The sequence below is a fragment of the Spermophilus citellus genome (assembly GCF_964194105.1).
Source record: "Spermophilus citellus genome assembly, chromosome: 7".
Taxonomy (NCBI): Eukaryota; Metazoa; Chordata; class Mammalia; order Rodentia; family Sciuridae; genus Spermophilus; species Spermophilus citellus.
This window is the reverse complement of record NC_138188.1, coordinates 52,769,444-53,057,801: the sequence shown is the minus strand read 5'-3', so window position 1 is coordinate 53,057,801 and position 288,358 is coordinate 52,769,444. Positions and strand designations below refer to the sequence as shown.

The 288,358-nt window shown below is 41.5% G+C and overlaps 1 protein-coding gene across 31 annotated transcripts; it reads left to right on the top strand.

The window, feature by feature from the left end:
* Positions 1-77,851: 77,851 nt before the first annotated feature.
* MBNL1 (muscleblind like splicing regulator 1) lies at positions 77,852-238,887 on the top strand. 31 transcript variants are annotated; one of them, XM_081302313.1, is made up of 12 exons: positions 77,853-77,992; positions 138,261-138,379; positions 141,464-141,637; positions 201,023-201,193; positions 210,737-210,937; positions 220,336-220,593; positions 221,752-221,805; positions 222,660-222,813; positions 229,953-229,988; positions 230,669-230,763; positions 233,729-233,803; positions 235,508-238,887. In XM_081302313.1, exons 4-11 carry the CDS (start codon positions 201,125-201,127, stop codon positions 233,783-233,785), a joined length of 924 nt encoding a protein of 307 aa, XP_081158439.1. In that variant the 5' UTR covers positions 77,853-77,992; positions 138,261-138,379; positions 141,464-141,637; positions 201,023-201,124; the 3' UTR covers positions 233,786-233,803; positions 235,508-238,887. The 31 variants fall into 31 exon arrangements, 29 of the variants coding, with proteins under 29 accessions (XP_081158438.1, XP_081158439.1, XP_081158432.1 ...); XM_081302306.1 differs by lacking the exon at positions 141,464-141,637; XM_081302307.1 differs by lacking the exon at positions 141,464-141,637 and having other exon boundaries at positions 77,855-77,992; positions 138,264-138,379.
* The last annotated feature ends 49,471 nt before the right edge of the window (positions 238,888-288,358 follow it).

Below are 288,358 nucleotides of genomic sequence, written 5' to 3'. Positions count from 1 at the left end.
TTCTGTGTAGACATGGAAGGATCAGACATGGGGGAGAGCAGTGTCTGCCACAAATACCTCGAAAATAAAATGTTCTCGTGAACAATTACAAGAAGAAAATGCCAATTAGAAAGAAGAAAATGTAGAGGTGAAATATCTCAGAGGAAATTTTGTGCAGGAATTACTTTAAATTTCTCAGTAAATAAATGATATTGTATTTTAGATTGTCACCAGAAATTATATTGAAAGAAAACTGGTGCAGTGCTTGGAAATTTTCACAGTTATATGAGGGGGAAAGAGAATTACATAAGTTAATGTTATTCTGTCTATACCCTATGGAATTGGCTTCTAGTTGTCATCGAGATGCTTAATTAGATAAACAGATCAAAGTTTTCTACTGCAGTTAATTTAACTATTCTCTGGAGGCTATACTTATGTATATATATAAGTGCATGTACATTTGTGTCCCGTATGTTTTAAAGAGTAATCTAATACTGGCTCTTGGGGAAGAGGGAAGCAGAGTCCAGGCTAGCTCTACATTGTATCTAGGACCATTCCTTATGAGAGCCTGTTATACACATATGAACACGTGGGCGGACTTTCACTCTGTCCCCCTGTGCCCCCTGTGCTTTGGAGACAGAGGTTTGAAAATGAGAATTCCTTTCAGATGTCAGAGCAGGACCCCACCCTTCAGGAGAAACGCAGCAAGAGGGTGAGGACGTGGTTCAGAGAACAGACATAGACATGGAAGGATCAGAGGTGGGGGAGAGCTTCGGACTTCTGGTCTGGTGTAATTTCTTATCAGTTTACACTGCCTTCCACAGGCTTGGTGGTTACCTAAGGGTCAGGACTGAGCAGACAGGGAGAGCTATGGCATAATGTGTGAAAGAATGACCTGCACCTTCTCTCAATATTCATTTAGAAGCATTAATTGTCCTCCAGGGTAAAGAGACCTAGGATGGGTGGTCGCTATATTTGGAACTCAAGACAGGAAGCAATGGGACAAAGATGGCCAAAAGAACAGGTGCAGGAAGATAAGAAGCATGGGGAAAGATGTGCCATGTAAGCCACCAAGGAGGAGCTCTCCCTCGGGTTGGGGAAGAATGATGCAGGAATGGTGATTTATTCATGAATAATTCAGGAGTACTCTAACCCACTGCTATAAAATGAATGCTCCCTCCTAACAGAGCAATCGCAGGTAGACTGGACCCTGGATTCACTCAGTCTTTCTGGGTTGCACGGGTTTGAATCTCACCTTCTTGCAAAGTTTATATATATATATATATTAAAGAGAGAGAGAGAGAATTTTTAATATTTATTTTAAAGAGAGAGAGAATTTTTTAATATTTATTTTTTTAGTTTTCAGTGGACACAACATCTTTATTTATTTATTTTTTTATGTGGTGCTGAGGATCGAACCCAGCGCCCTGCGCATGCCAGGTGAGCGCATTACCGCTAGAGCCATATCCCCAGCCTGCAAAGTTATATTTTTAACCATTGATTTTTTTTCAGTCTCTTTTTACCTCCTCAGAAAGATAATAAAGTACTCGACCATTATTGAAAAGACTTTTCTGCCAATATTTGTTGAACCGAGAGAGATAACCCAAGTCCAAGCTTAGTACGCACATGACATTGACCCCTGAGCTCCAGGTTTCACGAAGTAGACTTGGAATCTGGACACTCCCTCAACAGACAATGCAAAGCTATGTTGTTCAATGTCCTGGTCACTTTCCCGGCACCTTCTTCATCTACACCTAAAAGTGACTACAAAAAAACACCTTTAAACCTGAGATAATTCAAGTTGTTAATGGCACTAAGGAGGTCATGATCCATGGATCATGTCCCAGACAGATAGGGACAACTTTGCCTGTCAACTGGAAGCTTGTAGGCAAACGTTGACTGCAGCTTGGCAAACTGGTGAGTCAGCTAAAAATCCTTCCAGATTCTGCAAGTGGCTTCTCAACTATGGAAAGAGCAACTCAGCCAAGAGCTTCTCATATTTATCCCAGCGTCTTACAAATACTTCCCAGCACTATTCCTCTCAAGACTAAGAACTAATCTAATTATTTCAGGACCCCCAAAGCCACAAAGCTTCAGCTCAGAGAGTCCAACTCCTTCATTCACTGCCAGGCACACACAGAAAGCGGTTAATCCTGCCCAACTGAAAGTCTGTGCTGCTTCCGCTTTCTCTGAAAATGTTGATGGTTTCAGAGAGGCCTTGATGAGATGTATTTCTCTACACTGATAGCTCTCACTGACTTTTATGATGTGCAGCAGGTGACAAGGGTTTCATCAAACCCAAAGAGAAGAATCACCTAGTAAACAATGCCTGGGCCTTGACTTACCGCTTCCTAGGATTGGGATGTAGATTCACGAAAGAACATGCTTCAGCTGAGATTGTTTAAGAATATGTGAATGAGTCACAAGTATGCAAGTCAATACAGAGTTCAAATCATTATTTAAGAAATAATGTCCTTGGGGATGAGGATTTCTCTTGGAGAACTTTTCCTAATTCCTAGTCATTCATCACATAACAACTGACACTCAGATGGCCTACCTCCATTGAGGTAGATCCCAGGGGATAAAACCCCCAGAAGAACTCTTCCAAGTAGATCCCCTTGGCCCTTCAAGTCTTCATTCATTCAGTAAGGCTGGCCATATAATTTGGAGGGCTCAGTACAAAATGAAAACATAGGGGCCCTTTATCCAAATGGTATTAAGAAATGCAGGACAGCAGAACATCAAAACAAGAGTGCATCCCTTGAAGTGCAAGGTCCTGGTCACTAATGACACAAGTCAGTCCTACTCAGGAATCCAGCCTTGTATTTGCTATCTACTGTGCATTTTGTGGAATAATGCAGAGGATGACACTGTAAATGGGAAACAGTTTGCCTTCAAGGAGTTTATTGCCTAGCACGAGCATTAAGTCCTGTTCAGAATCTGTAAGTCAAGCCTTCCTAATTACTTTGAGAAAGATTCAAGATGGCGGGCTGGAGGCAGCATTTCTAGTTTCTCATGGCGGGAGTTCTGCTTCTCAGCAAGGTGGGTGAAATAGGGTTTTTACTAAAATTTGATGTTTGGCAGTCAGCATGTCTTAGAGACCCAAAAATTTGGGTGGGTTTACCAAAAAAACAAAGAGCACATTGATGCTGGGCTGGTTGCAGCAGAAGCAGAAGCGGTGCTGGTTCAGCACGAGGGGAGGGGCACAGAGAGGAGCAGATTTGGTGTGAAAAACATAAGAACAGAAAAGAGGCCAGAACTTAGCTGATGCAGAGGCTGCACTGTGCACTGGTGCCTGAAAAGTGCCCTGTATTTTCCAGCTGGCCGGGGAGAGCTGAGGCCACTGAGGAGCCAGGAGCCCACAGCCAGCACTGCCACACTGTCCCCGCAAGTGCCTTCCATGAGGTGAAACAGACACTGAGAAGACCATACCCAGGGTATTCAAGTCAGAAAAGCAAAGGGGAGGCCAATTCACCTCTCCTTAGAATCCTGTAGGTCACGGGAGCAGATGAGGCAGGTCAGGGATCTGAGCATGAGGGTGTGACCAAATTCGGGACGAAGCCTGGGAAGGCTGTGTTCCTGGGAAGCAGCATGTGTGTGGGACTGACTGGCTCCTCTGCTCCACCCGTGGAACTTGGGGAGGTTCCTGAGATCCAGAACCCCCACAGATGGGCGACTGCCAGGCCGTAGGGGTGTGCTGACCCAATCTCCCCAGAGCAGACACCACCCAACAAAGCCCTGAGGCCTGATCAGACCTAAGCCCCAACATGGGACTCCCCTCCTAGAACTGTGCTATGGCTCCATCCGGGAGGGCACTGATCTGGTCTGTACAGAAACACTCCAGCTGGCCGTGCCTTCCCCTTCTTCCTCTGAGACCTACTTCAACCAACTTCAGGTTTAGGCCATCCAACTGGCAGCACAGAACGCAACACAAAAAGAGAAAGGGTTAATAACCCCCAGTCCTTGTTCCTACTCTTAATTCATGGCTCCAGAAGAAAAAGAAAGAAGGACAGACATACCTATTCAGGGACCATCCTCTCTTACTAGTTTGAGCACCTCAGTGGAAATGATTCCTTCATTTCTCATTAAGAGCCTTTTCCCATGTGTGTGCCTTCCTGTGCTGATTGGTTGATGGACATATATTCATATACATATTTGTTTCTTTTATCCTCACTTTTAGAATTTTTTAATGCAGTTATTTTTCACTGCCTTGTGTTTTGAGGGTGAGTTTTTGATTGGCATATATTGGTTTTGTTTTGTATTATTTTCATTTCTCTTGCTCTCTTTTCTTCCCCTGATAACAGCCAAATTCTATTATTCCCTCTTTCTCTCTCCCTTTGATTTATTTGTTCTGCTTAGAACCATCAGCTGCTACAACTCTTCTGCATTCTGCTGTTTACTTTTTGAAATTGTAAAGTCTTTTTTAAAATTTTTTATTCTAATTAGATATACATGATAGTAAAATGTATTTTCATATATTATGCATGTATTGAGTACAATTTCTCATTGTTCTGTTTGTACATGATGTAGAATTATATTGGCAATATAATCATATATGCTATTGGAAAGTAATGTCTGATTCATTCCACTGTCTTTGCTATTCCCATTCCTCCTCCATTCCCTTCACTCCCCTTTGTCTAGTCCAAAGTACTTCTATTCTTATCTAAGTACCACCACTCCCTTATTGTGAATTAGCATCTGCACATCAGAGAAAACATTTGGTCTTTGGTATTTGAAATTGGATTATTTTGCCTAGAATGTAGTCTTCAGATCCATTCATTGACTGGCAAATGCCATAATTTCATTTTTCCTTATGGATTAGTAATATCACATGTATATATGTACCACATTTTCTTTATCCATTCATCTGTTGAAGGGCACCTAGGTTGGTTCTATAGTTTAGCTATTATGAGTTGAGCTGCTATAAACATTGTAGTGGCTGTGTCATTGTAGTATGCTGATTTTAAGTCCTTTGGGTATAAACCCAAAAGTGGTCTAGCTGGGTCAAGTCATAGTTCCATTCCAAGTTTACTAAGGAATCTTCATATTACTTTCCAGAGTGGTTGCACCAATTTGCAGTACTACCAGCAATGGATGAGTGTGCATTTTCCCCCACATCCTCTCCAACATTTATTGTTGCTTGTTTTCTTGATTGGCATTTTGACAGGAATGAGATGGAATCTCAGTGTATAGATTTAATTTGCATTTCTCTAATTGTTAGAGATATTGAGGTTTTTTTTATATATTTGTTAGCCAATCGTATTTCTTTTTCTGAGAAGTGCCTGTGCAGTTCTTTAGCCCATTATTGATTGGGCTATTCATTTTTTTGATGTTAAGTTTTTTGAGTTCTTTATATATCCTGGAGATTAATGCTCTGTCTAAGGTGCAGGTGACAGATTTTCTCCCATTCTGTAGGCTCTCTCTTCACATTTTTGATTGTTTTGTGTGCTGTGAAGAAGCTTTTTAGTTTGATTCCATCCCATTTATTGATTCTTGATTTTACTTCTTGTACTTTAGGAGTCTTGTTCAGGAAGTCAGTTCCTAAGATGACATGATGAAGAGTTGTACCTACTTTGTTTAATTCTATTAGACTCAGGGTCTCTGTTCTAGTGCCTACATCCTTAATCCACCTTGAGTTGAGTTTTGTGCAGGGTGAGAGATAGGGGTTTGATTTCATTTTGCTATATATGTATTTCAGTTTTCCTAGCATCATTTGTTGAACAGGCTATCTTTTCTCCAATGTATGTTTTTGGCACCTTTGTCTAGTATGCGATAACTGTATTTATGTGAGTTTGTATCTATGTCTTCTATTCTGTACCACTGGTCTATGTGTTTTGGTGCCAATACCATGCTGTTTTTATTACTATACCTCTGTAGTATAATTTAGTTCTGATATTGTGATGCTTCATGCTTCACTTTTCTTGCTAAAGATTGCTTTGTCTATTTTGGGTCTCTTGTTTTTCCAAATGAATTTCATGATTGCTTTTTCTATTTCTATGAAGAATGTCATTGGGATTTTCATAGGAATTGCATTAAATCTGTATAGAGCATTTGGTAGTATGGCCATTTTGACAATGTTAATTCTACCTGTCCAAGGGCATGAAATATCTTTCCATTTTATAAGGTCTTCTTCAATTTCTTTGTTTAGTGTTCTGTAATTTTCATTGTTTTTCATTTCTTTTGTTATATTAATTCCCAATTTTTTGAGGCTATTGTGAATGGGGTAGATTTCCTAATTTCTCTTTCAGTAGATTCATCACTGATACACGGGAATGCAATTGATTTATGGGTGTTAATTTTATTTTCTGCTTCTTTACTGAATGCATTTATGAGTCCTAGAATATTTCTAGTGGAATTTTTGGGGTCTTTTAAATGTAGAATCATGTTGTCAGCAAATAGGGATAGTTGTGAGTTCTTATTTTCTGATTCATATCCCTTTAATTCCTATCTTCTGTATAATTGCTCTGGCTAGAGATTCAAGGACAATGTGAATTTGTAAACTCTTTTGTAGCTTCCTGTCACATTTACTTTTCTCTTAATGAACTATATTTTTACCATCTTTTAGAACTAATTGGTTTATATAACTCCTGTCTCACCTTTAATGCTGTTGCAATTTTTATTTTTGTAGATAACATAGTTGACACCTGTTGTTTTCTTTAATGACAGATCTAGTTTATGGTTACTTATTGTTTTTGCTGTTGGCAATTGCTGATCTCACCATTTCTATTTTTGGTGATGTCATAGTAGGAACCAGGTATTTATTTTAATGCTGTATATTTTTGTATCAGTTCTTGCTCTTGTTTCCCCCTATTCTGTGAGGTGCTGGGAAATTACAGGGACACTACCACTTCACAGGGTAAAGACTCTTCTGCTGAACTAAACTCAACCAAAAACAGGGCATCATGCTCCACACACAAATTAATGACACTTGGTCTTCAAGGAATAGAAAAGACAAAAACACAAACTAATGACCAGGTCCCAAGAAGAAATGTCTAGGGATGTCCCCCTGCTCCCACCTATGGCATCCACTGCTACAGCAAAAACAGAAAATTAACAAAATCTGTGGATACCACACCTATGTGGAGGTCTCAATATAGAACATTCTAGTATACTCTGGAAAGTGAAGACTGCCCTAAAAAGGCCCACGTATGAGAGCGGAAGAAAACTCTCTCCCAAAGATGCATGAAACCTAACACAGGAATAAAAGAAATATGAAAAAGCAAGCTCACACATCACCTCCTAAAGTTAATAATTCACTAGCAAAAATGACCCCAAAGATATTAAAGAGAAAAAAATAAGATGAAGTGTTCAAAAGACTGATTTATAAAAAATGATCAATGAATTTCAAGAAAACACAATAAAACAACTGAATGAATAAAGGAAGTCAGTACAAAGTTTGCATGAGAAATTCAATAAGGAGATAGAAATATTGAAATAGAACCAAACATAAATATTGGAAATAAAAGACACAGTAAATCAAATAAAATATTCAGCTGAAAGTCTCTGATAGAGGAGATCAGGCTAAACACAGAATCTCAGAGCTGTAAAACACAGTGAGTGTCCAGCTTTGAACACTTAGACAGCATTAATGAAAAAAAGAAAAGAAGTACCATAACCAGAATACACAAGAACTCTGGGGCAACAGTAAGAGACTAAATTTAAGAATCACTGGAATTGAGGAGGGATGTGAGATGCAGGCTAATAGAATAGATAACTTCTCCAGGGAAATAATAACAGAAATTTTTCCAAGCTTTCAGAATAAGATGAACATCCAGATACAGGAGGAACTCCAAACTCTGAGTAGTTAAGATAAAAAAAAAATAACCTTTCTATGATGCATTATAATTAACACAACTAACATGTCAAACAAACATAGAATTTTAAAAGCCTCAAGTGAAAAATGTCCAGTCATATTTAGAGGCAAGCCAATAAGAATCACTCCTAATTTCTCAGCACAAACTCTAAATTTAGAAGGGCTTCGAATGGAGTGCTCCAAATTCTGAAATAAAATAACTGTCAACCCAAATTTCTATATCCAGCAAAGGTATCCTACAAAATTCAGAGTAAATAAAAGCCTTCCAAGATAAGCAGAAACTAAAAGAATCCATGACTACTAAACCAGCACTACACAACTTACTTTAAAAAATACTCCACCCAGAAGAAATATTTTTAAATGCCAGAACTCACATGAATAAATCTCATTTGGTAAGTAGCTAAGCAAATGAGAAACATGACCAAATTAAACATTATAAATAAATCAAAATGGCAGGACTTAATAAACATCTCTATAATAACACTGAATGTAAATGAAAATGAAAGACAATGAAAAGACATATGCTTGCAGAATTAATTACAAAACAAGACCCAACTAGATACACTTTATAGTCAAAGACAGCTACAGGTTGAAAGTGCAAGAATTGGAATTGATACATCACGTGAATGAAGCCCCAAAACAAGCAGGAATAGCTACTCTCATATCTGACAAAGCAGACTTCAAACCAAAATTAATCACAAGACACAAAGAAGATCATACTGGAAAAGGGAACAGTCCAACAAAAAAGATAGAGCAATAATAAATATTTAAGTTCCAAATATGAGTGCAACTAATTACATAAAAGAGAGATTACTTGAATTGAAACCTCAGATAAACCCCAGTACGATAATACTGGGTGAACACACCTTGTTCACCAATAGATAGGTCATCCAGACTTAAACTCAGTAAAGACTCTTTGGATCTGAAAAATATTGTAAATCCTATAGCATATTTCATACAAGAACAGCTGAATATATTTTTTCTCAGTGGCCCAAAATAGACACTACTTTAGACCATAAAGAAATTTCTATCAAATAAAAAAATTAATACAATTCCTTGCATCTTATCAGATCATAATGTAATGAAATTAGACATCAACATGGAAAAACCCTATAAAACTATATAAACACATGGAGATTGAATAATGTGATTTTTGAATGATGAATGGATGATAGAAGAAATCAGGGGAGAATTTTTAAAATTCTTGTATTCAAATGATAGTAGTAATACAACATACCAGAATCTCTGGGGCACTATGAAAGCAGTTCTATGAGGAAAGTTTACAGCTATGAGTGCCTACATAAGAAAATCAGAAAGATCCAAACAAACAACCTATAATGCATCTCAAATAAAAAAGGACAAACCAATTCCAAAACCAGTAGAAAAATGGAAATAATTAATGTCAGATCTGAAACCAAAAAAACTTGACAATAAAAAAGAGTCATTTCTTTGAAAAAATAAACATGATTGATAATCAAACTATTGCGAGCGAGAGAGAGAGAGAGAGAGAGAGAGAGAGAGAGAGAGAGAGAGAGAGAAATTAATAAAATTAGAGATGAAGAGGGAGAAAACACCACAGACATCACAGAAATCCAACGGATCATTAGAGACTATTTTGACAACTTCTACTCCAATAGATTGGAAAACCTAGAAGAAATGGACACATTTCTGGACAAATACAATCTTCTGAAACTGAATCAAAAGGACATAGAAAACAGAAATAGACCAATAACTTGTAATGTGTTAAAAGCAGTAATAAAAATTCTTTCAAGAAAAAGAAAAAATAAAGCCAGGATCAAATGGATTATCAATTTACTTCTGCCAAACCTTTAAAGAAGAACTAATGCCAGTACTCTTCAAATTATTCCATGGAAAAAAAGGATGGAACACTTCCAAATTCATTCTATCACATGCCTACTAAAACCACACAAAGACACATCAAGGAAAGAAAAGTACCAAAATCCCGAGTGAACTTAGATGCAAAAAATAATTAATTAAATATTAGCCAATCATGTTCAACAACCTATTAAGAAAATTGTAAACCACTACCAACTTAGTTTTGATCCAGAGATGGAAGAATGGCCTAATATATGCAAATCAATACAAGTAATTTCATCACATAAATAAAAATAAAGAACAAAAAATACTTAGCCATCTCAATAAAAATGGCCTTCAACAAAATTTAGCTCACATTCATTCTAAAAACACTGAAAATATTAGGGATAGAAAGAACGTATATATGAAAGGGTATATATGAAAAACCCAAAGCCAAGCCTCATAGTAAATGGGAGAAAACTTTAAAATCTGGAACAAGACAAGGATTTCCACTGTCACCACTCCTGTTTAATATAGTGCTGCAAATTCTAACCACAACAATTAGGCAAGAGAAGAAATTAAAAGGGATAAAAATAGGAACGGAAGACGTCAACACATCCACAACAAACTGTGGAACAAGCCTACCATGTCCATCAGTGATAAATGGACAAAGAAGACAATGGAGTTGTGTTCAGCCATAAAGAAAATGAAATTATGTTATCTGCAGGAAAATTTTGGATGGAAGCAGAGACCATATGTTAAGCAACGTAAGTCAAACTAAGAAGGTCAAGGGACGTATATTTTCTCTCATATATGGAAGGTAAAGGGGAAAAAAGGGTGTCAAGGGATCTCATGAAAGTCAAAGGACGATCAGTAGAGGAAAGGGACCAGGGAGCGGGAAAGGAGGAGGAAGGAGAAGGGCTGGGGAGTGACATTGGCCAAATCATGTCGTTGTGCTGTGTATTGCGCACATGTGCAAATATGTATTAGCAGATCCAAACACTGAAAATAACTCTAACACATTAATAAAAATGTAGGGGAAGGGAGGTACTAATTACATTTAAAAACATTGGCTAGGGCTGGGGATGTGGCTCAAGCAGTAGCTCGCTCGCCTGGCATGCGCGCTGTGCTGGGTTCGATCCTCAGCACCACATACAAATAAAGATGCTGTGTCTGCCGAAAACTAAAAATAAGTATTAAAAATTCTCTCTCTCTCTCTCTCTCTCTCTCTCTCTCTGTCTCTCTCTCTCTCTTAAAAAAAAAAAACATTGGCTATTTAACCCTGAAGAAGGAATGAACAAGTGTGTCTGTGTGGGTGGCTGGACAGGGTGTTCCTCTCTCGTGCTATGCCATGAGCACCCCTATCATCTTTTCCATGAAGTTCTTCAAAGCTTTTGAAAATGATTTTCCTTCAGACCAAACTGATTTCCACCTAAGTCTGTCGGGCTCATCCTGGCTATACTTCCTGGATCCTCACTTAGGATCCCCAAATTTGACTTCCGTCTCCCCAGTTGCTCTTGTGCCTCCCCAAACCTTGCCTTCCAAATGTTTACAGTCATTTTTTAGCTTTATGTTTAATTGGGTGGTTGGTCTTTTTTTGTTGTAAGCTCCCTAAGTACAGGTGCGATTCTTCATGGCTGTCCACTGCCTAGCTGAGGTCTAGAGCCAGAGTGCCTTTACTAATATATATAATATATATGAATATGTATATATAATATATAAATAAATATGTATAAAACTTTGAATCCTAACAGATGTGTAGATACAAGGAACAAAAAGCCAAAAGGGGAAAATGTAAGTAGAAATGTAGAACAAAGCTTCAAGCTATAGTTGGAAAAATAGCAAAAATCCCAATTTGTTGGAAAGTATTGTTAGACCTAGTCCAGGAGGATGGGAGGACCAAAGAGCCTGAGCAGTGGATGGGGCGACACCACGGAAGTGCTTGAGGCCCTAATGCAGGACTTTATATGTCACTAGAGAGGTCATAGGGAAGTTATTGTGAATATTTTTAACCTGACAACTATTTTTTTTTTAAGCAGAACATAAAAAAATATAAAGTGGAGTCTATTCTGAACAGAGGCAATTGACGAGAGAACAGACTTAAAGTTTAGGCATGAATCCGAATCTAGGAAGGGGACTTGGGGAGAATGTGGGAGAGCAAAGATGAAGACCAGAGAGACACTTCAACCATTGTTAACCGAGCAGGGGATTTAATCATCCAACTTCTCACTCTGGGGAAATGTTTTTAGAAAGTACCCTTCCTCTTTTCTCTAATCTGTTGTTGAATTAATAAACTATTAACTACAGCACATTTGCCTGAAACAGGAACTTAGGCTGAGAAACATCCATGAGTCCAGCCTACGCTAACCACATACAGAGTTTCACTTTCAGTCATGTTAGCTTAAAGCATGTTTTACAGCACTTTGCACTTTTTTTGCTTTTGCTTTTCTTTCTTTTATTTTTGCTTTTAGAGGGGTGTCTTAAAATGGATTATGAAAAGATTACCTTCTGCTAGAATCCATATCACTTCCGGATATCTGAGGATGTTCTGAAATGGAAGTGGCATATACATGAAATTAAAAAGTTCCCCAAAGTTGGGGACTTAACAAAAATCACAGAAATGAAACATATCCATCCTGGGAAAAGGTTTTCTTTGTTGGGTGTGAGTTACATATATAAGTCAGAAAAACCTAATAGAAAGAATTCTCTGCAGTGAAGAAGCATCCATCAGGTCTCTCTATGAAATGACCTGCTGCCATTGATGCTTTCATACTGCAGTACCTCGACCATCCAGAGAAGACGATGTTGGATTAAGGTAGAGAAGAGGATAGGCAGCTCCTCTCACATCTTGACACACTGTGACTTCAGTGGCTGTAAAGTTGCTCGGTAGAAAGGAGATTGCAGGGAACTTGATCAGAACATGCACTTTCAAATGCAAGGGCTTCTATTACTGGCCTTATGACTCAGATGTCATTCCTAATAGGGTTATTTTTTGGTTGCTGTTCAGTTTTTAAACTCCTACTAGCTAATCTATGAAGATGAATCATAGCCCACTTCAGATCCTTCATCCATTTTGAGACCTTCCTTTAAACTGCCCAAATTATTCATCAAATCAATGTGTATTAGGAATCATTTATTCATGATGTCAACATGCGTTGTCTATAATGTGCCAAGAACTGTGCTGAGTACAGATGATGAAAAATAGTGATAAGAGAATATGCCCAAAATAATTTTCAGTGCTCTATCATCTACCTTTAAAATGTATTCAGAAGAATACTGAATGCAGGGCCAGCCTTGCTGAAAACATTTTGTCTCTCACATCAAGATATTTACAGATTCTACTGCTGAGGTTTGGTTAAGGAAAATATGTGCCAGGGATAATTTAAACAATATTCATAGATACCTCTTCATTATCTCTAGAGGAAGAATCCTGCTCTGCTACAATCTAATGAGGATAAATGTCCCTTCTGGAAAGAGCTTTTCTGTACTTATGGAAATTGCACTGCATTCCACTTTACTGTATTTAACGTCTATTATAGGTACTTCGAAATATCTTTGCAAAAGGTCCCCAAATCTCTCCTCATTTTCTTTTAAAAGAATTGAGGCACAGAGCATAGATGGTCTGTTTGGACTTAGAAGAACTAACTACACTCATATAAAGAGCAAATCTTGGGCTGGGGATGTGGCTCAAGTGGTAGCATGCTTGCCTAGTATGTGTGAGGCACTGGGTTCGATTCTCAGCACCACATAAATATATATATATATATATATATATATATATATATATATATATATATATATATAGTGTCCACCTAAAACTAAAAAAATGAATATTAAAAAAAAACTCAACCCCAAACAAAGTGAGATTTAAAAAAAAATCTTTTGAAAAGTCTTGTCACATTATGTACAATTAAAAAGCACTCAACAAACGAATCTCCCCTAGCACCAGTGTCCACAGTAGTGTTATCACTATGGACTAAAAGCCAATCTAGATTCTGGCCACTTAGTCCACAGTTCAACTGATGTGTCCCACATCCTGAAAAAGCAGATGGGACTTTTGATCAGCACGATTAATAGCTTCCTCCCTTGTAAAGAAATGTGGGAGATAGACCATACCAAGTAGAGCCAAATCAACATTTATAAATACAAGTCTAAGGAAAACTTAGGTCCCTTTTCATTTTCTATTGCTTTACAAGCATATTCACGTTTATTTTACATCCAAAAATCTGTCTTTCCAATCGAGGACCCTCAGGTGCCCCCCTGGACTTTGTTGATACTTTAAGTGCCCTGTAAACCAAGGGCTTCCTGAGGACGCGAAATACGCTGGTGTAACAGCCACACTCTCTGCTCTGAAGCATCTGTATGCTGTTTAAATCCCCATCACTTGAAGGATGGTTTTGGAGGTTTCCTGTTTGTTTTGGTTGTCTGGGTTGGGTTTTTGCTTTTATTTTTTAATCTATAAAGTGAGTTCCAGCTTCTCGACAAAAGAGAAGATTGAATTGCTAATGCTGAAAAAGACCTCTGAAGTCAAGCACTCTGCTCACTTCTCTGGAAGCCTGAAGGGGGTGGTGAGCAGGCAGAGGGTTAAGAGGGGGCCTGCAGAGATGAGATGGACAGACATGCTTTGCAAATGATGGCTGTAAGAGGACCCCAGGCATGTGCTGACCTGAGGCTTACAGGGTTGCTGCAGTGCCTCTCAAGAGCCATGATGATCTGGTCACATGGGGGAGTAAACAGATGCTGGGTTTGCAGGGTTGGGGGCCAGGGTACCCTCAGGAAGGCTGAGAGCTTGCTAGCTAGCATTGATTTGGATGTAGCTATTTATACTAGCATTTCTCAAAATTTAGCCAATATCCCTGCCTAAGAGAACATAAATTGCTGGACTCCATTCTCAAAACTCTGATTCATAGGTATGGAGTGAAGGCCCCAGGATTCCTAACTAGTATTCAAGCGGTGCTGCTGTTTCCAATGAGACCCTGGAAAGAGGAGCTTGAAATAAAACAGCAGTCAGGTAAGGAATGTAAATGTGAGAAGCCAAACAGTGGAAAGCAGTGGAGCTGAGAGGGGAAGGAGGGGCTCTGCCTGCAGCATTCATGTTGAAAAGACAACAACAACAATAAAAGCCAAAATGAAAGGATATGAGCCAGAACAACCCTGTCCTCTTCGAAGGCTTGAAGATCTCCTAGAGTCCTTCTGTATATTACTGACATTCTGTTTACGACAGGTACAAACTGGATTATAACTTCATTGAATTTCATTCCTATATTTCAGTAGCATGAAACTGAAGTTCATGGAGAAAAGTAGAATATGCAACAGGAAAACCACAGTGAAACACTTCAAAGAAGTATACTTTTTAATAACAATCACACACCCACCTAAAGACCTAAGGGGTGGGCTGCCCCCACCTTGGGAAGCTCAGGAGTAATGGCCGAAGGTCACGGGCAGGGGGCGGTGTGCAGGGCACAGCAGGGGTTGGCACTCATTGAAGGAGAGCAGCCCACCTGCAGGCCTATTCCATACCATGAGCTCTTCTGGATGCTTTTCTCACTAGTTCTCACACTGCTCTAAAGGTGGCCTTGTTGAAACATTGAAACATTTTATATGAAGATGAGGAACCTGAGATCCGACCTGGGAAGATCAGTGACTTTTCTATCACAGCCCAGTGACTGTGGGCCTGGGGACTGAGAGAGGCCTGTGTTGCCCCTGACCATGTTGGTTTCTGTTCTATGGCTAAATTATGTTGCTAAAGGTAAACTTCCTGTTCTACCTGGAAAAGGAAATGAGCAAATTTCCCCTCCGGACCACTCAGATAGCACAATCATTATCATTCCAGAACTTGAGCTGTCCTTGAACTTTGCATCAGATGATCTGCAGAAAGTGGAAGGCAATGCAGAGGACAGTTTTGGGGACTGGCAAATCTGGCTTTAAATTCTGATTCCATGAACTCTCCTGTCATTCTGCCTCCGCAGGTAACACAACAGGTTGAGGTCAGTCACATCTAACTAATATGAGGATAAACGGCCAATGACACAACTTAAAGTTAAATGACATAAGTTGAATATTTGGGCATAACTGCTGGCAGGGGGCAGATGGCTCAGGGATGTTATTTCCCCCACCTTTTTTCTAGGTTATGTATGGGCAGGAGCACTCAGAAACTGTTTTCACGACTGCTTAACAACCCCCTTTTGTTTTTCTCAGCACCTTATCTTAACTCTTGTACTCTGGTTTCCTGTTCCACTGGTCTCTTCCGCTTTGCAATGCCCCTAATCTTTTACTGAGCAAAAAAATGTCTTTTGTCTCATTATCCCCTTCTAAAATGCAGGCTAGCCCGGATCCCAGCATTCCCTAGAGAACAGATGCTACTGAGGGGAGAGTTCAAGCACTCTGTCACTGCACATGCACCAGCACCAGCGTATTCCGCAGTTTAGATTTTATGTTTGGTTTAATCTCTCCTGGTAATAAAAATAAATATTATAGAAAATAGTAATAAATACCATGGACACTTATTTTAAAAAGGAAAAATATGTTCTCTAAAATGCTGTAAACCATAAAAAAATCCACATAATATCATCAAAGTATTTTTTTTACAGGCTTCCATGTGCAGATGCGCATGCGCACACAAAGTTCCTAACTGGGTTCTCAACGTTCTTCTCTGGACATTACCTGATTCTTTCTCCTTTGTCGTTAGGAAACAGTTTTAAAATGTGCTGGTGGTTGCACAGTGTTTCATCACGTAGCTTCCCTGCTTTCTCGTTTGTTGTGTGTGATTCCCTGGAGAAAGAGCCACGGTGCAATTACCTGTTTAAATTGCCATCACTTGCCAAACGGGACTAATGAGAAAGGGCATGGTTATGGCCCACGTTTAGTCTCTCAGTTTGTTCACCTAATGATTTGGAGGAAGTGCAGAGTCCGTGCAGCTGTGGCTTTGTGACACAGTTACCTAAAGTGGCAAAAATCCAGCATCCCCGGTGCTGAGAGCAGTCTTACCACAGGCTCTGCACGCTGCCTCAATGGCAACATTCCTTCAGGTTCCTTTTTGTTAGTGGAGGAAGGTGGCCTTCTTCTGCAAACACTTCTCAAGCAAATGAAAAATAAAGATTTGGGTCTCTTTTTTATTCTCTGATAACAATGTTTTTTAAAAAGGGTGCCTGAGTTCCAGATCTAAAACCAACCATGTACGGCAGATTCACAGGGGTTCAGTTACATAGTCAACTGAAGCAATTTTCAATAGTGATTATTTTAAATAGAAATTACTTTATTGTTCATTTTTAAATTCCTCTATCTACTCTGTATTCACAACTGCTGTATGAATCCAAGCAATTTTGTCCTTCAGTGACCCTCTGTTTTCTAATCTGCAAAATGGAGGCAGTTCAAGTAGCTAATTCTTAGGTCCAAGTCATCCCTAAAATCCTATATTTCTCTATTCCGAAAGATGACTTCCTTTGGTTTCTAAAATTAAAACATAATAGAGTCATATGAGGGAACTTGTCTTTGAGGATGAGAAAGAATTTGTTTCAAAGCCTTATTAATTTTTCAGACATTGTTTTACATCAATTACACTAAAACTTTAGAAATTAAACACTGGCACAAGGTATGGCAATCAACTATGGCTGCTGATCGTATAAAATATAAACAGGCCCCAAACCTGCTGAGTTAACAAAAAATCTTGTTGTCAGGACACTATTAGTTTCGATAAGATCACTATTTTAGTAAGACACAATTAATGAAAATATCCCTTTATTTTGTAAGATAGAGTTTCACACGGGAAATGGTACATTATCCAGAATTTCAATAGTTCAATATAATTAATAGCCAGAAGTGTTTTGGTGCTTCAATGAAAGTGCACCATAAAAAACTTATTTTGAGGAGTACTTTAGCAGTTACAAAGTTATCATGTAAAGACATGATATTACATGCATGCATTCTTGCTAGAGGGTGGCTCTTTGGTATTTTTTATTTTGTTTTATTTTTTTAACTAACTCAATTTTTACATTCTTTGTTTGCCTCTAAATAATGTTAATCTGTTTGGTCAGAGCATAGATGATGGAGGTCAGTGCATTCTCTGGAATCCTGTAGGTGACCTCATGGTTGATGTCCTCTGTGGTATGGACACAGCTAAGGACCTGGAAGTTTGGCCAGAGCAGTGAGAGGTCTCCAGGGACCACCTCCCACACAGCTGTCACACGACCCATTCCCACTCCTGTTTTCAAGGTGGCTCAGACCTTTCCAAGAAATGTCTAGCAGTAAGTTTGAGCCCAGCACTCCTCTTGGGCTCTGTGACAGAGCCCTGGCACCAGTCAGCCAGACATCTTGGAAGAGCAGCCGTTCTTCACAGGGGGCCTCCACGTCCCCTGACAAACATATTCCTTTGCACTGAGTCTGAGCGGTCTGTCTGTCTGCGTCATGTTATTGTTCCCTTCCCTCCTCATGAAAAGCTGAACACTCCTGGCATTTTAGCAACGTGAGTTTTTGGCTCCTAAAGTATTTAAAACAAACAAAAAGTGTCGGCTGCTTCAACTTTCGTTTTCACATCAATATTTCCTGGACTTTTCAAACACACACACACATACACTTTTCTGAAGGTTTTAAAGAGGACCCCTGATTTCAGAAATTAAAAAGGAATGGGAGGAAAGCATGGTGGTTTACTAAATTTGTGGCAAAGAATCAGAATGTATGAATGGCCAGCCCGCAAGGCGTGTAGTTAAAATATAAGCTGTTTAATATCAACTTTATTGTTACCAACCTCTCAAATGCCTTCTCTACAAGCCAGGGCCTTGCAGAAAGCCATAAAAGGGAAGGAATATAATTTTGTTTGCTGGCTCTTACTGAAAATCTAAAATAGAATAGTAACAGAAATCATATTGGCCAGCTCTAACCAAGGAGTTGTGAAACTTGGTCTCAGAAGATTGTAAGTTATGGTAAAAATGTTGTAGTTACCATCCTACTGACTATGTTTTATAGGAGTTAAAACTTTTGTTTAACCAAAAATGATTGAAAGCAACAGACAGCAATTAAGTAGCTACTCACTTAGATCTTAAAATAACTTACAAAATATATTATAAACAATGATGTGGAGCTTTTTAAAATATGTCTTCATTTGAAAGATGACAGTTCATTTTTTTATTTCCTGGTGAGAATTCGGATTCTTGCAATGAAATTTTTCAAGTCTATGTAATTGTATCTTTGAAATAATTCACTTATTTTTCCAGTTGATGGGCTGGAAGGGTAATAAAACTGTGTTGTTTATTTCATAAATTCTAAAATCTTTAAAGCAAATTTGGGTGAATGAAAGCTTGCAAAAACACTTCTATAGTAAGAAATGACTTGGCTCCTCTTTGAATTGTGGCTTTCTCAGAAAGTGACTCATTGGCTACGGCTTGAATAGCTTAACCCTTTGCAGTGCAAGTATGTATGTGTACACATGATACATTTTGCAAAAATTCAAAAAGTTTGAATTACAGATGCATATATAAAATTGTGAGGCACACAGGGAAAATTTGGGTAAAATGTCCCTTAACCAGAACTCAAAAAATTACCATCAGCTCTGGGAACTTTTGTTGATGTAATAATAATATACACTAGGGTTCACCTTTAAAAATACCTCCCTCTGCCGACTACTGCATTATGACACGACATAATTGCTGCTCTTCAAATGCAATTGTGAAAGTGGCTCTTACTGAAAATCTAAAATGTGGAATTATTTTTTATTTATTTTCTAATTATAATTTTCAATCAATGTAATAGCCAAGGGTACATTCCAGGAACACAAGTCAATTTATCTCTCTGTATTTTTTAAAGTAAAAAGAAAACTAAGCCTTTTCTGACTTTCTTTCTGAAATTACTTCCTTATTCTGTTGTGAAAACAAATTTAATCAGAAATTTAAATATGAAACCCTTTATCAAGATATGCATGTAATTTGGGTTTTTTTTCTGGGCTTTGTTCTCCATAAGAACAATTTCTATGGTTCAGGCTCTAGTTCTAAAATAGTTTAAAAGTAGGATTATGTTTTTTAAGGAACCGAAACACCGATTTTCTGTCTTGACTGGCTTTATCAACACCTCTTTCCTCCTTCCCTCCACTACCCTCTCACATACCTTTCCATAAGCCACCAACCAGCTGATCCAAGTTCTTTCCCAGCTCCATCAAGTGCTTTCCAGGTAGCCTGAGGGTTGTCCCTGGCCAGGGCAATAGGCGTGTTAGGGAGAAGAGTCCCTGAGACTTTAAATACAAGCTACACAGGGCAATGTTATGAGTCAGCTGGCTTCTCTGTCTCCACAGCCTGAGGTCTGCCATGTTTGTGGAGGAGGTTGGGCAGTGGGTGCACTTACTTGCCGCTCTATGGGGAAATGTGGTTGCTTTAGAAATCAGAACAGCAAACCATGGCTATTCTGAACCTGCCAGAGAACAAGGACCCGCCTCCTTCCCCATTTACATGGTTTGGCTAACCAAAGGCCAGTACTGAAGGCTCTTTGGGGAAGAGTCTGGGGACTTCACCAGACTTCTCTTTGGCATGCTTTCCAGCTCCAGGCTGCAGTGTTTCCTGGGGGCTTTGAACATCTGAAAAGGCAAGAGCTCTAGTTCTCCGTTCTGTATCAACCCGCCATTAGAAATTCTCTTGATCTTGGTTGCCCAGGTTGTTTGTTCTTCTCTTAGTTTTTTACCCATTTTATTTCCAAGCTGTCTATGAGGAAGACCGTTTATTTCTTGTCTATTATCAATGTTTCTGATGCCTACTCTTTTCTTAAAAATGATGGGATAAGATATAAGAAGACACTGGGGGGGTTGTTTTACATTCCACCCAAAGAAATTATTGACATTGCACTCCGCTGGTCAAAATCCCCACACTCCAGTATGCAGGAGATGGCACGTCCTTCTGCTATCATCATGTCAAAAGTCGACTTCTGGCCCTGAGAACACTTCCCCTTTGGGGTGACAGGAAATTCAGCCTCAGGCCTCTTCAACCTCCTTTCCTCTCACTGGCACCAGTTGTATTAGAGGAGGGAGATCATAGATGATGCAGAAGCCATAAAAGGTGGTGCCTTTTCAAGGTTTCGCCCTTCTCTACGTGGGACCATCTGATTGTTGGTCCTGCATCGAGAGCTGTTCTGTATTTCAACAGAAGCCACAAATATGAATATTTTTGTGTGAATTATCCCAACTCCAAACATTTATTTAAATGATGTCATTTAAATAAAATATATCTTGGAGCCAGTTCAGCCCAGTGGTTGACATTCTTCAACTTCTGTCTTGAACTGAATAAATGACGGACGGGCAATGGCCTTCTGCTGTTGCAGCTTTCTGCCCTTCATGAAGGCCAGGGGTCAGCCTGGCTGCTGTTAACTTTTCAGGGTGGAAGGGCCCAGTGGAGATGCTCACTTAGCTGGACTCCCATCTAATATTGGGTGATTATTGTTTTTTAGGAGCACTTTGTGCTTCAGGATTTCCTTGGTGCTCAGGGTTGTGAATGCAGCAGTAATAAATTAATGATAGCAAACCATAGGCATTGCACAGGCCTGAAGAGGTGAAATTGTAGGAAAAGTTTGGTTCTTCTTTGGAAATTTTCCACAAATCCGTTTATATGAGGAATCTATTTGTAAAAGTAGAGACACGAGAGGTTATATTCCCAATACAGGATGGCCTTCAAAAGTCCAGGAAAGAGCTAGTAATGGAAGTCCAAATCTGGACGGGGAGGATGGGAGGAAAGGAAAGCAAAGATGCAAGAGGTGTGAGGAGTGCAATGGGAGGGTCTGGTACCAAACACACCCCCAGCCGTTGAGGGGAGGTGGAGCGAGCCCAGATTGCTAAGGTTGGAGGACCATGTGATTGAGAGGATGAATTTTCCCTTAATAAACATTTTGATAAAGGAGGGTTTCACAGGATCTAGAATCTGTTGTATTTGAACCCTGAAGCTCTCCTCCTGAAACTCTCCACAGGCTTTCTAACATGACTGGGCCTGCTTTTAACCTCTCCTGTTTGGTCTAGAAAGTCCTTTACCACAAGACAGCACACCCTCCAGTCCTTATTCAGCATGCAGAGTGCCCAGTGTTTTGCTTCTCTTTTACAGATATTAAATGTTCTGTTGTTTCTGAAACATGCCAGGCAAATGCTGCCATTTTGCTGTCCTGTCTGCAGTGCCTGCCTTCTCCTTCTGTGCCTGGCAAACCCAGTGCTGAAGGCACTGGCATTGAAGGTGCTGGCATGGCAGAGCCGTGCCAGGTCCCCGTGGCACGGCCAGTCCTTCCTCTCCTCTGTTATGGGCTGATGTTCATTTTAGATGATGATTCTGGATGCCTAAGACTTCCTAGATTTTTTCCAACGTGTTCTATGAGACTTTAACAGATGACAAAATAATTCACAGTAGTCCACTGAATTTAGCAGCTTCCTAAATTTTATTGAGTATATCATGTATTCAGCTGAAATTGGTCAGCAGATATTTTTCCCTCTTTAGGAATGTTAAGGTTTTAAATTATTTTGAATGTAGTATGTGTATGCAAAAACATATTTGAATATAATCAAACAATTTAGTGACATTCAAAAATAGATTCTTTTGAACTTTACTCTTATTTTCAAGAAATAACATATTTGTTGATGACTCAGACATGAAAACAATATTTAAAAGATTTCTTAGCAAGCGTGAGGCTCTGGGTTCAATCCACATAAACAAACCAAATAAAATAAAGGTACTGTGTCCATCTACAACTAAATAAAATTTAAAAAGTAAAAAGTAAAAAAAAAACCAGAGTGGTAGTTTATCAATTCTTACATAAGAGACTTGAATCTGCAGTACTTTGTTATGAGCATAAATATCAATGCTCTCGGGAGATTTGGAAAACAGGTTTTCCTGTCACATTTACCAGTGTTATTATTATTTTAGAAATTAAATAATCAGAATTTGTTTCTTTGAACTAACGAAGAGCATGCCTCCATCTTAAGCAAAACTTCTGAAGGTTTTTATGTTTGTTATATTATCTGAAGATTTAGTATATTTCAGTTTCCTAATATTATAAGTTAAAAAACAAAATCATTGAACCATCAAACAAATAAACAAAACCACCAGTTTTGAACGCCGTCCTTCAGTGTGGTGGACACGGAAAGCAGTCTTTGGCTCGTTTTATAATTTTCCTATTGGGCAAAAGGGGAAAGTGCTTCATGATTACACAATGACAGGACTGCTGGTTCACTCTTCCCTGCCTTTCGGGGACACATGGGTGGTTGGCTGCCAAATTACCAACAGCCACCAGTAGGTGTGGTTGAGGAGAGTGGCGAAGGACAGGAGGGCAGTCAAAGAGCTGTCTTCATTGTTATGCCCCATCACCGGCTCTGTGACCAGGGTCACTGTAAACGAGATCCACCGAGTTTATAAACTCTGTTCCATAAAAAGATATTTCCCCACATATTACGAGGAAATTGCTCAACTGAAATGCCAGTGCTCCACTTTCTCTGATCATTTCACCACCAAAGCAGCTCCAGGCACTGCCATTGAACTGGAGGAAAAACTCCACGAGGGTCCAGGATCCTGGGCATTTCCAGCTCTCCCTGCTCCTTCCCCCACCTGGGAGTGGTGAAAACAACTCCGGGCTGTGTACGGAATTAGAGTCATTTAATAGGGTATTATACTTTTAGAGCTGATAATTTCGTTCAGGAAAAATGAAAAGGCTGTACTATTTTTACTGGTTGAATTACTGTGAACAATCTTTATTTAAGATGGGGTGCTTGTCCTGAACGTTAAAGCAAGCCATGTTTATACAGGGGATACTCAACAAATGTTAGGTTCTGATTAACTGACTGATGGCTTGGCCAAAAGGAAATCGAGGACACCAAAGTACTGGGAACGGTAAAGGGAGCAAAGGGTAGAAGAAGAAAACTAGAATGATAGCCCTGTCCTTCCAATGGAGTCCCCTTAGATGCTGTCTGCTGATAGTAAAGTAGGCTCTTCCAGGAATATTTAAAATACATATTCATTAATTTATCAAATGCTAGAAGTACATATTTATTTAGCAAAATACCTCTTCAGTGGAAAGTTTGGATGTCCTTGTGAAACATTAGGAGATTTGATTCTCATTATCTGTTGTGTTGCTTTAAAATGGAATCTTTCATGTCTGAACCACAACCGATGCCCGGTTTATGCATAAATTTCTGACTCTGGCAACAGGAGGAAGGGAGTACAGAGACTTGGGGGAACAGCTAATATTGACTTCTGTGTTTCCCAGGAGGGTTCTCAGAGCTGACTGTGAATGAGAACTGTGTTTCCGCAGCCATGAACTGGGGGTTGAGAAAACCCAGGCAGTGAGCTTGATGGGGAAAGGCGGCCTCTTCTTCTAGTGTCCCCAGTTCTTTTCAGTAGCCATCATTTGCAGAATTTCAGTCAAGTCTTTCTGACTCTCAGAGGAATAGAAGAGTAGGGAAGAGAGACCGGCTCACCCTTCCCCTTGCTCAGGACTCCTGCACCCCGATTTGAACTTGCCAACTCCCTGTTTCCACCACTCCAGCCTCATTCTCCTGCCCACCTGACCACTTTGTACTACATAGGTCTTGGTTCTCACCTCCATCTCTGACTTTGAACTTGACTAAAACCTTCCGTATTTATTTTCTTTTCCCCCAAGACAGTATGATATATGTGTTCATTTCCTGCAAATGATTGTCTCCTGCCCAAGGTCAGCTGAGGGTTCAAGTCACACTTCTTCCCACTATACTTACACTACCACAGGGCATCCTCTCGATGGCTAGTCATCAGGAGGGTGTCCTTAGGAGTGGGCGTCTATGGAAGGCTCAGAGACACCCCTCTGCCCCTGAGCAGGAATTCATTTACATCATCCCAAACAAACTACCTCTGTCTCCCAAACTCATTTTTCATAATTAGTAAATAACGTCTAAAAGAGATCTGTGGTCCAGCTCTTGCAGCGAGGTCAGAATGTGCAGTGACGGCTTGATGTGCAAAGGCCCTGGAGGAGTGGGCGCTTGCTCTGACACAGCGGCCAGGAGGAAGGCTCCCGGGGTCTGTGGGGGCCTGATGCAGGGAAGGAAGACAGCTATGAGGACCTGAGGATGGCTATCCATCCCCGCCTTCCTCCTGGCCTTCTGCACTCAGAGAGGTTGAGAGAAGGCACAGTCCCTCCAAAACCGCCCCACCTCCTGGGAGGGCCTTCAGTTCTCTCCACTGTCCGCCTGTGCCCTCCCCATGGCCCTTATGTCCTCTGGCCTCCCAGACTCCCGCCCTTGGTCCTGTCTGGGGCCTGTGTTCTCCACGGGCTCCTTCCGCTTGCTTCCTCAGGTGTTCTCCCAGGGCGTCACCACTGTCCCCTGCTCTGGATCTTCTTTAGTCACCTGCATCCTCATCTGGTTCAATGCAGTGTTTAGGTCAAGCGCAGGGCTAAGGCTTAGGAAAGGATTTTTTTTCCCAACAAAACAAGAAATCCAGAAATAGTTACTGGTGCTGATCATCAGCTCAGAAATGTTGGGACTTCACTCCTCTGGGCCCCTGGACCTTTGTAATCACAAGCCTCTTGCTCTGGCTTCAGTCATCCATTCAAATTCCAGGCAAGACAGAATTTGTCGTTTCTTCCCCATGTCTCCATTTACCGAGAAGGAAGCATGAAGTTTTGTATGAAGGCCAGTGAGGCCTCCTGAGATTTTAAACTCCCTACAGTTATGGTCGGGCAGGGGAATACTGGCAGAGCTTATGGGGTACAGCTTGGGGGGCTCCTGCAGGACCCGGCCAGATCAGCTGGTCTGCTGTCCTCTGGTATCTGCCTTCAGTAAATGGAGACATGGGAAGGAGGACAGGTAGGGACCAGGACCCTGCCACAGTGTCCTTTCTCTTCTGTGAGGTGATAAGCCCTTATTTATAACAGAGCAGTGTGGGATTAAGAACCCTGGTGTGGCGGTTGATTTTATGTGCTTGGCCAGGGTGGTGAAGAATCTGGAGGAGCACCATCCAGGTGTCTCTGTGAAGGTGTTTTCTAGATGGGATTAACACGTGAGTCACTCCACTGAATATCACAGATGACTCAGCATAATGTGGGGGAGCTCCTTCAATTAGCTAAAGGCCTTAAGAGAAAAAGAACCTGGTCACCCAAAGGCAGAGGGCATTCCATCTCCACGCAGCCTTCAGACTCAAAGGGCGAGGTCATTTCTTCCCCATGTCTCCAGAATGGTAGTCTACCTCTGCCTTGTGGATTTCATACTTGAAGTCCCCACAAGCAATTCCTTAAAGTAAATCTCCATTGAGAGAGAGAAAAAGAGAGAGAGACAGAGAGAATGTTCAGGATTGGTTGGAATAAATCCAGAACACGAAGACTGCATCCTAAGACCTTATGTTGGTGTGTGATTGATGCATGTTGGGTGGGGGCAGATCTTGGATTTTCCTTGTATTGGTGTGTGATTGGCGCATGGTGGATGGGGGCAGATCTTTGATTTTTTCATTTCCGTATTCTCATTTCAACTTCCTTTTTTCGTTTCTTGTTACTTGAGCTTTTAAAAATTGAGCTTCCCCATTAAACTGCATTTGTCCAAGTTGATCTAATTAAAATAACATACTAGAAGATTCTGACATGAAGTGTCACAGACTCATTTCAAGGCATGTGGGAATTTCCAACAGCTGGGGCATCAGGGACTGTGGGTGCAGGGACTGAGCCAAATAGATGGGCTCCTTGGAAAGTGACCAGTGTTGCAGGTGACAGTGCCTTCATTAGTGTAAATGTAGATGGTTCAGGCTAGTGTGTGGGGAACAGCAGCACGATGGGTGACATGGGACAGGCTGTGCTGTCGTAGGCTAAAGGCATTGTTTGGTTTGGTCTAAGTAATTCTCTGTCCTCACCTGAGGTGGGGAGAAGGTCCCACAGACCTGTCTTGCTAGATTCCCTCAGGAGAAGGGTTAAACTTGGCTCTTATTTGGCTACTCTGGCTAGGGCAAGTTGGACTGACCAAGACTTCAGGGCCTTTGGGATGCCTGAAATTCTTTGCCCACAAGAGAGACTGCATAAAAATACAGTAAATAAATAAGTTGAGAGTGACCCTACAACTCAAAAATCAAGTCCAAAGGTCATCACGGTATTTAATGTAAATGTGTAGTATGCATATTCTGCAGGAGATGTCTTCATTAAATACAGAGTTTAAGAGATTAAACATCCAAATTTTAAGAGATTATTTCACATCAGAAGCAAATTCTTGTTTTTCCAGCAATAAGAGCAGTTATGGGAGAAGATGTTAAACTAAAGGAGAATTTTTATACCTTGTTTTAGATCATATTATCACAAAATTTCCTCATTTTTATTGAGCTACTTGAAAGTATCTTTACAAGAAGGAAAAAAGAGCCATCTTTCTCCTAATATGGTGAAATACAAGTAGAGTTTATTATTGGAACTTACTGTATTATTAACCCAAATTAGTTCTCTGTGAAATGTGACCAGTTATTTTTTGGATATCATTTCTTTTATCTTATAACAACTGTAGAAGATCTGGTTTTGACCAAAAGTGTTTTAAGATGTAGCTCAAAATTTGTAGTTAAAGTCTATAACTGCATATGTGATTAAGAGCCTTATTTTCATAGGTTTCTTTTATTTTGTTTTATTTAGATAATGGGATTTAGTTAAAGTCCTGGATCTGAATACTGACTTCATGTGGAACATTGGAAAAGCTGCTTAACTTCTGCAAATTCCACAATTCCCCTATGTGTTGAATAGGGATAATAATAATAATCTCATTTACTAATAGATTCTGACTTTCAAGGTTTATAGAAAAAGCCCATGTACAGTGCTCAGCCAAGTACATGGCATAATGAGAACTGGAGAGTTAGATAAGTATCAGTTACAATTTTTACATTTTATAACAAAATGATGGCTAAGTTTAATAGACATAAATTGTTTCTCATTTTAAAACATGTGAAATCTTGTAACTGGACATGATTACAATCACCTATGTGCAGAATTTCTTGTTCACACATGAAAAATCTACTGATAATATCGTTGTCTAAACTGTCTCTCCTCAATCTGACTTAGGAGAAATGTTCACACGAAACAGAGGAGTCGTACTTCAGATCAATAAATACAGAACCAGGAGGCAATGGAGTCAGGGAATCAGGATGAGGAATGAAGGGTGGGAGAGTGGGAGGGGAGGCCACGGGCTTTATTACCACTGTCACTCTGCTCCTTCCAAGAGGCCTTGCTCCTACCCAGGCTGGTCTTAGGGTAGAATCCTTGAGGGCTCACATAAGCTGCTCTCAAAACACTGACGATGAATAAATTGCTCCTATTCTTATCATATTATCATTTAGGCATTCAAACTCTAAGAGATCACCATTCAGAAAAAAAGAATGGGCAAAAGTTCTAAAAGACCAAGAAACACCAAAATGAAAAGTTAGGTCAATAGCTTAAGGAGGAATTTTGAATTGGTAAGTACCATGGGATAAGGCAACTGGTTTTCGGCCACAGGCAAAGGGCTGAAAGCTGGACCTGAAAACAGGGAGACTGCCCACCACGGGGGGAGGCAAAACAGGAGTGGCTTGTGGGACTGGTGACTCAGGCTTGCTGGAATACCAGGGAAGAGAGGGCAGCTCTTGGGCCGACAGACAGCACTGAGCTTGCTTCAAGCTCACAAGCACACCAGGGCACGTGCTGGCAACCTGCAACTCCTCATCCTCTGAGAGCAAATGATCACGACTCTGGACCATTCTACTGGGACAGGAAGTCTGCCTCTCCCTGCTTTATTATTTGGCTTTAATCATTCCTCAATTAACATTAGCAGAAATGCTCACAAATCTGTAGTGAATATTGACCACACGTTCTTCCCTTTCATCCCTATTCTTCCATCAAACAACTTGAGTTTTTAGTTCCTCTCTCTAAGCAAAGCTTTCACACTCTGGTTTTGTTTCCTGTTTCTGTTTTTCATTTTTCTCCCCTCTGTTGTCACTTGTTCTGTTGGAAACTCTTCATCGAAGCTGGGAAGAGTGCTATGCTCAGTAACTCAGGTAGACTCTAGTCCAAATGGATGTTTCTTGGCAGACAACCCTCAAGCAAGAATTTTTTAACGGACACGGGCAAAGTCTCCACATCCACATGTTGAGTAGTAATAGTGCAGCCTTCTTGCATGAAGCCTTCATCCACGAAACAGAGAAGTCATACTTCAGATCAATTAATTGTTACCTAAGAAATAGGTAAACATTCTGGAACATCGACTTTTATAATTATATTTGGTTTTCATTCTAGGGAAATTTCCAGTGTGGTGAACTAAGAGCATAAACTCCTGGGCCAGACAGATCCAGTTGGAATCCTGACTCCTTCTTACTCTCACTGTAACATTGAGCAAAAGGCTTGACCTCTCGTGGTATCAGAAGCTGCCCTTTGTTGGAGAACTGTCAAAGTGAGGTAAGAAAGTGCATATGACAGCACTCCATGGCTACGTTGTTTGCATCGTCCTTGGCGTCACTAATCCTGTTTCCTCGCCAAGCCCAGTCACTCTAAAATGCTGACAAGGCAGAGCTCATAAAGCACAGAATTTATACAAAGTTTGTTATGGTGCAGCTTATTGCCCCTTTCAGAAATCCTGGTACCCAGTTTTTTTCTTTCAAGTTTTGGTAGTTAAGTAACTGCAAAGTCAGATACCATTCTGTCCCTCCAGGCAACAAAAAATACAGAGAAAACATGGGGGGGAAATTCACTGGGTGCTTTAAATACGATCAAAACTCAAGATAAAGTTGGATAGATGGATGAGAAAACTGATCCATTATTTATATGGCCACATTACTTTTCAAAATGCCTAATTTCTTCAGATCTCTTACTTGCTACCCCTAACTGGCCTCATGGAATAATCAGATAAAAGGATCTGGTGGCCATGGATATATTCAACATGTAGCATGGGAATAGGGTGAGAGATGAGAAGTGCGAGTGGAAGAACCTGCCTGATAGTAAATACAGGAAATTTTGACACTTTTGATGAAAAAAACTATAAACATGTTGTAGACTGACTTTTGCCAGTTCCTTTAGTAGATCAAACTTCTTGCCAAATAAAATGTTATGTAGAACTCTCCTGTAAAGGATTTCAGAGTAATACTTGGACTAAAGTGACTTTATAACTTAAAAGTTTGCATAATTGCTCCTGTTGTGTGCAGATTCAATGACACCTAGGCCTTTGAACCCCAGGGTGACAGAGGACACTTTTATTCTCAGCATTCATTCCAATTGAGCCCAAACTTTATGGAACTGCTAATAGAGTTGGATCCTGAGGATCCCTGAGAATTTACTTGAAAATCTCTAGGGTAGAGCATTTAAGGACAGGTTTTCTTTAACTCAGTTGAAAATGGGAGTTTTTGAAGGCTTCTTCAAATCGGGGTGGTGAACACACTGCTTTAGAAAGACTACTATGATAAAATGACGAGGGTGAGCTGAGAAAACAACAGTTACTCTAGAGACCTCTTTATCCGCAGAGTGCTGAAATAATTCAAAAGGGGCTGAACCAGGGCCCCAAATTATGGTGGAGTAAGAATGAGGTATTCACTAACATGCTAGTTTAAATTAGGGCTTTATTCTCTAGTAAGAAATTTTTATTTTATTTCCACAGCTTTAATAGCATAGTAGCTTATTACTTTTACATTGACCATATTTTTATAAATTGTAAGTCATCTTGAAGTTAATTGTTACCTAAGAAATAGAACCTTTTCTAAACATTCTGGAACATCGACTTTTACAATTATATTTGGTTGAAAATACCTACCTGAAAAGAATTTTCTTTTTCTTTTTTTTCTTTTTTATTTCTTTCTCTAAGGTTTTAGTTCTTTCCTCTGAGCCTCTTGAACAAATGCCCTCAGGTCCATCTTTCCAGCATGAGATTCATTAGATAAAAAGTCCACACACCACCCTTTACATGTACAAAAATATTAATAACTTACTAGGCTTAAGTGAATAAGGACCCCTCGACCTGTGCTTCTATTTTCTGTTCCACAAACTTCTGTCCTAAAGTGTAGGCTTTTCACCTGACACTGGAACCAAAGCTTAGAGAGAAAAGTTTAGAATAGTTTTGTTGCCAAGTTCTAGAACTCAGGCGAATATCTTGAAGATGTAAACAGCTCTGTCTAAAGGCTTTACAACACTTAATTTGTCAATCATCACCAAGAAAACTGATATTCCACACAAGAAACCACCAACGGGAGGATGCTTATCACCTGTCACTCACCCCAGATTTATTTTGTTTCAGTCATTTTAAGGGACGTCTTCCATATGCACTTCACATTGCCGAGCCAGTGTGATAACAGCATCAGCAACAAAATTTCCTCAATACTCTCTCAGATTTCAGATTCCTTCCTGGGTCTTTATAGGATCACCTTGATTTTCAAAGTGTCTGATTTCTTCATATCTCTCACTTGGTACCCACCAGTTGGCCCTTATGGAATATCAAACAATAAAGAAATTTTAAAATGTTGTTATATGTAATATAAAAACCAAAAGGAAATGATGGTTTAAAGACCACTTTGTGACAGCCATGTGCAAATCAGAAATATTTCAACTCCAAATGGTCGAGGCTGTTCAATGATAATTTTTTTCATTAAATGGAATTATCACTGTAATTTCCTGAGACACCTGTAATTTCAATGCTTAATTTCGATTGTAGATAGTTTATGTTAAGACATGACAGGGAGGACATAGGTGAAGAATCCCTCTAAATTAAATAAATCCACCACTCTTTGGAGAGGCACGGCCACACAGACGGCAGCTGCCCTGTGTGGGATGGCTCCTGTGCCATTTCGGGCAGTTCCTTCCTGAAGGGGCACCCTCCCACCCCCACGGCCCCCTCCCACTCCCACTGCACCCTGGATCACCACCACATGGTTCTTATTTCTTTGTAATTTTTTTCTCTCAAATATTTCTGCCTTCTAGACTTAAAAGAATCCTAAGGGAAAGACCTGCTCAGTTTTATAGACACAAAATAGGTCCCAAAATATACTCCAATTTTCTGTTCATTATTGAAAAACATTGGGAACCAGGCAGATCTAAGAACTGAAAGGCCAAGAGCAGCAACTCAACCTGTTCCTTCTGGTTCAGTCTTCGAGGCGATCTTGGGCTGTGCTTGCTCCCACCCCTCTTACACACAGACACATGCACACATACACACACACACACTCACTCTAGCCATCTCTGCCAAGCCCAACATCCTATCTCATCCTCTCTCTCCTAATTCCCCAATCTGCTTTCCAACACCTCTGAATATTGATCCTCTGTTCCAGATAAGCCCGTCCTTGGTCCTCACATGTTCCACCAAAGCTCTCTCATGTACTTTTTTTCCAATTTAGAGTAGTTCTCTGCCTGTGACCACCTGTCACTCAAGTCCTACTTCAGAGAGAAAAGGACACTGAAGGCGCGCATCATTTTGTCTTTGAAACCAAAGGTTTATAAACTTAAAAATGACCCAGAGACCGCAGGATGTCCCAATAATAGCTCCATTTCATCATTTTGTAATGTTTGTTTAAAACAAAGCTAGGCCTTCTCTATACCTCATTCATTAACCTAATGAGTTACTTTTAAATGCATTTTAAGATTAGACAACTAAAGACCAGAGAGGTTAAGTAGAATTTCCAAAGGCTCAAAGGAGAACATCAGAGTCAGGTTGTTCCGTCTTGTGGCATCCTGTCTTAGAGCAATAGGATCATTGTGTTTTCCGGTCTCACCTTTCACTGTAGGAGAATTTCCGTTTTCAGAAGCAACCTGGCATTTTCATAAAAACCTCCTCTGACAAACTGTGTCTTCCTAATTGCCAAAGCCCTTTTCCTTCCAGGTTCTGTAAGCCTAGGAGCATTTGCCTGGTAAGTTGCAAATAGCTCCATATGGAAACCAGCCTGGTGCAGGGCTGCCAGTGAGAAACAGCAACGTTTCCATAATGGACATGAAAAAATCTAAAAACTCTCAGGAATACGTCAAAATTTCAGGCACCGTGACCTGATTCTTGAGAGATATTTGGGGCAAAGATATTTACTAAGACACATCAAAGGCAGAGAGGTGCTTCTGATGAAATCTGTATGATCCAAGCTTCTCTACTCACATCATGATGAACTGTAGCCAGTGGGAGTGGTAGTAGAATTGCTTTTTTATTATTTATTTTTAGCAGGGGAGAGGGACATGGGCGGGAATGGGTGATGTCTCTCCTTAACGGGCAGAGTCAGCAAGCAGGATGAACCACAAAATGTACAAAGCAAACCAGAGGACATGACAGCTGAATGAAGTGCCAGAGGGAAAATACAGGCACCAGATTTTCTTCTCACAAAGTCGTGGGGTCTCATGATGACAGGAGGCAGAGGGAAATGCTACCCAACAAAATCTCTGTAGTAATGGAATTTTTAAAATCTCAGCTGCTTACTCAAGTTCCCCCTAGTTACATGTGGCCATCAAGGGCTTAGAAATGTCACTACTGAGGAGATGATTTTTTTGTTTTAAATTTTATTTAACTTAAATTTAAATAGCCTTGCATTGCTAGTGGCTACTATTAAGACAGCTTGGAAGTCAAAATAGAAATTGAAACCATCTGCACCTTTTATTCCTGTCAAAGTTAATAAGTTTCTGGTTTTGGAAAGTATTATAAAGGACTCAAGGCTATACTATTTGTAATTTGGCTCAGCTTATACTTGTGACAAGTCTAAAGTTAAGTGACATAGTCCAGCCTTCCAAGCCTAGATCCCTAAGGTCGGCAATTGTTAACAGTTTAAAATGGAAATAATTCCCCTGAATGCATTAATGATCTATCCAGAGACACAGGTAAAGCCCCTTTGCACAAAATAGCATAAGGGGCCGGGGCAGGGTGACCCACGCCTGTAATCCCAGTGGCTTGGGAGGAGGAGATAGGAGGATCACGAGTTCAAAGCCAGCCTCAGCAATTTAGCGAGGTGCTAAGCAACTCAGTGAGACCCTGTCTCTAATAAAATACAAAATAGGGCTGGGGATGTGGCTCAGTGGTTGTGTGCCCTGAGTTCAATCCCTGATATCCCAAAACAAAAAAACATAGGGTAGTAAATTAAGGTAGGAATTATTTATGGTGGTTCCCTTTGGATCAGGAAAGAATGCTGTCAGTGGCCTGGGGAAACCTCTGCCCATGACCTGGCCTTCTTCCTCCGTGGCTACAGGATGAAAGGAGAGGGAGAAAGGGTAAGAAGAAAGGTGAGAATATCAGTTAAGCTTCTCAAGTTCAAGGGTCTACAGGCCTGGGCAAATAGTACTGCCACAGGAGGTGTGAGCGGAGAGCCCTGTCCCTGTCTCACGATGTCTTCCACGGCGCTCAGTTAGGCTGCCCTCACCACCCTGGGGTGGCCACCTGCCTCTTTCATGGATGCTGGAGATCCACCTGCTAGATGATTGCTAAGGTCTCTTTCAATTCTGGGCCCCTTGGATTCTAGGATAATATACCCAGTATCTTCCATGGGGAAAAGGGGAGTCTTTGTTGAATCAAAATTCTAAAATCTTAGACTTTGAGGTAAGGATACCTTTACAACTGCTACTTGCACTTATGGGAGGAGTTTAGAGATTATTATATGCAATTTTTCCCCTAGGTCAAGTAAAATTCACAGTTTACTTTCACACCCACCAAGAATCTCTAAAGCAGGTTGCCACCATGGGCACAACTTAAATTAGTGGTGTATGTTCCTTCACTATTGTATACGATGGCACCACATGGTGTCCCACCAACAGGTCTGAGAGGGCAGGAGGTACTCAGCGAATGCTCAGTGAATGAATGGTGTGGGCTCCTGCATTGAGCATAAACATATTTCTGTTTACACAGGCTTATTTTAAGCCACAACTTGCTTGTGACAGTGTCTGAGGACACAGTGTTCATTTCACCTTGTGCTCTTCTTCACTTTTGGTGCCAGACCAAAAAGTCATGCCAATAATTAAAGCCAGTGGCAAGCATTTATACCTGTCATGGATACTTCATCTTTCTAGGGCTTATGGGAGCCTTGACCCTAACTCTGTCTCCTTCCCTGTCTCCACATCTCTCTCCTTTCTCAAAGCCCAGCGATTTTCAACAGTTGGCTTAGGATGGTTAGGATACCTCTGCTGGCACTAATTCCACTTAGGGACTGTGAGCTTCCTAATACAAGGGAACTAATACAAGAACTTTGTCCATGATTTCTGCCCCCTCCTTTCCCTCCTTTTGTTCTGGGCCTCTACCGGCTTCAAATTGTCCCTTAGGCCATTGAAATTTTGCTTATCTTTTTCAGTGTTTTTTTTTTCTTTGTGCTTCTCATTCTGAATGGCTTCTATTGCCATGCCTTTACATTTTCCAAAATGAATTACTTCTGATTTTATCAGGTGAAATTCTCACTTAAGATATTTAATTTTCATCTCTGCAGGTTCTGTTTGTTCCCTTTTACACCATTTTTGTTCTTACCATATTTTCTTTTCTGTCCTTGAGGACAGGAAACATATTGATCATAGATATTGTAAGGTGCCTGTCACTGACTTTACCATCTCTTTCACTTCTAGTACTGGTTCTATTGAGTGATTTTATCCAAGTTGGTTACAAGTTTTTAATCCTTCATACATCTAGTAATTTTTTCGCCAGGTGCCAAATATTGTAGATTTTAGGTGTCTGGGGGGTGCCCGATTTTTGTTTCACTTCTTTAAAGATGACTGTTAGACATTAGCCTCATTTTAGAATGTTGATCTTTTAGCCTTCTTGTTAAGTCACTTGGGAGAAGATCCAGAGTAAGTGCTGCTCTGGCTCCTTCAGCTCCAGTCCTCGGACATGGGCCCTGCTGTGAGCCTTACCAATGTTCTGTATATTCCACAAGGCATCTGTGCTCAGTCTGATGGGAATGCAAAGCCTCCAGCTCCATGTGAGTTCTGTGTGTTGTTCAAGTAAAACTCCCACGTAATGCCTCTTTTCCTAAAGGATCTGAGACTCATGGGGCTTCACTGCACTCTTGGGTTTGAGGTGTGCAGCCAGAGAGGCACAGGGATTCCTCATCTCTTTTAGGAGGTCCTTCTCCACCTGGCTTCTGTATCTCAGGTTCTTTGTACGGTGGAGTGGCGCCTTCTTGGCCTGGGTTCCTCTCTCTCCAATTCAGTGACTTTGCCAGGCTTATTTTAAGCCACAACTCGTTTGTTTCTTCCCTCAGTGACCATTACCTGTGCTGCCTATGGCTCAGTTCCGAAAATAAAAATATCCTCTGCTTTGTCCAGTTTTCTCCTTGCCTGTTTCGGCCTCATGGCCAGAAGCAGAAATTTCCAGGTTTCCACACTCGATATTCAGATCTGCTTGGGTTTCCCTTCAGTCCCTTGAACACACAAGATCCTGACTGGCCCCGTGCTCAGAAGTGTGTAAAGCACACCATCCCTGAACAACTGGTTACCTCCTCTTAGGCTGTTGCCTTTCTGTCTTCTCAGGAAAACCTAAAATATTCTTTGTCTAGGATTTCGATGAATATATGAACAACTTTGGGGACAAGAGATATTTGTACTTGAGATGGAGAATCAGATGGAGATGGATGTGAAGACATCATTGGATCCTGTTGTTATGGTTTGGATGTGAGGTGTTTCCCAAAAGCTCATGTGTGAGACAAGGCAAGAAGGTTCAGAGGTGAAATGGTTGGGTTATGGGAGCCTTAACCCAATCAGTGAATTAATCCCCAATGGGTTTAACTGAGTGATAACCGAAGGTGGTTAGGGTGTGGCTGGAGGAAGTGGGCTTTGGGGCCTGTGCCTCTGGGGAACATATCTGGTATCTGGTAAGTGGCATCTCTCTGCTTTCTGATCATCATGTGAGCCACTTCCCCCCACCACACTCTTCCATCCTGATGTTCTGCCTCACCTTGAACTCCAAGAAATGGAGCCTGCTGTCTATTGACTGAGACCTCCGAAACCAAGAGCCTACAAATAAACTTTTCCTCCTCTAAAATCGTTCTTGTTAAGTCTTTTAGTTACATCAGCAAAAAAGCTGACCAAATTACCTGTCCACTCACAGTTCTAATTACTAGTGGTGGGTACTGCAGTTTCAGGCTACCAGGAGAGTGAATTTTAAACATCAGTGGAAATAAAAGTCTGATATTATTGTGACTTTTATCATAATTCATTTTAAAATAATTAAGACAGGAAGCTTTCCATGGTTGATTGACTTTGCCTCCCTTTCTAGAAGTTACCTGCATCTTTAAGTTTTTAATAAAACTCAAGTTATGAGACAGATTTTTCATATGAAATATTCTTTAAATCTGATTTTAAATGTTACTATGAAATTTAGCTGTTATTGCTCCTTACAATTCTGAAAACAGGTATAGCCACAGATCCAGTTAGGCAAAAATTATCATATTTTTTAACCCAGAAGATACAAAATTTAAAACTATTGATCTCAATATGATCATCATCATGGAGCATCAGTGAACACATAACATAGTAATTTGGTTCTGTTGGAATCAAAAAATTCACAGATTTTTATGGAACAAAAATGGTGCAAAGATTATATTGTATCAGTGGTTTTATAATGTTCTTCCTGTCTATAATAAAATTCAACTAAAAAATGATTTTTAAGTGAAAAATTAAGGTACACTATGGGCCAAAAAGGGAGAATACCTGAATGATTTCTGGTATTGATGTGAACATTTATTCAATGACTCTCGCAGTTTATGTTACTACATGGCATCCATCTTTTAAGTACAAAGAACCACATTGCAAATAGCTTTAAAAATTATCATAAGTAAAATTCCTTATTTATTCAGATAGACAGTAAAGACCCTTCTGCAACATAATTCACGATGAAATACTCAGTGATTTCAAACTTCAAATCTTCAGCAGCTCTACTTAGACTATTTGGAAAATTGTGTGGAAAGAGTTAGGAGGCTATGTGAATGAACTTGCTTCAGAGATTCCATGGATTGGAGAGCTGTAGGGCACAGTGAGCGCAAGGGTCTCACCTTCCTGTCTCCCTAGCATCAGTCATAGAACTTTCTGGTAACCATCTCCCTGGATTACGCTAGATGGTAGTACACAGTACATTCACATTTCAGTCTTTTGTGGTATGTTTAAAGATTTTATTGTTTTCTTGACCAAGCTAAAATAAAACAGATGCAAGTCAATCCAACAAAGATGTGAATTTGGCACATGAGTAGACAGAGGGTAGAATGAGTGTCTCTTCCTCATTGTTTGCTTAAGCAATGTTAAACATATTCTGTTATTGTGAACAAGGCTAATGTTTTAGTAGCAAAAACTGCCAAGTTTTGCCAATTTTGAAATTGGTAATAAATTAAACATTAGGGAAATGGAGAAATGGGAAGAAACATGATACTAAAATCTGGGAAACCTACTAAACAATAGGAAAGTTCATGCACTGACTCACTCATTAAACAAGTATCTATTAAATGTGAGCATGAGTGTTTGTGTGTGTGTGTGTGTGTGTATGTGTGAATGCCTGTGTATAATTGTAAATTATGTTGTGCATTGAAAATTACATTAGGTCGAAATGCAGCCATCACTATCTTAATGCTAACTGTGAAGTGAAAGGGAGGCATTACTAGTACACAACAAAGGGAAATTCACTTATTTTTAATTCTGAATAAATTTGCATTAGTATTTTATAAGAAAAAGAATCATTTCAAAACAAGCCAATGTGATCAGAGTTTACAAAAGTAAATTATCCATAAGCATGGGTGATGTTTACTCAGGGTTCGTAGGAAAAAGAACCAATAAGATAAACACAGAGGTTTATTTTGGGAATTGGCTCTTGTAGTAGGAAGGCTCAGTGGTCCCCTGTGGTGGGCTATCAGCAGGCAGGAGACCCAGGAAAGCCAGATGGATGGAGCCGCATTGCCAAGACAGAGGTCAAATGTCCCAAATCAGGGAGAGTATCTGCCCTCCTCCCTCTGCTGTGGTCTAGGCACTCAACACTTGGATGACATCCATCCACACTGGTGAGGGAGGGTTCCCACTCCTCAGTCTACTGATTCAATCTCAATATCTTCTGGAAATACCCTCCCAGATACAGCAGAAAAAAGTTCTGCTCTGCCACCTACCTGGGAACTCTCAGCCCACTCCAGAAGATAAAACCATCCCAGTTGTTTTCCAGGGAGACAAAACTATGTTTTTACTAAACAAAGACCAAAGGGCCAAAGACATAGGTCCACAGATCATTACATTCTTGCTTTGCAAGAAAAACAAGATACAGTATGTGCTCATGCTGTAAGATGCCTGGATTAATTTGGAAGATTCTATGGTAGGTGCTGGGGTTGTGGATCAGTGGTAGAACACTGGTCTAGCATATGTGAGGCATTGGGTTTGATCCTCAGCACCACATAAAAATAAATAAATAAAATAAAGGTATTGTATCCATCTATGACTTAAAAAAATTAAAACAAAAGAATCTATGGGAGCTTAAGTAGAAAACAAAAACTTTTCATTCTAAGAAGGTATTTTTTCTTTTTCTTTTATAATATATTCTGGACAAATTTTTAACTGATTTTCTAAACCTTTATCAAAATATATCAGTCTATTATGTCAGTTTTGCTTTTATACATCAACATTAAATTCTTTGTAGTAAAATAGAGAACAAATCTGAACTATAAACATATTCCTTATTTTTTCTTTTTCCACAATCTGAAACAAAAATTATTTTAAACAGAAAATTATGAGAAATTTAAAGGATGATAAAATTATTTATTCATAAAACCACTTACTAATATTTACAACACATGTAGGCAATCATTTAATAAGTATATTTTGGTATGTTTTAAGTTTTCTAACTAGAGACCCTTCTTCCTTATTATCTTTCAAACCAAATAATATTTCATGTTGGTGTAGAGAAAGAATATGGATGAGCAAAACTTCAGTAAATTTTATCGAGTTTCTTTGTACATTTTTGGTATTTTTGATTAAAATAGCTTAAATTCTTGCATATGAAATAGGTCTTGATATATTTTTATTCCTCAGTCTTACAAACTAATAGCAAATGTAACATGACAAGTCATACTTTTGATCAAAACTCATCAGATGAGAACTCCAATTCACTATGTGTTGACTAAAAATTAAAATCATTTCCTTAGGAAATAAAATTAGATGACAATAAATACAAATATGACAAAATAAATATGACAAAACAATATAACCCATAGAACAATGTATCATACATACAAATTATTGAGAGTTTTGAAAATTTTCCACATTATTTAATAGTTACTGGAAAGTGTCCATTATGTTTGACCTTGATGAATTTTTTCTTTTTCTCAAAAAAGTCTATGAATATGAAATGAATAGGCCACTTGTATACTTCCACCATGTCTGTGATATTCCCAAAGTGTATATAAGTGGGTTTCTAGTTATATTAAGGATTTTCTACAAAAGTTTGAAAGAATCACCAAGTATTTTCGTTCAGTTCCACCACAAGTGGTCAACCAAAGCTAATCATGTGCCAGGCAGAGGACCATGTGCTGTTTACAGAACTGTTTCAATGGACTGTCCATGTGTCATGTGTCACATCTGTCAGCCTTGGTCTATTTTTTTCCAATTCTTGACTAATTCAACCATCCATTACCTTCCCCTGTGTCACACTTTAATTATAATTAAGTAGTGAAGTATTTAACGTACTTTGTCCCAAACTTTCTCATTTTATACATGTAAAACTGATGTCAAAAAACATTGTCATTTCTCTTTTAATGTCAAACCTAGAAGAGTTGAAATAATAATAAACACATATAAGCTTCACCGATTTACATTTCGACAGCTTTTGTTCTCTCTTTCTGATGACACACGTGTGTGTGTGTGTGGGGGGGGGGTTCCTGTGGAACTTTCTGTTCCATGACTCGGTACTTCACCTCATGGGTTTTGGAACACACCTCCTAACAAGGATAGGTGACGTAGATCAGTGAGACGGTGTAAATCTTGCATTAATTAGGAATCACAAAAAGTTGCATTGCTCCCTCTGGTTGATCCTAAATTAGATCTCTCCATTAAATAGTAATTTCAAGATCTCCCTGCAATAAAGGTTCATTTTACATTTATAATTTTAAAGTTGTCTGTGGGTGATATTTTAAATCTGTGTAGGTATTTTGTCCTTTAGAAATGTTCACTACCTGGTTTGCATACTGAGATACCCTGGTCTCCACTACATCTTACATTGACGGTGACATAGTGGCAATTTTCCAACCCCATCCCTCCTTGCAGGTGTATTGCTAGCATTCTTCTCTGCGGATGACAGCTCCCCTTTTGCAGGCCTCCTCATTTCCTTTCCTTTCTCAACCTTTTCGGGAACCACTAGGTCAAGTTGTCCAGAGATCTCCTCCATCTCACACTCTTACCTTCAACCTGGAAAATGCTCTAGTCTTGAGTCATGCACCAACCAACATCTCCCATGCTGCGCATCCCAGACATGCCTTGAGAACCACTCTGTGCCAATTTCCCCGAGGCCCACAAGAGCTGAAGGATGACTGGACGAGGGACAGACTCAGAAGAAAGGGAACCAAAGGGAAAAAAGATTTTGAGTTTGGACTTAATGGCTCTACTGATTAATGGAAGCAGGAGGTTAGGTCTCAGGGTTCAGGTTGAAAGGGGGCTTCTTTATTTATTAGCTTATTTATCTTTTAAGTTGACAATTTCAAACATAAACAAAACCAAATGAATAAGAAAATAGACCCCCAAATACCCTCCATTCAGTTTCCCCCAATCTGACTGTCTTCTCAAGCTTATCACATCTCCTGCTCACTCTGTTCATTTCTGCATCAGTGCGAATGCCCTCCATACAGCCCCACTGTGTCTATGCACCTCAGTATGTGTCTCTAACATGAGGTTTGTGGCAGATTCCTGGAGCCTCTTCTCCATCGTTCAACCAAACATCAATTTACTTTTTATTCCTTTTGCAAGGGCTGGGGTCATGGCTCTGTGGTAGAGTACTTGCCTGGCATACATGAGAGCCTGTGTTTGATAGCCAGCATCAAAAAACAAAAATGCTTTTGCAAAAGTGGTTAAGATCTTAAGACAATGACCTGAACAGAAGAAGATTATCTGGGTGGAGCTTACCTAGACGTCTGAATACTTTAAGTCTAAGTCTAGAGATGGAAAACAGAGGAAGGCAGAGATTAGAGACTGAGAGGGACTTGACCTGCAAGATGTGCTCCATCACTAGTGGGAAGATGAAGGGGTCCAGGGGGAAAAGAACATGGCCTCTAGGAGCTGAGAGGAGACCTCATCAAAAAACAAGTACGAAGGTAGCGACTTTCATACCCTGGTGTCCAAGTTCACGTATGTAAACTTGGACACCAAGTTTCAAAAGGGAATAGCAACCCTGTCTGGTGCCTTGCTTTCAGCAATATAAGACCCTAAACAGAGCACTCGTCACGTTATGTGAGATTCTTGATCCACAGAAACTGAAGATAATGAATTTGTATTGTTTTATGTTGTAAAGTTTGTGGTAAGTTGAAACTATAAAAAATTAGTAGGGGGGCTGGGGCTGGGGCTCAGCTGTAGAGTACTCACCTGGTGCACGTGAGGCACTGGGTTTGATCCTCAACACCACCTAAAAATAAAATAAAGATATTTTAAAAATTAGTGGAATTATATGTATAATATATGTATAATGTAAAATCATATTTATATGTAAAATATAATGAAATAATATAAAAAAACATAGGAGGCTATTTAACTCAAACCTAGTCACCATATCATTATGATATCTAATGAAGCCAGCAATCATTGCTTACAGGGTCTGCCACATGAGAGGTCTTAAAGGGGCTATTAATCTTGGCTGTGTGGTGTGTTAGACAGACTTTCATGAGCCAGTTAGGAAAGTTAAAAAAAAAAAGTCTAATCTTCTAACTACAGGGGAGTAAATTTAAACAACTAACATAAACTTTTGAATCACATCCCAATAAAACTCAGAGTCTGTCTGTATTTCTGAAATTAATTAAAGAGTTATAATCAAATGACTGTGGAAACCAAATTACTTAGAACATGTTAAATCATGTCATAGTTAACTTCCTCTCTTTGATGAGTATCTGCAATTTTAAATAATTTCAATGAGTCATTTATTCTAGAAGTTTTTTAAGAGCGTGTCATTTGCATGACATATTCCTCATTTCTCCCAAAGGGGCCATTCCCTTTCCAGTTTCTTTCATAATATCCCAGTGCTCTCTTCAAGCACCCCTGAATTGCACCCCTGAACTGCAAGTTTTAATTTTTTAACTGCCAATTGTTAATAACTTTTCATTCTGATAGTGAGTACACAGTGTTTGTGGAACTATTTTCTGAACTTATTTTAGAATTTTGCTTCCGAATTAAAAAGAAACTGGTCATTTTCTAAACATTTCTTATCTCGATTCTGACAAATTCCTTTGTGAATTTTGACTTCTTGATCTTCCTCAGTACAATGTTCCCTGGATATTTCTTAAATTATGACCCCTGATCCCCTGAAGTCTTTCTTCATCTGACCAACTAACTTCCTGTGGTATTGAAGATCCTTATTTAAAGACATTCTCCACATCTTATTCTCTTTCTAGAAGGCTCTCAAGGTTTTGTGGAAGGAAATTACTGATGCACGTCATTCACCTTAGAATAAGAACTACTCCCTCCAACTTAAGGCCTAACATCACGTCATTAGCTATTTCCAAGACTGCCTCTTGCAAGCATTGGCCTGTGCTGGTTTACAGCAAATAGTGTGTGTGTGTGTGTGTGTGTGTGTGTGTGTGTGAGAGAGAGAGAGAGAGAGAGAGAGAGAGAGAGAGAGAGAGAGAGAGAGAACAACAAAAGCTACGGCAGGTAAAAATGCTTTGAACATAGAGTAATCAACATAGGCATAGGAGCTTGGCTTGTTAAAAGATTTAAGTCAGTAGTTCTAAACTTATGAGTCATAGTTTTTACAAATGTTCTTTAAATCATATCCAAAGGATTAAGTAGAATGAGTATATATATCTTCTGTAAGAATATGTGCTACTGTTCAAATATTTGGAAGTATTGTTTTTTGTTTGTTTGTTTTCATTGCTAGGGATTTGAACCCAGAGTCTTGAGCATGCTAGGCAAACACTTTACCACTGAGCTACTCCCCCAGCCCACAAGTAAGAACTTTCAAGTGTTATCAAGTTTCTAGTAGCTTTGTTATTATATATTTTCCAGTCTGTGAATAATAAAAAATAAAAAGGCATTTATATAGTAGTCTGTTATATTTTATATAATCTCATGTTTAAAAATGATTTAGATAGAAGATATAGAAATCTAGAAGGATGAACAACCAAACTGAATAGTAATAATCCCCAGCTGACTGTAATGGAGAGTGATCTTTCTTATTCTCTTTACCTTTTCCCATATTTTCCAAGCTCTTGTGATGATTGCATATGACTTATACAACTCTCACCTACCAAAAATTTACAGATGTACTGTTTGTATCTATATACTTATATGAATATGTGTGTGTGTCCCCCCCAAAAAAATATTTCCAGGAAGCCAATGTGTTTTGTGTCCTGACACTCATGAAATCTTATAAACCAACCTGATTTAGTCAAGAGTGCAGAATGAACATTCCGTCTCCCTAGGGTCTGCCAAAGTTTTGAGCTTTGGCATTTTTGTGAATTTTCAGTCACTGGGAAACATAAGTGACTTCACTTGAAGCCTTTTAAAAGCTGTGTAACTGCTGGTAATTGGCTTCTGGGAAAAAGAGAATGCATTAAGGCCCAATTTCTAAATGTTTTACAACAAAATGGCATGTTGTAAAGCTATCCAATGTGACCACCAAAAGCTGTTGGTAGTGGCCAGATGGATGTCTGCACTTGCCATTGACCCTCAGGATTTACCTTCTGATACTGTGATTAGGTCTTTGACTAAAACAGCTGCCTCCACAACATAGAGGTCAGTACCCCTAAGGAGCAGCACTTCTCTTTTTGATGTTTACCGTTCCACAAACTATGAGCCCCTGCATTTCTAAATATGGATCTCATCACAACCCCACACAAACAAAATAAAAGCAAGTGAAGAAGCCCATGTGTGACTGTTTAAGAGCTTCTCACACCAAGAGCACCACTGTTCTTAGGAACTCGTGTACCAAGGCAGCCACTGTGTCCCCAGTGCCTCTGCTTGGCTGTGGCCTCTAGCAGTGGCCATTACATTGCCTTCTCCAGGACTAGGATGGCCACTCCCCAGGCACTTTCCTCTGGGGACGTTTTCCCTGACCTGACCCCATTCTGAAACATGTCCCTGTGTTGTAGAGGTTGTATGCTGTTGAAAGAGAACATATCCTTTCTTTGTTTTGATATAGAAATAACAAACATAGCCCTCACCCAGTGGGCAGAAAGAAAACAAATTTCACCAGCTACATAAAACATTTCTGCTCACGGATTTGGAATGTTCTTGCAGAAAAGGGTGTTTCTTACAAAATTGTTTTGGTGAGCATAATTCATTTGTTAAGACAACACTAAGACTCTTATAATTTATATAATTGTTGATTAAAATTGCAATGAATGTTCTTGAATGAAAAGTGTTATATCTTTAAATGACTTTACATTTTTAAAAATAGAAAATAAAGTATCAATCAAAAATTTAATCAAGAAGTTATTCAAATATGCTAGATTAAACTTTATAACAATTTTAAGTTATATTTTATGTTAATTATCCAAGAAGATTAGAAAGACAATTATTTGTGTCTTATAATTCACTGGTTCCATTAGACAAATATAATTTTTTGAAGACCTAATGGGAAGAAATTGAAACTCTTTATGGAAAATAAAGCATGTTTTCCTCCTTTGGAGGTAGCAGAGATAGCATATTTTCTTGAGTCTAAGACTTATTTTCTTCCTATTTGAATAGGTCTCAAATAAGAATTGGTCTTTTTAATTTTTCGTGCATCTTATATTTGACTCCAAGTGTCCACATATCTGGTGACCTAGAAGCAGAAATCAGAATTCCAACACCAGTTAATACGACCGGAGTATACCAAGCTTGGTCACAGGCAAAGAATGGATTGGCACTGTTGGGAGAAAGTCCTGCTCCACACGACAGTGCTGGGCTGTCACACCTGGCACAGGGGCACAGGTGCCACCCAGCTGAGTGCCACAGTGCAGGCTGAGCATGAAAGAGTCCCTGGGCTCAATCCCCAGCACCCAAACCAGAACAACACAGAGTGACTTCTTTCTCCTGCTGTTACACTCTGAACGAATACGTGTTTCTGCCCCTAGAACACCTGACGTATGTCCTTAACTCATCAAGAGGATTCTAGAAAATACATCACTAACTTGAGGGAGAAATCAGAAAAACTGTGAGGATGCTAGAGCTGCCAGATTGTTTTTATCGAAACTTTTTCTTGCATCATTTTCCTGTTTAAAAATATCAAATATCTCCTCTTTGTAAGGCCCTGACATTTTCCTACTGGCTCGATTTCTGCTAGGTCGTTGGCTGCTCACTCTGAACCCTAAGATCTACAGTTTAGGGCTGAGCCATCTAAAGTTATTGAGCACTTAAAATATGGCTAGTGAGATTGAAGATTGGATTTTTAATTGTGTTCAGTTTTAAGCAATTGATGCTTACATTGAAAAGTGGAAGCATTATCATTTTCTATATTGCTGCATATTGAAATGGTTACATTCTTACATATTGGGTTAAATGCAATTTTATTCAAATTCATTTCACCTGTTTCTCTTTAATGTTGTAAGTAGGAATTTTTTAAAATAATGTATGTAATTAGCATTATATTTCTACTAGAAAATGCCAGTTTATATACAATTTAAAAATCTTGCTTTTATTGATATTTTACACTTCAAATAAAACATGCCCCCTCCTCCGAGCATCCTATCTGATATAAAAGACTCTTTGGGTTGTGCATGATAGAAATTTAATTCAAAGAAGTTTCAGGAAAAAAAACACAAGAATGTATTAGTGCAGTAAATTAAAGAGAAACAGGGTTTCAGGCTCAGCCAGAGTCTGTCCCTTTCTCCCTCTTGCTCTTTCTCACATCTGATTTCTTCTCTGTTGGCCTCTTTCTTTTGCTGTCTCTCTCATCTGTGGTCTCTCCTAGTTTCAGCTTACATAATTCTTATTTTGTTTTGTTTTGGGTACTGGGGATTAAATCCAGGGACACTTAACTACTGAGCTGTGTCCCCAGCCCTTTTTTATATTTTATTTAGAGACAGGTCTCACTAAGTTGCTCAAGGCCTCCATAATTTGCTGAAGCTGGCTTTGAACTTGCCATCCTCCTGCCTCAGCTCCTGAGTTACTGAGATTACAGGTGTGCGCTACCATACCCAGCCCGGTTTACATGATTCTTTTTTTTTTTTTTAGGTTCACTTGATTCTTAAAGCAAGCTGATCCCAGCAAAAACAGAGCTTAAAATTTCCAGAAATTTTGGAGCATAAATCTTATTCCAGAAGTATGTCTCCCTGAGATTTGAATTATATGCTCATCTCAGAACCAATCACTTGGCAAAGGTCAAGCATTTAGTTTACAGGCCAGACACTGGTCACATGCTTACACTAGTGTTGGTGTAAGAGAGAGATCAATGCCACTCACGTTACATGGGCTGATACCAAGGAAGACCAGTTCCTCAGGGAAAAGCCATGGGACCTGTCACTGCAAGAAAGAGAATTGGTAATGGGTACAGATGTGCAAAGAGCCTGATCACCCACAAGATAAGGGTTTTGTTTTTTACAACTTTTGTTTGGTTGGTTGATTTGGTTTTCTGTGCTGAGCACTGAGCCAGAGCCTTCCCCATTCGGAGCATGGACTCCGCCATTGAGCTAACCCCCAGTCTTTTTATTTTTTGTATTGTTTCTTCTTCAAAGAACATTTTTGAAAACACCACGTATTGCAAGGCCCCTCAGTCATCTTTCCGAGCCTCTTTCTCTCTGGCTTTGTCTGTTGTGTTTCTTCACCATCCCTTACCAGCCCTCCCAGTTTATGCACCACAAATATCATACCACGTGCAGCTGCATGAAGTGGCGCCCTCTCTCTGGCTCCACAACTCCGAAAACTGGAGTCCTCTAACCTAGGACACCTACAGATTTGCAGGTTCTCTGCAACTTCACCTTCTAATATAACAGTTTCACACTAACATGCACCCCTCCATTGCATGACAGTTCTGATACAGATCTTGAGTGGAGTCTTCTTGAGGTGGTACATTTTAAAGTAACAATTTCAGGTGATTTAATGAAGGAACCATGTTTTGGGTTAGGTATGAGGTTTCCCTCCCTGGGTGAAACTATTGGGTTATGAGAGCCTAATTTAATTAATGTGTTGATGCACTTGAACGTGTTAACCGCAGGGTAATGTAGGCAGGTAGCTGTGGCTGGAGGAGGTGGGTCCCTGGGAGTGTGCCTTTGGGGTTTATATTTTGTTCCTAGTGAGAAGAGCTCTCTCTCTGCTGCCTGACTTGCCATGTCCTGAGTTGATTTTGTCCTCCACATTCTTCCATCATGATGTTCTGCCTCATCTTGGGTCCAGAGCAATGAAGTTGGCCTTCTGTGAACTGAGACTTCTGAAACTGTGAGTGCCAAATAAACTTTTCCTCCTCTAAAATTGTTCTTGTCAGGTTTTGTGGTCACAGTGGTGAAAAAGCTGACTAAAATAAATTACTTAGTGGTGTTGGCATGTTTAGGAGTCAATGAGGTCTGACAGCACCCAGAGGCTAGCAAAGGTAGCAAGCCATTAACCCTTCTAGCCCTGAGAGGCAAAGAGGAGCCATTTTGCAGGAACCTACTGACAGCCCAAGCGGAGGAAGAGGAGAAGACAAAAGGACAGCAGCTGCATGTAGGGAACAGCCACTTTCAAACCCTGGCCCTAATGGGAAGAAGCAGAAGTAGGTACTCCAGATTCTCTCTTCTCCATCCAGTGATGGTGCCCCCATTGGCCAAAGTCAGCCAGCAGGTCAGCAGGTCATCACAGAGGTCAGCTTCTAGACAAAAGCGTAGGGCTAGAAGGACAGGGAAAGCAATGCACAGTCCAGCTGATTTTGTATTTCCAGCTCTTCTTAAGCTTCTTTCAGAGAGTAGGTAAAAAGTCTCAAATGGATGAATGAATCCCCACAAATCTTCTCTCTTCTGATTCTTTGAATTCATTTTTCTTAATAAGCACAACAGATTTAAATTGTAGAACTATTTGTGGTTTAATTTGTAGAATTTTGTAAAGTTTTCAAATATCTAGATTCACAAAGTAAAAGAATTTTTTGGTTTGATCGTGTGTCTCCAATTAGATTTTGAAATTGTCAACACTACACTTATGAATTAGCATGTCCTTCCTGGCCCTTGACCTGGGTAGCCAGTGAGTACTCAAAGCACCCATAAGGTGGCTATTCTCATCTCCTTTTAGAAACACGGAGACTGAAAGTCCGAGATATTTGAGAATGATCAGACAATGACTTTGTCTTCCATTCTCTAAATTCACAGAGACAAAACAATAAGCATATGAATGTTAAAATATTAATGCTAGTTCTTCAATAAGTTAAAAATAAAACCAGTGAAACAGAAGTACTTTTTTTTTTTACCACTGAGCTATGCAGATAGCAATTGAAATATTACTACTTTAGTAGTTTTAAAGTGGCTATGATAATATACCTTGGGAAAGAAATAGTGCTAAAACTATGGTATATTTATTTTATTTTAATTGAAAACTTTTTCCAGAGACATATGCACATTGCTTAATGCTTTCCAGGGATAAGTTCATACAGGTTCAGTATTGCTTGTTGGAAACACTCAGGCCCAGAAGTCTTTCAGATTTCAGATTTCTTGGTATTTTGGAATATTTGCATGTACATAATGAGATATCTTGGGAACAGGACCCAAATTTAATCTTTATGTTTCGAATACACCTTATATACATAGCTTGAAGATAACTTTATAAAATATATTGACTGTCACCTGAGGTCAGGTGTGGAATTTTCTACTTGTGGCATTGCTTCAGTGCCCAAAATGTTTCCCATTATGGAGCACTTCAAATTTTGAATTTGCATGTTATAGATACTCAACTTGTCACAGAGAAGGAGGAGAGGCAGGGGAGAAGGATGAAGGTGACAGAGAAGAGGCCTGAGGAATTGGGGGTTGTTATGGTAAATATAAGGAAATAGGGAAGCTGTATAATGGTTTTCCAGTCTACATGATTTTTTAACATCTTTGTGGGTTTTTTATGTTTTTTTAAAATTTGTTTTAATTCGTTACACATGAAAGTACAATGACCTTGACATATCATACATCTGAATCAGGTGGGATATAATTTCTCATTTTTCTGAGTATACAGGTTGCAGAATCACATTGGTCATGCAGTCACATATATACACACAATAATAATAATGTCTGTAACATCTTTGGAAGGGTAATTTGAAAGTTCTAAGTGTGAATAACAACAATTACTACATTATTGCCTTATTGAAATAGTGGCGAATTTTTATTAAAAAACAAGGCATTTCGTTGTATTAGACATATTAATCTTACATTATTTTTAACACAATGTAAGATGTATTCTTCATACATGTTGTAAAACTTCCAAAACATGTTTTAGTATATTTTTGCAAGAATGTGTTGCTTGGCATGTAGAAGAAATTAACATTTTATTGACTAACCAGGTTTTTTCCCAATACTAATGATAACTTAGAAGTGATGAGCACCACAAAAGGTTTAGGTTGTGGTCCCAGAAAGCCCTGTCTCACTAAAAGAAACCAGGTTCCTTTAGACAAATGGCTGATTTGGGGCCTAGGGCAGGAAATACACAAAATTATCCCAGTTATCTTGTCCCAGAAAGCAAGGATATTACCAAAAAATATTAGGGTCATCTCAAAAGGTTACAGCAGCCAGCGGAGAGGGCCTAAAGTGGATTCTGGGAAAACTAGAGCATCATCCAAACAGAGTGTTCATGACACAGGGAGACCGAGAACCTCACCCCAGCAATCAAGCTGTCCAGGGAGCACACATCCACAGTGAATGAACAGGCAAGTCATCAAACAGGAACAGGAAGGAAGGACACAGCATGAGAATATGCTCAGTCTCTGTTTTATTCAGGAAATGCAAATGTAAATATTAAGATGACATTTTCTTACCCATCAGACCGGCAAATCTTTAAAGGTTTCTCAACACAAGTATCGACTATTGGCAATAGTGTGGGAAAATAGGAAATATTCAAAGTTCAAACCAGTAAAACATTTGACTGAGCATGTCAGTCAGGACAAGTAACATTTTAAGTGTCTAGACTCTCTGGTCCAACAGTTCTTTCCTATATGTAGCCTAGAGATTTGGGCACCCTATTAAAGAGCCCTTTGCTCTGGTGTTGACTGGCCATATTGTTTTTAATTTGCAAAAAGTAACACAGATTCAATCAATAGGGGGATTTTGCAAGTATATGAAATAGCTCAAATGCATGTCTTGGGAATATCGTCAAGTTATAAGTTAAGGAAAAGATACATAGTGTGGTGCTATTTACATTGAAATCCCATAAATATCAAATTCTGGATGAATAGATATGTAATTTCACAGGAAATAGGTCTTCAAAGATACACACCAAACTGATAACACTGCTTACCTCAGGAGAGGAAACCACCTCAGAGGGAATTAGGATGGACTTTGGGTTTCTCTTTATTTTTCATACTATAAATTCTAAGTAAGTATCCTTTGTTTTGTAATCTTCTAGTAACCCTCTTAGGAGAAAAAGGAAGGCCCCCTTTACAAGTGAGGATACAGGGATAAAAATAATGGCTGGTGTGCCCCAAGGTTAAGTAAACAGTTGAGTTGAAAAATGAACTCAGGCTGATCTTAGGGCCTTCATGCAAACTCTCCCCAGATCACAAAGAAAAATGATTTTTTATTGTACTGATGAGAATGTCTCCAGGGAGACATCTGGGTGTAAAAGGGCACTTTAGCAGCCATTAGTATTTGCCATTTGAATGCATATTGAGGAGACTGTGGTAAGCAGGCAGGCCCAGACAGAGTCTGCAAAGCAGCAGCCTCCCGAACACACACTGTTGCAGACTTCTGTGAGAGAGGTCAGAGGGCGAGGGCGGAGGCCAGGCTGAGACCCAGAGCGCCACCAGGTGGAGGAGGGGTTCTGCAGTGGGCCTGGGGTGCCACGTCAGCTACGAGGGTTTTGAGTGGCACTTTGGATAACAAGGAGCTCTTTGGTGACCTCAGCAAGAGTCCTGATGAATAGAAAGGGGCAGAAACCCAGGAGGAAGGAGTGTGAGCAAACAAGGTGGACTTGGCAGCCTGGCGGTCCCTCCGGATGGCCAGGTCCATTTGTGGGTGTTTACCCAAAAGAATTGGAAGCAGAGATGCAAGTGGGTCTCTCTCCATTGGAGTCTACAGCAGCACCAATCATAGTCGCCAAAAGATGGGAACAACGCAAAGGTTCACCAATGGAGGGACAGAAACATAAAGTATGGCAAACATACAGTAGCATGCTGTTCAGCCTTGGAAAGAGGGACATGCAGACATGTGCTAGGTCCTTCATGAACCAGTTCCCAAGTCACATGGTCGATCCTAAGTGGACTAAGGCAGACGCAAGAGGACAAGTGTCACCATTCCCTTACACAGGGTCCCTGGGGTCTTCAGATTCACAGAGACAGAAAGTAGAACAGTGGTTGCCAGGGTGGAGGGGGTGGGAAAGGACAAGTGACTCCTTAATGAGCACTAAGTTTTAGTCTAAAGGATGAGAAGGTTCTGGAGGTGGGCAGTGCTGGTGATTGCCCAGTGACACCAACATACACTTAGAAATGGTTCACATGACCCATGTTCTATGATATACTTTCTACCACACCTACAAAACCACAGTGTTGACAACTTCCCCAAAAAGTTCAGAAGAAGGGAAAGAAAGTACTATGGTTGTCAGTCAAGGAGAACTTTTTAAGGGGGAGGAGCATCAAACATATATACCACTGGGAAGTGGTCATCAGGGAAGTAGAGTTGCACACCTACCCTTCAGGTAAGAGGGACACACACTCTGACTCACATACTGAACTAGCACATTAAAATTACGGTTGCCCCCCTTATCCACAGGGAATGTGTTACAAGACCCCCCAGATGGAGGCATGGGAGTGCATAGTAACACGCCTTACGTGATAAGGTTTTTCCTATTTTGTTCTAAAACATTGTTCTAAAATATACATCTTAACCTCAGCACAGGTTCCCTTTGAAGAAGGGCTTTCTCGCTTCTCTTTGGCATATTTGCAACTCGAAACATCACTGTCCTTGCATTTGGGGGCCGTTATTGAGTACAACAAGGGTTACTTGAACCCAAGCACTGGAACACTGTGCCAGTGGGTGTGACAACTGCAGTGACTACCAAGTGACTAATGGAGGGTAGTGCATCCAATGTGGGCATCTGGACAAAGGGACGATTCATACTGTGGCTGGTACAGAGCAGAAGGGCCTGAGATTTCATCATGTCTGTCCAAATGGGATGCAGTGTTAAACTGATGAATTATTTCTCCAGTTTTTACTTAGTATTTCCTGGCTGTGGTTGACTACTTGTAACTGAAACCTCAGAAAGGAAAGCCACGTATAAGGAGGTCCCAGAGCACCCACAGACATTGAGGACTACACTTCCTGAAGTGGGACTGGTCTTTGGGGTCAGAAGAGCCTAGTGTTTCATGATACTCACATGCAGTGATATTTAAATTTTACCTCAACACACAGAATCTAAGTCATCTTCATTCCATCAATAACTTTTTCTTCCAATATTTTCCTACAATTACCTCACTAAAGAATTCAAATAAAATTTGATATTGATGACACTTGGGGATTTTGTTTTTTGTTGTTCTTACTTGTATCTTTGTTTTGTTTTGTTTTGTTTTGGGGGTATTATTATGTGGTGGTTTTCTTAGTTTGGTGTATTTCTTTTTACTTCCAATCAATTCACATTAAATTTGAGGTTAGGTGAAATAAAAAATATTCCCATTTCTAATCACTCCCTACTCTGTTGCCCCTTTGGAAATATTATTAAATAAAAAGCAAAAAATATGATACTCTGAGAGCCAGTAGTTCCTAAAGTCTTGCAGTGTGTGGAGGTTTGCATAATTACTGTCATTCTTGCAATCTCCCCTCCCACTTCCCCATTGAGCAAGGGAGGGTTGGAAGAACTGCCACCAGTTTGCCACCCATGGCTTTTATTATCGGGTAACCTGGGCATGAGAGAAATGTGTACCTATATGTATATTTAGACACACAGATATCCTTTTATTTGAAGTTGACCACAGCATTTCCTTTGATCAACTGTCTCAGTTCCTTTTCAACCAACCTTTGTCCCTATGGTCCTTTAAATATTTCCATTTACTTCTCCAACTTGGAAGAATCCTAACCAGTTAAATGCTCAGCATTGCAAGATCTGCACCTGTTTTTCACTCTTGTGGCTTGAATTATGAGAGATCGTGGATAAGCAACAGTTTCGGTTTTGCAATGCTTTATCTGTATGTAACAGGCAAGTGTGCATGAGAAAGGAAGTTAAGACTTATAGGTAAAAACACCACTACCCAAATTCCAGGAAAATGGCCACTTACTGTTCTTGAACTTGGATTCTCTCTGTCTCTTTCTCTCTCAGATGCTTACAGTCAGATTATCATTTAGGTTATACTGCAGAGACTTTAAATTAACTACATATAAAAGTAAGTGTATGCCCCATATATTACTTTCACAGTTTTCTTCCACATACAGTTTTTCTTCCTTTTTTTATAATTATCATTAGCCACATAGAAGATGTTTCCTTATGTGAGCCTACTTAATCAAGTATAGATTTTAAGAACTTAACTTTTCTAAAATATGCTTAACAGATAAATATGTTTATACATCAATTATTTATGCATAGATGCATAGATAATAGCATGTTTCCATGATTCCCAGTGTAAGCTTTGTGAATAATTCACCATTTCCCATAGAATTTATAAAGCATAATGACTCTGGTGTTTCACAACTTCCTCTTTTGGTGCACTAGCCTTCTGCAGAGGAAAAAAAAAAAGTAACGTGACTAGAGAAGAGAGCTGGGTAGAGAAACAAATCTCCTTGAGGAGCAGGGAGTTCAACTCACCAATGGAGCAGCTTGACGAGCAGCTGTAGATAAGACAAAGAGGTAAGAAGAAATCGACGTTGTTCATATTTTAGGATTTGGGTTGCTATTTATATGCCAAAAATGTAAATGCTGAACAGATTATAAAATAGATTGTGTAGACCTGATACTTCACTCAAGCGAGTAGTAAATATTTAAAATAAAAGACTTTCATAAACATATGGTTTCAACTTCACTCGCAACCTTCTAAAAAGCCAGGAAATTTAAAAAATTATCATTGCTCTCCAACTTATATTACCTGCAAAGTAAAACGTTCTCTTTCTTGTGTGTGAAGAAACTTTTGGATGAACAAAGAGAACTTTCCTTCCTCCCCTACCATCAGTTTATTCCTACCATTTCTAAATTCTCTCACGTGGATCTCTTGTTCATTTTGAAAAACCATTTAGTTGAGCCTTTTCAGAAAAAAAAATACATTTGTTTTTACCCACTGTGAAAATAGATTGAATTATTTTGAATGAAACATTTCAGTGCTATTTGTTATATCAACATGTGATGACACTTAAACTTAGAGTAATTTGTGATGATAGCATGATTTTAAAGTCTAAATAAGTAAACCTGACTTTCAAAATGGCTTTCCTAATAAGATTAATTGGTAGTTATGCTACTTAAAATTGGAGTAGGAACTAAAACAAAGACCATTTGAAGTGATGGTTAGAGACCAACGTAGGCTGAGGCTGATCTTGTTAGTAAGTCCCCGGATATTCTAGGTCCTGTAGGACCCTTGATCCTTGCTGGTGTGCCGGTCCAGGACAATAGCAGCTCAGATCAACTCTACTTTATATAATTGTCTTCAAGGTACAGCAATTTTTAAATCTTCCTTTTAAAAGCTGTTGGTTTCTTTATACTTCAGTGAAGACATTACCGATATTTCATTGAATACAGCTTTAAGAAAAATGCAGACTTAAGTGAACAATTTCTGTCCTGTTGTGTGGAAGCAGGGGAGTTCGCCTGAGCACTCTGTCATTGAAACATTTTGAGGTGAACACTATACATTGCCTGTGTGAGCTTTGCCGAAGTAAATATCCCAAGTAGTGTTTCAGAATGCTCACTTGATTTGGTTTGCTTTTTGAATTCGACTAATCTCATGACTTTCTTGAAGAAAGTTCTTATCCCTTCAATAAATGGATTTATCTTTTATAAAATTCTGTAAAATTTGTGAAATATGTAATAGAACCAATAGAACCACCATGGCTTATTACATTACCTGGTACCCACTTTTGTAAAAAATCTATTTTCATGTAATATGCTATAAAAATAATTGGTGTCTATTGCAGGGAAAAGGAAAGCAGGTTGGTAGTATTATAAATTCAGGAAATGAATTAAGGACACAACTTTGACATTTTTGGCTAGATCAGAATTTTAAAATTAAGATGATCTTTTGAGAAATCCATTAAAATTGTGCATCTTTGTCTTTAGGTGCCACATACTAATTAAGCACTAATTCCATTAGAACTTATGTTAATTTAATACCAATTTAACACCATCTCTTTTTTTCAAACAATTGTGGTTTTGAATGGACACAATTTTGCGTATGTGATATTTTGACATGGTGGACTATTGAGCGTTACGGGGAAGTGACAGTGAGTGCATGTCGCTCTCTCTGGGGGATAAGCAGCCCTGAGAAAATGGAGCCGAAGGAAATAGCAAATGAAGGCCAGAGCAGCCCGAGAAAATGCTGTCCTGCTGGAAGGACAGATTTGTGGTAATTCTTGTTAATTGTAAAGGTCTGAATGAGCAGCCCAGTTTCAGCTTGTTGAAAATAAGTTTAGAATTTGTTCTTTCCTTGTGAAAATTCTATTTTCTAGAAGGAAAAACAGAGTGCTCGGCTGGCCGAGCTTCCAGGACACACAGGGGTGACTGAGGGGAACTTCTTGTCGCGATTAGCATTGCATTTTTTTCTCACATGCTGTTATTTTTAAAAAGCAGTTAGAACCTGCCACGGAATCCAAAAATTTTAAGTGAAATTAGACACATTGTAAATAATTCATTGCTCAAAAACTAATTTTGACTTTTGAACTACAGAGACGTATTTTACTACGATTCATTAGAGTATATTCATGTGACAATTATTCAGGACAGATATTTTCCTTGAGTCTTATAAAACTTGGAACCAGATAGCTGCTCAATGGCATGGTGAAGCCTGGGGTCTGACTTAATGAAACATGGCTGATCTAGCGACCTGCGGGCCATCTCGCAGGTGGTCTGTGTGACTGGAGAAAGCCAAGTGGCCTTAACTCTCCCTGTTAATGGGTGTGTCCTCCTGCTTCCCAGAAGGACCTCCCAGTCTCCCTCTAGAAGAATTTGACCAGCTTACAGAGAGCGCTCTCCCACCCTGACACATAGGAAAATATATTATTTTCCAAACAATGATTTCACTTAGGAACAACCATGCCATTTGTTTTTGACATAAATGACAAGACTTCCAAAAGAACATTGAAACATTTATTTTTTACTTAGTTGTTTTGTTTTTTTCTTCTTTCCGTCATTTTCCATTTTGCACCAATAAAGAGAAGGAAGTCAGTTGCCTTGAAAGAAAATTTATGGTTTGCGTACGAGCTAAGAATGTTCTGATTGCAAAGCCAAAACTCCTCTAAATCTAGATAATGTACATCTTTTAGCCTTTTAGAAACAAATTTGTGTCTTCTATCCCTATAGAACTTCCATTTATTTTTAATGAATGTGACTTCCAAATAAGTGTCACACTTAACATTTTCACATCTACTATTCTAGAAATATGTACTAATAAATAGGAAAATTACCGTGTTCACAAAATAACTGCTGTAAGAGCAAATGTGGCCTGTTATGATAGAGTGTGCATCTCACTTCATACACGAAGCAATTTGTGCAAATATGAAAGATAAAGGAAGCCATTTTGTATTTCTGAACATTTCTACTTAAAAAAAAATAAATGAAATGCAGTCTTATCCATCTGCGCTGTAAAAATTTAAACATTTAAAAACACTGCTAATTTTTTAATCTTTAAAATACAAATTATTTGTAGAGAATTGTTATATTTCCATCACTTTTCTGACAGCATTAATTTTTTGTAGTATTTTTTATGAACTAAAATTTGGCACTAAGATTTAATGTTTTCAAGATTATTTCCAGTTTTATTTTTTTTGCCATTGTATATGTATGCCAAAAATATTACATTTTATTTAATAATATTTTATTTAACATTTGTTATTTTTGACATCATTGATATAAATACCAGATTTGAGTTTTTAAATCAAAATTCAAGGAGAAATGAATTAAAATCATTAGCTGACACTGGAACCATGGAAAACAGATCATAAATCAAGTGAGCCTAAAGGTGTTGCTCCATGCACACCTCTGTATTATTTTGCTTTAAACATATCTTATTATAAGCCTTTAGGTATTTTTTTAGTAGTAGTAGTTACCACATTCTCAACGTTATTCTCACCTTGGAAACAAATACGTAGTAATATGATTTTAAAAAACATCACCACAGTTTGTCCTGATTCTGGAAAATATAAATAAAATTAGTAGAATTTTAAAAATATACCTTCATTCATTTTATTTTCACTTGGCACGAGAAAAGAACTTAAGCAGTTGTGTTGTGTCTATTCTTTGTCATGGTGAATAGATCTGACTTAGAGGAGTTACAGAAGTCCTCGCCATGAAATTAAGTTGTTTTCTGAGCAAATAAAATCCTATGTGTGTGGTGGCAGGTTTTTTTAAAAATGCTCACCAGAAACTCTTATTAATTATTCAAAATATTTTTATTTCAGAATAATTTCAAGCTTAAAACGTTTCTAGGAAAAAAAATTATGATGAATACCTTTCTGTCCTTGATTAGATTTGTTTGATCTCATTATTTTCCCACATTTGATTTCTAATTTGCTCTTACTCTTTTTTTATCCATTTCTATGATTTTTTTCCCTGAACCACTGAGTGCATGTTATGCATAGTATGGCCTTTAATTCTGTGCATTCCTCAGAGTAGAGATTTTCTTATGTCCCAGTGGCACGTAAGTGGCTGCCTCATAAATTTGCAACAATGCATTACTTTTATCTAATATTTGTCCATTTTCGAGTTTTGTTGCTTATCTAATAATATTCTTAATAGCAATTTCTCCCCAGTAGATAATCCTGTCTAGAATCAGCTATCACTTTAAGTTGCCATCTCTCTTTTAAAAAATTTAATAGACAAATAAAATTGCATGTATTTCCTGTGTATATCATATTGTTTTGAGACACATATATTGCAGAATTTGAGCTAATTAACATATGCTTTACCCCATCTACTTGCGTTTTGCGATGACAACACTGAAAATCTTTCTTAGCATTTTTCAAGAATTCCATACATTGTTATTAACCATAGTGATGATGTGGTACCATAGATCTCTTGAACGTCACGTCCCTTTATGCTCTTTTAATGTGGGACATTTTTATATCATGTCTTTGTCTCTTATGAAATTGAAGATTTTAAAGAACACCAATACTTTTTAATTTACTTTTTAAATTTAAATTTATTTTTAATGGTACATAAAATAGAAAACTTGTACACATGTATGGGCTACCCTGTGATGTTTCAATACATATATAGGTTATATACATAGGAAAATGTTCAAATCAGGGTGAATGCATTTATTTCTTCAAATATTTATCATTTCTTTATGGTGCCAACATCCTATCTTGCTGCTCTTGAAATATACAGTGCAGTACTGTTACCTGTGGTACTTTTCCACTTAATAGCATGTTTCTCATTTTGTGTTTGTCTGATTCCTCATGATTTGATTGCAATTCTGCATTTCCAATAGAGCACTGCACAGGTGACGTGGCCTCCCATGCTGACACCCATGAAGGCCCATGGTACTCGCCTGTCCCACCTGGTGACATGGTCTCTCATGGTGACACCTATAGAGGTACCTGGTGCTCACCTGTCCCACCTGGTGAGGGGACTCTCATGTTGAAACCTTGGAGGCCCATGGTGCCCACTGGTCCCAACCTGGCGAGAGAGCTCTTTGCTGCCTGAAGGCTCCATTGAACACTGTGATGCAGTGACGACTCCTCACCAACTCCTGGGGATTTAGTATCCACAGTCACAGACCTTCCCATCTGGGGCAGTCTTTTCTATAAAAATTACAAAATTATGATTATTCAACTTATCACTCTTCAGGTTAACATCCATCTTTTCCATTCGCCTGTAAATATAAGAACTTCTTCTCTGATGTTTATTCAATGATATGGATTTTGCATTTCCCTGTGTTTTTTGTGTGAACTGCTGAACTCCCAGATTTTCAACAGTTCTCTACTGCCTTAATTATGTGATATTGCGTTGTCCACAGTTAACCACAGGAGCTCTGATGTTCTGTCTGTGTCCTGGTGATGTCCCCATCCTAGGAGTGAGCCACCTTCTTCTCTACCTGCCCCCACCCTGGAAGCCTTCACCATCATTTCTGTATTAGGGAGTAGCCATAGGTACCCAAGTCAGGTTGTATTTGAATCAGCTTCTTCACTTCTCTGACTAAAATACCTCACAAGAACTATTTTAAAGGAGGAAAAGTTTATTTGGGGGCTCACAGTTTCAGAGGTCTCAGTCCACGAACAGTAGGTTCCATTCCTCAGGGCAGAACATCATGGTGGAAGAGAGTGGTAAAGGCAAGCAGCTCACATGACGATCAGGCAGAAGAGAGAGCGACTCCACTCACCAGACACAAATATATATACCCCAAAGCTATGCCCCCAATGTCCACCTCCTCCAGTCACCCCCCCCCCCCCCCGCTGCCTCCAGTCACCACCTGGTTAATCCCATCAGGATATTAATTCACTAATTGGGTTAAGGCTCTCACAACCCAATCATTTGTCCTCTGAACCCTCTTGCACTGTCCCACACATGAGCTTTTGGGGGACACCTCCCACCCAAACCTGAACAGGCAGTTAAGTGTATTCCCCGCCACTGGCCGCAGAAATACATTAATGCACACGCACACCAGTAACATGAGCACACAATCTGCATGCCAACGTTCATGCAGGCACACATGTGAGTATTCATCTACATGCAGACGTGGCTACCACACACGTGTACTCTGGGCACCCAGTGCCCACTGGTGTTTCCTCTTCAACCCGTCCTCGCAGTGTTGCTGCCTCCCCCACTCCAGGGTGCAGTCCCTGGATGCCAACAACACTGCTGTGTTTACACACCTGTCAGTTCTATGGCATGTCTAGAATTATGATAGAATTGCTTCCCTTAAATCACTGCAATAAGCAGATCTTCTGAAGCAGTGTTCAGGGTTTGTGCCCACTTCTTCCCAGGCACACACACCTCCCAGAAATGCTTTATTTATAAATTTCCTGGATTCTTCCTTCCCTCTTTTCCTTCCTCCCTCCCTCCCTCTTTCTTACTTTCCACTCAAGGTGACCACAGTATTAATCTCAAATACAATTAAGTTTGGTCCAGTTCATTTCCAGCTTCGGGGCTTTTTTTTTTTCCTTACAGTTTTTATTGGTTTTCTTTTATTTTTTGAGTAGATTATTTTATTTATTCATTTATTTTTAGAGACAGGGTCTCGCTGAGTTGCTTAACGCCTCACTTTTGCTGAGGCTGGCTTTGAACTCACCATCCACCTGCCTCAGCTTCTCTAAATTTATTTTAAATATTTCTTTTCTAAGTCATGGAGTCAAAGGGCTACTCACCCTTGTCATTTTTATTATGCCCCATGTGTCCTAATTCAAATGTTATTGACAGAATTCACAAATACTTACTTGAGTTATTGATCAAAATTTTTTTTTTTGTATTTCAATTCTAATCAATATACCTCTAGCCTGAAGTCTAAACATTTGATATTTAGATGTTTGATATCAAAGAATATTACTCTTTGATATTCTAAAAAGTGAAAACTTCAGAAAATGAAGTAGTTATTTATAGTCACACTGATACTTGGTAAACCCTATGGATTCCAGAAGCCTTTTCTTTTTCTTTTTTTAGTTAAATGTGCAGACAGCATCCTATTTACAGAAAAACAATTATGTAAGGAAATAAGAAGAAACTATGAATTTTTGCAATAGGTAAGCACTGAAAAAATTCTCTACCTTTTGTATATGATTATAGAATATCCCTGTCTCCAACAGTTCCCATATTCTACTCCAGTAAATGGGCTATGATATTTGTGGTGGGAAGAGAAAGTGGGTCAGTCTCAAAAGATTGATTTCCAGGTTGTACATCTTCTGACTGTGGGTCTGAATAAGTCACTTTTCTATGGCCAAGTGTCTCTCACCCCACAACTTGACTAATAAAAAGTCAAAGGGCCTTAACTTTCCGCCACTTCTGGACTTGTAGACAACCTCTGCTCACAGGCATCTCAAATTCCACACACCCCAAACAAAACCTCCTTTCCCACCTGTCCTGGTGCTATGTGATTTTCTCTCCTCAGTGAAGAGCATCACCTCACCCCAGCTGCTCAGGTGGTGTCCTCTGACTTTCCCTCTTCCGTACTCCACCTACCAGCAAAATCGTTGTATATCTAAGATACTTGCCAATGCTGAGCAGACTCTCCCCTTGTGCATCTGAGCCATGGCATAGGATGCTGTGGTCTCTGTTGGTCTATGTGTGTGGTGCTGGCATGGCACCCGGGGCTCCTGCATGCCAGGAGGCATTCCATCACCCAGCTGCATGCCCAGCCCTCGTCTCTTTCCTCGTTCAGCCTCCTAGGAAGCTCTTTCTCTTCCTTGCAATCTTGCCATAATCTGAGACACAAATCCCACTATGTGGCTCCCTACTCAAGATTCTTCAATTGATTTTTATTTTAATGAGGATAAAATTCAAATTCCTCCTATGGCTGTGTCTTGGTCTCTGCCTACCTGTCCCCCCTCACAGTCTTCCCCCCACCTCTGCACTCACCAGATCCTGGCTCCACTCCTCCTCTTTGCCCCAGGGAACCCCAAGCTCATTCATGCCTCAGGGACTTTGCAAATGCTCACTCTTCCCTTCTTGGCATGCTCCTCCCACATCTTCTGTGACACAATCGTTTCCTTATTCAGGTCTCTGTCCAAATGTTCCCCCTAAGAGAAGTCTCCCATGACCAACTAGATATTTACAATGTCCCTAGCCCAGTCACTATCATTCATATGACAAAACTTTTTTTTTTTTTTTAGTACCAGGGATTGAACCCAGGGGGGCTTAACCCCTGAGCCACATCCCCAGCTCTTTTTATTTTTATTTTGAGACAGAGTCTCACCAAGTTGCTGAGGCTGGTTTTGAACTTGCAATCCTCTTGCCTCAACCTCCCCAGCCACTGGGATGGCAGGTGGGGCCACTGAGCCCTGCATAAAGTTGTAATCTTTATTTCTTTATTCAATGATTTGTTGCCTGTTCTTCCTATTAAGGATGCAAGTTCCAGAAAGGCAGAGACTTGGGCTGTGTGGTCCAGGCTCATCCTCAGCTTGTACTCAGATGCACAGAGCCTAGTTAGTCTGTGCTCAATGCATAAATGATGATCAAGCCAAAGACCCCAATGTTTCTGAACCTCATATACAAATCAAATGGGCAACATGAAAGTACCTGTGTCCCAGGGCTGTCCCAGGGCTGTCCCCAGGAGGCCCTGGCCACGGCAGCCCTCCCAGTGGCCATGCCACCGTCAGGGCTCATGTTGAGTGCATGGAACTGAAACCAAAAAGTGGTTGCTGGAGATGGCAAGGGGAAGTTCTCCGGCCCTCTGTGGGGTCTCTTTTCCTCTGAGCTAAAGAGAGACAAGTTCATGGTGGTTGCCACTAACGTCTGCGAATCCCAGGGGGGCAAGCCCAGCTTGCCCTGCCCCCTTGCCCTTCCCACCAAGAAAGACACCCAGGTGCTTTGACAGCCCAGGGTCTGGGCCCTCCTGGAGCCCTGTGGCAGCACTCTGTCCCCCCAGCACCTTCCTCAGGAACCATCTGCCTGGCGGGTGTCACAGCTCTGCAAGCTGGTTACATATTGAAATGAGGACTACTATTCTCATTTTATAGACTTAAGGAAAAAAGGAGAAATTCAGAGATGTAGTAGCTTGAAAACGGTTACAAGATGAATCCTGGTGCATCTGTCTCTAGGGTGGATCTTCCTTGTGTAATTATGGCACCTCTACTGTTTTTTGAGAAGCAAAGCAGGCAAATCTGTGGTTTAGATACTGTAAAGAATTTATAGATTTAATAGTACCACCCAGGGAAAAAAAACTTATAGTCTAGTAGAAGAAATAACAGAAGTAGAGTGTCAGCCACAGCCTGAAAAATTTGAAGTGTCCTGTGAGACAAGTGAGAAGTGTACTCATGTGCGGGGATGGCCCGCTGTGCCCTGCAGGGTGGCTCTAGACTCAAGCCACTGAAAGCAGCTCATTAGCTGGAGAAAGTTGGGATAAGAAAAGTTCAGAAAAAAATTAGAGAAATGAAAACTGATGTTAATAGTGCAGGAATTAAACGTCAAGCCCTTTCCTTCTGCTCTATCGTCCTATCCTAGAGGTGATGGTGGCCTTGGGGTTCATCTCAGGAAGTGGGCTTTGGGAGGAGGGCTTTAACTCTCCTGAGAAGCTAGTTTCCATCTTAAAGCAGGCTGCTCAGCACTCACCTGTCCAGTCCTGGGCATGGGCCACTGTGCCACTCATTGGAAACAGCAACAGATAAGGTCCAGGAACCCTCAAGGAGCCCATGGAGGGAGAGACGATCAGCAAACCAGAAGAGAGGGACATTTTTAAAGGGGACTTTTAATGCAATATGACCAAAAAAGGTAGCAGAGTGAAAAACCAGAGGAGGGAAGCTTCTTACCCAGGTGGCCTCTGATAGGGGAAGGCTCAGGTCAAGCCCTGGATGACAAGAGGGTAGTTGCCCTGCAGGGGACTCGGGCAAGAGCAGCCCAGGAAAAATGATTGCCATGAACAGGGACAGGAAAGAGTGTGGCATATTCGAGAAGGAGACTGGAGGGTGGGTCTTAGAGGGAGGAGGGAGATGAGGACATTCGTCATGCACCGTGGACACAGGCCCAGGAAACTATTGTTTGAAAAAAAAGTGGAAATTACTACATAGCTCAACAGCTTTTTGGGAGATGAATTATTATATGAGTCCTGAAAAGGCAGGTCTACCTTCAGAGGTTAACTACATTTTCTTGCCTTTTCATTTTGATAACAGGTCAGATTTGATCAAAGTGAAAAGGGCTCAAATATTATTTAAAATTGTCAACCTAAGACTTTCAGCAGAATTGGCATGAAATAATTGACCCTGGTCTCAGCCAGGTGCAAGTCTGAACACTGGTGTCCGGTAATGGTGTTGCTGTGAACCTTGATTTCTGCATCCATATGAGGTGGAAAGGACTAGAACAGAGGCTGTTTTCCAGCCCCCAGAGATCACAGATGTGCCCTTGTTTATTCCCCAAACCCGACACCAGTGACTTTTGGGCCCATGTCAACATCAGCCTGCTCCTCTTAAAAATAGAAGCAACTATGTCATTTTCCACAGTAATTATAAATCTCCTCTAACATTTAAAAATTATCCCAAGAGATCCAAATGATCTAAATTATTACCTATTAAGCCCCAGCATAAGTTGGACCTGACTTCCTGTGGGGGTGGAGAGGTCGAGGGAGGTGACATGGGAGGGAGTTTGTAGCAAAGAGATGACTGGAAAGGACATGTTTTAATTGAGTGAATTGACTCAACCTCCACTGGTCACACCCCCAAAGTTAATGACAACAGATGTGGAGTCTTCTGTTTCTGGTTTGGGCCAAAAGCTGGCAATAAAAAATCTGGTAGGGGGCCATGGGCTGTGTGAGTCAGCAGTACGGGCACAGGGGGAAAGAGAGGCTGGTTGTGATCCCGAGGCAAGCAGATGAACATTTGGCGACTACCAGCTCAGTGTAGAGTGCTGCAGGGAGCCCCAACTCCCGACCCTTGTGCTGCTGTGTTGGGGGGATATCCATGGCTTAGGAGCTGGGTGAGCAATGCTGTCCACCTGTCATTTACTTGTCCAGGTATGCTGCACCACCACACTGTCACGTCACTGCAGAGTGTGAGGCAGGTGCGGTCCCCAAGTGCAGACACGGGAGACAACAAACCTGTGATTATCTGCAGTGAGTCTCAGAGGACAGCATGAGACATTAAGCACTTCCTGACCTGGCCAACCGGGTGAGAGGCACAGTGACTAGAATTATGAGGGTGTTAGGTTTCCTGCCCCATGAGTGGTGTGCATTTTCTTCGTCCATTGTTTGAAAGCCTGTTAACTAAGCCCTAAATCCTGTGTTCCCTTCCTGAATCTAGTTCACGTCAAAAATGTGTGCCTCTCTACTAAGTACACTCCACTAAGTACAACAATAGGCTCCATCTATTGATGGAGAGCTTGGGAGTGCAGACGTCTCTTCACATACTGATTTCATTTCTTTGGACATAAGCCCAAGAGCAAGATTGCTGGATCACATGGTGTTTTCGTTTTTAATCATGGGGTGGGGGTGGGGGACCTGTGTATGTTTTCCATAGTGGCTACACCAATTTATACCCTGACCAACAGTGTGCAAGGCTCTCTTTTGTCTATATCTCTGTCAAAGATTATTTTTGTCTTTCCATAATAGCCATCCAACCAAGAATATTTCATCACTAAGAGAGTAGATGTTAAGTGTCTCCACCACACAAAAAAGCAATAACTATATGAGGTAATGCATTTGTTAATTAGCTAGATTCAGTCATTCCACAGTGCATTACACTGTACTTTAAGACATTATGTTGTACATGATAAATACACACAACTTTTTATGTTAATTAAGAAACAAATTACACATTTTTGACATGATCTAGATTCAGGAAAGGAACACAGGACTTGTAGGTTTAGGGCTTGGTTAACAGGCGGCTGGTTGCCCCCAGGAGAGGGTGCTAAGGATGCCTTCTCTGGAACCCAGGGGCCTCCTGCCTTGTTTGGTTTTGCACAATGAGACATTGGCGACCCCTCGTATTAAAAAAGAATCTTTCAAAAGTATCAATAATCTTTCTTCTGTGGGTAATGTCACTGTTCCTATTGACCAAGGCTTTGTTCCTGAGTAGTACTTAGCAACACATGGTCATTATTTTCTCCCCTTAGCATTCTGAGCAATTCCTGACGGGTATTACTTACAGGAATCGAGAGGGCTGGGGGTGTAGCTCAGCAGCAGAGCACTTGGGCAGCATGTACGACACCCTGGGTTCAATCTCATGCAAAGGAAAGAAAAGAAGCAAGAAAGCAACTGAAATTTCCATCCTGTGCCAATAACTCTGACTAGGTTGAAAGATATATTCTTAACAAACATGGCCCCAAAGGAAGTGGCTCCCATGAAGTACTTGCCATGCACTCTCACATGGCAGCAGATGCCTTTACCTGGCTGTCTTTGGCTTGTCTTTCTAGGTTTCATCCTCATCCAGTGCGAGTGGTGGGCAAGCTTGGACCAAAGAAAGCCTTGCACTGAACAAGGAAAGGCCACCTTTCCAAAGCGCCAGTTCTTCATTGCAGGGGACACATGGGGCCCCTTTCTAATGACATCTTGCCTACCCACTCAAAGACTGCAAGGGCATCTCTGTCCCTATACTAGACTATCTCCTAAAAAGTAGCTGAATATCTCCTAACTTCTTATGATTTGATTTAAATCATGACATTTTGGAGGGACCTGAAGTTGAAAAGGAGCTTATTATTTGTAAAATTATATTTTAAAATTCACAGTTACTATCCACTAAATAATAGCAATAGCCATAATGTATCAAAGACCTCACCTATGTTAGGACAGTTTTCTTAAGTCATTCATTATCATCTTTCCGTGAAGTAGCCATTGAAGTCCTCAGGAAACTGTGACTTGAAGCAATCATTCACTATCTCATGCTTAATAACAGACTCTGAAACCTGTCTCTATCACTCAGGAGCAGCAGTCCTGGGCAGAGGAGCAGACTCTTAAATAATGCTCCATTTTCTTTCCATCCTGATTCTTCTAAATATTTGGAGGCCTACTCAGGCCATGGCACCACACAGGGGGAGGGGGCGTGGGACACCCGATTGCCAACGGCAGCAGCAGGAAAGACAGGCAAGAAGGCAGCTGCACCTGGGAACTGGCCCAGGTGCCTGGCAAGTGCCAACCTGTTGCCCAGAGCCCCAGATCAGACAGTGTTCTCTTCTTATTCACCCAGTTATTCATTTAGTGGTGAACCCAATAGATTTACTTCATTTGGCTGCTTCTTCTACCACAGTGAGGAAGGTATCCAAAGTTATGCCACATGTTATCCACACTGTCCTTCCTCCCCATAAATACTGGGGCTGCCTCCTGTGAATTGCAGATCAGTGCCAAGCATGCCCTTTCCCACAAGTTTAGGATGGATGGAGCAAAGCTAACACCTTCCAGTGCCACATGGAGGGCTTGCTGTGTAGGGGCCTGACAGATTATTTAACAGCATCTTCCAGATAGACCTACCAGAAATCTGTAGGAATAAACAGATCTCAAAGGCCTCCCCGGGGGAAAATCATCCTGGCTAAGTCTGTAATTAAGACTGTTTTTAGAGAGGCCCAATTGTATAAAGATAGAGGGTCAGTATGGCCGGCTGCCTTTGTACAGTTAACTTTTTCTTTACTTAATTTCAAAGGCTAAAGGACAAATAGAAGAGTGTTTTTGCAGGAACGTGGGCATCTGAAGCTGTAGAAGGCAGGGGCATGGCGTAGGCACAGGGGTGGGAGTTACAGATCACTGCTCTATTGCTAGTCTGAAATAATCCCACATAAACATCTTTACCATGCCACCTTGAACAGAACCAAGAAACTCTTGTTATAGGCACTCGATGCATTACTTAAATAAGCATGTAACACCTTATAACCAAGAATAGAAAAATAACTTTACAACCAGGAAAAAGGATTTCTAAAAGAGCATTTACTACAGTACAATAAAAGATAATACAATTGGATTTTCTTTTTTCTTCAAATATTAATTCAAAAGCCGACATGTTATACTCCCTGAAAATATTAGAGGCTGACTTTGTCCACAGATGTCATCACTTTATAAGATTAAGCCTAAGAAGTGAATAAAAGTACCATCCAAGAGCACAGCGAGGGCACAGCAATAATGTTAGCTACAGATTTCTTCCAAAATTGCCCTTGGGGCCACATGGTGGACATCCTGGCCCTTAACAGAAATAAAGTCACTATTTCTGGCAACTAGTAACAGAATTCTGTCCTTACAAATGAAGATGAACCCAGGCAGTGTAGACAGGTAGTCTAAGTACTTTGATGATTCTCAATGGCTATAATTCTAGACATCTGAATTCAATCAAACAAAGGGGGAGATCAGAAAAATAATGATAATTGTCTGTTGAGTGTAGATTCACCACTTATACACTCTTAATCTTCTCTTTTACTCCATTTACATGTTTAGATTATTTACTGAACTGATCATAATTTGCTAATTCAAACTCATTATCCTTGCTAGACTGTACACTCAAGCAGCTTCGGGGTCAGTCTTTCTAACCCTGTGCCTTCAGACTGCAGAGAGGCCAGAATCATGCCGGTGTTGAGTGGCTATTTGGGGACTAGGCAGGAAAGTTGATAGCAATAAGGTTTGGAATGAAAATGAAACAGTGTCTGGTGACCTGGTGACCTATGTGCAGAAAAATTTGAAAAAGGGAAAGAATGTTCCACATTGCTTAAATGTTCCACATCTATTACTGGGCAGGCTGGATGGATCAGGCCCTGTTAGCAGCTTCTCATTGCTAATCCCACTGCAACAATATGGATATTCAGATCTACCCAGTTGTGGCCATGAGTCTCCCCTGGACTGATGCTGGTGAATTCACAAAGGCTGTAAATAAAGACTTTCATGCCAACTTCAAACTAATTTCAAATGAGGTGCATCTTTTTCATTTGTCCGTGTTTATGATTTAACTTGGTTAACTTGTCAAATGAACTTATAAAACAGAGTCAAATTTGCAGAAGAGTGTTTGGCTATTTCTTCATGAGAATATACACACAAAAGAAGTGGTCCAGGACACACTGGAGTCCTGGAGGCTATAACATTCTCATGGGGGTTCATGATTACAGTTTCTCAGCAAGGGATGAGGTTACGCGATTTTAAGCAAACGGCAATCTGTGTATTTTAGAATATGTCAGTTTGTCCTTTGTGAGCCTGGCCACTTCTCTAGTCTATGTTTAAGCCCAAAGATGGTGAATGCTTACATATTTTGGTTGCCTGAGAAGCTCCATCTCCAACTAGGTGCATGATAAAATATCTTCTTGCTCCTCCAGTTTAGCTCCCACAAGTATTCTAACTCCCAGGTTTCTAGGAGCTTATGGACACCAACTTATCCAAACCTAACTCTATTTGAGGCAGATTTTCCTGCAGATAACACTGTTTCTATTGAACCAAATAAACTTTACTTGCCAAAGGGAGAAATGGAGCAGGTCAGTGGATTGCCAAGGAGCCTGAGAAATTTCCATTTTCTCAACTCCAGTGCAACCTTGCCTCAGTGTACTGAAACCACCTGAGGGCCTTAAGAAAAGCCAATACATGGTGCCACTCCCAGAACTTTGTTTAATTGGTCTGGATTGTAGTTTATTGATCTGAAGTGTAACCATGGTTGAGAGCCACTGTGCTAGTTTCAGTGTTCTCATTTCTAGCAAAATTATCACCTCCTAGGCCTCCTAAGAGGGCTCAAAGAGAATGTGTGAAGTTGGAGTCCCTAAGAATCCTGAATTCACCAAGTTCCATTCATCCTTTACCTCAGGAGGGGAACCAGGAAGGGAAGGAAGGTCAGTGGGGAGGGCTCCCTGCCCATTAGCAAGCAGGTCATTAGGGTTGACAAGCTGTCCTCTGTCAAAGCAAACACTTCTGATGGACTAAACCTCATTCTCACCTTAGTGTGAATGACTATAATCAGATAATCTCCTGTCACCTAGTGGATTGGCTGAAGGTCTCGGGGAGGCAAGGAGGAGAATCTGCAAAGCCCTCCTGGGGTTCACAGAGGTGCCCAGGGGATCCCTCTGCCTGCAAGCCCCGGGCTCCCAGAAATTTTCAAGAGGGCACATAAAGCATCTGAAAAGGAAAGTTTCCCCTCATAGTGCCAGGCAGTGATTTGTTGAAGGTGTCCTCTGATCAAGGCACGTGTCTAATGGCCCGTGCTGCCTTCTCTGGGACTTTCTTTCTGCCATGATGCTGTTAATATGCACGGGATGGTTTTACCACTTGCCAGCTGCTTGTGGGTTGGTGAAGAGCAAGACCTGGCCCAGCCCGCCTTCCTTCCCATCTGCTTGGCACATGGTAAGGGTGCAGGGCTTTTTGGATTGAACTGAATTGTTACATTTGCTACACTTGTGTCCAACGGGGTCCCCGCTAGACCAGCCTGCGAGAACCCCAAGGAACACTCAGGCATTCCTGTGTCCCCTATGCCAAGCACAGCTCTCATCATATTGTTGGTGCTCAATAAATACTTGTTGAACGCATTTAGAAGCAAAAGCCAGTGTACTGATGTCTATGTTAAGATATTAAAGTTAATTTTCAACTGTACACTACTCAGTTCCCACACTGGTGAACAAGGCAAGCAGGGAAGATAGGAAGAAGATGTAAATATGGAACTCCTCCTGCTGATGAGCACGGCCAAAGTTGTTCTTATTCAAAGTCCTTTTAGGGCATCCCTTGAAACATGGTTTGAAGGTCATTTCAGGAAACCAGCTTGGTAAGAAAGAAAGAAGGTCCAACAACCAGTCCAGAGAGAGCACAGGATGGAATGGAAAGAGAACTGGGACACCTCACAACCAAAGATAGGGGCCTGGAGAATGAAGTGAGGAAACAGATACCACAGACACTGGGCAAAGAATCAACCCTCCCTCTAGCACTTAAAGGAATGTGTTGGCCTTTAGAAATAAAAAAGGTGATGACCATACTTTTCATGGTCGTTTCCCTACATGGATCAAAATTAATGGGCAGAAATGTTTGGATTACAGTACATAAAACAGTTCACTATAACATTAATACTGTAAGACCTGTCACTATTATTTTTTAAAAGCTTACGTGGGAATTCTGGGCTACAACACACAACACACAATTTTATGAGAAGGTTGCACAATTTTGCATTTTTTTTAGAGAGAGAGGCAAAGAGAGAGAGAGAGAGAGAGAGAGAGAGAGAGAGAGAGAGAGAGGGAGGGAGGAGATAATTTTTAATATTTATTTATTTTTTTTAGTTTTTGGCAGACACAACATCTTTGTATGTGGTGCTGAGGATTGAACCCGGGCCGCACGCATGCCAGGCGAGCGCGCTACCACTTGAGCCACATCCCCAGCTCACAATATTGCATTTAATTATTATTTTATAAGCAAAAATAGATAACAGTAGACTTTGACCTTCAGGCTACTGTTTTACATCCATTTTATCCATTTTTTGGTATTTATTAAAAGACCATCATTATAGCCTTTCATGGTGGTACACACCTGCAATTCCAGCTGCTAGGGAGACATAGGCACAAGGATCACAAGCTTGAGGCCAGCCTCAGCAACTCAGTGAAGCCCTAAGCAACTTAGCAAGACCCTGTCTCAAAAAAATTTTGAAAAAAGAGGACTGGGGATGTGGCTTGGTGGATAAGCACCCCGAGGTTCAATCCCTAGTATTCCCCTTAAAATACTAGACATTTTCTTTTCCTATTAACAGTCCATAGAAGACCAGTTTACATCCTAGATAGAGTGTTTAGAAGTATATTACACATTAAGCAGATTAATTTAGGCTCTTGGGATATAGGCTGGGAAACACTGTGAGGCAGGCCTCTCGGTCTCTTAGTAGCTGTGAGGCTTTGGTCAGGGGTCAGCTCTCCAGCCCATTACCTCATTGTAATGAGTAATACGGGATGCCATTTATTCCATAAGGTTGTGTTAAAAGATTAAATTTAAAAATTTAAATTTAAATTGCATACATAGTACAGTATGGATTATGTGAAAAATAAATAAATAAATAAAAATGCGTGGAAAAGCCCAGAGGAAATAAACTGTCAGACTAACAGTCTTTGGGACATGGAATCACTGCTGATTGTCATAAAAGTATGCATCTTAAGTGACATTGAATATTCTATATTGTGTTGATGCTAAAGGAGAAATCAGTCTCCCACACAAGGTTGCCACCTACTTCACTTGCCACAAGGCATGGTGGTGGTGATCCAAGGCACCCTCCTCAGCCCTGAGAGGCAAGATTCTAAGGTGTGCCGAACCTACTACTAAGCTTAGTCACCCTCTGTGCTGGGCCTTCAGCAATTTGCTGCTCCTCGCCCTTGTGGACAGAGCTGCTTCTTGGATTTGCCCTGACCCAGCAGCAGCACACCCTGGGTCTTGCTGTGAGAACAGTCTTCAGCCTCAAACAGCAGCTGAGCTGTCTGGTTTGGCTGGGGGTTTGGCTCACAGGTAGAACGTTTGCCCAGCACAGCAAGACCCTTGGTTCAATCCAGCACTGGGATCAGGGTCGGGGGAGTGTTTTCTCATCATCTTTATGAAAAGCCATAGCACCACCTCCTCTAACACAACCATTAATAAAGGTCAAGGTCAAGATCATAGCCTTACATTTCCATTTGATGAATTTGTTAGTTTGCTGCTCTGTCAATTCCTTGGGCTTAGGTAGTCCTTTGCTTTTTCTTTACTCCTGGACATACAGCCCTACAATCAGGCCCTGGACACTTGGCCCCAGGATTCTCCTGCTTTGCTTGGTCTTTCCCCAGGCATTGCTCTCTTGCCAGTGGAGGGCCCAGCCGCCTACCTGTCCTTACTCCATCTTGGTATGTCCTGCCTGACAGCAACTCTCAGCCTATTTTACTTCGAAGTGCTGATCTCCATCTGAAATTGCCCAGAGCTTATCTTCTTCTTTATTCTTCACTTGTTTATGGCCTGTCTCATCCTAGGAGAATGTAAACCCCTTGAGGGAGGTGATCTGTGTTCCCTTTTGTAACCACAGGATATAGAATGGGACCGGGCTATGGTTGATGCTCAGTAAACATCCGTGAGGTGAATACAGTCATTGTGTGAAAAAGTGGTTTCTGTAGGGAAAGAAGAAGAAGGAGAAGGAGAAGAAAAGGTAAAGGATAAGGAAGAATAAATGAAAGAGAAAAGGAAAGATGTAAAACTGACCACGTTCATAGACAGCTGCTAGGCCCACCTCTGGGCTTCCTGTTGTCCCCACTGTCTTTCAGGAAAAAGACACAACAAATGACCTGAAGAGTTAGAAGACATCAGTGCAGGGTCTGCTCGTCCCTATGTGATGCTCTTCGCTGGCCTCACAGGGGACAGAGCCAGACGGTCACCCACATCCTGTCCTGCTCACACTCTAGGCTCTGAAATTTTAATTCTGAACTGTATTTGCTTTCTCTTTCTCTATCGCCAGATCCCCAAGTAGTTACATTGAAGGGTAGATTCAACTTTTAGGTAAAATAGCTTGAAAAATGTATAATGGAATTGATATTTTGCTGTTTTAGTTTTTATATCATTTTAAGATAAATATATTGACTTTATATAATACTTTCACATTTATGTGATTTATACAATAAGTAGTATATATTTTGCATGTATATTGTGTTATATACTATATATACGGAATTATATAATAGAATACATGTTATTTACAGTTGAATAATGGACATCGTTTAAAGGACTTATTTTGCACATGAAATATACAAACATCCTTGAAGATAAACAGAATTCATGTAATTCTATCAAGTGTACTTAATCATATAGCTGAACAATTTGAATTCAGGCTACGAAAGAGTATCCCACCTCTGCCCCTGCTGTGAAATGTATAACAGAATACATTTAATGCATCTCTTTTAAAACTGCTTCTCCATACAAGTATATTTGAGATGCTTCATTGCTTTCTGTAACTTTTCTTCTCTTAACCGTCTACATTTTAGCATGATAAGGATGGACCAGACGTTGAGTCCCAGTTTTGATACCAGGTTTCAATTGATTATTTCTATCCTGGTGTAATAAAAATGGCATTCCTGGATCAGTGATTCAAGACTTTTTACATTTCCATTTTTAAAAGTATCTTTTTTTTTTTGTGATAGTTTCACTTAGATGATTTGGGAGAAGGGGGCAGAAAAGAAAATTACATTTGCGAGGTAGTGAGTGCTTATTGAGCTGTGAATGTGGCATGTTATACAGAAAGATAAAAGTCTCACACACACACACACACACACACACACACACACACATTTATGTGGGTGTGGTAAAGACTTCCATTTGACTGAAAAAGATAAATGCTACCATTTCTTTTATCTGTATTATTCGTAAACAGAGTTGATGTTATCTTTAAAAACCATATCCCTTATCTGTATTCCTATAGGGATGTACTGGTATAATTAAGACTCACTGGACTGATGTATTTCAGGAACCTGTGCTGAACACTCTTTCCTCTGTCTGAAAAAGTAGTTTTATTTCATCTGAAATTGTTTTCTATAATTTCCCTTTCCGCCCGCAAATGACCTTCTTTTTGTACTTATGGATGTACTTATTCATGGGCCTGTGGACTATAACTACACTTCACAGAGTAAGAGAAACCAGAGTACTCTCCTGGCACTGAGGAAATAGCAGTGATGTTCTAAATGGGGAACTATTAACTTTTTATTACCACAATGATTTCTTAGTAATTTCCACAATTTGCAATGTGGTTAGGATGCTACTGGTAGTTGAAAGCTGGCAACCTGATTTAATATTTTGACATGATCTAGTGTTTGTTGCAGTGCTTCAAAAATTTAAATGTCACTCTTCATATTATATTATAAATGATAATAGATTAGCTTTAGCCAATGGATATATTGTTTTATGTTACAATTTACTTTGGCTCAGTTTTGAGTTCTCGATTTACCATTATGTTTTAAGAGTTGTTTCCTTAGCCATTCCTTTTCTCTTTATCTAATGTAAAATAACATTTTTTTTCTTCCTTGTTCCTTGCTAGAGTATTTATTTTACTGTTCCAAACATTTAAGGGTCTTTCTTGTATTTCTTTGTGCTCCATTAGGTAGAGCAGAAATTTTGTCTCAGTTTCAATTTCTCTTTTGTTCCCAGCAGTTCCTTTATTGTGTAGTGCTGAAGTAGAAAAATAATTTCCCTTTTTGTACCATACTCAGGTTCAAAGTCCTGCTTTTCACCATGTTGCTGCATAAAGTGAATTTCTGACTCACATAAAAAAAAAAAGAACACTAAAGCTGTAACTTGAAAGTTGACAGGGTCTGAGAACAATGGAAAATTAACTCGTGGATGAGACCATGGCAGCTCACCAGGCACCTTAGGAGAGGGACATGAGAGCTACCTGGGGCAGCAAACTGCCAGCAGATGCAAAGGTGGCTCTGCTGTCAGGAAGTTAGGCCTCTGCTGTCACAAAGAGTGGGCCGCCCACAGAAGAAACGGAAGAGCAAGCAACAAGCACTCCAGTAGGCTAGGCCAGGGGCCTGGAAGTCTCCCAAGACGCCTCCCTTCCTCATTCCCTGCATGAGTCACTTCTCCACTGTGTCCACACCCATGCACCCTTCCCTTGCCATCACCCCACACTCCAGTCACCCTCCCTCCTGGCTGCTGCCGCAGGTCTTTCTGCAAGTCCAGACTCCTTTCACTGTCCTGACTGCACAGGCCTCTCTAGCTCATTAGTTCTCAGAGTAAAGCCACAACTCCTTTGGATTATCAACAGTCTACTTTTAGCCTCAACTGCAGCCACTTCCCTGTGGGACCCTCCCTCCCTTCTCTTGGAAAGGCTGGAGAGGCTTGGCTGTGCTCTCTGTCTCCATTGGAACTCAGCCCTCCTTTCATCTTCTATAGCCTTTCAGGGCACCAGTTGGGGGAATTCCTCCAGGAGGCCTTCCTGACTCTCCCCAGGGTCCTCCTTGGCATGCCCCCACAGCCAGCACTGTCCCTCAGGCAGAATTAATTGAGTTGCCTCTTCCCTCTGAGAAGTGTCATTTTGAGTGTAGGAACTCTCTTATCCATTCTTGCATTTATGGCATAGTAGACATTTGTTGTAGTTGTGGAAATGAATGCTCATTGAGAAGAAAAGGAAGTCCCCATAGCTTGGGTAGTTACTGGTTGGCAAATATAAAGTACCCATCCCTGTTCTCTGAGAAAGTGTCAGTGTCCTTTTACTTTGTTTCAACTGTGTGGGGACTTGGGTACTTTTTAATGATTAACACTGAGAAGTGGCACCGTTTAATCAACTTATTTCTTCATTCTGGAAGTGATCAGAACAAAGCATTAACTCAAGTATTTTGTGCATGTAGCCAAGGGTTAAGACCTCAACTCTGTTATTAGTCTTTCTACAAGATTCTGTACTTTAGCACTTTTCCTGATGTTTTCCTTTCTTCTTCTTAAACTGGCCTCTCCCTTTTCTACACTGCCCAGTGACCTCTCTGGAGGAACATTGTGCCATACCTACATTTTGTCTCAAATTATGTCCCAAACCTGGAATAAACATTCTCAGAATCATCCCTGGGCAAGTTACTCAAATTCCTTAATTTTGAAGGAAATCCTGTCCCCAAATCTTTAAAACGTTACCCCCTGACAGCAGCCCAGGATTCTTTCCATTCGAGGTGCAGCCAAGCTGCATCTTAAGGCGCCAGTGAATTATGATTTGAGGCTGTTTTCTTTTGCTTAGGCAACGACATGGCTTACTTGCCTTGGAATATTTCAGTATTTTGGAGAATATTTTATTCTACAGGAGGATCTCTACTTTCTGTACATCGCACAGCACAGAGCAGGCAATTCGGGGGTTTTTACAACCCAACTATCATTCATGAACACGATGGGACGCTGGTCTGTGTCTGTGCTTGTGCGACAACCAGTTCTACCGAGGACTTCCAGACCCAGCGCAGCCTGTTCTGAGACAGATCCACCCCGCAGTCCTGCGGATGCTTTTCCCGCCCGTTCCAGCCTTCGGGTTCCAGCGCCGTGCGGTGCGTCTCGGGGCGGCAGCGCCCTGGGAGCCTCAGGTTGGGGCCTAGGCGGAGGCTAACCTTCAGCCTAACCTTGCCGGCGCCCTCGCCAAGCCGCGTCCGGGCCGCTCCGCGAGTCCGCGTGCCCGGGGCGGCCGATGGCCAGGGCGCGGCGCGTCCGCAGAGCGCGGGGCGCGGAGAGCCGGGCGCGGGCGCGGGAGCGGGCGCCCGGGCAGGGCGGCGGGGCGCGGGGGCGGCGGGGCGCGCGGGCCGCGCGGGGCCGCGCCGTGCGCCGCCGCGCGCGCGCTGCAGCTGCGAGGCCGCCGGCTTCCTGGTGGGGCTGGGCGGCGGGGGAGGGGCCGCGCGGCCACGGCGGAAGCGCAGCCGGCGATAAGAGGCCGCACCGCGACATGCAACAGCCTTTCCACTGCGGCTGAGCGGGCGCGGCGCGCGCGATGCTCGCGTGACGGGCGCTGACAAGTTGGCTGTCCCCGCGCGGCGTCCGGAGTCATGACTCCCACAATGCCTCGGGCCCCCGCCGGGCAGTCGGGCTGCCCCGAGAGCGTGTGAGAGGTGAGCTGCCACCTCCGCCCGCGCATTGTTCGGGCCGTGGGCTGCCGCGGCGGCGGGAGTGCGCTCGCCGGCCGGGCGGGGCGGCGGGCACGGGGGCGCCGCGGCCGGGCTGCGGCGCTGCGGGCGCTGTCACCGCGGGCACGGGGCGCCGGGGGCGGGGAACAGGTGCGTGGAGTGGACGCGCAACTTGCCGGCCTGTGGGGCGAGCGCGGGTCCTGTCTCTGCTCCGCATCCCTCTTCCCGGGCGGCGGTCCAGCCCGGTTTCCATCTGGGCCAAATATGTGCACGCAAAGGTTAATTCTCTGCCTGCTACCCATAAATTACGCATGACATGTTTAGCTGGGATGCCTTATATGGAGAGTGCTGTGTTTCAGTCCAGTTTGTTTTTTGCCAAGTTTGCAGGGCGGAAGACGCCCTGCATGAGAAGGCTGCTGCTGCTGCTTTTCCTTCTTCTGCTGCTTCTTCTTTTTTTTTTTTTTCATCGTTTTGTAGTGCGTCACTCAAAAACTGTAAGAAAAGTAAGTATAGAGGCGCTCTGGGTGGAGCCGCAGTTGATTGATTGCATTGCTTTCTTGAAAGGTCGAAAAGAATGAGAAGTAGTTGGTACTTGGGTTCTGGTTTTTAGACAAAAGCAGGACAAATATGTGGCCCCCCTCCACCCACTTTTTTCTTTTTTTTTTTTTTAAACGGAGCCGGAATCTGTTATTGGTAGTAATGTGTCATGTGAGAATACTTTGATTCCAGAGCCTGTAACACGAGCAGGTATATGGTGGAGCTGTGCCTTCCCGGCTCAGCTCGCTCTGGGCGCTTTACAACTACAGGGTGTTGATACAAGACTAATTGTGCTCTTGCGTCTCGGGGCCTGGAGCCTCTGCGGCTGCTGGGATTCCGAGGTGTATTTCCATAGAGCATGCCTCCTCATGAAAAAAACCGCCGAGGAAGCAGATGCCGGAAAGGTGACTGCCACTCTCTTAGCCCTGTGTGCCCACCAGCGCAGGCAGGCACTGTCGGTTGCAAATGCATCCTCAACTGCCATACTCCAAGGAATTTCTTAAACAAATTAATAAACCCAGAGAAAAGTCATAATTTAATTAATGCCTTTGGATTTGCAGGCCCTCTGCAATGTGCTTTGAAATACTACACCAGTGGACGTCCTGTTCCTCCCTCTTGGGTTTGAACACGGTGTCTGTTTATACAAAGAGGGCATTTAGTACATAACTATTCTATAGCAGCCGGATTGAGCCCTGCCACGGTCTCTCTCTGTGGGTTCAGAGGGTTGGTGTTTTCTAGCCTTGTTGCTGTTGAGATAAAATATCACTCTAGTGAGTTAAGACGAAAGTTGAACAACTTCAAAATTCATCCCAAGAATATGAAGTTCAATACTTAGAATGTCTTGGGTGTGGAGTGATAGCCCACGCAGAATAAGTTATTTTGTAGCCTGTGAAAGCACAGTGCTGTCACTTGGGTCTTTGCTTCCTTAAAGTTGGTGACAACTGCGGTTCCAGACTCTTTTAGGAAACCTGCAGTGTTCCCATTTTCCCTGGTTTTGTGCATTTGCTTGGGGGTTACATTTTCTTTTTATTGCTATGTTGTTAGGCCTTCTTTCAAAATGCAGACATAATTTTCAGTCTTCTTTGTTTAATGCGGGGTTTCTCGCTGAGAACTACAAAAGTTACCTTTTGTGCTTTAGAGAACAGGTTAGGTCAGCGCCAGCAAACCTGTTCATCTGTCTGTAATTATACTGTCACTTAAGACATAATAATCGGGTTTTATTATTACTAAGAGACTCTGCAAAACCTCACATGTGCCTAGTTTTCCCTCATATAACTAGAACAAATCTATGTGTAGACGTACAACTGTGGTACTCTGTGCACTTGTGCCAAAGAGAAACCAAAGTTCTGTGTGGTTCGAGATGATATTGCTGTGTTTACACTTCCATATTTGAGGCAAACTTAGACTCCAAGTCAAATTCATTAAACTCTATTCCAACATTCTGTTCTTCCACTGGGCACAGAATTCCTATGAAATGAAACACTGGGTTCTCTTCCAGAACAAGAAGAGATTCTTCCAAGGTTTCTTCTTGGGGGAGAAAAGAGTAAAATCGTATATCTGATTGAGGAAGAGTATATGACTTTGTTATATAAAATTTCCTGTCTTAATTGTAAGCAAAAAAAAGAAAAATGCTCTTGCATTTGTGACTGCCATCATACATTAGGCCTGCATTTGACATACCTGTTTATAGAAACACAATAGTCTTCCTGTACCTGCTGGCTTTCTGCTGGGTTTTTGGAGATGTACAGACTAGAGAGAACCTCAGTTCCTACTTGGAATAAGTTTGAAAAGAAGAGGTGATTGAAATTTTTATGCTCTGAGAAAATGACATTCAGGTGGGCAGAAGACCTGAGGGTCAGGGGCATGGAGGGAGGAGGTAAAGTATGTCACTGAATGATTGGCCCAGTATGAAGTCCAGCAGCCATGCCATGTCTATAGAGAGGTTACACAGGAAGATGGTGAAGTGTCTGGCCTAGTGAGCCCCAAAGCTCCATGGTTTGGGGAATCTAGAAGGTGCTATTCTGTCAGTCACTAGCCTTATGTTCCTAGAGCACTTGAAATGTGGCTTAGTCAGATTGAGGCTTCCTGTAGGGTAAAATGTGTACTGATGTCGAAGACTTCAGACAAAGGAAAAAACAGAACATCTGATTAATGTTTTTATATTGATTATATATTGTATTGATAATGTTGTGGTTGTTGGCCTCAGTAGATCTTGTTAGGTTAATTTCACCTGTTTCATTTTACTTTTTTACAGTGGCTACTAGGAAACAATATAATAAATGTGGCTGACATTATATTTGTATTGGAGAGTGGCATTCTAGAATAAAGAAGGAAAACAGTGTTCTGAGAAAAAGAGTTTGCAGCATAATGAAGTTGACTTTTAGTCTGCAAGATAAAGAATTTGTTATACATAGAAATGCCTTATTTTTCTTATCCATTATAACCAAAATTTGAGAAAACATACCACCTTACATCTATTTTTATTTCCTGAAAACTACTACTTAGTTTAGAGATTTAATGGTGAGGTCATAATAGCAGAGAAAAGGCTTATAATTAGGAGATGAGTCTTAACACCTCTCAAAGGCCAGAAGAGAGTATGATTGCTACTTGGGAACATTTTAGAGACACTATAGTTATCATTGTCCTGGAGTTACCGAACATAAACAAGTCACTAAAATTTATTTTAAAGTAGAGTTTTCGGTAAATAGCAGTTATCCCCAGAAACTTAATATGTATTTTCCTCTGCTCTAACTTTCCTTCCTTAGAAAATAAAAACACCCAATACATGCATACGCAACCCTTGACCTGGTGTTAATACAGGATTCACTGGAGCAAAAGCTTGTCACCAGGAGGGGCTCAGGCCTTGTTCAAGTGTTAGGAAAGGTAAAAAGAGGTAATGTCACAGCTTGGAAGAACTTGTGTGCGCAGAGACATGGTCTGGAGACAGAGTCTGGCTGCAAACAAAGCACGATGGCACAGGTCCTAGAGACATTCCTTTCAGATACTTTCATCACTGAAGTCCATTGTGCCTCGCACAGTGAATCTGGAGCCAGAGAAATGTGGTTCTTTTCTAACCATATAAAGTATGCTTGCTGGTATTTTCTTGAAAGACATCAAAAAGAGATGGATGTACTGGGCATTCTTGGAGGCAGGAGGACAGGTTCCACGTGGAGCATTTAGAAGACTGCTTCCTGGCTTGGTGGCCTCTTGAATCTGTCTTCTGTAGCGTGAGGCCTCAAGGAGTTACGTGGAGGATTGGGGGACGATGATCCCATTAACTGCATTGTTTCTGATGAGTCATGGGGCATATTCACTGATGGCTGGAGTGTTATTGATTGAAAAGCAGAGGATGTAAGAAGAGCTATTGACATGCAGCATTAAATGTCTGTGGACACATTTTTAAGTTCGAGGTAGGGAAATTGATTTTTATGTAATATTTTTCATACTTCACAAATGTACATTTATATGAGCATATAGCCATATCCTTGAAAACAGATCAGAAATACCTAGTAAATCTATGATTGTGGGTTGACACCTATTTTTAGTCTTTTAAAACAGAAATTCACTACATCTCTTTCAGATAATCACTCATGTTTCTGGAGAGGTATCTTGTCACACATGCCTGGAACATTCACAGAATTAATCTTTGAGAGACTTGGTGTAGGGGGCATGTATTCAGCACTTTTCCCACTAGTTTTGAGATCTTGTTCTAGGTTGCTGTGACTATTCTTTGTTTAAACCATTAGAGGAATAATTACTCTCAAGGTTAAATGTAGACATGTTGGGTAGAATATAGAATTGCTTTTCTACTGAGGTCAGTTATTTCAAAAAGGCGGAGATGTTTCTAGAAGAGTACATGGTTCATGTAGTATGTCTGCTCCAGGAGAACAGCTGTTGCTTCTTTTGGCATTGTTTCAAGAAATGGAGAGAGTGACTTTTACCTGTCCTAAAAGGTATTTGGTGAAGGTACAGGGGGTGTGCTCTCCTTAGGTGGGCAGATGCATGCATGGGAATATGGGTGTGGAGATGCAACTTTTGCTAAAGCAGCTGAAGTAAGTTTGGATACTCTGTGCTAAATGCCATGCTATTATTAAAAATTGTGGTAAATATACAATCCACAGACCACTGTTGATAGCCATACAGGTGTCAACTTCATTCTAGTCTCTCGTTAGTTAAAAAGAGATTTTCCACCCCCTTTGGAGGCATTTTTTAAAAATTTATATTCGACACTAGATTTTCTCTACATTTTATTTTTTTAAAAATTGGAGGCTATTAACTAAAAATGAAATTGTTTTAAAGAGTAACAAGATTGTAGGATTACGGGGATAGGCTTAATCCTGTGAAATGAATAGTCTGAGGCTGGTTTGTAATATTAATTTATCATGTAAAGTTGATTTGTAGATGAATACATACTGTGAGACATACCCCAATAGCTCATGAAAATCTACCGAATTTAGTCCATATATCTCCCTCTCACCCCCATTGGCAGTCTGCTGAAGGGGAATGAAAGTTTGGAGCTAGCTATGAAACAGAAACAGCACTTTAGAGTTAGGGCTAGGAAACATGGCACAGAAGTCCCCACACAGAAAAGGTAGGTCCATGCAGCTCAGACCCATGTGCCTATAATAGAGCAGATAGTTTTGCAATGAAGCATGCTTGGGTTTCTCATTACTTAATTACACCTTTACCAAAATCATGTTCTCTTAAGGAGCATTGGTGACATCTGACTGCATTTCCCATGTGTGCATGTACCATCTAGACACAGGGTTTTCCCACATGTTCTTAAGCCTTTTATCTGGCAGATGTGTATTGTTTCCCAGTGACCTGTACTAGAATGTCGATAGAGTGCGACATTAGTGTTAGTGAAAACCATAAAATCAAAGCTTTTTATAGTTACATACATATCAGAAAAACAAAGTGGGTAGCCAAGGCAAGCTGTGGATGTAGAGAATTTGCCCAGGAGAAGCTTGATTGAAAGTAACCCAACTCTTAGACTAGGTTACGATAATAACTTGAATGTGTGCCCAGAATTCGTATATTAAAGTTCATCATTGCAAATGATACTGAAACATACCAAAAAGCAGTGATTTAATTTTGGAAAGTAAATGTGCATAATGAACAGCAAAGAGAGAGAAATACACGGGCTGGGGGATTAGAATCAGAAACAGCCTGAGTATCTAATTTACCATGACTGAGTAAAAGTGACCCCAGACCAGAAGGTGTGGCTGATGGTTTTGGACATAGGTACGAGTATCCTATCTTGAATTCAGTTTTATGGGTGTTCAGAAACCCTTATGATACTTTAAGGGCCCTGTCTGTGAAAAGTATTTTAGCAATGTCTGTAAGTTTTGTACTTAGAATCTCTGTGACCAAGTAGACTCTTCCAGAACATTCTTAAAAGCAGGATAAAGTTCTATATGCAGTGAAACTGTAAGGAAGTCAACAGTGAAAGACTTCTACAATCTATAGCCAGTGTGCATGGGAAGCATGTACTGTGCTGACCAGCACAGGGTCAGAATGAGGCCTTATTCTTTGTATTCATGTTGGGAGAGTATCACAGAATTTTCCTGAGCTTGCCTTAGTATCAGCATTCAGACTGTCCACAGTTCATTGTATCAAAATTTTTTCATCATCTGTTTAATAATCTATTTATCAGTATTGCTGATGATACTAGAAACAGTACATTAACATTTTATTTGTTTCTCTCTTGTCCCATTATAAGAGAACTTTCCTTTCAGGGAACATTTCAGGCTCCCTTGGTTGGAGGAGATACTGTCTTTCATTTTCTAGTAGAAACCAGGCGGGCTATTCAGTGAGGGGAGGTGAGCAGAGGCAGGGCTAGGGCTTGCTGCTGGGGACAGCCCTGAGCCAGTGGCTGGACTCAGGATTCCCCTCCAAAGGCCCCTCATTGATATTTGTGTGGACTGAATTTTGGTTTCACAAAGCAGAGTTGGGAGGGCACACCAGTTCCTATGAACACTTCAGTTTGTTTTCAAAGTCCAGCGTTTATTGAGTGTAGGTGAGCCACCCAACAGACCTCACAGGGCATGGCACATTTGGAAAGTCAGAACTCCTTAGTAGATACAAGTGGTGACAGCCAGATGACTTTCTTCATTTTACTGTTGTATCTGTATACATTTATTATTTTTTGTCGATTTCTTGAAAGGAAGAACAGATTTAAGGGAAAAAGTTTGTCTTCCCATGGCTTTAGTTTCTACATCTCTGAAATTATAACATCTAAATAAGTATGATCAAGTTAACAGAATGCCTTTTGCTGTACATCTCTTTATTAGGTCTCATTTAGTTTTTTCTGTGGCTGTAAAATAGGTCCTGACCTTGGCCTTCAAGGTTAGACAGAACGACTGGAGCTTCTGTGGTCATGTGCATAGTTCAGAGGCTTCATTGTTTTCTGATTTCCATGTCCAAATTTTTAACCCAGATTTTTGGCCTCCCCTAATATGTAAAAAATCGTGATGAGCAGAGTAGCCATACTTGCGCTCATTAGGATTTCCCGTGCATCGGGTTGAGGCTGATGTACTCATACCTGTATTCCCTGGGACGGCTTCATGAGGTGGGCATGACCAGTACCCTGGATTCACAGATGGGGAAACTGAGGCATAGGTATGCTTCTTGCCCAAGGTTATTTGCCTAGTAAGTAGCACAAGGAGTTGAACCAGGGTGGTCCCATTTCAGGACCCATGCTCTTATGTGAAAGAATAGAAACAGATTTTTTAAAAAAATGCTATGTTGGCTGCTGATAGGAGGTTGAGGGCATGAACTCTTGGGGTACTTGAGGAGTCATACTTGCTGCATACACACCTGGGAAGCTCCAAGAGAGTGGGCGAAGAGGAGGCGGATGGAGGGAGATGCGAGAGGGCACCGAGGCTGGGGAGAGGCCGAGCGGGTGGAAGGAGGCTGCACTGGGCTTTGGACACCGTTGGGGAGCTTGGGAGAGTATAGCAGGTGCTGAGCACGAGCTGATCTTGGCGAGGGAGTTGACCTCATGGAGCTGTGCGCTGGTGACTTTGAACAGAGGAAGGATGGGGCACATGGATGAAGTCCAGATTCTGGTTGGCAAGCAGAATGTGGGACCACGTGGAGACAGGAATAAGGGGCACGGGAATAATGGCTGTGTGTGCTGGGGACATGTGCCAGGCCCAAGGTCCTGAGGTGGAGCTGATGAGGCCAGCATGGGAAGCTTTGGTTTACTACCAAGGATTTAATGCATCTTAAGAATTAAAAAGCTTCCTATCCATCAAAATCCCTTATTGAGAACTTGACTGCTTTCCCTGAGTATCATTGCTATATTAGAATAAAGAATTATATTTTAAAATATCAGCAAGAGAGTGTCTCATCAGGGCTTCTAACTCGGCTGGGTTGATGACACCATCAGTTCCATTACTGGCTGTGCCAGGCCTGGGCCATGCTCAGGACCTGATGGGCTACAGAAGGCCACCGAATTCTCCATCCTGACTTGGCCCTTCTGAAGTTAGTACAGCCTGATCTTTACTGTCTGTTGCTATTTGCTGGGAAGTGTCTCAGTGTCCACGCGGCCTGCCTGTGTGACCTGTCCTCAGTGATAAACAAGGCGGCAGATAGATGCATGATAAAGCGAGTTTGCAATGTGCTCAGCGTGGCTGACATTTGTCCTCCTCAGACCTGGCTATTTTAGGGAGGGTATCAGTATAACTGTGTATTCTTTTTCCTGGAAATAAAAATCCTCGGTGATCAGTCACTCTTCTAAACAGAGCGATTTGCCTATGGGAATCACTAAGCCGTTGCATTTGGCTCATGGCTGTGTGCATGGCTGTGATTCCCGTAGAGCAGGAGGCTTTCTGTTAGGAGCCCTTTGACTTGAGACTCTTGCCCACTTGTTCACATAAATGACTTAGCATAGTGTAAGCAGAAGATGTCACAGTAATGATAGATCATTTTATATTCAGTCATATATAGAGAAATCCCCATGAAACCAAGACAGTTTTAAAGAAAAAGATCCTATTTATAAGTACTCACCATTTATTATTAATTTAGGTTCTCTAGATCCAGAGCATGTTTATATGGAGCTAAAGAATAACCTTGCTCTGTCTTGTCTTGCCTTTGCTATGCACTGTTAGTACTGAGGCAGAAGCCAACTTTGAGTACATGCCTCTTTCTGTTAGACTCTTTTTCTTATCTGGTCTTTGCCTTGTGCTATACAGATGCATTGAAAATCATTTGTTATATTAAGAGAATGCTTAGAAAGTCTTCCTTTTAATTAACTAAGACGAAGCAGTATTGAAATGAGAACTTCTTCTTGGCCTTCTGTATTATTGTACTGATTTTAACTAGACTAATTGACTCCAAATGACTTTGAGCCCTTGTTTGAGTTTTACTGCTCCAACATTCAGGGAAAGCTGTGCTGTCAGTTTGGGGGCATTCCCAGGAGGCATTTGGTATTAAGTACTTCCCTGAAAGTCTTCAAGAGATTGGAAGGACAAAGTGGTTGGCAATAACAGGGACACCAGAAAGTCTTTGACCTAGGGATAGAGAGTCTCTCTGAGGCAGTGCATAACCTTTCCACTAGATAATTTGAAAAGTGCAGAACAGTAGTAGTTCAGACTATTGAAAAATACATACCTCAGAGAAGATCCACAGAGTGCTCTGATAAGGCAGGGGGATACTTGCTAAATGTTGCATAGTGGAAATGATATCAGAGGAATATAGTTTTGAGGACTGGGATTTTTAAAGAGCATTTATTATATTGGGAGCAATTAACATAGGAAGAAGAATATTACATCTACTTCTCAGTAGTCTACTAAGTGCCCAGGTCTTTCCCTCTCAGAAGTTACTTTATCATGTTAACAATAAGACCATAGAAAGGTCAATTCACCTTTTATGTTCTGCTAAATAGTCAATTAGCACACATATTTGGAGCACCTATTAGAGTCAAAAGATTGTAACAGATCAGGAGAGGAGGCTCTCCAACTGAGGGACAGTTTCTGACTTTCTCTCATGAATAATTGAGTTGGGGAAAAAGACACAGGAGTTAACAGTGGAGACCACACAAGGGAGACCAAAGGAGGAAGCTCAAAGAAGGAAGGAAATTCAAAGAGGAAGTCTCTGGAACTGAATGGCCAGGACCTCTACGTGGGGGCCTCTGAAAAAGGTCTGGGGGTGCAGCTCTCTTTGCAGATGTGGAGGGAAGTGGTGCACACAAGGTAGATGTAGTGGAGCAAGCTGTCGCCCCTGAGCGTCTTCTCTGCTGTAGCCATGATGGGCTTGTGTTCTTTTCTGTGAAAGGCGAGGTGGGAGGGAGCACCCTGGCAGTGGTCACAGTTATGGGCTCATGGTGCTGACCAGGACACTGAGACTCAGAGAGGTTAATGTAGCAGCTAGAAGTCAGGTCTTCTATTGCATCCCAACCAGCATCTCTTCCCACCCCGTGTGATTCTGCCAGGAGTGAGGGTTACAAGACAGTCATTTAAAAACTTTACTCTTAAAACAGTGGACACAGGTCTAGGAAATACAAATTTAATTTAAATGGTTGTCAGATTTTCATGTTAATGCTTTGGCGTTGAGATTATAAATGGTATATAGTTTGGCAAACGCTTATAATCTTTGTTCCTTGGATTTGTAAAAACTGAAACGCACATAAGATAGGGCTCCTGTTTCGTGGCAGGATGAGGCTGACGGCATGTGCTGCCTTCTGCACATGCCCTGGCACTTGCGTTGGGCTTCCCCTCAGAGAGGGACTGACTTGGGAAGTTCAGAGGCAAAGCACAGTTGTCTCTCAGTATCCCCAAGAACTAGAACACCCCTTGGTTCCCGACATTATGGCTGTGCAGGTCCCTTACATAATGTCCTTCATGTTTGGCCTGCATTTCTAATCACCTCTTAATTACTCACAATACCCAGCATAGTACAAATGCTATGTCCGGGGCTGTCAGACTGGCAGGGAAAACTGTCCACATGTTCTGTGCCGACTGAAGGTTCTCCAGTGTTTTTCTCTAGATCCTCCAGCCCGTGTTTGCTTGACTGCAGATAGAGAGCCACAGCGGCTCAGGGCGGGAGCAGTTATGGCACCATGCAGCTTCCTCAAGACGTGGTAGGACCACAGGGCCCAGCCCTGCCCACAGGTTGTGCCTGGTGCTTTCAGAAGGCACCCTCATCACCCATCAGTCTGTGCCCTTTGTGACTGCCCCTGTGACTCAGCTATGTCTTTAAAGGATGAGCCCTTCTGAGGACATGTTCTATAGGAGACCTTTCCTTGGCCAGTAGCCTCCTTTCTTGGGGAGCTGATCAGGACATACCCCAGATAGAGTCAGATGTGGTTCAGAGAAGGAGCGTTGTCTTGCTCTTGGCATCAGAGCAGAGTGTTCTGGTACAGTGTTGACTCTGTGCTGCTGTCACACCTGGGCTTCAGGGGCAAAGGGGGAGGAAGATGTGCCTGTTCTCAGAGTGGTTTCCTGTATAGTGATAGAAACGTTCACCAGTGAGTTAGGGCAAAACAAAGTGGGCACAGAGGAGCCAAGAATAGGCTGTTTGTGGGCAGAGTGTGGAATTTGCCTAAAACCATTCAGTGAAGCATTCACTCTTTAGTCACTTTGTATTAGAAAAAAACAAAATCCACCTATAATTTTACTAAAATGATGTGACTCATTGCTTAAACTTTTTTTTTAAAGAAGTTTTTTAAAAAGTTGTTAATAAATAAGCACAATCTAACCATAGTGTTATCCTGGATTAGGCAGAAGAGATTAATTTATTTTTCATTTTGGTGCTTATGGAGCAATGTGGGGACGTCCAATTCCTGTGAATCTTTTCCACATTAACTCCTGATTTAGGGATAGATTCAAACACTCTGTATTGACAGTCAAGTTTCAGAGCCTCCAACTTTTTCAGTAAAGAAAACCCATAAGTGAGAGGTGAACATGCTTGGTTACAAAGGGTCCTGGGTGTGCGCACCATGCCTTCTCCCCCACTCTCCTTTGGGCGTAGGAGATAGAACTGTGTTCTGCAGGCCAGTTTCTCGACTGTACATGGTCCTTTTCAGGGGAGGTGTTCCTGGTTTCCAGGACTCCCATCTGCCCTCTAGTTAGAAAACTAGCTGCTTCCTAATTTCAGAAAACTAGATGTAATTATAAATATTTGTTTAAAGCCCCCTGCATGAGAAATTTTACTCTAAGATTGTGTTTGAAATATTCAAGAGCAATTTGGGATATGATTTCTGATGTTCTGAAGTTCATGGCTTAGAGAAAATGGCCCATTCATAAGTGATATAAAGCAGAACAGCCACCAAGACCTCAGCATTACCAATTGTGATATTAAAAAGCTGAGTTCTCAACTGCACAGTACCTGTTCACTTACCTAGGTGAATGTGGCTCTTACAGGGCTCTGAGAATTAGGCATTGCTCTCCTGGCTCACTGGGGGATGGGGCTTGGGGACCTTCTGGGTTAGGGGATTTGCTTGGGTGGTACAGCCAGGTGCTTGAGGGCTGAGACTCAGCCCAGGGGTGTTGCTGTTTGTGGGTGTGCTTGTTGGTTTCCATGGCCAATAGAAATATCCAGATCAGTGCAGATTTGAGGCTGGCTCCAGGTTAATTCTGGAAAGACTGAATGAAGGGAGTGAAATGTGAAAGGAAGTTTTTGAAGCATTGCGGTCATAAAGCAGCAGACGTGAATGGACTTTGAAGTCTCACTGGCTTAGGAAGGAGTCCTGTGTCAAGTGGCCTGATCTGCTGGCGTGGTTGCACAGTATTCTGCTCCCACCTGATATCCTCGGTCCTAGCACTCTCCAGGATCAGCAAAATCTACTTTTAGACTCAAAATCATCACCACCTGTGAAGTTTCTGATGTCGCTTCTGAGTGACAGAGCACTCTGCCAATTGCTCTGTTGGGTGGCTTGCTACATGGCCAAATTCTGTTTGTCCTGAGTCCCCAAAGAGCGTAGCAAATGCTCTTGCCCCCTGTTTAACTACATTATTGTAGGGTCAGGAGGATGGATTTCATTTCTCTCATCCTAGAAAAATACAAATCTGTGGCCAACATTCAAATAAGCAAACATGCCATCGAGAATTGATAGCTCTGTGTTCTCTTGGAGATTTCTGGTTGATTGTTCTCCTGTACCCCCACATCCTTAGCAGAGTAATCACAGCAAGTCTGTGTGTGTGCACACGTCTGTGCACATTTTTGGGTTTTATCCATATGTCCAAGTGTATTCCATAAATGATCATGAAGTACTGCATAAATTGTAACTAAAGTTGGAACAGAATAAATATATGAAGCCACAAGATTCATTCTTCAATTAATGGGCTAGTTTATAAATTTGCTTTGAAACATGTTTTATGTCATCTTGTGGATCTCTGCATTGAGTGGACTTGTGAGAGTGTAGGCTGCCACAGACTCTAAGCAGAACAAAAGACACTTCTAGAGACACATGCAAATTTCAGTGTATTCTTCATGACTATGTTTACTGAGGGTTGGTAAGTAGGTACCGTCATTCAGACCTCAGCCTGCATCTTAATGAATTGCCATTGCGGTTTTCTTCTGCTGGCATTCAGTTTTTTTTTAATATGTATTATTATTATTTTTTTAGTAGTTGGTGGACATAATACCTTTATTCTATTTAATTTATTTTTTAAAGATTTTTTTAAAGATGGACACAATATCTTTATTTATTTATTTATTTTTATGTGGTGCTGAGGATCAAACCCAGTGCCTCACCCATGCCAGGCAGGCGCTCTACCACTGAGCCCCAGCCCTAGCCCTGGCGTTCAGTTTTAACCTGTGTTTGGAGCAACAGTTTTTTGGTGTGCTAATTGCTTGACATTCATGGATAAAAAATATTTTCCCTTAATGTGTCAAAAAATTTCAGAGATAGATACATTCATAGAGATGGATAAGTTTAAAGGTTCTATGCTAAGGTACTAATGTATGGTACTAATGTGAGGAAAAGTAAGCACCTACATTTCAATTCAGTATTTCTGTGAAAAATGAAATATTAAATGTGCAGATTACACAATGTTTACTGAAATATACAGTTGGGTTCTTTTATATTCTAGGTACTGTGGTAGGCATTGGGTAGGCATAAATAGTAAGTATAGTCAGGAAATGTAGACATGTCTCCAGTTTTAAATTGGCCATTGAAGGAAGAATGATGTTTTGTAAATTTTTGGTCATTAAAAAGTATTGTGTATAGATGCCAGGAAATATTTATTTTAAAGCTTCTGCCAATGTTAGGTGTATTATGTATGCATAAGCAGAATATTTCCATGTAAAGGAAAACGTCATTTTATGCTTAGCATTACTGCTTTACAGTTAAGTAAAAATCAAAGCATCACAAAATAGTCCAGAAAGAGAAAACTCAAGTTTGAGTGGCCGCAGAACATTGTGAGTTGGGAAGGTGGGGCCAGCACGGAGGCTCTGGCTTTGCCGCTCCATAGCATGCAGAGTGCTGTGACAGCAGGGCTGAGCAGCTGAAAATGTCTGCAGCCGGGAAGCTTGTGAGTTTCAGAAGGTCATTTTGGCATCCTAGTAAGAGCACCGATTCCCAGGCAAGGTCCAACTGGACAGCCAGGAGAAGAAAGAGGTCCCGAACCCTGGGGTTGCAGCAGCTGGGATTCTAATTGGTTGTGGCCATCTTTCATTGAAATATTTATAGAGCTGTGAGCTTTGCTTTTCTCTTCTGAAAGTTTCAGTTTTTCTTACCTCTGGTTTTGTCCCGGTAACAGGGCAAATGTTACTTTAGTTTTATTTATGTATGTCATCAACCCTGTCCAGACGAGAAGGAATAGACTACACAGCACTGAATGTGCCTCAGAGGCACCTGTGAGAGAGAGCGCATGTCAATCAGAAGGAAGAAGAGGAAGCAAGTATTGGAGATGAAATTGAGGGTGAATTTCTCAGATATCTGGCAACTGGAGCAAACATGTTAGGAAGTAGAAAAATCCATTTAATGAAAGTTCTTCATATCCTATATAGTGTTTTATTGTTAAACCTTTAGGGTGTTTAAATATCTAACTTTGCCTTTAAATGAGATCTTGGAAGAGATGAATTCTAAGTACTTAAGAAGTGAAAGCTGAATTCTTTTTTTTTAAATGTATTTTTGTTACTTTATTTTTATGTGGCGCTGAGGATCGAATCCAGGGCTTCCCACTAGCAAGGCAAGCACTCTACCGCTGAGCCCCAGCTCAACCCCTGAAAGCTCGTCTTTCAAGGCCCTTCCAGCCTCCTCTCCTGCCAGCCCCATTGCATATGGATACACCCGAGAGACCACTCCTTGTGCCCATGGTCACCTCTTCCCCAGCTCTCTGCCTTATGGCCCATATTTCCACAGCCTGGCTTGCCTTCCCTCCTTGTCTCTCCGTGGGTAAAAGGCACTGTTCTGGAGCTGGGGCACAGCTCCGTGGTGGAGTACTTGCCTAGGATGTAGGTTCAGTCGCCAGCACTGGAAAAAAAGCCATTTTCCCAGGTCCACCTAGATGACCATCACGACGCCATCTCTGACTTCTCCTTCATCCCACCAGTTTTACCCCTTGTGTCTAGGCTGTGGAGAGAGGGTCATCAATACGGTTAACACAGTCAGCACACATACATCATTTTACCTGTGTATTGCTTTTAGCATTAATGCTTACGTTTATTCATTTAATAATGTATGGAATGCATTTAAATTTATTTTGGGAAATATGTATTCCTCTAAGACAGGAGGAGAAAAAGAACTGGAGAAAAGAAGCACCCTTGGAGGAACAGCAGGAAAGACATCTGGGGATGTTGGAACCGGGATTGTAATTTTTAAGTTGTTTTCACTTTGGGTTTTAATTTTCTGAACCAAAATACCATTGACTACTTCCCTGGACCACCAGGTGACTCACCTAATGGGGAGCAGGTTTGGCACATGCAGAAAGAAAGCCCTCACTGTCACTGTAGGTAGTGCTCGGGGCTTCTCTCCGCCATGCTCCTCTACAGTTTTAACAGCTGCCCGGGCTTCACTGTGTTGGGGACGGTCATCCCCCCTCGTCCCTGCTTCTCAGCCACGTCCTGGTGGCCCTTGGAGCTGGCTCGGGCTCCCTTGGCCTGTGTGGGTCTCACCCGTGGGGCACTTTCTTCTCACACGCCCAGGTTCCTGAGGGAAGCACAGGCTCCTGTTGTTCCCAGGCAGATTCAGGTGGCCCTGGGGCCTCTTCCTCAGAAGCCAGCCTTCCAGTCAGCAGAACCTGTGACCTGTGAGGAGAAGCCAATCGATGTGGTGTTGGATTTCCACGTCCCCAAGTGTATGTGTTGATGCCCAGCGTGGATTACAGGGACAGTGTGTCCTTCACTGTGCTCACAAAGGAGACCATGCCATCTCCCTGGGAAACCTTACCTGAAGGTGTCCCTGCACTTACCCATCTCATGCCCAGCAAGCCTCAGGAGAGACACCCGGTCATGGCCCACCAGCTTGACCCTGGGCACACCTCGATCTGATTTTGGCATCTGTGGTATTTATAGTCCTTGTCATTTCCATGATCTTTGATATGAAATGGCTGGGGTTGTTGTGAATGAGGTTTTGTACCTGGAACCATCAAGACCTGACACTGAATCCTGGCTCCTCCGTGTAGCTAGCTAAGGGGACTGTGATGAGCGTCTTGGAACCATGCAGTTTATTTGTTTACAAATGAGCAATCACTGTCTCTGAGACTTGTGAAAAACAAAGAATGAGGATGAAAATAAATTATACACTAGTATGTAGAATATTATTTGCTGTGTTGAACAACAGTAGGAGGTATGAGTTCTATGTGGAGAAAACCCCAATTCTGTGCTTAGCTTCTTCACTAGCAACTTCAGAATTCAGTGACCAGAAGGGGAGGCCTGAGCTCACATAGAGGGCCTCAAGAGCTCACTTTTCTCTTTAGTATTGGAGACCCTTTACCGCTGAGCTACATTCCCATCCCTTTTGTGTTTTTTATTCTGAGACAAGGTCTCAGTTGCTGAGGCTGGCCTTGAAATTGGAACCCTCCTGCCCCAGCCTCCCAAGTAACTGGGATCATAGATATGTACCACTGCACCTGGCTCCAAGATAATTTTCAAAAGTTAATCTCTTTAAAGGTTATTACCTAATAATAGTTTTATCCAAAACAAAATGATTCTTATTGCAAGAAGATTACAGAATGATCTGAATCTTTTTTTTCTTCCTACTAACTTGGATATGGAGGGTTTATTTTAATTTAAATAAAGGGCTGGGTTTTTGTTATATATGAAGGAAAAGATTCCATTAATTTTCACATACACACAAACATACACATACATTGATTCTTATTTCACATTCTATCTATAATGATATTTTATTCAATCATATTTTAGTGATTGGATAGGTAGGTGTCTCAATTGTTTTTCATCTTTTTGTGAAATAATTTTACTATTCTAAATTATTATTATTGTCTGGTGGTACCAGGGATTTGATCCAGGGCCTTGTATGCTAGACAGGTGCTCTACCACTGAGCTATACCCCCAGCCCTTACTGTATTGTTCTTATAAATAGATAAGGAGCCTACATATCACTCTGTAAAGCATTTCTCTTACATGTCTGTATGTGAGTATGTATAATAGTTTGATACTAAAATGATTGAAAAATATGGAAAATTCAGGATTGCTACATGAGCACTGCTCTCATTTGTCTGATGCATTCTTTAAGATGCGCTGGGGGATTTTGTACAAAGCTGGTTGCTTTTGCCTCCACATTTGTAGTACACTGTTGGGCAGGACTCAAGTAAATGCCCAGAGACAGGAAGGGTGGTGTTTTACCGTGTGCAGAATGTGAGCGTGATGCCAAGGGGCATGCGTGACTTAATGATGAGCATTGGCAGAACTTTCCAGAACATTTTACAGGTGTACTAGTTTTCCAAAGTAGTTGATAGAGTATAATCAAATAACATGCCACTAAATATGTAAGCAAGCCATCTTTTCAAAAAAGAAACACTTTTTTTTTTTTTTTTAAGAAATGATGGGGTCAGAACACAGTGAGCAGTCAGTTGTGACAGGAGTGTGCTAGCTTTAGTTGACTGTGATTGTCAGAGTTATATGGGGTTAAGTATGACCTCTAGAGTCTGGTAAAAACCTGAGTTCCCAGTCTTGTGCCTCTGGGTGTCTGCTGTCTGTCCCAGGAGTATGTTTTTAGTGGCCAACCCTAAGGGGTGGATTCAGGTTCCCCTGGCCTCTTTCTGGAAGGTCAGCCTCCTCGAAGGTTGGCCTTGCAGCTGACCGATGCCTGGCAATGGCGGGAGCTTGCTTGCAGCTGCCCTGGGTGCTCTGATGTCGTGGAAAGCTACTTGTTGATCAAGAGCACAGGATGCTGAGGGACAGGCATAGTGCTCCAGTCACTGTCTCATTAAAAGGGCATAGTCTTCATGTGTCCCCATGACTCACGGCCCTTCTGGGATGCACAGAACCTATGTCCTATTGAAAGAATTAGGAAGAGGACTTTTTTTTCTTCTTATTTAGCAAAGGAAACAAATCTCAAGCTGTCCTATTGGTTCAATATGTGTATTCTTTTGTAGAAAGTAGAAAATCCTAAGAATAAAATCTTTGATCCCATCTCCTAAGACACATGACTTTATTTATACTCTGACAACATGGTGAATCACTTTGTCAAAATGGGAATAAAAGCCTTGGAAATGCCCACATCCTGCCACCCAGCCATTTCAAGTCTTTTAAAAACCCTCTTTGAGCTACTTCTGTATCCTGGGAACTGTTGTTTACTCAACGGGAGAGAGAGGGGAGCAAAGTCAGGGAGGAGTGCTTCTATTTTCTAACAGAACACTTGCTCAGGAGAATTAGAAGAGAGGACTGGGCATGGGTCTTAGTTCTTTAATTGGAAGTGCATGCGGCTTCAGGAGGGCCCAGTGCAGATCTGTGAAGGAGGCCTCTGCATGCCCAGCCTTGGGAAGTTACGTGTGGGAAGATATGTCTGGGCACCCATGAGCCTTCCAGAATTTTGTTGTGCCTTAGCTAGTTTGATAATAACTTATATTTATAGCAGTTGTCAGAAACCATTTCCTTTAGTCAATTAGAATCTAAAGGAGGAAGAGGGGCATGGGCTATTTTCTTGCATTTGTAGAAGTACTGTGTTGAAGCATTCTTTAATCCTGTGACCGTGCTGTGAGGTTTCCCAAGTAGAGCATGTCCACAGACACCTGGAACTGCACAGTGTTTTTATTATTATGAAAATAACAGTAAGCTATGGATTGTCCATTTTGATAGTCAACCCCCAAATTTATTCAAACTTCCAGCTTCTGTTTTTTTGGCAGATAATTATGGAATACAATTGCTTGATTGTTTTGGCGAGAAAGGCTTTACATTGAAATAACAGGAGTCTAAAAACGTGTTACAAATGTTTCCATTGATTAGCTGCCTTATATGAACTAGCAGTTGAAAAGATTTTGCAAAATACAAATAGGCTTTAAGTTTCATTATAAGAAAATAAAGGTCCATCATACTTTTTTTGCATATTCCTACAAGAGAAATTTACAGTGTAGATTTAAAGATGGTGTCTTTTCAAAGTAAGCCTAGACTTAACAAAAACAGAGAAGTGTATTATCATTCATTGCTGGTGAGAGCATTTTGGTAAATATTTTCTTGAAAGAAGTTTGCTGTTCTAGTTCAGAGTTAATATATGAATACACTTCACGTTCTAAGATGTATACTATTAAAAGCAATTATATATAAGCATAATTTTTCATATGCAAATGCAGCATTGCCTAAAATAGTAAAATATCTAAGTTAAAGAAGTAGATATAGAGTAATGTATAATTGTTAAAAAATAATTACATTGATAGATAAGTTTCTGTTGACATAGAAAGATCATTAGAGTGTTTTATATTTATACTTATACTATAAAATAGCAACATGATTTGTTGTTATTAAACATTCCAGACCTAGTGAAGCATGGGAATTAGTGTGGAACCTTCCCCAAAGAATAGGAAAGGCATATGGGGAAAGAAACCCAAGTGGTCAGCGCACCTCTCTGTCTTGACAGGCCTTACTCCTTTAGACCAGGGAAGCGCACCTGGCACCTGATTCGCTGTCATGAAACATTACTGTAAGCTTATGTGAATTTGAGATTTTTTTTTAAAGAAAAGCTCACATTAAACTGATCATCTAATTTTTGGTTATTTGGAATGAATTCATTTGATATTGGCATACTATTACGAGTGTGTTTGAAATCATTTGTTGAGCAGGTGATCTTCTAGATCAGATGTGTCAGTCAGTAGAAATGCCCACCCATCCACCAGGGTAAATAGACCGTGCAGCACCTGCATGGCTATGTATTTATAAAAAGTTCGGAATAAGAAATATGCTAGCGAAATAACAGAGACTTTTACTGATTATGTGGAAAGGAGGGAATGTGTGTGTGTTGTGTTGGCTCATGAGAAGTCTACTAATTCAACTTTTAAGGATGCATGTAAGTAATTCCACACTATGTTCACGCAAAAGTGGTTTTAGTCATGATTATTTTAGATCTTTGTATTTAATAATAATTTTTTATACTTTTCTCATAATGATTAATAATTAAGCAACTTATTTTGAGTAATCTTTAATAGAAGCCAATAAATTCTTCCTGATTGAGTTTACTATGTTAGTTTTTAAATCAGACATTTTAGAAATTCAAGATCTATTTGTTAGGGTCAAGCTTTTATACTCAGATTTAGTTTTTAGTATTGAAAGCAGTTGCTACATTATATTTTTAGAAGTTCTATGAAGTATGGCAACAACTGATCCTAATAGAGATTAATTTCTATTTTGGGAGGGTTTTATACATTACTCTATATCTACTTCTTTAACTTAGATATTTTACTATTTTAGGCAATGCTGCATTTGCATTTCCATTTCTTCATATGTTTATTTTATTGTTTATTTTGGTACTTGGGATTGAACCCAAAGGGGTGCTTTACCACTGAGCTAAGTCTCCAGCCCTTTACATTTTTTATTTTTATTTGGTGTAAGGTCTAGCTAAGTTTAAGTCCTTAAACCTGTGATCCTCCTGCCTCAGCATCTGAATAGCTGAGTAATATTATAGGTGTGTACCACTGCACCTGTGTGATTTCTACTTCATCTCAATCAACTTGAGTCTGCTACAGTGGCAGCAGGAACAGGCTAATAGTGGAGAAGATCTTACCACCACTGGCTGTGAGAATGGCTTCTGTCTTGGAGGGAAGGTTGGACTAGTGGGGCAGAAGGGCACCAAGGGAGCAGCTTCCACTGATGCCTGTGGACAGGGGACTCTTTCCTCAGCTCTGGTGGAGCACCTCCGTGGTCACTCCTGAGCTGCAGTGGTGTCACTAGGGCAGCCTCAGAGACTCTGCTGCCACCCCCCAGGCAGTGAGGGACACATTCTAAGATGGGCTGGTAGAAGTGTTGTTATCAGCTCCATTGAGAAACAGGGTGACATTGTTCAACAGATAGAGAGGTGCATCATAAAAGTGAGACTTTAGCCCTTAGTCGGGTTGTCAAGGGTCTAAACTCATCTAGGTAAGCTGTAGGGTCACAGCCCATGATGGGGAGGGGCATTGTGAGGGGACACAGGACCATGGCGATGGCATTCCCTTGGGCAGTCAGGGTTTCCTCCGGCTCCTTTCACACTGATGGATTGTGGCTGCCTCCACATACCATTCTTCCTGAAAATCACCAGGATGGGGACATTGGTCTTTTCTGTGACTTAGCTCTTGAGTACAGAACAGCTTTGTTAACTCTGTGTGAGTCTGTGTTTTGATTTCTGACTGTTTTTCATTTTGAAATATTACTAGTTTTGGAAAGATCAGCTATGACTACCTGAGGCTAAAAAGATCATGCCGCTGTGTAATAGATGAGAGTAAATAAAACACCGAGGGAGTAGGGTTTCTCCTGAAGCACGTGAGGGCAGCACCGTGGTTTTCTCTCATTATTCCTCCGCGTAGACTCAGGGCAATGCTGAACACCGCCTGCTTGAATGTCATCAGGAAAATGCAAATGTTCTCTTCTTTTGCCAGAAATGAAGACTGGGTCTGTCAGAAATTTGCAGATAATTATTTAAATGTTTCAAATTTGCAAAGCCACACAAAACTGTTTTGAATTATTCTGTGGATAAGAAAATCTTCTTTCAACTCACAATCCAGGAGATATTTAAATGTGGTTCTATTTTAACTTCATTGCCTCCTGCTCTTTCGAGGGAGTGCCTTCCAGCGTGAATTCTCTTGGTTATAAAGGTGGCATTGCCAGCTCAGTAAACTGTGCCCAGGTATCGGGACTCTTAGACCAGGCTTCAGATACACCAGGACAGACATCCTCTCATGTCCCAGGTGTGGGTGGCTTGCTTTCTGTGGATGAGATGCTGTTGTGTGCTTAGCAGCTGGCTGTGCTCCAGGGATCCTGTGCCACGGCAGAACAGGACAGGTAGTGGGACAGGCAGCAGGACAGGTAGTGGGACAGGTAGCCACAGGTGCATGGCAATACTCTGCAGTTTTTCCTTCCTATGGCTCGTTATTGTTGGTGTAATGTTAGGCCTCTGTCTTTCATCAGGACTGGACTGGTGTTGGGAGGAGCAGAAGGTTGAGCCTTTGGACAGTGGCTGGAGAGGCCACTGGGGGGTACCCTTTTGGTAGGGGCTGGCTAAAGGCCTGTGGAGGGCCAGCTAGGATCCCATGTGATGCCAGTGTAGCTGCTGTAGTGGGGATTACCACCTGGTGACCCCAGACCTCAGGTGCTTCCTTGTGTTGCCTGAGGGAGGATCATTCAGAATTCACCTTCCATCCCTGTCTGGAGAGAAGCTTTGTGTTTCCTTTTGTCTCAAATGTAAATATTCTGATTTGAGTGGAGTACAATTAGTGGCCTCTGGAATTCTACTCTGGGGCCATGGCGCTTCACCTGACCATCCACCGCCCCCTGGTGACTTAGGGAACCAAGGCTGTGAGGGAGTCGCACTTTGTGATCTTAGATGACTTACCTGTGTTCCTAGATGCACCTTCTTCTTCTGGGCAGCAGCCAGTCTGCCAGCCCAGCTCAGTGGTGGTGTCTGGGTCGTTGCAAAACCTTATGACCGAAGGCCGTCTTTTCCTTAGTAGTGTTTCTAAAACTCCAATCATCTACAGTCTCGTCCCCAGTCTCCGTGGTCTGCCAGGGCCTGCTCTCTCAGCCTTGCTCTTTTTATTGAATTTGAGCTTTTTTCTAAGCCGTCGAGCTGATGTGGTCACAGAACCTGCGAGCTGTTCTTTGTGTCCCATGGCGTCTGTGAAACTCGTGTACTTTGCATGATACCTGCAAACATGTTGCACTCCTGGGAGTGTGCTGACCCCTCACTAAGAAACGCCCATCTCAGCTCTTTGGCCAAAGGATGCTGAACACTGCTGAAGGCTACTTTGACCTCAGACCAGTTTTTCCCATCAAATAACTGACCGTGTTGTTCCCAATTCAGCACCTCAGCAGGGAGAGCTTTGGGGGACCAGCACCCAGGAGTGCTCAGTGGAGCGTTTGCCTCCTGCGATCTTGGTTCATATTCGGGACCAGCCCTGAGCAAAATCGCTGGATGAGCAAACTTAGCTAGCTGAAGGGCTGTGTTGCTAATTATGGACTCATTGACATCAGTGACCCAGCAGGAGAAGTTAGGGGTTTGGGCAACGGGTCCCTTCTTGCCATCTCCAGACTTACTTGGTGAAGTTGACCTCACCGTCCAGTTAGATTAAAGCTTAGGGGGTGAGAGTCATCATGAAAGACTGCCCATTGGTACCCAGTTACCCTCTTGAGCACATACCTGTCTCAACCTCAAGAGCTTATGAGAAGGGTCCCCAGATTCCTGCCTGAACTACTCAGGAGGAAGCTGGACCAGCCTGCCCACGTTTGGCCTGGAAGGACAAGAACAATCAGTAAACAGACGTGACTAAGAGATCTAACCTTGCTCACAGAGGCCACCCCGTTCTCAGAAGTAGAATCTCATTGCAGACCTTGTGCTGTCCTCCTCTTGCTCTGTGTGCATGTGGGTCTGGAAGGTGCTCAGACCAGGCCATCCAGCCCAGCACCTCAGTGCCCTCAGGGCATGACACTGGCCATGATGGTACCTCTCTATGAGCTTCATGATTTTCTTTTCTCTTTTACTTAATCCTTGCCCTTTTTCTTGGTTTTTCACCATCCCCATCATTTCACGTTGTCATTTCTGTTTCCCCTTACATCCGTCCTAAAGAAGAACACGAATGTGACTTCTCAAGAAGACATTAGTTCTTGGTTCCCAGGCAGAATATCGTATTTGTAGAGTGTGTCACGTAAGGTGAGGAACTTGAGAATTTGGGGTTTGATAGGGGGTTAAATAGGGCTTGTTAAAAAGGCTTCAAAAGGTTTGATTTTCACTGCAAAACCGTTAACTTCCTCAAGCAATCTCTTTGTGATTGGGGAAGTTTATCATAATATGTTGAAGTACAGGTCATAGATTTACCTATTAGCCAATATCTATAAAGTAGAAATATTTCCTTTAATAATCATTAAAAATAAAATAATTTTAGGGAAAAGATGTTTGTTAAGACTTGTCACAATTTGGATATTATCCACACGTTTTAAAACGTCATCTATGTCTATGGAACCAAAGCTCATTACCAGCTGAAGGAATCCTTTGAGAATTCAATATTGGTCTAAATTCTGTGAAATCTTAATTTACTAAAACAGTTAATGCTGATTTCAAGTCTTCCCTGAAGTTCTTTTTTTGAATAAAGAAAAGGAATAAGAGATAATATTCCTATATCAGCAGTTCAGTCAGATCAGTTCGTAGGATAGAATCTGAATTTTGTATGCAAAGTGCCTTACATCAGGGGCGGGTGCCCACAGCATGGGATCCAGCAAGACCAGTAACACAGAGGGGTCACTGTCTGATCTGTCAGTGTGTGTGCCCAGCTAATGATAAATATTTTGATTCTCATCTATACTTATATCCTTTTTACAGTTAAATAGTATATGATAAACTTACAAACACATGTCTACAATATTTCCAAGAGCACTTTTTCAAATAGAATTTTTCTATTCCATCAAATAAAAGCAACCAAAACACTAATTTGTAAGCATTTTAGTAACTTTAGTATGCTTTGGGCTGAGCTGCAGCCTCAAGGAGCCTGTTACGTGGCAGAAAGGAGAAACGGTGCACTCTTGAAGGCAGTTTTGTCATTGTACTTAGATATAGCCACCAGTGCAGCTGTGCAGATCTCTTTACTGGTACCGCTTGTTTGGACCCCATGGATCATGATGGAAATTTTCCTCAGAATTGGGGACACATCCTCATGTTCATGTTTATTCCAGAGCAAACTTCATTTACCAAACATGTTAAAAGGTTTGTTGTATTCCAGGATCCGGGGAGTGGGGGAGGATCTGGGAGTCCACGTGTTGTCAGGGAGTTGATCATCACCAAGGGGCCATAGGAAGAGGTCCAGGTTCTGAACATAGTGAGGTTTAGTATTGAGGCCCAGCCTTCAGAGATGGTGGGATCTGATAGCTGCTTAAGCAAGGGGGAGGGATATGCCATGTTGCGGGGGGCAGAACCACACATGAAGCCCCAGGAGAGTGTAGTGGGCAGCCCTGTGCCTCTGCCAGAAGAGGGTGCAGTGGGAGGAGCTACAGAGTAGCCTGTCAGCTCATGCCAGGGAAAGGTCCAAGGCAAAGAGTGGAAGTGGTGGCCTCAGAGGTTCTGGAAAGACAGAGGCTGCCCTCATCTCTGGATGTTGGCCTCTCTGAACAGTGGAGTTCAGGGTCTGGAAGTCAGACCCAGAGAGGAGAGAACAGAAAGACTTTGGACACTGGGCCTGATAGGTGGAAAGCAGTAAGGAGCGCAGGGTGTGCAGCCCAGGCAGCTTCCCCTGAGCCGGAGAGAAGGAGCTGCTTCTGAGCGGGCTGCATGTGTGAGGGGAGGAAAGGACAGTACCTGAAAAGGACCCAGCAAGGTGGATGTTCGCAGAAGGTCACCTGGACAGGAGGGGGAGAGTGCTGGAGGCTGAGAAGCAGGATGAGGGTTTCAAGTCAGGTGAGCAGCAGGTCAGAGAACTGAGAATCCTGCTCAGCGGCCGCTGTTGTGACCATGACGTATCTGTGATGTATGAGCTCGTGTGCCTTGATAGGGAGGAAAGCATGAAGAGGGCCTTGGGAGTGAAGGTGTAGGAAAGTCGCTATTTGGAACGAGAGAGGGAACTGTCCAAGGCCCAGGGAAGAACCCTAGACAAAGGGAGGGTCTAAGTAAGTGACCCTGGAGCATAATAATTTATAAAGGCTGGCTCTGTGTTTTTGTTTTATTTATTTATTTTTTGGTACTGGGGATTGAACTCAGGGGCTCTCAACCACTGAACCATATTCCCAGCCCATATTTGTATTTTATTTAGAGACAAGATCTCAGTGAATTGCTTAGGGCCTAGGTAAGTTGCTGACTTTGAACTTGTGGTCCTCTTGCCTCAGCCTCCCGAGCTGCTGGGATCAGAGGCGTGCATCACCGCGCTTCGCCTGTGCCTATGTTTTTAAGAGTGTGTTTTCATACTTGGGTGTGTTTATGCATAAGTGTACACGTGTATGTATATTTTCATGCCCTATAGGTGATCTCAGTCCTATTGTAGTAATTGGTTATTTAATCTACAGGTCGTTGAGTAATGCTAAATGCACAGCAAAGATTCAGGAAGGTAGACACAGCTTAGGGCTTTTGACTGGAAATAACTTGGATTTTATAGAATCAGGCATTAGGACCTGAAAATGTTTTTTTGAAAAGAAACATTTCTGAATACTTGGATGAGTTGGTTCTTATGTCCCTCTCAAAAGTTTTCGTTGAGGTAAAGGGGAAATACTGCGGAGTGATATTGGCTAAATTGTTATATTTGTGTGTGTACAAATACGCAACACAATCCCACCATTATGTACAACTATAATGCACCAATAAAAATATGGAAAAGTAAAAGTAAAAATATTTTGGTCTTGCTACAGTGTTTTCCAAGTAGTTTTGGAAGATAGGTTAAATTATATTTTTAAAGTTACTGTTGAGAACTAAAGTATTAATCTTAAAAAAATTGAAGTTTAGTAATATTCATAACTTTAATGTATATTTGTATTCTATATTTTATGTTCTAATTCCCCAAATTATAAATATACAAAATACCAGTCTACCTGTTTGGCCCAAGAAGCACTCCTTTGGAATGTGAGATTTAGTTTCTAAAGCCTAATTTTCTTCATTAGCAACATTGAAAAGTTAGGAAAATAAAAGCTTTTTTTTTTTTTTTAACTAGTAAAATTTTCTGAAAGTTTTTCATCCTGATTGAAATAGAAAATCAGTTGTCAGGCGTCTGTACCCTTGTCTAAGGAGTGGTCTTAGGTGTCCAGGGAGCAGACCCTGGGTGCTGCCCTGCCCTCTTCCAGTGCCCCTGAACTGCTGCTTAGGTGCTGGCTGCCCGGTCGATTGCTCTCCTAATATTTAATGTTTCTGCGATGGAATCACTTTCTCCCCTGAGTTGACTTGGGATTTGCCAGACGCACTGACAACACTGCACTCCTTATTTTCGCCACATGACCTCAGCTTCTGCTTTAAAAGTGTTGGAATAAAGGATGCTTTTGTTCCTATCTCGCCTCCTGTGATATATGGACGAAGTGTCTGCGGGCTGAATGGAATAGTTCTACAGTAGGAGGCTGCCTTCAGCTCAGGGGCTGGCCTGGGCTCCGAAGGAAGTGAATCGGATAGGTCAGGAGAACGTACCATTTGTAAACACCCCTTTCCTTTTTTATTCACGTGTCAGGACAGCAGCAGCAGGCTGTTCAGCCCTCCCTGCGCAGAGCAGAGGAGCAGCCGGGAAGTGAGCTGCAGTTTTTAAACCTTGCCTTTTAATCCCCCGTAGTGATCTTCAAGGGCTTGGGCTCCTGTTAGGAGCTGTTTTGAAACTAACATGGTTTAGTCCACTAACTGCATGTTGGGTAAATTCAAAACCCACATGCTCGTCCTCTTGCAGTGGAATAAGTCACATCTGATGGACATTTTCTGTGCTTATAGCATAGTAATGAACGTCTGACAGGCGCGACCTTTCATAAGACAACCCACACTATTGGCTTTCTGCCCAGAATATTGCTGCAACACTATCTGTGATTGGTTATCTCTCTATCATGCATTGCTTCACAAGGGGAAACGGCCCCTTTTTTTAATAAATCTACGATGGCTGGCTGCAATATGCCTCACTGTAAGTATTTGTGTATGTGTGTTTATGTGTGTGTGTGGGAGAGAGAGGCAGAGTTTGAAAATTACTTAGTCTGGTATCACATGGCAAGGTTGTGATACTGTAGGACAGCAGTGAAGTGCTACTTAGTAAATCTTAACCTATCTCTTTTTTCTACAGGTTGGTACTAAGAAGTGCCTTTCCTGACGTCTCTGCTGCTTGGAACCGCTTCTAGAGCAGTCTCTGCTTTTGCCTTGCTTGCTGCCAGCTAGACTGTGACGACAGCACATCCACCCTCCACCTCTGCCCAGACACCCCCATTTCTACTTATAATCAAGAGAAAAGCTCTAAGTATCTGGCATTGCCCTAGGCTGCTTTAGTTTTAAAAGAAAAGTTTGCTGAAAAAGTAAGATATCTTCTGCCAGGAAATCAAGGAGGAAAACAAAATCATTTTCTCGATTTTGCTCTAAACTGCTGCATCTGTCTATGCCAAACTAATCAATACCGATTGCACCACCAACTCCATTGCAAATTCAGCTGTGAGGAGATTCCCTTTCAGACAACTTTGCTGAAAGCAGCTTGGAAATTCGGTGTCAAAGGGTCTGCCACGTTTTCATGCTTGCATTTTGGGGCTCCAAATTGGCACTGGGAAGGGGTAACCGAGAGCACAAGGCTGATTCCAGGCCCTACTTTTAAACGTTCATCTACTTACAATCCTAGTATTTCTCTGAAAACCAAAACCTCTTTGAATTAACAGTTTCGTGCTGTGAATTTCTTGTGGGAGATCTTTTCCTTGATATCGACAACACAGTTTTCCATGTACTTTTAAAACAGGGAGTGGGGGAAATATTTTGGAGGGGAAATTTTCATCATCATTTTACAGTTTTATCAGTTCATTGTTTTTTTTTGGGGGGGGGGGTTGTTGCTTTTTTTTTTCTTTTCTTTTTTCCCGGGGGGTCGGGTTTGTTGGTTTCACTGAAAAATTTAACTACCTGTAAAATCTAAACATGGCTGTTAGTGTCACACCAATTCGGGACACAAAATGGCTAACACTGGAAGTATGTAGAGAGTTTCAAAGGGGGACTTGCTCACGGCCAGACACGGAATGTAAATTTGCACATCCTTCGAAAAGCTGCCAAGTTGAAAATGGACGAGTAATCGCCTGCTTTGATTCATTGAAAGTGAGTAAACATTCTATTATTTTAAGGATATGCAATAATTGAATACAGTCCTCTGACCTGGGAATTGGGGGTTGCTTTATTGATAGTCCTACGGATGTTCTTATGATGATGTTGGGCTGGGAACTTTGTTAGATGATAGCACCAGGCAACTGTGCTCAAAGCAGATTGGAAATTCAATGTCAAAGAGTCTGCCACATTTTTGTGCCAAACTTTGTCTAGCTAACTCTGTTGTGAATAACTTTTAAATTTTATTTATTTATTTATTTAATCGGTCCTTTTAGTTCCATGCCTTTTTTTCTGGAGCAGAAGTGTTGATGTATGTTTACTTCCTAATGGAAACACAGTATCTGTTCTGGATGGTAAATGTGGAGACCTATGTTTGGCATGTTGCAGACCTTATATGGTGAGGGTCTCACAATAGCTGAATGGAGATGATTTGCCTGTGTTGGCATAGGAACTGCCCTGTGGTCAAAGAACGGTAGATTTTAAATCAGTTAATTGTACATAGAGATTTTTTTTTTCACTTTTTTTTTTTAACTATTTTGAAAAGTTGGATTCTCTTTATTTTATGGGCATATTATTTTAAGGTAGAAGTCTTGCATTTTGTGGAAAATATAACTAGAAGTGAGAGCCAGAACTTTTGCTACAGTACCTTATTTGTGGCACAAGCTTTGTTGATAATGAATTTTATAGATAAGTGGAAACTCAGAAGTCCAGTTATTCATTGGATTTTTTTCAGCCTCAAAAATTCTTGTTTGAAGGAACTTAGCAGTTGATTTTGTGTTAGATCCTTATTAGTTTTTATTTGTAACAGTCTCAGTTAGAAATGTTAAAAGTTAGCTTTTTTGGGCCCTGGAATACTAAAAGATTTACTTAAGCGTTTCTTGACATTCAAAAATGTCATTAGATTTGCAATCCAGGTATCAGATTTGGAAATGTGTCTTGTGAAAGGTAGCATTCTTGTCTTTATTTTGACACACAAGATCAAGACTAGAAATGTTTTCTTAGTACTCTCAACCTATTTAATCAAGATTTTTTTTTAATGCCAACAATGGTTAATTAATTAAACGTTTGAGGAGGGGATCAGTCTCATATCTACCCTTATACAGATGTGAAAGTGTCGAAGATCCAGCTTGTCTTTTAAAAAATAAATAGTGCTTTAATAATACTTCTAAAAACAATATCAGGGTGAGTTATGAGTTAACTGTTTCAGTCAACTGCTTCTTGATCCACCTTGGGCTGCTTACTCTGCTAAAGTTTTTGCCAAAGATTCCAAGGATATCATCTTTAGAGTAGGATAAAATTGAGACGTTAACAACCACAGAAATATCTTGAGATGTTAGGTTGTTCTTAATGTCATAGCCCTGAGATCAATAAGCACAAGTTGTAAATTACTCTCGGGCCTTCCCCCCTTTCCTTTGAAAGGTGTGGATGAAGGGCACAGTGGTTGTACTTTCCTGAACACGTATTCCTAAATTCATGCTGACCAAATTCAGGTGTAAGTAGAGATGGGGACCCGTAAAATAAGGGCCAAAGGGCTAATTGCTCTTCTCGATAACCAGCTGTGTCCATAAGTGACCCTGTTTTGACCCAATTACTGGTAAATCCAGTCTTTAATCCTATAGACGGTTGCTGGTGCATTTGTAGCTGCAAAGGGAAGGACATTAAATTTGGCTGTGACGTTGAGTGGTTTTGCAGAAGACCTGCCCTCCACAGCGTCTGGAAACATTGTGAAACATTAATATTCAGTTGCTATTTTTCCATCTGAAAATATTTTTGTAGTTGCTGCTCACTTGTGGCCAGGGAACAGTTCCCCTTTGAGCTGAGCGGCGGCATCGCTCAATGACAGACTGTGTCACTGACGGGATCCAACTGCCACATCAGGGGCTCTGTTAGCTGACAGGCGGTTTCAAGATTTTAAGTTTATTGATGACCTGCATTCACTGTAAGCAGCTAATCAACGTAAACTTTGTCCTTTGTCTAAGAGAAACTGAAATCTATGTTGTCTAAAACTTGGTAAAATATCTGGGGCTTGAGTCAAAGGAGAAGAGAGTAAACATAAGTTTATTTATGGTGGAGCTTCGTCATCAGGACAGCAGCTCCTTAAATGTTGGCGACATAACTATAGTAAGAGTGAATTAGGACGATTTTGAATCTGCAGAAAATGCTCATGCCTGAAAGACCATGTCTCATATATATACATTATAACTGATGCACAGGGTGATCTTTCAAACAGTGTTGAAAACGCTACCTTTTAGATGATAGCCTCCCTGTCTTCGGTTTTGTGGCTAAAATAGATCAAAAACATATTTTAAAACAGTTCAAGTAACTGTGACTCATGCTTGAAGTTCTGAAATTTGGGAGCCTGGCGCGGGTTCTGTGCCAGTAACCACTAGATGGCTTGCATTGTCTCAGTGAGCACAAGGAATTCAGAAAGCTCCGCATATCCCGACTTCTTCAGCAAAATGTGCCCTGTGTGTTCCTGCAGTCCATAGTCCAGCCTCTGTGAGTTCTTGAGCCACGAGATGGAGGTGGCCTGTGTAATCTGCTATTTTTAGAAAGTTAGGAAAGCAAACCAAATACTCTCTGAGAGGACCCTGTGAAATGGCTGTCCCCTTCAGCTGTGCCGTGGCAGGCTTTGGCCAGGCTCCCGGCTGACTTACATCCACGGCAGACTTCTTGCTAGGAGAATTTGCTTCATTAAAAAACATAAGTTAAACACAACAAGAAAGTATTTATTTATCTAAAATCAGTTGGCACGATACTGAAGATGATAGGAAGAAAGTTAGCTGAGGATATTTCAGTTGGCATTCTGGTGAGTTTAAGTTGCAAAAAAATAACACTGAATATACAACAGGGAAAACATAGAAATCTGTAACAATAAATGTGTTGCTAAGTAAAATGGTTGTACATGGTAATGAGGAATGTATATATGGAGAGTGTGTGTGTGTGTGTGGTGAAGCAGAATAATATGAGTTGCAGTGAGTGTAGTATACCAATCAGTATTTTAAGCCCTTAATTTCTCTCATTAGTTTTGCTTTAAGATTTGGAGTTCTTGTTCACAGTCCTTAAAAGAGTACATTCCATCTGAGGCTCGGCATGTTTACATGCTGTAGCTTTGCATGTTTTACTTACTTCAGATATCTAGGACGTTTGAAATATGTACTGTTTTATGCTGATGAGGAATTTTCCTGCTTATGGCTTATGAAAGAAGTACCAAGAGAGAGAAAAAATAGGAATTAAAAATGCCAGTCTTACAAGCCATCTTTAGAATGTCATATATAAGAAACAATATTTTAGATAATAACTGATTATGGTTACCTATTTTCTTCAGTCATGACCTTTCAAATTTAGGGAGTATATGTAAAGAGAGCCTACAAAATGTTTTTTAATGTGATGTTGAATTTGTTATATTCTTGAAAATTAAACTTTTATTATATGATTGACAGAAATGGAGACATATTGTTGATTGACTTGTTTTCTTTCAAATATCCATTCACTTTTCAGTGCTGGGGGGGAGGGAGAATAAACCTTTATGTTTAACTACATGTCTTCAAAAAAATCTATCAAAACTCATTTTTCTTGAAACTTCAGTAACTTGTTCTCTTATCAAACTAATCAATTTCATTTAAGATAATTAAACTTTCATTTTGCTATTATACATGTCTGTGTGTGTGTGTGTGTGTGTGTGTGTGTGTAGTCTATCTATATCTATCTCCCCTGATGAGATCTATCATCCTTCTTATCTATTTATCTCCCTCCCCTTACAAGGACTATCTGCTGTCTCCCTTGATGAGATCTATCATCTGTTTGTCTGTCTGTCTATCTATCTAGCTATCTCCCTCCTCTGACAAGATCTGTCTATCTTCCCTGATGAGATCTATCATCTGTGTGTCTGTTTGTCTGTCTATATAATCTCTCTCTCCCTCCCCTGAGGAGATTGTTGTAGATACAGCAGAAATCAGATTCTCTCTCTTTTTCCCTCCCCACCTGATGAGATTTGTCTGTCTCCCTTGATGAGATATATCATCTCTCTGTCTGTCTGTCTGTCTCTCCCTCCCTCCTCTGAGAAGGTTGTTGTAGACACAGCAGAAATCAGATGCCACTGCACAGTGGCATGGGATCTGGGCATTGACCTAGGGTAGCATATGAAGTCTAGAAGTTGGGCTTTGGGGCTCACAGATGTGCACTAGGTAAAGGACCAGCTCAGTGCAGAAAGGAATCTAGTCTCTGGGTGTCCCATGTGGGCTAGATGGCATATATGGAGGATAGGCAGTGGTCCCAAAGGTGTTCTCAGCTAATTCTTGGAGTTGCTTCTGTTACTGCACAGGGTTCTTCAACCCAGTGACTGCCTGTATTGCCTCTGTTGCTGAGCCTCAACATGGTCTTTTCCTGTATTTGTGACCAAGTTTAACAGTAACCCTGACAGAAGGGTATCTGGGAATTCTAGATACAACATCCTCTTTCAAATTAAAATGTTCATCCAGTAGGTGCCTAATTGGAATAGCTGTTACTGAGTGTTTTGTTTGTTTGGTTTTTGCCAGTGATGTCTCCACATGACATTAAAGCTTTTCTCATAGTTACATGTGGCTCTTTGGGCACACGTTCAATGTGCCTCTCAGTGATGGGTTGACACGGCAGATCCTTGTCTCCCATATCTTTGGAGATGAGTTCACTAGGAGGCATGGTGAGCACCATGGTGCTCAGTGCACAAGTGCCACTCACACTTGGTCTGCAGAATCCTCACACCTCTGAAGAGCCGTGCATGTGCCCAGGGCCATCGGCTTTGACGGGGACTTTCTTAGCCAGGTCCTTGGTGGCTGCAGCTGCTTCAGTAGACTCGGGCCTATGTTCATTTGCTGTTTATGCTCTTATAGTTAGAAAGTCTTTGAGAAAAGATTTCTAAGTGAATGGATGTCTTTAAAGTTATCGGACAAACAAATCTGTATTTTGAATGGCACTATGTGAGGACAAATGTAGACCCTGCAGTTGAGCCACTGCTTCTGCTTTGCCTTTTCTCCTTAAACCTCGCTTCAGTGTGTGCTGTACTAAGCTGTTGCGACCCAAGGCGCACAGGACTTTAGTGATTAGGCTCAGGTTAGTATTAGGACTTGAGCAGTTAGTGCTCCGGGTTTGCACACATCTAAAACTGCTCAGGGTCTGTCTGATTCCATGAAGAATTTGGAGTGGTCCAGGAGCTCAGAGCAGTCCATGGGGAGCTGAGAACAGTCTACTGGGAGCTCAGAGCAGTCCACGGAGAACTCAGAACAGTCCACGAAGAGCTCAGAACAGTCCACGGGGGGCTCAGAGCAGTCCACGGAGAGCTCACAACAGTCTGAAGAGAGCTCAGAGCAGTCCACGGGGAGCTCAGAGCAGTCCACGGGGAGCTCGCAACAGTCCCACAGCCAGGCTACTGGTATGAGGGTCCGCTCTGTGAGCAGCACGCTCCTGGGGCCAGTCCAGGGTAGAGGAGAGACACTTGAGTGTTTCTGAGACCCCACAAAGGCACTCGGGGACTTTTTTTGGAAGCCGATCCTGTCACTTTCCTTGCCAGGGATAAGCACAGGATTGTGGCCATCAGCATGGCTAACCTGGTATCTTTCATGCTGAGCAGTGTCTGCCTTCCCACAGACATAGACAAAGCTGCTTATTTTCTTAAAAGATCCTATTGAAAAATTCGAGGCTCTTAAAAGTTTTTTTTTTTTTAATTTTAACAGAAACACATTCTGTGTTTTTAGCTAGAGGAACAGTTTCCTATGTTGACATGTAGGCCAAAAATTAAGACAGTAGAAATGGATAATCAGGTGACTTAACACTAGAGAGAGTTGTTAGCATACAGAAAACTGACTGAGGTGAAACCCTCTGGAATCTTGATGGAAATACTTACTGGTTGAAGTGTAAGAGGTTATTGGAGTAGTGATTTCTCTGTGAACGTCACTGTAAATGAGATTAATTACAGGGAGGACTTCTTAATCTAATACTCAGTATACACTAAACTACTACAGAATTTTACCAAATATCATATTTCTTACGTGTATCTAGTGCACATTTACGTATAGCATCATCCTTAACCCTCTGATGTGTTTTTGGAAGATTTTCACTTGGAGATAAAATTTCATTTCTTGTTTTTTATGGTACAAGATTTTATGTTGTGAAAATCACTGGCGGTTATTAAACTGTCCAACTGACTTATCCCTTTTAGTTTGATTGACAGGCTGTCCCCGGGATGTCTTTGGACCTTGTCCATCTTTAACCTCTGTTCTTCCTGTGTTATCTGTAAGACCTTTCCAGCTCCTAGCTGTCCAGCCTCAGAACTGTTGGTTGTGAACCCTCTTTATTTTCCTCTCCACAGTCACACAGAATTCATTTACACATGTTGTTTGTAAAGTATTAGATTCAGCATTGAGTAAGAGAGATACTTCATCCCTCCCCAGCATTTGGCATAAACAAATTAGGGGTTTATAATCCTTATCTAGGCCTGTTGGTGACTCCGTAGTCATTAGGATTCAGGTTCCTTCATCCTTAGTTCAGAGGCGCATTTGACTTCCAAATTCAGGCTTGCTTTAAACCTGTAAGATGGCTGCTGCAGCCCCAGCCATCATATCCTTGTTCTAGAAAATAGGAACAGGAAAGAGACAGAGGGACCTCAGGCCAGTCCAGTCAGGATTCCTTTCACAAAGGTCCTCTGAGCTTCACTCAATGATCTGTCCTGGCCTGTGGTTGGTTGGTGTTGACATATGGTTTTCACATAACCGTGGTCTTTTGTTATCTTCATTAAAATGAGACCTCTGGTAGGTAAGGTGAGAGGATGGTTGGGGGTCCAGTCGCTGGGGTAAGAGTTAGAGATGTTTTTCACCCAAAAGCTTCTAGAATCAAATAAACCTCCCAGAAAAGCAGGTAGGCGTGGGATTGGCCGGAGGGAGGCCACTTCTGAAGAGAACCTTGTGTCTTGTCATGCGGCAAATCTGTCATCACTTCTCCGTCTTGGCTGTGGGTCAGGCCAACCTGGTGTATCTCAAATGGATTGATTTTTACTTACATAAAAATAAAACAGCTTCACTTTTATTTTCCTGTAGCAGTGCCTAATTATATATTTACTTACCCATTTGCAACTTGAGTATAACAGGCACACCTACCATAAAAATGGGTCCCAAATGATCGTACATGACGAGAGATTCTGTGATTCTATTTCTGCTTCCTCCATAAAATGTTCTTCTTTTTTTCTTCCATATAGAATTCAATAATAAAATGACTTAATATTTAAGTTGCTGCATGTGGGCGCCCTGTTCAGTGCTCTGTGCTGTTTGGTGATACTCAGTCCTTCTAGCAGCCCTATGACCTTGTTCCTGACACTGCTCCCATTTGAGAGATGGGCAGGTGAAATGCAGGGAGGCTGGGCAGGCCTCTGTTCTGCTAGTGAGATGAACAGGAAGCCTCAGCTTGTGCCCTTTCTGCTCCCTGGGGAGCATTACTTTGCATTCACATATTCTAAGGAGTTCACCCAAATCACACAGCATGCTTAGGAGTAAAAATGAATATTCCAGGCAAGTTTACAGCCCAGGGCCTCAAGAAGTATTTAGAAGCAATTATACTTTAAGTCAACAAGGAATCAACAAGTATTGAATCCAAGAACTGGAGAGCAGGAGACCAGCTCTCAGAGATTACGTATCTGTTGTCACATATGTGGCCATGAAGGAAAGATCCTCAGCTGAGCATCTGAGATAAGGAGCCACTGTTTCAACTAGATAGCTGTCCCTCCCTGGATACAGCAAGTTCCCAAGTTGTAACTGTTGAGGAGGCCTTTTCCCACAGAGCAGTGTGGTCCCATCATCAGGCTGCGGCTGAGAACTCAGAGTGACCGGAGGGTGCTGGGATTACTGTCTGGAACAAGCAGCTTTGAAAACTCCCCTTATTGGTGAGGCCCAGGAGGCTCCAGAGAGGCCTGGGAAGAACCACGCCTGTCACACATCTCAGTCCCACAGTGCCATAGACCCTGGTGCTCTCGTCAGAGTGTTTCTGTGGGAGAGAAGTGTTGGAAGTTTCAGTTTGGGGTTCAGAAAGGCACCTGGGCCCAGGTGGGGGGGGGGCTTCCTCAGCTCCAGGAGTATCCTCTGCAGCCCCGTGTGGGGGTTCTCCGGTGTCATCTCTGGGCTGCTCCTGTTCCCTGCAGCTGGCCTTTCGTAGGCCAGGGCTGGAAATGGGCAGACCAGAGAGGGTGGGGGTGGGGGAGCGGCCTTGTCACTTGTAGCCAGACAGGCAGACAGTGGAGAGGTCAAGCTCAGTTGTCCCCCTTTCTGGCAAATAGTCAGGGGTTCATAATCAACTCAGATGGGAGCACAGAGGACATTGAGGAGGCGACGAGGTGAGTGTTTAACTGTTTGAAGACTAGTTCAAGTGCTTCCTATGTCAGACTTGGGAGGGGCAGGCTTTAAAACACAGGGCCCGGCTCAGGAGACCAGGGTGTCAGGGAGTGGGGTAATGAAGGAGGACCTGAAGCGTCCGGGCAGGAGTTGGGGCGGGAAGTCCTGCTAAGTCTGAGACCACAAGTGGGGCCAGAAGAACTGGAGGGAATCCCCATTAACAGAGGTCCCCTTCCCACAGGAAGTAGCTGTCCCTGGTGGTCAGTGGTCAGGTGGGAACCACCTACATTTCAAATTAGATCACAGTTTTGGGTCCAGCAGAATTCTTCTGAAGCTTGCTGGGCTTATTTAACACTGTTTATGTTTTAGTAGATGTTAATGTGAGTTTGATGTTCAATGATTAAGGCCCAAGACCCAGGGCTGGGGCTGGGGCTGGGGCTCAATGGTAGAGTGCTCGCCTCACACGTGTGAGACCCTGGGATTGATCCTCAGCATTACATAAAAATAAATAAGTGAAATAAAGGTATTCTGTCCAAATACACCTAAAAATAAATATTAAAAAAAAAAGATCCAAGACCCTGGACTTTCCAGGCCCTGTAGGACTCCAGTGTCTTAGGTTAGAATTTATCTCTGTGCACAAGACCCAGACCTAGTGTGGAGGCTTCTGGATTATAGAAACACTTACGCCTAAGTCCAGGCTTTTCTCAGGTAAGGAGGAAGCAGCTGTAGCTAGCAGTCGACAGTAAATTACACGAAGGAAAACATGGAGAATTAAAGTTAGGAAAGCTGGGAAAACTTTCTGTCATTTCCAATTTTCTGCACAGATACAGACACAATCAGTGTTCAGGATCTGCTTGTGACAGATAAATTACATCTGTAATTCATTCTTTTCCATGGTACTGCATTCAGACAATTTGCTTTCAGATATCTTTGCTCATCTAATATTCTAAAATCTTCCATAGACTGAAAATAAGTCTAGTAACATCTTCCAATCCCAGGAAGCTTTTATAACTAAACAGTGTTAGCTTTCAAAGTGGGCCAAATTAAGAAAAAAAAAAAAAGAAAAAAAAAGAAAGAAAGGTTTTAGAGAAAAACACAGCCAAATTTATCCTTCCTGAAATAAGATTCCTTTTTGTAGATGACATTGCTTTTCACAAAACAGTTCTCCTTTAAGGGAGGCAACCAAGAAATGAACCATGAAGAAAGACATACCTAAAGAAGTCATTATTTATATAAAGAATCTCGTTGAGAAAGATCTGTGTTCTGAATGAATTATTTTTCTCCACATTATCTCATATCTCTTCATGGCTAAGTGGAGACTAATGAAATCCAAATCTAGCTCTGAGAAAAGATTATCATCATGATTTTATTTATTGAACTTTTTTTTTTTACTACTGTGAACTTTTACTCCCAGACATCGCCTCCCATGAATCATAGCAGAATAATAAATTGAAAGCAAATGTTCAAATATGAAAACCCAATATATTAAAAAAAAACCCTCAACTCCCATTGCAAATGTTTTGTGCTGGGATCACCTGAATAGCTCCTCTAGTACCTTTAAATGATTATTAAAGTATAGTAGTTTAATATGTACTGTATAGTATAGTGGCTTAAGTATATACAGAATAAGAAAGGCAAATAAATTCAAAATGAATTTTGCTCTGCTTTTAGTATCTTTATTTGCTACTCTCAGCTTTTTTATTTCCTACTAAGGCTGAATAGTGCAGGAGGAGAAATCTCATGGGAAATACACACTTTTCTACTAAAGGTTTATTTAAGAATTTGAGGACATTATAATTTAAAGTACATGCCACCTCTGCATCTCAGTTGCTAAAAGATAATCCATCCTGCTACCCTCTCATTACCTGCTCCCTATCAGACGTTGCAGTTGGCAGGACTAATGTAGGGTGAATGATAGTCTTGCTGCTTTGGGTGTTGACACACTAATGGTTATTCTGAGCTCTCAGGCTATTGAGAAGTACAATGAAGATGAAAATGATTGTAGAATAATAAAATATTGTTTTAAACTTCTCAAGTCTTTAATTTCAAAATGTTCAACTAGAAAACAAATTTGCCCGCGTAAAACACGGGCAGGTATTAAATGTCTGAATATGTGCTTGAGGTTGTCCTGAAGTGGGTAGGAAACATCATCTGGTTACTGTAGGAGAAGCAGAGAGGAATCTCAGCTTCGGTGCTGTGTACTGCAGAAGAATCTGCGTGTTTGGGTTGGAATGGGTATAACCCTAATTTTTTTTATATGACAAGAGGGTTATGTCAGGCCCTCCATCAGATTCTGTGATTCAGTGAGATAAATCCAAGTCACATTGAGTTTTAGGTAGCACAAGTATTTGTTGAGTCACCACTATGGCCTGAATATAACTGTACTTTAAAAAATCATGATCAATTAGACTTTATCTGAATTCAGAAAACTATCTTCACATAACTTCTTAAATTTTTTTTTTCTCATTTAGGATGTGGAATTTCCATTACATTTTAAATTAGGGATCTGACAGCATAGAGTCTAACCCTTGGGTCAAGTTGAATTTTAAAATTTAAGCCATGCACAGAGAACAAACATGTTAGCAAATGGAACAAGCTGTACTGGGAAAAAACCACGAGAGTCAAGATTGCAGGATGAGGCCTCATAGTGAAGGAAAGGGCAGCAGATAAAGGGGTTTTCATCTCATGACTATCCTGATGGGACTTTTTTCTTAAAATAGAGTATTCCTTTTTTCAAGGAAGCAGCATAATTGATGTTTACCTAATGCATGAAACTGTGGGATTAATCTGACGCTGAAATTTCATTTTTTTGTGAGTTTTACTGGGCACTTTTTAAAATTTCCAATATTATTATGTATGCTTAAAAAGACTTGGTTAGTTGTACTTTGTGAAGTTAACTGTAAGTGAGAGCTTTCTCTGCCTCTTTGACAGTGATTCTTGTTAAAGGTCTTCCTATTGTATGTTGTACTTATATGTTTATGATTTCTAATATGGCATTTCAAAATAAGCTGGGAATAAAATCACAGTAATTAATTTTTATTCTTTGTGTATCTGTAATACTGTGTGAATAATACTGACATCTAGATCCAGGTAGTGGAATTTTTTTCACATAAAGTATGAATTTCAATGATGTATTTAAAAAGAACTCAACATCATTTTTGAGACTTTTGTACTATATGTAATTGAAATAAAAAGGACTATGTAAATGTAAGAATGCTTTTTGCATTTTGTTCATGATATGGCAAAAAGAGCATGTTTACTCTCAGAAAAAAAACATGGATTTAAGAAATCCATGAAATTCCTGGTCCTATGGAACGTTTAGGAAGTGTTAGTTTAAATTGTCATCCTGGACTCTTAGAGATGTGGCTAGACATTAGTGCCAACGGTGTGATTTGGAATGCTCTGGGAAACACGTGATTCTCAGGGAGCAGTTCTTTTGGATGGATGGCAGGAACAGAAAGCCCCCCGCCCCCTTCAGCTGGTGTTCGAGGGTCTCTCCTGTAGGGGAAAACACTTGGCTGCTTAGCTGTTTTCTGAATCATCTCAGTTTAGTCTAACAGCCAGTTGGAAATATTTTTTTTAGAAAATCGGTTGCTATGTGGATGGAAAGTTGGTGCGTGAGTGGGATTCACTGTTTCCAGGACTGAGTGGCAGTCCTCGTCCTTCGAGTTTATCTTGTGAGCGGTTTGGTTTCTTCATCATTCTGCTCTAACGTCACCTTTCCTTTTTGTTATCTCTTGGTGTTTTCTGAGCGTCTAGATTGGCATCCCTGCTCTTTTCCTTGGGGTGAAATTTACAATAAACATGAGGCAAGTGTTAGTGCCAGGAATAATGAGAGTGTTAGTCCTCTTGCTACCTGTGGAGTTTTAATCAAAGTGGGGTCTTGAGGATGGTTGCACAAAGCTCTAGGCAAAGTCTAGTAACAAAGAAACAGATTCTTTATGGCAAAGATTGTCAAGGTCGCCTGAGGATCTCACACCTGGGATTCAGCTGGACGTAATTTATCACGAAAAGAGAAGAGGTTCCCTCCTCTGTGAGCCCCATATCTGTCCTGAAGGTTCTCGAGGATTCTGTGAGGTCCACTGTGTTAAGTAAATCACCTGGGCTCTGTCTTGCTCTCTGTGAATACCCTGTAAGCAGTGGCCATTGGTATTGTTCTTGTCTGGGTGCCAGAATTCAGTGGAGGTTGGGTATCCCCTTAAGAGAGAAACTGCCTTGGTTCAGAATGTCACTCACCATTTTGCACATTGCATGGTAGGTGTCCATGGGTCAGTTGATTGAAACAATGAGAAATAGCTGTGGAGGTGGTATCTAAACACACACTCTCACACTCTAACTCATTACTGTCACTTACCAAGAGAGAGTATCCCATCACATGTCTATCACTTGACCTCGAGGTAACGAGGTCAGTATCAACAGAATAACCCTGTATTTGCACTATTGTTTGTGTCTAAAACCCATTTAGTGAATGCATTTGTCCATGAATGGAAAAGTTGTTATAACCATTGGTTGTAAATTTGATTTCATTTTAAACTAGTGCTTCTTAGCTTTGTGCTGTTCTACAATAAATAGATCTGCATTTGATATTTCAACTGTGACATTATCTATGTAAATTTCTTCCCAAAAGACTTATCTAAAACATTTTAAAAAATTGATGTTTTTTCAGTAGAGTACCTGCACAGAATAGAAGGTTGAATTTCAAAGTCCGTTTCTTCATGATTCGTACTGTCCTCCTGTGATTCCCTCACCTCTGTGAACTTTCTCAGTCAGACCTCTGCCTCTTGCCTTCCCTGGGGTCTGAAGGAAGTTTCAGATCCATGATGCTCTGTCTTTCACAGCCTCTGTTTTCTTCCTCTCGATGCCACTCCCCAATTCATGGGGATGCACTTCTAGCCCATTGAAATGGCCCCTTTGCACCAAGGGATTTAAATGCGTTTGCTTATCAACTCACAAGTGTGGGGCTTTTGTACTGGTTAGAGGTACAAGAGAATCTGCTCCCCACCACCCGCTGCCCCCAGAAAGTGAACAGAAGCAAAACAAAACCATCACACAACACCACCTCGGGTCCCTGCTGCTGGGTTTTCTGTGTGGCTCACGTGAATGTGGTCGCTGTTACGTCCTAGCTCTGAACAGGGGCGGTGCGTTTTCTGTTGGCTGACTGGGCCATGCCCCTGCCTCCGTAAGAGGCTAATTATTGCCCGCTCTGGACTGCTGGGTAGCGATGAGTGTGTGGTGGTGAGTTAACTGTGTTACTTCCTGTTCTGGAAGGATCAAGTGTGTGCAGGGGAGGGGCTCCAGGCTCTTAAATGGAGGTGGCTATTTTAGTTTCTTACCATGTTGAGAAACAATTAGGAGAAAGTACAGGGGGACCTCTGAGAGCAGGGAATATAAAATTTATTTTTAGCCTTTTGGCAGTTGCCAAAAATGGTGCAGTAAGACCTTCCTGGAATCAAGTAGTCAATTGGTATTTTGTTAGGAGATGCATAAAACCTAGAATTTTTCCTCTCTGTTTCTTTTAAAAGTCAAAGAGGGCAGCAGCACTATTAGCTGCTTCCATTTTCCTGAGAAAGATTCCCTTGTCTTTAAGAATGGTTTCATATTGAAACTGCATGCTGTTGGATTTGTGAGTGAGTACAACAAGGTGTGGATATACATATATACTGCTGTTCACATTTTGGGATATTGCAGAGGTAGAAAACTAAGCTAAATTATAAAATTAGCAATCAAGTGTATTCTAACTTAGATTTGTTTTGTGTCTTATAATTTAAGTTTTTTCACATAATAATATATAAGGCAAGGCAGACATTTACTTATTTTCTTTGACATTGATAGTTTGATTTTTCAAATTTTAGACAGTTTGCAATTAATGCAAAAAATCAACCGTCAGAATGAGATCATGGTGCCCTGCTCCACTAATGAATGTCACCTTTTGTTTTAGCTCTCAGTTGGCTCTTATCCATGGAAAAGTTTTTATTTCCCATCAGCTCCAAGGTAAGAGCCAAAACCAAAGTTAAAGAAACATTTTCCATCAGACAGGTTTCTATAGATACTATCAACAGTGGGAGCCCATGCACTCATGCTTGCTTTCTTTCTCAGATTCATGCAGGCACTTCCTATTGGTCTATTAGATCAGGAAAAGATGCTGAAATAATGATCATCAAAAATAAGGTTAAGTTAATAAAGGTGTTGCTCCTTATTAATCCCTTCTAATTACATGTTGGTCCCAAAACTTGATTGATTTTTCAAAAAAGTATTTGCTTCAGGATGAATTGAGGATCTGCCTCTCTCCTAACCTTGATGCTGTCTAGCAAGGTATATTGCCACCTTGGTTTCCTTGGCTAGCTTATGAGTTTTGAAGGAGGAGGGAACATAAACAATCATCACAGCCTTTTTCTAAATGCCCATTACAATCCAGGCCTCAAAAGACCTGTCAGTTTAGAACTCCAGCTGTAAAAAAGCTTGGCATTCAGTCACGAGTGTGGGTGCTGGTGCATGTGGACCCCATTGTTATTGGCACCTGCTAGACCCCCACCTTGCCTTGCCTTGTGGCCAGTGAGTGGCAGCCTCCATGGTGTGGCCACTGTGTGCTTAGCAGCATCTTGAGCCCTTTTCCAGGTGCCCTGCTTGAAGCACAGGGAGGGGAGCAGTGTGTTTATTTCCTGACCTGTTGCCGGCCCCACCCCTCCACATAGTTGGTTGGAATTGCTATTCCAAAAGATGTGACCAGGTAGATGTTCTTAAGAGTGGCATGCTCCTGATTGGCAACCATTGCTTTCATGTGTCTAAGCAGGCCAGGGAACCCAGCATTTTTGCTGTGATTTCTCAGTCCGCGTAGAAGGATGTATTTGTCTCTTAAGGCTAAAACCATCTGGAGACCTTCACAGGCTCTAGTCTGAAATAGAGCTGGCTTTTCTTCTTAGCACTGTGGGTAACTTTGAAAAACATGATTTGAAAAACAAAATTACCCTTCTTACCTACTTAATGAGTTAGTTCTTTTTGTATCTGTGTTAAGTTTTTGATTAAAAGTTTGTTCTCCAAAGACCATTTCCTATGGCTTCTGTTCCCTAGAATGTGAACCTGATGTATACTCATTGTCTCCATTGAATACAGCTTTAAGTTTGCTGTATCTTCTCCATCAATGATATGTTTGCCAGTAGATAAAATGAGCTGTTATCTTTTATACGATTCTTACAAAACTTTTCAACAGATGTGGAGTTCCAGTGACTACCTGGTATAACTACCCTATTTTTGTAAAGAATTCATATTTTTACCTATTTAATGTCATTTTTTATTACAAATAACTATATGTGAATTTATCTCCAAATGAATCTTAATATATTCTCTTTGAGTTTTTAATTATTCCTTATTTGTAGCATGGAAGTTAAGAAAAAAAGACAGATATAATTTTATTTATTTTATTTTTTAACCTTCTGATTGCAATGGATTTAAATAAGTTTTCTTAAAGAACAAGTGGCAGTCTTCAAGTACAGCAAATTAATACATTACCTTGTGTGTATGTGGTTTTATAAAATATCAGCTCATAACAGCAGTCTAAAACTCCAAGTGTTGTTAGTTTAGAACTTCATGCATAAATGTGTGTGTTGTTCTAGGAAACAGAGAAACTGATGGTCGGTGTGTTTTGACAGCATGAATGAGTCAGGCAAGCGATTTTCCAGACTGTTTAATAGTACAAAGGAAAGGTTTCTAAGGAAGTCATCCTTATGACGAGCTGAAAAATGTTTTTTCTTTGTAACTGTTCTAGAGAAAAACAGGTCCCCAATGGAAGAAAAAAGAGAGATCTCGAGTTACATGCATTCTGAAAATGATTCGATCACTTCAGTATGTGTATTTTAAGACAAAAACCCCTTAAAAGGATACTGCAGAATATATTTTGAATTACTTAAAGACTATTGCCTTGAAGCTCAAACAACAAATTTTGTAGCACCATTAGAAGTTTTATTTCAACCATCAAGGTAGAGCTTTAGAGCTTTTAATCCTTGAAGAGAGAGAGAGGGGTCGGGGGGAGAGAGAATGTGTGTGTGTGTGTGTTTATTCCAGTAGCACAGGTAACACTGTGTCATCATAAAGGCAGTGTTTTAGGTTGATGAAATTACTGCAAATATATTCCAGTGTGTGGCGCAGAACTGCATTTGAGTTAAGATGGGACTTGATGGATGAAAACTTGTTTGCTTGTGGTTTACAGATTCTACTCTAGGTCAAGATGCATGGTCCAGCACAACCCTTAACCCAGATATGTGGTACTTAGTTAGCCCAAGCTCCATGGGTATGAACCACTGGGTTTATCATCATTGCACAGATCCTTGAAAGGACAGGCTGCAAATCTCAAATCTGAGGCATGTCAATGTGAAGGGTAGAAATAAAATCAATACAGTTTTTTTTTAGAAAACACTTCCTAAAGTTATTCACAGACTGCAGACCAGCTCTCAATTTATAATGTTCTGACTGGTTAAGTTCCCCTGATTATTGTGCTTTTTCAGTATCAGGTTAACATTTTGAATTTGTTGTATAGCTTACTAGCCTTGTTTCTATTCACCGTATTGAAAGTGTCTGTAGCTTTTTCGAAGGGACTGGAAAGACACTGATGGTTCAGTTGTGGTTCCACTCAGGTTTTTATCAGGGTGACTGCCATGGAGGGCTTCCAGATAATCCAAGCTTCATAAAAATGTCAAGAGTGAAAACTCAGGTGTTAGCCTTAGTTCTATGAACAGTCTGACATTTTTTCTTCTTGTTCTACATTCAAGATTTGTTTAGTCTTTGCATTTTGAAATATAGTTTGTGTAACCGTAGAGGGTTTGAATTAGTGTTTGGAGGTGATTTTCTTCCTTTGCCACGTTCAGCCTTGAGCTCCAGTGATGTGCTGTTTGGTTTTGCAATTGAAGGCACTTTAGAAATGATGTCATGTGATGCTTTCATTTTACAGATTAGGAAACCAAGGAGTGGTGACGGTAGGGATTAATGATATTCATAAAAATGTCATGGTTGGCAGGACCTTTTATATGTGACCAGTTGCTAAGTCGAAGGAAAACAAATGGAACCTGCTGGGACATTGGGATATTTTCATTTGATGAAAATCACATTACCGAGACACCTGACCGATGAGGGTCCCAAGCGGAAAGCTTTCCTGACTGTTCTGAAGCCTTGCTCGTGGGTGGCTTAAATACATACACTGTGTTTTGCTGTTCTCAGAAGAAAGCGTGCCTGTATATACATAAGTTAATTATCAGATTTCCTAATATAAAGGATGTGCGGGACACAATTTAATATTATGATTAAATATATAATGCCTGCCATTTTAAAATCGATGTGGCCAGTTAGTTGATTCTTAGTGAATGCCGCTTTCATCTTGGCCAAGTCTTGCTGCTAGCCACCCTGCGGCCTCAGCGGACAGAGGGTTTGATTCTTCTTCTCCCGGAGTCCCTCACCTTCCGATAGCCCTCACACGAGGCCTCCTTCATGAAGTGGATGGTTTCTTCCTTCACATTTCCTTGCCTTTTGTGTCCTGTAGAATAAATCATATTATGCTGAATTTTACGGCCAGTTTGTGTTTTTCCCCCTCTGGTTCATAAGCTCCTTAAGACTGGGTGGCTTACATTAATCACCTCTTTATGCATGGTGTCATGAATATCCTTGGCATTCATTAAGTGTTGAGTGGGTTGAAAGTGGTGTTTCCTCCTGACCATGACCAGTAATTACCCGTGGATTTTATGTGTGTTTGAATCCAACTTCAGAGAATTTCTTTTCAGGAGATGGGACATTGGCCAGACAGCAGTGTGACTCCTCATACGTGCTATCTCTGAGGATTCCAGCACCCTTCATTCATGGTGGTCCTCATTAGTCATGCTGCCATGGCACAGTCAGGGTCACTGGTGGTTCTGTGGATGGACATGTTTGGAGCAGGCCTTGATCTGGACCCCTGCTGCGTTTGTATGTCACCCTGTGCTGGCAGCACTTGGGGGCCTGGCCAGCCTCCCTGACACAGTGACTAGTTTCTGCAGCCCGTGTTTCAGAGGGATTGTAGACTGGTCTCTGCAGGGCACAGTCCACAGGGGTGCTAATAACTTTGCCAACTCGTTGTGTGCAGTGTCCTATGGCTTGCCTCCCCTTCAGGGGCTGTGGGGGGGGGGATGCCCTGGCCAAGGGAGCAGCGTGAGTAGAGCTGTGGCTGTCTCTGTTTTGACCCTATTGAGAGAATCAACAGCAGCTTTGCTTAGATCCGTGTGGATTATGAGAGTTACGCTCTGAAAACCTGACTACCATCATTACTTTGTTTTTAATATAGAACTAATAATAGTAATAAAGATATGTGGTATTTGTAGAAAGATATAAGTGCCATTACACTTTACTTTCTCCCCACTCTTAGTTTTGGGAAAAAAATTGTTTTATCTTTCAAAAGTGAATATGGTGCTGCAAATTTTCACACTGAAATAGAAAGGAGATCTGAGCTTCTAAAGCATGACTCTGCGGATTGTTCACCTGCTCATTATTTTTCCCTCCAACAAATTTTAGGACCTCTGTGATATGAGCTATATTTAAAAGAAGTGAAAAGTTCTATAGAGTTAAAAAAATGTTCCAGATTATGCATTGGTGCCAGCAGTACTGACAATTAAGTGTTTGAGGAGAAACCCACATTTATCCACTTTGCAGAAGGATCATCAGGAGGGATTAAACATTTAGTACTTGAGGCTCATTAAGGGTTAGAGTGGAGTAATTATGTGTGTAGCTGGTAACATGCTACAATCTGCACGTGAACATGAAGATAGACTCCTGGCTCTGTCAGGAGCTTCCCAGATTGTAGAAGTCATCTGCTTCCAGAGTAAGTTCTGCTGTCCCATTATTTTAGATCAGCCCTGCTTGTCTGCACACAGCGTGTTTTCAGAGAAGAGAAGCTTTATAATAATCTTTAGAAAATACGGGGCTGGGGATGTGGCTCAAGCGGTAGCGTGCTCGCCTGGCATGCGTGCGGCCCGGGTTCGATCCTCAGCACCACATACCAACAAAGATGTTGTGTCCGCCGAGAACTAAAAAATAAATATTAAAAATTCTCCCTCTCTCTCTCTCTCCTCTCTCACTCTCTCTTTAAAAAAAAAGAAAAAGAAAAAGAAAAGAAAATACGGACTTACAGAACTTGGCCTGAGCAGTACTTTGTGTGTTGAGCAGTGGGTTTTGTTTTTGTTCACACGGTGTTTGAAAGACGCATGCGTGAGAACCTTCGCACTGCATTCTCTTGGCTTGTGGGTAATTCATGGCTGGTCCAATTTTCTAATCTTGCAAGTTGGGAAGTGATTAGAATACTCTAAGGACTGCAGATGGAGCTGGTGTTGTTCTTCATCAGAATTCTCAGGGGCTTCCTATCAGTCACTCTGCTTTGGTGTATTTCAGTCCTGATTCCTAATTGTATTTGCACACTGGCACATTCATTTCAGAAGAAAATGTAGTCCGATCTGCTTTCCAAACCACTGGAGGAGATAGTGGTAGTTGTTTTATCCTGAGGGTTTTTGTTGCTATTGTTCTTTCTTTGTAAAATCTGTGCATATCAGTTTTCTCCTAATACAATCTCTTAATCCCTAACCAAGAGCCCATTCATTCTTATTTTAGAAAAGCCAGGTGATATCCTGTTGTACAGATATTTGAAAAATAATGAGAAAACATGGCTACCAAGTTATTTTATGGCATAAAAGTGCAGTGACCAGAGGGCCACGGTAGAACTCTGCCCTGTGCCCATCTGGACAACTGCGATCAGGCTTATAACTCCAGCTGCACTTTCTGGAAGCTTCTGAAAGCAGAGGCGAATGCCTTGGTTATCTTTGGATGTTACCTGCCATGAGATTGCCCAGGGGAGGCCCCCAGCAAACGTTCCTTGACCCAGATGGGGTTTAAAGTGGGAGGGAGTGTGGACTGTCACCTGACACAGCTGCTCCCCAGCCCTGCCAAAATCTCCCTCACCCCCACACCTGGGTTTGAGAAACATTTAATTACAGTCATTATTGCTGTGAATGAGGTCACACATTTGATTAAAAATGGATGCCATCTCCTTTTCGAAGGACCACATCAAAGACAGGAAAAGTAGCGTTGCGTCAGAACCCTGAAATTGTTTGACTTGAATTTATTTTCACTTTTAACTAATCGTGATATCACAAAGATAAAAAAAATAAAGTCTACATTTTCTTCTCAGTCTGATAACTGTTTGGCTGGAAAAATGTCAATTTCGTTGAATAACAAATTGGTTATTTTGTGTACTAGACAGCAGTATCATTCATTGATTATTTTTTTTTCCAGTTTTAATCACAAATTCTGAGGGTTTTTCTCCCCTAGGCAGTAGATTGAAAAAGTGACATTTTTTTTCTGCCATTTATAAGAGTTAAGAGTAGAAATCAATAGTTAAATTGACCTGATAAAAGATTTCTGTTCCCTGCTGTTGAGACAAGAAGAATGCTGGGAAGCAGCATGCTGTGTGGGACAAGGCCCTGTGCCACCCATGTGAACTCAGCACAGGACAGTGCTGATCAGTTACATTTGTCCCCGCAACCCTGTTAAGCCAGGACTCTTTAAGAAACGGGCTGCAGGTTCTTGTGAGCCAGACTCCTCAACAGGTCAGCCACGGGCGGAGTTGGGACATGCTGGTTCACTTCACACATGAGCAGTTGGGGTAGAATTTGTCTTCTCCATGTTGTTCATCTCTGGTTGCCTCTTTTTAGCATTATTTTTTGCATGCCTTGTGAAAGATGGATGCTATACTTAATTTAAAACTTTTATCTAAATATACTTATTATTATTTTACCTAAATATACTTATTATCTAAATATGCATATTGTTCATTAGACACTTATTAAATGATAAAATGATAAAAGAATTTATAAAGTGATAGGATCAATGTATAAATCTAAATCCCTTTTTATGTATATATGGTTTGTTTAGCTATATTTATTTATTCAGTGCTATTGCACGAATATTCTGAAGTAATGTTTTTAAAGCAATAGTGAAAAGATTCTAATATTAGTGAGAACCCTCATATACATATATCTGTATATATATTCATTAAGTATAAACAGTTAAAAAGGGATGTATGGAGGATGGAGAAATTTGTTCCCTTTTCCTTTCTGGTCAATATTTATTCACCTTTTGCATGACATGTGGTTTGAATAGGACATGCAAAAATAATTCCCCATTTTGGCTTTGTGTTTATTGCTGACCCAGATCAACTAGTTTCTTTCACCTGTGCTTTGGTCTCTAGTTAGACATAAATCCTCTAGTGTGACCCCAAGGGAGGAATAGTTAGCAGAAAAATCACTTACTAATCGAAGTTCATGGATCATATGTAAAGAATACTTACTGAGTGTCAGTTGTCATTCATAGAGAGCCGGTTTCCTTGCACAATCTCTTTGAGTTACTTATTCATCCTCAGTGTCTTTTGCACAGTAGCTACATTCCTCAGGAGGTCATTAATTTCAGATTAAGTTGACAGGTATTTGTTTATAGAGTCCTGTGTATAACAGACAATGTCAGTTGTATCTTTTCTTTGCTTACCTGCCTCCCTTCCAGCTTGTTGGCCCCACACTCCGCATGAGTAATTCACAGAAGGTTGTAGGAAGGATGTGCAGGAACTGGCTCACACAGCTGCTTCAAGTTGGCTATGGAAGGAGTATTTACACCAGGGAAATTGGCAGAGGTTACCATCCAGGGGCCTTTCCTCTCCAGCCATCCATTAAACCTTTAGTAGCACTCACTTTTTTGGGGGGGTACTTTGGGAATTGAGCTCAGAGGTACTTTACCACTGAGTCACATCCCCAGTCCTTTTTTTTTTTTTTTTTTTTTGAGACAGGGTCTCTATTTAAATTGCTGAGTCTGGCCTTGAACTTGAGATCCTCCTGCCTCAGTCCCTAAGTCTCTGGGATTACAGGTGCATGCTATCATGCCCAGCCATTAGCACTCACTGTTTACAGTTCTATCTCTCCTTGGGAAAAATATTTAATTCTATGGGAATAGCCATGTAGAGTTTTCTTTCCTGATTTTCCCCCCCTACACTGAAACACTCAGAACATTCTTTATTATACCACTTGCCTGCCAAGTGCCTGTGAGTTACTTCAACCTCTGAGCCTCAGTGTCCTTACCTGTAAGACCGGGAGAAAACGACTTGCCTTGGGTGATGATGTGAGGTTTGTCTTATTAGAAAGGTTAATATTAGTGTCCTTGCCTAGTGGCCTTGCACACAGTGAATGCTCTCATAATGCTGCCTGTGTCTTGATTACCACAGTCCCTCTCGGTTTCCCTTAGGGTTGCTCACGGGCCCTTATCCTACCCCTCAAGGGTGCCGCATCCTCTGATGTTCAAGTCCTTATTTAAAATCCTGCGGTGTTTGCATGTAAGCTGAGCTCACCCTCCTGTATGCTTTAAATTTTCTCTAGATTGCTTACACTATCTAACACCATGCAAACGCTAAGGAAATAGTTATGATATTGTATTATTTAGGGAATCATGACCAAAAAAACCCCTGTCCATGTTCAGTGTGGACACAGGGTTGTTTTGTTTTTGTTTATATTTTCTGTCTGTGGTTGGTTGAAGGCATGGAGGTGGAACCTGAGGATGTGGAGGCGTGACTGTATATGTTTATTGATCCCTCCCTGAGTCTAGTGGGTCATCTATGGAGAATCAGTGCCTCTCACATGGAATAGTGTTGAACACACAGGCCTGGGGAACATGGCTTCCTGTGCCGTTCCACCTGATGTCTTTCTGCCTTGGATTTCCTTCCTGATGGGAGTTTGGTGAACCTCCATATTTAGATTTGGTTTAGAACATCCCTCCTCACCCTTGCCCTCTCCACCCTGCTGTGTCCTCTGCTGCTGCAGCTCGTGCACATCATACTCTACCTGTGCTTGGAGTCACCTCGAGCAGCTCCCTGCAGCTCAGGGTTGGAGTTCATGGCTTGAGCTGGACTGCTTCTGCGTCCTTATCACTTGGTCACAGAGACTTGACACATGGTGGACTCACCAGAAACAGATGTGGTCTGGCTGGGAGTTGAAGGGATAAGACTTTGCCCCTGGAGACCTGGCTGCTTGTTTGAGAAGAGATAATATATTCACACAGGTGTGACGTAAGGGTGAACACGTCATTAGAACATGTCATTACACGGCATGGTAATGACCCCCTACAACCTTAATGTTTTTAGTTTATCATTCATTTTCATATACATGAGATTTTTTTACATTAACCAGTTATTTCCATGCTATACCTGTGAACATTCCTGTTCACAGATATAAACGCATTGTGTTAGGCCAGCCAGACCAGCCTGTCAGTAGTAGAGCACATTTTGTGACTTCAACTCAGATATAAAGTATAGCTTTGTTACTTGCCCAGGCATTAACTCATTCTATTTTTCTGTTTGTTTTTATTTTTTGGTCACTTTTCCATCATCATGATAATTTTTAAACATGCAAAATTAGAGAAGACCTTCTGAGCACCTTCATGTCCACCTGAAGTCCCATATGCGCCTGCTGCGCAGCTGCTCACCCCCTGGCCTTGGGGGTCCCTGTGTCTCTGTGTGCCTCTGTCAGCATTTTGCCCATTTAACTTATTTCCTCCACGTGCCTTTTATCCCTGAATTATGGCAAAGTAAATTTCAGCTCCATACAGTTTCCCGTGTAAACTCTTCAGTAGTATTTCCAGCAGATAAGAACTTGTCTAAATGTGACTCTCTCCAGATCTGTCAGATCAACAGTTCTCATCATATCCTGTGTGCACTTCGAGGGCCTCTCTCCCTGCACTGCAAGGGAAAGCAGTGTTTCTCAGCTGTCGCTCCGGCAGCCACATCTAAACCAAGTCTTTTAAGATTCTTTGTTTCTGTGTCTCAATTCCTGCTTCTGTTTTCCTCTTATTGCCATTATTTGTTAAAAAATTCAGATTGTTGTCCTGAGAAAAGATCTGAAATTCTGAAATCAGCGGACTGCTTCTTCTCTGTAATGTCATTTATTTTGTCTCCTTCCACCACCCTTGTTTTTTGCACCTGAACTTGGAGCTGGAGTTCTGTGCACCTTTGGTATTATTTCTTAGGGTTTGGGAGACCCTTCCTGGAAGGTCAGGTGTCTTGACAACATGCCAGCAGGAATAATTCCCCTGGTACCCACTTGCTGTGGTGCTGGTCTGTCAGGGGCTGGAGTTGCCTGGCCCAGCCCCTGGTGTTTCCTAGACCCAGGGCTTTCACTAGATTCTCCATCATTTTCTAGCACCATTGATTTAAAAATTTGGGGGGGGGGGATTACAAAGTGATGACTTCATTTCTACTGCATTTGTTACCAGAAATTCTATAAAGAACTTTTCTTTAGTATTAATTGGTTGCTCCATTATGTAGTTTATAATCAGAAAGTAGGAAAAACATCTGATTTTTAGATTTATCAACTTTCAGATTCATATGTTAATTTCTAATATAAGATCTGAATAAAGCCACACATATTTAGAGTATTCTAATGTATCTAGAAATTCTTCTCTTAGGAATATTCTCAATTGCTCTTTCTAATCCTGTTGATTGTTTGGACTAATGTGTTTTGATAACATTACTAACCATGGTGCCAAGAAGTTTTCTCATCCTTTTTTCTTTAACTATATTATGCCTCTATATGATGGGACTTGTTTGTGCAAAGATATGAACAGATATGAACCCTGCCTTTTCACAGAACACATATTTTTGGTTTGTTTTATATCCCTGATGTGATTTTAAAAAATGGACATGTTGTCTCTGAATCTGATTTTGCTTACTATGATCTTTAATATCAGATACTATACATTTTAACTAACAGTATTTTCAACTGACTTTTAGAGTTGTAGGTCTTACTTTCAAATTAGTGGCCGTAAGGGGGGATTTGGACATTGAATTGAATTTGCTGAAGAATGCAACAACTCTTCTTTGCTGATTCCAAAGAAGAATCAGATGATTCTTTAGGGCACTCTACATGACAATAAAGGAATTTTTAATTAATTTATTTCAAATAATAAGAATTAGAAGAGAGAATATTGGGAGTGCTCCCACCTCCAAAACAAAAAGCAAATTATAGTTTTTTGTGTTTTTTTTTGTTTTTTTGGTAATGGGGATTGAACTCAAGGGTACTTAACCACTGAGCCTCATCCCCAGCCCTTTTTATTTATTCATTTATCTATTTATTTATTTTTGAGTCAGGGTCTTGCTTAGTTGCTTAGGGCCTTGCTGAGTTGCTGAGGCTGACTTTGAATTTGAGATCCTCCTGCCTGAGCCTCCCGAGCTGCTGGGATTAAAATGTGTCCCACCACACCTAGGAAATTCTGTGTGTTGGTTAAGATTTTTAATTGTAGTTTTTTTTTTTTTTTCTCATAAAATGCATTTTTTTTCCAGGTGTGTGAGCATCTTGATTGGCTGGCCAGTGTGAGCAGGAAGGGCTTCTTTTTGCCCCAGGCCTGTGGCTGGGATAAGGAATATAATACCAAGTGTGTCACATAGGCCTGGGGTTGGGGTCTGTGCTGTGGTTTTGCTACACGTGGTTCTGTGCTATGAATTTTAGGATACATTATTTAACTGATCACTGTAATTCTAGAAGTCTCCTGAATATTTTCTGAAGAGCAGAAACACAGCTTTTACTCGAGTTCAGATGCTATAGCAGAACCATTACAATTATTTGGGATTATAGAGAAGACAAATTCTTGGCATGAAATTATACTATATTTTACAATTGATTAGGAAATAAGGAAAGCTTTATTTAGGTTGTGCTCATAAAGCCATGGTAGTACATTTTATGATGTTACAGAGAAGTGTCTGGGAAGAAAGAGGTCTTTAAAAGGAGTGGTATTCTGTTTGCTTTGCCGGAGTACCTTATCAGGAAATTTGAAAGGAGAAGAAAGATCTAAACCCTTTAATTGTGGCATCTGGTAACACTAAGGATTAGGCTGAATTTAACTTTGAAGATCAACAAAGGGTTATTTATTTATGTCCATTGAAAGAGTAGTTGCATTTTTGACTTGAGGAAGTAGCTTCATCTGAATAGCACAGAAGTTGACCAAAAAAGTTTTCTAATGCATAAATATTGACTATTTTAATCTGTTGAAAATGGAAGGCTAGCACCAAGGAGATGGTAGTAAAGTTCTAAAAAGAGCCCCTGAAAAGTAAACGTTATGCAAATGAAAGGAATCTCAAGGGAAAAACTGAAGAGTCCAATAACAGGAAGATTAGTCATTTCTGGGAGGAAAAGAAAAAACTAGGGTGTGGGGGTAGGCGTGCTTTCAGCAGGAATGTGGCCTGGAAGTGCCTGTCCCCAGAGGCGGAGGGCAGCTCAATCAGAGCTAAACTGGCTTTAAACAAAGAACATGAGTAGTATTTAGTATCAAATTATAAAGTTTATATTAATAATAAACAGAACAAAAATGGAGAAGTTTCTCTCTCAGGGATTAAGAAAGCCTGTAAAAAATAAAAGAACGATGTTTACTCCTTTACAGAGCTGATTTGGCTTTGCTCAGACAGCTCTGTCAAACGTGAACAAAGAAGCTATATTTCTTTGAAAACAAGCTGAAGTTCCATTATTTTTCAAGTGTTGGATAAAAATGAGCGTTCTGGATGTCTTGGGTGTGTGCTTTCTTCAGGTGGAATGATGTTCACTGATGCAGTCCATTCATCTGAAAGTGAAGGAGTAGCAATTTCCAAGTATTTTAAGAATTATTTGTGTAAATTCTTACAAACATGAGTTTAAGTCTATGTATTGTACAAAAGGTTATGTTGCTCCCTGTCACTGAAAATAAGAAGGTACACATGGTGTGTGTGTGTGTGTGTGTGTGTGTGTGTGTGTGTGTGTGTGTTCATGGAGTCTCATTAACCTCCAGGATCTACTTAGGTTCTTAGGGACATTCATGAAACACATTTTGCTGGACACATTTTCCACCACTCTGTTCTCATTGGTCAAATGGGAATATTAAAGTACCTGCCTCAGAACTCCATAGTGGGAATGAACTGAACCTCGGGCCCGTATACAGGCCTGACGTGGAGAATATAGGTTTTGTGCCCTTGATAGCAGCCTGGTAGCCTGAACGTGTGGGAGAATGCATGATTACAGAGGAAGCCCTCAGGATGCCTTGGTCATCCACAGTGTCACATGGTGGATCACCTGTGTCTGCCCCTGGCAGATGTAAAGCTCTTAGCTTTTACTGGCTCTCCTTTAGCAACTCTGGTAAATAACAGATTTTGTAAAATATATTTTAAATAAAGTAAACGATGCTAGGCTTATGTAAGCATGACACAAGGAGAAAAATCTGCTCCTTTTTGTATCAGGAGAAAAATATACTGTCTTCACTTAGCGGTAGAAAATGACTTACGCATGTTGAGATGAAGATATCGAATTAATTTAGGATCCCAAGATCTGGAATATAACTTTCTGTGTCATTTAGTTCATTGGCAGTAAGAATTTCCTGTTGATTCTGATATAAGTGGCAACACTTTTATGGCTCACGTTCACAAAGTTTTCTAGGTAAATTCTAACTCCTGCATTAATAGCCAGGTAACACAAACACTAAGTACTGCTTTGGGAGGAAAAATCCCGTTTCTCTATTTCTCTCTTTCTATTCTGTCTCTGCCCCGCACCCCAGGCATCAATGAGTGGGAAATGTTTATTTTCCAAGCTACAGAAAAATATTATCTCCAACACCGAAAATCTTTCATTTTCCTGGTTTGGAAACACTAGGTCATATTGAGTCACTTGTGGATTTTCTTTAGTTTTGTTTAAAGCGTAAGGTTGTGAGGACAGGGTGACTCAGGAATTGTGATGCACTGTTGGAGCTTTGCACTGTTAGATGGCTTAGTATTAGTCCAGACTGGTGGATAGTTTAGTCTGCAGGAGAAGCTGCAGAGCACAGAACAGCCTCATCTGGTGTGCCCAAGTGTGCCTAGAATTTGTGTTTATTAATGTATTTCCAGATAAAGCCATATCTGAGGAATTAAATAAAAAGTAGACCCAGTGAGAGCTGATAAGAAGCTGTTAATCATCTACAACTGTTCCTTTGATAGCACTTTAAAAGTAAAGTTTTAAAGTTATTAGATACTTGAGTGTGGTTAATTGCACTGTCATTAGAATTATCGAGGAAGGACTGGAGTTGCCGAGGATAAATTGAGAAGTCCACCTGCCTGTCTGCATCCATGTCTGTATCTTTTCTCTGTCTGTAGCTTTATCTGTATGTATTTGGATGGCTGCATAGATGAGTCATGAATTTTTCTGGTCTACCACTTAGTAATGCCAAGGTCATAAAAATTGTTTGTTATGATCCATCTTCTGTAAAAGCCTATGGGGTTACTTTGATTTTCTCACCCAAAGATGTTAGGATGTGCTTTTTAGAATTTTTGAATAATTTTACTGTAAATTCAGTCTTGAGATTGGAGATGGAGATAGATTTAAATCTGCTGCCAGCCAAAAGGTAAATCAAGCTTCTGCTGGTGCTGTGTGTAGCACCACTACCAGGGAGTTCTGCAGCTCTGCAATTATCTAGAGGCTGGGTACAGATTGGCACCTTCCTTCTGTAGTGACTATTGATTACAAGTCTAATGGACAGTAAATCAACTCTAAGTGACACATCACCTCAAGCTATGCCACATGGGCACCTAAATAAGGTCTTTGCTAAATGCTACCACGTGGCTGTATTTCTTAAAGCTATGGCTTAATTTTAACAGGGAAAGTGCCTTTGCCATAGGTATGTATACTCTCTGAGGCTCTCATTGATTTTTTTTTTTGTGCTGATTTATATTGTTAGGCCTAAAATAGCTGAAGATAGACAAAATTAGTCCATAAAGTTAGGCTTGCTGCCAAATTAAAGAAACAGGTTGGTTTCTCAGTCTTCCTTGGCTTCTCCTTCTCAGGTTTAGGGCTCTGGCTGCTGGATTTAACTGTCCAGTGGCTTTGTGTCCTCAAAGGGCCCTTCAAAGAAGGCCATTTCAGCTGCTGAATATGCAAGGAAGTTCTGTGGTCCAGGGATGGTTCCAGACCGTGTCTCAAAGGGTGACCCTTGGACTTCTGAAGCTCTCTCTGAACACATGACTTTTGTCTAGCCCCTGCATATCAGTACATTGGTTTGCCAAGATGGGAGTGAAGTATTGGTGTGACTGGAAGTCCCCAAATGGAATGACAGGCATCGTGAAGGTAATGATGTTTCTTCCCTGTTGGTGCCTCTGGAGAGCTCGGAAATCCAAGGAAATGGCATTTGTCCTTGATGTTCCAGAATCTGAGATTCACATGAATTGTTTGTGACTTCCTTGAGCTAGTAAACTTCATAAGAGCAATGTGCCTCCATAAGCTTATGCACAGATTTCTGTATTTTAAATTTTTGAGAAGGATGGGGCCATTTCAGGTTGTCCACCCTCCAGGGTTCGGGCAGCCTGACCCTCCTCATCCCCTTTCTTGAAAAGCTCTGACACTGGGTCAGCTTTCCAGAAGCAGGAATGGGTGGGTGGAGGGGGGAATCCAAAGCCACTCTTCAGGGCTGCATTCCCTGGAGCCCAATTTTGCCTTTGTCCTGTGTCAGTCCTGTGACCTTGGACAACCTGGTTAACACTCTGTGCCTCAGACTGATCAGAGGCACCCTATGCAAAGGAGCATCTCTACCTTGCTGGGTTCTTTTGAGTCTTTAGTCAGATAACACACACAAAGGACCTGTGGACTTTGAGGACCCGACATAATAGCTGCCAGTCAGTCTTACTGCTAGTCATTTTGTAATATCTGCCTTGTCAAAAATAAACTTTCAAATAAGCACGTAAATGAAAGCCGGAATTAGTGCTGTACTTGTAAGGAGGGGATTTGTAGCTCCCAGAACTGTGCAGCCTGGGTTGGTAGCTCTGTGACCTGGAGGTTACATGACCCAGGGGAGCCTCAGTTTCCTGAGTTCCAGAATGGGGCCCAATCTCCTCTTCAGTGGTGTGGTGCAGATTGCATGGGGCAGCATTTGTGAAGCCCTGATAGCAGCACGGGCACTGGGCAGCTGGGCTTGTGAGCACTGCTGCTGCTCCTCATTGTAGAGGTGACGATGAGAGCAATTTGAAGGACTCCTGCAAGGCCACACATTGCACTCGGGATCCGTGTTCGCAGGGATTTCAGTTTTCCTAATGAGGATTATTATTCTTTACTATGCAGGTGACACATGTCTTGGTGTTGAAGGTTCTGTAATAAATGTTTAGGAAAATGTTCATCTTTTTTTTTTTTTTCACTTATCCTTTGTTGAGCTAGTTAAGTTATGGGAAAAAAACCCTCTTGGTGCTTTTTATATCTGTAGGATTTTAACTCTGGGTCAATCAGTTAAGTGAAGCACAGGCTTTATTAATGTTGTTACAGCTTAGCTCTGCTGTCCAGCAACATTCTGGTCCCTTGCTAAAGTTGAATGCCACTGAAAAGAAAAACAACGGATCAATAACGTCAAACGGAAATGAAATGTGGGAGCAAAGAGTTCATGGCTTGTTCTGTAAAATGTAGATCATGAGACCTGATATTTCCCCATCTGTTCTGAGTGTTGTAAAGATTAGGAATATATTAGCATTTGCAAAAAAAAAAAAAAAAAAGAAGAAGATTCCATGCCAGGAAGGCAGATAGATTATTATGGAAGAAGTGACCAGAATTGCTTGGCAGCAGTCATTTTATTAGCCTTTCTTTGATTAGCAGGAAAATTTGGGGCGATCTATTTGCTTGTTGAGAGTGGGGAGGGTGAAGGAAAAATTTAAAAGAGCATCAGGGTGGCCTTACAGTAAAGCAAACTTTAAACTTTGAAGAGCATGCTTTCCCATGGCACTGGAAACTTGGAATATGCATCACCTTGACTGGGGAGCAGAGCTAAGTGGGATCCCAGGGACCTCCTGTGTTGACGCCCTGTGGGAAGGTGCAGGGGATCGGAAGCTCCGTGCAGGTGGGAACCATCATGCTTTGGCTGGCATCTGCCAGGAGGAGGGTCTCAGTGGTCTGCTCCAGCTTCTGCCGCCGCTGCTGCTGCTAATACTGCTGGGACGGAAGAGTGGCTGACCTGGCGCGTCCTTCACTCCCGTGCTCAGCAGTTCTCGGGAGATGTGGTGGAGGGGAGCCTTCAGCATCCTTCATCGCACCAGGTCCAGAAGAAGCCGTATCTTCTCTGTGGAAGACAGTTGCTGCATCGGCTGATGGATGGATGCCGGTGAGTGAACCAGGCAGGTGTGGAGCCAGGCTTCCCAGATGCCCGTGGGGTGGGCGCCCCTGGGAACCTGGCCTCTGGTGCTCTGCCCTCAGGAATTTTGCTTTAGAGAGGGGTCATGATTTTTCACATTAGTGACGTGACTGTACTCCTGAGTAAGTGTTCCATGACTAAAGTTCCCACTGTCTTCCAGCGTCACTACTTGAAGATGTTAACCCCAAAGTTTGTCGGCTGCTTCAGTGGATGCCTTTCCAAGTCATTTCTTAGTCAGTAATCAATCTCTGCTCTTGTCTTCATATTAGACTCACAAGTTAAAAAATGCCTGTTATCTGAAAGCAGTTACTTGTTCTTCATTTCCAAATGAGCTCATTCTTTTTTCACATTAGTAGATTGTAAAATTTTAAATTAGATTCTTTTGTATGCATGACTATTGCCAGGAATACTGTTTTCAATTCAGATGATGACATAAGCAAACTAGTATGAAATACACTTGTATTAGAGAGTGGCACAAGATATACCTTTGACATTAGCAGTTAACTTTTTATTGCTAATGTATTCATGTACCAATACAAGTTGGTTATCTTTAAGGTTCCTTTTATTAATAAAATGAATACTTTGAGCTATCAAAGATCTTACACTAAAATTTTCTCTCAAAGTAGACCCCTTTTTTGACAAAACAATATATGATTAGAAATATCTATCTGCATATTTAGATGATCTTCATGATTTATATCAGACATAAATATGTACCAATCTATAGCTTATGTGTGTCTTTTGTTAAAAAATTGGAAGAAATAGGAATTCTAAGTTTTCCATGAAGATATACACCACATTTTCCTAGAAGAATTGTTCTATGATTAATAGACATTTCATGAAAACTTTGACAGCTAAGTTTGGGTACTTAGAGTAAGTAACAAAGACTCTGACAAGTTATGCAGGAAGACTTGTTTAACTTCATTTTAACTTTTAATGAATCAGTCAGACCACAGGCCCCTCTGCACACACACTCCTCTGAGTGCCTTCTCCACGTGGAACCAGCCTGTAAGTATTTGCAGGACTTCCTGTTGCTAGGCAGACTGGGCGCCCAGATACAACTGGGCACTGAGGATACAACTGGGCATGACTTTACAAAGTTCCTTCCCTTGTGGAACTTAACAGTGGTTAGGGCGATTTCCATTTAGATAATCGACTCTTATGAAACATATTTTCTTTACAATTTGATTTTTTTATCTAAAAGAAGCTGGTCCCAATTTTTTATGTTTATATGAAATGACATGCTATGTGGTCTTAATGAGTTTGTAAATCAGTGAGTGAATTCCATTTCAGATCACCAACATTTATTTACATATTTTTGAGGTTTGTTTTATTTTTTGTCTAGATTTGCTGAAAACTGGTTTTCCTAAGTGGGAATGAGAATATAGGTGCAGAAATACAAACACATTTTTTTTAAAGTTTGAGTTCATATGATTACATAATACAAGTGGTGGCTTCCAGTTCATTTCTGCCATAGGGCTCACCTCATCTTCCCCTGTCACTGATAGGTTCATAGGCTGATGTTTCAAAATTTAAAATTTTAGTCCAAACCACATAAATTTATTGAAAAAAAAAATTGTTTTTAAGGAGAAAGTTCTTTCCTTTTTTGAAAATCCCAGTTCTTTCAGATTTAAAATACCAAGTGCTCAAGCAGTACTTGGGATGCTGTAGTGCAGGGATCCTTTCATTTGGTAACAATCTCTGAAACTTAGTTATAAGAAGTGGAGAAGCCTGAGAAGCAGCTTCACTATCTCATATGTAACTAACAACATATATTTTGGAAGTGAGGGAAGGAAGCTGACTTTTCTCAAAAAAAAAAAAAAAAACGTTATTTCAAGTAATCATGAAATCAATTTGGCACCAAGGTAAAATGGATTATTGTCGTTACCTTGGATTTGAAGAAAATACAGGTCTATATGATACGTGAGGTCGAGATGCCATACACAGGACTGCTGTCGGGTGTTTGGGTTTCTTCTCGCCTGTTTTTAAAGCAAGTCTGAAGCGCCTTGCGTGGTCAGTCCCCTCCGCTGCTAGTCTGGAAAAAGTGAGAGTCCCTCAGTGGTGCTGGCCACTGCCACTTGATGCGCTTTGGGTTATTTAAGGTCCTGTCAGAGTGTATATTTAGTTTCTGACTTGATTTCATCCAGCTTGTCAAAGCAGAATTGTATTAGGATCTATCCTGTGGCTGCTTGGTGTTCCCTGTTCCGTGGGCTCCAGGTGGACTCCCAGAGGCTGGCATGTCACCGCAGGGCTGGGAATGGCCTTTGAAAGCTCCAGTCTCTGCAGGGAGCCTCATGAGGGTCTCAATCCTGGGAGCCAGTGCCTCATGCCCCCTGGATTCTTTCCCCGCCCTTTCTCCCGCCCTTCCCTTTCTTATCTCTGCCCCCTTGTCCATTTGCCCCCTTTCTTCAAACTCTCCTCCCTGTCACCCCCAGCCACCCTCATCTGATCTTAGTAGCAAGTGCTGTGTTTGCTAAAATACTGTGTTGTGCTTTTCAAAACAAGTTCAGTTTTCTTTCAGTTTAAAAAACAGCCCGGAGTCTTTCCATTGTTTCCCTGCTTCCAGAAAAGTCCATTTTTAGTCTCCATGTCCAGGTGGCGGGCCTGGGCCTGTTTTCACTGGTGAATCTCTGACATGGCGGTTGTGAAGACAGGATGTCATCCTCTGGTGTTGCTGTCACAGTTTTGGTCTCCACCCAGCAGGTGTGCTGCAGTGCATCCTCCTTTCTAGAAGGAGCTCTCCACACCCTTCCCCCACGCATCCTGGCTCCCTTAGGGATGTGCCAGTGGCTCTCTCCCAGGATCCCTTGCTGTTCTCCTTGCTGCCTGTGTCCTGGGAGGGCGGGGAGAGTTGGTCATCAGGTGCCGCTGAGCCCATGCTGGATGTTCTCATTCTCCCTGGGTCTTGTGCTGCCTGGCCGTGGCTTCTCTTCTTGGCCCCGTCTGGTCCCAGCTGGCTGCCCTCAGCCCTCAAGGGTGGGTGCTCCCTCCCTGCTGCACAGGAGGGGCATGCTGGGTGCCCCAGTGTCCTCTGTGCTTGCTTCCACTGTTAAGGCTTCCCAGCTTTGGCTGTGGCTCGGGGGTCCTGCTGTCAACACCCTGCAAAACTGTCCAGCCTCGGCCCTTGGGTAGCAGCAGGTGCTGGGATTTCTGCAGGCCCTCAGGCCCGGGCAGGAAGAACGCGGCTGTTGACCCAGACCTCAGGAAACCTGCAGAAAATGTGGGAAGGTAAGCCTCTCAGTTCTCTAGGCAGCTGCTCTAGAAGCTAGAACACCTAGCCCAGATGGAATGCAAGTGATTTTAGTGGTTAAAGAGTATCCCCTGTGTTGATGACGGAGCCAACATTGTTAATTGATCACAGAGTCCTAGATGAGGGAGTTACTTACTAAAAGCACTTTTACAAAATGTGTGGGATACTTGCATATGCCATACTGAATGTGGCATTGAATGGATTTTTAAAATATTTTACTCTAGTTTTTGAGTTGGAATCTGTGAAGCACCTTTTTGTCTCAGAGTCTGCATTATGTATCTAGCAGGAGAATTCTGTAGATATTTAAAATGGTCAAAATGGAAATAGAATTTTTATATTTTGCCAAATGCTTGTATTTTAGTAACTTCTCCATTAATACTTAAAAAAACAGTAAATGAATATATTCCTCAAAATCTGTAAATTCCCAAATTTAATGAATTGAAAAGGAATTTGGAAGAGCAGCTCTGATCTTGGTGGTGCTGGGGTAAGTTTTTGTCCTTTGTCAAAAATACTGCCTGGCACCTGTACAATCAGCAAAATAAGAAATTATACCCCATTTGATTCAAATGTATGAATTGTCAAGATCATTGAACGGTCATGTGTAGCTAATAAAAAAAATACTGCCTGGCATTCTAAAGGCAGAGACTCTTTTCTCTTGGGCTTTACTTTATGTTTTATTAAGGGATTATCCCATCCATCCCTGCTTTTTAGGGAAAAAATATCATGCATGTGGTTATAAATCTCCTGGGTGCAGGATCTGTGTCAGGGGCAGGTGCTGGCCCTGTGTGGGGCAGAGAAGCGGGCAGGGTTGCTGGCCCCGTGTGGGGACAGAGAGGCAGGCTTATGCACATTAGAGTGAGCAAACGCATCCCTGCTGTTGTCACAGTTCTGCACCAACTGTTACTACGCACACCTCCTTCCCCTTTGCCCTGCCTCTGTCCACAGGTAGTGATCTGTGACGTGACATTAACACATTTTTTTCAATAACAGATCATTGTTGGCCTTTTATTGATCTAACTCTTCTTTTTTTAACGTCTTTGCTTTCTTTTCAATATGAACATAATCCCTTAATTGATTCCCTATAGTGGGAGAATCAAGGCTTTTACTTTAATGTCATAAAGAAACCCTTAACTTCAGTGCCTTAAGAAGCAACTTAATATTTAAAAGTGAAAAAGAAAAGTATTTACCGATAGCTGTACAGAATGAAAAATATCTGTATTTGGTGGTATTTACTTAGGATGAGTTTTAATAATAAACCTTATTTTCATTGATATTTAACAATTTTAAAGTAGGTCAGTACTCTAAAATGACAAAAGAACAGATATCCTCATATTCCAAATCTCATAGATTTTTTTTTCATGCTGCTTTTCTGAGTAGGGCATGAGGTTTCAGGGCCATATTGACAACCAACATTTTTCCCCATAAGATTTTACCTGTGCATAGAGGAAGGAGAGGAAGCATCCATATATAAGGACTGAACTGAATAATGAGCTCTTGTGGTACCCACCTGGACCTCTATAGTGTTGTAATAATAATGATTGATTTTTCCCCAAGTTCAGGGTTGCTTCTGCTTTTTAAGCAAAATGTGGGAATATGTGAAGATTCTGTGCTTGTTTCTCTTACGCGAATACATTAAGAGAGGGGAGACCTGGAGCTAGGCAGTTCTTTATGCAGGATGGGACCTATTCAGAATACTTAATTTCCAGTCAGGTGACTGTCACCAAACTGACATCCACACTTAAACCATCAGGCATATGTTTTCCAGTAGAATCATATTCCCATAATGCCAAGATCCCAAATGTAGCTAGGAAAAACCAAATGTTCCTTTGTCTTGTGGCAGCTGATAAGCACCCAGGCTTGTTAAGCCACTGGGCAGGGCTCAGAAGCCAGGGGCTGGTCACTATCTGCTTTGGTATAGCCAGTGATCCCAACAAAAACTATTAGTGCTGGGCAGCCAGAGAAGGACAGTGTCGGGCAGTAGCTGGCCTGTGTCCTGCTATTCTGGCACCCAGCCTGTAGAGAGACAGCACCACGCCTGTACCCAGACTGCTGTCCCCAAGGCCTGGACTGGGTAGTGGGGTCACATAAGCCAGAGGATGCTTATTTTTTTTTAGAATTAAAATATATACAACAAAGTCCTTTATTTATATTTGGAAATATCCAGGTTTTATTCCCTCCAGAACTCAAAGGATAAGGAAATGGAATGTTTTGATACTTTCATAGAACATTTAAATGGGTAATTGGCTTCATATGTAAAAACAGAAAAATGAAATTTTAATGCTTTTATTCTAATGTTTATAATGAGATTACAGTTTTTTAAAATGTAACTTTATTTTCCATTTTTAAAAAAGTCAAGGCAGGGTCCCAGCTAGGGTTCTCATGTTCTGGGCTCTCTCTCTGGTTCCTGCAGAACTTTCACAGTTCCTCGGGGTGAGAAACCAAGCTGCTGGGAGAACGCAAACACTTTTTAGGAAGTTCAGTTTGAAGAGAATGCCTTTATTACTTTTGCAGTAATAATTTGTAATACTTTAGAAAGAACATGAAGTCCTTAGTCTCTGTAAACGAGTAGGTGCTAGTTCTCAGAGTAAGGCGATGGTCATTCCTGAGGGTGACCACCTGTCCAGCTCCCAGCTGTGGCCTCCTGGGCCCTGTGTCCTGTCCACCTTGCCCCTACGCTGTCTGTGCTGGGGACCAGGAGCTGACTGCTCACCGCCCATATGAAGGAATGTCGAGAGTTGGGTTTGATGGCTTGTTTCTTTTGTCTTAATAGATAAGGTTTCCCTTCCGCATTGGGCACATCCAAGTAGGAAAGAGAGCAGGACAGCTCTGCGCCAGGGGAGCAGCTGATGGGAAGGCCATCTCAGGAGGGGCCTCCATGCTGATGTTTCTGAGGGTTTGTGAGCAAGACATCCCTGTTTATTGTTCGTTTCCATGTGGAATAAAAGCTGAATCATTTCACTATCAGAGTGCCCTCTGGGGTTAAGCAGTGGGCTGACCCCTGCTATCCCAGCCCCATTGTCTGATTTATTCTCCACAAAACACCTTGAGATGATATGTTGTCACCTCACCCTAACAGGTGAAGAAACCGAGGCCCAAGGTGGGGAATGGGCCCCAGCCCCACTGCACACCTGAACTTCAGCCAGGGAGTGTGGCTTCGTAGTCCATGCTCAAGGTCCTTGCCGTCAGTGTCCCCTGGATGGAGAGCGCCAGTCCTGCACCCGGTCCTTACCTCCTGTAGCCACCAAGAGCCTCTCCTGCACCTCCCGGCACAGCTCTGGGCTGCTGGCCCCACTTGCTGTTGGCCTGGGCCAGTTTAGTCCTTGTCCCCTCCTACTCTTGCCCCACCCTCTCCGAAACATGCATCGTGTCATCTCCTTGTCAGGGACTTAGGAAGAGTTAATGCACTGAGATGGAGTCTGCCCAGCAGCCCAGGGGGAGGATGTAGAAAACAGCCAGTAAATGGCTTTCCCAGGTCACACGGCTGGCAAGTGATAAGAGTCCCAGTTCAGACTCAAGTCTGACTAGAAAACCAAGTAAAACGGAAACACGCCCACACACACATGTGCACACACACACTTTTCCACAAACAGTAGGAACAACAGAGAAAGCCATGAAGCTGAGTGTACCTCATCTTTGTAACAACTGGGTCTGGGGATCAGGCAGAACTAATATCGTCAGTGTGGCCTGTCAATGTAGGAATAAAGCATTCTATATCATCTATAAAATGTTGTAAGTAGATGATATATTTAAAGAATTGAAAGCTATAGGAATCCATTTAGATTCATTTTTTTCATACAGTGAAAAATATTTCTGGCACTGGAAACTCAATTTTGGTGCCAAAGGCTTGAGGAAAAAAGTATTTGTGAATAAGTCCTTGATATGTGGATATATATGCATCTTGCTGTGTGCGTTAAAGAGGTGATCAGTGCGGGGTTGTGAATCTGTGCTTTGTCAGGTTGTGCCTGTTGTATGTGGACACTTGAAGAGTGTGTGGATGATGTAGTCAGGTGGTGTCCGAAGGCTGACATACCTGCGGGGCCCATTTGGCGGAGCTTGTGAGGTTTGGTTTTTACTATAGATGTCTCTACTCTTTGATGTTGATTTCTTAAATAATAAAGTAAGAGCATTTTTTCAGGTAACGTCTGTGCTATGCATAGAAGACATACCAAAAAGTTTTTGGTGTTGATTCAACTAGCACCACACAGCAAACCCTCAGGATCTTTCTGGAGCTAGGGTTGCCTCTTGGTGGATTGCACTGGGCATGGTGAGTCAGGTCCTCTTGGCAGATTGCATTGGGCATGGTGAGTCAGGTGCCCTTCAGAGCAAGGAGGGCAATGTAGTGCCCTGGTTCCAGTAGGTGACTGCAGTTGGCCTGGTGGGCTCTCCTGTGACGTGTCCTCCAGCTAGACATGTTAGTGCTCTTGGGTTCAAATCCTGGATAGTGTGTGCTGGCACCTGATGAAGGTTTAGAATACTTGAGATGAGAGTAAAAATCAACCAAATGTTTCTATGAATGTTTGTGTCTTCTTATTTTGAAAAAGACCATATGTTGCAGATGTACTTCTGTGAGATGAAGATAGTGTGGAACTTTCCAGGGCATCTCAAGAACAAATTCTTAAATCAAGTGCTAAGTTATGTCACATTTAAAATTTGTGTTACAAATACCACACATTGATGTGAAGGTAGACAGAAGGTTGAGTTTGAAGAGAACAATGATGAGTAGCCCAGGTACTTCATTTTGTAGAAAGTGGGGCCACCTGTGCTTTTGTTATTTTCAAATGTGCCCCTGCGTGGGCCTCTCACTGTGGCTCTTGCTGTGCCCACGGACATGTGCACATCTGGGAGACACACAGGCAGGGGCTTTTGCAAGAAAAGGGCTTACCTGATGATAGCTCTGTGGTTCTCCGTATTCTTGGCTTTCCTGGCATGTACCTGAGTTCTCGCTGGGCTGAGCATACTTTCTGGGCTTGGAAACATTGTATTACCTACTGTTTTTGTTTTCCTATTCCTTATTTCCTAATGCCTGCTTTTTGTTAATTTTGGCACTATGCTATGCAGATTTTAACTGGGTACTAATTTTGGGATACTGAAGCAGTATGTTTTAACTAACCCAAGGTGAACTCATGGTAACATTTTTTCCATGTGAAATAACTTAGGTACCTGAAATAACTTAGCTCTTTTCCTCCCAGCCCTCGTCCCGGATGCGCTCTTGACAGTTTAATATGTTTTCTTTCACTCTTTAAAAAGTATGAGGCAGTGGTACAAATAAAATCGTCTCCCTGAGGAGAATTTTGTCATTAGAAACAGAGGTGTCATGGCCAAGGGAGAAGATGCTGTGAGTGGTGTTCGGTGATCGCCACCACTCCTGATTTCCCCTGTGGAAACTGCTTTCAATGAAGGAGTTTTCAAAAGAATCTTGCAATTTAAAAAAATGACACATAAAATCAGGCAAAGAAATATTTTAAAATACTGGTTTTATTTAGCTGGATGACCCTCTTGTCAAGCGGAGTGTGTGTGAAAGTCGAGGTCACCTCAGATGTCATTGGCTGAGGGGAATTGTGTGCGTGCTGGCTTAGCTTTCTGGTTCAGAATGTCAGTCCTGCAGCCAGGTAGCCTGGGCTCCGACCCCAGCTCTTCCATCTACCCATTGTCTTCCCGTGGGTAAGTTATTTGAGCTCTGTGTGCTCCAGATTTCTCATCTGTGTGGTGGGTATAATACCAGCCGTAGCATCATTTCCAGGGGTAAAAGAACAGATAAGTCACTCAGAACAAGTCCTGAGGTCCACAAAGTGTTGAAAAGCTGTTGTTCCTTTTTGATCTTCTTTTTCTGTTCCCAGCAGATGTGGTTTCTTAGCCCCTTGTTTTAAAATGATGTAGGGCCGATGAGAACCAGCAGTTCTAGAGAAAGGTGAAACTGAAAGTGTGGAGAAGTTTTTCTTAACCGTGAAGTCAAATATGAGATGCCAAGTCCATGTGGCAGGGTGAGGGGCTCAGAGCTTAGGGATGGAGGGGGGAAGGGGCCTGGCCAAAGACAGAACCAGAGGTGCCCATCTGGGAATGGGGTGGGGGGGAACCCTCAGTTGTGTCCACCCCAGATCAGCCCTGCATCTCTGTGGTTTAGTCGAATGTCCTACCAGGACCTATCTAAGCCTTCCTTGCTTTGTGTTTCAAAGTCGAATGTCCTACCAGGATCTATCTAAGCCTTCCTTGCTTTGTGTTTCCTAAGAATTCTTGCCTTTGGCGTGAACAGGCCGCTCTAGGGGTCTGAACACATTCACAGTTTCCCTTCCATCTTGAATTTCTCCCTACATCCCCATCACTACCGAGAAGAATGAGTGGGGGTTAATGCAGGAACCTTTGTGATCCTAGGAGCCAACTGAGGACCACCACTGCGACCACTTGGCCTCTTCCTGGGCTCATTCCAGAGTTAGTTTTCCTTGAGGCCTGTGTTGCTGTGTGTCCTGGGGTTCAGCTTTGAAGTCTGCCCAGGTTATGTGAAGCTACCATTGTCTTCTCCATTAAAAGTGAGGGCTGCCTGGGACCAAAGGACAGAGCTTCTCCAATTAAAAGCACAGAAATAGCAGAGTTTTCATGATTCCTGACCTAGGTTGGAGAGCCTTCCTGTCCTGGTTACCTAGTGTGTCTACCCAGTACCTCCAGCCCACCCCCGGCCGTGTGTGGAGCTTGCCATTGAGAGACAGCTCCTGCTTCCTTAGTGTGACTTTAACGTTGGAACTACACTGACATGTTTGTAAACAAACATTTCATAAACAGAACAGTACTAACTGCTATATTAAGATTGCTGCACAAACACAGATCCCTTTAAAAAAGACATCTCAGGAGAATTTAATTTACTTTCATTCTAAAACCAAAATTATTTTTTAAAATATTTTTACTAGGTTGAAAAGTAACATTAAAAAAACTTGATGATTTAAAAAGTACTAATTGATGCTTTATTAAAAAAAAAATCTTTACTGAACTGGAATTCAGTTAATTTATCCTCTTAACTATTTTTATGTTGGGATTTTCCATTTCAAAGATACTTTAAATTTAGGTTTGTGGTTAAATTGTGAGACAGGGCCAGTTTCTGCCTGCCGCTCAAATAGGCTGACCCTTATGTCAGGTTAGTGCAGTTTGCACCCAAGGTTTTTATTTTTAGTTCTCGGCGGACACAACATCTTTGTTGGTATGTGGTGCTGAGGATCGAACCCAGGTCGCACGCATGCCAGGCGAGCGCGCTACCGCTTGAGCCACATCCCCAGCCCTTGCACCCAAGGTTTTTAATGTATTTAGCCCTTCTGATAAGTCAGCAAAGAAGAATATAAGTCATGTAAGGGGACAGTGGACAAAGCCCTGCAAGTGGAGCCAGTCACTTGGTTTCCATGAGCTTCCCATCTGGGCACAATGTCACCTGTGTGTCCTTGTGTCCTCTGAAGCATGCCTGCCATCTTGCCTCTCTGGGCTGGATGGGGCTAAAGAGGTTTTGCACCTGTTGTAACTTTTTATCTTGTGAATTCGTTCATTTATCTGAAAAGCAGTAATAGGAAATAGATGTTTGAAAGCATACCATGGAAAGCCAGCCTTTTCCTGAATTCTGCTTCTGAATTCCATAATTGTGTGTGGCTTTCACAAGCATTAAAACTGAAAGCATAATTATTTTTATAAATATAATTGGTAATGTAACATTTAATCTACTTAGAAGAATACTGGAATGAGGAAAGAGTTCAAACCCTGCCTTTAAGCTGAGTCATAGATATTAAAAATGAAGATATTTAAAATTTAGTCCAAAATAGTTTCACATGTATTTCCCAAGTGAGAAAGTATATGTAATTGGAGGAAAAATAGAGAACAGAAAACAGTACCATCTGCTCCTCATGGAGAAAATATATTTTTAACAAACACTAGAGAGTGTTGAATGTACTATGTCAACAGAAAACATTTTTTTCCTCAAACACCTGGAAAATTCTGTGTATATTTATTAAGAAATGAGTATGTGATAGTGAAAAATGAATGAGTGAACAAACACATGGATAAATTTTGTAGGTAGCACATTCTTCTCCCCCTTTTTTAGGAAACAATAAACATTACAAGGAATTTATTGCAAGAACGTGGGTTAAATTCCCCATCTTCCATTGTGATAATAGACTGTTGTTAGAGCAGGATCAGAATTTTTGGTTGAAAATGTTGAATTACCTACATTTACAGAGCTTTGGGGAATAAGGAGATGAGAAAGCACAAATCATCAACAGGGCAGTTAGTACTATTCCAAAAATACACACTGATCCATGTGATCACATCCTAAACAAAATAAAAAGAAGTGGGTTCAGAAATTACAGTGGTTTAGAAGGACTGGGTGTGTTTCCTGTCGCCATTTTCATTTGATTTGATGGTCACTAAAGGAGGATCAAGCACTCAGTAGCTTTGAAGGTTTGCCTGCATGTGGCAGGAAGGCTTGGAGACCTGGAGCGGGCACCACCTGCAGCTGCGACCCTCTCCTCTCAGGTTTTCACCCACTTGCGAAGGCTGAGAATGTGGGTGAAATGTCATCTCTGAAGAAGGGCTTGTTGGAAGTCAGGAAGTTCGGAGAGGACGGTAAACCTTACTCCCACCTGGGAGCAGGAGTGGTTGCAGAAATAAACAGAGGTGCTATTTGAGGGGGAGGAAGAGCCTTGGGGGAGAGGGAGAGGACATCCCCAAGAGTGGTGCTCTCAGCCTGCTGAGGGCCAGACCTGTTCTTGGGCTAGGTGGGTGTGTCCATGTGCCTGAGCAAGAGTTCTGCAGGGGTGACCGTGCACTTATTTCTAGCTATTGCATTCATCTGAGTGCCCGCTGCAGAGCTGGTTATTGACTTGTGTTACCTATGCTGTCTTGTTCTGTAGTTCAAAAAAAAGTACATGAGCAAATGCTGCAGGGCTAGGGAAGAATAGGACTACTTTAGGTTAGGCGGAGAATGGAGGGGAGGGGTACAGGGCAGGAGGACAGGAGAATGAATCAGACATTATTACCCTGTGTGCATGTACAGCTGCACGACCAGTGTGATTCTGCATCATGTACAATGAGAAATTATACTCCATTATATATGATGTTACAAAGTACACTCTACTGTCATGTAGAACTAACTAAAACAAATTAAATTTTTTTTTAAATAAAAAAACTACATAAGCAACATCAAAGAAAAAAGACAAACATCAGGGGCTTTATTTAGTGAACAGAACAGCGGGAAACTTGCCTCTGCATATTTTGTAAATGATAGCTGAATGTAACATTATGTTGAATTACGTACATTTATTGAATGTAGGTTGAATTATCATGTTAAAAAAGAAAACAAAAAGAGTGGAACATGGACTTCCTAATCAATAGCTTGTGATTTTGTCCACACTCTGGAGAGTTTTCACTCTTTATAAATCTGGGTGGAAATAACCGAACCTGAAAGGCTGGGTATCATTTTTGATAAACCTGTTCGTCATCTTAGTAATAGGAGATGAATTACTTGCTACTTTTCATTATAGTCTAACTTGAACAACAAAATCACAGCCCACCCATCAATGTGGCAGGAAAATTGAGATGATGTATGAAAGATGTTAGCACTTTAAAAAGTGGGCAGAGTGAATGTTCTGTACTATGCGGCTGTTTTATCAGCGTTTCTTATGTGTAGGTAGGAGAGTTAGTGGAAAACGGCCTTGAGATTCCTAGTTTGGACAATTAGGGATTGATGCAGTGTTGCCCTCTGCCAGGATAGAAAGTGCTCTTTCTTTTAAGGGAGTATAAGCAGGGGAAATAAGGCTGTTTTGGTTCAGAGTCATTGAATTTACAAAAGAACATAGGAAGTCATTCGTCTAGGATGGATCATGCAGTTAAGAAGGTACCATCAGAAGAAGGGATCTAAGGACAAGTCCTTGTGCGTCTCTGTGTGATTCTTAGTGAGAAGAGAAATCAGAGTGACAGAGTCTGGGCAAGAGTAAGGATGGTGGGAATGGGAAAGATGCCTGATCAAGAAAAGGAAAGAGAAGGCATGGGGTGGGGGGTGAGGGTGGCACAGAAGGACAGACTTGGGAGGAGGACCGCAGCCTGCAAACTGGATTCCAGGAGGGTGAGTCCCCGTGGGCTGGGAGTCCTGCAGGAGGACCCAGCAGGTTCAGAGAGCTCTCTAATGAAGTCCAGCAGAAAGGAGAAGAGAAGGGGTGTTCTGGAGAGAGCAGCAGAGAGAGAAGACTGTTGTAGGGCTGGGGAATCAGCTTTTTCCTCAAAGGGAAGATGCGGCCATCAGTGGAGAGGGGAGAGGGGGTCATTAAAGCAGGGATCCTGGCTGAAATGCCGCTTCAGAGGAACTGGGAAGGGGTCTGCAAAGTGGGACCGAAAGCTTAGATTGAAAGGAAGGTGGACCAGACACCTCCTGAGAGGCGGGTGAGGGAGGAGCTCTCCAGTGGGGTCCCTCATCCCAGTGCTCTGGGTGGTAGGCTGCCTTGTCCACATCCTCAGGTGCTGCTCTTAAGTCCCGCAGTCTAACTTCCTTGCCAGCAGGACCTCCCTCTGTGACTGTGAGCGTTTGAGGGCACATCTTATCCACATAGGGGCCATCTAGGTGCTCCCTGCTGGTATGATGTAGGTATCTCAGTAACCGGCAAGGCTGATCCCACCAGCAGATGGGTTCTGCAGCCCTGCCTAGCTATGGCGGTGAAAACCGAAGTCAGCGACCTGGGTGGACTTCAAAAGCCATTCCTGAAACAAATCCATTCCTAACAAATGGGACAGGTTATTCTTTCAGACTTTTAAAACCCCCCGGGTTAAGAAAGTTTCAGGGGCTGGGGATGTGGCTCAAGCGCTAGCGCTCTCGGCTGGCATATGCGGGGCGCTGGGTTTGATCCTCAGCACCACATAAAAATAAAATAAAGATGTTGTGTCCACCGAAAACTGAAAAAAAAAAAAATTAAAAAATTCTCTCTCTCTCTGTCTCTCTCTCTCTCTAAAAAAAAAGGAAGAAAGAAAAGAAAAAAAGAAAGTTTCAATATAACAAAATGTAACTTAGAGCTCGGGACTGATTACTTCTGAAGCCAGGTGTATAATTTTTAGCCATAATTCATTGTAGACAGCGGAAACATTTGACTAAAACAAAAATACATATAATAAGACAAAAGTTCGTAAAACAAATAGCTGCTAACTGCTATTTATATCCATCAGATAAATTAGACTGTGTCCTTAACTTTGATCTGATCCACCTCTGGTTGTTACAAATCCCTTAATTAGAAGAGTTGAATTAAATTTCTGATTTCTTTCATAGCAAAAATGACTCTCAGCAAAAATTAAAAACTAAAGATTGTCTTTTCCTTAATGCGTTTTACTCATTTTGTTTCTATAAATTCATTTTGTTCAATTTTATTAAAAGTGTAATTTCATGGGATGTATTTTTCCAATCTTGACACTTTTTTAAATCTGAAATACATACATAGTATAACAATTTTAGAGGCACATTTTTATGTATAGAATGGGAAGGATCATAAAGGAGTAGGCTTCAAAGAGCACTGGTGTTTAAATTCTGGCTTCAGGAACTAATAGCCGTGGAATCACATGGGAGGTTCTCTGAATAGAGATGTCTCACCAGTAGATCAGGGGTCCTCACCTGAGGTGAGTTTGGGGACATTTAAAGGAGTTGGAGCATATAAAACATGCCAGCAGTTCTAGAACATGCTGAACCTTCTTAGGTGTTCTTACTGTCTCCAGATTACGTTTTAGGGATCAGAAGGCCTCAGTGCATACCTCTGCGCCTAGTGTATGCTTGAGCTGCATTGATCCACTTTATCGTTCACATAAAAGACTATTAGTCCTTTTTTTTTTTTAAAAAAAAATTACGTTTTACAGAAACTATGAACCACATTCATTATTTTAGGCTCAGTATTATGTTTTAAGTGAAAATTATAACTGGTTTAATTCCTGAATGAGGTAAAGCTATAAAGTCTGTAATTATAGACACTAGGTTGTATTCTTTTTAAACACTTGGTTTTATTTCTCTTCAAAATAAGTAGAGAAGGAAAAAATAGCAAACTGAGACAACTTCTTTCGATCTTTCCTGGTTTTTATTGTTGATTGTCTTTCTCATTTGACACACGGATTGTTACAAGTATGCAGTTGCACAGACACTTGCACAATTCCTTCTAGAAGCTTCCTGGAAAGCACAGGAGGTCCTTTATGGAGTTGTCTAATGAGGCGCTTCTCTTGGGCCCCCTTCCACCCTTCTTCAGTGCAGACTGGCCTCACTGGCCCCTGGACTTCCTCAAGCACATTTTTGCCCACCCCATCCATGCTCCGCCCACCCTGTCTGGTCACCTCACATAGCCTCTCCATCCTGGTTTTCTTGATTGTGCACTAGGCCAGGCACAGTTCCCTGGGGCCTCTCTCACCCTCCTGCTCCCTGGCCTGGGGGATGCCCCATGTCAGAGGCACTTACTCTCCGGTGTCCTGGAGGTGCAGCAGGCACTTTGGCTGGCAGCTGTCCCCATTGGTATTGGCTGAGACATTCTGTCAGTGCCCACTTGAGGTGTGTGGGTGACCTCGTTCATGAGTAGCTGTGTGTTTTTTGAAAATCTTCTGGGTCTCATCCTTGTTTATTGGAGGGAACACAGATAAATAACTTCTAGATCTGTAGTCTGTTTTTAGTTAAGCTGAAATTGACTGTAGGGTGCATAATGTACAAAAATCGAGAAATAACACTGTATAGCGTCATTGTTAAGATTAAAGCATGGGCAGATTTAACTAGGTCTGTCAGAGGGGAAGTCTCCTCTTTCATGCTAGAGGCTCCCCGTCTCTGCCTTTGCCCACACAGGGCTTTCTTCTTTCTTCTGTAAGGTCAACGGTGTTCTCCTTCATCTGATCCACGTTTGCTCCTCCTTCCTGCAGATCCTGACCTGCAGAGTGGCCGAGACTGTCGCAGAGAGGGGCAGGAGAAGGACACTGGCCCAGTCTCCTCTGCTCTAGTTGATCTTCGTTTGTGCTCAGGTTCCCTTGGCTAGTGCAGCAGAGGCTGGGGTCAAGTCCTGGAGGGTGCTCAGGCAGACTGGGCCTGGCCAGGCTGCCTCTTACCCACTTTGTGTGTCCTTTTCACTTTCTTTTTAGAATATAGTGGTGTGGTGGCTATAGTGAAGTAGAAGCCCTGTGTGAATCCAAAAGAAACCCACTTAACTCCACAACCATCCCTGGAGTTCCTGTCCTATTCAGGCATATTGATTGTGAAAGAGTGTATCTCAGGAGATGCTAACATTGGGGAGGAGGTTCTGGTCTAGTTTGAGAATCTGTAAGATGTTACAACACAGTGCATACCAGCATATAACCACAAGTCTGGCCTACAAACACAGGTGTGGACAGACTCTGTGGCCCACCTGTTGCCCTCCAGAATCCCCAACCCATCCCGCCTGGCCTCAGAGCACCAGGTCTGTGTTCCATGGATGGGTGAAGTATGAGAAGAGGTGAGAACGTAAAATTTATCTGCCTTAGGTGAGCACTAGGACGTTTTTACAGGAAATTAGGACTTTGTCTCTCAATCCCTGTGGACTAAGTAAATCTGTTGCTACCTATACCTATATTAGATTAGTTGGGGGAGAAAGATGGAGACAGAATTACTGATGAAAGTGTAATTGAGAGCCCAGGTGGTGGATTGAGCACAAAATTCAGTTTGTGCTCATGGTATCTTGCCAGTCTGTTCTGCAGGAGGCTTCCGTGATAAATGGATTAACTCATATTCTTCACGGCTGCACTGCAGAGATGCTGGTGATGTGCTTTTAGAGTATTGTGCTCCTGGGTCTGAGGTCATACAGGTCAGACACAGGGCCAGGCTTAATCGTAGTTGAGGATTCTTTCCTTTTAGAAGTAAATACTTTATGCCCATTTTATATGTGAGGACATTGGGATTCAGAGTATTCAAATGTTTTTCCCCAAGTCTCTGCTTTTATAAATGTTTACAACATTTTCTGAGTGGATCGTTGTTATTTTGCCCTTCAGAGTGGGCACTTTTTCGTGGGATCGGTGTGCATTTATTCCATGAGGAAATAATTAACTGAATGTATGGGGGGAAAAAAAACACAAGACCCAATCCCTGCACACCTGTCTGAGAGGCCAGGCAGCATCCTAGTTGGGTGTGGGATTCCAGAGCTGACACCTGGGTCCAAGTGCCCTTGGACCTCCTCGAGGGAGTGATGGTTGCCCTGTGTCTCACCCTATCCTCAAAGGGACCAGTGGATGAGTGGTCTAATGCTGGAGAGTAATGTCCACACCCAAGTTTCATTTTGCTTTATAAATTTAAGCCCCAGAGATGATATAATTAGGACATAATTAAATATTTAAAATTTAAACTAAAATAAAAATCAGTAATTATAAAATTTGCTAGAGATTTAATAAAGTGAAGTAAAACATTTTAAACTTTGGTTTATTACTATATATTTGATAATCCAAGAAATTGACACTAAATTTGCATTTTAGTTTTAGTCTAAAATATTTGCATGTTATTTAAGTTATTAGGAAGTATAAAAACATTGAGGTTTTATAAGATTATAGAATTAACTTTTCTTCCAAATTTTATTTTATTTCCTTGTCAAATGAGCATCCAATAAGGAAAATTCAGTGTTTAATCAGTGTGTACTCTATATGCTGCTGCCAAGCTAAGTCACGTTGTTCCATGAAGTTCAAAACAAAGATGGATATATACCAGAATATTGGCATTCACCTGTTGCGCTATTGAAAAGTAAGCATTTTAAAATTTACTAGTTTGAAATTGTAATCTGATTTTTGCCCAACAATTATTTAATCTTTTTCCAGCAAATGCCAGTATTCTGGCAGATAAAATTACAGAGAAATAGCAGGAGCTGTCATGTGCTTTTGTCACCTTTGGCTTGTGTCCTCCCCCAACACGCACTCTCTGGTGTGTAGAGCTGTGCCTTGGGAGCATTGCAGAGCCTGGTGATTGGCTCCAGCTTCACAGGCATGGTCAGCCCTGCCCTGTGCAGCCCGCCTGGGTGGAGAGGAGAGCCTGTCTTTTTAAAAGAAAGTTGCAGCAACTGGCTTCTGGCCTCAGTTATACCACCTTGTTTCTCATGGAAGAAGTGGGAGTTCTAGAATGGTGTGGCATGGAAAGGGCTTCTTGTTTTCATGTGAAGGGTGTGCTTGGCGGTGCAGCCCCGGAGAACAGTGACGGTCATGAGCAGTCATTACTGACTCATCAGGATGTTGGCTGAGAAAGACAGTTGTCTCCCCAGCATCGTTTTATACTGAGACGTGAACTTTACGGTCCTCCGTTACCTTCTGAGATCACCCCTCACAGTTCCAAGAGCTGCCCACACGAAAATGCCAGTCAAGCCACTTTCCCCTTTATGATGCCTCTTGGCCAGTCCCTGCCCCTGACTTTCCTGGGTCCTAGCATATGTCACAGAGTGGAGAAGGCTGCTTAGAAAAGCCACACCTAAGACTGTTCTGATTTGCCTGGCCATGTGTCTCCCACCGTGCTCTGCACTACTCCTCTGTAATCCTCAGGGCTAAGAAGCCACCTGTACATGGCATCATGTGCTGAGGTGGAGGCCTCCCACAGGGCCTGGGCCTTCAATTGCACACTGTCCACAGATAGAAATTACTCCTGTGGAATAAAGTGATGTAACTGTGCCTTCAGATCTTTAACTTTATTGTAGAAATGACTTAATGTTTTTTAAATCATAGAAATATAATTACTTCTGTTCTCTGTGCCAGAGGAGGGGTGTGTGTGTGTGTGCATGTGTTGTGTGGTGTGTGGGTGGTGTGTGTGCAAGTATGCGTCTGCTCTCACTGGTCCTCAGGTGTGTCTGATTCAAAGCCATTTGTGCTCCTGTACTGTTTCTGGGTTTACAGCCTTGGCTGCAGGGTCCAGTGGGAGGAGGGCATCCAGGGAATGAGCAGAACTGACTGGATCCCCCAGATTCCCCACTTACTATGGGAGTGACCCTCTGGCTTTGCTGTTCTCATTTTCTAAACAGCATTCAAGTTCTGAACTACAAAATATGCCTTGCGCGGGTCTCTAAGCTGTTGGAAGAGATCGTAGCGAGGACTTAAGGAGTGGCAGCCGTGGTCAGCCATGTTGTTATTTACTGTCCCTAATGGTGCTCCTGGACGGAGGCCAGGTTTAGCGTTCAGAAGCCCATGATTATAGTCAAGTTACCATTGCCACTGTTAATTACGTGACCCTGGACCAGACATTTCACATCTCAGAGCTGGTTTTCTTACCTCTAAAGTGAGGGAGAGTTCACCTCGGTGACTTCAAATGCCCATCTTGAGGTTTTCAGAGAAGATGATGTTAGGTAAACATGAACAGTGCAGTCTTCCCGTGCTCTCATGGTACTTGGTTCCCAGCTCTGTGAGGGAGCTGTGGGGGAGCTGAGATGTCAGCCGTGGTGTGCGGGGAGGAACAGCTGGGCACACTGCTGGAGTAAGCAGTGGCTACAGTCAGAGCATGCGTGTACACTGGGTGGATGAGTGGGGTGAGAGTCTGGGACACAAGCTCCTCGAGGATCTTACATTCCCACCTCATTCTTGCTTGTTTATGTGTTGGTGCCCACAGGACACTGGCTTCAGATGAGGGAGACCCAAACATCAGTGGTAGGACACTCATCTGTCCCCATAGAGCTACCAAGAGGTACATGCCAGATTGGCTGTGTCCTGTGTCATCTGCACATCAGGATGTGAATGATGGCAGAGCAAAGTGGGGGGGGGGGACGACTCATGGAAATGAGCTGCAGGACCCATGGGGTCCACGGTGCAGAAGTCACCAGGGCGGTTGGACATGAAGACAGCAGGGCTGTGAGAGCAGGTTCAGGAGATGCCATCCTTGAAGGTGGTAGTAAAAGAGAAGGGATTCGTGAATTCAGAATACTAAATTTTTTTATGAGTATTTATTTTTTTTAGTTGTCAATGGACCATTATTTTATTTATTTATGTATATGCAGTGCTGAGAATCAGACCCAGTGCCTCAGACGTGATAGGCAAGCGCACTACCACTGAGCCACAGCCGAGCCCTAGAATGCTAAATTTTATATACCTTATCAGTAGGCTAACTCTGGCATCCAGTGTAGAGTCAAAGGTGCATAAAGCAAGTCTTTAAGCTTAAAAAATGAGTTTTAATTTGAGGAGCTTAAAACCATGTAAAAGCAGTTTATTCACAGCTTGTACATATGTCTTTTATCTTTGATTGCTGATATCATTTAAGGTTAAAATTTGTCCATATTTAAAGACACATTTATTGATAGTTTCTCAGGAATTGTGCAGCCCTGAGTTACAAAGTAGAAAAAGAGTAAGTGATTGAAGAGGAAAGAAGAAGGGTAGAAAGGCTGCAGTTCTAGCAGCCTTTCAGTATTTAAATGACTCATTAGGATAAAGGATAGAAAGAGGGCAAGCAGTATTTGAAATATATTATATACATGTCTATATTGCATTCACTTTTAAATATCATCATTCTACTGTTTTTTTTTTTCCTTAAATAGATCTGTTTCCTTTTCTCTTAAGGAGAATGAATTGAGATATCTTAGTGTTAGCATTCTGGTTTTTATTTTTCCCTCTATTCCTAACAACAAAAAACATATTTTGCTCCTTTTCCAGTGGTGGGTTGCCTAAGAAAGCATGAGCACAGCCTTCCCATCAAGGAAGCTAAAGGTTCCACATCAGTTAATCTCTGATTCTATAAAAGCCATCTTAAACTAATAAATACACATTACAGAAAGAGATCAGTTGTTTAAAAGTACATTAACAAGTATATTTGATTGATTTCCTTTGAAGGGAAAACAGTTTGACTCACTGAAAGACCAGCTTGACTACTTGTGAGCAGTGACTAATAATTTCCCTGGAGGTCAAACCCTTGCACCCTCAGAACAACACCCTTTAGGCTCACACACCTGTTCTGTCATTTGACTTCAGCTACATGTATAAGCAAGAAAAGGTTTTTGCTTCCGTCTTTGTTGACATTAACAGGAAAAAAGAAATATATATATATATTTTGACCTAGTCACTTGCTTGGGCAGGACAAATTACGTTTTAAGTTTCAATCATTTGATTTACAAGAGGCATCCAAACCCAATTTGATGGCCAGCAGATTGCTGAACTAAATTTAAAAATATAATTTTGCCTTCATCTTTCCTGTAGTTTTTGTTTAGAGTGTTACTCAAGGAAGCATTTCAGATGTTATTTATCATGAAGTGTGTGGTTGGTTCCTGCCTGTCCCAATGGGGTGGGTCCTATGGAATCTGATGGTTCACATCCTTGTCTCTGAAAGGGCAGAACACCTTGACTGGCCATCATGACTGGTCTCAGAATACCAAAGCAAGGCTGCTGGATATGGACTTGGGAAGGGCTGCCCACACTCTTGCCAGCCAGTGTGAGCTGGCTTCAGAACCCCTTGAGGGTTCACATTACAGAGGGGTTTATTTCTTGAACCCAGGGAGGAAACAGGGAGGTGACAGCCATGGAACGGCTGGAGATCTCTCAGTGGCTTTAGTGAGTGCCATGGTCACATGCACCATAGTTGCTCCAGCTCCTGTGTTCATTCCTCAGTGACTCACAGTGTTTTAAAAAGCTGGACGGACGTTCAGACAGTCATCCCTGCTTACAAACCGACCTCTGCTTCATGTGCAGTTCTAGCAGACTCGTGCTGTGCAAGTTGAACCAGGGGACCACCTAGAATGTACTGAGGGTTCAGAAGGCCTTCACCTTACTGCCCATGAAAGCTACTGGCCTTTTCCCTCTGGGTCTGGCATCTTCCAGGACACTGGCTTGCCCCATCTTGGGTAGATTCCTTCGCCTTTTCCGTGGCAGCCCTGCTGATTTCTGGTGGTTAACTCTGCCTTGGGTCTGATGTCATTGTTCTGTCCTCTTCTGGTATCTTCCCGTGACAGGGTTGAGGAGGTCTGTGGCCTGCCCTGATAATCAGGTCAGTGGTCCTTCTCGTCTTTCCTCACCCAGCTTATCTTCCCCACTTACTGGAGGCCGAAGCAGCTTCTTGTTACACCCACTGGCACCCCACCCCTGTCCCAAACCCAGTGGTTAATATCAGTGAAGACTGTAAGTCATGTGCCTGTCCAGTAGTCAGGTTTCAGTATTTTTCATTGAAGGAGTCCAGTATGAATGAATCCCTTCTTGCCCACTCCCTTCCCCTGTCTGTCCTTTTAGACTCATCTCAGGAATTGTCCTAACCAGCTTTCCCTGCTCCCCAGGCCTAATTGAGGTTTCTTCTCCTGTCCTTATAGCGGCTCCCATTGAATTCTGTTAACCTTTCATTCAGTGTTTTCCACATTTATTATAACTATTGGTATTTGTTCCCAAAATTTTATTTTGAAAAATTTCACCCTCCCCTCAAATTGCAGTACTAGCATAATAAATGCCCATGTGCCATTTAAGCGGATGTGCCAATCATTTCACTTGGTTTTGCCATGCTGAGTATTGTACCCAGGCCTCACACATGCTAGGCAAGCCCTATACCACTGAGCGAAACCCCAGCCCTGTCACATTTTTAATGTGTGACATATATACACAAACACATTTACAATTTTTTTCTGATTGAAGAAGTGAGTGGCGTATATACGTTCCTTTTTGTTAGTCATCTTTGCCCAGATCCTGCTCTCCTTAGATTAATTATATTCAGCCGTTTTTGATGACTCATTTCTTGATTTATTCACTCATCAAATAATTATTAAATAGCTGCTGTGTAACAGAAACTGAAGCTGAGCCTGGATGGTCTCAGAGTGCAGGCGGCCTAGCTGTAGGAGTGTGTGTGTGTGTGTGTGTGTGTGTGTGTGTGTGTGATTATAAGTTGATCAGAAGAGAGAGAACACATGGTCTGTGAACCCAGAGAGGAGCCGTGTACCCAGGTCTTCACAGTGCCATCATGCGCCCGTTCAGTGGTTCTGTTACAGGTGTGAGCCTGTCTTCTCTGTGTTGGATCTGCCTGAGGTTCTGAGTGGGAGCAGGTGGATCTGCTTACCTATAAAGACTAACCTGACCTAGGAGACAGGGATGTGGGAAGAACTTTTTTATTGATGGAGAACCCTGGGTGCTGTGGAGCCCTGGAGGAGAGGGACAGGGGTCTTCCTGAGTCATGCTGGTGGTCTGCCGTAAATGAGGCAGATAGAGAGAACCCATACTTGAGACCCAGGTGTCATTAAACCTCAAGTCAAAGAAGCATGAATAACTGCAGGATGTCCCCAGAGCTGGCCGCAGCTTCCTGCGCTGAAGTGCCAAGGCTCAGGAGCGCTAGGGGAAGGGAGAGTCCAGGGCTGCGGACACAGGTACAGGCTCCCAGGGGCTTCCTGAGGCAGTTACCAGACAAGGCTGAATGACTCGGGGAGCCGTGATCTGTAGCAGATTTGTGTTTAAGTGTCTTACCCTGAGAACACTGTGGAAAGGATTAATCTTGATAGTTTTGATTTGAGGAGGGTGCACCCATCTTTAATAGGAGCTAACTCGAATGTTAGAAACGATTCAAAGACATATTTAGGTAATTATTAGCCATTTAATAAATTAAGCAAGTAATAGATGCCTTAGCCAATTTTTCTTACCTAAGAACTTTCTTTTCTTTTCTTTTTTTTTTTTTTTAAAGAGAGAGTGAGGGGGGGGAGAGAGAGAGAGAGAGGGAGAGAGAGAGAGAGAGAGAGAGAGAGAGAGAGAGAGAATTTTTAATATTTATTTTTAGTTCTCAGCGGACTCAACATCTTTGTTGGTATGTGGTGCTGAGGATCGAACCCAGGTCGCATGCACGCCAGGCGAGTGCGCTACCGCTTGAGCCACATCCCCAGCCCAAGAACTTTATTTTCTTTTAGATATTTTCTCTTAAGGAAAATGGTGTCTAAAAATTATATATGTAAAAATATATTAAATATGTAGATATGTATCCTTTTATATAAAATTATGTATATATGTAAATACATATATTTCACAGCAAGCAACTCTTATCTCTGCAGCTAATATTGCTGAGAGAGAAGAGAGGAGTTGCTATAATTAGACACCTGGCTTTGTGGGGTACTGGATGTCATTTAAATCATTTTATTTCTTGCTGCAAACTCTTTCTGTTGAGTAAATGAGTAGGAATTAATCAATGAAAACATGACAGTGATTCTCCAGAATTTATAATTGATGTAATGTTTTTGTTTATTGGACCAATTAAGCCTGATTGACTTGCAGATTGCAGCACTGACAAACCCCGTGCTCCCAGCCTTTCCGCCCCTTTGCTGATGCAGTGCAGATCTTCAGCAGGACCCAGGGCTGCAGGGATCCTGACAGAGAAGGCATTAGTGGGGGTCGCTTGTGCAGATGGTCAGTTACTATACAGGGAAAGCTTCCTGGCTGGCTCAGTTGCAGACTTTTAACACACAGTCAGATAGTGTAATTCACATTTTAAGGTTGTAGCCCAGAAAGAGTGTCCGTTTTATTTCTGAAGGACATGATGTTATTAAATGTCCATGTTTTCCAGAGCTCAGCCTCAGGACGGCAGGCATTTTGGATCTGATAAGGCTTGATTGTGGGGGGGGTCCCTCCTTACTCTGGAGTGCTAGGCAGGCCACGTCCCTGCCCTCCTCTGGTTACTGACCTCAGCCATTTCCCCTGACCTCCAGCTGCGACTCCAGCGTGTCCATATGTCCTTGCTTGAGCACCATAGTTATAGACGTGTAAGAGTTTTTTTAAAAAAAGGAAAAGGTGGCTCGGTTACCCTTCCCATGTGCTGATTGCATCCATTCTCTTCTGTATTTATGTTGGAATAGATATAGTATTTTGGTTAAGTGCTCAAAGTTAGGGATGATTTTATAGAAAGAAGAAATCCAAAATGTCCGAGGAATTGTCTATATTAATATGTATGTAAAGTTTTCATATTTTTAAAACTAAGGAAGAGAGTCATGAAACTGTACCATAGAAATATGTTTTAAATAAAATAGTTAATGGCATGGCAGTAGTGTTCTAGGTTTTTTACATAATAATAGCATAAATAGGACTCAGCCTATGAAAACATGGTCCACAGATAGTCCTTTTCTGATGTGGTTTACAATATTATACATTTGTTTACAGTTGTGTTTTTACCCACAAATTTAATATATCTATTTTTTGCTTTTCAGAAGTTATTAATGAAAATGGCATTGAGGGATGTGGATTGCAGGTGTTAGGACTTTTTTAAAGACTGGGTACACCAGGAGCTGATTTCGTTAGTTGGATGTTCAGGTCATGTTACAGCCAGTAGGATGAGGGCTGTTGTGGTGAGTCATTAGCAGGGCTCTGTGCACATTGCTAGTTAAACAGAGGCATATGGTTGTCACAGCTGTCAGGAAGACCAGCCCATGGAAAGCCAGTATGCTTCTGCAGAGGGAACAAAAGTGATAGGAGATCCACAAACCCAGGGTAGCGGGTTTTGCCTCAGCCCAACATCAAGCTACCTTTCCCTTCTTTTCTTTCCGGTAGCCACTCCCAGGAGGCGAGGCAGGGGCTCTCTGGCCCATGGTTTCATCCAGTTATGAAGTGGCAGCCTACTGAGGCACAGTGTGGATACGCCTGCCCCAGAGGAGAGAAGTATGACTTAGGTGCCTCAGCTCAGAGGGGACAGACGGCTCGTACTGGACCTGGAGACCAGGCCGCAGGCTGCCTCTGTTTCTTCACCCTCTGCCCTGGGCAGACACCTGCAGGGCTCTGGGTGGTTCAGCAGAGACACTGTAGCCTGTATGCTGCCCTTCTGTAGGTGACAGTCTTGATCAGACAGCCTTCACCTGCCATCAGTTTTCATACTCTTTCTGAACCAAATTAGGAAGGAGATTGGTTCCTCACAGAGCTAATGGCCAGGGAACGTGACCTGTGCAGGTAACTAGTCGAAGCACATCAAAGCTTTTTTTCGGAATAGTCTATTGGGTGTAGAGAAGGTTTGTTCCCATAATATATATAAATTTAAGATGCCCTGTTCTTCCTGCACAGTTTCTGGAATCTAGTTTCTTCTTTCTTTAATAAGATCACTTAAGCTGTGGAGTAGAGACTCTAGTTACGGTCTTTCTGGCTTTCAGAGCCTAAGTTATAGTGTCTTTATTTAGGAGGGCCTCCATCTTTTATGCTTAACATTCCTTAAGACAGGGAAATCTGTACACAATGTAGCTATAGTGTGACTTACAATAACTTTGTGTTTTGTTATCTTAGCAAGAGATCACTTGCAGAGGGACAATACACCCTTTGTAATTGCTGATCAACCCTGTGTAGCTTGACATGGGAAGTCCATGGACAGCATGTAGAGGTTGGGCAGGATAAATTCATAACAGGCCTACAGTCAGGCTGGGAATCCACCTCAGCAGACCCAGAGTGAATGCTGAAACCCACCTGCCAGCCCAGGCGCCGTGTTCATTACACGTGTGCTCTGAACTGTGCTGCACGTTTATGACTCCTGGTGAGGACATTTGATTTGGAGATAAAAATCCACCTACCTTTAACACATTGTATTTGTAATATAATTATCACTACAGATTATTTGGTGAAACCAGTCTTGCTAACATGATTTAGCTTCTCAAAAAAAAAAAATATTTCAAGCTAGAGACATGAAGGTTTTGTTGTTGTAGTAGATGGGCACAGTACCTTATTTTATTTATTTATATGGTGCTGAAGATTGAACCCTGTGCCTCACATATGCAAGTCAAGCACTCTACCACTGAGCTACCACCCCCAGCCTGAGACATCAAGTTTTAATTAAAGCCGATGACCTGCGGGGTGGGGGAAGAGGTCAGACAGAGAGAGAGAAAGAGGCTGAAAAGAATGGAAAGGAAATTTGTTATTACAGCAGAGAAAAGGAATCCAATTTGTTATTTTTTGACTTGTCTGGCCTTTTGCTGGCATGACCACTTTTGGAGTTCTAAGTCAAGATCCGGGACAGGCCATGTGGGGACTGGGGTTACAGACATGCCCACGACTCCGTGGATGTTGACTCCATCTATGTGGACACTGGTCTGGCTTCCATCAGGCTGAGCCCCATCTTTCATTACTGACCCCTCCTTGGGGAAATTCTGCAGATAATTTTTACAGCCAGACTCAGAATGGCTGTGGGTGGCTTATTTGGAAACCACTTAAGTGTGCTGGAGATTGGAAATAAATGCAGATTTGTCTTTAATGAACTTAACACCTGTAACATATACTGAAATAAGATTCCCAGTGTCTTGTCAAAAGACATGAAAGTAAAATATATGTGTGGCCTCTTTCTAATAATGTCTGTAAGTTTGTAAATCATTTTACGTAAGTGATTAAGTGAAAAGTTATATATAGTTTCACACACACACATATACCTCTATGTAGATCTCTCCTAAGTTAATTTTTGGATTCAGAAATATAAATGAGGAAACTTCAGAAGTATTGACAGAGCAGCCTGTGTGAGGAGCAGCGGGTCAAGGAGGCCAGGAACACAAGACTTGTTCCGTAAGCCTCCATTTCTTCATTGACAGAATGGGATGGTTGTCTCATACTGTTTTCAAGCCTTATTTAACTCTACGATTCTGTGACCTATTAACAGCACAATTAAAATGAAGAGAAAACTGGAGATGGCTGTGTAGCTAAACCACGGTACCCAGGCTGCTCGTCATAGCCAGAGGTTTCATTGCTGTTTGAATATCGGGTCATGGCTTTCTAACCTTGAATCGCATTATGATTAAGTCTTTTTTTGGAGTTAAAAACAATGCATTTCTGACTTGAAGAAGTAACTGTTAGAGAAAGTATGTTTCTTTCATCACCTGTGAGTTTTACAGGTTGGTTTTTACAGCACTTAATTTCACTCCATTTCGATCCATTTGTCTTATTTTGCTGTGTGAATCATCTTCCCGAGCGCTGCAGAGAAGGTAATATCCCTTCACTCCTAATAGGCTGCCAGACACATTTCCATCTGAGTGTAGATGCTATGGAAAATTAACTGAATTAGGCTGAAATGCCCCACTTACTTTTAAGTGGTCCTCATTGGAAGATGAATGAAGGAATTTTTTAGTTCAGTGTTATATTTTGGAAATGCAGCAATCTGATGCTTTGGGGTATAGGTTAATAGCAGGCACAGGAATGCCATTTCAATACACAGTCCTAATGAAGAAACAGGTATCACAGCCCATTAGGAGGTTGAGCGAACTTTTGAATGTCAAGTCATCTTTTTTTTTGTTGTTGTTTTATTATTTGTTATGGAAATGAGTGTCTCCAAATTAATTGCCTACTGATGTCAGTTATTTTGGATGAAGAACAAAGGCAGATTTTCCTCCAGATACCATCTCACTTAACTGCCTTCAACAGTGAAGGGATGGTTTTCAAAACGTGAGGCACTGGTTGTTTGATATAACAAAGATGATAAAATGACATTGTTCATGGTGCTGTCATGGAATTAAAAACGTGTCATATATTTACTTAAAGTAATTCAAGTTCTAAATTCCAAAGTGAGAATACCTTAGACATAATCTTTATTTGGTATTTTAAGTGAGTGAGTTTAAGGAAGTAGTGATTTAATATGAAACTTGTGCACTTTTCTGTATTTTAAAACAAGTCTTAAGTGAACAATTTCAGACATATACATAAATGAAATGAATACCGTAATCTGGTTTTGACAATTTTCAATATTTATTAGCCTTATTGCTTCCATCTCCTGCTGCTTTCTGTTCTGCGTGAGGGGGACCTGGAGTACTTTAAAGGAGAACCTAATGGCATAACAGTTCTTGGGATAATGCTTAATGTCTTTTTCATATAAAGACTATTTTGAAAATGAGTCTCTCCTTTATCTTTTCTGTTTAGAAACATTTAATCTTAGAAATAACAATACATTTGAGTTAGAAAGAGTCTAGCTATAATATAGCAAGCACATTTATAAACTCAGCTCTTATTTTAAATTCACTATATACAGTGTTGTATTATTTGCAGATTATCTGAGGTTTAACATTCTAGTAAAAGGCATGTTTTGGGGCGAGGTTTGGATGGAAATGGGCCGTTTTTAGATTAGTGGAGTGGCCACCAGCAGTGACCCAGGGAGAGCAGGATGCTCTGAACATCTTCTGATGGAGAACATCAGTAGCGCTCTGTGATCAGTGTCAGCCACCAGCATCTCCCAGAAGTGCCGCAAAGTCTCTCTCCAGCTCTGTAAGAAACCCTCAAGTGGCCACACTGCTGTGGCTTGAACTAAGGCTACTGAGAACTGTCCTCCCTTGCTTGCCATGGGCCAACTTGGGGGCCAGGGACACTGGAAAATGAAGGGAATCGAATGAAAAACGGGCAGGACAGTGAAATTATTGTGTTAGTCATGGAAAAAACTTCTGTGGAGCAAGTTACATGTTGATAATTGGGAAGCAAAGGAGGGTTTCAGAGATGTTGGCGCTGTCGCCGAGGCTGCCAAGGAGGGCCACTCCCCAGCTGCTGCCCCACACCACAGGCCTGTGTGCCGTCAGTCAGTCAGAAGAGGACCCGTGACGGGGGTTACTCCCACTGGACAAGGAGGAGATGACGTCTTCATGTCACTCCAGGGTACATTTTTCTTGTATTTCTTTGTTTAGAAGGAGGTTGTCTTTTAAGCCGTGTACCTTGTAAGGACTTGAGGCCGTTCATTCCCTTTTGAGAATAGTTGCATTCAGTAGTAAATAAATATGGGTTTGCCCAAAAGGAACTTTTTGTCTTCCTCATGTAAAACATTGACACTTTTAAAGGCCTCTCTTGGCAACTGTTTATAGCTGTTCTCACAATAGAGTTTAGAGGACTGAAGATTAATTCCATTGAAATCATAAATGCACTGCAATCTGTAGATTATGCTAGTCAAGATAAACACCACTGATTACCACTGAATTATGCATACAGATATTTACAGAATCCTGTGTAATGAACTCATAAAAATAAACAATAATTATAATAATAGAGATCTAGTTCATAAATTTCCTTATATTTCCCCGATTTCAAACATTTTCCAACTGGTTAATACTGTTTATAACTTAATAAAAATATTTGAGATGGCAATGTCAGCCATATTCTTTTTCCTTTAGGCTTCACATGACCTAAGTTTAGATACCAATATTTGGTTTCTTGAGAAATTGCATGTATTTTTATATTGGGAAGTGTCTCTGCCCAAATCGCACTTTCAGACTAGTGTTCCAGATGTCATTCCAGCTATTGAACATATTAATCAATTCATAAATCAGTAGTTTGAGGGATAATATCAAATTTTATTTCACAAAAGATTTTTAAATTTCAGAAACAATTCTTAATGACTGAAATCTTTAAAATGTAAAATGTAGGGCTTTTTTTCCTTGAAAAGAAACTATTTGCTATTAATGTTTCCGGTTGTGTACAAGTGTTTGACTCAGAGGTCTTAGAAAATCTTTTCACATATTGAGGAAATAACCATGAACTGATGGCACTCTATTTGTTCCTCTAATGTAATGATAGGCTTCTGCCCTCCCAGCTGGACTGTCCTCAGTAGGGGATCCTCTGAAGGTGCCGCTGCTGGGAGTGGGTGGGAGAGAGGTGGGGCCGTTGGAGGAGCAGAGCAAGGCGCCTGGAGCACAGGACTTGCTGACTAACAGCGCTTGGACGCTGTCCACTGTCAAATTGTGTGTGGACGGTCGCGTATTGGATCCAGCTAAGAGGCGAGCCACAGCCCCAGGAACACAAAGGGACGTGTTATTGGCTGTTGGTGTGCTTCTGGGACGAGGGCCGCCTCGGGCAGGCGAAGCCTCCTGTCCTGGGCCTACTGCCAGCCCCTAGCAGGGGTCCCCGCTGTGCTGCTGTTTCTGGGAGCTCTGTGTCTGCTGCTGGCCTGGAGATGTGCCTCCTGCCCCTGGTCTCCCTGTTCCCCTCTCTCCCCTTAGAGCCCCAGTGTGGTTTGAGTAGACTGGCAGTTGGTGGCTCACAGGCCAGCTTCTTGTTACTTTAACACAAAACCCCAGTTAATCACGGAGTGAGGCAGTGCAGCGGTGGCAGCAAGGCTGTCAGAGCAGGTTAAAGCTGTCCGCAGGGATTGTGGCTGTTCCTTCCTTCAAAGGTGTCTTCGTTTTTGATAATAGTCCACTCTATTTATTCAGTTTATGGTCAGACACAATGTGTCTTCCATTGGATTGTCCTGGTCCTTGTGCTTACGTGGGCCTTTGCATTTGGTGGATTTGGAGCTGCCTTTTACTCAACCATCTGCAGAGACTTGAAGGTGTCAATAGTGAAGAGGACGCACCATTTTCAGGACCCAGAGAGTGGGCAGAAAGCCGCCAAGTTCAAACCTGGACACCGCCTTGTGGCCACAGAGCATTGGCAAATTCTCCTGTTTGTGTTTCTGTCCCATTATCTATTATTTGGGGGAGATAATAGTGCCTACTGCGTAGATGTGAAAAGTCTTAAATGAGCTAATCCACACAAAGCACTTAGAACAGTCCCTAGAACACATCATATGACAATAAATGTCATTGTGGTCATGCGTCCAGACGCAGATTATGGATAAAATTTAAATGTGTATTGTGACGCACATCGTGTATTTGGAGGCCATGCATTTGTGGTTCTGAATCTCTGGCATTTATTTATGTAGAATTCTTCAACATTGAACAAATTAGTTAATTTGCAGTGCCCTAAATTTCTTCTGTGATGGACCTATCACATCAGTCAAGCTGTTGTTTGAGGCAGTGGATGGCTGGCGGTGTTGGACACAAAGGCCGAGTATTAGGAATGCTGCATCTGTGAGCCAGGGCAGTGGCACGCACCTGTAATCCCAGTGACCGGGGAAGTTGAGGCAGGAACATTGCAAGTTCCAGGCCAGCCTCAGCTACTTATTGAGACCCTTCGCCACTTTGTAGGACCCTGTCTCAAAATAACATTAAAAAACAGGTTGGGAATGTAGATCCGTGACAGAGTGCCTCTGGGTTAAATCCTTAGTACCATACACACCCACAGAAAGAATACCACATCTTTGTTCCATTTATTGAGATGACAGATAGTAGCATATTCTTATAATTGTTTTGTTTTGTGATGCCTAAATTCACATTTTACTATATGAAATAGATACAATAAAATGCAAATATGTTTTAATACTATAATCACTCTAAATCAGTTTCCATGTTTACTAGTGTATGCCTACCTGATATTTATGGAATAGCTACATAGCCTTTTGCAAAAAGTGTTTTAAAATGTGCCTGTATCATTGCTTTTGCCAATGAAATACATGTCTGTAGGGGACTAGATACCGCTCAGCTAACTCTGATTTATAAAATGCTTATTATGCATGTTTATCATGTACTGAATAATCTAAAATTAGGTTGAAAATTATGACAAGTGTAAAATGGCTTGTTATGTAAGGTTGCCACTGATGTTTCTGATAGTTAAACTTAAGTTTTTCTGTTGACGCCAAAAACTGCACTGAAGTGAGAATCCTGCATGTTTAACTCTCTGCTGATTCTTCAAGTGGTTGGTTATTTTTGAAAAATTTCTGTCAACCAAGGACCATTAAGATTGGGTAATTCCAGCATTTTCCCTTGCCATAGAAGCTACCTGTGTGTGGGTAGCAGCTTCTTTTAGAGGTTCAAGTGTTAAGACCGTTTTAACATTTCTTCAAATTATTGTTTTGATTGAAGTTTATATTTTTGGCAAGATACTGTTTCCTTTCCTGGAACCTTTCCAAATTGCTCAGAATTACCTTTATTAAGTTTATCAGAACACAGATTTTTCTAAATAACATTGACATTTAATAATTGCTGAAAATACGTATGGTTGGAAAGACTTTCAGATTATTACTTGATTGCTAGGCATAAGCCTAAAGAGGTATTGAGAGAACTCTCATGGATTTTACCTCCTGCTCCGCATCCCTAAATCCTGAACTGACTCTACGCAGAGCTCTGTGAGCTCAAAGAAGTGAGAGTCAGATATGGTGGCACATTCTGCTCACCTCCTCCTTTGAGAGTTACCGTGGTATATTTTAGTGCAGTTTGTACATGTTTCCCTGCACTGTGTTTATTTTTAATCATTTCTGTTCATGCACATCAAACCCGGGTGTATTCCTCTACATGTATTTGGAAGCACTGACTTACTCTTTTTGCCTCGGAATATTTATGTTTTTGTTTACCATCACAAGCAGATTCTGTGAATCATCCTGATATTCACAAGCCAATCCCAAGTGAAGATATTTTTGTCTTGTTTTTAATAGCAAGTTCTTGCACTATAGTATTTGAGAAATATTTCATGAATAAAACTGGATGTGGTGGATGAAATAGAATAGTCTTTGCTTCAGAAAATTCCTCCTTGTTTTTATACAAATCTTAATTGCAAAAAAAAAAATGCATCTTTTCCAAAATTAGGGTTATGTAATGAGTGTTTTCATTATACCAAATTTACATGTACATTACATTTATATATATGGGGCTCTGAACTCTGACCACATTCGAAGTTACATGTAACAAAGCCTGAATTGAAAAATAGGCACATCTCGGTTTGGAGAAAGGTGTGCAGATACCGGTGCCTGTGAGGGTGGCACAAGTTCATGGGCTTCCTTGTTGGAGCTATCTAAAACTTCAGGCTGCAGCAGAAAGCCCCAGGGCATATGGAACTGCTGTGTATCTTTATTTGCTTGAAAGTAAATGTAAGAACATTCCACCCATAAGTGCATACTGTTCTGTTCTATTTACTGCTTATTTTAAATTTTAATATAACATAAGCACATGAATGTACTTTGATTGGCTACAGAATAAAGTCCTGATATTGAGCAGAAGAGGTAAAGGGGTCTCGTGTTGTTTGCTGGAGCCCTGCTTGTTAGAAAGCTCATATTGGTGATGATCTGGTATATTCCATAGTTAGCAAACCCTCATATTATTTACTTTTTAAATATTCATAGCTCTATGAAAATGGTTCTTCATTTAATTTGCAAATAGTTGAGTTTTCCTTTCACTCTTGTTAATTTCTGAATCTGTTTCTGTGAAAGGTTTGTTTTTAATCTTTGATTAAAAAATGTTGATGTAGTTTAGGTTCGTAACTCAGGGTAAGTAAAGGCTGAAGTTTGTGTTTCCCCAAAACTCAATTTTATTTCACATGATCAACTCCATGAAAGAGTGTGAGGAGAGGTTAGTTGCTGATGTCAGTCAGTCATCTGACCCATCTCTTCCTCTCTTTCCATCTGCTTCTTTGACATCCTTACTTGCTCCAGTGCCCAGATCTTACTTTTTGAATCCACAGCCGTGTCAGGTGCTCAGTGCGTTTGTCAATTGATTTGGATACAACCTCTGTGTAACTAAGTAGCCATAACACACTCCTTGGTTACTCAAGGAGGGTATATTTAGACTTGTTTAGTAAGCAGAGGTGATAATGTTTAACCATACAAGCAGACATACCTGGGAAGTGATGTGACTTTAAACCCACTTGGCACAACCAGAGCCACATGAGAACTAGCTGCCCCTCTACTGTGGGGCCTCCTGGTCCTCAAGCTCAGGGCTGCTCGCACATCATGGATCAAGGCAGAGGAAACACTTTTCCTTCCTAAAGTCATAACGTAATATCTTAAGAATCCATGGTGAATCTGGTTGGATCCTCACCCCTTTTCCTGATGTCAGGCCACATTACTTTGCTTAAAGGGGACCAGAGCTGGGGACATCCAACCTTGCATGAGCAAGGGAAATGACAGAGAAAGTAGAAGTCTGATTTCCCTGCCCTTCTCTCTATCTTGAAAATGAAAACGAAACCTTGATAATGCAAAGTGAACGGGGAGAGCATGCTCTTCTGGAGGTTCTTCAAGGCCTGCAGTTCCTCTTGTGTGTACACGTGCACGTGGTGTATGTCCCAGGCCACTGTGAGTGTGCGTCCCAGGCCCGTGCACATGGTGTTCGTCCAAGACCACTATGGTGTGCATCCCCAGCCATCAGGTGCATCCCAGGCCACCACACGCTTCCTGTATCTCTAACTCTGGTTGGAAGGTGGTCATCTCCAGTAGCCGGACTAAAACTGCTTTGCCTGGGCTTGCGTGAGTTTTGTTACCGCGTCTTACTACTTTGGGGGTTCCCCTTCCTGTGGTTTTCTCTCCCTGGGATTCCAGCTCGCCATATCCTCAGCCTCGTATGGAGCTTCCCTCAGTGTTGGCTGAGCCCCCCTGGCAGTGCTGCTTTGCCTAGTGCATCCCCTGTTCATACTGAGGCGTTTCCATGTGTCCCTCAGACAGGAGGACCTGTTCTCTGCCAGGTTCTGTCCTCATACCCGGAGTGATGGGGGAGGAGCCTCTTGGTGACATCTCTGACCTTCGAGAGCTTGTAGGACAAAGGACCCTGGAAGGGGGCATCAATCTTGTGTTTAGACACATGTTTCCACTGTGCTTCCTAAAACTTCTTTCCATGGCCTGGTACAAGCCTGTCCATCAGGTTGCAGCAGAGAGTGGCCTTGTGCAACCACCTTGCTCTTGGGCGCTCACTTGGGCCGGGCCCTGTTTTCTCTAGTCTCTAACAAGGGGACCATGGGCGGGGTTTGGGATTCCATCTTAACCCCACGGTTCTTAGAGTGTCTGCCCACCCCTGAGGAGATGACAGTCAGGTCTTGGGGTATTCAGAGGCCCTGAAACTTGGGGTGATCATACGTGTACTTCTTTCCGGGAGTTCGCAGTATTGGGGGATCTGTCTTGGCTCTCCACGGCTGAAGAGCTATTGGTCTGCACTGTACAGAGCCAGAGTATGCTATAAACAGCAGATGTGAGAACTTTGGTGTAAAGGATCGCTGTGTGCTAAGCAGGAATGTTACTGCACTAGAGGGGCTGGTCCCCGTCCCAAGATCAACACAGGTTGCCTAGCCGCCTGCATGGAGTAGCTGCCACGGAACCAACTCCCAGGAGGGCACTTGGCATGATGCTGAGGGGAGACATCAGCTCTTTGGTAGAAGGACATGCTCTGAACATGAGCATGCTGGGACACATTTCAAAGCCCTCACTGTGAAGGCCATGTCGCTACCATCTTGGAAAAACAACACCTACCAAAGTGATGAATTTGGAGAGTGCACCCTTAATTGTTGACTCAGAGAGTCTGTGGTTTCACTCTCCCTCACCTCAGATGGCTTTTCTGTATGTTAACCTTGAGCAGATTTATGGTGATGATGGATATCCAGTCAATCTATACTGATGATAGATATTGATATTGGTCTCTATTATACTCATAGCACCTGAGTAAATCATACATAAAGGGGAATACTATTAAACTTGTTACATTTGTTGTTTATTTAGAAGAAATGAGAATTTTTCTTTGTAACCTGTGTTATTTATTTGGGCAATGAAAGGGCAAACATTTTCACGTTGTTACTTTTCTTAATCTCCAAAGGGCATTACTCTCCTGTTTTTGCCTGGCTGCCAGTAACAGAAAAACACTGAAAGTAAGATGTATATAATTTGAAAAGAATCCAAGCTCAATGCAAACTGAAGTTACATTTATTTTTCCAAAAAAAAAAAAGAAAGAAAAAGAAACTTTGTTGTCCATTTAAGAATTACAAAACCTTTTGGTGGGGATTTCATGACAAAATGTTGGAACAGCACATCTTAGAGAAAGCAGCTAAGTATTGAAGGGACTGCGGTCAGTGAAGGGACGTCGGTCAGGCTCATCTTCCTGGGCCTGGTGCAGAAGGCGCAGGGGAGGAGTTTGCTGCCTTCCCAGGCAGGTGCTGGCTCTGGGTGCTCTTCCTCTCCCAGCTGATGATTTCAAAACGTTGAAGTCCAGGTTTTCAGAGGATGTTCTTGCTCCATGAAGCAGAGGTTCTCTGCCTTGGGGATGCCTGATGGTGATAGACTGAGTTGCCAGGAGTTTACAACCCCATGCTTGGCCCCCCGGTAGTGGGACAGTGGCCCTGAGATGGCCAGGTCTCCACTGGAGCACTGATGCCGTGGGATCGCTTGGTAGGCATGTGCTTGGAGAGGGTTGATCAGAGACTAACATTTACTCTTTGAGCCTGAGAAGAAGATGAAAGAGCTCTATGTGCTTTTCAGAGACACTTGCACTTTTGACATAAAGCAGGAGGAATTGCACACCTCCAGTAGAAATCTCAGAAAGCTATTTGGTAGAAGGACAGTTTTGATGTGCCCACCCCATGTTTGCTATGGTTGCAAAGACAAATAGCTGAAGGTGTGTTTTTAAATGAATTTGTGAGGTAACTTTTAAAAATAGGTCTTTTCCTGAGAGTCCTTTTTGTATTTGGCCTTCCCTGGGTTCAATCTTTCCAGAGCCTCTGCTGCCTTAAGGACATGGGCGTTCCCTCCCCTGGGAGTGGGAGGAGGCCCTGGGGGCTGTGGGAAGAGGCGGGCCTCTCCTGCAGTGGTCTGTGTATTCATCCAGAGTGTGCTGAGGGAGACCTTGGCGGGTGTCACCTGCCCCAGGTCATACCATTCCTGGAGGACCAGTCACAGGCACTTCTCGTGAAGCTGAAGGATTCTGAGGGGGCCTTTCCATATGGGGAGTGCTGCTGCCCTCAACTAATGGAGGGATACTTGATTTTTAAAATTCCAGATTTTGATTTCAAAATGTTACAAGGTAAAAAGTAATGTTTGGATCTATGAACACAGCATGGAATAATTAAATCAATCTAATTAGCATATCCACTCCCTCAAAGAACTTTTTTGTGTGTGTGTGGTGAGCACATTTGAAATTAGTTTAGTGATTTTGGTATACAATCTTCCATTGACCATATGTGCCATGCTGTGCAATAGATCTCAAAAACACCTATTCCTCTAGTCAGGAGAATTTCATTTTATTTTCATTCTTTGTTGTACTAGGGTCTGAACCCAGGAGCATTCTACCACCCCCAGTCCTATTCATTTTATTTTGAAACTGTTTTAAGTTGCTGACGCTGGCCTCGAACCTACCATCCTCTTGCCTCAGCCTCCACCTGAGTGGCTGAGATTACAGGTGTATGTATCACCATGTCCGTCTCTAAAAACAAAGTAATGTGTCACTTGGTTTTTAGATGATCTTGAAATGAGTACAATCTGAGACAGCATGATAGAATTTCTACAAAACATTAATATTTATCTTCTGGGTCACCACCCAAAGACTAACACACTGTGTCTGGAATTCTTGTCGTGGACTGTGTTAGTAAAACAGTAATAAAAGTGATAGAGAGGCTTGCTATTTTTTTCTCCCGTGGCTGGGCATGGTCATCTGGCCAGAGCCTGTCCCATATTAATCCCTTGAGTCAACAGTCAGGAACATTCAGTGATAGACTGGGGATATTTTTTAGCATGTGGCATTTAGAATGTTTAGAATGTCAAAGGAGCCTTTGTAATGATCTTCCCCTGGGGTAGTTCAAAAGATATTTTTAAAGTTATTTGTCAAAGAACACAGTGTTTGAAGACTTTTATAAAATATAAATCTAGTAGAGTACTTTGGTTAAATAAAAAAAGAAAAGCTCAGTGGTCGGGAAGTAAATTACAGCATACAATGAAGTGATAGATTAGTCAGGGAATCTGTGAAAAATCTAAGGAAACAGTATGTTGTTCATTTTCAGGTGAGGAAAGGAACTTGTGTGTGTGTGAGTTTAAATTTTAATGACCAGGAGAATGTGTCTGAAGCTCCCTGGGAGAGATACACCTTTCTCTATAATTGTGTTTTCCACATTTTTATGTTCAGATGTAAATGACTGAAGAGATAGCATAACCTGTTCATATTTTTCTCGGAACATATTACAGCCTGTTTCCATGGCAACATTTTTTAATTGGCAAATCCTATTCTGTCAGTACTCTCAACTCTATTTTTCTTGGGTGCATTGAATTGTTAGAAATTCTTCACACAGAAACTGTTCGATTTGACCTTATTCTTAGGCGTGGAAGGAGGTCGGTCGTGGCCCAGGATTCCCTTTATGAGATGGTTTGGCTGCAGTGTGATTGTGGGATGGGCTGGTACTGTGACCATGCACCCTCTGGTGTATCAGGGCACCCCCAGGATTGGTGCAGACACATCCGCAGACTGACAGTAGCACCTTGTCTTGTTCTACACAAGAGAAGTAGTCAGCTGCCTTACCTGGCAAGAAATTGCAAAGTTTGAGAAAAATTAAAATGCTTTTTGGGCAACATTTCAGATGTTTTAAAAGAGCTTATCTATGGCTTTTGGTTCCTTATGGCCTGGACTTTAATAGTATAGAGGAGATTGATTTATTAGAAACAAATACAGTTTAAAGCTTTCTTCTCTCTTAAATCAATGTGCTGCAGAACGTGGAAGCAGGTATTTGGTGAGTTGGATCCGCTGCTGCAGTGTTATAAAAATAGATCAGTACACAGACACAGCAGGACAGTGCAGCTTGGATTTTTAAGTCCTTCTGAGACTCTGGCTAACTTTAATAGTCTGTATTCCAGAGAGGGAAAAATATGAATCCCTACGGTGGTTTTAATATTACGTAATGCAGGAAGAACTATTTTGCAGACTCGGGCTGGTGCCTTTCCTGAGGTTCTGGAGACCTTTGTAGGAGGCGTGCTTCGCAGCACTCACTCCCAGTCTGCTCTTTTTCGCCTTGGCCTTGGCTATTTTGGTCGCACTGCAGTAGCGTAACCCCGCACCCCTCTCAGGCCCCTGTGCAGTCGGGAGCGGGAGGCAGAGCTAGTCCTTGGAAAGAAGGATCTCGTCTGCCTCCAAGAGTGGAAATCCTAATCCCGAACCTGTTTTCTAAAAATTAAAACATGAAAGGAGGAAGCCGAACGGTGCAGTTCCTCCTTCAAAAGTTGTGACTCCATTTAGTGCAGAACCGGCGTGTCCGTCCCCTCGTTTCATCATCCTGCACTGCTGCAGATGTTCTGGGAAGGTGTTCCCTCCTCAGATGTCATCCTTGTCCACAGCCTGGTTCCCCTTGCGCCTTTGGGTTTTGTTCTTTCATCAGAAGTCACAGTAAGAAAGCGTTCATGGCTGAATAGTGCAGTGTCACCCGTGGGGCCACGTGCCCTTCCAAGCCATGCACGCTCCCTGAGCAGTTGGGACTCTCAGACTCTCATAGAGTTATGCTCAGACATAAAGAAAACAAGGGGTGTGTGTGGGTGTGTGTGTTTGTGTGTGTGTGTGTGTGTGTGTGTGTGTGTGTGTGTGTGTGTGATGCTTTGGGCAGATTTGGTCATTTCTGCATCTGTTTCTTTCCAGTCGCCAAGGGAAAGGCCGGAGGGCATATCAACTTCAGGAGCAATGGGCTGGTTTACAAAGGCCAGTCCATAATGAGTGGGGAAAGGAGGAGTAATGGAGACGAGGTGGCCTGTAGCTCCTTGTAGGGCCTGAACGTTGTTTATGGCCAGCAGGGTTTCACTGGACCCTTCATGTTCTTCTAGTTTGGGTTTTTGTTTTGAGTGTTCAAGAACAACCCCAGAGGGCCCTGGCGCCATGGATGGAGGTACTTGGGAGGAAATTTGAACCCTTCACTCTGTGCCTGCCTGATGAGTCAGCTGGAGAGGGCACCCAGCTGGCCGGCAGCCTCGACATGTCTTTGTTGACCGTTCATATAAACAGTAACTGACGAAGTAGAGGATCATTAGTCCATTTGGGAATTTACAGAGGTCGGGGGGACATGTGGCATTGAAAAACCAAGGCTCTTTTCATACCAGTTTTGTCTTCACAGAATTTGGAAAATGAATATAAGGAAGGTTGCTGGCACAGCTGGTGGGTCTGTGGCTTTTGTAGGCCCCTGCATCCCAGGTATCCCCCACAGGTCCTGTATCATAGTTGAGTGGGGCCATTGACCTCTGCCCTCTGCTCCCATCAGTTTCTATGCAAAGAGCAGGACCTTGGTCCTGAGGGCTTCAGATGTCCCGTCCAGTTCTTCTTTCTGCCTGACTACATCCAATCTAAGGGATCTGACTTTGAGAATAGATGGTCTAGGTCCACTTTGGGAAAAGGGTTGGGTAGAAGGACACCATTTCTGGGAATTGGCCAGTGATTCTGGTTCAGAGGCTGAGCAAGCCACAGCTAAACATCTGGAACCTTCATCAGTGGCATTCAGTATGCCTGACAGCCCATGTAAATTGTTTTCTCACAAATTACAGGTAAATGAACTGGTAAATTAAAATAAAGTCTTTTTTACATTCTAAAATACTAGCAAACAAAGAAGTTGGTGATGAAGCATCTGGTTTACTAGAAAATACAAATATGGATAGTATTGATAAAGTTTAATAATAACCTTTTTCTAATTTAGAACCTAACATTTCATCTTTGCCCCGGTTCACAGGAAATATTTCACAAACCTTGAATGAGAACCAATCTCCATAATGTATTCCTATGTATGCGTATACCGATCTCTCTGTGTACACCCACAGACATGCACGCGCGCGCACATACACGCACACACACACACACACTCACACAGGTAGTGGGTAAAAATGGTGGTGTCCTCTGCTGCAGGCTGAGATCAGGCTTTTGGGAGTGAGATGCTGTTCCTGTTCTTGTCATGGGGAGGCCAGGTGTGGAGCAGCAACACCATTCCTGAACTGGGATACCTGATACAGGAGGAGGGTCACAGGTCTGGGCAAGGACGCCCTTGTCCCTAAGTCTGCAGAGCAGGAGCCAGTGCTTCCTGGAAAGGCCCAGCTGAACCAAAACAGTGTGTCCTGGCCTTTGAAATGTGCTGATGTGTAAGGGAAACTGGAAACTTTGATCTAGCAAATCTAAATAAATTTTAAAAAACCTCCCCATGTTCTCTAGGCTGCTGGGTATTAGACCCAGGGCTTTATGCACATTTTTATGTAAATCTCATAGGGAATTAGGGAGATAGTATAGTCACTCCTGTTTTATTGATGAGGAATCTGAGGTCTGGGGGAAGGGGTGTAAAGAGACATGCCCAACACCACAGGTTTGGAAAGGGGCAGGACTGAGAATTGAACACTGAATGTCTCTTTCTGCTATGTGAGCCCCCACTGGTAAGCTTTGTCTCCTTTATCAGTATCAGGGGACTTGGCTGTGCAGTGTGAGGGGTAAAAGTGCTCTTCTGGGAGAAATGGGAACCTTACCTGGAGTGAACAGGATAACAGTCCCAAGTTTGGAATGAGAAGTCTTCCCAGCAGCACGCATTACGTAACTGCTTCAGTGCGTGCTCTCTTGGCACTCCCATTCAGATTCCTGACCTTGTTCCCACTTTTCTTCCTCCAGCTCCCCATACCTGCAGAACTTTCTTGTTTGACCTTGCCTCTTGCATCTGAACACTTGAGTTCCAGAAGACCCAGAGGAGGGCTGACAGTGTTGGGAGCTGAATGCTGCATGCTGCTTGATTCTCTGCAGTTAGCTCCTGCCTGGGAGGGTTCCGTTTTTTGCAGCGTATGGATAAACATGTTTCAGGCATATTGCAGTGATATTTCCTGTAGAAAACAACTTGGCTCAATTCAGAATAAAAAGCAGAGTGTACATGAGTGGTGAAAAAGCAAATTTGATCAGCAAAGTACTGACGTCCTAATTGGAAGCAGGGAGAAGTAACTGCGGTTGCCTGGGGTGTGCTAGATCTGTTTGTCTGTCTCTGTCCCACCCCCACCTCACAGGCTGACAGGGAAGCACATTTTGGAAATTCTGATGAATTCATTCCAATGCTGTTTTGGTGGGAAAGGCTGAGTTTGCAGGGAATTGGTAATAAAGTATTAGCACTCTTTGCTTCTGTTATCTCAATGAATTGCAAACCTCGGGTCAAAAAAGTTTCTTTTACTGAGCCTGGATAACAAATAGAGGGAGAATCATTAAGTCCTGTAGTTTTGTGTTAAAAAAAATATGCTTGCATTATGGAGAGGCTGTTTAGGTTTATAAATAGAAAGTGGTGGTGAAAGGCTTCTTTTCTCTTCACATAGTGCAGTGTAAACAGAAATCTTTCCAGAGGTGGCTGAAGATGAGCCTGATTGTTTTTTTGAAAGTACAGCCCTTGCTAAGGCAATATTGTATCTACATTGATATGGATTCCACTTTCTGCTGCTGTGTACTGCTTTTGTTAAAGATTTCAGAGTCTCTGAGATGAAACTTGAGAAAACCTGCATGAGTTATGGGAATGGTGTTAATGGAGGACGGAGTTCAACAGATTGAGCCTTTTGTACATATTTACATTTCATGTGCTGTTTCAAAACTCAAAAAATGAATGGAATGCTTTTGAAAATCAGCCTGCTTCTCCTACTTATGCCTCTTTGAATAAACAACTACTCCAGAATCTCTGCCTTTGTTAAGTGACAGCAAGAAGGACAAAGTGTTCAAAGTGCTAACCATTAGTTTTTGAATAATAAATGTCTGCGTTAACATCTCTTCTCAGCCCCTTTCTATTTTTGTCCTCCTTGGCAATGTTGTGCAGTAGCCTAAATGAGGTGATCCATGATCTCAGGCGGGAGAGAGACTCACAGAGGGGACAGGCATTGCCACAGCAGCTTGCAGGGTGTCCTGCTCATGCCATCCTGTTCTTCTGAGAGGCAGCCACTCTGGTGTTTTTGCAGTCATTTCACAAAAATTTCCTACAAGATGCAAACATATGCCTGAGAATTCATCCGAGTGGAAAATCCCAGAGGCCTCTTTTTGTTTTCGAGCGGAAGCATGCCTGTGCAGGCAGCCTGTTGAACTCTTCCAGCGTGCTGTGCAGTGTGCGGCTTGCGGCTCTGATCCTCAGTTTCTGGAGTGGCGCTATCCTACTGCTTCAGGGTGCCCCCTGAGAGCACCGTCATCTCTGGCCTAGATGCCATGGCAGGGCGACACAAGGCTGTCTGTGTCCTGCCTTCTGTCAGTCCTCCTTCATACCCCGCTCTGAGCTCAGGAACACAGACGCCATGCTCCCAGTAGAGAGCAGTGAAGGGACCAGCAGCCGTTGTGTGGCTGCAGATCTGTGGTGCAGGTTAGGATTACAAATTCCCTTGCAGCTAGAATCTCTTACAGAAAATTGTTGACATCCAGGACTGATCCCAAGCTTCAGAATACTTCTAACAGACATGGAAATTGTAGGCCTTTCATTTTTGAGATTTGAGCCTATCATAATTTGGCAGCAGTGAGCTAGAAGTCTTGAGCCAGACTGAGTCACTAGGCAAGGAAGCCACTCGCTTGCCTTCTTCAGAGAATAAGCAGCAGGGCAAAGTCGGCCTGCTCTGGGCCCGGCTGACTATCCTTTGGCCATTTTCCTTTCCATTCCATACCATTCCATTCCATTCTGTCTTTGGTACCCAGGGTATCACTGGGGTATATCTCCCGCCTAGCCCATTTATTTCACTTATTTATTTTTGTTTTTTTGAGACAGGGTCTTGTCAAATTGCTTGAATTTATAATCCTCCTGCCTCAGCCTCCTGAGAGGCTGGGATTACAGGTGTGTGCCACCATTCCTGGCCCCTTTGGCCATTTTTAGCCCTTCTTATTCCTTCTTCTTGAGTGTTTCTCATGAGGTCAGACACCATGGATGTCTTCTGCACCTAATTCCCTTTACCAGGTGGAATTGCATTCCACATTTCTTTTTCCACCCAGCACGATGATAAATTATCACGTACTGTACCACCCATTATCCCTCATAACGATAAGCTAACAGATTATGTACACACACACACACACATACACACACTAATTGATTAATTAATGGGTCCATGTAAAACGAGAGTACTGGTAAACTTGTGGTATACATGTTCCCCTTACCTACGTACGAGAAGTGGTTGGCACAGTTTATTTAAATATGACACAGTTCACTGGTTCTTTATAGAAATTGCTTTCTCAAAAGAATCATTACTCTCTTCGAGTCCTTATGTAGGTATTATCACTATCATATGTGGTATGTGATTATTTTAAACAATTTGAGAAAATAGTGTCTAACTGAAAGAACTTTCCTAGTAGTCGTTAAAAGTAAATAATTCAAAATTTGTTTTTAATCACTGGCATTCAGATCATCCTACATGATCTTCCAAGGTGAACCTACCATTTTTAAAACTGTCAGATAAATTGTCTTCCTGATTTCATCTAAAACGACAACTACTGAGACTAATTACCATCTTTGTAATGGCTGCACTCATTCTTTGGGGCAAAACTGAGTGTCATGAAAAGGTGAGACAGACAACCCTACAGTTTGCAAAACTGTCACAGCCACAGTGGAGGTCCATAGTTCAGTGTGTTTGTTGGGTCAGGCTGAGGCGTCCTCCGGCAGTGAAGAGCCTTCTGCAGATTGCTGGCTTAATTGCCGCCTTTTAAACCGCGCTAGCTGCTTGAGTTTCCGTGTGGTATTATTGTTTGAGTTCTGAGCTCCGCCTGCCAAGCGGGATCACACAATACCTGGGAAGTTGGCAGATGTCTCTGTCACTTTAATTGTTCTGTGACCTTGTAGGAACTATTTAATTTCTCAGGATCTCTGCATGCTCATGGAGGGCAGGGGTACCCAGGCCACAGAATAATCGGAAGCCCACGTGACGGTCATTGTTCCCTCTGGTCAGCTCTGGGCACCCTGCGAGTGGGGCAAAGCAGGGGTTTGCCTTCCATGGCTAGTCAGGGGTAAGCACAGAAGTGACATCCGAATCAAGGAAGGGGGGATGGCAGAGGCGTGGGAGAGCAGGGACGGCCGGGCGGTGTCTTCTTCCTGTCATCTCAGTGTTCTTACCTTGTATTTAAATGTGTTTCATGGTTTATAAAACATGCGTGAGTGGTTTTTATTTGTGAGAAATATTTTTTATCGAGTCCATGGTTTCGTAGCAGGGTGTTCCTGTGTCCAGGTTCCTGGAACCCCAGGTGCGGGTCACCTCTTCCTAGGGCAGGACCAGCTGTCTGAACTTGTTGTTTTGGTGAGGTAGAAAGGCTCTTATGCCCAGGACAGTTGACACAAGACAACCAGACACTGTCCTCACTCTGGAATTTACTTAATGGGCACAGGCTTTCTGTATCCTTAGGCCATCTCCCCTGGCTTATCTTCCTGAAATTCACGGTCTCAGGATGGCAGTGGGCCTTCCTCCTTGGTGACCCATCCTAGCTTCCTTGACCTGGCCTTGGAGTTTCTTCTGCTCACAGCTCACCTTAGCTCTTCTGAGCAGCTCCCTCCCCAGCAGCCGGAACATTCTGCCTGTGTTGGGATTTTACCTTGGCCCTTTTGCTCCTGGGGACCTCCTGGCTCTTTGGATTCTGGGGGCCAGTCACGTTATGAGGAGACCAGTGACTTAGAGCTGAGCTCTTTGCTGCTCTTGAATCTTGGGTTGGGATTCTTTGACCTTGGTTGAGTCATTTAGCCACTCTGAGCCTTAACATCCTCAGGGCATAGAAGCAGTTGGGTCTCAGGTGGGCCTGGAGAGCTTACCTGGAAATGCCTGCCAGAGCACCAAGTGTGCCTTGCCCCGCTGCCTCTGCCTGCCTCTTCCCACCATGGTGCAGGGCTCATCTCCTTCCATGGAGTATCTGTCTTCTTAAATAGCTGTGCAGGGCTCTGTGATCGTCCTCACCAGGACTCCACGTCACCTTTTCATCTGATGTTTTTTTTTTTTTTTTTTTTTTGCATGTTTGTTTGGATTTTTTGAGGGGAGTGGGTAGGTTGTGATATAAGAGAGATTGAAATTCTCAACAACAACAAAAAAGTTTGGGAACTGTGTTTGTCGATGAGCTGTCTGCCCATTTGGGTGAGTGAAATGTTTAATTTTGTGAAAACTGGCATATAAGAGATGGCCTTTGTGAACTAACAGATGATTTTTAATAAAGGACTGACTTAGATATATTAGAGGAAAGCACTTTGGGGTGCAGCATGGTTGTAAGCATGCCCCAGGAAGACAGCAACAGGGCCTGAGAGCTGTACACCCACAGCGGGAAGCAGGCTGGCCAGCAAGTCGGGACCCTGGGGCAGCAGTACCTTAAACCCATGGCATAGGACGTGCGAGGACCAGGTGAGCTGACGGCCTCCACTGCAGGTCCATTCCGAGACCAGTGCTGTCTGTAGTGACTGACACAGTGATAAAGCAATTGATGATTTGTAAAGTTGGCTCCACTATTGAAAGTATTCTTGGTACTTTCATGGTAATCTTGTTTGATCTTTCTCTAAAATAATTCTGTTCAATAATACATTATAAACCTTTTCTGGCCCTGTGACGTGAGCTCCAGCACTTGCCCTGATTCACACGCTTGGAAAGGAACCCACCCCCCGCTTTCTGCACCTTCCCCACTTGCAGCTTATTTCAGCAGATCCCTGGCAGCTCATGACACGCAGTGCAGGTAGAGAAGAAGTTATTCTTTGTTTGCACAGTAGTCCATTTGATTATTGGCTAATTTTCTACATTTCATGACATTAATGTTTAAACAAATTCTCTTATGAAATGGTTTATTAAGACCACAATTTATTTATTTGTTTGTTTCTTTGTTTTAGTACTGGGATTGAAACCATAGATGCTTTACCACTGAGCCATATCCCCAGTTTTATTTTGAGACGGAGGGCACTAAGTTCCTTAGGGCCACATTAATTTGCTGAGGCTGCCTTGCAAGTTGGAATCCTCTTCCCTCAGCCTTCTGAGTCTCTGGGTTTATAGGCAGGAGCCAGGGCGCCCAGCCCACAATATATTAAAAAAAAATTTACAAAAAAATGTAAATTAGGAACCACGACTTTTTAAAATATCAGATGAAGTTATGTTGGTGTGCAGATGTGTAAATGCTAATTACAAAAATGACATAGTTTCTGAAAGACCGAAAGATAGTGTTCTGTTTTAGTAACTTGGAACTCGAATGTCACGATTATGATTCTTTGAAACCATTTTAGAAAACATGGTTTAAAAGATGGACACATCTACTATATTTTTTTAATGTTAGTATATTTAATATACCATTTAGTACTACTCCTTTTAATGTGGAAAAGGGGCCTTTCATGTTTGAGTTCATGAAATGGTAGATTCACTTAGGCTGAATAATCAATTATTGTGTATAAATATAGCTTAATGTGTCAATCTAGAAAATATACATTAAAATTGCCTTTATCAGCTAATAGAATTTAATTCTAAGATACTAAAATGAGGCAAAATAAATTTTTTTATTACTTTTGGTTTTTGTGGAATCAAGAAATATGTAAACCAAGTGTTCTAACAAGAAATATCACAACAGAAAAGAGGAATCGACCTTACCTCTGTTTTGTTGGTGCATCCCTTGGGGATTTTGCCTAACTACCCACCCTCTTGACACCTCTAAGTACTTGGGGTTTGAATAATCCAGAGTTCAGTGACAAAGTATTCTTTTCTGAGTGTTTGTAGTATGTGGTCTTGCTGTAAAGGAAACAATAAAGTATAGAATAAAATTGGAAGTTGCATGAAGTTAGAATATAATAGAGCTTAATTCAGTGGCTGATTAGCAAGCAAGCGCATTTTGAAAGCATCACTGGCCTTTGAAAAATTGCAGCTCTGTTTGTGTTCGGGTGACGTGTATGTTATGTGTCTGGTGTATGATGTGCTTTGTCAGCTTCCATTATTCACCCTGTAGATGAATGACACCTGCTGTGTACCTGGCACTATTCTAGAGCTTCTCGGTTTGGGGGACACAGCTGAAGAACTGGCAGTTATGCCTCTTGCCCTCAGCGAGTTTGACCTGTGTAGGGACAGGAGCTGCTGAGTGGGTAACTGCTGGAGGGGACGGGAAGGCGTAAAGTAAGCCTCCGGGAGGAGGTGACCTGACTCAAGACCCCAAGTCTAACCAGAAGTTAGAAGGAGAGAGAGGAGCCAGAGGCAAGAGAGGGAGGCTGCTGAGAATTGTAACAGCTGAATCTTCGTGGCCAAAGACACGTCTTGTGCAAGGGATTGGGCGCAGTTCCGTTTTGTGTGGTAGCAAAGAATGTGTGTGTGCGTGCACTGGTGTGCGTAGACTGTACTCTGTGATAGCAATCGGGTGGGACAGTGTGACCAGGTACACCTGGAATTGCAGCCTGGGGAAATCCACGAAGCAATGGTGGCCCTCACCCCCCCAATTCTGTGGTTCTCCCTGGCTGCAGATGGATGTGGATAGTTGTTCACATAGAAGCCTCCCCAAAGCTACACTCAGCTGCTTTGCAAATTGATTTCTCAATGCTTTTGTTACAAACTTATTGCTTATCATTTTTGCCTCAATTTATGGTAATACTTGTACCTAGATATCTCTTTAACTCCTCCTGTATAAATTTCACTTCTTGAAGCTCTTATCTGATTCTTCTATGTGAAAAATAGCTCCCTTTCCCTGAAAGCGTTAAGCCTCTTTATCTGAAAGTCCCCTAGCAGCTCTTGCCCTCTGACCTTACATCCTCATTATCTGTGTGCACCTTTAGCTTCCCACCCCAGGAGCTGTCTGTCTTTCCTCCCTCCTGCCTCCTCTCCTCCACAACCCTGAGCGTATGACAGGCTTGCCAAGGAGTACTTGAATAAAGGTAGGAATGAGTTCTAGACAGTATCAAGATTTGGTGTAAAATACATTCAAAGCAAGACCCCTTCCTCCCTCCTTCTATCCTTCCCTCCCTCTTCTCATCGTTTATTTCCATTTTTCCAGCCTGCTCTGTCAGACTAGATCAAGAAGCAATGAATTAATTGTTCTTCTCTGCATTCTCTTGCATGTATTTACACACACACTATATTTCTAACCTGGATAGAAATGTAATTCTTCTAGAATAATTTTGTAGAGTCAATATGCGTGGATATTATTCCAAGAAAAAACAAAAGACTAATCCTCTTCAATTTTTGACTGCTTAAGAGGGAAACACACATTTTCTATCTCAGTATAGCAGTGAAATAATTTGTTTCATCTGAAGAACAAGCAGAAATAACAAATTAAACTTGCCCTCTAGCCTCAGACGACCCCCCGATGGGCTGCATACTCACATTGATGGGCGGGTTCTCCCGACTGCACACCTTCACATTGGCTTGGTCCTGGGTGAAGGGTTTAATGTCTGGAAACTTCAGGTGTGATGTGAGGCTGATAAGAGCCTTCTCATGGGATTGCTGGAGACAAATAGCAGAGTGTGGAGCAATCAAGGTAGGGCGCTGTAATTACCTTTGAACAGGAGACGAAGGAGAGGATTCTACCCATTTAAATTGTTTTCCAAAGAAAACAGCAATTTTCCTGTTGAGACTTATCTTCTTAACTGGAAACTTATAATATACCAGTTTACTTTTATAAACATGAAAATTTTTAACTTAAGTTTAATCAGTTCAAGATTGAATTGTAAAAACAGTGTTATCAGGTTAACCTAGGAACTCCTGAAGACCTGTTGCAGTTAAGGTGATACAGAAACTAAATTTGTAAAGGAGTACCATCTAATATTTTGCATTCCTAAAGAATACTGAAGGGCTTTCTCTAGTACCTTATTGATACACCTGTCCTCTTTTTAAATTTTTTTTTTTTTGCTTCCTGTTTAGAAGGTGTTTAGACGTGATCCTCTGGTCACAGAGGTATTGTTGGTCCTGAGACCTCATCCAGGATGGCATGTCCAAGGGAACCAAGGAGAACAGCTCTCCTGTGCCGTCCCTTGTCTCTGAATGCTCTTTATCCCACTCACTCACTTTGAACAAAGCTGTTTTAGGAGATGGACAATCTAGGAACCCGCTTGTTAGTTACCTCACAGAAAACATTAGCAATTATTTTGAAGCCATTGATAAAAGCTGGCTTCAAAAGAACTCTGGAAAGTGTTTTGGATGTATAAGCGAGAACATGTGTTAGTGGAAACTGACCCTTGGTCTTCAGATGCAGGTGTCAGACTCATCCAGTGTGTGCCGGGGGACACTTGAAACACATCCATCCTGGGGCCTTGCCAAGGCAACTAAGTCACAATTTCTGGAGGGTGGAAGCTGGTTATGGGAGCTAGTTATTCATTTGTAATTTTCACTTGCAGTCATGGTGGGAGTCCAACAACAGGCCTCACAGAGGGTCTAGGAAACACGATCGCTGGGAAGCCCAGTTCCAGGATGGGGAGAATGTGCTTGAGAGTGACAGAGGCTCACTCCCAACCACGATGGCAGCTTCTGCCTACGTGCCCCCGTTTGAGTCCCACAACATCCCTGGGGTGGTGCACTGATCTTCATTTTTATGGTGGAGGAAGTTGCAGTCCAGTGAAGTTGAGTCATGATCCTGAAGTCTCCCTGCTGATAAACAGCCAAGTTGAGATTTGAATAAGTAGTCTCTGATTCCAGTTCATGTGATGTGAGCCACTGACCTGGGGCTCAGTGGATTTTTTTCATGGCACTGTTTTTTCATGGCACCTCTCAGGCTTGTGTTCTAGGACAGACTTGTGAACTGAGGATGCAGATACAGCCAGTGAGTGACTGTTTCCTGGTTAGGTGGGAGCAGAGATGCAAAATCGTGCTTAGAAAACAGTAACCAGAAAGCTGAGGACAGGAGCAGATGGGAGGAGACAGCAGAGAAGGAGCCTGTGAATGAAGGAACCGAACCAGGCTCAGGCCTGCGGGTGTCGGGGATCCTGGAGGGGTACGTGAGGAGTGTTCAGGAGCTTTACTCCACAGAATGTCCGCCTGAAACAGTCAGGACTTGGCAGAGGCTGGGGCTCACTTCTTTAGCCAGAGTGTGTAAAAATCGCAGATATGTGCTCAGTGGATGCACCCCAGCCGGACAGGGAGCAGATCTGGGCTTGCAGCCTGACTGTGGTTGATACGATAGCAAGAGAAAAACATCATGTGACCGCGGCGGCCTCTCCTCCATGCTCACATCTAGCTGTCTGCAAAACAAGGTTGATGGAGCTGCGCTGCTGCCTGGCCCAGCATCTCCACCTTCTCTTCTCGACTGTGGCTGGGCAGCAGCTCTGTTTGCTGTCCAGAACCCACCAGCTCCCAGCAGCAGAGCTTCCCAAGAAGAGCCTCCATGACAATTTCAGCATCCTGTGCCTTAGAGCCTGGCCTACAGATGGGTTAGGAAAGTTCTGTCATTCATAGTTACTTGTTTTTATTGATTTGTGAATATGAATCCTCCCCCAGAAAAATCTATACAAGAATACTAGACACATCTATGAAACATTTCTCAAAATGCTGTTTTATTCCCAGCAGTCATTCCCAGGTAGGGGTTTCACTGGGTATTTGGGGACCTATTCAGGAAAGCCAGCAGGGGCCTCTAGGGTGAGGGTGAGGCTCAGAGGGCTTGCCTGAGGAGATGGCCTTCGCCCTTCCTGCTGGGCTGTTGCCGGCAGTGCCTTGTAGCAGTGTGTTCTGGGCACAGGAGCCAGTTGTCCCTGTCCTCGCCGCAGCCTCAGGTCTGGGAGGGCTATGGCTGGGCGCAGCTTTAGCACCTTGCAGTGGACCAGGGAGGGGCCGTTTCCCCTGTGGGAACAGTCCATGTCCTGGCGCACATCCTATTCAGGGGCAGAGTGGATCTGTCTTCAGGAGACCAGGGCCGGTGATGATGAGCCTTTGATACCTTGCCTTCTTTTCCTGCTCTGTCATTGTCATTTAGGTGGAGCAGTCGAGTCAAATGGTGGGACTGGAGGCAGGATTTGTGAGGACAGAAAGTGACAGCATGTTTCCAGTTAGAGAATCCTACAGGCTGCCAAAGGGAGTACTGACAGGAAAATATCAGGGCAAAGCAAGGGTCTTTGATACTTGGCAAGGACAAAAGTGTTTCTGAAGATCAGAGAGCAGTGTGCTGTGGCGATTTCTCCCTGTCCACGGAGGCCCAGACTCCGGGCCTGGGTTGTAGCCAGGATGCTGTTTGAAGCACTGATCACACGCATAACATAAGATATGCCATCACATCTAGTAGACGTTGAAGATTTATCATGGAAATATTGACCGGAATTTTTGGACACATTATATGACATTGTACTTTGACATTTATCATAACTTAAATAATAAATGTCACTACATTTGGCATGTAAACACAGGGTTTACTCTTCTATATTTGCAGGCATGTGTGGGATCCAGCTGGTACCAATGCAACCATTTATCAAAACGTTTACCTCTGGTTGTGTTTAGATTCTTTCACATTCTCAGATGGAGACTTGCCCCTGAAGCCTGCCATCCAATGTCACATCTGACTTGACGTATACATATAGCTGTGCATCACTTTTTCATTACTCCTGACACCTTCAAATCACAGAGGCCCGGTCAGCAGATGCATGAACCACCCAATAACCTCTTGAGTCCCTGTGAAGCCACATTTTAACTCATTGGTGCTCAATTTTTTTTTCTCTTTTACTGTTTATCCTGTAATAAGAGGTTCCTCTGAGGGTGGAACAAGGCAAGAATGACAGATAAAATGAAATTAAAAGAGCCTCTAATTTTTCCCATTACACTTTGGAAATACCATGTGGGTTCATCTTCTTCAAAACTGGTTCTCTGGCTCCAGGACTTCTATTCCTTTGTAGAACGCAGAGGGGTGGGAGCCTGCACTGCCTTCTGACCCCTGCTGGTTGGTCATTTGTGTTTTAGTGAGCAGTCAGTGGTTCAAGAACCTTTATCCTTAAAGATGAGATGGGTATATGCCTGGTACAAAGAAGGCCCGCCTCAAGCCGTGGTCAGTAGGGCTCTCGGGAGCCAGTTGTGTCCTGGGAAGTTTCTCTGTGAGCCTGGTCCTTTAGCAGAAGGTAACAGACTCTAAAGTGACAGTGATGTTGAGAGGAACAAGTGGAGTAGCACCCACAAGATGCTCAGAACAGTGCCTGGGACATAGGAGCTCCGTGTAAGTTTCACTCTTCCTTTATCACAATAAAATACACCTCTTGGACTGGGCGTGGTGGCACACGCCTGTAATTCCAGTGGCTTGAGAGGCTGAGACAAGAGGATCACAAGTTCCAAGCCAGCCTCAGCAAGTTGAGGTGCTAAGCAATTCAGTGAGACCCTGTCTCTAAATAAAACTCAAAATAGGGCTGGGGATGTGGTTCAGTGGTTGAGTGCCCCTGAGTTCAATCCCTGGTACCAAAAAAAAAACCACCAAAAAAACCCCCACATACCTTTTGGGTTTTAGTCAATAGAATATAGAGGGGGAGAGATTCAGAGATGGAGAGGTTCTGCTTTAACGATGAACTGGGAACTGACACAGGTCAATAAGGACAGTCTAAACACGTCTTCAAAGACATTGTTTTAAGGGAACATTGTATGCGTTTGACTCAAGAAATTCCCTCCTCCTTATCCTCAGGAGAGCCCTGGGAGTATATAGAGAAAGTCAGGCCCTATCCACCTGTGATGGTAAGAGGAACTATTGGGTGCTGTTTCTAAAACATTTTTTTTTAATTTCTCAATTGAAAATCAGACACTAAAATAGACCCTGCAATTTTATCATGTAAATGTTAGAGGTTTTAATTATTAGCCAAGATTGAAGAGTGTCTGATTTGGGAGTCCTAAAACTTGAGAAATGTTTGAGCTACAAACAGCTTCTAAGTCTGACAGTTGCTCTATCAAAAACATAAATAACTAATGAAGCAATTGGAAAAAAAAGAGAAAGAAACACAGTGATCTGGCATTTTCAATTTTATGATGCTATAAAGCAGCCAACAACTGTTGGACTGCTTAATGATGCTGGCACCTAACAAATGTCACTGGACTTTCACAAGGTCATGAGACTGATTTGGTGCAGGGATGTTGGCCAGATCATCTTCGGGGCCGGAGCCGACTGTGGAATAGGGGCCGACAGTAGGTGCCAGTACTGCCCTTCATAGCATTAGCCTTGGTGACATCTGCATGCTCATTTTTAGGGCCCTCTGGAGAGAGACCATGGGCATAAGAAAAACACCAGGTTGCTTTTTCTGACAGTGTCCCTTTTCAGCAGCTCCAAGCCATTCTCCCAGGCCCTGCGGAGGTGAGGGTCCTGCCCCCACAGCACCCTTCTGCCTGAGTGCTGTGAGTGTGGCCTCCCGGGAGGGCTGCGTGTCCTCTTCCACGATCTCCCCCTCCTCAGTCTCCCCCTCCTTGGTGGCAGCCAGCCCAGCCCCTGCGTTCCGTGAGGCTTAGGTGGATGTGTGGGTTTCAGCTGCGCCATTTTCAAGATGATTAATGGGAGTTGTGCAATTAAAGCTCCGAAGTTCTCTGGGAAAAAAGTCATAGTATCCCAGCGTTTGAGTTAGATTGCCTTGACATTGCGTCAGCAGCGAGGGTATTTTGGGATGTTGTAAATGTCACCATTGGTTTTAATATCCAAGAATCCTCACCATCAATCTTAGGAATGTTCTGTAGAATAGTGCCTAGAACAGCTGAGGCACCCTGGGAAGGGCTCTTTAAATAGCTGGCAAGGTCCACCCCAAACCTCTCCTGTGAGATCAGGTTGGAGGTTGGTGGGGAAAGGTGTACTGGCTGTTAGATGGAGCCAGTTCTCACAGTCTTCCAGGCCCCAGTGACACGTTCAAACCCGATAGGCCATGTAAGCATGTCACCTTTACTGGCCTCAGTAGCACTAAGCCAGTGTGTGCCTGTGGCTCTAGGGACATGTGTGTATGAAGGGGAACTTACGGGATCAGGAAAGGGAAGGCTCTGAGTTAGCCTTCTGTCCTGCTTTCCTTGAAAGCCCACTCTGTGCCCGCAGTGAACTACCTGTGGAAAGCTGCACACCTGCTGGAATCTCCCCATTCCCGGGGCAGTCGCCAGGTGTGTGTTACCTGGACTTGGGGAAGAGACTGTCGCTGCATCTGGAAGGCAAAGCTCACAGTGCCGCCTGGGACTGCTGTCTTTCTCAAGCTCCCTGTACAGGACTGGGGATTACCAGCCTGGCAAAAATGGGGAGAACTGACCCTCTGCACACCCGCTTGGTCCTGCTGTCCTCTGAAAGATGTGGGGTGCTAAAACAGGACATGCTTGCTGCAGGGGTGGTTTCCTGCCTTTGCAGATGACAGACCTATGAAATAAAGACAAGGAGCTAAGATAGTAAAGATAGGAAATGGTGTAATAGAAAAATCTCACTTACCTGGGCTAAAGCCTCGTGAAGATTTGGGCATACAAAGTGAACATAGCATTGGGGTTAGTATGTGACTACTTTGTAGGTACTGTCCCGTGTACCACCTGTGGTAGACCCAGTGGGCTGTGCTGCAGTCCATGCCTCGTACCTGTCTATGCACAGTAGGCACTGTGCAGGGCCACTCGGTGGCATACTGTATTGTTTGTGAAATGAAACAGACAATAATATCAAAACAGTGAAATCCACAGAGGCTTTCTAGAAGAAAAAGAAAATGTGTCTCTGTTTTGACTGCTTTAGAATTTTCCTCCAGATGATAGTTTGGCATCCCTTTAGGTTTTATTCTAGAGCATTCTAAAGTTTGTAAGAGTTTTTTCAAGTAAAACACAAAGCACAGATTTTAAGTCATGTATCCTAGGTTTCTTGAGTTTGGAGCATAAGCACTGTGTGTGTAATATGTGTCCTGCTCTTAGAAATGGGTGCACTGTTTGGATGGCTACACAGGCATGTGTGTATGCACAAATATGGCCACGATATCCACTTACATGCAACCTAACAGCAACAACTTTATGCAGTGCATGTACTAGAATTCTAGTTAGTGGTCAGAAACCTTTTATTTTCTGACTTCTAAGTCCATTTGATTAATCTTTTTTTCTGGTAGCCTCTTATACATATTTTAGTTTTTTATTTATCCTGGAAAGACTTTCTGTAGAGAAGTGCAAGCCAAAATCTGTCATTTTCCCTTAAAAAAGCCAGGGGTGGGGGGTTGAGGGGGATCAGTCAGCACCTCTAGTGTTCCAGTTAACAAATGGAAACAGAGACATGAATAGGATTTTAAAATTCAACTATTTACTCTATGATATACTACAATCTTTATTTGTTTTCCTTGTAAATGCAAGAAAAATACACATGGACACTCACATACTCAGACCTTGAGAGCCTTACAAGTGGCATCTGTGATTTGACAAAATTGGAAAGACCAATTGGCCAACCACAGGCTCCTTTTCATTCAGACTTTCGAGGACAGATGTGTTCTCTCATGTTTGAGGAAGTCTCCAGAATAAAAGACCCTACCATTTAAGTGTGAACGTATTTAAATCTATATATAGTAACTGTTCATCAGCTGCTTTTCATCCTTGTTGTAAATTGAATGTTTGTGACCCCGTAAAATTAACATGTTGGAGACCTAAGTCCACGTGTGTATTTAGAGATGGGGCCCCGAAGGAAATAGCTAAGACTGAAGGAAGCAATGGGGTGACTCCCCTGATAGGAGTCGCATCCTTCCAAGGAACACCAGAGCTTGGGGCTCACTTGCCTGCTCTGTCTCATCTCATGCATGCTGAAGAAAGGCCATGTAGGGACACCCAATGAAAGTGACCCTGAAGAGAGCACTAATAGAAACTGAACTGAGTAGATCTCCATCTTGGACTTGTAGCTCAAAATCATGAGAAATAATTTCCATGACTGAAGTCACCCGGTCTGTGGTATGTTGTCATGTGGCCCTCGCCCAAACTGGGCATGGGGGCACTAAGGGCATCTAGTGGCGGAGGCCTGGGGTGATGCTGGGCATCAGCAGTGCATAGGACAGCTCCTGTGACAAAAATGACACAAAAGTGATTTTTTTATCCCCCCCCCCCCCGCAAAAAAAAAAAATCTGGCCCCAGATGTCAGTAGTGCTGATGAGCCTGAGGAAACAAACACTTTTCAGGATGTGTGATCTTGTAGCTGATACAAGTTCATCATGGAAGTGAGTGAGTTGTAAGGAAATAAGCAGTTAAGAGTGCAGTGTATTCTGAGTTATTCAGTAATTTATTTTTATTTTTTATACTTGCAAAAGCCAATAGATTGTGGTTCCTAGAGGTCATTAAAACTCATATCCACCTAAGTGAGAACAAAATAAGTCTTTTATTTATGTTTGTTTGAATGTTTTGGGGTGTATAAAGTACAATTTTTTTTTCTTAAAGTAAATCACCTTATAGACTTCTATGAATTTCCTATCACTAGATAGATACAGTGATTTAAAAATAATCATGGTATGTTAATATCACATGATAATATATACATATACCTAATAGAATAGCATTAGAATAAAAAACTTAAACAGTATTGTAAGCCATAAGAAAGCATCTTATCTGGGAAAAAAAAAATGGTGAGAATTTTCAATAGACAGTTACCAAATTTCCTAGCTAATTCCTGACTGAGATCTGAGCAGTGACTGTCTCCAGAAAGTGCTTCAAAAACATTTGCATACCTCAGCTGTCCCAAAGGAAATATTGGCTTTAACAAGTGACAGGAATGGTTCTAGTTTGAAGAGCCTCACGAGGAACCAGTGTTGCCAGGAAAGCTGTAAAAGACTTCTAAATTGGTGCCCCCCACATTCCTTGCCCCTTGATTTCCAGAGTGTGCTCAGATGCCCTGGTGATCTGAATCCTCCTGGCAGTCCCAGCCGGGTTGTAGGCCTCTGTAGACCACGACTGCACACATTCCAAGACTCCTTTAGTTTAGGTGGGAGAAGTAAAATTAAAAATGGAAAATCAGAATATTTTTTTTCGCTTTACTAAGTTCATCCAACTGAGTCAGTAGTTACTATTTTAGCTAGGAAATCGTTTTCTCAGTTCTCTAAATTGCCACCTGTAGCTTCATTCAGTTTTACTCTTGTTCTGGCTTATTGCACCATATTCTGTAATTTCTCTTTTACTGAATATATCACATACACCCAATTTTATGTAAATTACCATATATACACATATTTACAATTTTTCAAAAAATATGCTTTATTAATTCATTTTGAGGATTGATTAATCTAAACATATATCTTCCCTTATTTATGATCACAAATGATAACCTTCAGTTCATAGTTGAACAATATTTAATGTCAGAAATCAAGGGCTTGATCTTTCAAATCACTATTATTAGTCTCATGCAGACTTTATGACTACAGCAGGAAATTTACCTTTTTGGACAGGTTAATTTTACTTTAAAGATGTAGAAAAATATTAGAAAAAATAGACTCTGTGAAAAGTAGACTCAGTGTGTGGTAGAATGCAGCAGTTCAGAATACATAGTATGTGTGCTACAGTGGTGTCTTTGGAATCTTTCGTGGTCCTCCTCTAAACAGGTCCCTGAGTGCTGCCTAAGGAACCGTGGGCATGGGCATTCTAGTGGGCCTGCTGGGCAGTTGTACAGCTCTCTGAAAATAAGACCGCAATGCAGTCAACACAACCAAAGCACAGAAATACAACACTGTGAGAAATGTACTAGAATGACATTTTCCTCGCTGGATGTGTCAAATACAGAATGATGATTAAGGACCAACTTTGTATTACATTATTGATGATTGACATGCATTGTTACTGGATGTCACTACCTGTGTTATTTTTAGTGCCTTTAACAGATATGGTGCTAAGCTGAGCAACTGCTGCTTGTTCTTAACTTGTGCATGTAAGGAAAGAGGAAAATAACGAGCAGTTATTGACTGATATGCCTGTGCCCCTTGCCCTTGCTCAAACTCACATGTCACCAGTGCGAAGGATGCAGTCATCACTGTTCTACAGAAAAGGTGTGGCCACACCAAGAACCTCACTCCCCCTACATGGGGCCACACAGAAAGTAGCAAGGTTGCTGTTTGAGCCAGGCTTTATACAGTTACGTAGTGGGTGCCTCTACAGGCACCTCTGAAAAAAGAATGAAAACTTTTTCTATTTTTAACTTAATGCTAACAGCCAAGTTTAATGTATGTGAAGGTGAAATCTCTGGATGGTTTAGTGTAGCAGCTTCTATATGAAAATTTGAGTACATGAACTCTAGACAGTTAATTTGTTTTTGACTCTCAGAATCTATTGTCAGTGTATCAATCTTAAGATGCCACACACACAGCACAGGTGCATGCAGGTCTCCTTCCTCCCGGCTCCACTACAAAACTCCTTTTCTCACCCTTTCTTTCTTTTTTTGTGGCAAGCTTTATTTTTCATTTAAATGCCTGGTTTCTGAGTAAAGCATCATTAGTCATAATCCAGAACCAAGATTTGATATTAAATTTAGTTTGTGTTCTATTTTAACAAATAGTAGATTGTATGTTAATTATAGAATAATATCTTAACAGAGGTCTCTGTTACAGAGTTAAACAGGATCCATCTTTGAGCATCTAATAAGAAAGAGATATGCATCCATTCTGCAGAAGCTTATGGAGACATGGTGCTGGGAACTCAGCAATGTGTGTGGACCCTCCGGGTTCCAAGGTGTGCTGGTGGTGGCCATCTCTGGGTTTAAGCAGTCCTCTAACACAAGGATGTTTATTCGAATGCATTCTCAACCTTCCTATTTGTGAAACCAAAATTATTCAGCAGCGCAATCAGCATTAAACCAGTGTTGAAGTTCCTAAGAAGCAGTTTATCCAATATTGCTAACAAATGCTGAGAGCCATAGCCAAGTAGGAATGACGAATGTTACTATGTGACTTTTTTCCATGTTGTCAATAAGTGTGGCAATGCACGGTCCTGTTTTGCAGTGTTTTCCCTGTACCAGAATCACCTGTAACACTTGCTCAAATGTAGATCCCTGGGCCTGTAGACCTGTGGCCATGGATGGGGAGAGGTGGAGCAATCTGCACACATTTTTACCAAATTGGCTTTGTTGATTTTTACGACAAGGTTTTTCAAAAGTGAGCCCTAATGTAGTAACATCCACCTGAGCAGCATAAGGAAGAAATGTAGTCAAATGGTGCTTTTTCTGCCCTCAGTAGATATAGTAAATACACAGCAAAGCCAGAGATGTGAGCTTCTGTCAGAAGCCCTGAGATGTACTAGTACAGGATACCTGGCAAACACTCCTGATTCCTTTCCATGATTGCCCTCCAGGTGGTGTCCAGGTGGGAGGGGCTGGGTGGTCTGTGTTGAAGGAAGGTGCTGGAATGAAGTGCTTTGGGCAGCCACTCTTAGTTCTGGCAAGGCCTGGCTCAAGGCCCAGGGCCGTCGCTTACTATTTATGGAACTCCAGAAACTGACCCAGTGAATTCAGTTTAATCCTTTCGGTGGATATAAGCCTGCTTATCTGCACTCACATAAATCCAGTTCAGTGAGACGTATGATGTGGAGATACTGAGGACCAGAGTTTGTTCTTTGTGCTGAAATGGCAGGTTTCCCCTGGGAGGCCTTGACCGGGGATCCCTGAAATTGGACCATGTGTCATTCATGAGCGTGTTTGTTTTGGCCAGCCCTGCCCTGTGGTTTATCTTGTGATTCTAAGTTATTTTGTGGTTGATTTGCACTGAGGTGCTTGTAAGCTTGTAATAATGTGCCTGTGAGCTCAACATATAACAAGCATGGGCATTGTACATGGAAAAAGTCATATTTATGTAAACATTGGTTTATTTGTGATCATATCAGGAGAGGCTATAAATATTACCTTCCTGCCAACGTTTTTTGTTTGTTTGATATGTGGTCAAAGTTGCAGCAGGAGTGAGATAGATTCTGCAGCAGCTCCTGGTTACAAAGCCTGGGGTTTAAAGTGGTCAGCTTCTTACACTGTCAGTGCAGCTTCTGGGCAAAAGCTGGGCATCTATCTCAGGTCCTCCCTGTCCTCTACTACCTCCTGATTTCAAGTGTGCCATAAAGCTCGTTAGAACATAGTCTCCCATGACATTAATACTGCACGGATACTTCTTTTTAAAAAAGCAGCAACAGTATTCATATAGAAGTGTGACGAGTTCAATCTTACACGTGAACATTCGTTTTCTCAATTGCTTTACAATATAATGACAAATTAAGATAAATTGATTTGTTGAAAAATCGAAGAAAGCTCCACAAGTTGGTTAATTGCTTAATATATTTTTTGTGCAGAGTTCTAATTAGATTTATTGGTAAAAGAAGTTGATGAGGTCTGTTATTATCCATATGACTTGACAGTGTCTTGAAAGAAGTCACTGTAACACACTTGATGTTGCATGTTACACAGCTAATATTTTAATGAAAAATATTCCAAAGAAAAAGTCTACTTATATTTCTTATTTTATAGTAAATTATTTCTTTCTTCATTGTCATGATCAGTTATTCAGAGGGCACAAATTCTTCTTAGTGCTTTAATAGTTTTTATTGGTGGGGACTAGATTTATCTTTGAAAGGTTAAAAACTACATTTTGTACTAGTGTTTCCCTATACCTCATTCCCTCTGGGCACTGGGAACACATGGGAATTTTCATCTGTAAACTTCCTTGTGCCTGGCTCAGTAGGACTCAGTGGTGTTAGGGGTAATGGTAAAGGATGAGGATGCAGTCTGCTTAAGCACATTTCTTAAAAATGCAGCATAAGTAAAAGTAGGTGATAAAACTCCAGGTTTGTTCAGATTTATTGAAGTGAACCAAGAAGATATTATGGCAGGAGCTAATGTACTTTATTTGACAGTCTGTGTTTTAATATTATTACCTTGGAAGTTTGTTTTTAAACTTGAATCTATAAACATTTACACTAAAATTATTAAAATAAGGGAAATTTTTTAAGTGTTTGAACTTCTTCAAATGTCTTACTCTTTTGTTTGGTGAAGTTGTTATGAACCCTGAAGTTGCAGCAAAAGGATGGGACTTGATGGAGAAAACCTTGGTGGATTCAGGGCTTGATTTACATGGTTATTACTGTTTACAGTTCACTGATTCTTTCTTAAGATGGAATTTTGCTTTTGTCTTTGTAGGGTCGTTGCTCCAGGGAGAACTGCAAGTATCTTCACCCACCCCCACACTTAAAAACACAGTTGGAGATCAATGGGCGCAATAACTTGATTCAACAGAAGAACATGGCCATGCTGGCCCAGCAGATGCAACTAGCCAACGCCATGATGCCCGGCACCCCCCTGCAGCCCGTGGTAAGCCCTCCAGCCTGCTCTCCAGCTGTAGGCGCAGCACTTAGCTTAGGGAGAAGGGGCTGCAGTAGATGGTCTCAACACAGTTTAGTTATCAGCTGCTGGTATTTTCTAGTGAATAAGTATCAGTTATTCCTGGATCAGTTTTCACACTATAAACCCAGGGGCACTTGACCACTGAGCATAGCTCTAGCCCTTTTGACATTTTATTTAGACAGTAAGTTGCTTAGGGCCTCCCTGAATTGCTGAGGCTGACTTTGAACTTGTGATCCTCCTGCCTCAGCCTCCCGAGCTGCTGGGATGACAGGCATGTGCCACCTAGCATTGTAGGTCTCTTTCTTTTAAAACTTAAATTGAAATGATTTCATAGTCACAAATGCTAAGCAGCTTCTGACTAGTGGTGATCATCAGACTTGGAAGCCTCATCAAGGGAGGCAGAAACTCCAAGGGTTGTTAAAAAAGAATGAAATTGATAAACCTTGGGTGTCCCTAGATGTTCAGTGTCTATCAAGCAGTAGATGTGTGCAATTCTGCTTCTGAACACACATATATCTGTTAAACCATTTGGATTTTTATGATTATGTGGGTGATAAGTGTCTCTAATAATCTTCTTTACATCATAATTGATATTAGGTTGATAAGCTATTTTATGTTAATTGTGATATAGTAGTTTTATTTTTAAATATATGATGAAATCTATAGCGATTAGGGAAAAAATATATATATATATATATACTATTGCATCTAAATTATGACCTAAATTATTGCATCTGAATTATTATGGGGTCATAGGAATGTAAAGACCCCCATTTTTCTGGCATCTTTATCGGAAAACTGCTAACTATTTTTTTTTCCAGATGCATTATTATAATACCTGAACTCAATGTAACTGGTATTCTCTCTTAGAGCTTAAAGCAACAGTTATTCCAAAAAAGAGGAGGTGGTCTATTTGAGGTGGGAGGGACCTCCATATTACATGTTCAGTGATACGGTTGTCAGTACTATACAGTTGAGGTGAGAGAATTATTGTAATTATTTCTGTATCTGTCTTAACCTGATCTATTTTTTCTCATTATTGGGGACTCAGTTAAAAATGTAGTATCTTTTTTTAATATGTATTTTTTAGTTGTAGTTGGACACAATACCTTTATTTTATTTATTTTTACATGGTGCTGAGGATCGAACCCAGGGCCCCGCACATGCGAGGTGAGTGCTCTACTGCTGAGCCACAACCCCAGCACCAAAAAAATGTAGTATCTTAAGTTTATTTTTTGTGACATCTGCTAATTTTTCATGTCTGAATTGGGATAGCAGGAATATTTCTATTTGGTTAAAAGTTTATCTATTATCATTCTTTCTAACAAAACAATATAGGGCAAAAATCTCTCTTTCCCTTGGCCCTCAGATTCAGTTTCAAAGATCTGGATGGCTCCTTCCTTAGTTGATATAAGATCTCTCCTTGACGTGAGACACTTGGTTCCAGTTAAACATTTAAAGCATACTTACTGCCAGGTTTGGCCTCTCTCCACCCAGGGAGCCCCTTAGATCAGCAGGTGAGGTTCCCTGATTGAGGAGGACCCGAGAGTCACAGCCTTGAGTTCCTCAGTGTGAAGTTGGGCCCATCTCCTGACCCAGCCCCTGAGTTCTGACTCTCAAGGTCATTCCAGGGTTATCGCACACACAAGATCCTAGTGCAAATTATAAATGACGTTCTGCTCTTGAAATGCTAGTAACACATGTGTTGTTTATAAAACCGCTCAGTCACAGATTTCAGAACCCATCTGAACACTCGCCCCACTTTTTGCTGCTTTTGTAAGAAAATTCTCTGCTTTGATGATGTCATTGCTGTGTTAGTCTGGAGCACATTCCGGCTCTGTGTTAATTTCCCCTCATGTGACTACTTGAATATGGAGTTACCCCTCTGCTAAAGGCATCCTGGGATCAGAGCCTTAAAGTATTCGGCATACAGAGTGAGATTTTCATAGTAAGTATAGGAATCATTTTAATTTTTCAATTCTGAAGCATTGGGGGTTTTAGTGGCTTCAGAGAAACCTTCAGTCCAGGAAAGTTTCTCTCAGAACTCCACCTGAGACTGCCCTTTTGTTTTTGAGGCCAGCCCTGCGATGATGAGGATGATGAGAGGCAGGCTCAGGAATGAAAGGGACGGTTGTGAGCAGCTGCTGGCTGGGACTTAATGTGGCCCAGGAATAGGGACTCCAGCAGAGCCAGGAGCCGCCTGCTGGCCACATGAGAAGGGCTGCTACTCAAGGGAGCAGCCCTGGTCAGGTGGAGTCTTGAAGACGTGGCTATAACTTGGACCCAACCAGGAGGTGGCCCTGTGAAGAAGATCCACCACATAAGGCACCTGCCAGCAGTGCCAGGTTTTTTGACAAGGTTTTTAGACAGGTCATTGACAGTGCCTTGGCTCTGTGGCCAGACAGGTTAGCTGGAGGAGCAGGAAGGAGCAGGGCTGGGGTGCATGGTCTAAAGTAAAATTCTCAAGCAGCTGTAATGGTGGCTGGCACCTTGTGGAGTCAGATCAATAATCACTTGACGAACAAAAGGGCAGGTGGAGGAAGGAGTACCACCGACATCAGAAATCACGGGCAGGGGTTCCTGGCAGTTCTCCTGCCCCGGAGACCAGAGGCGCCTAAGTCACCAGCAGAGCAGCAGCCCCGTCACGGAGGCCCCCACAGACCAGGTGGAGTGGCTGCTCACCCCGCGTGGAAGCCTGAGAGACTGGCGCTGTCCATTTTCAGAGCCTGGCCTGGACTAATTCAGTTAGACAGGGATCTGTAGGACAGGGTCCTGCCTTCATAGCCTTTATTAGGTTGAAGAAATGCACCACACCGAGAATCAGAGAGAGGACTGGCATTTTTGAGACAATACTTGAGGGGCATTCACTGTACTCAGCACTTTTTGTATATTACGTTCTATCTTCTATCTTATGAAACAGGTCATATTACCTCAGCATAAGAGATAAAGAACCAAAAGTTCAGAGAGGTTAAGTAATTTGCTTAGCCTCACAGCTAGTGAGTAGAAAGGTTCAGACTTTAATCCAGCCTGTTTGGGCTCCGGTGTTCATGTACGGAACCCCGTATTGGGTCAGGTGGCCAAACATCTCTGGGTCCTGGGCAACTCATTTAAGCTCTCTGACCTTTTCCCAAATAGAGAGAAAAATTTGAAATCTATTACCTCTAAGGTCCTGGCACTCTCAGACCTCAAACACAGTTATTCCCATTTCATAAGATGAGGAATAATGTAGTTGAAAATGACCAGTAGAATTTATCTGTCTACTTCCTAAAAGTTAATAATGAATTATAGAAGTATTGGCGTTAATTCTATTGGCATTCGTAAATTCTTAATAAAAATGTAAAAGTTCACTTCTTTTTCTTTTTATCCTATAATCTTTGAAAATAAATAGAAGAGCTCTAACATTTAGTTATCAAATAAAAAATAATGAAATTTCTGCTTTCTCAGTGTTCCTTTTTTCTAGTATGACTTTGTTGCACACTGTCAGGTGCAAAGTCATCAAATAAGAAACTGCAGCATGGTTTGGCCACCAGCCCACACTGTGGATCACACCCTGGAGAGCATGGGTCCCCCGGCCCATCCAGAGGGCCTCAGGGGAGGTGCAGCTCCTTCTACGCTCTCTGTGTGGCCCTCACTGAGGTCTGTGGAAGCCTTCACAATGAGGAGCTCACTGTTAGCAGCCTCTGCCCTTATTGGGCACCCAGAGCTTAGCTGTGGCCCCTGTAATTCTGCTGGCAGCTGTCCCCAAGTGCAGAGACCTGGCTTCCATGAGACACGGAACTCATACAGAAGTCCCTGTGCATGTCATGAAGTTGAGATGCTTCGAAGATAGAATCCCAGTCACCGGCTTTGGCTTCAGTTTCAGGAGCGTCTTTGGCTCCTGTCACCTCGACTCTGCCATTGCTGGCATTTGCAGAGCACTTTGAAGTGGCCATTTGTCACATCTAGAGGAACTTTCAGAGTTCTTGAACTGTTTTTTCCTGCTTTACTCTCCAGCTGGTGCTCCGGGGATTGAGAGGAAGCCTCTTTGTCCCTGGGAGTTTCTGAGAAGAGTTTCCGTCTCAGCTGCCTTCAGGTGGTGCCTGTCCACCTGCCTCAGTCCGGGCCAGCAGCCCTTGGGCAGCCCAAGAGCAGTGCCAATGTGGGAACCAGCCTTTGGTCAGCATGTGCCTGTGGATAGGGGGCTGAAGTGAGCCTGCTTTATTTAAAGGGTCTCAGTAAAACTGGCCTGAGAGGCAGAGTGACCCTGAGAATCACACACATCTCATCCTTTCTGTGTAGGCCCAGCTGGCCAGAGGCGGGTTCCGGCCTGTTGACAGCTCCACTCCAGTCCCAGGCTGTCTTCTTGGAAGAGGAGAATTTGCAGTGTGGATTTGTTGATTCCTCCCATTAGCTTTGAGTGCCGTTTATATTCAAAATAATGGTTTACTCACGATAGCTGTGGGCACAGGATGATGCCTCAATCTCTTTCTCTTACACACACACACACATACACACACACACACAATCTAGAAAAACCTGACTTGTAAGATTTGTGTTCCATAAGTCTCAAGTAATGCTGATGATATGTTACTTGTAATCTTTTCATTTTATTACTAATTTCAAGCAATATTTTCAAACAAATGTTGTTTCACATAGTGTTTTTAAATAAACAATCCTTATCATAGCTTCAGCATTACAGTATAGTAGCTACCAAAACTTGGGCAGTTTAATAAAAAAAAAAATTGCAAAACACATTAAATTTCCAAATCACCATGGACTAACCATTAAATTTTGAGGTGAAGGGCTGAGGTTGTAGCTCAGCAGTAGAGGGCTCGCCTCACACGTGCAAGACCCTGGGTTCGATCCTCAGCACCGTATAAAAATAAATGAGTGAAATAAAGGTATTGTGTCCAACTACAACTAAAAAATAAATATTAAAAAAATTTTGATGTGAAGAGAGGAAATATTAATTAAATCTCTTCATTTTTTGACATTTGGGTGTCTGTTCTTAAAAATATTTAATGCATTTGCTAGTTAATTTCTGTGGCAAGGAAAAGCATTTAGCAAATCCACTCAAATACTCATTAGCAATAATTGTAGAGGTCTTGTGGAAATGCCGGTTAGAGCAGATACGGATATGTATTTATTCATGTGCATATATACACTCACATTAATATATATAAATACATATATATAAGCATGAATAAATACATACACACACACACACACTGCACAAAGTGTGTGTGGAGAACAGAGGATAGGAATCAGATCAGAGAAACTTCAAGAAGAAGAGTTCTGGTTCTTGAAGCATGATTCAGAATTAACCAGGTGGGCTGGGAAGTGGTAGCATTCAATGTGTAGAAAAAAAAAAAAACATGCTCAAAAGAGGAGAACCCTAAGAGAATGTGTCTCCTGGGAGACCTCAGGAGAAGCAGAAAAGTGAACTGTTTCTGTGGAAAAACCACACGGTGCATGGACTTGTAGTCACCTAGGAGCTTTCAAAAAATACTTCTTCCCTAGTACATTTTGTCAGGAATTCAGAGGAGCAGTGTCCTGGGCTTTCACAGATCAGCAGTCCTCAGGTGGTTAAAGGGGACCTGGTCCATTATGTGAGAACCTGGATTCCAGAACTATTGGAATCAGACACACCCCTCTCCAACTTGTAGGCCTTCCAGCCATTCATTTGTAACCCTTGGCACATGATCTTTGTGAGCTTTTTATCTACAAAGTGAGTAAGTACCCACCTGACCGTGCTGTAATTCACTCACTCATCCATTCAGTCAAGTGTTCATTCAACAAATTTCCATTAAGTCCCTACAATATGCCTGGCATTGTTCTGCATTCTGGGGATTTAGCTGAGAATTGAACAGTCCCCTCCTGCAACTCCACCCCCATCCTAAATAAATAAATGGAAAAACAAAAAGGAAAAGAAACTTGCCAGAGATCTGGGTAATGAGGATTAAATACAGTACCACAGGTAAAGCACTTAGCCAATGCTGGCACAGGACGAATAGGGAATTTATACTAATAATCATGTTTGCGTAGTTAACTAGGTTTTATAATGTGAAGCTGAATAACATTTTTATTTATAACAGAGCCCGACTGCCTTAATGGAAATATAATATCTAATTTAAAACAAAAAGTGATTAACCCATAAGTGGCACCCAAATTAGTAAATTTGCAGTTTGTTTCTCTCTGCTGAGGGTGTTCCCAGGGAAAAGGCAGTCACAAGCCACTTTCCGGTGCCTTCTGGGAACGAAGATAACTGTGAATCATTATCACAGGGGTGTCGTTGGTATCAAATATACCAATTACACAGTTCTGTGTTATCCTGTGGGCGCTTTAGAGAAAATTGGGTGCCACTTGATGTTCCCGGAGCCTGCAGCTCTGTAGGAGAGCTCGCGGAATAGGGGCAGAGCCTGGCAGAGGCAGAGGGGCACAGCCCAGCAGTCCAGGGCCTTCCCGCACCCGGGAGGGCATCTTCCAAGGCTTGGCCATGGCTGGACTCTACCAGGTGCTCTGGGACGACTCCATGTTCCATGTAACCAAAGCTGTGTAGCAAATTTGCAGAAATTGAAAAGAATGGAAGGAATGTGGTGCTTTTTTGTTTATGGCAGCTTTTGGAATCAGATTCCAAAATGCAGAGCTGTTGTTACCAGTTGTCTTCATTAACTAGCTCTACATAACCTGAGAGGGAGCCATTGGAGATAGTGCTTGCTGAAGAGTTGATATTTCTAGTTTTTAAAGCGGCTACAGACTTTACTTGGGGACCGTGCCCTTAAAAACTTCAGATTTGAATTTGTTCTGCTGAATTAATTCAGGAAATCAGTTCACGTAACAATCTGGAGAAACAATTCAGACATGAGATTGTTGCCAGTTAATGGGATCAATACTCATATAATAAAATTATTATCTGTAATGTGCAGTAGCTGTGTTGTGTGTGTTTGTGGATTTTAACGAGATTTAACAAAGCTGGGTTTTATTGGCCCTCTGGCATTAGGTTAAAATAAGGGTGCTTTTTTCCTTTCCCCCAAACTTTTTGCTTTAAGTAATTATACTAGATTGTGGGCAGTGACATAAACTTCTCAATAACTCCCTGGAATAAACATTCAAAATATACTGTCTGTAAACACACAGTCATTCATAGCAGCCGGATGCAGAGTGGAATAATACTAAGTACCTTCTTCCTCCTATTCTCAGCTCTTCTTTTTCTGTGCTGTTTCTTACAATTCTGAAACATCTAGTAAGAAATTAGAGTGCTGGTCTGGCTGGGTTTTCACGCACTGCATCTAACAGTGGGTAGCAGTGCACATTTCACACGAATGTTCTTAAACAGAAATTCAGGTTCAACATGAAGTCACCACACGGCCCCATCCTAGTCTAGGGCTGCCTGTGTAGCAGGGGACAGTGGAGCAGCATTAAACCAGCTGCAGCTCAGGCAGGTGCTGATGGATGGAGACTGCCTGGCCCCTCCCTGACAGGCCGCTGGTTGTCTGTGATACAGTTTACTGTAGTCTGAGGGGAGCTTCTCCGGGCAGGGGTGGGGCTGGAATTGCAGGTGTTGCCTAGGCATCAGGCATCACCTGGCAGATCATCTAGCCATGCCAGTCACACCACCATGTTTGGAGGCCTAAGTACGTCAGCTCAGTAGTAGCAATGGAATCTGTAGTGTGTTGTTTTTTCTCCCCAGTGAATCAAACTGTGTATTGAATAGTCTGTTTCACATTTTTTTGTTAAAAATGTGTATACTAACTGCGAAGATTCTTCCCAAAGCAGTTTTTGAGGCCAGGAGAACAGTGGGTGCCCTGGTAGCCTCAGTCCTACATAGGTGGCTTGGGCTGGATGGTGCTGCTGTGGGGATTGTCCTGGGGCCTCAGGAGCCCCGCAGTGTGCTAGCACTGTGCCTCTGCAGGTGAAGGCAGCCACTTCTCCCTCCTGATAGGAAAACACATGGGCTGATGCCAGGGCACAGGGAGTGTCCAGGGAGCTTTGGACTTGGGACGATGCCAGGGCACAGTGAGTGTCCAGGGAGCTTTGAGTTTGAGCCTTGTGCAGTGTGGGTATGTATTAGAAAAGTAATATATGGATCCAGCCATCAAGTGCCAGAGTGCTGCTGCCACCCAGGGTATCTCCAGGTGTTGACGAGCATCCCCCGAGAAGTATCATCCCTGGTTGAGAACCACTGACCTAGAGAAAGGGAGCGCAGGAATTCTGTTTTACTGTTCTGCATATGGGATGATTGACAGCCAGACTAGAAAAAGGATGTTTTATTTTCTAACCAGTTTCTTCTGTGCTATAAGAATTACTTTTGTAATTCCATACTATATACTGCACAAAGCTTTAATCCAAAACTCTCTTCATGTACTGTGGCATCATGGAACTTCTTACTCTTACCAGAAGGAAGAATTAGCTACATTCAGATGTAATCTAATATCACCTAATGCCACTTTCATTCCAAGAAAGTACTGTGATACTATTTCTTTTCATCAGGTAAAGAAAATGAATCACTAAAAATTACCTTAAACAACAGGATCCATTTTGTCCATGAGTTTTTGTGTTTCAGAGACAAACATAATTATATAGAGCATTAAACTTAAAGAATTGGAACTACTGAAAGTGTATCATCAATAAAGTGCAAATGGTTAAACTAGACCTTAGGTAAATGGTTCAGTTCTGTGCAAGAACAAATGTATTTGATAAGGCAAATCTGCATATCAACAGATGGAAACAAGTCTCACATGATGATAGAAGTTGTACCTGTTCTTGGTTGCTGTATGGATTTCCTTGAACCATTCTGTAGCACTTCTTTAGAAGTATTCTCTGTCAGACCTCACATTTCAGACTTTCTTCCTCCCTGGTGAGATAAATTCATTGTTGAATGTCTCACAAGGATGTGACAGGCTGGCAGAACATTTGCAGTGACCTCAGAAACACCCACATCAAGTGAATGTCCACACACCTTCTCCTCTGCTGTGAAGGGCAAGCTCCTCAGTGCCTGCCTTTCACATAGCCCAGGGACTCATTTACAATTTACATTGGCTGTGAGACTCTCACCCCCAGGACTTCTGCTGTGTTTATGCCAGATAATAGGGCACTTGAAACCTGTTGGCACTTGTAAACAGGTCTGTCAGGCTCATCTAACATGGCAATTGTGAAGTCTGTGTCTTACACAGGTTTCTAGGATTAAATCAGAACAACAATGTAGATAAGAGGCCACAGGAAGTTTCTTCATTGAACAATCTATTACTTAAAGGAAATCCCAAGTACTATGGACCTCAGACTTCAAAATCCCTGTGGAGGACTTAATGGACTTTACCTATTATATTTTAGGGGAAAAATATTAATTTGATGAATATTTATTTAACAAAGTATTGTTCTCCTAAATGAGAGTAAATAAACACATGATTAAAGGGAAGGAGGGAAGAAAGAGGAATGGAATATGGATGGGTGGACGGATGGATAAGATGAAAGACAGCAGCTGTGAACTGTTGTTCATGCATGTTGAACTTGGATTTCTGTTTTACTTTTCAGCCAATGTTTTCAGTTGCACCGAGCTTAGCCACCAATGCATCAGCAGCCTTTAATCCCTACCTGGGACCTGTCTCCCCCAGCCTGGTTCCAGCAGAGATCTTGCCCACGGCACCCATGTTGGTTACAGGGAATCCCGGAGTGCCGGTGCCTGCGGCTGCCGCTGCCGCTGCCCAAAAACTGATGCGCACGGACAGACTGGAGGTAGGAATGTGGTGTCTGCGTCTTTGTGTTTTTCATTCTACTGCTCAAACTGTGTCCATGGCCAAAATTAAAAAAAAAAAATCAGAATCAACATTTGGTTTAGTGTTTGTAGCATTTTAGAAGAAAATAGGTGTGCTTTATTTGATGAAGGCAGTGTTTATAGAAACCACAGCATCCCCCAGTATAATAGCAGAGAGCCTGAGCTCTGGAGCTGCCTGTTACTCCACTGTGCCTCAGTTTCCTTCTCTTTAAAATGTTAGTGATAATGACATTTGCCTCAAAGAGTTAGAAAGACATCTGGTGCTGAGCAAGTATTTCTTTTTCTTTCTTTCTTTCTTTTTTTTTTGGGGGGGGGGCAGGAGAGTACCTGGGATTGAACTCAGAGGCACTCAGCCAGTGAGCCATATCCCCAGCCCTGAGGCTGGCTTTGGATTCACTATCCTCCTGCCTCAACTTCCTAAGCCACTGGGATTGTAGGAGTGCTGTTTATTGACACAGCCATCAAAAATAGCAAATTGTATTAGTCCGCTAAAATTCAGTTCTCATGAAGAGGTAACAGGCATTAGTTACTGTGTATTAAACATTATAAAATTTATTATTGCAAGTTTCTTCATAAGCTGTACAATATTTTGGTTGAAATCCCAGAGCACCTTTGTGAAATGTACTCTTCTAAAAGTATTTTTCATAGGAAATTGCTTGGTGCTCTCAGTCTTCCTGTCAAGGATGATCAGGTGCATGTACTTTGCTGTTGATACATGAGAAAGAAATTAAAGTTATAATACTTTGAAGGGGTTGCTCAGAGTTTCAGCTTGGCTGGATTAATGGATCTGGAAGACTACAGATATGGGGGAACTGGTAGTATTCATGAAAGGTACAGACTTGGCCCTGAACCACCTCTTCTTCCTTCTCTGTTGAGGCAGTACCTGGGCGGAGAAGTCCTGCGTGTGTGAACTGCTGAGGCAGCAGCAGAGGAAGGCTGTCAGTCGAAAGTGATCTGTCAGTTTGCAGGAGCTTACTTAGTAAGCACCAGAGTCCTACTGACTGACTCTTGTCTCCTTTGTTAAAGAGGGTCTCGGTTTTCAGCACATTTGCAGCCATATACCAGACATTCACACCTCAAAAAAATCTTAGGAGGATGTCATGACCTTCATTTTACAAGGAAGTGAGGGGAAGAGAGGTGCACTAACTTGTCCTTGCTAGAGAGATGCACCTGGACTTTTAGGTGGGTTGTCATTCACGGTTGTACTTGCTCATTCATTAACTAATTCTGTTTGCAAATGAGTTAGGTCAGAACGTAATGAATTTTAAATATTTCAGATCACTGGGTGCTCACTATTTGAAGCAGTTGTGTTTCACCTGACCTTTCTAAAGCAAACTGTGGGTTCTTAACTCACGATTGTTAATTGATTAATGGGAGGACATAAGCAGTTTGAGCCAAACATGGATGAATTAATTATTAATCTGTGATGATATTTAAAAAACTGAGAGAATGGAGACAGCAAAAGGCTGAGTTGTGTGGTCAGAATGCTTCCAAAACTAACCCTCCCTCCATTTGAGGTCGTTGGCCTTCGGCTGCATTTGGTGGTGTTTAATTGGAAGCAGACTGGTCTTTGGGTCGTGTTTTCTGTGGATATCACCTGTGTGCTTTGTCTCTTTCTTTTGCTGTGGTCGTGTCTTCTGCCCCATCAGCTGTCGCTCTCTTTTGCCTGAGGGCCACGTACCCCAATGCTTGATGGTAGAGCAGCGTCCTGTGCTGCTTGGTCAGCAGGATCAGAGTCGGTGTCCCAGTCTCCATCTGCTGGAGTGCTGAGTGTGACAGAGGAGAGTCCTCTGAGCTGTGCCGCATTGTTGTGGACAGTCTCCTGCATGCTAAAGACACTGCTTGGGGGAGGGCGCAGGAAGGGCCAGCCGGGAGGGCACACAGTGAGTGGTTCACTAATGGCCGTGTATTTGGTTATTTGGAGTTGAAACCCATAATGTTGTGAACAACCAATAAAAATTAAAAAAAAAATATGTATTTTAAACTTCGTGTTTCGTCTGAGGTGAGACTAGCCTAAGTCATTTGGTATATTACCTAATTCTTACTACTCTATTTTATCTTTTTATTACACAATTATTACACAGTGAAGAAATCTTAAAAACTTCTGATTCTTTGGATTTGCTTAGAAGAATTGACATGTTTACAGGACCCTATGCCATGCTACAAAAAAAAATTCTTAAATTGGAAAACTGACAGCTGAGCATTAATGTTCTGGTGTTGTTAATTAGATGGGCTTGGTCAGAGATTCTCAAAACTCCAAGATTCACATTTCAAACATGTAAAATGAGGGGGTTGCACCCAATAATCTCCACTTACAACATTCTGTGGATATTGAGGCCCCTTTTCTTGCTTTTAGCACCAGCCATAATGTTTTGGAACGTTTACTTGAAAGTGTACACACACATATCACATGCATGGCTTGATCAGGCCATCTGTCTGTCTGTTTATCCACTCATCTATCTTCCTTTTTTCTTTATTATTTTTAAAGACTGTCTTCATGCATTTCTCGTATTCCCAACCTAAGACTTTGTGGTTTTCTCTGAAGATGGTAAATACCAATCACCAATGTGACTTTTAAAATTCCATTTTGTGACCTTCCTAGCAAGTTTTATTTCAGTGATTATTTTAGGAAATCACTAAGGTGTGTAGCTACTAGAAAAGTCTGGGTCTTTATGTCCTACCATGCTTCTTAGCAAAGAGCTGGTACTGAGGGAAATCACTGTTTGACTTGCTTTTGAGAAGCATAGTAAGTTTGGGTACAAAAGGATAATGAATGAATTACTGCTGAGCATCCAGTGGAGAACGGCTGAGCTTCCTTCAGGTAGAAGCACCTGAGGAACACCTGGGAAGCCCCCACTGATCTCCCTGACCAGTCTTCAGGAAAGGGCCACGGGAGAACCGTGCCAGCTCTACACTGCTGTCCAGTCACTGGTTATGTGAAAGAATGAAGGAGTCCTTCAGCCCGTCAGCCCTTCAGTCCATCCTAGGAAGATCCACGTCCTGCTGGGCATGGTAGTACACCCTGTAATCCCAGCAGCTCAGGAGGTTGAAGCAGGAGGATCACGAGTTCAAAGCCAGCCTCAGCAACTTAACAAGGCCCTAAGCAACTCATGGAGACCCTGTCTCTAAATAAAATACAAAATAGGGCTGATGATATGGCTTAGTAGTTGAATGCCCCTGAGTTCCACCCCAGTACCAAAAAAAAAAAAAAAAAAAAAAAAAAAACCAAAAAAAAACATGCCCTGTTTAGAGCTTAGTGTGATCCCATTGGGTCCACAAAACATGAAATTTTAACTTGAAGAGAAATTTTTAACATGTGCTCAGGTACCCCTGGGGTCACGTTTACATTCTGAGCAACCAGCTACAAGACAGGAGTCTCGCTCCTGCTCCTAGATGCAGTGCAGTAGCTTCAGGCCCACTGAGATTGGAACCACTTAGAGTGATTGCCAGAGTCACAGGGCCTCCTCTGAGGACTTCCTAGTAGGTCTGTCCTGAGGCTTAGGCTGTTTGTTCCCACAGGTCAGCTGATGTCTGCTGCAGGCTCACTCTAGAGGGGCCAGCGCTGATTACCTGTGCCTCAGCTTTTCATTGTTTATTTCACGTACAGTCATTGTGACTCGGTTGAAAAGTCCGCCTCATCCAGACAGAAAACATCTGCAGAGTGCTAAACTGCTCCGAATGGAATCCCCAGCTAATGAAGCCTTTAGGTAGACAGTGATGCTTATCAGAGTAGTTGATGTCACACAGCAGTGGTCGAACCAACCCAGGGTGCTTAGGAAGACGTTAGGTGGCTCTGGGGTCAGTTGCTTCCTTTTCACTTCAGGGGTCTTCATGAGAACATAGCTGTTCCAGGTGAGGCAGGCAAACCTCTTGGTTTCTCCTATTTTCAGCTGAAGTTTCCTTGTAAATAAAATCACCCTCGTGTTGCTGCCTTTCTCTACTGGGTGATGGTGACGCAGCTCCGACTCAGACCTCTGGCTGCCGTGTGCTGCCACCGTGCATGTGCGTGGCCAGAAGAGTCTGAAATGCTCCTCTGTGGGCTGAGCGTAAGGGGACAGTATTCACCTCACAGAGCTGAAGAGAGGTCGGAGCTTACATGAGTTTAGTGGATTTAGCATGATTAGGTGTAAGAGTTTCTACTCAGAGAAGATTAGAAAAGCAGAAGCTTTCAGTGATACACGAGAGGCTTATTGGCAGGGTTACTTTGCTTTTCTATTTCTGTAGAGAACGTTTGGCTACTGCTTATGTAATACTTTAATTTCTCAAGAAAATGACTGAGAAATCGTACAAGTTTTGTGCACAGGAATCAATCTAGAAAGCACAGTAAAAGCAGCCATGCAGGTGAGCGTTCAGGCATCTGGTGAAGGTTGGTTTCTTTTCCTATCCCGGTGGGTTTGCAGGCTTCTCCCTTCACCCAGGAATAACTGGACCCCTGCAAAGTAGGTTTAGTGATTCTTTTGTTGGTCATCCCTACATATTAACGTTTGATTATTTTCATGAAGCCAAATGACAAATTCCCATCATATATATATACACACACACACACACACACACACACACACACATATACACATACATACATACATATATATACACACACACACACATATACATACATATATACACACACATATACACATATATATGTAAAATATAAATTATACTATATAGAAGTATGCTGTGTTTCTGTGTTCTCTGGCATAAATGATAATTATAGGGTCCACTTTAGATTTCAAAGAAAACTTCCCTTTGATCTTAACAGAAACAGAGACAGTTAAAGCAGGTGTCCTTTTCTTCCTTTTTAACGAGGAGAACATTGATCAGATTTGTGCAATTATGGAATAACTGACCAAAGCTAGCATCATGTCTTTGGATCCATAAAAACCTTATTATATAGTAAATTAAATGAAGTCACTTCCACTGATCACCAGAAGTTTAGAACATGGAGATTTTAATCATTTCTAAATTGAAAGCACAAAAAAAATGTTTTTGAACTAGAGTTTAAACTCACTGATAAAATAACTGGTTGTCATTATTACTTTTCTCCCAGTATTACTTTTTAAAGTGTCATGTTAGCTCAAGCTTAATTGGAAATGAAGGCCACGGTGCCTCCTGCTGAACATGTATGTGTATGTCTTTCAGTAAGTCCCTAATATTGGTCATTTAGTTTAAAACTGACTGCCCCAAATATTAAAATAGACTGAGTCTCTGTCTCTGTTATAATTAGGTCTCTGTTCCTATTTTGGGATGTTATTCTTCAAAAAATGGCTGCTGAGTCAATTACACAAATACGATGAACACAAAGACTGTTGCTTCAAAGGTATCTCTTCTGGAAAGAAAGAAAAAAAAAACATGCAGATGTCAGTCCATTAACTCAGACATTGACACTAGTTTCCTTAGACTCCAGCACCTCACTTGCAGAATTAGTTTCCTTAGACTCCAGCACCTCACTTGCAGAATAAGGAGAATACTCCTTATAAAACCTATTATTATTTTGACCATTTGGAAACATGTTTGTCATACTTAAAAAAAGAGATCAAATAACAGAATTGTCTGTCATCATAGGACTTGTGTGGCATGTTATAAGCTATGAATGCATTATCTCCTACAGTGTTCATGACCTTTTAAAATTGGGCTTAATAGTGTTCTCATTTTGAAGATTCCATAGCTGGCAAAGTGGCAGAATTGGAACCCACAATCTTAGACTCAGAACTATCTTATTTCTACTGTATCACTGCCATTTATTTAACAAAAAGAGATTTATTCCTTTCTGTTTTTTTAATTAACTTCTTAAAAGTGTATAATTATTTCATAGATGTTTTAGAACTTAAATATTTTTAGAGAATATCTTTATTGGAATGCTGATTTTTTTACTTGAAAAGCAACCTTTTATCCATTTTCTATTGATCTTGATAAACTTGCCTGATTTATAAAATAAATCTTGCCTTAATACCAGTTGAATAAAAGACTCAATATTCTTTTTGATTGAGTCACATCTTATGTTTATCTAAATATATCTGATTGTTTTAATTTAGATTTGAAAACCACTTATGCAACTTTAGATAGTGCTTTTATTTTTTGACTCATCAAGGCCATTTCTGCACATTCATCCTTGGAAATGATCAGAAATTCCTCTATAAGGAATGTATTCTTTGTGGTATTATTTGTAGTATGGGAATATTGGAAATAACCTCGGTGTCCTCTGAGGTACCTGTGTTGTGCGAGCTAGTGGATGAATTAGAGGCACCATCCAAGGTGGTCACTCCAGACCATGTTTAGCAGAATGATTAAATGCTCATGCTATGCTGTTGTCCATAGAAGGCCACCAAGTTTAAGTATGCTATAATCACACTCTTTAAAAACATGTGCATGTGGAAGACTAGATAAGAAGACAGGGGGAAAGAAGAACCATGATATTGTGGTTTTTAGATGTGCCCTACCATCTCTGTTTCAGATTCCCTGTGTGCTAGATTCCATAATCTCTTATTCTGATTGGAATTATGAAGGTAAATTTGTAGAAATTGTTTGTCAATTATATTTTGCTAATGCAATTCTACATCTGAAAGATTTCTTTGGGCATTGGTGCAGTCTAAAGTGTTCTTGAATTTATCAGAGAAAACAGGCCAAACCCGTTATTCAGTCAAGGGGTGGATCTGTTTATTGATGGAGACTGTGGAGGATGGTGTGCTTTAGCTCGAGGAATCCTGTTCCATCTGCAGAAGGACCCAGCAGTGCAGACAGACGTCTAGCACCTGGAAACCTCTCCTGTCCATCTGTCCCGGGGTTCCCTGGGGCTTCCACCAGGGCAGGTTTTCCCAGGAGCTTTCCTCTTCCTTCTTTATTTTTTTCAAAGACATAAATAATGTGAGAGTAGCACTCTCAGTATGTTTCTTCTGTCCCATTTCTTACGTCAGGGAGAAATTAAATAAAAATTAAAATATGAAACAACCAAAAGTGCATATCCTACAAAATCATTGGCTTTGAAACCTGAAAAAAGGTTTTGATTTTAGGAAATGCTCTAAACTAATTGCTAATGATTAAGTCTGCTTAATTATTTTCTGATTTCTTCCTGTGTGCATCCCACCGAGGAGTGAAGAGTGTAAAATTGTAATGAACCAGTCCTGAACCTATAGAAATCACACACGTGAAGAACTCACACACACACTCACTCTGGCTTTCTTGTCAGTGTGCACAAAGTAAGTTCAACTGAAAATTGGAGTGTGAGATCTGCTGCCGCTGGTTCCTCTCGAAGCGACTGGGGAAGGTGGGAATCACCAAGAGCTCAGGACAGTGGGGAGAGATCTCTCGCACCTCATCCAGGTTCCCTGCTGGACGAGGCCTCCTTGGCATGGATATGCATAAACAGCGAAGGAGGCTATTTTTTTTTTTAATGCTGTGGCATTTGCTCAGCATGAGCCTGGTATATGGGCGTCAGCTGCTGCTTCTCACTGAATTTGGTGCTCCTTCTCTTGGCTTTGGTCAGGTGCCGGGAATCTGTTCCAGGAAGCTCCACCACTGATTCTGACGCTCTGCCAGAGAGGACAGGGGGACAGTCATGCTGCAAAACAGCTTGGCCACTTTTGCTTTTTAAATTATGAACTTCCTGGTTATGCTTTTCCCCCTCCTATTCAATAAAATAAATACAGTACTAAAAGTTGCTCTTTTATAACTTCCTAAGTCCTCTCTGTACTCTGAGTGGCTCTCAAGAGTGCCTGTCTGGCACATGGTAGTAAATTATTCACTAAATTTTGAAAAATTAAAAAAATTGAATGAGGTGATGAATGGAGTTGGCGGGGCCGTGCTTGCTGAATACAAAGCTTCAGCCGGCTGACATCACCCGGTGGTGCAGGCTGTCATTCTGGTGGTGTTCTTAGGATCTAGTGTGGTGCAAGCTGTGGAGTCCTCTTTTTTTTTCCAAACATTTTTTTTTAAATCTCTTTATTTTGTTTTATTTATTTGTATGTGGTGCTGAGGATCAAACCCAGTGCCTCACCTGTGCAAGGTAAGGGCTCTACCACTGAGCCCCTGCCCCAGCTCCTGTGGAGTCCTTCTTCAGAAGCACTTTCCTCAGTACTAAGATATGAATGTGCTAGGGGAAGCAGCAGGTTTGAAGGCAGTCATTTATTGATGAAAGTCAAAGAAAACCTTTACTTTTAAAATTGTAACAAGGTTAGTTTGTCTTTCTTGCTTGACTCCAAAACAAAGTGCCCTATCTGCATTGCGCACTCTGTGGAAGATCTTGAAGCACAGAGCTGTTTCCTTGCAAGCCTGTGCTTCCAAAGCTTTGGCAAGTTTGAAACAGGAGCATGTAAACAGTGCCAAGGCCTTTCTGTGATTGAGAGCGCCCCCTGGTGGTGAAAACATCAAACTGTTCCCAGTGAAGATGGCAGATGGTAATGAGTCGAATCTAGCCCATCAATAAGAAATGATCCATTTTCACCTTTTCCATGGCATCCTCGTGGAGAAATTAACAGATATAAAAGAAGCAGATGATAACACAGCCAAGGATTTGTCCATATGCTTTAAGTAGCTCCCACGTGAATCTCTAGTGATCAGAAATAACTCCTAGGAACGAGGTAGTCAAAAGCCGTCAGATTTGGTTTACTTTTCACTTGGAAATAATTTCATATTTACACAAAAGTTGCAAAAACAGATCCTAAAGTTTCCACCTACCGTTCATCCCCCGAGCTAAATATTAACATCTTATATCACCATGCTATTTATAAAACCAGAAAGTCTGCATTGACGCGCTGCCCTTAACCCATCCTCAGGTCCAAATCAGGCTCCACCAGCTGTCCTACCACCGCTCCTGTCTGTGTCTCCCAGGTTGTCCCATCTCTGACAGGGTCTTGGTTTTGCTTTGTTTTATGAGCTTGACAGTTTGAAGGGCACTGGTTGGTTATTTTGTAAAATATCCTGCACACAGTTTGGGGTTTCCTCATGGTTGATTTTAGGTTGTGAAGCTGTGGCCCTCTCATAGTTAGATGCGTGATGATGTCCTTGTGTCTCATGACGGGTGATGTTACCTTTGTTCACTTGGGTCAAGTGGTGTCTGCCAGGCTAGGTCTGTGAAGTTACTCCGTTTCCCTTGGTAATTGCTAAGAATATCAACATGATATGATGAAGTGTTGCCGTGGCTGAATCACGAATGCATTTTCTTTCTCAGGGCATTTTTCCTAAATGGGGTTGTGATTTGCATACTAAACTGGGCACCACTGAAATTTTGTTGCATTGTTTTGTAGTCACCTTTTGCCTGTCACCTATGCCTTCTGCCACCCGTTTGACCATGAAGGCAAAGTCTCTGGAAAGGTCCTCCTTGTTCATGTTGACTGAACCCCGTGCATTTAATGCCCCCCAGGTATGTCGAGAGTACCAGCGTGGCAACTGCAACCGAGGAGAGAACGATTGCCGGTTTGCCCACCCTGCCGACAGTACGATGATTGACACCAACGACAACACAGTCACCGTCTGTATGGATTACATCAAAGGGAGATGCTCTCGGGAAAAGTGCAAATACTTTCACCCTCCTGCACATCTGCAAGCCAAGATCAAGGCTGCCCAATACCAGGTCAACCAGGCTGCAGCAGCACAGGCTGCAGCAACTGCAGCTGCCATGGTGAGTGGGGCCAGCAGCCCTCCCCGTGGGCGTTCGGGAGCCCGGGGAGCAACTGTATCTGACTACAGGCTGTTCATTTATTAACCTTTTCCTTTTTGAATCTTTGCTGAAGATATGTTTGTTCAGGTATCCCAGACAATACATAAAGAAGTTACCGCTCGCAGAAGTGAGGCTTGCCCCTCCGGTGGTTGAGATTGCTCCTACTCTTGGCCTGACTCTTAATGTCTGTCTTATTCTGGATGTAGGGTTTCTGAAATCCCCGCTTTGTAAAGAACCACCTGTCTCCTTTCCAATTGAACGATATTGCCATTTCCGGTCTTATTTCTGTGTACCGTCCAATCAGCCACTCTGCCCTTTGGTGTGTTCTTTTGCACATCAAACCTCCTTTTAGTGTATTATCTGACTGTGAACAAGAACATAATCTGGAACTATTTAGGAGAATCGCGTCCACCAAATTGTTTTCAGAATTAGCTACAGGATTTGGAATAGTGCGCTATCTAGATGGGCAGAAATGATACTGTGGCATAAACATAACCATAAAGCTACAGAAGCTCGACTCTGCCATTATACAGACAGGAGGAAGCTGTGCTCAGCAGTTAGAAGACTGCTCAGAGTAGATCCTAAACCACTCTCCAAAGGTGAATTTAATGGGACCTAATAGCTGAGTTTAATGAGTCCATTCTTTGTTCTTTGCTTAGCTGTTTTAATGTTGTCCTTTTTTTACATAAATATATGCCTTAATCTCCAAAATGCCCATAAAAATATCGCTGTGCAGTATTTTATAGCACAGTGAATTGATGGCGGGAGAGATCTTTTCTGTGTTTGTTATGGATACTTGAGCAAAAATACAGAAGGCCAACTCTCTCCTGTTCTCCTTCTTTCACTCTCTTTTTTTTTTTTCTGTTAGAGTATCTCGTTTGTAATTAACTACAAAGAGGAGTTATCCTCCCAATAACAACTCAATAGCGCCTTTATTGTGCATGCTTAGTCTTGTTATTCGTTGTATATGGCATTCCGATGATTTGTTTTTTTATTTGTTTTTTCTCACCTACCCAATGCACTGCTGCCCCCATGATGCACCTCTGCTTGCTGTTTATGTTAATGCGCTTGAACCCCACTGGCCCATTGCCATCATGTGCTCGCTGCCTGCTAATTAAGACTCAGTCGGCTGTCAAATCACTGAAGCGACCCCTCGAGGCAACCTTTGACCTGGTACTATGACCTTTCACCTTTTAGCTTGGCATGTAGCTTTATTGTAGATACAAGTTTTTGATTTTTTTATTTATTTTTTTTACCAATTTAAAAATATATAGATTCCTTTTTCTGTTATAAAGATGTAGAGTACAAAGTACAATGAAAACTGAGTGTGGTTTCCTGACACAATGAGTGGAATACTGTAATCTGAGTACAGAGATGGATATCGTGCAGGGAGACGCTGAAAGCCCAGCAGCCCACATTCAGTTTAACCACATTGTAAATGTTCTAAATGAAATACCTGGAGGACTTTAGGGTGTATTTTTTGACTGTATATTTATGTACCTGTTTGGTTAGCATGGCTTTAGTGATAGAATGATCTACTTTTCAGTATTTCTAGTTGAGTATTTGAGGGAAACAGTTGCATGTTCTGGGACATCTGCATGTGTAGGCGGGAGGGGACAGCGGGGGTCGGTGTTACTCCCTGTTGCAGTCACTCTGCACAATTAACTCTTAACATCGCTTGTCCCTGTCGACGCTCATGGAGCTCGCAGTGCAGCTTCTTCTTCCCCCAAATCAGTGGCTTCCCCCTGAAAGCCTGAAGCATTATGGGACGTGAAATCCGTAACACACCGTAATGAGTGCTGTCCTACCGGTGGGGATTGTTGTGGGCAAAAATAATGCTTCCTTTAAAGCTTTTATCTTGCTTTGGTACCTTTGATTTTTTTGTGTGTACTGGACTCCCCTGGGTAGTTAAGTGCTCTGCTGTGTGCTTGCTCAGGCTTCCTAACAAGTGTAGCCTTCGACTGATTTCTCTTTTTTCTTTTTCTCTTTTTACTGGTATTTGTTTTTTATACTCATTCACTAAACAGGGAATTCCTCAAGCTGTACTTCCCCCATTACCAAAGAGGCCTGCTCTTGAAAAAACCAATGGTGCCACCGCAGTCTTTAACACTGGCATTTTCCAGTACCAACAGGCTCTGGCCAACATGCAGTTACAGCAGCACACGGCGTTCCTCCCACCAGGTAAGGGGCCCGTGGGCCAATGCACCTGCCAACCTTGCAGCCCCGAGTTAGAGAGTTAGCCCACCCCCTCTGCTCCCCGTCCTAGATAAGGGGTACGGTAAGGTAGTCAGCAGTGAAATCTAGCTGAAGATGTTCCTTAAAAACTAAGAGCTTTAGCTTAATGAAACCTGCAGTCAGGGTCCGTGTTGTTTTATAGATTTGTGTTTGTGTTATTTGGAATTGAAATATGGTTCTCTTCTCTTTTTTCTCTTCCCTCAACACTGTCATATGTCTGTCAAGCTCTCTTATGATTCTTTTTGGCTGTAAGACCCCTTTGCCTTCATGATTACATAGGAGTTCATTTGAATTATGTGAAATGACTCAAATTTGATCATTTTTCAGCATTTTTTGTTTTCAAAGTGGGCAATAAAAAAACAATTATGGTTCCAGAGCTCTGAAAACATGCTTTTCTTAGTAGCAATTAATACGTTGCTCAAAATTATTATCGCTCATACACTATCATGGAAAAAAATAGCTCCAGGTGACAGTGATGTTTGCATTTATTATTGAGGTGTAGATCTGTGATTCCAGTTCACATTCCACTTTGCTCACACATACATACTCTACAGTTATTCACATGGACCAAGGGTTAAAAACACAAGCTGACAACTCATTTACACTCAGGGTTTATTTCAGAAAATCCATGCTAAACTTAGTAATCTGCAAGTTAACAGCCAGGCACCCTAAATCTCATCTTTCTCTCCACTTTTTAACCTTCCTTTAAAAACAAAACAAAACAAAACAAAACACCATGAGTGTAGAATTTGATTTATTCAATAAAATAATTTTACTAATTAAATCAGTAACTAGGTGTTAATGTCAAAGATCCAGTCCCTTATGCCATATTGTCAGTGCATTTGGTTTCTAATGCTATGAGAGAATGTGAAATTTGTTTTTAATTTGTGAATAAAAGAATATACTCACATTATTTTTCCTGGTTAGTGCAGCTTTTACATAGTGCATCTTTGAAAACTGGCTGTCCATATGTAGTAAGAGTCAGCTAACTAGAATATCATGTTCCCTTGCACAATGGACAAAATGATCGTTATACTCATGAAATAACATCTATCCAGTTGCAGTTTGTCCCTGTTAAATAAAAAAAAGGAAGCAGTTTTGGTTTATAGCATATTTGTTGCATTCTGAGGGAAAATTCATGTTTTATACCTTTGTTCTCAGCATACGTTTTTTTGGAAACCTCCATAAATGAATCTTTTTGCTTTTTTGTTAAGTTCTCCTGTCCCTAGATTTTTGCTGTTTCCAACAAACAATCCATCAAATTTTGTATACTCAGATTGCTCAACAAAGTTTGAAGGAATTGTAGGTGACTATCATAATTTCTTTGAAGAAATTTTAAAATTTATTTTTGTCAGTTTACTTCACTGAATAAAACATTGTCATTAGAAATGACAGTTTCCCTATTTAAAATCTAAAAATAAAAACAAATTTATCTTCCTCCATATGCTATCTAAAGGAAATGGAAATAACCCGTCTCATCAGATGAGTTTTACATTTGTTTCTGCAACAATATTCAGTTGACTGTACTCTTTCCTAAGTGTAGCCATTGGTCATATAATATGTATGACCCTTATTTATGACCTGAGTGTCTTCCTGACAGCTTTTAGCCTGTGGACAGAACGAGGTAAGGTACAGATCGATGTTAGGAGAGAGTCAAGTGAGGGAAAACAGCAAACACATTCATAAGTCAGATTCAATCGTCCCTCTGTTCCTGAAAGTTAATCATTGCTAATTTAAATAAAATGTGATACAGTATCTTGAAAAATTAAGATGGATTTGCATTTTTCATTCATGATGCATTTTGTAACAGAGATAGTCTGTTCTGGATACATGTAGTTAAAAGTTGTAATTAATATAAAACTATTTCCAGAGTCATATTAAATAAGTTGCAACCTAGCTTTTAAAGTGTTAAGGCTTCAGGTTAACCTATTTATTAGTCTTGTAACCAGAAGTAGGTAACTGCCTTGTGAGTCTTTAAAAATACTATCATCATTATCTGTGTACCTGAGTGCCCAGAGAGCAGCCCTAAGATATGAGGACTTTAAAATGGACAGTGCAGCCCTACTTCTGTCAGAGCACTGTGCTGGCCCATCAGAAAGGACAGCGTAACCCAGAACCAGGAGGGAAGCAGCAGGAGTGAGGGGCACAGGGAGCCATGGGGTCTGGGAGGCGCCCAGGAACACAGGCCAGTCTCAGGATGGTCAGTGTTCACACAGCCCTGTGGCCTGGAGGAAGGTCTACTGGCAGGTGGCACCTGTGTGCAAGGCAGACCCCCTGTGTCTCCATTTACATCCTAGTGTATACCACAGGGAGAGGTGGGTTGCTGGGTCTGTGCCCCCTACGGCTGGCCAGATGCACATACCCACCCAATAGTGTTGCCCTTATGTGCAGTATTACCGGATATAGTGATTTTCCCCCAGAGATTCTGGACGTTAGTGTGTTCATATATGAAAATTTTAGAAACATTTTGACAACTAATTCAATTTAAAAAAAAACACCTCTGAGAACTAAAGGAAATCCTCCTACCATAGATTCATAGGTGATCTCATGTGTAATAACTGGGAGTAAATGAGTGAGTTCATTTCCCAAAATTTTATGTTAACCTGTATGCAAATAGTCCAGAAACAGCACAGAGCTGAGTAGACTTCTGACCGCTGTATAGCAACTGGGAAGGGTCCTCCCAAGGTGTTGTTGGGACTGGGAAGAAAAAGGAAATCATTTATTTTTTGCATCTCAGATTTTTAAGTCTGAAGTCTGTTGAATCGAAAATAACTACAGAGATATGTAAGCATATTTCATCCGAGTCACAGTGACACGTGGTTGCTAAATCCTTAGGGCAGCTGACTGTATACAGGGAGAAGGATGCTGGCAAAACAGTCAGGGCTCAGGGCTGGGGTTATAGCTCAGTGGTGGAGCGCTTGCCTAGCATGGGAGGCACTGAGTTCTATCCTTGGCACCACATAAAAAAAATAAAGTGATTGTGTCCATCTACAACTAAACTATTAAAAGTAAAAAAAAAAAAATCAGGGTTCAATGGCAACCCAGCCAATTGGCTAAGAAAAATTGCTAGATTCAATGACTTTAAGAACAGACTTGTCCTACGTGGCGTCCACCCACTGCACGCACAAGTCCTCTCCTCTGTGTCCACTAGCGCTCCTTCAGTCCTTAGCTCCCTCTTCCCTTTCCTCTCTTTGGCCTCCCCTCCCCTCACCTTTCCCTCTTCCATCCATCCATCCTTCCATTCATTCAGTCAGCAGACATCTGGTCTTACGCCACGTTTTGTGTCCATATTTACCCCAGGGATTGCAAACTTGGTTCTCAGGGAGACTCTAGGATCCAGAAATGTTTAAAGAAAATCTCAGTGTGCATCCTGTAGGGGAAGCACAGACACCCCAGCTAGAAGCCCACTCTCCTCTGCCCTCAGACCTAGCTGTTTGTTACTTTTGTTCCAGGGCTCTCCAATCTAGTGGTCATGCCTCACGCCGAGTCACTTGTGTTCCATGATCTCGTTTTCCCCTCCAGCAATATCAAAAGGTTGTATTAACACTCCGGTTTTAGCAGTGAGCAGTCTGGGACCAACAAAGGCCCAGCAGTTTGCCTACAAGTTAAATGATTTACAAGGTTTAGCTAGAACTTGAACTCAGGACAGGGGACGTGGGTTAGTCTCTGTATCTGTGAGCTTATGACGAAAATATCAACACAATGACTCAGGAGAATGGAGTCAACCCTTACTGATCACCTAACTCCCTGCATAATGTCTCATGCCCTCCATTTTATTTAAAGACAAATATTAAATGAAATTCACATTGAATTTTTTTTTTCGATTTTAGGTATATACTGTTCTTTTTAGAACTTTATCACTCTTCAGGACTAAATTGATTGTTGATGCAGATTATGCATAATCTAGGGCCTTCTTAGGATGTAGGTATGAATTTAATTTTACCCTGTAATGAGAGTATGTCAGAAATATCATTTTATTTACATTGTTTCTTTTTCTTGAATTTAAATTAAGCACAACTCTAAACTCCAAGTTTCCTTCCTGGGAGATAAGAGGCATTACAGGCCTCCTCCCTCTGACATCCTCCTCCCTCCTGATCCCACCTCAGGGTGAAGCCTGTGCAGCCCATGATCTCAGCTGACTCCCCCGTCTCCATTCTCCAGCCACCAGGGCTCATTGGTGATGCAATCATTGCAAGCCACCAGAGCTCTGTAAGACAGGTCCCCGGGGCTCTGAACCTGCTTAGGTAGGAGCACCCCTGCCCTTAAGGTCCTGCTCCTGTGGGCCATTGTGAAAGCATGGGCCTCCTGCATACCTGCATAGCTGCTACTGGCTTCCGCTGGGCCTTGAGGACCTTTCCGCTGGTCCTCCCTTGCCATCTCTGCCTGCCTGAAACACATCCGTCCTCTCCCTCCCCAGCACACCTCCTTCAGTCCGTGTGGGCTTTGGCTTATATACCACTACCAGAAAAAAGGGACCAAAGGCCAGGAGACTTCCTCAGGTGTTGGGGCTGCAGAGTGGGGTGGGGGACATAGAAGACAAAAGATATCCAGCTTGTCACCTCTATTACAATCAGTAAATGTAAATATAATAATTTATACTTATATAATTACATATCAATAAAAGTTTATAATAAAAATAAGAAGGTGCCACTTATTTGGGATATCAGTTTTGATAAATCAGTTGTGACTTTACTCCTAAAATGATAGACATTAATTTTAGAAGATTTAAAATCACTTTTAATTCTTATAATAAACCTAAAGAGACCTGAATTATCGCATGGAAATTTCAACTTCCCAACCAAGCCTTATTACGATTCTTTTTCTCTCTTCTACTTCTTTCCTTTCTCCTTAACATAGTTTTAAATGTGCATACATTTCATTTTAAATTAGCTTGCTCTTGTTTTTCCTGCATCTTCACACAGATCAATTAAAAATTTAATTAAAAACACTGTGTAACTAAAACAGCACATTCCACAGAAACACACCATTCTGTTGTGCAAATATCTTTGTAGGGGAAATTGGAAATTGACAAATACATTCACTTAAATTTTGCCTTGTACTGAAAACTGAGGAAAAATTTAAATTGGCTCTTTGTGCCTCTTTATTAGTAAATGAAACCATTTGAAGTAAAGTTGGATATTGTGGTCATTTCACAAGTGCTTTTTGCTCATGGTAAGAGGGTCCTACAGCATTATGTCTCTGTATCTGTGAGTTTTTGCACCTGGCTAGTATTTTCATTGCTGCCTGATGTTTATTTGCTTCAAATCCCTCTCAGAACTGTGTGCACTGGTTATGATGGTAATGAGGAAGATAAGTCAAACCGAAGCTGAACTCATAAAAGTTCTAGGGCTCTAGAGAGATGGCGTAAGGTAATCTCCTTTCAACATGTGTAGGCTTAATCACAGGGGCTGGAGCACCGTGGTCAAACTGCAGCATAATGGCAAACAGTCAATTTAGAACCAACAGCCTGCACAGGACCTAAACTGGCTTAAGGATTCCTTAAAATACCACCTTACTCTTCAGCTTTTCTTTCCCAGTCCTCTTGCCCTACCATTAGGGGGAGATGGTTCACAAAAGCTAGACCCAGTATTCAATTTTGCTTGCTCTTCTGTCTCAAATTAACTTCTGTATAATTATTGGCTTCTTTCTGTTGTCTTTCACAAGTCTTTACTCAGTAGTAGTAGCAAATGACAGAGATAGTCCAGTGTCTTAAATAACACCTGTCAATACCACATGACTCCTCCTGAAGGGTGCCTCCCTAGACCCTCCTGAGGTTAATCACTGATCTTGTGGCCACATTCTAACTGTGAACACAGACTAATTGGCAGCTGGGACAGGGGTTCCAACTAAGTAGTCCTAGCCTCGGCTGAGTCCTCAGTGGCAGCTTTGTTTTGTAAGGCCACCTCTCACAAGACTCAATTGGCAGATTTTTTTTTTTTCCTAACAAATGTTCATCCCAGATGCTGCTAGTATTTAAACAGGATGTGCCAAGATTTAGATAGAAATATAAAATCATTTGATATTTTGAAACCTAGAAGTCTAAAATAATCTCTTAGAAAGAACAGTAGATCTCCATATGGGAAAGTGCCCTGTTCTTGGTAAAAATAAATAGATTTCCAATATTTCTATGTCAGAAAGAACAGGAGCTATATGTGGAACATTTATTTTTACTTATCATGGTCAAACAATTGTGAACATTGATGCTAACACTCCGTACGTGATACGTGCATCTTCATTATTTCCCACTCAGGGATTTTATTGAAGTCTAATTAGCAATTTCTTATGTGTGAAATTTTGTAACATTGGCTACTCCAGGAATCTTGAGACTCTAAACCAGCAATGAAAACCAGCTTCTTTTCCCTACCAAGTAAACCCACTCTAGACTTAACGTCTGTTCCTCCTTTAGTGCTTTTTCTTCATTTTAATTCCAAAGTAAGGCAATAAAGAAGTCTCACTTTCTTTTTATGTATAGTTGATTGCTTGATATCCCTCCAAATAAAATTCCTGTATGGATGCCCCCAGCCCCTTTGTGTCTGTGTGGTCCGTGCTGCAGTGAACAGAGGAATAAAGCTCAGGGAATTTAAATAAATGTTTTGGTCTTGTCACATTGTTAAGTCAGTTTTTTTGTGCATTGATATTTAGCATTTTAATAATAAATAATATCTCAAAATATTTAGCATGTGTTCGATCTAAAGAAAACGTTAATACATTCATGTGTCAAAGTCAGAAATAGCAAACAGCCAGATGGCTAGGAACCAGATTCAAAAAAAGCCAATTCAAATATTATTTTCAAAAGAATTGAGCAGGTTTAAATTTTTCCAAATACTTTCCTGGTAGGCGGTAATTAAGAGAAACAAAGTGTACAGGCACACAGTTAACCGGCCTTTATTCTTCACTCGAGACTAGTTCTGATTGATCACTGTGCTGTTGTATGATTTGATTGTGCTGACAGTTACATGCCACTGTCCCATAATAACAATTTTTCTTCTTTGTTCAAATGAATTTCCTAATTACACGTGTGATGGGATGTTTTAATTCTTTTCCCTTTTCAAATCCACCTTCCTGTTGCAATGCATGATGGGCAGGCTCAATATTGTGCATGACACCCGCTACAAGTGTTGGTAGGTGCCAGCTTTGTTTCTTGATTATCTTAAACCTATGGTGCACCTCACAGCCCCTCAAAATCCACTTCTAAGTTTAACTTGATCTATTGGGCAAGTCCATTCCCTTTTACTAACACCTGTCAATTAAATGCCATTTTCTATTTAATTGACATGGACTCACATCAATGTTTTCTTTACACACAACAGTTTCCTTGAATCACCTTTGGTGGATTTTGATTGGACTATGAGTTCTGGTGTGTAAAAAAAAAATCTATTTCATAAAAGTAATAAACTGTATATTTTTGTAATAGTAAATAATAAAAATAGACTTTTACTCAAACGGATAACTGAATATATGAAGTAAATACCTGTATTTTGACTTAGATTTTGAATGTCTGTTGAACACTATATAAAATTCTTGTTTTTGACTTAGCAAATTAAGCCTGTTTGTGTCAATTTTCTTGATTTGATGGTAACAAGCTTTTTTTCCCCTTTTTTTTCTCTTCCATCCCCCTCCCCTTCTCTCCTTGGAATGTTGTCCTGCTTTGCGCTGTGCATGTCACTCGCTGGTGATGATGTCCTGTCACATGGCTTCTTGCTCTGATAAATACCATGCCCCATGACCTCTCCGTGTTGCCATGGTTTCCATATCGCTACACTCTTCTGTATGTTTGCTTATATGATTTTCCCTCCGAAAGTTCCCATGGTGCACGGTGCTACGCCAGCCACTGTGTCCGCAGCAACAACATCTGCCACAAGTGTTCCCTTCGCTGCAACAGCCACAGCCAACCAGGTTTGCTAATTTACAGCTTTGTTTCTTAAAAACCAACTCGGATAGGGCTCCATCCTGCAGCCTTGGCGCACGCGGACCTCCGGCTGAGCTCCGTGGGTGCTGTGTGCGCGAGGGCTGTGGAGAGTGCTTTGAGAAGCATGGGGTTTCAGAGATACCTCTTGTTGGCCTACACATTCTCTCTACGATGAGCAGCAGAATGCTTTTATGCCATTTATAAGTGCTCCAAAGTTGTCGCAGCTCCGTTTCTGAAGCTACTAAAATGTTATTTACACAAGCAATTCTCATTTGGTCTCAGCCGATTGTGCAGGCATTTTGACCAATCAAAAATGAAGACAGTTTTAAGATTTGGGTTTTTTTTTTTTTTTGGAAAAACATTTGTTATGTTCAGTCCTCAGTTCTTAACTAAATTCTTACAAAAAGGAAGGTCCTTAAATGTATTGCATATGCCACAAATGACCACTCTTGTAAATAGTTTGATATAAAATTATTATAATTTGATTTGTTTGACAAGCACATTACATAGTCAAAATTAGTTAAGTTTAATTACAGCTTCTCTAAGCTTTGATTCTCTTATGTTAAGCAAAAAGAAAAAAAGCTAAGTGCTGTTATTTCTATAATTACCCTGCATAAATGCTAGCGATATATGAAGGATAAAAGAAATCAAGTAGGGTAAATTGACAGACATTCTATGTTCCATACAAGTTTGTAGGGCAGCAGTTATGCAAGATACTTTTATGTGAAAGAAATCTATTTAAGAAATTTAAGTGTTATGATGTACAAGGGTGACTATTTAAAATAAAATTATTTAAAACATTTGAAATTCAAAACCTGCCACTGATTCCACCAGTGTTTCCTAAGCCCATTTATAAACATGTTCTAGAAAATACTGGTTGAGTTAAAGTCATGTTTATATAAAATAAGTCTGGGCTTTGAATATTTAGACTGTTTCGGCTGAAAGGGTTCAGTGGCATTGGTACTATATGAAAACAGCTAAACCCAATTTCAGATAACCCACCGACTAAGGTTAAACCAAATGAGTCTCAAACGGACCAGTGTCAGGTGAGATTCCACATGTCGCCCCTTTGGAAGAGAGACCAATTAAGAGTCATCTGAACTTGTGGTTACTCCTCTGAGGAATGGCCACCCCTATTTCTACAATACGTCATATAAAATTGATGAACTTTCAGCTATTAGTATGGCCATTAAAAACTTTCAAAAGCATAATGCCAAAATGGACTTATTTTAAAGTTTCAGACAAGCTTTAAGCATTTCTTGGCAAAGAATCATCAGTTTTTCAGAAGCTTGTCAAAATAGCCCTGGATTTACGCTAACACATCAGACTCATTTACAAGAATGCTGGGTGGTGCAGATGTGGCATGTTAGTGAGCAGCATTTGGCTGAGATATCTTAATGGATTCAGTGCCATCCACTGTGGCCCAGATCTTTGGTGCCGACCTCTCGCGTGAGTCCCACGCATGACTGTAGAATTGCTGGTGTAAGCAGAACTATAGCAAAGCCAATTTCAACATGCCCTTGGCCACCTGGGTTGTAGGGGACACTTTACTTTTTGCATTGTGCTGTGACCATTTCATGCATAATCTTGGGTCTTCATACTATTTTACAACCAAACAAAAGAAAAGGGAATGGATATATATATACACACATATATTATATCTACATATACATACATATGTATATGCCTACAGTACATTAGCAATGCTGGGAATAGCTGATGCCACAAACTGCAGCCTGCATGCATGCAGAGGTTTCTAGCTGGCCCTTCATCTGCATCGATTGGTGTTGAAGGTCCTTGGTATGTTTCGACAGCCCCATCCTTGATGCTTCTACACTGTTGGGTGCAGCATCCTGTCCTGCAGCAGCAGGAAAAATGGTATGAGAAGCTTCATTATGCTTGGAGCACATTTTCGTGCCATTTGCCAGTGCCGTAAAATTGTGTAAAAATGTCAGCTAAGAAATGGAAATAAAATAGGGACCTGTTAATACGCACTCCAGACTGTGGGTTGTAGTGTGGTGAATCAGCCTAGGATGTCTAAATCGAAACAACAAAAAAATACCTTCACGTATGTGATTTCATTATTCTCCCATCCACCTTGCTGAAATGGGACATTTCATTTTATAGATTAGAGAAATTAGTTGCTTAGAGAAATTAGTTGCTTTGCACGAGGTCACACGGCCAGGAGACTGATTTTGAGTGTCAGAACCCAAGCTCCCAGCCTCTGACAGCCTCAGTCTGTTGGGTTGCCTCTCCCAGGCTCGGAGCCTTGAATTTGGGTTTGGAGGAAAATCAAGTCGCAAATTCAAAGTTCTTGGCTTTGGGGACTATTGAAATAAGTAACCCCTATACTGGTTTCTTATTGTATTTCTCTGATGTTCTCTAATTCTCTTGCCTGTTTAAAATACAGTAAGATGTGCAATCAAGATTCAAAGATGGCTCTAAGGCAAACCTGCGCTCCTAGTTCTTTTGAGATACTCCTTTATAATTCTTACCTGGTATTGTTAATTTGGGGGGGGGGGCTAAATGCCCTAATTCAAATGAAAATGTTAGAAATTTGGTTGCACAAAAATAGGCAAGTCATCTCCTCTCTGATTTCTATATTATTATTCAATAACCGAAACCGCAGGGGTGCGTGTGTGTGTAGGCCAACAAAAAGGGCTTCTTTCAATTACTGCTCTGCATGAATTTTTGGTAGTTTTACTTCTCTTACTTCCTAAAAACTGGTAACATCTATAGAATAGTATTTAACACAAAAATTAAAAAAACAAACTGAGTCGCTACTCTGGCATTGAAGTTGACATTAACGTACTGTTATGTTGACCAGATGAGGACTGTCACCTCGCAGCTGAATCTCACTGTTCTTTAAAAATTTAATAATAAGATGTCTTCATCTCTTGGTTGTTGGCTTGCTTGCATGGATCATTCATTAAATAATCTTTTATTTGCTAGATACCCATAATATCTGCCGAACATCTGACTAGCCACAAGTACGTTACCCAGATGTAGAATTGTCACCATTGAACAGTAAGTGCATTATCTGATGTACAGTCGCATATTCATGGTGGGTTTTTTAAGTTGGCAGTTTTGTAGTGCACTTAAAATTGTATAAAACTTAGAGAAAATATGAATATAGAGCTCCTATTTTTATCTTAGGTAGTTTATGAAGAATTTTATCATACAAATTTATAATCAAAATGTCAGTATCACTTAAACATACAAAATACTGAAGGATAATCATTTTCTTATTTTGTATTAGAAGTAAGCACAAGCATGAAAGAAAAAAAAATGTGTCTTAAAAGTAATTAGAAGGTGTGGGCTAACTGGGGCGAACTTTTCTTTAAAAGCCCAAAGAGCAGGTATCTGGGTCGGCTTGGTCCCATAGTTCTGTTGTGGCTGTTGACTCTGCCCCACTGGAGCAGGGAACTTGGATGTGGCCATGTTCCAAGACAAGTTGAATTTTTTTTTGTTTGTTTGTTTTTTACAGGCTAGATAGTAGGCTGGATTTGGCCCACAGCAGAGATCGTTATTAATTATGTTTTTCCTATTACCTGGCTAAATCCTAGATGAGAATAGGTACCCACCTCATCCACATGTCACTGTACACAGGGCCATTAGAGTGGAGTGAGTCTGACTTCACACAGCCCCAGTGTGAACAGCCAGAGCCTTCACAGTCGAAGCCTTGGGGGACCGTGTGGTTCTGAGCATGTGGCCTTTGCTCGAAAATGGTCTGAAAGTCTTGTGTTTTGCCTTCAGAAACATTCTCTTACATACTTGCCAAGGCACCTGGTGTTCATTCTTAGAGGATATTTTATTTAGCGTGCGGACATTCCAGTTACAACTAATGCCCAGAAGCATGATAGGTACTTATTTTTACATTTAGAAGAAGCCACAACATAAAACTGACCCAGGTGAAAGAGATGGATGATGGTTCTTTGTTGCTTCCTTTCCTTCATTTACTTGGTCATTAACACATTTATGAGTGAGGTTTTGGTGCTACTTTGTGAGTCACTATGGCCTGGAGGAAAGGCTGTGAGTCACCTCTGTGTGAGGGAGGTTTGGAGACTTCTCCCTGAGCAGAGAAGAAAGAGCAGCTCTCTCCAACAGAGTCAGGAAACAAACGAATCTGGACACTGAAGCAGTGGACTTAGAGAAGGGAGGGCGGGGAGCCCCTGCCAGTGACCACCCATAGCAAGAGCCAGTGGCGGAGGAAGTGTGGGCAGTCCCAGGGCCACAAGGACAGAAAGGAGAGGCTCTTTCCCGCAGCACTCCTGGAGCTGTGCTGTGCTCACCAGCACATGAGTGGAGTTGTGTGGCTGGCTTCCTTGATTCTCGTAAAGCGGTTCGGATAAGAAGGCTCAGGGTCCTGAACAATAGTCACATTTTTAGAATAAGCACATTATTTTGTAATGTGTAGGCTTAGAAGAAGAGTTCTGCTGTTTCTGTGTTTTTTTTTTTAAATCTGTCCTTTATACTTTTAGTTTAGTGATGGGAAATTTTAGAATAAAGTCTTAGTTTTTTTTAACTGTCCATCTCATTTCATTCCCGTGGAGATAAAAGACACATTATCCATTTGCACTGGTGAAGTTTTTGTTTTCACCTGAAGATTTAATGACATACATGTGAACAGAGTGTTTAATCAAGAAATGAAATTTTCATGTTAAGTATGTGTTGGAAACTGCTTGCAGTGATGATCTGTTTTAACCAAGGTTATCTCTTTTTTCCTTGTAGATCATACTAAAGAGGAAAAGACAGTGTGCTTGGTTAGAGTAAAGGATGAGGTCATTAGCCATATTGTATATACCGTCAAGCTCCACACACAAACCCCTCAGCCACAAGACATCCACATATTGCATGTTACCAGAAGAAAAGATAACCACGGAGATCCACCGCACACTGCTGCCTATACACTTTGTACATTTAATTGATATTTGTGCTGAGGTGATATTCCTGTCTAAAAGAACAACATTGTCTTTCTTTTCTAGCACAGAGTTATGCATTAAAATATGCATACATAATTAGTTTCCTATATATTCATGCCATCTTGAAAAGACAGACTATGGTGTAACCATGATTCTATTATGTATTGGTACGTCTGTAGACCAAGATATAATTTTTTAAAAAAATAAGTTTATTTCTTTCAAGGTTTACAAATAACAAAGGTGCACCTTGTATTTAAAATTGCCATTATAGATGAGAGCGTGCATGCACAGTCATTTTTGTTTAAGAGTAATATTTTTAATGTAATAGATTGTAAGGCGTGGTGAGGGAGGGATCTGACAGAGATGAATGTGCCAAGAAAAACCACAACTGTGTATATTTTAAAGCACATCATGGCTTTAAGTACCATGTTGTTAAGGATTCTCATGAAGTGCCATAGACTGTACATCAAATTAGAGTATTATTTCTTCAGTGTTATTGTTTTCAGAGCCACGTTTTGTTGCTTATTTGCTAGTACTAATCAATCAAAGGGCACCATTCTTTTGTTTTGTTTTGTTTTTTGGAAACCAAAGCTGTCTCAGAAATGGCCAATTTAACTACAGTAACAATAGACAGCACAACACAAACTCAATACAGATAAACTCACACATACTGGAGATATATATATAATAGATATATATAAAATTATTTTAATGCATTGTAGTGTAATATTTATGCATACTATACTGTATAACATTTTATTCAAAAGGGATATGCCATTTCTGAGACACGATAACAAAAAAAATGTTTGAGGAAATTCTTTTGCTTCTATTTATAGCCTCTGTCAAAAGTCAAAAAGACTATAAATGCTTTGCAAAAATGGTTTCACGTTTGCTTCATCACAGTCACATTGAAAATAGTGACTCTAAACAAAGAAGAAAGCAGCACTGTCATCAGATGCATGATAAACCAAAATATGAAAATGGGAAATGTTTAATTAACCTAGTAATTGGGTGGGTTAAGTACATGGGTGAATTTTATATGTGATTTGTTTTGTTCAGATTAACTGCTTATAGCCTTAGAAAGCCTTTTACAAAATTAAAAAAAAATAGATGTGCATTCAGTTTTTAAGAATGGATTCATCCAAAGGAATTCCTTTTTTGTGGTTTGGGTATTGCAGCTAGTAAAAGGGTATTTTTGCTCTGTTCAGCAGTTCTATCAATTGCTGAAGTAGGGCCAGGTCACTGGTAGTTCTAGTGTGGAATGGGAGAAGCGAAAGTTCAGTTGTAGAACTTTCCATACTTCCAAGTTTACTGCAAGTTTTTATGCTTGAGAGAGATGCTTTCTAATATAAGACTGATGTGTTGATTTTACTGATTGTACTGTACATCTATTAAAGCCTTAGATTATTACATTACGGGTTGGAACCCATACCAATGTAATTTCAATCGTGTTAAGAGAGTAATGGTGACTTCACATGTTATTGTAGTTAGTGACATTATAGAATATTACTTATTTTTCTTGTTAAAATGTAGTTTTTCATTTCCTACATTTATTAGATTTTCATTTTCTATTAACAATTGAATACCATTTCAGTTTATAGACTATTGTTTTATTAGATTTTACCAATGAATTTTTCAAAATACAAAAAAATTAAAGTAGTTTTTCCTTCATAACATACTCAGTTTTGAATTACATGTAGTGTCATATGAATATTCGTATTATTGTTAACTAAATGATTTATATTTTACTGATTTAATATTACAGTGTAAGAATGTCAGTCATTGTTAGTTCTTGTCTAGTTTTCATTAAAAGAACAAAGATCTTTTATATGGATATCTTATAAATATATAATCATTGCTAAGTAAGAAGTTAAGTTGTTGCTATCGCAACAATCCTGGCAGACAATTGAGTAATATTTTGATGATTTATTTTGTTTGTAATTAGTTATTATAAGAAGATCTAGATCCTAGATATTAGAATAAAATTTATTTTCTACTGTATCCATTTCAAATGTTAAAGTATTGTTTAATATTTTTGAAATCCCTGAATATCAGGCCTTGTTATAAATAAGCTGCATAATCAATAAATAGAACAAGGGACTTTTTGTTGATAATCCAAATACTCAAAGTTTACGTAATGAGAATTATAGCGTGTGTGCAAACTCTTGAGGGTTGATTATGCTGCAATGGAGCATGTTGGGATGTCTAGAGAGAAGGTTGACTTTTTGCACTTCTGTATATAGTCAAAAGAGAGAAACCTGTATAATAGTAAGATCTTATTTTGAATAAAAACGTCTATAATTACAAGGAGTTTTGTTAAGGCTGATCAATGACAGACTGAGCAGAATTGCTTGCAAAAGTGGCTCAGAGTTAGCGCTCCACACCCCTTCACACGTGTTGCTTTGCTTTTTGTGGACAGCTTGTAGTTTGCCAGGATCTTTTCAGCTGGGAAGATATGCCATCCTTCCAAGATCTCATGACTGACGAAAACTCCATTGGGCCAGATCTGCCTGAAGATCATTACCAAAAAATAGCAGGTACTTCGACCATCATGGTGAAATCATGGATCAGATATTCCGTACATTTTTCAAAACTACTGCATGTTTAAAACTTCAACAGACAAAACAAAAGAAGGAACTATTCTAAGGACATAAATTGTTCAGATCAGTTTCTGCCAATTTCAGTGGTTTATTGTTCACAAAAAAGAAATCTTCAAAATGAGTATCGACTTTCACAAAATCTAAACCATGAACAGGCAAACCAAACAGCACACCGTAGCTCTAGTTGTTATGTGATTGTTTTTAATTGCTGTAGGATCCTGTTCTTTCAGCAGGTGAAAAAATAAAACACAGTTCAAATTTCACGGTTTTCATTTTCAACTCAGAAGCACTCAAAAAAAGCCAAATGTAATGATGGGCACTTGTTCATGAATCGAAGCCCCCGCCCCTGCGCGGGTCGCAATGTTGCACTTATGGCAACCGCCACTTTCATCTGCTGAAAGGACACATGTGCTTGGTTTTACTATTATGTAATCACAACTTACTTTCTGCTTGTAGTTGCTTAAAATTATGTATTTTGTCTTGGGCTGCAATTTGTTTTATGCTTATTTTATTATTACTGCAGTAGTTGACTTTACTGTATGGAAAAATAAAGTGAAATTGCCCTAATAAAACTTCTCTTTCTTAAGTATCTTTGTGTATCTGAGATTGAGTGACAAGTTATTTCTGGGCATTTCATATGCTCACTCGTATACCTCCTTATCAACACGTGGGTGTGTAAGTTCATTATCTTTTCTTATTCTTTTGAGGATTGAACCCCGGGATGCTTGACCAGTGAGCCACATCCCCAGCCCTTTTTTAATTTTTTTTTTTTAATTTTGAGACAGAGTCTCACTGAGTTGCTGGGGGCCCCACTAAGTTGCTGAGGCTGGCTTTGATCTGACGATCCTCCCACTTGAGCCTCCCAAGCCACTGGGATTATAGGCACATGCTGCTGTGCCTGACCATTATCTGGTTTTAGAGGATTTCAAGGAAGGCATTTACTTCTTTCTCACTAATAATTTTTTTAACTGATTTAGGTAAACAGATTTATTTTATTTTTCCCACTTTTTTTGGTGCATTATAACTGTCCATAATGTTGGATCCAGTGTTACATATTCATATGTGCACACAATACACATTCAGCCAATTCCATTTCCCCTTGATACTGAGAATCCGAATCAGGATGTGTTGCCATCCTGTGCCAGGCTGTTTTCTAAAAACAATCTTGCCCTCTTCTGCACTGATGCTTTAAGTGCTGACGGCAGAGAAGAAAATTGTAAAGGAAAAGGGCTTTACCAGTTCCAGATCTCTATCTTTCTATCAAGTAATGCTGTTTGCCTGACTGGTCCACTGACCATGTCACGGCCCCATCTCTCTGCCACAGCAAGGGGTGATGGAGGATTGAGAAAAGATAAACAGCAGAGAGAGAGCTGGGGCCAGGTGGGACGCTGACCTCTGATGGAGGATCAGTGACCCAGATAGCTCTCGATTATTACATAGGTTTCATCAAAAAGTTATTTGTGGGAAAGATGCAGCAAAGCAGGCAATCTGAAGGACTTGGGACTGACAAGACATTAGAGTTATCTTGTTATGCTCAGAATTCTCCACCTACAGGAGTTGGTGCCTGAGCTCAAGGTCCCGACTACTACAGCTCTGCACCTTTGCATAGAGCCTCCTCAGGCCGGCATCACCATAGCAACTGGGCCATCTTGACCTGCACCTTTGCACAGGAAGTTTCCAGCACAACACATTCACAAGACAGAGGGACCATGATTCAAATCACCACTCTCTACAGACCGTCACTGAAAATCAGGCAATGTAAGAAACTTTGCAGTGATGTAGATAATAATGCGTGATCCAGGGCATTGAGTTTATGCACACATCCAGCTGAGCCGGGACATGACTGCTGAGTCTCTGCGGCTGTCTGTGTGACTGACTTCATTAAGCAATAAATTAAAAATATGGTTGAAGTTAAACCTGGTATCCCATACCCACTTTGCATGTTGCAATTTCTACAGATAGTCAGCAGAGACCGAAGTTTCCATATGAAGAAATATATGCATTTGGTCTTTTAATACTACTTTCTTTTGATTTTGTCACTTGGTATTTAGTCAAAGGCTGTATATTCTCCTTTGAAAGTCAGTGCCTTTTCCCTAAAACTTACTATTAGTAAGAAAAAGAAGGGCAATATTTATAATTGATAAAATTTTTAGATCATGTTGGTTCTATGACTGGTTGCATTATTCTCAGCAGGTCCAACTATTCCAGATGTAATTTATCAAAAACAGAATGGCTTTCCTGGAGATGGTTCCCTAAAGCAGAGTTCACAACTGAGTAAAAGACACCAGCTCTCTCGAGTCAATGGTGGTATTTTGAGTATCTTCTAATTGAACAAAAATATTATAACAGACATTGTAGTATTTGTAGTACTCTAAAAGCAACTGCATTTTATTAATCACAACAACAGATGCAGGCATCTGAAAAATGGTGTAGATTTTTTTCCTACCAAAGACTCTTACTATTCAGAAGGAGTTATTATTGAAGAGCCCACTAGGGGTCTTCAGTGAGCAGGATGGGACTCCATGCAGCTCCTGTTCAGGGGACAGAATATTGGCATTCACACTACTTAACAGGCTTTTAGTGATCTCTTGGGAATGAACGCTGCATGTCGGTGACATGTAACAGCCTATGAGCTTACTGAGGCACACCTTTGAATGGTGGCTTGCCTTTGAATAGTGCTCCTGCATACAGTGAACAGTCACATGTCAGAGAGCCTGCAGGACATGACAAGATTTGGGTATCTTTCCATTTGTTGTAGCTCCACTCTGAAGAGTCTGGGGACATCACTTTAATATTTGAGGCAGTCTGCTTCGTGTCTTGGATAGACTATGACGTTCCAGTATTGTTCAAGAATTCAGAAGCATTCGAAAGCTTAGGACATGCCCATTTGGGGTGACTAAAATCCATTGTATTGCCATGGAGAGGAACACAGATGTGAGGTATAGAGGCTCAAGTGGGGAAGGATTGGCTCTGAGTGACCTAGGTCTGCAGAGAAACACTGAAATGCCACATCGAAATGACTTGAAGGTGGCTCCTGTGCCACTTGCCATTCAGTGGCCCAGCCTTGTCCCTCCTCCATGGTCAGCCCTCACAGTTCCTGGAGGGAGCTGGGTGGCAGCAGCACTTGGGGTGGTGATGAAACTGGAACTGCTCACCTACCAGGGCTGCCCACAGCCACACTGTCCTCAGCTCCCTCACCCCCACCCAGGAGGTGGTCCCCAGTCTCACAGGCCCTGTGCTCTGATCACCAGGAAGGTGACACCCAGGTGTGTTAGACAGCCTGGGCCTGAGGCAGGAGCTCTTCCCACATCCTGCTGCCGTCCTCCTCCGCACTGCCTGCACTGCCTTGGACACCCCATTGTCCCCATCTGTCTGGGGCATCTGAGGGAGCCCTGTTTTATCCCTTCTCGAGGAAGCTGATTCCAGGTCACTGTGCAGGACTTCCAGGTCTCTCTCTCTCTCTCTCTCTCTCTCTCTCTCTCTCTCTCTCTCTTTTTGCATAAACTTGTTCTTTGTTCATGTATTTTTGTTTACTAAGCAAATGCTGAAAAGTGAGGGAAAAAATACAGACTTTCTTATCATTTTGGAAAAAAGTAGCAGTGGCAGATCAGAACAACCCTAAAAGATAAAAATCTATTACCAGTGGTGACCCTTTGGGCCCTTCTGAAATGACTTCCCTAAGCCAGGGATGCTCTCTCACTGTTGCTCCTTGTAGTTGGGTTTCATCTTGACAAAACCTAGCGTTTCCTTTTTATCAGGAATAAACCTGAAACGTGGTTCTTGGTGGTTGGGAGCCATCAGGTTGTTTTGTAAATGTAAAAGGCCACTCTGAGCCACATTTGGCTGGTGGCTGTCACCTGGAATGTCAAAGGTTAGACCTCATAGCCTAGAAGAGCTCAGAAGTGGGGTCAAATTGCAGCTGTGGGTGGCTTCTGTGATCTGCAACCGCCGACCTCCTGTAGGGGAAGCAGTGCCGCCACTCTGGGGATATCAGAGCCTAACAAAGCCGGGAGGGTCTAGGCCTGTGTGGCTCCCCCAGCTCATGGGCCATGATGATTCTCTTCTGGCACTGAGTGTGCAGGTGCCAGGAGAGCTCTAATGATCAGCTGTACCCCAAGTTCTTGTGAAAGGCAGTTGGGTTTCGTCATTGGGTTTCATCATTGGGTTTCATCCTCGATCAGGATAGCTGTGGCCAGGATGGCCCAGGCTGACAGGATCCGCTCTCAGGAGAAGGCCTGCATGGACTTGGAATCCAGCAGTCATGGAACCTCCTGGAGTTGGAGCTGGGTACATTTTCAGTGGTCTGCATAGGAGAGCATCTTGAATTTAAAGCAATAAAGTAACAGAACCAAGGATTCAGCCAGGTGGGTCTCCAGTGTCCATTCGGACTGGCACACAGTTCCCTCCCGTGGAGATTATAAGTCCTTTGGCTACAGTCACGCAGTGAGAGAGTGGCAAAGCCCAACAGGAAACCCAGACCTGCAGCCCTGTAGTGTCACATGACTTCCGCTTGGATGAGGGTAGAAGAGAGCAGAGGAGACCACACTGCAGCTGAGCTTGAACCAAAGCCATCTTCACAATTCCCGCCTAGTAGGCGGGATCTCCATAGGACCAAGGGGCTGTGCTGACAGGAAGGACCTCACATGTGCCCTGCTTTGCTGTACTGGGTCCCCACCTTGTGCCAGTTCCCAGCCATGGACTTGCGCAGGCTCTGAAGATAAAAGTGAGGTAGCATGTGGAGGGCTGAGCATGGAGGCAGACAGGGCTGATGTCCCCAGCCTTGTGCAGGGGAAGGATGGGTGCTGCCCAGCAAGGTCCAGGCCACAAATGCTCAGGACACTGAGCCCAGCAGGAGTATCTTCCTAAAGCCATGCTTTGTAAAGATGTCCTCAGAAAATTAAACTCACCACAAGCAAGGCTCAAGAAGGCCAAGAGTTCCGCCATGTGAACCCCGGATTCACGCCTCAGCTCTCCAGCAGCCTGATCTGGGCAGGGACCTCTCCTATCTGTGGCTCCGTGACACTAATAAAATAGGAACACGAACAGCAACCTCGCAGGACTGTAGAGTGGGTTCCAGACCTTGTGGCAGATGGGAATTATTTTGAAGATCTTTAAAAATCATCTATACTCAGTTCTTCCCCTACCACCCAGGGACATTGACTTAATGACTATGGAGAAAAGTGCTTAAAAGGTGCCCGGCATTTAGCAAGCCATTAATAATGTTAACTCTAATGACTGTCTTGTCCATTTTGCCCATCACCCTACTTAATCATTAACTTCTAGTTCCTGGGTTACATGTCCCCTTGAAGCAGCCAGGTACATGCCACCTTTATCCATCAGGGCTGTCTGTCATTCTGTGTTTCCTGGAGCTTACCACCACACCACAACAGGTTCTGCTCATTTCTTCCCATCTGGTGAGTGTTGAAAAACTAGAATTGAATATTGCTTTACTCATTCTGAAAACTGTTATTTCTTTGTACATTTAGTTCCTGTCCCAGCTTGATCTAAACCATGTCAAACTGAAAGTAACCATTCGATATATCTTAACCTTGACTATTTGAATCCCTTTTAAATTTTTAAACTGTACTCAGGATCAAATAATAGAATAGATGCATTAATTGTAGTGAAAATTGTGCAATTATATAATTTATTCTAAATATGGTATTTGTCAGAATAAAATTTCTAACAACATTTGAGCTGCACTATATATTTCCATATGCTATTTTGGATGTTTAAATTGGCACTGATTCAGCTCAATAGACTAAGGGTCTCCAATCTGCTAGCCATTGAGCTGGGTATGAAGACAAGTGACCAGAAGCTTGTAATGTAGTGGCAAAAAAACACATATGTAGAACACAGATTTCCTCTAGCCACACACTGACCTGGGTTTTCCCACCTTCCATACCAGACCCAGTCTCTCTAACTGCTCTGCAAAGTAAGTTAGAACAAGAACAAGTGAAAAGTACTCTCTTCTTGAATATAATGCTATGACTACCCACTCATCACCTAACTTACTTAAAAAGTAACCCAAGTGTTGAAAAGATTTATATGAATATTTACTATAGCAATTTTGACGTCAAGTTTGCTTTTTAAGTGATTTATGCAAACCTGAAGTTGTGCCCATCCACAGGGTCCTATATGATGTTTTGACAAGGAGAAGTTATGTAAAGTTTAACAGGTTAAACGTACCTCTCTCTTCAAACATTTGCTGTTCCTTTATGGTGAAAACCTTCAAAACCTTCTAATCTTTTGAAATATACAGGACATTACTGTTACCTGTAGTCACCCTACTGTGCAATAGCATATCAGAGCTGTTTGCTCCTTTCTACCCGGTCTTCTTACTCCTAAGTTATCATTTTCTTATAATCGCAAACCAGGAATAGCCTATATTTCAATAATTGTTTAACGACCATTTTCACAGAATGTTGTGTATTTGAAAAGCACATTGTTTTTTTTCAAAAATGACTTAATGACATAGGAAAGTAATTTTAGTGGTAAGATTATAGAATTTTCTGAGTTTTCAAACATTTCTGATTTTTTATTTTTTCATTTTTTTTAGTAAACACTGTTTATAGTTAAGTTCCTTCACATCTTATTTCTTTATTTTTTATTTGGAATTAATTTATATTATTTCTTAGAACATTTTTCCATTTAAGTGAGATTGCCAAATTCAGAATATTAAAATGTCTAGTAAAACATATATTTTACCTATCAATGGTATTTGAAAAATTATATAAAATATCTTGCCAAATCAGTAAAATATATATGTTGTTTTAGGGAACAATAGCTAAAGGATATTAACAACACCCTTCTTAATCTTAATTTTTAGTATTAATTCTCTGAAATTATAACTAGTTTCCATGTGAGATACCTCATTCACATTTTCTTTAGGGTGCAGATATCTACTTTAAATTAATCCGTCTATTTATTTAGATGGTCTTCACCTCACCCTCGCTTCCCTCCAAAAGGTATCTTGAGTCATCAGAATTAGTTTCTATTCATAATGATTTTTGTCAGAAAAGACAACTGGGTGCATCATGCCCAGGGAGATTGGCCAGCAGGGTAGCTGTGTTAACCAGGGACACAAGGAAGACGCTGTCCAAGAGTGGACCTCTGAGCAGTGACCCCACTGAAGTGACATGACCCGGCCTTGCTCTTGGCTGCCATCTTTGCTGCTGGTGCTGACTCAGCCTCCTGCCAGGTTAAACCCCACACACCTGGAAGCCTCCACCCTCCGGACGCTGTAGGATGGCACCCCCATGCTCTGCTCTAGTTCTTCCTTGACCTTCGTCTCGGTGCCCATTTTGTCCTGTGGACCTTGAAAGTGTGCCATTTAGGATTTGGAATCCCTCCAAAGACATGCTTTCTTGCCAGTCCTGCTCATCTACATTGGACCCAGTGCCCAGCACCATGTTTTGTATTTAGGAAGCACTGGTTGATGGGTTGTTTTCTTGAGTTTTAATTAAATGTGTCAGGCAACCTTGATTAAAAATGCAGACTGGGAACATTCCCCTGAACTCCACTTTCCAGGCTGTTTAAACAGTGTTGCCAAGGAGTATCTAGACCCATGGATAGACTCATGATGCCTTCCATCTTTTGGAGAAATGAGCTGGTATTTTCCCAGCCCACACCCCACTCGGAATCCCCTTACCTATACTACCAGAGTAATTTAGAATGTGTTTAATTAAAACTTCCCTCTCTTCTTCCATAGAAAAAAATGTGATTGCCTAACTCATTGACTATTGAAAGGAGACATAAGAAGGAATATTCTGGAACATGTTAGAAACATGAACATTTTCTTATAAGGAATCTGTGGCAAAAGAGAGAATATACTTCTATAATCTTTTTACATCCTTCAAAATATTTCTAAGCCTGCACTTGAAAGTCTGTTGCCTTGCATGCATTTGCCTTCACTGGCCATCTGCTGCTCTGTTTTTTATTGAATGTACTTCTTTCCCAGACATCTTCTTGGGCCTGTGGCCATTTACTTGGGAACAAATGATAACAATTGCAGCGGACACACATACACAGTTGCTGAGCAGAACATACATCTGGTCTGGGTGCTAGTTAACGCATTTATTTGGTTTAACTGGTTTCTTTCCCTCTTCCCTGGACATATCTCACAAGGCCCGGATCTTTGATCACTATTTTAGGCCCTCTCTGCTCCAGGCAGGACCCTTGCTAGGAAAAGCTGCTTTGAACAATTGTTCATTTGATATGATTTAAAAGAGTCAGGGAAGCTAGTCTGTCCCCCTACAATTTTCCCAGTTGTTTTCTGCAAAGAGCAGCCCCTGAATAGAACAGGGGTTTTAATTGCTATAATTAAGGAGATTTTAAGACTTTAAGAGACTGAAATTCGTCATTGTTTATCTTCCTTCCATCCTCTCCCTTCATCCCTGCCTTCAACCCTTCTTTATCCTCTTTTCTGTAAACATTTACAAAATGCTCATCCTTGTCTATGGAAGACAGCAGCATGAATCCAAATATGTCTCGGTGCTCAAGAACCCAAAGAAGAGTGCCCAGGACAGACTAGTCCACAAGTTGCTGCACTGCACTCCAAGACTGTGCAGAAGGTCATGAGAAAGAAGACAGAAAGGTTGTCGATTCCCCATTCCCCGGAGGAACTGAGGAGGTGCCCCCTGGGTCTGTGGTTACAGGACACAAGCTCCCCCAACCTCACCCTTTACTCCCTATAGTTATGTTTTCATGCAACTTTCTAAAAGCATTATCATGCTCACAAATACAACACAGAGGATTGCTGGGTTCCTTCTACAATTGCATAATACCTAGACCTCATGTTAGTTGAGTCAGAATGTGAGGGTCATCACACCTTGATCCCACAAACTCTGAGGATGCTCTTTCTTTACTTTGAATTCGTGGGTGAGTTATCACAATGTCACATCTTTTTACATTTTCTCATTTGCTAATGTCAAGTGCATACTCAGCACATGCATGTGTAAATGAGAAAAATGTTTGAAAATATCTATCAAAAAGGCACCAAGATATTTTCCTCATTGCATCTTTCCAAAACTCCAAGAGAGAAGACTGGTTTATTAGCTTAATATTAGTCTTATTTCATTTAGAAATGGGTAAGGATGGGCTAGAAAAATACATATCCAAAAAATTCAAACCTTATTTTGGTTTGGGGTGTTTTGTTTTCCTTCAGAGGCATTGTTAATGAGGAGTGGAACAATTCTATGTGCTCTTGTTTTTCTCCTTTGTCCACCTTCTGGTGACTCACCCTATATGCTGAATTAACTGTAATTCTGTACATCTACTCACCTACTCATGCATCATCTGGAGTGCAAACAGCTTGTTCTCCAATGATTATGCAACACTGGAACAAACTAATCAATTTATTATTTTAAGAGTTTCTAAAGATAGTAATTTAATGACATAAGATCCTAACATTTTCAAATAAAAATAAATATTTATTGTTTATTCTGAGCTGAGCATGTGCCAGCACAGGGCACATGGAAATGAAGTGACCGCAGAGGTGCTCCTGCCTCGTGGAGACGGCAGAGGCGTTGGAGGCACAGGTCCTGAGGCAGCCATACAGAGGACCAGGAGCACCCAGGAGGAGGGTGCAGCCCGAACCACAGCTAGCTGGAGGCAATCTGGGGAGTTCCCCTGGAGGAGAGGCCAACCAGGTGAGAGTCTGTATCAAGGTAAAGGGGTGGGAGCTTCTCCTGGACCTTAGCTAAGGCACAGAGGAAGCAAGTACAAGGCATGAGTGGAAAGTGTCAACGGATGTGACATCATTGTCACATAAAGTGTGAGACTGAGAGGCACAAATGGAGAAGCTGGAGAGAGAGATTGGAGTGGGATCATGGAACCATCTTAATAAGGAGGGTGAACCATCTCACCCTCCGAGAACAGCTGTGGACAGATGGGTCATTTTGGTTGCCACTGGCAGAGGACAGGTGAAGGCAAAACTGGAAGCAGGAGAATCAGCTGTTGGTTATGAGAGGTGAGGAGGATGAGTAGTCTTCAGAAAGTGGATGCCGAGTTGGATTAAAATTCAAGAGACTTTGTGGGAAGAGAGTCAGGGAAAGAGGAAAGTGGTGTCAAAGAGCCCCATAGATGTGCACCTGTGGGGACAGGGGGCAGGAAGGAGGACAGGAAGCATTTCAGACTGCAGCGCAACTCCAGGGAAGTTTGAGCCAGACTAAGAGTGTCCCCAAGCCAAAATGGCCATTGAAGGAGTTGGCATCTTGTCATGGTGTGCATTGATGATAATAGCCCACAGGGAACATGACCTGGGCTCCCAAGGATGTGGTGGCACATCCAGAGAGAACGCTCCCTGCACACGTCATAGACCTGAGAGGTGCTTGTCTGTGGCCTCCATGGCATTGGAAAGAGACTGGGGAGGCTTGGCCACTACTGAGGGGACTTGTAAGTGGATGTAGAACTGGAAAGAAAAAAACAGGGTGGCCTGAAGTTTCTGTGTGAGCCAATGGAAAGCAACATCTTGGGTGGAGAGAGAGTGAGAAATTAAATACAAAAAGGAGAACTTAGTATGATAAGCAAATTCAGAAGAAAATGGGAACATTTCTTAATGTGGAAGATTTATGCCAGTCAGCTGGGGAGTTGGGAGTTGTTTTTGTTTTGTTTTGTTTTTTATACAGAAAACAGTTTAAATTATACTGTAGGGTTTTTTTTTCTTCCTGAAAAAGAGGAAAAATTTTTTCCTCAGAATTTTTCTCTTACCAAAAAGTTGTAGTAAATGAAAAGGAAGTATAGAAATATTTTGCATCAGATTGCATTAAAGATTTATATACAAACAAGTTGAGCAAAATGTATTCTTCATTTTGACTATTCCCCCAATACCTAATTAGTAGCACAAGTCACAGCAGAAAGGAACCTTATGAGAGGGGGCAGAATATCACAAATCACAGCAACCAGCCATTTGTCAATCTGCTCTCAGATCCACGAAAATCAAGGTCTCAGAATGATTTAGGCTTTTCTGTTGCAGAGAGCACTTGCCGCACTATTTATGAAGCACAAGGAGATTAATTGAATCCCTTATGTGCACACATATGTATTATGTTTTGCTGTAAAAATATCAAATGCATTTGTCTTGGCCATGCTAAGTGTGATTTATTCAAAAAAATAGAATTCGTAGTCATAAATCTATGGCCATGAGTATCTCCAAACATTTGTTTGCCGAAATAATATTCTCAGTAAAAAAAAAAAAAAAAAGCCTGAGATTGTCCAAATGCACATCCTTGTTTGACTAGGGAGGTGATTTTTAGTAGTCTCTATCATTTTGTTCTGTGCATCTGTTTTCTTTGAAGCCTGGCAAGAATGGTGGGCAGTGTGGGTCTCCAGTGCTGAGGTTGATGTCTCTGAGAAGTCCTATGTACATGAGGTCTCTCCCTGAAGATGAGCAGGGTACCATGCAAATCCTTAATTCTTGTGAAGTGTTGAAAAACATTCTGAGGAATTCTGTCCTTTGGGAATGTATCTTCAGAGATACATTGTTTTAGACTGGGAAACAGATTTGGCTTCAGTATTATCCTTGGATCTATGAGATTTAATTGATTCTAGATTTATGTTAATTATCTGCATTTATTCCTGTTTTGGTCCCCAAAATATATATTCACTATCTATTCGTCTCTCTGAATCTCTTCTCGAATGATGATCTTATTTGGCTTGTGGAATTTCAATGTGATTATCACAGAAAAAAAGGAAAATTTATATATATATATATATATATATATATATATATATATATATATATATATATATATATATATGATTTATCAGGTATCAAAAAATAGAGTGGTCTAGCTGCCTTAAAGAGGCATGATTATAGAATCAAGTTCTGTCACAGGAATGAACAGGTCCTAGGGATGCACAGGAGAAATACATGTAAGGCCTATTATTAGTAGCTCCTGTACTTCATAAGTCATGAAGAGCCATGCAAAAGAAGTAGAGACTCAGATTTTTACTCAGAAATGATGTGAACTGATCATTTGTTTATGTCAGTAGCAGACCAGTGACTGACCCTCATGTAGAACTGGCTCTACCCTGTAGGAAAGAGAACCCTTCAACACTGACACCAAAACAGCCAGCTCCTCTGTGTTTTGCTCCACGGTTTGTGTCTTGTTCACATGGGATCCAAGTTTAAAAACAAACACCAAGAGGGAGGTGGTCTCCAGGAGCAGAATGTGAGGACTCTTCCACCAACCACGTGGAGAAAGCCAGGGTTATTGAAGATTCTGTCAATTTTAGTCTAGAAGCCAAAATTCCAGTTAAAAAGGGCACTTAGTAAGGAATCTTGCCTCTCTCTTCCCTCCTGGAGAACAGGGACTCAGAAGGAAATGCACCGGGTGAAATTATGTTATGTCCATGCACAAGTATATCGCAATGAATCCCACTTGTATATATAATTAGAATGCATTAATTAAAATAATGCTAATAGAGGGGAGATCAGCAAAGTAAAGCCAGCAAATCAGGGGGAGGGAGAGGGGAGGAAAAGGGAAGGGAAGGGGAATGAGATAGATGTGTGTGTGCAAGTATGACAGAATGAATCCCACTATTACATATAATTATAATGCTCAAGTAAAAATTGAAAATAACAACAACAACAAAATGTTTTGGTGGGCGGAGAAAGTAAGAATCATATCCTTATCTCTCAAGTTGATTGGGTGGTCACCTTCATTGTGACGCTGGTGAATTAGGGGTGTATTAAAATCACATTGTCTGTCTCTTCATATTTTTATTTATTTCACTGAGGTCATAGGATTTAGAAAGTTAAATGACCTGAAATAGGAAAAACAAGACTTAAAGAAAACAATAAAATTTCATTAACTAAGCAGATACATCTTACATTGATTTTTCCAAGCAACCAGAGTAGAATGACTCAGTTCAGGTTCCTCCAATCCTCCCATGCTCCCCACCCATTACCCTTATCAGTTAGTATCTTCATATCAAAGAAAACATTGGGCCTTTGGTTGCCGCAGTCTGGCTGGGCACAAAATACCCAGGAGCTCACGAGCTACTTGTAAGTTCAAAACAGGAACTACTTTATTGCCCGAACCCAACGGGAACTCCAACCGGAACTCTACGGAAACTCCGCGAGAACCAATGGGAACTCCGGGAGAGCTCAACAGCAGCGGGCACCCGAGGTAGCAGGAGCCGCCTCATTGCGGGACAGCAGAGGTCTATATGCACAACTGAATACACAGCTTGTTTCAATTTAGCATCATCCAGTTACAGCAATCAGTCATTATCTTAATAGTTATACACAGCTTAACTTAATTATCATCATCCCAATGGCTCGCTGATGCCACTTCTCAACCACTCCCTCTGGCAAAATGCCAGGTGCCATCCTGACCTGGCCGTGGCTCTCAACATTGGTTTTTTGGAATTGGTTTGCTTCACTTAGCATTATCTTCTTCAACTTCATCCATTTACATACAAATGCCATGATTTTATTCTCTTTTAATCCTGAGTAATATTCCATCTTGTATATATACCAAAGTTTCCCTATCTATTCATCCACTGAAGGGCATCTGGGTTGGTTCCACAATTTAGCTATTGTGAACTGTGCTGCTGTAAACATTGATATAACTGTGTCCCTGTAGAATGCTGTTTCTAAGTCCTTTAGGTGTAAACTGAGGAATGGGACAGCTGGGTCACATGGTGGTTCCATTCCAAGTTTTCCAAGGAATCTCCATACTGCTTTCCATATTGGCTGCACCAATTTGCAGTCCTGCCAGCAATGGATGAATGAGCCTAGGCACAGATGGACTTAACCACCTCCTCAACCAAGGCTTTTCCCCCACATCCTCACCAACACTTATTATTGTTTGTATTCTTGGTAACTGACATTCTGACTGGAGTGAGATGAAAGAGTAGGGTTTTTAAAAAAATATTTACTTTTTACTTGTAGTTGGACACAATATCTTTATTTTATTTTTACATGGTGCTGAGGATCGAACCCAGGGCCTCACACGTGCTAGGCGAGTGCTCTACCACTGAGCCACAATCCCAACCCCGAAAGAGTAGTTTTGATTTGCATTTCTCTAATTGCTAGAGATGTTGAACATTTTTCATATGTTTGTTGATTCATTGTATATCCTCTTCTGAGAAGTGTCTGTTCAGTTCCTATGTACATGTATGAAGACACAAATGGTGTGAAAATACTTTGTGTACAATCAGTGACTTGAGAAGTTGTGTTCTATATGTGTAATATGAAATGAATTGTATTCTGCCATCAGGTATAACAACTAGAATAAATAAATAATTTAATAAAAAAAGAAAATATGGTATGCATATGCAATGGAGTTCTATTCAGCCATAAAGAAAAATGAAATTTCATTTGCAGAAAAAATGGATGAATCTTGAAACCATTATATCAAGTGAAATAAGTCAGACTCAGGTCAAGGGTATGCTTTCTTTCATATGTGGAAGCTAGAGAGGAAAAAGGACAAAAAGGAGAGTAGTGGATCTCATGAGAATCAAAGGGAAATCAGTAGAGGAAACGGACCAGGGGCTGAGAAGAGAGAAAGGAAGAGGGAAGTATTGAAAAGTGATATCAACCAAATTATATAGTCATGTTGTATGCATTTATGAAAATATAACAAATACCATCATTATGTACAACTATAATGCACCAATTTAAAAAAATCCACTTGGTCAATGGCTTTTTGTCCTTGAAAATATTCCTTGAATTTATTTGCTAATTTTTTGTTTACAGATTTTGTATTTATATTTTCATGTAAATTTCTGTGCGGGTCTATAATTATGAAATACTGATGTTAAAAGCTAAATGCTAGCTATGTAAAATAAATTTGGAACATTTCCCATAAAAAAAAGAAACATTGAGTTAAATTAGTCACGTAGAAGATACACATATCAGTCTCTCAAGGAAAACCAAGTTTTTGCACACACACAAAAAAATGTTTTGGGTAAGCTATGGTATAGGGCCATGCGTTAGGTAATTAAGAGTGTTCCTGCCAACCAGCCCCCTGAGGGTTCTTGCCTCATAGTTTATTTGATAAGTGAGGCAGCTCACTGAAGTTTTAAATGTAGCATTGACTTCTTTTCTGCTTAGATTCTAATCGTTTGTATTTAGTGGTCTGCCCTCTCTGCCTCTCCTCTTTCAAACCATCTCCTAGCTATGTGACCTTGAATGAGTCACTGGTACCCATGTGCCCTGCAGGCCTCCCTCACTTGCAGACTGAAGACCAACACCACTGGTTTCCTGGCTGGGATTTTAATTGTGTAATTCCCCAGCAGGAACTCATTCTCTTTCCCATAAGACCAACACGTCTCACTGGCCCCGGAGGATGAAATAAACTCAAGGTGGTTATTGGTACTAACAATCAGCTCTGGTTTCTTGGTTTGGGAATCAACCTAACAAAAGAGGTGAAAGATTTATACAATGAAAACTACAGAACCCTAAAGAGAGAAGTAGAAGAAGATCTTAGAAGATGGAAAAATATACCCTGTTCATGGATAGGCAGAACTAACATTATCAAAATGGCGATATTACCAAAAGTTCTCTATAGGTTTAATGCAATGCCAATCAAAATCCCAACGGCATTTCTTGTAGAAATAGATAAAGCAATCATGAAATTCATATGGAAAAACAAAAGACCCAGAATAGCAAAAGCAATTCTAAACAGGAAGTGTGAATCAGGCGGTATAGCGATACCAGATTTCAAACTATATTACAGAGCAATAGTGACAAAAACAGCATGGTACTGGTACCAAAACAGGCGGGTGGACCAATGGTATAGAATAGAGGACACAGAGACTAATCCATAAAGTTACAACTATCTTATATTTGATAAAGGGACTAAAAGCATGCAATGGAGGAAGGATAGCATCTTCAACAAATGGTGTTGGGAAAACTGGAAATCCATATGCAACAAAATGAAACTGAATCCCTTTCTCTCGCCAAACACAAAAGTTAACTCAAAATGGATCAAGGAGCTTGATATCAAATCAGAGACTCTGCGTCTGATAGAAGAAAAAGTTGGCTCTGATCTACATATTGTGGGGTCGGGCTCCAAATTCCTTAATAGGACACCCATAGCACAAGAGTTAATAACAAGAATCAACAAATAGGACTTACTTAAACTAAAAAGTTTTTTCTCACCAAGAGAAACAATAAGAGAGGTAAATAGGGAGCCTACATCATGGGAACAAATTTTTACTCCTCACACTTTAGATAGAGCCCTAATATCCAGAGTATACAAAGAACTCAAAAAATTAAACAATAAGATAACAAATAACCCAATCAACAAATGGGCCAAGGACCTGAACAGACACTTCTCAGAGGAGGACATACAATCAATCAACAAGTACATGAAAAAATGCTCACCATCTCTAGCAGTCAGAGAAATGCAAATCAAAACCACCCTAAGATACCATCTCACTCCAGTAAGATTGGCAGCCACTATGAAGTCAAACAACAACAAGTGCTGGCGAGGATGTGGAGAAAAGGGTACACTTGTACATTGCTGGTGGGACTGCAAATTGGTGCGGCCAATTTGGAAAGCAGTATGGAGATTCCTGGGAAAGATGGGAATGGAACCACCATTTGACCCAGCTATTGCCCTTCTCGGACTATTCCCTGAAGACCTTAAAAGAGCATACTACAGGGATACTGCCACATCGATGTTCATAGCAGCACAATTCACAATAGCTAGACTGTGGAACCAACCCAGATGCCCTTCAATAGATGAATGGATTAAAAAAATGTGGCATCTATACACAATGGAGTACTACGCAGCAATAAAAAATGACAAAATCATAGAATTTGCAGGGAAATGGATGGCACTAGAGCAGATTATGCTTAGTGAAGCTAGCCAATCCCTAAAAAACAAATACCAAATGTCTTCTTTGATATAATGAGAGCAACTATGAACAGAGTAGGGAGGAAGAGCAGGAAGAAAAGATTAACTTTAAACAGAGACATGAGATGGGAGGGAAAGGGAGAGAAAAGGGAAATTGCATGGAAATGAAGGGAGACCCTCATTGCTATACAAAATTACATATAAGAGGTTGTAAGAGGAATGGGAAAATAAACAAGGAGAGAAATGAATTACAGTAGATGGGGTAGAGAGAGAAGATGGGAGGGGAGGGGAGGGGGGATAGTAGGGGATAGGAAAAGTAGCAGAATACAACAGTTACTAAGAGGGCATTATGTAAAATTGTGGATGTGTAACTGACGTGATTCTGCAATCTGCATTTGGGGTAAAAATTGGGAGTTCATAACCCACTTCAATCTAATGTATGAAATATGATATGTCAAGAGCTTTGTAATGTTGTGAACAACCAATAAAAAACAGACTGTCTTGTATATTAATAAAAAAATAAAACTGAGAATGTTTATTAATTATTAATCAACATATGTAACTTGTTGGAGAGATGAAATAATTCATACAGCAACAGCAGGAGTTAAATTATTGAAAGCCTCGAGGCTGAAAAATTATTGTTTCTAGGGTATAGAATCTGTGCCTAGGCTCAAACTAAAGGTCTGTTTCATAGCTTCCTTAAACCTGTCCTCATTCTTCCTGGTATATGAGGGGTTCAGAAATGTACCTCTGCTTTTTCCTACAGCAGAATTTTCTGTCTACATAAAGCTCCCAATCTGCAAACCAACTCACCAAAAGTGCCCACAAAAACCCTCTGATGCTAGTCACCCCCAGAAAAGCCTGTTCAAATCCAGTGGCCTTCCCTCTAGTCCACACTGCCCATCTGGACTTAACCACCTCCTCAACCATGCCGGACCATGCTGGCTCCTACCTGCTGTCGCAACTCTCTTCCTACCTGAGACTTCCAGGCTCCAGTATCCTTCCCTTTCTGTCCAACTCTGCACCCCTCTTCAGGCTGTTGAGGAGCCCTGGTTTCCCAGGCACCTGAGCGTGTCTAGAAGCTACTGGTTCTGACTCTGCTCACAGGCCTCTTTGACACAGGCTGATAGGGTGGTGGTGGCAAGGTCCCAGATCACCAGAGTCAGAAGGGACTGCTAATGCTCAGTCTCCTCAGCTCGGATCCACCCCTCAGTGTTCCAGGAAGTACTTGTGCAGCTCCAAAGACCATTCCAGTTACCTCCACGGCACAGATGGGAAGTAGGGCACAGAGAGCAGCGACGTCCCAATGTCCTCCATTCCCTCCCTGCTCTGTGAGAGTCTGATCTGGTCTGGATGAGAATAGAAGAGGAGGAACTAGTTCTAGATTATCTCCAGTCACTTTCTGAATTACCCTTTGATATACCTTGATGAAGGGCTGAAGACAATGCTAAGAGTTCCCAGCACTGATGTCACCTCCATTTCTGATGCATCTTAACTTAACTGGCAAGTGGGCTCCTACCTCTTAGCCCTAAAGATATGGCAAGTTACAATTCTTCCATGTGAGTTTCTTAAAATTGGTCCCAAATCTAGTGAAGTTGAAGAATAATCTCAATTACCTCCACAAGATAAATATTCACAGGTTTTTTTTTTTTTTAAAGAGGGAAAGTTTCTTAAACCCAGCTTTATTGGGCATATAACTTAGGATAAAAGATTCATGACTTCTATATAACATAAATTCTTCATAAATAATATTTTCCCTCAATCAAGACTTTCTCCAAACAGAGATAGTAGATATTATTTCCTTTTCCCTTCTCCTCTATTTTCAGCTTCTTTATATCACATGCACCTGAGTATTAAAGAGACAGAGAATACTATGAGCATAAAAGATAAAGTTAAGATGCACAATTCGAACAGATATAAAAGTCATCTTGCTACTGAGATGATTTATTGCTTTAGAAGAATGTGTACTTATAGAGGTGGAGAGAAAATACCCTGAAGTTTTGGTATCAAGTGAAAACTACAATAGCACCGCAATGATAGTTGCTATGTGTTAGAGCCACGGTGATAATTATTGTATGGTAGGTATGACCACCAGTTGGGTGCTGTGCTCTGCTTCTTTCTGGAAATTATTTAATTAGCTCAATTTTCATGTATTTAGGTGGGCATTTTTTAAAATTTTCACTTGGGATATACCATTAATAATATACTATTAATAATTAAGGAAGAATTTAAATGAGTTTTTTCTGAATCTGCAGGTCTTAAGGCAACTTGTTATTCTCAAGAAGAATGTCATTGGACTTAATCAATTTTAAATTCTGGTTAACCAAGCTATGTGTGGTGGTGATGTTTGAATCACAGCTACTTGGGGGTCTGAGACAAGAGGATCTCAAGTTCAAGGCCAGCCTGGGTAATAGTGAGACTCCATTTCAAAAGAACCTCTGGTTAATGATTAGAGGATTGATTTTATTTTATGTAAATATAATCACAATTATTTAATGCCAACCACATATTTATAAAAAATTATGTAACTGGTTTGTTCAGTCTTCACTAATTTGTGTTAAGAGATATATGAGGGTTTACATTTTAATATCAATTTCTCTTTATTCAGGGAAAAAATTAATTAAAGTTTAATTATAAAGATGCATTGATTCCTAAAGATAATGAAAGACAAAATAGAGGATTTAATGAAGGATAAAAAAGATCATTGTAGACATATCGTATTTTAGATTCAAGGCAATGTTTTTGACCTTTCTTTTTAATATAGGTAAAACTGATGTTTGTAACTAACTTCTCTTCTCTAAAGCTACTTCCTAATATTTTAGCTAAATTGGTCAGGCAAGTTCATCTTGCATCTTATTCTTGAAGGTTTTCTGGTGTTGGATGGCCCTAGGAAACTCCTACATCATGCAAAATACTAACTTTATTCCACAAAAGCCTAGCAAGCTGTTTCCCAGACGTCTGTGCTGATATCTGAAGGCAGAGGGAGCCTTAATAAGGGTTATATTTGGCTTTTCCAAACTATTAACTATCTAGCAAGACCAAGCTCCAGAAGGTGCATCTGTGAGACTGGCCTCTTCAGGGGGAATCTCATCAGGAGGTAGAGGCGGAAGGATGCATCCTAGAACAGGGCCACCCATCTGAGGCTACTTGCTATTGGCTAGTGACAAGTGACGACACTGTCATCAGTGTTTGTGAATACGCCCAACCCTGGTGCCAAGCTGACACTGTAGTAAGAGTAATGTATCTCTCAGTCCCAAATTCACGAGGGAATGTGAGAAACGAAAGTGTATCTCAGCAAAACAATCATGCAAAGATACATCTTCCTTCCTTCCTTCCTTTTTTTTTTTTTTTTTTTTTTTGGTACCTGAGATTGAACTCAGGGACACTCGACCACTGAGTCCCATTCCCGGTCCTATTTTGTATTTATTTAGAGACATGGTCTCACTGAGTTGCTTAGTGCCATGCTTTTGCTGAGGCAGCTTGGAACTTGGTATCCTCCCACCTCAGCCTCCTGAGCCACTGGGATTGCAGGTGTGCACCACTGCGCCCTGCATAAACATGCATCTTAACAAAACAAGCAGAAACTGTTCTGGGTTTAGTTCTGAGGTGTTGGGCTTTTCTGTTTGTTTTTGGTGCTGGGAATTGAACTCAGGGGTGCTTTATCACTGAGTTACATCCCCAGCCCTTTTTATTTTTTTTTATTTTGAGACAGGACCTCCATAACTTGCTGACACTGGCTTTGAACTTGTGCTCCTTCTGCCTCAGCTTCCCCAGTAGCTGAGACTGCAGGCCTAGGCCACCTTGCCTGGCCCTAAAATGTGTATTTTGATTGGGGAAAATATGGTTAGAGGAAAATAGAAAAATTTGAACTCTCTCTGTATCCACTTTTTGCGTTTTATACAAATAACAAAAAGTTAATTAAAAGAGATCTTTTGTGATCTTCAGTTTCATTTTTCAGGGGAACATCAGCATTTCTGAGTTTCCCGAGTCGAAGACAAGTTTGTGAGACTTTTTTCCTTTACCTTCAAGGGGAAACACAAGATCAGCAAACCGTATGAACTTATGTGTACATGTGCAAACTAAACTATTTATATCTAATCTCACAATCACAGGGAGACAGGAAGACAAATGATTTAGTTTATATTATATAGAAAGGAGGGAAAAAAGTCTTAGTATTTAAAACCCAAATTCTTGTAGGCATTTCTGCTAATTCCCATTAACAGTAATAGTAATCACTTCATTGCTCTTTTCCCTTGAATTATCAAACTTTTGGAATAGCCTGCCACAAATGCTTATTTCTTGTCCCACCCTAGGGCTGAGAACCGAACTCAGGGCTGTGTTAGGCAAGCACTGTGCCACTGAGCTAAATCCCCAACCCCACAAATTCATATTTCTTATGTAAGGGGGATGTTTCTGTTTCTGTTATCATCTTGGTCATGACACGGATTGAATTCTGTGTCAATGTAATTACAAAGCACAGTCTTGGGAGGCAAGATGCGAGAATCACAAAGGAACAGGAATTACGAGACTGGGGTTATCATGGCAACCCAAGTCCTCCTAATGCATGGCAACCTTACAGGGATCCGTGCTGGCAATCTTAGGGGAATTTGTGCTGGAGGCAGCGGCGTGTTTGCGTGTTTACGTGGGCATATTCAAACCTGTGCTGTGTGTTGTTCAGGCAGAGGACTGTAAAGAGGGGGATTTGTTTTTTTTTTTTTTTTTTTTTTATAATATTTTATTGTTGGTTGTTCAAAACATTACATAGTTCTTAATATACCGTATTTCACAGATTGATTCAAGTGGGTTATGAACTCCCATTTTTTACCCCGTATACAGATTGCTGTGTCACATCAGTTACATTTCCATTGATTTATAAATTGCCTTTCTAGTGACTGATGTATTCTGCTGTCTATCCCATTCTCCACTATCCCCCCTCCCCTCCCCTCCCCTTCTTTTGTTTTTGATGTTTGTTGACAGTTGCGAGTCCCCCTCCCTTTTCCTTCTGCCTGCTCCACCTCTGGACATGCTGGCGGAAGAGCCAGACACGCCCTGCTGTGCACATGCCATTCAGGCCACTGGGGAATTCTCCCTGCAGCCCTGTCCCCAGCCACCATCAAAACTCCAGGCTGGCAGAGCTTCCACCTCTTTCAGATTACTCCTGGGCCTGCTTAGGAGCCCCCTGCTCTCCTGAGAAAGCCTCTTTATGTGAGTAATAAAACTTTGCATACCGTCTTGCTGCGTGAGCATCAGTATTCAAACCAAACTGTGAGTGTAGTCCAGTTCCCTCTCTAGACCTAAGCATTTCTACAGGGACATTTCCGTATATGCACACAATGAGACTTCAGATCTAGGCTGAATTTCTATGGGGGATACTTACTTATTACCCTGCTCACAGGAAGAGGTCTCAAAACTCAATGTAAAGACAGAAGAGAACAGAGTAATCTAAATATGTGTCCTGAGCCCCTGACAAAGATGTACAGGAAGGGGACAGTGATAGTCAAATGGCTAAAAAGTCTTTTTGGAAATTAAGGACATGCTGAGAAAAGAGATCATCACTTTTGAAGTTGCACCTAGTAAATGTTTCCCTTTCTTCTAAACACAAGCAAGCTTTTAAAATCCCAGCCTTTAACTACAGAGCAGGCCATGGAGTCTCTGCTGGGCAAGCACAGATGGCAATTAACGTGGGTTCTCCCACTATCACCAAAATCACAGCAAGAGCAGAATCTGACTGATGAGCTAAAACCAATGGGTGAAGTCCAAGCACATGGCACTGATGCACATGGAAAGCCCAAGGCCGCCTCTGTCCCCTCTGGAGTTCAAGGTCATGTCAGCTTGCTAAGGGCAAAGTATTTAGGTCAGATGCACTAGATGGAATTTAATCACAACATGCCCATGAAGAAAGACATGTGGATTTTGTGAGGATAAGTGGGGAAATTTAGAGAAGTTCCATGTGTAGTATGTCTTTCAAAAGAGGAACATACCAGTCATTTTTATGTCTTCAGCATCCATGTGGACTCTTTTTTAAAAAGACTATATTTAAAAAAATCTATCCAGAGTGGCTTTTCTGGATCATTCCACTTCTAGAGGAATCTCTGAGGTTGAGGTCCTAGGATACACTCTCCAATTTGTATCTTGGTCTCTCAGAGAAATAACTGTTCCTTCTAAAATATGTTACAGCCCAGCCAACTCCCTCAGGCAATATAACGTCTCATTGCCATATAAATGTTCAGCAGAGGGAGAAGGAATAATCACATTCAGGAGATAATTCTGATGGATTGCAGTTTGGGGTCTTGTTAAAGATTATTAAGGATTATATCCTCCAAATGATTTATCCATCACAGTAGGAACAAATATACTAAACAGTTTGAGAATGAGCACTGCCATTTTAATTAGGTGAGCACTGAGTTGTTAAAACCCAAACAGACAGTAAACTTGATCAATACTCACTGGAGGCACTTAGAAGTATTTTTAAACAATACAATCTTTGTGTAATTCAAGAATAGCTACTTAAGGATTTCTAGTTAACATTTTTCCTGCTTACCCCAAATATTCTTTCTACCATCTTTAAGTGAATGAAGACAAATAGATATAGACATTCTAGCTCCTGAGTGTGGGATTATTTAAACATTATACTGTTTTTTTTTAGACAGCAAATGCAATAACTTTAATTATATCATGGGAAAGTTATGATTATGTGAGAAAGACCAAATGACTAAGAATCCACTTGTAGAAGCAAAAAAAGATAAGTGAACATAAAAACCAGAAATGTGTTTCATTAGGCACCTCCTAAAAGAAAATCAGGAAACTGCAAAGCAAATTACTTCCAAAGACATCTTGGTATCATATGACTGTGCCTATAACAATATTGGATTAAAGAGTAATAATCCTCTGTCTATACCTACTTTGAAGATAGTATCTACAGATAATGAGAAGAAATAAAAGTCCAGGCTGTAGGTAATTGTTTTAAGAGACAGGAGGGCACTTTGCAGAGCTGTAATTAGGATTGTAGGACTCAAAATCCAATTTTGTTAACAGTATGGGTTTTTATTCTTTCCCTCAATCAATTATTCAAGCCTATTTCAGGAATGTACACAATGAACACAGTCAAGGTACAGTGATTTTGGAGGGCACGAAATTGTCCAGAGATGCACTAAGAGTAATTTAGTCTGCACTGGAAACTTTCCAGCGTATGAGCGTTTGTTAGAAGTTCTATAATGCTTAATTTTCTTCTAATTAAAGTCTTGGCACGAGCTAAGCACTTTAGTGACTCTCAGTAGGAGCAGCCTGAGCACATCATCTGAAGGCATTTGACACATTACACATTCAGTTAGTCTTGGAAACCAAACACAAAAATAGCAACTCTCTATCTATTGAGCATCTATCAGGCCCATTACATATATAATCTCATTCCCCTAGGAAAGCTCTGTAACCCCATTTTTTTAAGACGGGGACATTGTGACTTTAAGTGATTCCATGAGCCCTTGTGTCACTCAGTGGATAAATGGAAGGCCCAGGTTTCTCTCCATCAAACTCTCCTTTGCAGGTTCACATGGATGACGGGAAACTGCTCTTGAGTCACACTGAGGGGTTTGCTTTATGTTCTTGTTATTTTTCTGCTTACGAGGTGCTGTGCTAGCCCAACCCCCTTCAGATATTGAAGCCCAATTCCCAATCTGGTGGTCTTTGAAGGTGGGCCTTTGGAAGGTGATTAGATGACATCCTGAGAGTAGACACCCTGTGATGGGATTAGTGTCCCCAGGAGGGGAGGAAGTGGCAGAGGCTAGAGGCTCTCTTCCCACAAGGAGGATACAGCAAGAAGACAGCCAGCCATAGCCTTCAAGAAAGCCCTCACCTTGAGATGCTGCGGTGCCTTGGGCTTGGACCACCCTGCCCACAGAACTGTGAGCTACTGAATTCTATTGGTTAAGCTGTCCTGCCCTTGGTACCTTCACTATAGCAACTAAGCTAAGACACGCAGCTGAGGCCGAGGCTCAGCGATGGGGCTGTGCATCAGCCCTCTCTGGCTGCCTTCCCTGGCCCAGGTGCGGTGGGTAGCAAATGCAGTGTGGGGGGCAGGTCTGGCTACATTGATGTGAGGGCTAAATATTGGTGTCCCCTAGACTGGGTTGGAACCAGAGGGCTGACAGGGCATTCCTTCTGGGTGTGTCCTGAGGGTGCTTCCTGAGGGGACGCCTGAGAGTTGGTGGACAAGAGGGGGAAATCTGCTCTCGATGCTGGTGGGCACCCTCTAATCAGCAGAACCTCAACAGAACAAAAATGGGCTGAGGAACAGTGGTCCCCCCCCTCACTACTGGAGCTGGGCCACTTAGTCACCTTCCCCTGCACCTAAGAATCAAGTCTCCTGCCACCAGAGTCCAGAGTTTCCAGCAGAGAACACCTGGGTTCTCAAGGCTTCTGCCTCAGACCAAGAGTCACTCGGTGCTTCCTGGCTCTGAGGCCTTTGGACTTGGGCTAAGCCACACCACCAGCTGCACAGCATGCAGAGAGACTGTGGAGAAGCCCAGCTCTCCATAACCACGTATGGCAGTCCCCTGATAAATCCCCTGTCACCTATCTGTATCTATAGCTCTGCCTCTCCTCTCTCTCACTCACCTCCTGTAGGTTCTGTCCCTCTGGAGAACTCTGATGATCCTACCAGCTCTGTGACCTTTCGCAATTTGCCGTTATGGTTTAGATGTGAGGTGTTCCCCCAAAGCTCACATGTCATGAGACAATGCAAGAAAGTTTAGAGGTGAAATGCTTGTGTCACAACCTCATTAGTGCATTGATCCACTGCTCAGGATCAACAGGTGAGAACTGTAGGCAGGTAGGGTGTGGCTGGAGGAGGTGGGTCACTGGGGTCACTTTGGAGTTTATATTTTGTCCCTGGTAGGTACAGCTCTCTCTCTCTCTGCTTCCTGATGGCCCTGTCCTGAGCTGCTGTCCTCCTCCACACCCTTCTTCCATGATGCTCTGCCTCACCTCAAGTCCAGAGCAATGGAGTCAGCCTTCTGTGGACTGAGACCTCTGAAACCTTGAGCCAAAATAAACTTTTCCTCCTCTGAAACTGTTTTTGTTGGGTCTTTTGGTTAAAGCTATGAAAACACTGACTAAAACATACCTTGTCTGAACTTGTCTTCAGTCACCTCTAAAATGGTAATACTAATAATGGTACTTACTTCACAGGATTGACAAAAATAAATAGTACCTGCAACGCACCCGGTCCTTACTGTGCTGCATTGACGGTCAGCCACCAGACCTACAAAAAGTTAGTATACACAGGCAAAAAGCAGATTTGCTGAAAATAAGATTATGGAGCTTTAAAAGATGTTCTGATTTTTAAAAAAATGATTACAAATATTATTGTTTAGCATCAGAAAGATCTATAAAGAGCTGATTTCTACAGACACAGAGCATGAAAAGATAATTTTCAAAAGATAATACAATAAAAATCATGTAGATTAAATCTAATTAGTAATAAAAAATGCAACACAATAACACTGAGATGCTATTTGTTATTTATTAAAGTGATTTCCCCAAAAATGATACTACCTGATGATTAAATTAGCACAGTAATGAAAGTAACTTTGTAATTGCTAAGAAAAGATAATACTTTGATTGCAACTGAGTAAAGTTTTTCAAAAAGTATTAAAATAATATTAATTTTAAACATTAACTCTATCCCTGAGAACTCTAAGGATATAATAAAAAATGTGAAATTGTTATAGTTACAGATTTTTATTATAGTGTTATTTAATGAGTAAAAACTGAGAAAAATCTAATTGTACATCAAAAAAACAATTTTTCTTTGTAATAACCATGGTGTCATCCTCTCTTGGTGTATTAACTACCAAATAAAAATAAGGTTATAAAGAGCATGTGGAATAATGGAAAAGTTTATTAAAAAGAGGAAAATGTAATATAAATTGTCTATAGACTGATTAAAGTTAAATGAGAAAGAAATGCCTATGAAAAATTATTGCAAGAAAATGCGATATATTAATAATTGTGCTAAAATGATGGAATCTGGGATCATTCTTTTACCATATTATTTATAGCTTCAATATCGTACAAAATAAGAAATAATTAATTTTATTAAATCAGGAAGCCAGATAGTGACTATCTTGTGCTCTATATAATAGTGGCAACTTTAGGACTATTTCAAGTTTTCTGACTTCAGAAACTAATTTGTAAATTACTATTATTTTTATATGGGTAGAAATAAGAGAATAACAAACAAACAAAAATCCACCTATAAAAGTTATCCTTCCAGATATTTATGGTCATTATTTTTAAAAGTTTTCCAGTCCAATAAATATTTTTTCAAATGAGATAACTGTACACAGGACTAACTATACACTGGTATCATTGCAGTTAAAATTTAACCAAATTGATCGATATCTTTAATTTCACATGTGAATGGACCTTGATAATTTGTTTTTTCAAAGTCTGCACACAATCTCTTGTTTGGGAAGTTTCTTTAGAAATATCCTAAAAGTATGTTTATTTCTATTTTGTTACCAAAAAAAATTTTTTGAAGGGTTTAGAAAAAAGTACTAAGTCAATTACATCAGAGCAGATAACCACAGAGAGCTCTGCATCATGACAGAGCTGTTTCTAGCAACAGAGGAAACTGAGACATAAAACAAGGGCCACTGGGAGAGGGAATGTTCACCTGGCCAACGTGCACACCAGACCCCAAGGGTGGCGTACAGGTGACGGAGACTCACTCTCGCTGTTTCCCAGGGGAGAACTGTGGGCAAAGCCTCAACAACAGGGATACACAGGAGAACGGTGACGTGTCCTCCAATTCTGCTGAGATCTTTCAATTGCTATTTTTGCTCAGCAGTTTTAGAAAATGTAAAGCATAGATGTGTTTTACTGTTTCATATAACTTTGAAATACATAAGTAATGCTTGTGCTTATCATAAAAAAATTAGGCAAAATGGGCAGATATTGGATTTCTTGTGGAAATAAAAATAGAGCAAGCCTACTGCTATCTTTCCCACTGATTATAACTGAACACTCTGGATACAATATCACAGACACACACACACACACACACACACACACACACACACACACACACAAATTACCCGACAACTCTGAAAGCGGAAAGAAAATTTGGGAAAGAAAGACCAAATAATGTGTGAATTTCCCAATTATTTCCTCTCCTCCATCACTGGGCTTTGATCCCCGGGCAGCAGCAGAGTTAGTGCAGGCTGCAAATTCAGAGATAGAAACGGTCTCTCTGGCCAGAGGGACAGGGAGAGGGTTTCCTGTTTGTTCCAATGACAGCCCCAATTGTGCATAACCCTACAGCAGCAACAGGGGCTGAACGCCCCCAAGACAAAGCAAAATTAAACCCAAACCATCTTCCAAGCCGGAAGACTAAGAAAAGGGAGCCCTGGAACTAAGGATGCTGGGGAAAGTGGAGAGAGGAAAGACAAGAAAATGGGATTCCTCAGCTCTGCGTATGAACTGACAGAGCTTGGGGCTCAGCCCTGAGCTGTCCTATGTGGGGCACATAGACCAAAGGAACACAGCAAAGGCTTAGAAAAACTCAGCTGACTTGGGAAGTCCAGGCACCAGGAGGTAGGGCAGCTTCCACTTTCAACCTAACTGGTTTAATTATCTGTCAAAACAACAGTCAAAAAGGAAACATTTTACAGTGGGTTGTTCAGTCTCCTAGCACAGCATCGAAATGTGCAGGATAAAATCCATACATATGTGCTATACATAAACCAAAGGAAAACCCAGGGAAACAACCAACAGATCAACAGCTAGAACCCTTGAGATGGACCAGATGTTGGGCTGGAAGATTTAAAGTGACTGTTCCCTCCTCCATTCCTCTAAAGGTCCTTCGATCCACCTTCCAGTGTCATTTAACCTGTGCAAGGTTCTTGACTGCCCTGTATTAGAATTAGAATTCTCTTCTAGAATCCAAGGAATTGATGAGCTATACAATCACTGCTGCCAACAAAGTTCTGTTCTTTTCCTACCGTCAGGTCAGCACAGGAGACCAGCACTAATTATAGGCACCCTGGCCATGTAGGCTGTGTTCTCCTCCTGTTTGCAGAATAGAAGCTACTTGTCAACCAAGATGTTCTCAGGGGTTGAATGAAGCATTTTCTTTTCTATTTTCTCTGTGGCGTTCTTCATCCTGTTTTCAATCTCAATGCCAAAGTGTTCAATAGGCACATTACTCCCAAGGTGAATTTCGCAATGTTCTCTAATTTCCCAACCAGAGCGTCTCATTTTTCTTTCCTCGATTTGCTGTCAATTTTCTCCCTTTCTTAGCATCTCTGCTATCACTCAACTCTAATTTCCAATTCCTTCTCAGAATTTTTATATCGTGTTGCATTCTTGCCAAACAGAAGAAAAACTACCATCGTCTGTCTTGGATCAGGGAAGTTTTACTCTCTGCACAATTTAAAAGATGGATGCTGAGCTATATTTTCTCTGCTAAGTGACAAAATCAGCAAAGCAAGAAACATGTCAGGGAAATGTGGAGCATTAGCAAGAGATGGAAAATAGCGAGAAGAACAAAGCCCAGGAAGGGTTCTGCCACAAATGAATTCACAAACTGTGAATGATAGTTCTTAGTTTCTTAGTGTCATATATATGGAAAAAGTAATAGTTATCTTGTTACATCTAGCCTGCTTATTTGATACACTGTTATATTTTATTCAATGATCTATTTATAGATTTTTAAATAAATTGCTACCATGTGCCATGAAGCAGTGAATAATACAAAGTCTGTGCTACTCATCTTTGCCACCAAGGGTCACGGGAAGATGAGATGCTCTACTTACAGTTGACAATGACTGTAATATTCAAGAATGAAATAGGCAATAAGACAAGGAGCCGAAGTAAGCAATTCAAGGATAAATGGTGACAGTGTGGTGATGAAATAGGTTATGACAGCCCGAGAATGTCAAAAATTGGTATTGCCATTTGTGTGTGTGTGTAATATATTTTATTATTTCCTTTTAGATATACATCACAGTAGAGTGTATTTTGACATATTTTACATACATGGAGTATAATTTCCCGTTCTTGGGGTTGTACATGATGTGGAGTTACACCTGTCATGTATTCATATGTGAACTTGGAAAAATCATGTCTGATTCATTCACTGTCTTTCCTGTTCCCACTCCTTCATTCCCCTTTGAACTGCTATTCTTCCCTCCCTACTTTATTGTGAGTCAGCATCTGCATATCAGAGAGAACATCCGGCCTTTGGGTTTTGGGGACTGGCTTATTTCACTTAGCACGATAGTCACCAGTTCCATCCATTCACTAGCAGAAGTCATCCTCAAATAGTTCTCTATGGCTGAGGAATATTCCATTGTGTATATACACAACATTTTCTTTATCCATTCACCTGTTGAAGGGCACCTAGGTTGGTTCCTTAGCTTAGCTATCGTGAGTTGAGCTGCTATAAACATGAATGTGGCTGCGTCACTATAAGGGTCCTGATTTTAACTCCTTTGGGTATATGCCAAGGAGTGGGATACTCCTAGTTTTCTGAGGAATCTCCATAGTACTTTCCAGAGTGGTTGCCCCAATTTTCAGCCCCACCAGCAAATGGATGAGTGGTTCTTTTTTCCCACATCCTTGCCAACATTTATTTGTTGCTTGTATTCTTGATTGTTTTCAATCTTGTACTGCCATCCATCCCACTAAAATAACACATTATTTATTAAAATGAAACACCTGTTCTATTTCACAGTTTAAACTAGAGTTAAGTCTGGAATCGCCTTTTACATTATGAGGAATAAATTGCTCTGATATTGTGTTACAAGGGAATCATTGGCACCATAGATGTTTCTCTCATTTATTATGTGAGCAGCTAGAATACACCAATGTAATTGATAGGAAATTGATGTACCAAATGTGTTAAAATTTTCACATTAACTTATTTGTAGTAGAGATTGGAATTAATATATCTATATATAAATTTTATACCTATGCAGTTACATTGTTTGAATTTATATGAATTTTTTTACAAAAAAAATTAGCAATATTTATTAAGAAATCTACTCCATTCTCATAAGGCAAATTTATGGCTTACAAAATAATTTGTTGAAACATCTTTGAAATTGATTTCCTATTAGCACTTGATCCAGAATACTTTGATTCAGGGGATGTTAAATTTCTGAAGCTGGACTAAAAAATGTTTACTAAGTCTGTCATATAAGATTTAATAGATATGACTGGAATCATGAATATTATAAGTGAATATGGAGGATACTGTATGTTGATTTCATGTAAAAAACGGAAATGCTAGAATTTTTCAGATGGCTAGTTTAGGAGAATTAAACTAGAGATAAGTAGAATCCAAGACTGTCCTTCAGAATGCCTTATCATCCAAACCTGCTTTTCAGTGATGGAAATGCAAAGGGGAGATGTCTTCATCTGCCCCATCTCTGCTACAGTGATGCCTGGTACAGGTCAGTCCAGTTCTGTGGTGCTAAGTCAGGGTTGATCTCAATGAGTTCCAGAGACTACTAAGTTAGCACTGGTGCTTCATGGTCCTTGACGTGCTCTTGCAGGATTGGGGAAGCTTTATGCACTGCAAACACTCCTGGTGATTAGTGGCATCAACTGGTAATGGCCAGACTAAACTAAGGGTACATTCTAGAGAGATGAAAATAGAAGAATCTGCTCTCAGTACACTGATCCCATTGAAACTATGCTGTCACCCATTAGTGGATGAAGATTCTGTGCAGGCCTTCAGCCAGCGCTAGATTTTTAGAAGTCCTCCAGGTCAGAGCTCTCTAAGCCCATGTGACAACAACAACAATTGTGCTGGGTTTGCAAAACCCACGATTGGGCCCTCTTTTGTCCCACATTAAGTACATTTGTGTTGCAACAGCTACTTTCATTTTCTTAAGCAAATATAAAAGAAAATATGGCCCCCTCAGAGCAAAGACAAAATATATATTTTTATCATATATAAGAAGATATGGTTTATCATCACAACAAAGCATTGGAAATAAAGTTAACTAGGACTAAGGAAGAACAATGAGTAGGGGTTCATTGCTGAACCAAAGGGCAATTTCTTCAGCATATGGAGAAGAATCAACCCAGACTTTTCATTTCTTTGTGCTGGAAGGTGAATGTTAGGGCATATGGAATTCCATTGGTTAAGGTTGGCCCGTGTGCCCACCTCTTGCCATCTTGTTTCAAAGTCTTTCCAAGAGAACCTTCATGGATCCACAAAAGATGAGATAATGTTATAAGAAGAGAAATGGGTACTGGGCAGAAAGCATGATGATCATCCCACATTCTCTCCACTGAGTTTCAGAAAGTCATCCCATTGGACTTCACTTATCAAACACCTGAACAGTATCATAATCAGCATGGTTCCATGAATTTGAAAACTCACACCACTGTGGCTTACATAAGATTGAAGTTTACCTCTCTCTCACATAAAGAGAGAGGTGTCCAGGGCCATTGACTCTTAGCTGGCCTCCCTCTTCAGTCACCTTGCAGATGGCTTCTGGAGTTTCGCCATCAAATCTGATTTTCAGGTGATGGGAAGGAAGAAGGGAGAGTCGGAAAACACACCCACTGGCAAAGTCAGCCTCTGATGGACAGTTTCCCCAGTGGTTCCCTACAACCGAAATCACATCCCATTGTCCATAACTTTGTCACCCGGGTGCAGGAGGGGTGGGCTTTGAATCCAATCCATTGCCAGAAAACATGGCGGCACCCACTGTGGCTGGGTTAGTAAGGGAGGAGAGAATGAGTACTGTCTCCACCCTACTTACACTTCATAGTACAAGATTAATTCAGTGTAGCTATAACAATCTGACAGTTTTTAAAAACTCAATTTTTAGCAATCAATGAAGTTCTTATGTCTAAGATTTAATGTTTTTTCTTCTTCTTGCCAATCATTTGTATTTTTTTCCTTAATTGACTGCTAGTTTCAATCAAGTGCAATTGCCCTAAAGAAAAGTGAGAGTCACATTCCACTGATTAGAGTTGTCTTCTAATGATTAATGAGCCAGTCTGAAATTCACACTGTGCTTATTTGGAACATGATAGCATCATTCAGTAATGAACTTCCAAGAGATTATTTATTTCCCATTGCCATATTTCTAATCAAGTGCTCATATGCATAATGAATGCTTCAAGACAAATCTGTCTTTTGCCTTGTTTACAAAAGTCATCTTAATGGCAAACCATGAGCATGTTGAGATGGATTGTCTAGTCAAATCTGAACGTAAATTAAAATATTTCAATCATTCCTACAGCAGTGAAATACCATTGTCTTCAAATTCTTACAAGTTGCACAAACTCAGATACATAAGAGACCTTGGAATTTTACCCTAACTCCCAATCTAATGTCATAAATATAAGCACCAGTAGGTGGTTCTTTGGCATCTTGTGGATGGCCTCTGGAAATTGAATCTTATCTTCTTGTCAGTTCCTTCCAGATGGCACTAATTGTTAGAACCTTCTTTCACTGAGCAAAGCCACAGAATTTTCTTTCCCCATCATCTTTAACTTCTGTCCTTCTACCATGCTAAATGTGTATGTGTTAGATATTTATTTTAGACAAAGTAAGTGGCCATCAAAATGGACAGCCATAATAAAACAACATTTGATTTCAGTAGAGCAAAGGCAATAAAAATACCATCAAAATGTAAATAAGTTAGGGAAAGAGGATAGAGAGCAAAGAAGGGGAAGGCAGGAATCCCACTTTGACAGGCATAATTTGACCAGGAGAGCAGACAGAATTGAGAAACCATCATGCACATATTCAACTCTCTGCACAGAGTTCCAGGCTGAGAGCATGGGAAACAGACAGGCCCTGGGGAGAGGAGGTGGGTTGGTGGGTAGGCTCAAGACCAGAGCAGATAGAGTAGTGTGAGGGGAGGGGAGGGGTGGGCATGGAGCAGGGAGAGGGGCTGTGGAGGAATCCAAAGTCTTTGGAAGGTTCTGAGCCAAGAAGAGACACACTTGCTTATATTTTCCGTAATGATTCCGTCATGTGTGGGAAATAGACTAGATGGCCAGGAGGAGAGGAGAGAGACCCCCAAAGGCTGCTAAGTGGGGTGGTGGCTTGTGCGGAGGTGAGGCTGGTCTTGAAGTGTTCTGATTCCATTTGTATTTTGAAGCACTAAAGAGGAGACCATACCCACGACGCCCTATGAAGGAAACAACCTTACAAGATACTGGGCCAACGCTGTGGCTGGACTCCAATGTAGGTAACTACCTGCCTACTCAGTACCTCCATTTGGATGCCTAGGTGGCATATTAAAACCAAAGCCAGCGTTTGGTCTTCTCCTGAGTACCTGTGCCCCTCCTGAGGTTGCTCACTTCCCTGAGGGGTGCTGTGACTCTTCCAGGTGTCAAGTTAGCATCACCTGGTTCACCGTGCCCTGGACGTCCTGCACTGGGGCATCCCCTGCACACCCACTGCACTGGAGCATCCCCTGCAGGACCACTGCACTGGGGCATCCCTGCACACCCACTGCACTGGGGCATCCCCTGCAGGCCCTCTAGGCCCTTCCCAGCCCAGCCTCCTCCTCTGCTGCTGTCTGCCTCCACTCAGAGGTGTTCCTGGGAGGGGATCACCAACACTCTAATCTCCTCTCAGAATCTGGTCGGCAGGGAGTCAAACTCAAGTCCAAGTGTTCCACGAAAGTGAATATTCAAAAATAAAATGTAAGTTGAAAACATAATGAAAATACTGGTGATAAAATTGAATTTGGTATTATTTCTATTGTTTATTGTAACTGTCCATGAATACCAATTAAAGAAGATTCAATGAAACTACATCCTGTTTAAGATCATTTCACCTAAAGTAGATGGATCCAGGCAGAATCAGAGTCTCATGGCAAATTTGAATGTCCTCTGCCTTGCATTCTGTCTCAAAGTTTAATTTTAGATTAAATCATCCATCATCTCTCTTAAAGAAAATCTAACAGCAATTATATTTAACAAAACAGAAAAAAAAAAAACTGAACCAAGAAGTATTTCAATTGCAAAAATATCTCTGAACAACGTGGTGGGTTTATTATTTTTATAATTCAAAAACTTCATAAAAGACACCAGGTTCAAACGCCCAGAGCTTTTGTGCAGCTTCTTATCTGTCAATCAAATGCTCTTTCTGAACATGTTGCTTTACATCCTTTCAAAAAGTTGATGCTTCTGTTATTAAGATTATCCCCTCCTTTGACTTCCTATGCTTTTTTGTATTATTTTTTAAACATTGATAAAGGATCTATTGATGGGTTTTGTATGTTTGTTTACTTGATTTTCCATAAACCAGCACACTTTAAAAAAACAGAATTTCTTCATTGTTAATTCTAAAAACATTTAAAATTCTTAAATGAACTTTCTTAATTTTTATTATATATTTTCTGGTATAGATTTAAAACATCTTGGAAACATGGAAAGAAAAAGAATGACCAAAAATGAGGCATACTAGAAAACTCATGACTTAATTGCTTTTTAAAAACAGAAGCTCTGAATACAAATGTTCGGTTTGCCTGCTGCGTGGAATGGCTGACCCTCATCTATTCTGTTTGTTTAATAATTTGAATCTTCTATTTCTTTCTTTTATTAGTCAGGTGAAACTCTATCCTAAGAGAAAACATGGGCTATGTTTTTCTAGGTGATTTTAAACTGAAATAGTGTCATTTCAAATTGTGCTTCATGAAAAGAAAATGGAGGCCTGTTGTTCTAATTTCGGTATCAATGACCGAGGTGAAATTCAGTGTCTTGGAGATAAATTTCAAGTTTAAATTGGCTGGCTGAAAGTCTAATTTGGAAGTGTTTTGTTTTTGTTTTCAGTTTTTCTTCCATGTAACAAACTAGAATACTCACAATTTGACATGAATTAAAAACCCAGTGAATGTCTCTATAATGTCACCTCTCTCTTAAGGGTTCTTATCCAATTCCTTTTGCATCAGCAGAGTTCTCTTTTTGTTTTCTTGATTCACTTTGTAAGATAGGAAGGCTTTATCAGCTTCCTCAGTCTGCTCAGAGGTCTACAATTTCTCCTGTATATGTCAATGTGTCTCCTCCAAAACCAGTTAGAAATGGGGGTTGAGGATAGATTTTTGTGGGTCCAAGTGGGAGAGCTGAGCTGTGTGTAAAGACGATGGCTGAGCACATTTCAGCACGATGGCAGGAAGCTTCAACCAATGACAGCACAGAACTCCAGCAGGTACTGGGTACCCTCCCAAGTCAGAAGCCTGTGGAGTGGATGGTTGCCCTGGGTGGACAGGTCAGCGTCTCCATGGCTCCGCAGCTCTGCAGCAGGTCTGGATGACCACTGGTTTCGGTGGCTGTTTGGACACATCCCAACCTCTCCAAAGCAGAAGCGTTTCACATTTATGTTGGGCCCTTTTCATGTTGAATCAGCAAAGCCTCTTTGTTCAGTTTTATTTGTCCCAGTCCCACCAAACCCACCCAGGCTGGAGTCTATTGACAGGGTTGGGCTGTCCTTCAACTTGCTGGCACAGAGGCTGTCGGGAATACAGCAACCTCTGTGTCTGTCTGGGAATGAAGTCCTGCTGGGCTCTCACCATGGTGACTTTCTCACTTGTCCCATGGAGGTAACCTTTGCAATATCAGATAAAATATTCCCAACTAGACCGTGTGTGGTGGGCAAATCATGGTCTCTCAAAAACATCCTATTTTGGAACCTGTGCATCCGCTATCTTACCTGGCAAAAAGGAACTTTTACAGATGTGATTAATTTTAATGACTTTGTGCTTTAGGTTTTTCTTTTTGCAGTGCCAGGGTCAAACCTAGGGCCTCATTCATGCCAAGCAAGTGCTCTACCACTGAGCCACACCCCCAGCCCTTAATGACCTTGAAACAAGATTATCCAATTGAGCCCAATCTAATCACAGGAGTCCTTAGAAGCTGAGCCCAGGGCTGTGGTGCTGAGGTGCAGCTCAGGGCAAGAACGCTTGCCTCGAATGCAGAGGCCCTGGGTTTCACTGTGGGAGGACTGCAGGATGCTTCTCAGCTACTGCCAGGGCTGTGGACACAGAAGAAAGCACAGAAATGTGCAGAGATGCAGACTTCAAAGATGGCCAAGGATACCACGGGCCAATGACTGTGGCAGCTCTAACAGCTGGGGAAAGCAGGGAAGTGGCTTCTTCTCTGCAGCCTCTAGCAAAGAAGACCCCACAGGGTCCTGATGTCAGCTGTGGGACCCTGTGGACTTCTGACCTGAGAACAAGGGGGCTGCAGACTTGGGGTCTTTGAGGACATCCTGCTGTGGTATCTCACCAAGGAGGCAACAGGAATCTAGAGGAACACCAGGAAGCCACCTAGACCTTTCCCAAAGGAGGCCTGGGGTCCAGCTGCCGGCATCACAGACTTGCAGCAATGTGCCCTGCAGTCGCTGCCCTGCCCTGTTGTCCAGGCTCTGAGCATCTCCAGACAACTCAAGCAGCTTAGAGAACCAGAAGGCTTGGAGTGGATTTCTCCATGGTGACTGCTTATAGCAAGATCCCAGGGGTTTATTTTGAATCATCAACTTAAAAGAAGATCTTCAGCATTGTTTTGGTTTAGTAGACATAGAATTGTTATTACATTTTAATTATCTTACAATTTTCTACCCTTCAAAGCCTGCAGGGAGCGAGGGCACTAGTAAATCTATTGCTGAGAAGCCACATAGGAGTCAATGGCATGTGGATCTGTTTCAGCCAAGACGGCCTTAGGCACACTTACAAAGGAAAATAAAGACACTCTTGGTGACTACTCACTTTGTCTTCCGTAGGCTCCTTGCCTTGGGCTAACCTGCCACTCAGCACTGGGGTACCCGAGCACAGAGCTGACATTATTCCAAAATCATTGCATTCTTCACCCACTGTCTTGCTTCCCTTGTATCAGAACAGCTAGTGAGAGTGCGCCTCATTAGTACAAAGGAAGCCATCAGATTAAAGACATTCACTGAAGGAATGAGGGCCTTGCCAGTGCGGTGGGAGGCCAGGCAAGCACCCCTGTGGTCAGGGGACCCAGTGCGGACTAAACTTTCCAAAGGACATGGTAATGACAGCCCTCGGCTCCATGGTGTGCCCCCCAGACAAGCACTGTCCATGCATGCACTGATGTTCACAAGTAACTCTCAAAGGCCTGTGGTCAGAAAAGCTGCCTGGGGTCAGTACCTGCCTTCTGGTACCTGTGAGCTGTGCTGATGGAGTGTCTGTTTCCTCACCTGTGAAATAAGAAGGCAGCTCCTAGGTTTATCAAGCACCAGGCCAGTACTTGGCACCTCGGGGGACTCCACGAGCAGGATCCACCATACGTTCCTGACTCAGGCTCTGCGTGGATCCTCGTGTGCAGACAGACAGATCCGGAGCCCTGTCCACCCCCCTGACTCTGCCCTCCTGTACCAGCACCAGGGAAGCTGCAGCCCTCACTTTAAGGAGTAGCCTGTTCACGCAAACCTGGGACGTTTCAAATATGTTTTCATCAGTAAAAGAAGCCAAACTCATTAAGTAGATCCTTGTGTTCGTGGGTGTCTACTCATTGCCTTAGGAGCTCATGGTTCAGGGAGGGAGCAAAGCAAAGGAGAAAACTAATTAATTCACGAGATTGTTTTCCCTTCAGTGGTATTACACTGAAGAAATAAATGGAAGTACTTTAGCAAAGATTATTTTTAAAAAGTCATTTTACGGTAGATTTTTGAGAAGGACTGTAAATCTTGGAACATGCCTTGTTCAGGACAACTTTGTCACTGCTGTGAGGTGCAGGGCAGTCCTGGGCGAGGTGAGGACATGCAGACGGAGGTGGCAATGGCTCTCAGGTGCCAGTGGCTAATCATGGCTCCTTCTGTGGGCTCCAGAATACCACACCAAACAACCCAGATCCTTCGCTTTCTATTTTAGCATTTTGTAACCGACGTGATTCTGCAATCTGCATTTGGGGTAAAATTGGGAGTTCATAACCCACTTCAATCTAATGTATGAAGTATGATATGTCAAGAGCTTTGTAATGTTGTGAACAACCAATAAAAAAAATAAACAAAATAAACAAAATAAAATTAAAAAAAAAGGTAAAGTACATGGTAAAGTAACTTGAGAAAGACCTTCTTAGTAGTTCAAGAAAGAAGGATCATGTTTCTTGAAAGTGAAATTTAGAGAAAAACATGATTAGAGGAAAGCTGGGTTGCTCCCTCCTTCACGGCCACCCTCCTTCATGACCACCCTCCTTCTCCTCCTGGGATAACAGAGGTGACTGACAAGTGTCCAGAGGCTTCATTTTCCTGGCTAACTCTCAATGTCTCCTCCTGGGAGCCAAGTTTAGTTGGTATATTTTGAGGTGCTACCACAGACTCACTGGAAGGGACTCCATGTGTTAGTTCCTTGAGTCTATGAATCCAGCAGGGATCCCAGGTCTGGGTGATACAGGTTTATTTAATGAAGTTTTTGGAAATCTTTGGGACTCTCCAGAGATATGGAAAAGAATCACAGTTAAATCTTTATTAATAAGTCAGAGAACTTCAGAACAGTGCTTCCTACATTTAATCATACTTTACTCTTGTCATTTTGAACTGATATTTGCGATTACAGTGAGCTGAAGATACACAGCAGGTAAAAGACAAATGCAATGCCATTATTTATTTTGTTAACACTTTTTTTGAACAAAAATTGAGTTAAATTCCTTTGTGGCATGAAAGAATAGCTCTAACTCTTAAAACACCTCCTTTCTGATGAAGGGAAAGAATGAACATTTATATTTAGTTAATCCTTCCTGGGACAAATGAGTCATACAACCACAAACGAATAAGCACAGAATGATGTTATCTTTGTAGAAGTGACACTTATGAATTTCTTAAGATGGTATCTGGCACATGATAGATACTTAATAAATGTCAAATATGTGTCATTGAGAAATGGTAGCTGGTGTTTTAAACATCTAAAACATACATTAATCTAAAAACACATTAACTTTTCTTCATGTACAGTGGAGTCCAGAGATAAGGCTGTTATATTGATGTCCTCACACTGACAATATCTTAGAAAACTTCTGTTTTTTTTTTTTTTTTTACTTGCTATTCTTTACAAAATTTTGCATCCTCAGAACCTCCTCATGTTCACAAGATGGCTGCCATGACTCTACTCATCATGTACAGAATAGAAAGAAGGAAGAGGAGCAGGTTGTGTCACAGGTGGAATGCCAGCTGAATTCATTTTAAAGCTTTACAGAGTCCTCCACAATGACTTTGCTCAAATATCACTGGCCTGAACTTAGTCACATGCCTTCTTTTTTTTTTTTTTAAGGGAAATTGGGAAATGTACCTTAGCTGGGGCATATTGCTGACCCTTGCAAAAACAGAGCTTCTGTTGTTAAGAAAGAAGGTGAACTTGGCTTTGGGTAAGAACTAAGCAGTCTTTCTCACCGTTATTTTTGTGACTATGATTATTTAAAGGACTACAAATAGCCCAGTCCTCTTTCAGAGGCTTGCTCCTCCTCTGGCTGTAGTATTTCCTTTCAGCAGCATGCTGGAGACAGCTCTTACCAGCCTGCAGGAGACCATTTTGAGAAAATTTTAAGCATTCTGCAAGTTGCTAATTAAACATTATTTCAAAATTAAATAATACAAACAGAAATAGTTATATTATTCCAGAATCCTCTCTCCCTTATTTTTTTCCCCTTTCCCCTCACAAACTCTTATATGTAATTTTGTGTAACAATGAGGGTCTCCTTCCATTTCCATGCAATTTCCCTTCTCTCTCCCTTTCTCCCACCCCACTCGAAAAAACAAGGGAGAGAATTAAACAACAGCAGATGGGGTAGAGAGGGAAAATGAGAGGGAAGGGGAGGGGGGATAGTAGGGGATAGGAAAGGTAGCAAAATACAACAGTCATTAATATGGTATTATGTAAAAATGTGGATGTGTAACCGATGTGATTCTGCAACTTGTATTTGGGGTAAAAAATGGGAGTTCATAACCCACTTGAATCAAATGTATGGAAGATGATATGTCATGAGCTTTGTAATGTCTTGAACAACCAATAAAAAAAAAGAAATAGTTATATTAGTAAAAAAGATGGTGAAATTGGGAAATGTACCTTAGCTGGGGCATATTGCTGGTTTCCTGACTGTTTTACTAAGTAAGTGTGCTCTTACCTGTGCTGCTGAGTTTGCGACCGTCTGCTGATTTGTATGGAGCCAGAACTGCATCATAGAAACCTACATGGAGCTTGCACTCCTCTCCTACCTGTGGGGTGAAAATACCAGATGACGGAAACCTAGATGGTGGCACTCAGTGACATTGCTTTGGTAGCTTATAACCGATCTAGAGGGAATATTTATACCACAGAAGCCAACAAACACTAAAACGAGGGCCCTTTTAACAGAACAGCTTTTATACCTTTATACCTTTATCTGTGCCCTGTGTTTACAGACACATCTCAGTAGTTTGCTCACTAATGAAGGCCAGGATGCAGATGGTAGCAGGGATACTTGGGTGTGTTTCACTGATATGACTGCATGCAGAGGGGGACCAGGCATCCCCTGGATGAGAGGAGACATTGTCCTTGTTCTATTGGTGTCTTGAGCCACCCACAGGAGTGCCACCAACCACACACTGCAGCTCTGAGCTGGGAAAAGGAATGTTCTGCAGCCAGCCCTGTGGGGATCCAGCAAGAAAAAGCAACTTTTCTGTGTTTTTCCCTAAAGGCTAACGAGTTTTTGTCCCATTGAACTTGGATAACTCATCAGAAGAGAGAAAGGTAATGAAAAAAGAAAAGAAAAGAAAAGAAAAGAAAGAAAACAGCAAAAAGATTATCTCCTGCTCTGCCACACTGGTTATTGTACCAGTGTGTGAGGGAAATAAAGATGTAGAATTAAGCAGGAAGTAAATGGGAGAGTCCTCCTGTAGCAGGGATGATTGAAAAGGAAATGTGATTGATAATTGATAAAGGGAAATGTGATTGATAAATGTGATTGATTGTTTATGTATCTAGCATTTACATTGAGCCTAGTAAATTAAAGCTAAATTCATTGTTCACTTGGGAGCTCTTCCTTTTGCTCTGTATGATATTTTGTGAACCTCCTGTCCCACTGGCTGGAGTCTGAGACTGTTGCAGAGAGATCTGCAGGAGAAAGGAGTTGAACCACCCATCTCTGAGGAGAGGCTGCGGGAGGCCAGCTCCTTTCACAGTTGAAGGAGGTGTGAGTTGGTGGGACCACTAGGAGGAAAGTTTGGCAATGATTATCTGCATTGTAAACATAGTCTTTGACCCAATCATTTTACTTTTTGCAGTATATTTTATAGATATATTTGTATGCATTCTAAATGACATAGGTTAAAATTTATTCTCCATAACATATTTGCATAATAATAAATGGTCAACGTCAACTCAAAATCCACTCATGGCAGGTAGGGATGATAGTAGGACAGCAGAGTGGATTAGACATCATGACCCCATGTGCATATCTGATTACATAACCTGTGCAACTAACTCTACATCATGTACAACCCGACGATGAGAAGTTGTACTCTATTTATGTATGATGTATCCACATGCATTCTACTGCATGTATAACTAATTAGAAGAAATAAATTTTTTTTTTAAAAAATCCACTAATGGGGAGTAGCTAAAGAGAGCATGATGTATTTTCACAGTGGCATTTTATATAGCTATAAGAAAAATCCCAGAACATATACAGTAAACAGCAATACATAAAGCCCACATGAATCAGAAAAGCATATATACCGCAGTCTGGCTGGGCACAAAATCACGAGCCACTCAAGCAGGAACAAACTTTATTTCCAAAACTCCCGTGAACGCCAAGCGTGCAGCCTTCTCCAGGGACACACCACCAACTGGAAATCCCTCCTCTGGAAATCCCTCCTACTGCACTTCCCCAACCAATGGGAACTCTCCAGGAGTCCCTGGGAGAGCTCCAAAGTAGCAGGCCCAGGCGGATAGCAGGGGTCTAATCTCCAATTGAATACACATCTTAACATAATCATTATCATCTCAATGGCTTGCTGGGGTCACCTTTCAACCAAAAATGCCATGCCATTCCTACTTGGCTATGGCTCTCAGCACATATATACTATTTGTGTAAAGTAAGAGAAGATAAAAACCTATTTGTGTTTTCTTGAATATGTGTCACGCTGGAAACACTGACAACATAAGAACAGAGAGTTCCAAGTTGAAGGGAGGAAAGATCTGGCTAGATGAGGCACAAGGTTGGGGAAAAAAGGAACATTTTTAACTTTTTGACCTTTATAATTTTTCCTTTTTTATATTGACCCTGTGAATTATTACCCACCTAACAAATATCTTGAACCTAAGTACACAGCTGTGATACTCAGAGAGAGCAATGTGTCCCCCATCCAGAGATACGGGTCACTGAGTTGATGAGTTCCAGTGTGAGCTGCTCCCTTGCACAGAGGGTTAAAAGAAGACCCTGTGGTGAAGGACCTGGGGGAGAAGGACCTGGAGGGAAGTCCCCCAGGAAAGAGGCACGGAGGGACCCTGTAGAGCTGAATGCCAAACCTCTGCCATTCAGAAGGGTGGGGTGCTAGGCTGTCCCCACAGTGCTGAAGGGGCAAGGGCTGTCACCTGCAGAGCACAGCCACTTCAGGGACAGATGCGGAGGGGCAGAGACCACCAGCACCCCCACCTTCCTGGGCTCCCACCCGGGTCTCCAGCTAGTGCCAAACAGAGGCCAGAAGGTGAGGAACCTGCTGCCAAAGGGCTATCTTCCTGGAGGACAAATGGGGCAGAGAAGGTAGAGAAGGGAGCCGAGCCACCCATAAAATACATATATATATATAATTAACAAAAAAAAGAAACACCACAGGGTGTAAGGATGGCCACTGCGTCCCGGATGTACGCAAATCTCATACATGGGGGTCCTGTCCTGTGGGTGCTCACAGATAGCACCTCTCATGCTCTTCACAGAAGGCAGGGGCCTTTAGCTCCAATCTTGCCAGCACCAAACTCAACTTTTATATACCACTCACTTTACATACAGTCTAACTGAGCACCTTGTCCAGCCACTTAAGACTGCCTGTTCTAGCTTCCACCCAACACCTGTGGGCCATCACCCAGCTGAGCACGAGGGTTATAGGACACCCAAACCCTGCTGCTCCTGGGAACCCTCTGGCCCAGGCCTCCTTATCTTGCTGCTGAGCAGCCCTGGGAGCACGCAGGTGCTCTGCACCCCCTCTGGCCCAGGGCTCCTGGGCCTGTCACTTCTGGGCTTGCCCCCAACCTATTGCTTCTGGAAGGTCTACTGCTGTGAGCAACTTCCCTGTCCTGCAGCCTGTCCCGTGCCACTCAGCAAGGCTCTGTAGGGACCCCTGCCACCTTAGGCAAGTCCTCTAACTCACATCGGCCACTGCTTAACTCAATTTTAAACTCATACTTTTGTTATTTTATTTCTAGAAACCTGGATAATTACATTGACAAATTCCCTCAATAGCCATAAAAAAAAAAAAACATGGCTAGTCGTTGGTAGTGCCCTGTTTGCTGTCTTCGTAGGCAAGGTACTACCCAGCATAATGCATAGTGCATAGTGCAGCTGGCCTAGGTGAGCTCAGTTTGAAATCCTGGCTCCACAACTTTTAAGCATTGGTTTGTGCAAATCTCTCTATGCCTCAGTTTCTTCTCCTATTTGTTGTCCAAAATAATTAAGGTATTTTGTGAATTAAGTAAGCAAAGGCTTCACAGGGCACCTGAAATATGGAAGGGGCTGGGTGGGCTTTAGCTCATCTGGGGACAGCGGCCCTGCTAAGCATTTCCAGTGGCAACACACATGTGTACTTGAGACTTCAAATTAGTTACTAAAGAAGATAGAAAGTTCTCCTACATGGTAGGACACTACTGTGTGGCAATTCGTTCACTTTTATTTTGTTGAGCATATTTAGAAGATAATGAAGAAATCGTGCCAAACTATAGGAACAGGATCAATGCCTGATGCCCATTGGCCCTCAGGCTGTACACAGAGGAACACTCACAGGAAAACCGTATCTGCAGTTTGCCCAGTATTTTATACAAATGCTAGGAAATACATGCTGTGGACAGGAAAAAAGCATGTACCTTGCTTATGAAATAACATTGTTACCCCTTTGAAATTACAAGTGAATGAAACCCAGTATCACAAGCTGAGGGAGGACTTGGTTTCTAGAGAATTCTATTCTCTTACAAGGAGAAATATGGCAGACTTCAGTGATAACCGTAATTTCTTCCCAGGAGGTAGATTTACATCTGAAGTTGTATTATGACAGTGTTCAGCTTGCAAAGTCCACATCTGAACCTAGTGAGGGGTGTTTTTAGCCACAGGCTTGCCCTCTCCTTGGAGCAGAGCAGACTCTGACCTTCCTGTCCATTCATCAGAGCTGGAGACCTCAGGATCCTATTTAAGTCTAGAATTTTCATTGTTGTTGTTTGACCATTTGGCTTTGGTCAAACATTATTTATTTTGCACAAGGTACTGACATGTACTTTGCCCCAGGTTAGACATGCTGATAGCCTCAGACACTTCCTGTAATTCCTTTTAATATCTAGGTGCATGATTCAGTAATCTAGAAATTTCTTAGATCCCTGTACCAGTTTATTATTGCTGCATAACAACCTCTCACAAGCTTAGTGGCTGGAAACAGCAGGAATTGGTTGTCTCACAGGTTCTATGCTGCAGGAGTCCAGGCATGGGCGGTTGGCAGGGCCTGCTGCTCAGGGTTTTGCCAGGTTCCAATTGCAGTATTTGCTGGAGGGGCTTAAGTCTTAGAGGGAACCCCTTGGAAGCTCACGGTTGTCTGCAGAATCAGCTCCTTGTGGTCTCAGGTCTGAGGCCCCAGCCACTGAAGGCCCCCATGAGATGACTGTTTATTCCTTTGAGGTCACAGGAGAGCTTCTCCCACTGCTTGGAGCCTCTCTCTCCCATCTGTCACCACAGACATAACTTAAATAAGAGCTTATATAACTTAGTCAACAAGGGATGCTACCTTTCTATTCCTAGGAGCCACCCACACTCCAGGGGTGGGGATTGCCCGGGACTCTATGCCAGGGGTGCGAATCTCAGGGGTCATTTTGAAATCCTGTCTGCTGTTTACTGGTTACTATAAAGACAAGAGGAAAAGGGAGATAATAAGCTTGCACCATGGGTGCACTGAGGCAAACTATCAGCCCCAATTCTGGTGTTTGTTCTTGTCCCAAGGAAAGCATGGCTTGAAACTTGGATTTGCAGACTCATAATTGAAGGATGCTATAAATTAACATAAGGGATAAGGCAATGCTGACAGATCCTAGGATTATGCTGATTTAGGGGGAAAATAAACTCATTGTCTACATAAATTCCCCTTTTCAGTATTCAGATTAACAAATTGCAGTAATTGTGAGTGAATAATAGTTACTGGGTGAGTGTCCATTATATCAGGTGATCTCAAGCATCATCTCCCCTGATCTTTTCTATGCGGCAAGTAAAACTCAATTAATGTTAATAATGAATAAATGCTAGGGTGCTAAAAAATTAATAAATGCCAATATATTGCTCAATATCCAGGCAGAGTAGGTTTCAGAGCTAGGATTTTTTCAATTTAGTTCCATTTGAGTTCAGAGTCTATTCTCTAAGTTCTACACTGTCATTGAAACTAGGGGCCCCAGAATGTTCTATGCAGCTGTCCACAAGCACATACTGAGGATCTGTATATGCCAGATACTGTCCTAACCTCGGAGGACAGAGTGTGGAACAAATAGATATGGTCTCTGCTTTCCAGAATAAAATCTCAAATTTTTTCTGGAGTCTGAGATATAAATGTTCCTTATGTCAAATAAAGAGCACATGTATGTTACTAGTATTACTAATAAATAGCAATTAGTAATATTAGCCATAATATTCTATATTGAATATAATGAATGTGTTTGAATTTTTGATAAGGCCATATGAGTCTAAATTTTTTTTTCTAATTCTAATAGAATGCCATAACACTTAGTTGCTCTACTATTAGTTTAGCAGTTACTACATGAAAAAAATCAACAACAACAAGAAATGGAGCTCACACATGTTGGTTTCAGGAAAAACAACAACAACATTTAGTTAAAAATTAGCATTAACCACTGTACCAGAAAGCTCCATCCCTGTCCTCAATGCCAATCAATGACAATTTAATAATAAGGACAAGTTTTATTACTTTGCTAGCAAAGGAGAAACATAATGGCCTCCTGTCCTAAATGCTGTGACTCTCCGGATCAGGAGGGACTGGGGGAGGGGGACTTAAAGGAATTTTTCAAGGGTTACATTCCAGTAGGGGGTCCTAGGGTGCCCTGCTGGTGTGTTAGAATTCACTTGTTAATTTGGGAGATATTCACTTCTCAGATCCTCAGTGGGCATCCCCTTCCTGTAGTGGGTGTGTTCAAGGTCAGTTAAGGAGGGGAAGAAAAGATAACACTGGCTCCCTAATCTTGTTAGGGAGGGGAGAAGGGAGAAGAGAGGAAAAAAAAAACATTAAAAAAAAAAAGAAAAAAAAGAAAAAAGAAAAAAGAGCAAGGAGGGCTACATTCAGAAGGTGAAGGGACCACTGTTACACCACCACAGAATTAAAAACTAGAGAAACTTGGATTTTGAACTTGGATTGTTATTATGCAGTGTTCATCTCTGGGTTGGAGCAGGACTACCCAGGTGCCAGAAGAACACTCTCTGGGCATGATCAAAGAGGGGCACAAGTCACACTAACAGATAAACAAGGAAGGCTGGTGGCAGGAGACTGAGGGAGGCTTGACTTCAAAGAATCCACCCAGAAAATTGAAAAAGAGAAAATTTTAATATCTATGCCCCTGTAAGTCTTATTTCTTTATTCCTTTATTTTTATTACCAGGGATTGAGCCCAGCGGTGCTTTACCATTGAGCCACATCCTCAGCCCCTTTTATTTAGAGATAGGGTCTCCCTAAGTTGCTTAGGGCCTTGCTGAATTGCTAAGGCTGGCTTTGAACTCGGGCTCCTCCTGCCTTAGTCTCTGGAGCCATTAGGATTACAGGCATGGGCCACCATGCCTGGTAACATGTAAGTTTTAATTTAACCATTTTTAAAGTTATAAAGAGATAAGAATCAAGTATATTATAATCTTTTAAGTAAGTTGAAGTATCTACAAACCTCAATCTAGTCAGTTTTACTTTGGATCAACTATTTAACATCTCTGCTTCTCTTTCTGTAGCCTGTCATTAAAATAAAAAGACATTTTAAAATTATTTTTCTAAATTGGTGCCTTATAATAGACATAATAGTGGGATACATTGTGACACATTTGTATATGCACAAAACAGAATTTGGTCAATTCCTTCCCCACCCACACCTCCTCTTCTAACTTTTTTTTTTTTTTTTAAATATGGGGTCTCCTTATGTTGTCCAGGTTGAATTCTAACTCCTGACTCAAATTGTCCTCCCACTTTAGCCTCCTGAGTAGCTGGGACTACAGGCATGTGCCAACCATTCCTGGTAACAAAAGGACTTTTAAAGTAAACTAAACTTCTGTGAATTACAGAGAGACAGCCACTGCCACCTAATGGTAACAATGCAAACTGCAGTAGATTCTTTCATAAGCATCTGCTACTTTTAGAGCACATTGAAGTATACAAAATGGTATCAATTTAATATGCAAGTGTCACTCATATAGAACAACTTGGCAATGATAAATATGGAAACATTCACTAATATCAATGATGAACTTTCATATGATAAATATGGAAACATTTATTAATATCAGTAATGACATGTTATATAATAGGAATGAGAAAAACTTAATATGCAATAAACTTTTTCATGATGCTATTTCTGTTTCTAAAAAGCATAATATAAGAAAAATACTTTTGTATGACTTAAGATCAGTTTCTAAATTACACTGGAAGAATCTAATGTGTCCAAGATCAATTGCTTTGAGTTTACTATGAAATAAAATCTAAATATTTGATAGTTTCTTTGAAATTATTTTTACTCATGTATTTAAATGTTCCATGAATTTTATTTTTCTCTGGCAAAGTATATGTAAAATATTTAATTAAAACTCATGTTTATTGTATGCTTTAAGATGGATTATGATGTCAGAGCCATCAGTGCGGTGACTTGACGGGGATGGGATAACCATTAACACCCAAGATGTGACCCTGCAGAGACAACGCGGACAGCTGTGAGATGGTTGGGTGGCTCAGATGGCAGTACTGTCACTGTCCCCAAATGCACTGTAACAGGTGACATGCCTCCCCCGGTTCTGTCATCTGTCCTTGAGGGACTGGCTGCACCGGGCTTCTGTGTGTGTCGTGTTCTGCTGCCATCAGTGGTCATTGGGACAGGGCCATGGGGCAGGAGATTCTGACGGTAGTCACAAGAGGAAGCCTGGCCCTGAGTGTGCTGCACGGCAGGACAGGACAGGTGGAGACATGTCTAGTAGGAGGCCCCTTCCTCTCCGGCATGAGCTCCCAGAGGAGCCTAAGAGAATGGAGCATGTGAGGGTAGCACTGTGGGCCTACATGGTCCTGAGCCTAGTAGGCGTGAGGGTGGTGGAGGGCTGGGATTCAGGGTCAAGAGGCCTCCATCTGAGGTCTTCTAACAACTATTAGGTCATCAATTAAGTTTTTAAGCCTTGGTTTATTTACTTATGTTGTGATTGACAGCTTCCGTCAGAGCCAATTCTCGCCCACAGTCGCTGTTAGTCTACACTCAGGCTACACCTGGACTAGGTGGTTAGTCTATGTTAATTCTAGTAATGAGTCTTGGCTAGTTATATCCCACTGGCTGACGGGGAGCCTGACTGGGGAAATACATGGTGTGGAGAGAGCTTTTAATGATTTGGAACTTGCCCAAGAGAGGAAGAAACAGCCATTCACCTCTCACAAGTCAACAGGGACTTCTGAGGGTAACTTATCAGGTACCCAGAGAGCTGGAAAGGGGTTTGATTGCAGTTTCATCTTCTAAACCAAGAGTGGGAAAGGCCATGAGTGTTTATCAAATGCCTATGGTATGCTCAAGACTTCCCACCCACTCCTTCGGTGAGGGCCTGTCCAGGTAAGTAGTTCTCTAGTCCATCTACTGAATGACATGACCTAGGTCTTTCCAGCTGAAGGACATCAATGGCCAGCGTGGTTCCAACATGTTCCTTCCTCCTCTGTCACAGGGACCTTGTGTGCTCCTGATGGTATAATATATTTTATGATACATGATAATATTAATATATTTTACCATACACAAAAAGTTATATAAAATTCACCATAAAATTCACAGTGTATCAAATTATGCATAATTTATAAAGT

What these genes read in the sequence shown, in the direction of transcription:
- MBNL1 (XM_081302295.1), top strand. Translation starts at nt 106,683, where the DNA reads ATGGCTGTTAGTGTCACACCAATTCGGGACACAAAATGGCTAACACTG. An exon ending in GACACCCGCTACAAGTGTTG is followed by an intron (nt 229,989 to 230,668) that starts GTAGGTGCCAGC and finishes TCCCTCCGAAAG; the next exon opens with TTCCCATGGTGCACGGTGCT. An exon ending in CAACAGCCACAGCCAACCAG is followed by an intron (nt 230,764 to 233,728) that starts GTTTGCTAATTT and finishes TTTATTTGCTAG; the next exon opens with ATACCCATAATATCTGCCGA.